The sequence below is a fragment of the Neovison vison genome, chromosome 7 (assembly GCF_020171115.1).
Source record: "Neovison vison isolate M4711 chromosome 7, ASM_NN_V1, whole genome shotgun sequence".
Lineage (NCBI taxonomy): Eukaryota > Metazoa > Chordata > Mammalia > Carnivora > Mustelidae > Neogale > Neogale vison.
Window position 1 is genome coordinate 187,895,767 of NC_058097.1, and position 283,355 is coordinate 188,179,121.

The 283,355-nt window shown below is 53.2% G+C and overlaps 2 protein-coding genes across 5 annotated transcripts; one reads left to right on the forward strand and one right to left on the reverse strand.

Annotated features, from left to right (window-relative positions):
• The first annotated feature begins 45,539 nt into the window (after positions 1-45,539).
• TSPAN18 (tetraspanin 18) lies at positions 45,540-223,246 on the forward strand. 4 transcript variants are annotated; one of them, XM_044259134.1, is made up of 11 exons: positions 45,540-45,670; positions 76,892-76,970; positions 167,104-167,241; positions 196,152-196,234; positions 203,723-203,796; positions 206,300-206,494; positions 212,749-212,823; positions 214,033-214,131; positions 214,547-214,729; positions 217,845-217,928; positions 219,988-223,246. In XM_044259134.1, exons 5-11 carry the CDS (start codon positions 203,734-203,736, stop codon positions 220,033-220,035), a joined length of 747 nt encoding a protein of 248 aa, XP_044115069.1. In that variant the 5' UTR covers positions 45,540-45,670; positions 76,892-76,970; positions 167,104-167,241; positions 196,152-196,234; positions 203,723-203,733; the 3' UTR covers positions 220,036-223,246. The 4 variants fall into 4 exon arrangements, with proteins under 4 accessions (XP_044115069.1, XP_044115071.1, XP_044115070.1 ...); XM_044259135.1 differs by lacking the exon at positions 45,540-45,670 and adding an exon at positions 75,256-75,275; XM_044259136.1 differs by lacking the exon at positions 167,104-167,241.
• On the reverse strand, positions 223,174-239,607 carry TP53I11 (tumor protein p53 inducible protein 11). The gene is made up of 8 exons (XM_044259138.1): positions 239,503-239,607; positions 229,452-229,525; positions 228,543-228,702; positions 227,872-227,930; positions 227,586-227,634; positions 227,098-227,194; positions 226,031-226,132; positions 223,174-225,511 (listed from the first exon to the last, which is right to left on the reverse strand). Exons 3-8 carry the CDS (start codon positions 228,669-228,671, stop codon positions 225,378-225,380), a joined length of 570 nt encoding a protein of 189 aa, XP_044115073.1. The 5' UTR covers positions 228,672-228,702; positions 229,452-229,525; positions 239,503-239,607; the 3' UTR covers positions 223,174-225,377.
• Between the last annotated feature and the right edge of the window lie 43,748 nt (positions 239,608-283,355).

The window sequence follows — 283,355 nt, forward strand, 5'->3', positions numbered from 1 at the left end:
ACTTAGTGACCCACTTCTGTCAAAATAGAGCATAGAAGGGGAAAACTAGTTTCTTTTCACACAGAAACCTGGCAGACCTCACTTGAACCAAGTGATCAAGGTTAATGTCACCAGTAATGAGTCCTGTTGCTCTCATATACTTACTGATATGATATGAAAAGGGCACTTGAACTTTTTAGTATTCTTCCCCCAAATCTACAGTATCAGTCTGATTGTAAGGAAACATTAGACAAACTCACATTGAAGGACAGTTTAAAAACACCTGAGCATGACTCTTCAAGTGTCAAGGTCATGAGAAATGAGAAAGGACTGAGATACAGTCCCATAGTGAAGGAGGTTAAAGAAGCTCAATGTGCTGTGCTTTGCTGAGTTGGATCCCGGAGCAGAATAAGATCAGTAGGAAATTCAGCGAAGTCCAAATAAAGTCTGTACTTTAATAGTATTGTATCAACATCAGTGTCTTAGCTTGGACAAATACGGCATGGTTATGTAAGATGTGAGCATTAAGGAAAGCTGGGGAAAGGTATATGGAAAACACTTTTGCAACTTTTCTCTACATCTGGAATTATTTCAAAATAAAAAGCTTAAAAGTCCATTATAAAATCGAAACAGAAGAAAGCGCTAAATTTCAGATAAATTTTTTTTCATTACTGGTGATACTAGTTTCTATCAGGCCATTTAAAGTTAAGAAACATGATTGTGTAAAATAATAATTATGAGATTAGGATAATTATAATATTTCTAAAATGCCATTTTCTCCTACTTTATTCCTAGTATCTCTTGATTCTTACTGCGAAAATGGAGGAAATCAAAATATTCACACTTTTTCCCACTTTCTGTCCTCCATATCCCAGTCTTTGTTAGTCACATGAATACTATTTATTTTATTGTTGATGTTTACGGCATTTACACTGTGCTCAATACTCCAGATTCACAAAGATTGTTATTTCTATATTTAAACGGATTTTGTGCTTATTGTCAATATGTTTACCCTGCCTTCTCCATTCTGAGATATTTATTTTAAGAAATCCTTTGCTGGGGCACCTGGGCAGCTCAGTCGGTGGATTGTTCAACTTGATTTTGGCTCAAGTCATGATCTCAAGGTCCTGGGATTGAGCCCGGCATTGACCTCTGGGCTCAGCAGGGAGTCTGCTTGAGGATTCTTTCCCTCTTCCTCTGTCCCTCCCCACTCTCTAAAATAAATAAAGAAAGAATCTTTAAAAAAGAAAAAGAAAAGAAAACCTTTGCTGGCTAGATTTTATTGCTCAATTGTCTGCTTCAAGGAGTAAGAGGTGCTCATTTTCAAAGCTCTTGGCTGCTTGGTAATTTCTGTCTATGGCCTTCCTATTGGAAGGAAACATATCTGGGTATAAATTCCCAATTTCTGTCCTTCTGGATCTTGTAGACATTGCCCACTGATCCTGGCACAGTGTATGTCTGAGAGGTCCACAGGCAGCCTGATTTCTCCAGTTGTGCGACTCAAGACTGAGTTTTACCTGGATGCCTGTATAATTCTCTCTGTGGCCTTGAAATCTGGGAACTTCATTAGAATATCATGCCTTATCCTGATGGTCCTGAATCTATTTTGTGTCTCCACATTCAGATCTTTATTTCAGGGAAGTTTTCGCCCATTATGTCTGAATATTTTTCATCTTTCTTCCATTCCATTTTTCAGAAACACTGTGCAAATATTGTATCTCTCTGGTCTGTTCTCCATGTCTTTTAGTCTTTCCTATAACTACTTGTTATGGACTGAATTGGTCTCCCCAAAAAGATATGTTGACGTCCTCATGCCCAGTACCTCAGAATGTGACCTTATTGGAAAATAGGGTCATTGCAGGTGTGAATAGTAAAGATGAGAACATACTGAACCAGAGTGGGCCCTTCATCCAATATAGCATCCTTTTAAGAAGTGGGGACTCAGAGAGGAATGCATGTGACAATAGCGGTAGATTGGAGGGTTGCCAAGCCATCACCAGAAGCTAGGAGAGAGCCATGGAACAGATTCTCCCTCCAACCCCTCAGGAGAAGCCAATACTGCTAACACCTGGATTTCAGGCTCTGGTTTCCAGAACTTCAGGACAATACTTTTTTTTTTCTTTTAAGATTTTTATTTATTTATTTGACAGGCAGAGATCACAAGTAGTCAGAAAGGCAGGCAGAGAGAGAGAAGGCAGCAGGCTCCCTACTGAGCAGAGAGACTGATGCAGGGCTTGATCCCAGGACCCTGGGGTCATGGCCTGAGCCAAAGGCAGGGGCTTAATCCACTAAGCCACCCAGGTGCCCCAGGACAATACATTTCTGTTGCTTTAAGACATCCAGCATAAGGTACTTCATTACAGCAGCCCTAGGAAAATAGTATACTATTTTTATATGTTTATTTTTTCCTTCTCCATTTATTTTTGTGTGGTTTTCTGCAGGTGTTAGCTATGTGCCCCTCTCTATTCTTTGTTTATTCTGTTTTTCTTTTCTGATAAGCTTTTAAATTTCTAAACAGCTTTATTTTTTGCTTCCAGGTCTTTCCTGATCCCCACCAATTCAGTGTATTTCTGTCTGTGGCCTCGCCATACCTCTTTAAGGACATCTTCAATGATGTCCTTAAAAGATGTCCTCTTGAAAGATGTCCACTTCCCTGGACATCTCTTAGCTCAGAGAGCTCAGAGTGCCTGCAATCTCTTGGACTGCATGGAGAGCTATGAGCTTGAACTCTCCCTCGGCTTTTGTTTTATTTTTTTATAGTAATTCCTCTTGTGATGTAAGCTCTTTTACCTTTTGCTTATGTTCCTCACCTCCATTTCCTTTTTTTTTTTTTTTTTTTTTTGAGTCCCATGATGATGGTTTCTTTGTGATCATCATTCACCTTGGAACAAGCCAGCTGTTTGTTGAAGGATGATGTTGAAAAGAGCAGGTTAGGTAATCTGGGGAATGATTGGGTGTGTGCTTTCCAACATACTCTTAGTAAATCCTTCATTTTTTTTCTGAGCACATAGTCCCCCTCCAGTTTCCATGCTCAGTGTTCTAAGACTCTCAGCAAAGACCTCTAGGCTGTAGAGCTCCAGAGCTGTAATCTGTAACTTCTACCTGTCCCCCTCCTTCTCTGCCTCACTCACAGAGTCCCTGGGCTGGGCAGCCTTAGATGGTGGGTGGAGAGAGCGGTGTCAGCGAGCAAAGTCCCTCCCCGCCCCCACACTGCCCAGTGGCATTGAACTGGGTTTGGATGGGGAAGTGACTGACATGTCCATGGCCTGAACTCAGCCTAAGCCCCTGTCATCCACAGGCCTCTCCACTGTGCCATCCGGAGGAACACCCACTTCCTCCTGTGGGCTCTTTTCTCTCTTGTTTGAGATCATATTTGATAACATGTAGCATGTAGCAGGTATTCTTTATAGTTTAATAAAAGATGGAGCTCTTCGTCTTTTGTTCCTTCTAAAAGATGGAGCTCTTCGTCTTTTGTTCCTTCTTCTTCTCCTTCTCCAAATTCGCTGTTGTTTCCAGTGAGCTTTGGGTTAAGGAGAGTAAATAGGCTTTCAGTTCGCTATGTAAAATTCCTGCATCTTGGAAAATTCTCTTCCTTGGCATCTAGGACCCCAAATACATGCCCAATTCTCCTCTTTTCTGGCAGGCCACCCCTCCTTGGTGTCCCTTGCCCCATCATCCGTGTATTGAGAAATCCAGTGTAGGCAGAAAGGTCACACTGCTAGTGAAAGGGGAGATGCCAGCCTTCCCTCCCCAGGCACACAGCTCCATTATGCAGGGATGAGCCAGTTGGTGTGAGTTAGTTACCACTAGACAGAGCTGCACACGTGCAGGTCCATGGAACGCTCTGCCATCCTCTGACCCTCCTGAGGTCAGAGTCCCAGAGATAATAACCAGGGGTTCCTGCAATAAGGACATTTGTCCCACCTCCTTCCTACAGTTGCAGGGCTGCTGGGGAGGTCTGCTGGCTTCCAGGAATCCTGTATATTGATCCACCTGTTACATTACAGGGATTGCAGTGGAAGGAACATCAGTTTCTAAATGTAAACAAGAGACTATGCCAGCTGTGGTCCCACTAAGAGGTCCTCGAGTTCCCAACTGATTCCATACACTCAACCAAGGACTGAATAAGATGGTCTAGTGGCACTGAGGATGGGGAGTGGAACCCAGTACCTGGGACTGCATTTAAGCTCAGCTGTGCTATTGATTGACCCATGGGACACACTCTGGGAACCACCACCCTCTCCCACCTCTGTATCTCCATTTGTGCAAATGCTGGAGTGGCTGGAGGGATCCGTGAGTCTGATTCTGGGTTCCCTTCAAGCCTCTCCTGGGGGCTTACCCTGTTCTCCATTCCTTCTGTAAACCATCTTGGGCAGCTGGGTGGGGATTATTCTGGGATTTTGCTTGGGTGAGTATGAGAAGGCTCCTCAGAACCTGAGGCTAGGGTCAGTTGGGCAACTCTGGAGACATTTGTTTCCAAGACCTTCAGGTTACCATGATCATTTACTCTTCCTTGTCAGTGGAAGAGGGGGTTGGGGCTTCCTTCCCCAAGGAGGAAACTTATGGTCAGTGAACTGAGGAACTTCTGCGGCTCTGGGGTAGCCTTTCTGGCCAAGGGGAGTTTCCTGATGAGCCATTTGGTTCTTCAGATGCACCAAAGGAAATCTTTACTTATTTCAGAGACATAACCCTAAGTTGGTCTGGAGGCAGCCTGTGGGAGGCTAAGTTACAGAACCCAGTCGGCATTTGGGCTGTACTCAAAGGCTTGGGGGACAGGTAGAATTTGAGTCTTATCTCCAGTCCCTAAGACCTTTGGATATTCCTGCCATTTTTCTTGCTTCCTTACTTCTATCCCTTACTTATCCACCTGTTCGTCCATCCATCCATCCTTCCATCCATCCAGCCATCCAACCATCCATCCAACCATCCATCCATCCATCCATTCTAATACCATCCATCCATTCTAATACCACCCATCCATCCATTCTAATACCATCCATCCAACCATCCATCCACCTTTCCAATCTAAGACCATCCTTCCATCCTCTATACATCATCCATTATCCTCCATCTTTTCATCCTTTCACTCATTATACTTCCATCCATTATCTATTCATTCAGTCATCCCTCCCTCACTCTGTACATCCCTTATTCAAAAAAACATAGGCTTAACAACAGTGCCGCTATGAACAATAATGGCCACTATTTACTGAAATCTGTATGACTACAAAATGTGCTGTGCTAAGTGCTTTACTTGTGTTATGTCATGTAATCTACCTCTATCCAGTGGGCTCCATGCTATAGCTGAGAAAACTGAGATAGATAATCACCTGTGTACTTTCCTGGGGATACAAATAGGAAGAAGATACCATTTCTCTAACGTCTGGTGCTCACCGTAAAGACTGATCAGCGAAATCACACAGGGTGTCCATAAAGTCTAGAAGCATAGACAATATTTATTTATTTATTTATTTATTTGTCAAACTGAAGATGTCCTTGACAACATTGTCTATATTCGCAGACACTCTGTACAGTAGAAAGACAAAAAAGTAGATGCTCCAACAGCATTAAAAAGAAAATTCCTTGCAGAAGCAGAGCAAGAAGGGAAGGAGGAAGAGACCAGAGAAGGTCAGGGAAGGCTTCACCATAGGGGTAATATTTGGGTTGAATGTGATTTTGCTAGGCAGAGAATGGCTTCCCAAGTCAAGGCATACCAAGTACAAGGGCATGGAGGCACCGAGACAATGTGATCAGAGAAAGGCAAATGGCTTTCAGTGTTTGGTGTGGAGGAGCCATGGAAAAACCTGGGCAAGATGAGGCTTTCAAGAAAGGCCACCCTGAACCTCTGCGGTCCTTCATGATGCAGTCTGAGAAATAAGTGCCCCAGGGCTGCCTAGTGGACTTGATATATTTAGGCAGAGAAAGACACCAGATTACTAAATAATCTATTCATATTACCCCCACTTTATGCTATAAAGGGTATATATCTTCATAGAAAAAAGACTGGCAGGATACCTAGAATTTTAACAATGGAGATTTCTGGAATTAGGATTTTTTTTCTTTCTTCCTTTTTACTTTCCTCTGAATTTCTCCACAATGAGCATGATGGAAGACACTAGGGCTAGGAATTAGGCCACCCCAGTTTCTGTCTCCTTTTGGGCCCTGACTTGCTGGAAGAGCTTGGGCAAGTCCCTTCCCCTCTCTGACTGTTTCCTCATCCAGAAGACAAGAATTGACCTAGTGTGCTTCAGGGTACCGTCTAGACTGGCTGCTCCAGGCCAGGGTTTCTCCAACGGGGGATGGACAATGTGTTCTTGGGAATCCTTGCATTGCATGAAAAATGTCCAAAAAATGTCTGTATGCTTTCATTTTGATGATAAAACCTAAGGGATGAGTTCATACACGTAAAATACTAAGGATTATGTCTGGTCCATAGTAAACCCCCCTTACCTGTGAGCTATTTATAGTAAGAATTTAAAAAATGCCGTTGCCATTTATCAAGACGGTCTCTCTTTTGCATGATAATTTACAATGGAAAGACCTTCTCCTAGAGTAATATTTAGATCTTGGGCCCAAATTTCTCAAATAGGGGCCTGAGAGCCTGTGGACCTCAGGGGTCCCCAAGACACGTTTTCTTCTCTAAAGGGGGCCTACACACTAGTCAAGTTCAAATAAGAAACACAGATCCAGAGCCCCCGAAGAGCAGGGAACGGGGGCCTTGGCTATCTCTTCTCTCTGCTTTCACAGCTTCCCTTCAGCCTCAGTGACAGGTTTTTTTCCCTGAGTTTGGCGGAGGCCTTGGAAACACACGTACCTTTCCCAGGAAAATGAGTCCCTGGGGACGCCTCCCGGCCTGCAAGCTCACTCTAGCACCTGTGTTCTGTAACGGAGCCCTAATTGAAATCACATTAACATTATGATTCCATTACGGGGAACAAGAGGCTGGCTGCAGGAATGCGCCCCGTGGGGCCTAATCAGCTGGACTGGATCATTTATAAAGGATGGTGCATCTGCTTGGAGCTCAGTGTTAAGTAAGGCAGACAGGGCCCTATTCATTATTAACAAGACTTTATGCGTTTGGCCAGGCAAGAGTACAAAGCTGGCTGCAGGGGGAGTCTGATGGAGGAGAGGCATGGGCATCGATTGCAAATACCCCGTCTGCCTGGCCCCTTGGTGGAGCCCAAGAGGCCTTTACCCAGGTGGCTGGGACTCCCATCCTTGAGTCTTGCTTGCCTGTGGCAACCCTTCTGCTCATGGGAGAGGCTCGTAGCTTACATGAGTCCCATAACTGGTACAGGAGAGTCAGAATGTGAACCAGTGCCAAGTGGGGTCCAGAGCCCAAATGCTCAGCCAACTGCCACACAGTCCACCCCTTGGCAACTGACATGGATCTGGGACATACTGTGGTGCCACTCAGAGTTCCTGCAACTTCAGATCTTGGAGTTTGCTATGGGAAGGAAAGAGCACTAGAAATCAGCAAAGGAACTAAGAAAATGTGGCTGGACATTCAGCTCCTCCTCTCTTCATTGATTTTATTCATTGCTCTAAGTACCCACGCTGTGCCAGGCGCTGGGCTGGGTGCCACAGCTAAGGCAGTTGAAACCCAGCCCTTGCTCAAAAGGATCTCAGAGCTCCTTGGAGAGTCCCTGCTCCCTATAGAAACCCTGTAGACACAGGATCTCTTGAATCCTTAACTGCTGCAAACGAATCCTTAATGTAATGTGTAAGAACCATAAATGAGAAATTAATGATGTATAAGTACTCCGCTATGAAATATAAGTATGTAACATTAAATATGAAATTAACTAAATATGACTGAAGCCAATACTGGAGGACAGAAGCGCAGGCTCTGGAATGTACCAGAACTCATTGTAATCCTGGAACTGTTGCCTAACTGTCGCGTAGACCCTGGTCATGTCATTTCACCTCTCAGCGACCCCTCTCCTGCCTTGCTTTGTCCTGGGTGTGGGCATGAGGCGAGAGGACAAGCGACATGGACATCTTGGAGGAAGGGAAGTTGTGTCATCCCCAAATCCGCTCTGGGGTCGGGAGAGAAAATGGTGGTCAGAGTGTGATGGGTGAGAAGGTGAGTTCTGGAGGCTCTGGAAGGCTCTCCAGAGTGGACCTGGTTCCAAGTCAGGGCTCTGCTCGGGTGCCTGCGTGGCCTGAGCAAGTAATTCTAGGTCAGGATTCTCAGTATCTCCATGCGTAAACTGAGGACAAACATAGCACGTCCCTTGTAAGGCTATGACACAGGTTATATCAGACAGTAGATGTAACACACACCATGTGGTCGGAGACATTGTAAGTGGTAAAAAAGAAAAAAGAAAGAAAGAAAGAAAAACACCAACAAACAAAAAACCACAACAAACCACGAGCTCAGCTAGCATTCCAAAATCCTAGCCAAGATTTAATGAGAGCATCCTTAGATCCCCACCAGCTGTGTGGCCTGAGACAAGTCTCCTGGGCTATTTGAGTTGGTAGATAGAGGATTGAGGCTTTGGGGTGAGGGTCGGTAACAGGAATAGATACGCTTTATAAGCCGTAACACAATGCACACATGTGTGATTGTCCTTATTGCACACAATGCGACTGTGTACTGGTCCAGAACTCAGATATGGGAGAGATGGGGAGAAAGAGACATGATCTTCTGCTCTCCGGGTACCCGGCTGGCTGGGGGAGGCACTGTGACAGCTCAGACTGCCCCACGTGTGTGGTATCGACTGGGAAATGCAGGCCGTGGTGCGGGGGAAAGAGAGCTTCTTCTGCCTTCCTATCTATGGCATTGTGGGGCTGCTGGTTCACTGGGCATGAGAACACGTCGTGTGTCTTTCCTTTGCCTCACATTTTTCTCTCCCCCACCCTGCCTTTTCTGGTGAGAACACTTGAGTTCTGCTCTCTTAGCAAGTTTCAATGATACAATACAGTGTTATCAACTGTAGTCACCATGGTGAACATTAGATCCTCAGACCGTACTCATCAAAGGGTACAGCTGAAAACTGTCCCCTTTCCCAACCTCTCCCCATCTCCCCATGACCCAGGCCCCTGGCTCCATTTTTCTTCTCCCTATTTCTATGAATTCAACTTTAAAAAAGAAAAATAAAGATTCTACATATAAAGGATAGCAGGTGTCTTTGTCTTTCTCCATCTGGCTTAGTTCAGCATCATGGCTCCCAGGTTCAACCACGTGGTAGTCAATGACAGGGTTTCTTCCATTTCAAAGGCTGAATAATATTCCATCGTATGGGCGCAGCAGTGTCCTCCCCCGCCACCCCCAGACACCACCCTCTAGTAGTGACTCTGGTTATTTTTTCTTTGATCCCAGTATTCTTATGAAATAACGACATCAACTGTGACAGCTGCCATCTGTCTAACGCTAGCTATCAGTCTGGAGCCACGTGGGCGTCATGTTCTCTAGCCCTCGCATCAACACCCAAGCTACCATCTTACAGGTGAGGACACAGAAACCTAGAGAGCTCCGTAGATCTAGGATGTGGCCCTGAAATCCCCCCACCCCCGAATTTCAGCTAAGCTTCCTCTTCCATTCCTCTGACTCCTCTTCTGCAGGTACTGTGTGCTGAGTCCCGCAGACACGGGTGCGTTCAATCTTCAGAACGTCCCTGGGAAGCTGGTACTACCCTTATCCCATTTTACAGATGAGGCAGTCGAGTTTCCACAAGGAAACAGCAACAGCTTGCCCCCAGATACATCATTTAAGTAGCAGAGTGTGAGCTCGAACACACTTCTTTCTGAGATCAAAACCCACGGTCTCCACCTCTCCTGTGTGCACGGGAGGGGGTCCTTGTGACCTTTCACATGCTGGGGCTAGAGAGGAAGGGCCCCGGGGGCACAGGGCAAAAGCAGCCTCCTAGGGAAAACAGAGGCAGCCTTCTTTCAAAGCAACCCAAAGGAACCAGTTGTCTACACCAAACTGATTAAAAATAGAGGCTGCCAGCTGGGCTGCCCAGCAGCCACACCGAGATCAGAAACCCCTTCCAGCAAGCCTGTGTCTTTTAAGTTATTTATCTGTCTGCATTTTTCATCATTTGCCATTGATTTGCAAGGGCCCTTCCTGAGAACCAGCCCCCATGTCTACCCGGCAAGGTAGCTGGCTCTTTGCCTTCTTCACCCCTGGGGTTCTCCCCACTTGACCGTGAGGCAGCCCGGCACCAGCTTCCTGCTCAGTGGCCTCCGAACCTGGGTCTTGCCTTACAGGCACTGGGGGGGCCTTGGTCTCCCTTGGCTCTCCACTGCACCTCTGACAATGTGGCAGCCATGGAAGGTCTGGAGAAAGTGGCTGGAATGCCCGTGGAACTCATGCCCCTCAACCCGCACTCTGCCCTCCCTGCCCCAGGGGGGTCAGCCTCTAGGGATCGCATCTCAAAATCCCCTACTCTCCATGGTGGTTGGGAGACACTGGTAGGAGACCAGAGTGGGAGGAGAGAGGGTTTGGGGTGTTTACAAATAGGTTCAGCTGTGTCTTGCTGGGGGAACCTCTCTCCCACCCCAATCCTAGGGGTGTTCTCTCCCCTGGTGACTTCAGGCCCCGGGAGCTAATGGCCTCCTGCTGTGGCTGGTTCTAGGGGGTCTCCGTGGACATTCCTTGTTCGTACCTCTGTGAAGTCTCTTCGTTCCGCCTTCCTCATCAGATAGGATTTCTGGCTCCTTCCAAGATCCTGAGTGATCCATAGGAACTCCAGGCTGCAGGAAGTGCAAGCCATGGACAGAAATAAAAGCTCTCGGGGCAAAGCTGCCAGGGATCCAGGAGAGACTCATGTTTGTTCCTGGTTAGAGGACACATGTCATGGTCTATCCACCACTCACCTTAGGTGGACTGTCTTATCTTGATGGATAAACACGGAAGCACTGTTAGAGCAACACTCGCTTGACAGCTGCTTTGTCTAGAAAGGTCAGAGCCTGGATTTGTACCTCCTGGATGGGAGACAAAACCTTCTGATGGGGAGGGAGCTTGGGTCCACACTGCTCCCCACCAGAGCAATAGCCTTCCACCATCCCTGGCCAGGGTGTGACTTTAGGCAACTCCACCACAGATTTCATGGAGCATCTCAACTGGTCTGCATGTGATTGAAAGACTAATGAAAAGAGCTTCACAAGCAGGAAAAGTCTCAACTCATCTAGAATGAACTGTTGGGGAATTGGCAAATTCAGTGGCTTCGTGGAGTAGGGCCCTCAGCTGTCTTCTCAACTATCCTCTTGGCTTTGCCCTCATGGTCACAAGGTGGCTGCCATAGCTCCAGCAATGTTTAGGATTACCTGTGCACTGGTTTTCAGCTGGGCTCTGAGGAACCCCTGGAGGCTAGAAGAGTGGTGCCAGGGCAGCAAGCCGTGTTCACCTGGCTGATCTATGTGTTGGTTTCTGCATCTATAATTTGGCAATAATAATGGTAACTAGCCAGGAGGTTATTTTTAAGGTTAAATTAGAAAAATCTATGTGAAGTGCTTAACACAGAGCCTGGCACAGAGGAAGGGCTCACACCTTATTGGCTAGTGTTGTTGTTATCTAGTATTTTATATAAGAGATTTGAAATAAGAGTTCAGGGGCTAAAGCAGTTTGAAATGACTGATCTTAGGGTCCAGGGGCCCAAAGACCTGTGACCTGGCTACCAGGCACCCCATGGCAAATCTCAGTCTCCTCTTGCAGAATGGACCTGCCCATACGGGGCTCTTATGCCAACTTGGAAAACACTCCCAACCTGGGGTTGTATCCCCACACCAGGGCACGGGACTGGAGGACCATCAGCCCGGCTCCTAGCTCCCATTTGCTCCTGGGTTGGGTGCCCTCATGAGTACATACCCGGCCCATCTTTTTGGGTTTGCTTAGGTGGAGGTCACACAGCACCCCACTTGTCTGGGGTGGTTGTACTTGATATGGCGGTAAGGGAGCGGAGTTTAGGGCCTGTTGTGTGCTCTTAAGGAGGTGTGTAACCACAGGTCCTGTGAGGCGACCAGCTGGAAGTCACAAGTAATGGGGGGGGAGGGGCTGGGGACGGGATGGGGGGCAGCAGTCAGGAAGAGCTCTTACCTGACCCCAGGGAGAGAGCGGGGGTGACCCTCTGACCCCCTTCACAGGGCCTCACCTCAGGGCTGACAGACCCACCTGCCGGGGCCTTTTAGATGAGGTCTTTGACCCTATGCTCCATCCAGGTGGCGGGACGAAGGGGGCTCGGGGAAGGGAAGCAGGGAGAGGAAGGCCCAGCCTCCCATCCAGCCTCTCCAAAATGTCAAGAGAGACCCCCACCCCCCTTCATGACCTGTATTTTTAGAAACCAGATGTTGCCTTCTGGGTACTTTCTAGCCCTCTCTGGATAGGTTCCTTCGACAGCCCTAGTGCAAGATTTTCCAGACATGCCTGATCGTAAGAATCACTTGGGGCGCTTGTCAAAAACTTGGTGTCCTGGGTGCCTGGGTGGCTCAGTGGGTTAAGCCACTGCCTTCGGCTCAGGTCATGATCTCAGGGTCCTGGGATCGAGTCCCGCATCGGGCTCTCTGCTCAGCAGGGAGCCTGCTTCCTCCTCTCTCTCTGCCTGCCTCTCTGTCTACTTGTGATCTCTCTCTGTCAAATAAGTAAATAAAATCTTAAAAAAAAAAAACAACTTGGTGTCCAAAGCCTGGTTCCCTTTGCATTCTGATTTAGGGTCTGAGGAGCCTACATTTTTGCCAGCACCTCAAATGTTTTGATGGACACTGAAGCTGGAGAGTCACATAGCCATGGAGATCAAGGGAGGGGAGTGGGCTATAGATCACTTCTGACCCCCGCTAGATGCTGTGTGACCTCTGGCTAATGACTTAACCTCTCTGATTCCTTCTGAGACAAAATGGCGACCAAGAGAGTACCTACCCCAGAGGGTCATTGTGAAGCCCAAGACCAAGCAGAGGAAACTTGTCACCCACCTGGCAAGCATCAGGAGATGGCAGGAACTATTATACTTTTGTTGTTGTTGTTGTTGTTATTCTTAATATCAGGGTGAACCCCTGCTCGCAAGAGGACATGACTGAACTGGTTGGGAGCCCCCAGGGTGCCTCCACCAGCCTCAAAGCCTACATTTTGCTCCCTCCCACGGCCCCAGAAAGAGTTTGGCCCTATTTGCCCTTAGCGTCTGTTGATGCCATTAGCTCTGGGGTCACACTCCTCCTGCCACACTCGACACCTCCCTTCCCCAGAGCCCCATTGGGCAGCGTCTGCTTCTCCCATTAGCGCTGCCCCGCATGCTGCCTCCTTTGGGGGCAGGGGGATGTGTCAGTCCCGCTTCAAGTGATGATTGGAGAGCTGCGGCAGGCCCCGGGATGGGGACTGGGGGCTGGGGGCTGGGCAGGGATTGTGGGGGAGGCTCTCAGCTTGGAAGGTTACCAGTCAGGGTTCCGCCCTTGGTGTTGGGCCGGCTGCCGAGTCCTGAACCCTCCCTTGGACTTTGCGGAGGTTGGAACGAGGTTGCTGGGTAAGGAGAGGGAATTGGGAGACATAAAAAGTCCCCCACAAGCCTCCTCCCCGCCTTCCCTTGGCCTGAGGGTGGGGGGGGTCCCCAAGATCCAGAAACCAGATGTCTTCGCAACTCCCCAGACAATGGTGGGTCTGCAGCGGAGTCTCCCCACTGCCTAAGCCCTGCTCGGATTTCTACAGGGAGAAGGATGGTCAAGAGCTGGCAGGTCTGGCTTTGTCCTGGGCCTCAACTTTCTCATCTGTGCAATGGGGTCCCAAAGCCCCCCAGGCAGATTCCTGGGAGGATGCATTCGCCGCTGAGGGATGGCAGCCAGCAGGTTGAGGGGGGGCCTCCTCTTCACACCTGCACCGCACAGACCACAGCCCAGGAGAACACGGTGTGGTCCCAGGCCTCTCCCCGCCTCATTGTCCTGGCTTCTTCCCTGGACCCTTCAGTCCTCGTCCCCACTCATACATCAAGTTTCCAAGTCACCATCTGATTTATATAGCCAACATTGCAACTGAATTTTCTCCCCTCCTACTTAACCTTCACCGAAGTATTTCGTTCATTTCATTCAGTCCGATACAAACTTACTGACCACCCCTCCTGTGTGAGGCCCTGAGGGTTGTCATCTTTCCAAACCTTTACTTGTTCCTACAGGGAGAGTACCTCTATTATTCCCATTTTAAGACATGAGTTTAAAGGGCCCGCCCACGGCTCCCACGGTGAATGACGGGAAACTTGAATCCAGAACCCAGGACTGGCTGATGCCGTAGCCTTGTTCTCAGCTGCCTACTCTGCCTTCGTGAGATCGGGTACAGTGCCCTCCCATAAAGAATGGCAAACTTGGAGTTTTTAAGGCACATGCCATGACTCTGAGGTCAGACCTGACCTCACCATTGCTCTAAGCTAGGGTCTTTGCGTCCTAGCCAGTTGACTTTTTTTTTCTCCCTTTGCCTACCATTATGATTTTCACAATTCTGAACTACTCCCATGGTCTGGACCTCTTCCTTATGTTGGAGACAGGTCCTCGGGTGGAGAATTTCCATGGTAATGTGAGAGATCAGAGGGATGTGTCCTTTTTGCTCCCACCCCTGCTCCAGCGCTATAGAATTTACAAGCCCTTTGTAGGGACAGCAGAAAAGAGGGGGGGTCAGACCCCTCATGAGTCCACAAACCACTGTTCCTTCCATGTTTTAGGATGCAAAGGGAAGGGTGCTTACCTGCCTTCGCCCTCAGACTTCCAAGCCTCCCGTTGGACACAGGACTGGCAGCACAGGCAGAGTCAGAGTGTCTGGGTTCGAATCCTAGCTTTGTCACTTATTATCTGTGTGACCTTGGGCGAGTCCCATCATCTTGCTGTGCCTTAGTGTCCCCATCTGTAAATGGAGATAATAGTGGCGCTCCTTTCATGAAATGATTGTGAGGGATAATTGAATTCGTGCCCAGCAACGGGTTATTTGTGATCCACTGCCTGGTTCGGGAGCAACAGACCATCGGGCCATCTGAACAGAGGTTCTGCATGTCCAATGGAGACAAGCTGATGTGATGTGTGTCTGTGAGCTTCGTGGAGCCCCCCGCCATCTGGAGACTGCTCTGGCTTCAGCGAGGTCTCTGCAGCAAATACTACATCATCGAGATCTCTACATCAAACCCTGTTTCTCACTCAGAACCAAGCCCAGGGATTGTGCTCTGCTTTTCCTCTCAGGGCTCAGATTGTGTTTCCTGTTTCCTGCCATCACCGTCACAGTGGTGAAAAGAGTCCTGGGTTTGGACTCAAGTCGTAGCCTCCAAGCAGACTTCCCGACACCTGGGCTGTTTCCCTTCCCTCTCCATCAGGCTGACTCCAAACCTATGTGGTGCAGACACCCCGTTCTTACCCCAGTGGGGTGGGCTTCTCAGCCAGAGGCCCTCCCACTGTACTCTCTAGAAACACCAAGCATCTACACCTTGCTCTCTCCCACCTCAATGCCTCTTCTCATTCTTGGAGCCCCCTTTCACCTTTTGTGCATTGATCATCTTTCCAGACTTGCTCAGTCAGATTATCACCTCCTCCTTCAAACCTTTCCTCAAGTGTATGGAGAAGACATAAACTCAACATACGCTCAGGATTCTGTTGGTTGCAAATGACAGGAATGCAAATCAAAGCAGAAAAAGCAGTAACAGGGATCTCTTTCCTCAGGTACTGAAAATGTCAACATGCAGGGCTTCAGGCACTGTTGGATCCAGGGGTTGTAATTCTCTCCTTGCATTCACTTCTGTCTGTCTCTCAGTTCTGCTTCCTTCTGGGCTGGGGCTTCTCACTCAGAGGCCAGAGAGCCCCTGGCATGACCAGGTTGACACGTTATATACTCTTAGCAATCTTGGTGGAAGTGCAACTTCCCTTTTCTGAGTTAAATTCCAGAAGGGTTTTTTTTGTTTTGTTTTGTTTTGTTTTTTCCTATATTAGACTTAGAGTCACAGGTCCAATAGGATTAGTCATAATCCTTCCTGTGTGACACCCTCTTGTCATAGGTTCATGAACAATTCTCTCTTGTTTGTTTATCTATATAAGTAAGCGCTCAGGATCTGATCATCCAAGAGAAGAATCCAAACATTGATTTTTTTTTAAAGATTTATTTATTTATTTATTTGACAGAGAGAGATCACAAGTAGGCAGAGAGGCAGGCAGAGAGAGAGGAAGGGAAGCAGGCTCCCTGCTGAGCAGAGAGCCCGATGCAGGACTCGATCCCAGGACCCCGAGATCACGACCCGAGCCGAAGGCAGCGGCTTAACACACTGAGCCACCCAGGTGCCCCCAAACATTGATTTTAAAACTTGCATGTCTATGGGCTTCTGTCCTATTCCAACAGTCAGCCTCCCTCTCTCCAAGGAAGCCACCAGAGAGAAATTCACTTTTTATTAGTTTTAAAGCATACACATGTATTTCTTCCACAAAAAGGAAGTTTAAGGAAGGAAAAAAAAAAAAAGTCAAGCTGAATAAATGAAGGTCCGTCCACAGAATGACTAGCAGCTGGTCTATATGGCCTGCCTTGGAAAGTTGTCCCCAGCATGTTATCTAGTGTAGAAACAAGTTATAGAATAGTATACATTTAATATGATCTAGGTTTTACAAAAGAAGAAAAAATAAGTGAGTGGGTAGGATGTTCAGCAAAAATGTGGAGAAGGACACATCGAGAGTTCTTAGCAGTGGCAGCGGGGGCTGGTTAGTGGGAGAGAACAAAGAATTCCACACTTCATACTGTTTGGAGTCCTCCTGACAGTGTGCATTATGTAGAAACAGAAAATGTGGAAATAAAGAAATAAACGTGAAGCAAATGTGGTGGGTTTTTTAATTTAATAAATTTTTTTGAGAGAGTGAGGTAGGGGCAGAGAGAGAGAGGGAGAAGCAGACTCCTTGCGGGGCTTGATCCCAGGACCCTGGGATCACGACCTGAGCCGAAGGCAGACGACTAACCATTTGAGCCCTTCAATAAGGCATCGATAGCATTCAGTTTTAACTCACATAGTTAATATTCTTACTATATAAAGAGCACTTTCAAATCAGTAAGAACAACGTTTATTTCTGTTTAAGAATAGATTAGCAATAGAAAAAAATGGATAAGGAATAAAGGGATAATTTTTGGTAAAGATTTTATTTATTTCATTGTCAGAGAGAGATGGAGAGCACAAACAGGGGAAGTGGCAGGCAGAGGGAGAAGCAGACTCCCCACTGAGCAAGGAGCCTGATGCGGGACTCAATCCCTGGATCCCGGGATCATGACCTGAGCCGGAGGCAGATGCTTCACTGACTGAACCACTCAGGCATCCCAAGAACAAGGGATAATTTAAGAAAAAATATGCATGTCCAGTGAACATGGGGGAAGATTATTATACTAGTGATCATAGGAATGTCACTTAAAAGGCCAGTCCAATTCCCACCAACTTGGAACTTGGAACCATGCTCCCCACACTTCCCTTCCCATCTGTCTGGACCTGGGCAGGAATTCCCAGCTGTCTCCCAGGAGATGGGACAGCGGGGCCTGATGCATATCTGGCTGGATCTTCACATCCAAGTGGCCTCTGTTCAGGGTCTTGAAGGCAAGACTAAAGTCATCCTGAGCAATTTCCTGACCCAGAAAGAAGCTGGCTCCTGGAGCCAAAATAGCCTGGTGCTTAAGAGGCTCCATGGAAAGTTCTGGAACTGAGAGAAGACAGGTCCAGGTAGGCCCAAGCAAGACATCTCTGTGAATGGTAATGTGAGGGGTATCAGACAGCTCCCCCCCCAAATATGTCTCAGTCATTCATACATTCACCCATCTAATGTGTGCTAAGCCCCTAACAATATTGTCTCAATTCTTACCACTTCATAAGTGTTCTGCAAACTGGCTCTCCATCCCCTCGTGCCCAGCACCATCTTTTTATATTAAAATTATGTAATATCCTCTTTAATACTCTGAAATAACTCCCATGGATACTGTAACCTATCCACACACAATTTTTAAAATAACCATTTATAATGCCCTGATATAAAGGAGATGTATAAAGAAACTTACATGAAATCAAATCTGTCAGAATAAGTACGTGCTCAGGCCCCGGTGCTCGGAAAGACATAAGGAAGGTGTCAGGAGCTCGAGCCCAGCGCGGAGCCCTCACAAGGGTGACGGCTACCATGCACAGGAACGTGGGGCACAGTGTAGAGACGCCACCACTCCCACAGGGTCACCATCCAAAATTGAGCAGTTTTCGGCATGTCCCATATAAAACAAAGTACAGACTTCTCTTGTTTTTGTCCTTACTTCATTGCACCTCTGGAAAATTCAGTGTCTGTTCAAACTGTGCAAAAATGCTTTATATTATATGTAAAGCAGGGCTAGAGTCTCAGACCATATAATTACAATTATCTTTTCTCCCCTGCATGCATGTCCAGCAGGATACGTGGCCATCATGTGGACTTTGGAGCGATTCCTTATTGGGCGGGGCTGTACCCCTCCTGGATCACCCCCTACCTTTCCCAATTCACTGCCCACTGACCCCCTCCACGTTGAGGCCACGGACAGAGGCACATGCGAGGCACCAGGGACCTCAGGGACCTGCGGTGCAGGGTGATCGCAGAGTAAGAGCTTCACAGGAAACGGAGGCAGATGTACAGTGTGTGGGGGGGTGGCATTTGGGGCAGGGGTTAGGCCCAAGGAAAGGTGCAGGGGACAAGGGGGAGTGATGTGCTTCTTGTGAAGGGCACGGGGTGGGTGGCAGGGACACAGGCTTGCCACAAGAGATTGCGAGGTCACTGTGACGTGCCCTAGAGGTCCAGAGAAGCACTGGGGTCTGGTGGGGTCAGCAGTGGGAAGCCATGGGAGTTTTTTGAGCAGGGTAACTCCACGAAGGTGTGAGTTCTGCAGCAATCCCTGGGATCAAGGAGGAGGATGGGGACATGCACTATGGGACCGGGGAAGGGTGTCTCCGCATCCAGGCTGGGGATGCCGGTGGGAGCGTGATGGCAGAGCCGTTTCAGAGACAGAGGTCTCCGCCTTCGAGAGAGGGACTGGGAGGTCTGGTGGGGAGCAGCCTCAAATGACCAGGGCACAGCAGGTAATGGCTGGAGGAGAAGTTGAGGCAGACAGGAGTCTGGATTGGGACACAGTGATGGGGAACTCTTTCTCCGCCCGGCGCCTCTCCACCTGGAACAGTCTACCCCCGTTTCAGGGTGGCCAGAGGTGAAATGTCTCCTCCTGGGAAAGGCTGTCCCGACCCCCAACTGCACTCCCCCTAAGTCTGAAGCCGACAGACCCTCTGCTACTTCCTGTCCCTCCCCGCCTGGGTGACTCCTCCTCCCTGAAAGCCACCACTGTGTCCTTTGATGTCAGCTCTGCCACCTCCTCACCACGTGGTCTTCCTTCAAGTCACAGGGGGTTGGGGGCCCTTCTCTCTGAGCCGCCTGGTGACTAAGGGATTTGTCGGGCTCTTAGTGAGAGCCCAGGGTAGGGGTGGCATTGGGGAGCTCTGTGGCCTTTCCCCCACCTGCTGCAAGAGGACAATGCAGGGCCCTCCTCCAACCCTGCTTCGTGTGCATGTGTGTGTGTGTGTGTGTGTGTGTGTGTGTATGTGCATGGAGAGGTGTGAGGGGTGGCAGTGGGGAGGCAGCCTGAGTCTTTCCTGGAAGCCAGAGGCAGGAGGCCAGAGGCAGACAATTCCCAGGCCCAGGGGAGGAAGTGCCAGACCTGAGCTCAGCAGGCTGGAGATGCGCCCGCTACTCCCTCCCCTGCCGGTGCCCTGCCCAAGGTCCTGCCGGCCCCGCCAGCACCCTTCTTTTCTCCCTTCCCCACACAGCTCCTCCAAGGAGGCTCTGCTTTAACCTAGAAGCTAACCGTCCTCAGCCATGGTCTGACTTCCACTGCCTCCCTTGACCCTGCACCAGCTCTGGGACCTATCTCCCAGGTGGGGAAACTGAGGCTGAGGGAGGCTGTGACCCACCCAGGGACGCAGACTAGGCAGAGGTAACATACACCGTCGTCATTGCCATCCCAGCCCCATGTGCGGGCACCCCCCCAACCTGGGCACCCCACGTGGGCAGATGGACCTGGCAGATTGGGGGCCCTTCAGCTGTGGGTGGTCAGCCTCGGCCCAGAGCCCCTGAGAGACTTGCTCCCACTATCACAAACCCTCTCTGGAGGGCCTGCCTTTTTCTCCCTATCTCCTCGGGCAGGAAATGCACCAGGGGCAGATAAGGAGAAAAGGAGGGGGCTCTATGGACTGGGGTTTTGGCCGCCCTCACACAGGGCAGAAGAATAGAAGGAAATGGTCAGAGAGAGGCAAGTGTCTGGGGAACTGGGGGCAGAGAGGTTATCGTCTATAAATAACCCTATCTCCAGGATCCCTCCAGGAGAGGCTCAGAAGGTGGTCAGGCCAGAGGGTCTGGTCTCAGTGGCCAGTGGTGGGGCCAAGGGTCATTAGTGTGGCCTGACATTCAGATCAAAGGGTCCAAGATCTGTCCCCTTGCCTCCTACTAGAGGCAGCTGCTCTGATCCTATAGTTGGCCAGGCAGGTGGTACATTCTTGAATCTTCTACACTCTTCTTGGATCTGTTCATGCACCCACCCCATTCACTCAGTCATGCCCCTATTCATCCATTTTTTCACCCCACCCCTTCCTCTATCCGTCTACCCACTCTGCCCTCCGAGCTTCCCCATTGACTGTTCCTTCTGTCCCCCACACTTTTCCTTTGCTCTTCACCTTGCTAACTGGGCCGTTAGGTCCCAGCCTAGACACAACATTCTCCAGGAAGCCTTGTCAGACCCCCAAGTCCAGGAGAAGGAGTGTGCCCCCACGGCCTCCCAAGGCCCTGGTCTTCTCTTTCTATGGCACTTTCTACTTCCGGCTTGCTTCCATTCCCCCAACTCTCTGAGGGAGCCGATGATCCCATCCTGAGTAGCAGGCAGGACAAAGCCTGGCACTTAGGAAGTACTTCATAAATTCCTTTGGCATCTTTATGTTCATATCTGTCTCCTCTCCCTCCTTCCTTCTTCCCCACCTCCCTTTCCGGGCTTCCTGAACACCGGCCTGAGCCAGGTCTGACGTTTGCCAGTGTCCTTGAGGACGGCTGAGCCTGGTATGCAAGTAGATGAGGAGGAGAGCGGGGCGTGGGCCTGTGCACATGCCCAAGTCGCAGGACAGCAGGTAGAAAGAGAGAGGTCAGCACTTGGGACTTGGAGGGAGTGAGCACTCAGTGGCTGGAGAGGGGATGAGAAGGCAATGAGGGGGTCTTCCCAGACGAGGTGGCCCTTGAGCCAGGACTTAATTGCGGGGAGATGGTGGTAGGCTGAGGGGCGGACTCAGCTGTCTCAGGAGACACATAGGAGGGAAATCTCAGGCCATGAAGTGGCGAGACAGGTAGGAAGGGAGCCTCCCTGACACCAAGGAGGGTACCGGGAGAGTAAGGAAGCAATCATGAGGGGGAGGGGGAGACAGAGAGGGAGACAGACAGACAGACAGAGAAGTGAGGAGATGGAGGAGAGAGACATCAGACAACATGACAGAGACACAGAGATAGAGAGTGAGCTGTCCCCAGACCCCATTCCACGTGCAGATGTGTGTTGGGGAGGTCAGAGGATGGTACAGGTGACCAAACGTGATGCGTCCCACTTGGAGAGCAGGGACAGATGCCTGGCTCCTAATGTCCTCAAGACAAATGGTCATGGTCATAGGCCTTGAGGGCTGATGACTCATGGCTGGAGACTGCTGCCTCTGCATGCATGGTGGGGGGTAGGGCCCATGCAGACAGCAATGGCCCCACAAACAAAATGCCTCCGGAGCCCTGGGGGCCCATGACTGCCTGGAGGCCTCTGACGCAAAGGCACCAGTCCCGAAAGGAGAGGCCTGGCTGGCTGGGCCCACTGTTGAGCCTCTGGCTAAGCTGTGCCCTCCCCCTACTGTCTGACTCCTTCCTCTCTGGGCTCAAGGAGGGAGGTCCCCTCTCTGAGAAGTGTGGGCTTCTGGAGGTGAGCAGAGGGGAGCTGGAGTGCAAACCTTGGGCTCACTCTGAAGTTGAAGCCGGGAAACAAAGCAAGTTATGGCTCAGCTGGGACCCACCATGTCGTGGACATCGGGATGCCTGGGGCCCTTGGCAGGGGCAAAGTGAATTGGCCAGGGGTAGCCCTGACATTGGAGCAGATGGTCCAAGGCTGGCCTTTCTAGATCCAGATCTTAGCAAATGCGAATCCCAAGCCCTGTTCAGACCCAAAGTTCTCGGGAGCAGAGGCTTCTCATTTACCTCTGGGAAGACAGGTATTAAAGAGAAAACAGCTACTTTAAAAACTCACTTTGTATTAGGCAGGAGGATACGTGTTTCATACAAAATACCGTGTTTGGTGCCCCAACTAGCTGTCAGTGGTAGACATAGATACTGGCTTTGTATCAGTTATCTCTTGCCATTAGCAAATTACTCCAGATCTTGGCAGTGTAAGGAAACACACACGTATTGTCTGTGGGTCGGGGGTCCGGGCATGGCCCAGCTGCTCCCTGCGCTCCAGAGTCTGGCCTGGACTGCAACCACCATGTCTGTTGGGGCTGCAGTCTCATCTGAAGGCTCGACCTTACGTGGTTCCATTTCCCAGCTTGCTCAGGGGCTATTGGCAGCAGTGGGCCATGGCTGGAGGCTGTCCTCAGTTCTTTGCCATGTGGGCCCGTCCCGCGTGGTCATTTGTTTCCCCAAAGTGGGCAAGCCCAGGAGACAGGAGAGTCTCCTTGCAGGATGGAAGCCGAAAGCTTTTGTAACCTGATCAGAGCAATGACATCTCTCAGTGTTATTGTTTCCTCTTGGTTAGGAGCCAGTTACATGGTGGAGAGGAAGGCACAAGGCCATGAGCACCAGGGGCAAGACTGCGGGTGCTGTCTTTGAGGCCATCTGCCACACCCCTGTCTTATCGGTGCAGAAAAGGAACCATGGGCAGTTAGTCACCCAAAGTCACAACTAATACGTGCCAAGACTTGGGTCTGAGTTTGCTGAATCTCCAATCCATAGTGCTACTGAGCCCAGAGTCTTATAAAAGACTGGCTCCCACCTCACGCTAGTGGTTGGCTTTGGGCAAGTTAGATACCACTCAACGCCTCAGTTTCTTCTTCTGTAAAATGGGTAAGAACAATAATAATGATATATAGCCTCATATGGCACTTTCCGTAAGCCTTTTCGGGAATTAACTCACTTCATTCTCGCAAGCTCTTCCAGTGTGAGCCTTTCTATTCTGCCCACAGCAAATCACATCCTTACTCAAACTTGACAATGGTTTCCCCTCCCATTGGAGGTGAAAGCCAGCACCTTCTCCCTGGCCTTGGGGGACCTGCAGGATCCATCTCCCCACTCACCTCCTTCCAGCCACACTGGCTTCTGGCTTTTTCTAAAACACACTCTAAAAGCACATTCTTCTCTTGGGTCCTGGTGCGCCTGGCACCCCACCCCTCCATGCCCCCGCCTGGAATCCCATTCCCATGTCATGGCTCTCTTTTTAGCCTCATGCAGGTCTCTGCTCAAGGGTCATCTCCCAGAGAGGCTCCCTTGGACCCCATTTTAGATACCTCTCTCTCTCATTTTCTATCCCCTTACCCTGCTTCTCTTGCTGTCATAACTCCTGATATGACATTCTATAAACACTGACTTATGTATTTATTGTCTATCTCTCTCCCTCACTAGATCGTAAACTCCATGAGATCAGGACTTGTTTTGTTCACCCCCAGATTACTGGGACCCAGAATAATGCCTGACCTAGGTAAAGGCACTCAACTAATGAAAGAAAGAATGAATGAGTGAAAGAGTAAGTGAATGAATGAATGAATGAATGAATGAAAGCATATGGTTAACCAGGGGCATGGCCATGAAAGGCATGTCTGACCCTCCTGTTCAACCTGGTTGCACTTTCCTTCCATGCTTTGCCTTCTTCCTCTGGGAGCCCGATCAAAGTAAGAAGGAATCCTCCAGGAACAGCTAAAAAGAGATTCCCCTGTTGATGCTCAGAGCAGAGAAGCAGTCAGCGTCCGAAGGGCAGAAACTGCTCTGGTACCTTCCACCCACCAGCCCTGGCTGCCATCAGCTGCCATGCCTGGTGTCTGCCCAGAGATTGACCCATCCCACCAGCTTCCCTCACCCCCAGGAGCTGCTAATTCCCAAGCTGCCAATGGCCCATTTAGCTCTCATCACTCCTGGCTGAGGTACCACCTGGTAGGCAAGACCATAAAGCCAGGGACAGCAGGGCACCACCACCAGCAAGGCCTCCAGGCTTTACTCAGCAGAGCAGGCAGGAGCAAGGGGCCCAAGGCACGTTCCCTGTCCTCCAGAGGAGAGCCTCTCCGAGTCCTAGTAGCCGTGACTCTTCTCTGGGTTAGGATCTTCATTTGTAAAGCCAGATCTCTCTCTCTCTCTTTTTTTTTTTTTTAAGATTTTATTTATTTATTTGACAGAGAGAGATCACAAGTAGGCAGAGAAGCAGGCAGAAAGAGGAGGAAGCAGGCTCCCTGCTGAGCAGAGAGTCCAAGGTGGGGCTCCATCCCAGGACCCTGAGATCATGAACTGAGCAGAGGCTTTAACCCACTGAGCCACCCAGGCGCCCCAAGTTGAATCTCTTATATGGTCTTTTGATGTTGTGTAAACAAATTCCACTAGAGTCAGAGAACACAATCATAAAATAGCACAGATATACATACAGATAACCAAGAACTCACCTTTATGGAGCTCTCACCGGGCGTTATAAGCCCTAGTGCATCCTCTTGAAATTCAAAGTCCTAGCCTCCAGGACCTCAGAATGGGACTGTATTTAAACTTAGAGGCTTTAAAGAGGTAATTTTAAAGGTAAAAGTAGTTTATCAGGGTCAGCCCTAATCCAGTATGATTGAGGTCCTTATAGAAACAGGAGATTAGGACACAGACAAGCATGGACCGCGTGAGGACACGGGAGAGGCGGCCATCAACCAACCAAGGGCAGAGGCTTCAGAAGAAACCTGGCCCACACTTTGATCTTGGACGTCTGGCCTCCAGAATTGTAAGAAAATACATTTCTGTTGTTCAAGTCAATCAGTCGGTGGCCCTTTATTATGGCAGCCCAAGCAGATTAAGAGGCCAGGCACAGAGCTAGGTTCTATGGGCAATTCCATCCAAGGGAATTGGATGGAACATTCTAGAAGGTTCTTCTGCCCCTTAAAAAGGAACAGCAGGAGGAAGGGGCCCACTTTCTTTCTGGACTTCTATTTATATGAGGAAATAAAATTCCCCAAGACTTTAGGCCACTTTTCGTTGGGCTCCTTGTTCTTTGTATCAGTGTGGACTGATTCAGCACCCAGGATTAGAGGGAGGCCCTGGTCACAGCTGGGGCTCAGACAGGTGGAGATGTATCCCAGATCACACAAGTGAGTGGGGTTGCTGAGACTTGGTCCCCCTCTTTCCACTCCAAAGTTCAAACCCTCTGAGCTGAGTCTGGCTGTCTTGGTCCTGACATTCTGGGGGGCACACGAAACCTATAATCTGAAACCATTTGACCTCCCAGCTGCCAGAAGAAGGCAAGGAGGACTCACCAGGGCCCAGAAGCAGACGCCCGATGGACACGGTCATGGGCTCAGGGAAATCCATGACTTGACCAGCGCCAGGGCAGCTAAGCATGGATGGGCAAGGCTGTCTCCAGAGGCCATTAGCTTCAGTTTCCCACAACGCACATTTGTGTGTATGATGCAGCATACTGAAACCCAAGACCCCCACAGGCAGAGTCAGAATTCAGGGAATGGGACCCTCTGTGTTCCCCACACAGCCCCCAGGTCCACTTTCTCTCTCCTCATCATGTTAGCCTCGCTGATCTACGTGGGACGCTTGGCCAGGGTTCCAAGAAGTGAGCTGGAGATGGTGACCATCCTCACAGCTACGATTTATCCAGCACCCACCATGGACCTCGCCTCCTTCACCTGTGCAACCCTCCTCATCGGAGATACCCTGCCCCAGAAGAGGGGACTGAGGGTCAGAGTGGCAAGGTCACTTTTCCACAGCAAACAGCTGCCCCCCGACCTCTCTAGATTCAGAGCCTGTGCTTTTCCCACTCTTCCATGCACATTGGAAGGTGCCCTCTTTAGTTCTCTGCTAAGAAACCCATTTATACCCCTTACACAGAAAATGCTTTGGGGGAAGGTCAGTCTAGAGAAAGAGAAAGTGGAAGAGAGTCTGTCTGGAGGCTTGAGAACAAAGCGAGGCCACTTCCTCAGCCGGGAGGCCCGGGAGAGAGCAGAGAACCCAAAAGGGATGGACTCTGGACTTTGAAAGTCTCATAAAGGAGGGAGGTGCTTGAGTCCTGGGATGGCAGATCTGTGGGGACAGGGGGGCAAGGGAGACAAAAAGATGATCTCCACCCATGCATCTAGCCCGAAGGAATTCTCCTGGCTGGAGGGGGGGACATGAGGATTGAACAGGGAGGGAGTTGACCTAGGACCTGGCTGTGAGGGTGCAGGACAGGAAGTGGGAAACTCTCGGAACCCCACGCCCCCACTCTTCTTGCCTCCACACCTCAGGCAGGTGCGCTGACCTGCGGAGCCTCAAGGCCTGGAATCCCCGCGCAGAGGAGTCTGGGAATCTTGTTTCTCGGCCCTCCCACTTGCCCGGAGGAGGGAGACTGAGAGAGCCCATCTGAGACTCTGTCCCATCAGCTAACAGGAGGTTAAGCCTGTAGGGGTTTATGCTTTCCACAAATCCAGACCTCTGGAGGGAGGGAGGGCTGGTGTTGGGTTCATGTCATGACAAGGGTATGGCGGTCCGAGCAGCCAGGCTCTCTGAGCCTTTGACGTCCGCCTTCTTGTGGCAAGGTGGGGGTTGGGCACGATTTGGGGGAGCCCAACACTTGTCTGCCATCAGAGCTGAAAAGCCAGACAAAGAGTAGAAAAATCTAGAATGTCTTCTCTCTTTACCTGCTCCCCCCGACCCTCACTTTTAAATCCTTTAAAGCCACCAAGTCCTGTCCACATAGTATCTTCTCATTTAGGCCCTGCTTGTCCGCCCTCCTGCGTGGCCTTGGTCTAGGTGCAAAGGCCTGGGTACCACGACAGCTTCCCGAATGTTCCCTGTGTCTGTCCCCTTTCACCCGGCGAAGTTCGACAGATACTGAGATGTGTCAGGCAAGACCTAGGCGCTGGGATAATGCTGTCCTCCAGTTTGCATTCATGTGGGGGAGGGGAAGCAACAAATCACAGCCATCACATGGCCACGGGGATGTGGGCGCTCAGCCCACTACATAAACGTACAGAGAGAGACTGGGATCAGAAAGGGCCGAGAAGGGGGTTCAGTTTTAAGTTTGGGGGCTGTTATGGGTGGAATTGTGTCTCCCCTACATATGTCCTTTGTACTGTAGCCTGGGACCTCGTTGTAATTCATTTGGTCCCAATGAGCTCATCCTGGGCTAAGGTGGGCCCCTCCTGCGTCCTTATGAAAAGGGGCAATCTGGACCTTGACACACACATGGGGAGAGCGCCCTGTGGAAAAAGAAGACAACAGATTTCTGTCATTTAAGCCCTATTGTCTGTGCCAGTTCATTACCGGTAGCCCTGGGAGATGAACCTAGTGCCAGGTGGGGCTCTTTGAGAAGGGGACTTTTGAGCAACGGTGTGCAGGAAGTGGAGGTGAAGGCCGTGAGGCCATCTGAGGGCAGAGCTGATGCAAAAGCCCTGAGGCAGGTAGCTGCCTGTGGCGTTTGAAGAAGAGTGAGGAGGCCAAGGTTTCCTAAGTGAGAGGGTGCAGACTTGTAGGAGAGGTGATCAGGGACATGAGGGGTGAGAGGGTAGATTCCGCAGGGTCCTTCGGCCATTACACAGACGTCAGCTTTTACCCAGCAACAGAGGGAACCATCTCGGAGTTCAGAGATGAAGAGTGACAAGTTGTGACTCCCATTTTAACAGAATCTCTGTGGCTGCCAGTTAAGAGGAGACTGAGGGGAGGGCCAGGCACGGGGAGGGGAAAGCAGAAGGTTAGGGGCTGTGGCAGTAGAAGGGGGAGCAACAGGAGAGGGTGTCTTGGACGAGGCTGGGGGAGGTGGGGGTGGGGAGAAGAGGTTGGAGTCCAGGCACGTTTTGAAAGTGCAGCTAACAGGATTTCCTGACACATCAGATGCAGGGGTGAGAGAAAGAGATGAGTCAAGGATGACGTCAGGGTGTTTGGCCTGAGCAACTGGCAGGATGGAGTTGCCATCAGCTGGATAGAGAAGGCCACGGCTCTTCCTGTTTCTTGTGGCTTCAGTGGGGGTAGGTGAGGAAGACCAGCTCTGGACCAGCGAACCTTACGGCTTCAAGCTCCCACGTGTCCTCCCAACGGCTGCCAGAGTTTCTTTTCTTCAGAAAGCAAGCCAACAAACAAAACCCTTAGTTGGCTGAGGCATGAACTCCCAGCTCTCTGGCAGGGGTGGAATGGTAATAAAACCTGCCTGGAGACTTCTTTGCAGTCCTTCTGTCCCAAACCCTCCATGTGCCTTGTGCCTCCAACCTCCACCGCGAGGCTCCTGGAACTCCTTCATTTACCCCTTCATTTACTCCCTCAGCATTCGCTTACCATGTCATCTGCCCCACCCCGAAAGAGGTATGGAGGCTACTGACTTTGACAGAGCTCCTCTTACCCACCCTGTGACATTCTCTCTGACCCCAGTGCCTTTGCATAAGCCAGAGCCATTTGCACGCAAATCCCAGTCACTCTTTCTCCTATCTCTATTCACCTTCTAGGGCCAGCCATTAGCCTGTCCTCTGGGAGAACTTTTGAATGCCCTGGACTCAGGCGGGTTGGTGTTTTCCAGAGTCCTCTGTCCCTCTCTACCTTTCTCCAAGGGAGACCTATCTTTATTCAGCCCTCTATCTCCAAATGTTTGAAAGAGGGAATGACTGAATGATTGTGTGTGTGAGTGTTAGCCGGGACTCTGAGGCTTTGGTCTACACTTAGCCCATGGTGTCCTGGTCATGAGCCCAGCGGAGGTGAGGTAGCTGTGGATCTAACTGCCTTTGAAGGAAGTCCTTCAAATGTTCTTTTGAAGGTTGCGTGGCCTCCTAGAGAAATATGGTGGGTTCTCCAGGCTGGAATCCCTTGGAGATGGTGAGAGAGGCTTGTTAAGGGGGAAATAGGAGCCAAGGAGATGCTTCTGGTCCCAGTTAGTCCAAGCCACCAGCGCCAGCATTGGTCCCTTGTGGCCTCAGGGATAAGCTGGGGTAACCATGGCAACGAGGCACTCCAGCCAGGAGGGGAAGAGAGCCAGCACCACCGAGAGGCTGGTGGACCAGGCTGGGCTCCAGGGCTACCCTGTGTGTGTGTGTGTGTGTGTGTGTGTGTGTGTGTGTGTGTGTATGTTGGGGTTGGGGACAGAGGGCGATGTGGGAATGTCCCAGAGACCAGAATGAACTGGCTGTGGGGAAGGCAGACCCTGTAAGACACAGATTCGGGGTTCTGAGCTGATTCACTATCCTGTGCTTCAAACCAGCGTTCTCTGGGCCCCAGCTCCCTTCTCCGAGATTCAGGAAGGGAAGATGGAGTAAGAGGCATGGACATAGAGACTGACACTGGTAACGGAGAGGAAGATGCACAGAGCCAAAATGCTAAGAGGAGAGGGAGAGAGCTGGGAGGGAGAGGGAGGACAGGAAGGAAGAAGGCATTGGGAGGGAGAGAGAGGGAGAGGGAAGAGAGAGAGGGAGGGAAGGAAGGAGGGAGGGTAGGTGAGAAGAGAATGTTGGAAGGGGGGGAGGGAGGGAGGAGAGAGGGGAAGAGGAGTAGAGGGGAAAGAGATTGGGAGGGAGGCTGAGGTGAGAGGAGGGACAGATGGGAGGAGGGAAGGGGAGGGGAGAGGGAAAGAGAAAGGAACGGGGAGGGAGGCATGGGGGGTGGGGGGGAGGTAGGAGGGGATGGGGGGAGGGAGGGGGAAGGAGGGTACAGGTGGAGGGCAGAGGGAAGGAAGAGCAGGAGGGAGGGGAAGGGGAGGGAAGGAAGGAGTGGGGGCAGTTGGATGGAGAAAGCCCAGAGAGCAGGACAGGAAGAGAGGAGAGTCAGGGACAGTCCTCACAGGACACAGAAAAACCGACCCAGAGACAAAGAGACACACAGGGAGTTGGAGAGACAGACTAAGGGAAAGGGCTCATGAGAGGTGGGGGGTGACAGGGTGACAGGAAGAAGAGAGTGAGACTCATACACGGAGATCAGACACCCGTAGGCCAAATGGGTAGGAGCAAATGGTAGGAGTCAAATGCGCCGGGGGCTACCCCACCAGAGAGAGCCCTCGGTGAAAGCGAGACCAGCAGAGCAAAGGAGAAAAGTATGAGAAAAGCCCCCAAAACACTAGGTAAAGAAAACGGAGAGAATTGGGCAGAGAGGGGGAGGGAGGAGGTGGGGAGGCAGGGCTGGGGTGGAAGTGGGGACTCCAGCTCTACCTCCTTCCCCAAGCAGAACCCGAGACAGCCCTTGTCTGCTCCTGGATGGGTCATCAGGACTCTCCCCCTGGTCTGTCCCCAGGACAGCAGCCAGGCAGGGTGTCTCCAGGGCCCAGAGGCTGTTGAGTGGGGACTGCAAGGACAGTGATGGCAGCAGCAGGGTGGCTGCCAGGGATGTTTCCTGGTGGCAGCTGCGCACCCGGGTCTTCCATGTGTCCCTGTGCATATGTTTAGCAACCTGCAGAACCCGAGCTGCATTTACATGGTGTGGAGAGGAGGGGGGACAGCCTCTCTGGGGAAATGAAGCTGGCAGTGTTTTGCATTTCAAGGTGGTGTTGCCCTCTTGCCAGGTTGGGATTCCCAGGCAACCTGCACTCCAGCTGAGTTTGAAAATTAAGCTACTACTGTTTTGCCGCCCAAAAGATAAATTCCTCTCCAGAGGATGGCGCCAGGAAAGCGACTTTTCTCTTTCAAATAACTCAATAGGTTTCCCCTGCCCCCCAAGACAAAGGAGAGCTAGAGAGCCCAGGATGCCCTTTTTGCTTTGGCTCATGGGAAGCTCAGATCTGAATTGCAATGTAATGCAATTTATAAATAGCTTCTAATTGCAATGTAATGCATTTATAAATAGCTTCTAATCCGCGAATTCTTCACCTGAAGGGCATGGATGCTGAACTTGCATGCAAAATTATTGTCTTAGCAGGCTCCAGCTGCTATAACAAAACGCCATGGGTAGGGGTGGCTACAACAACATACGTTTATTCTGCACAGTTCTGGAAGGTGGAAAGTCTGAGGTCAAGGTCCCAGCAGATTTGCAAATGGCTGCTTTTTCACTGGATCCTCACATGGTGGAGAGAAGAAGCTCTGGTGTCACTTTCTCTCCTCCTAAGAGAACTGACCCCATCCCAGGGGTCCCACCCTCAAGATGTCACCTTCTAATCACCTCCCAAAGGCCCCACCTCCAGAGACCAGCACAGCTGGGGGTTAAGACTTCCATATATAGGCATTTGGCAGTGGGGGACTGGGCGGCACAAACATTTGGTCCATCATGATTGATTATATGTATGTGTATTTTTCTGGGGAGGGGGTCTTCACCTTTCCCACGGTCCTCAAAGATGTTCCCTACCTTGAAAAGTTTAAGAAAAAAGGACAGTCTGGATTAAGCTTGCAGTAGCCCATCTGTTGGTCAAGCCCCATCCAATATCCATCCCCCTGTTGCGGAAGCTGCTGGTGGTTCCCCAAGGTGGGGGTAGACCTCCCAGGTAGACCTCCCAGGACCCTGTCCTCTTCCTCCACAGTCACATAACTGCAGGTGTGTACTTGGCTCCCGAGGCAGCTGAATGTCCTGCCCTTCTCTGCACCTGGACGTGGCCATGGTTGTGAGTGGAAGTCATAGTAGGACTCTCAGGTCGTGCCTTGAGACCCTGGGTGGACCTTTCCTGCATTCACTTGCTCCTTCCCCATGGCTAAAACCTGGCGGTGCCAGGGACTCATTTTCAAACAACAATGACTTTGGTGGAAGAGCCTTAGAAGAAACTTGTTAATCTTGGAACTATTATATGAGGAAGACAGGCATCCCTATGGTATTTCACGGTCATTTGGGGCCAGATGAGCCTGACCCCATCAAATGCGCCATCCTTGAGTTCCCACAGCAGAAGCATAAATTTCAAACTGGAACCACCTACTTCCCAGGGCTATCCAGCATGGTGAGAAGATGCTCCTGTCCCTGTGACGGCCACCCACATTGCCTTTGCCCCTAGCTGGACTTGCCAACCTCCTAGCCCTCCAGTACTCTTGAATCTTCTCTTCTGCAGCAATTGTTACCAACCCCCACTCAAGTTCCTCCACCCTGAGGTCCCTCTGAATACCAGGCTTCCCCCGTCAAAGGTCGGCATAATGGTCGAGGGCACAAGCTTTAGGCTGGTCAAATCCTGACTGTGCTCTGCATGAACTTTGTGACCTCAGGAAGCTCAACGGACCCCTCTGAGCCTCTGTTTCCTCATCCTTAAGTAGAGGATGATGAAGATAAAGAGGGTCATAAAGCCCTACTCCACAGGGCTCTTATGAAGATGACATTAGTAATGCATGAGAAGATCAGGGGGTGTAGGGCGACCCCCTCTGGGAATCATCATCATCCTTGTCCCCCTACATCCCATCCATCCACTCAGCTGACAGCTGCCCACCACGGATCCCCATTCTCTGTCCCCCTCCCCCTAAGATACCAGGAGCCTCTCTCCACTCTCTCCCAAGGCCAGTCCTCTTCCCATTAATTATCTGATGCTACAATACAAATCATCCCCACAGTTAAAGGCAGAGAATAACTCTCCCACAGTCTTGTAGGTCAGGAACTGATGACACGTGACCAGGTTACTTCGGTGTGGGGCCTCTCATGAAGTTGTATCAAGATGGCAGCTGGGGCTTCGAGCATCTGAAAGTGGGACTGGGGCCGGAAGGCCCGTTTCCAAGATGGCGGACTCACATGGCTGTTGGCTGGGCGACCAGCTTCTCACCACATGAACCTCTTCTCGTGGCAGCTGGCTTCCCCAGAGCAAGGCATGAAAGAGAGAGAGAGACAGACAGACAGAGACAGACAGAGCCAGAGAAAGGAAGGTGGAAGCCGACATGCCTTTCACAATCTAGTCTCAGAAGTCACCAGTGGTCACTTCTGCCACATTCTATTTGTCTCAAGGGCATCTCTAGGGGCACCTGGGTGGCTCAGTCAATTAAGCATCAACCTTCAGCTCAGGTTATGATCCCAGAATTCTGGGATCAAGCCCTACTTTGGGATCCCTGCCCAGTAGGGAGCCTGCTTCTTTCTCTCTCCCTGATGCTCCCACTGCTTGTGCTCTGTTTCTCTCTCTCTGTCAGATGAATAAATAAAATCTTAAAAAGGAGGGGCCATCACTAAGGCCCACACTTGAAGGGAAAGGAATTAGACTCCACCTTTCAAAGGGATTTGTGAACATAAAACAACCCCACACGCATTGTCCCTGAAGAGGCTCTGCTTGTACGGTGAGCAGGTGCACAGGCATACCCTGTCCTGCCCGCCCCCCAACCACCTACCCCACCCCCGCCCCAGGCACGGGCCTCCTGTCCTATCATGGAGCCACGGTCAAGGGCACTGTCCCTCGGACAGCTAAGCCTCCCTTCAGCGCTACAGCTTCCTCTTCTGTGAAGTGAGCTCTAACAGTAGGAGTAGTTGACAAGAGCTGTCTGTGGTTTGAATGAGCTGAAACACACAGCTGGGAGCAGAGCTTCTGGCTGAGAGCAGATTCTGATAATTGGCGGTGGTCACTGGTGCTCCCCGGGGCTGCCCTCTGGCGTGACTTCTAGCACGGTGCCCTGTATACAGTAGGCGTGCAATAAACATGTGCCTGCCTGACCAACTTACTCTCAGGAGACTGCCGGTGTCCCCAGGTGGCTCTAACAGACCTCTGTAAACACAAGATGAACTCGAGGAAATTTGAAGCAAAAGGGCAGATGGAAGAAGATTTAAAGGAAATAAATCCCGTTGCCAAGCCCCACTCCCAAATGAGCCCTCCCACGAATGACAAGCCCACCTGTCCCATCTTTCCTGTCTTGTGATTTACTGTATTGGGGATTTGGGCCCAGATGGGGAGAAGGGGCACCCAAAAGCCAGGGCCAGGCGGCCTCCCTCTGCCAGTGCTGATGATCAACCTGATTGTGGGGAAGAGGGCGGCGGGTGGGGGTGGTGCGGGGGGAGGCGTTTGCACTTGGTGATGGCCTCTAGAAGACCACCCAGGTCCTAATGGGTCTCTGTCATTCCTTTGCAGGGGTAGGGAAGAGGACTGAGTGCTTAGAGGAACAGGATGCAGAGCTTCCATGCAATATTTCGAAGTTTCATTCCTAGGGAGCTGGGTAGAGGAATAAAGTCCGTTCATTCATTCATTCATTCATTCATTCCATTAGCAGTTGACCATAGAACCTCTGCTGTGAGTCAGAATTTAAGCCAGGCCCTTTCTCCATCTCCCAGGAGTGATCTTTAAAGCTCATACATTCCAGAATATGGACCTGTGTCTGTTCCATAGCAAACATTTTCAAACTGTTTGTTGAATGAATAAATGAATTTGTTACTCTACTTAATCCCCCAGCCTCCAGAACACATAAAGCCAAAATTCTTTAGCTTAGTATCTCAGGGGGGACTACCTAGTTCTCTGGCTTGGCTTCCTACCCCCTTCCCTCTGGACATCCCGTGATTTCATCATATAAAGCCCTCACAATTCCCAGAGGGGTCTCACATTCTTTCCTACCCTTCTCCCTTTGACTTGAAACATCTTGCCCCTTTCTTCGGCTGGTGAACTCCTATATATACTTTAAAACCTCAATGAACATCACTTGTCATGAAAAGCTGGTTGCCTTTGCTGTCTCCCGCCAGAGTCTGCCACATGGAAACAAAGACGCTGAGTACAGCACCTTCACTCTCAGAGAGTCCCAGTCCAAGGCTTCCATACCCATTTTGTGTCTTCTTTGTGCTAGGCTTTGTTCTAGGTACAGGGACACAGCAGTGAACAACACAGGACCTCCATCCACAACGAACTTACCTTCTGCCACTATGAATAAGTACATGACACAGAATCTTAGAAGACCCGAAGTTCGATGAAAATGAGGACAGGATTCGTGGTATTAGGATTGCAATTTTAAACCACGTGGCCGGGGTAATCCTTGCTGCTTGGGAGCAATGAGATGAGACCATGTGAATCTTGTTGATATCTGGGGCAAGACTCCAGGGTGTTAGAACGGCAAGTGCAAAGGCCCTGGGGGTAGGAATATCTGCATGCTTGTGTTGGAGGAATGACAAGAGCCAATATGGTTGGAGAACAGTAAGCAAGGTGGGAGATGGGAGGAGGAGATACAAGACAAAGCGTGGGGGACCAGTGAGGCTGCATCTGATAAGTCATTGTCAGAACTTTAGCTTTTCCTCTGAAAACAACAAGGACAAATGCAGGCCTGACCTTTGATCAACAGTCCACCCCGGTTCTCATAGTTCTGTGTGGGGGTGGGGTGCTCTGGGGGGAAACAACTGGTAGAAATGGGTTCCCCTGTGGATGACAGAGAGCAAGAGCCAGGATTATCCTCTCTGGCAAGCTGCAGGAAGGCCAAGTGCGGAGAGGCTGGGTCTACCTGAGCCCTTTGCCCATGTGCTTCCGAACCCCTGGACCACCAGCACCAGCATCTTCACCTTGTCGCGTCTGAGCCCAGTAGCGTATGCTGGGGTCCCCTCCCAGGCCTGGGCTTGGCCGAGTCTTCTGTGTGTCCTGTGGCCAGGGGCACCCTGGGAAACTCGCTTTGGAGGGTGAGGGCACACTCCTGAGTATGACACAGTACATGCCCCCCGCCCCCGCCCGCCCCACCAAGAGCACCATCCCACGTGGAGGGACAGCAGGCAGAGAGGCAGGGAGGACAGGGAGGAGAGAGAGAGGTATTTATCAGAGCCGCAGAAAGCATGACCTGGAAGGGACTCGTGGCTCATGTCTACTAATCCAGACCACTCAGAGAGGGCAGGCCCTTGTCCAGGCCACCAGCGCCTCACCAGCAAAGCTGGGACTGGAATCTCCGCCTGCTGATGTTGGGTTGGCAGACCCCGCCCCCAGCCCCACCCCCCACCCCAGTCCCCACCCCTATCCCCCTCTCCCAGGCTGCCAGCCGGTACCAGGCCGGTACCGGGAGCTCTTGGGCGCGCTCTCTCTCTCTCTCTCTCTCTCTCTCTCTCTCTCTCGGCTTAAACTGTTCCCTTGAGTTTTTGTTAGTTCCTTTATTTTAGGGGCAGTGGATCCAGGCTTAAACAAGTAAGAGTATGGATTGTTCAGTGGGTTTTTATCTCCAATAAAGCACTGTTGCTTCCCCCCTCCCCCGGTGTGGGCCCCTTAAGTGGGGGGGTGAGTCACCCCCTATTTCCATAAGCTGCCAGCAGCAGTCTTTTTGTGCCTTGGGATACGAGGAAGGGACTGGGGCCACTTCCCCATTCGTAGGGCAGCTTCAAGCCCAGTATATCCCAAGGTTGACAGCCTTGCTGGGGATCTGGGAGCTCCGTCAAAGCAGGGGCCACATCTGTCGGGTTCCCCCATCTTCTGTCCAGTGTTTACCTAGCATGGTTGTCCGCACCTAGCAGAACTCTGAACCATCGACTGGTGACCGGCCGGCTGGGACCTCTGCTTGCAGGGGTCATGCCCATGAACACGGCCTGGCCTTTCCCATAAGGGCTTGCTGGTGGCTGCCCAGTTGATTAGAAGAACAAGCTCTTTTCAGCCGAGGAGGATAAGCAATCTGACTCTTTTCCCTTCAAAGGATTTCATCTAATTCTGTTTTGTGTAAGCTAATACTTATTGATTATTTAATTCATGCTTTCATTCACGAGGTATTTCTCGAACCCCTCCCTGGTGTCAGGTTCTGTGAATTCAACACTGGACGAGGCTGTCCCAAAGGGGCTGGTTTGTGTGTAGTGGGTGGCCAGCCCCCGTGACCTGCTGTGTTGCAATCATCTGAGCAGACCCAAGGTCTTGTAGCAAAGGTCAGCCTCTTAAAAAACGGAACCACTGAGCAAACATTCTGGGGGAGCTTTACGGAGTTAAGCTGTTTATGCTGGGGAAGCAGTTCTTAAAACCACACACGGGGCCTTTTATCCACCTTGTAATTGGCTCCGGCTTCTCTGTAACTGGGGAGAAATCAGGCATCAGCCTGTCTCTAGGTTTATTAGAAGCTTACATATTTGGAATAAAAAGCAAGGAATCAGGCAGGCAGTGGCAGAAAAGGCAGACACCTGGGAAGGAGAAAAACCAGAAGGAGAGACGTGGACAGCTGGACCAACGGGCCTTGGCCCCAGGTCTGCCGCAAACCAGGTCTGCCGCAAACCAGGTCTGCCGCAAATCAGCGGACGAACTTGGCTGCCACATCCCCGCCTCGATCTGTGGGCTCCGGCACCCGCAGAGACAGTCACTGGGGCAAAGTCACTTTTGATAAACTGAGAGACTCTCCTCTGGGGGTCCTTCTTCCCCGCCTTCCTTCCCAAACTCTCACACCTGTTTTTGTCAGAATGGTAGCCGGAGGCAAGCAGGCATTGCAGGAGAAAGCAAGTGATCCTTGGCCAGCACGTGTTAGCTCAAGAACAAGGTACAGTCCGTATTCTTTTGGCCAAAGGGTCTGGAGGGTCAGTTTTCACACAGGCACATGAACTAACTGCTCCCATTAAATGAGTCAATCACGATGCGAACATTCATTTGAGTAAGTGAATCAGCCTCACTCTGAAAAAAAAAAAAAAAAAGAGAGAGATGTGATTAAGCAGCGTGGATGTGTACCAGCGCTCATGTGCATGTGCACACACACGCACACACATACACACACAAGTAGGGACGTATCCCCCCGCTCTCTCTCACTCACACACACAGATATATTTCATGACATTTACACTTCTATACACACATGCACGCACAAGTATAGACACACACATACACAGATGCCAGCACTGACATGTTCCTTACATGTATACTCACAAGCACACACACTCACACACTCAAGCAGAAGACTAGCCAGTCAGCACCGTTCCTTCCATGGTCAAGGACCTGGGAGCTCCACGACAGGAACTAAGATCCTCCGGCAGGGAAGAGAGCATGATTTTCCTCCTACAAGCGTATGTTCCCATTTGACAGAGCGGCTAGCAGATAAAACAGGATCGTTAGAGGCAAAGAGAGAAAGCGGTGAAGAGCTTGGTTCCTAGAGCCATATTGCCCAGGTTCGAGCCCCAGCTCTGCCACTTAGCCGTGCAGAATGTGTCCAAGCCCTGAGCCATTCTGTCCTCAATGTTCCCCTCTGTGAAATGGGGATAAGGACAGTAGTTAACATTTGGAAAGCACTCCAAAATACACCTACCACCCAACAAGTGCTCTGTAATATTAGGTAAATGAGGAGCCCGTTTCCAAGCAGGAGGAGAAGGCTCTGGAGTCCTAGACTTGTGTGCACCCTTTCTGGGGACAGCAGGCACAGAGCACAGCTGTCAGGGAGAACTTGACATAGGCAGGATCCTTAGTGTTGAGCCTGGTCACGTTGACGTGTGTGTTTGGAACATGGAAGCAAGGGCCGAGTGAAGCAGGAGGCTGTGTGTTTCCTTGGGACGTCTGTCTCACTCTCTGGTGGCTTCAAGTCTGACATCAAGGTGTGAACAGCACCACTTTCCTTGGAGATGCTGGGTAGCATCTTCCCACACTCTTGCCAGCTTCTGCTGGTGGCCCGCGAGCCCTGGTTTATAGCCGCAGCCGATCAGCATTGGCCACTGTCAGGCCATCTTTGTGTGTCTTCCCTCTGTCTTCCCTCCCATCCGTCTCGGAGTGCAGACTCTCCTCAAGCCCCACTTTTTTCCTCTTTTTTATGAGGACATCAGTCATGTTGGACTTGGCCCACCCTAATGAACTCGCATTACTTTCATCATCTACAGAGACGCTCTCTCCAAGCAAGCCCCTGTCTACAGGTGGGGGTGGGGGTGGGGCACCCCTCTCTTTTGGGGGAACAAAATTTAACCCTTAATAGAGGGACGAGGAGGGAGAGGAGACTGGAGGCAGCGAGGGAGCCGCCTGTCACTGTGGCAGCCAGGCGCAGATCTGTCCTCGAACCGAGCCAGGACGCAGCCGGGACACAGCCGGGACACCAGCCGGGCCCAGAGCCAGCTTCTTCAGCTCTGCTCTCTGCTACTGACTGGTGCCCCAGAATGGCCATCGAAATCAATGACCAGGAGGGAGACTGGCCTTCCTGACGCCATGCCCAGCACACATGCCGGTGGCCTGAGATGACTGCCCGTGGGGTCACTTAGCTCCAGAACAGACAGCCCTTCCTGCCTGGAGGGAACCCGTCAGCCAGTCTCAACAGTCAGAGCCACTGAAGTGCATCTGGTACCTTCCTAGCTCTGCCCTTGCACTGTGCCCTCCACCTGTCTGAACCTCACTTCTCCTCTTTGCTCATCTGTAAAATGGGGATGATACTAACAATCTCTGGGTTATTTGGACAAACAGAGGGATAATGGGCATGAAGTAGTGTGAGTCAGGATACAGAATTGGGAGCTCTGGAATATGACTGCCTGGGTGCAAATTCCAGCTCTGCACTTACCCGCTAAGAGACCAGGTAACAATCTCTCTGAGCCTCAGTTTTCCCCTCTGTAAAAGGGGACAATAATGGGTGCTTTCTCATTGGACTGTTGGGAGGAATTAATACAGGTATAGTGGTGAGCAAAGTTCTGGGGACTTAGTAAGAACTCAGAAAAGTTCTTGGCCAGTGGCCTTTATCGCTTTGCTTCCCCCAAAGCACACTGTAGGCTCTCAAAGTCTCGTGTATCCATGACACTTCAAGGAAAATAGACACAACCATCTTCCAGATTTGCCTTGTAACTTCTGAGAGCACTTTCCATGTATTAGCTCAGTCAACCTTCTCACTCCCGTAGAGCCTGATACTATCTCCATTTTGCAGAGGCCAGACCTGAGCCTCAGGGAGGTTAAGTGACTTGCCCAGGGTCTCAGCGGGCTGAGATTTCAGCCCAGGGCTCCCCTGTCCCAGAGTCCAAGAGCTGTGACGTTCCAGCTCTGCACAGAAGCTGATCTTAGTCCCACCTTCACTTCCCTGGCTGGATATATAGCAACCTAGACAAGGTGTCCACTGCTCATGGGCACCTGAGCCCTTGGCCATGGACCCACCTCTAGGGTCTTCTGGGACAACTCCTGGTGTTGTTGGCATGGGAGTGCAGAAAGGGAGACACAACAGATTCTGGGTTGGGGAGCAGAGATGCAGGCACTCATTTCTCACCGAGGGGAGAAGGTATCCTTGAGGAACCAAAGCTTGGAGCACAGAAAATGAGGCAAGACATTTGGTCAGAAGAAAGCTGATTTGGGAAGCAGGACCCAAACTCCCCTAAACTCTGAAGTCAACTTGCCGGCATATCTTGGATAAGAGGCCCCAGCTCAATCTCCAGCTTAACCTCAGTGTTTTCATCTGTAAAATGGGAGAGCTGTTGCCCAAGATGAATCTTAAATTTAAAAGTTCACTGGTTGTATTGACTGTTACCCCATCCACCATCCAAACCAGGATAGGGACCACATACATCCCTTCTTCTGACTCCAGTTTAGGTGTCCAGGTGTGGGGCGAGTTCACAGATATGGTACTTTCACGAATATTTATTGCACAACTGAAATGTACCGGGGGGACCCTGAGTTCCAAACCTGTCATCTCAGCAGTTCTATGGGATGATAAAGGTGATTTTAAAAAGAGAAAGAAGTTACCTTTGTTAGATGCTTTTTATTTATCAAAGTCCCTTTGCAGATGTCCTTTCTGTTGATGTTTACAACTGTCTTGTCGGGCATCCCCCTTGACAAGAAGAAGAAGAGGGAGGCTCAGAGGAGTACCAGGCCACTTGGCCAATGCCATCAGCTAGCAAGTTCAGTGCCAGGCTGGCCCCAAATCTTCTGACCTCCTCCTGCCCACTGCTCTCTCCTGCTCTCACGGAAGTGAGAAGAGAAATGTTTGAACTTGCGTTCTGCATTTGCTGGGTGAACTCTGATTTCTGTCTATAGAACAGGATCCCTAGCTACCCGTACCTAATGGAGTTGTTGGAAGTCTTAACCGAACCTGTGTTCTAAAGGCCTCATCACAGTGTCTGGCATGGTACACGCTCCTTATGTTAAAGATTAAGAGTCTAAAGCACAGAGAGGCAAAGTGTCTTGCCTGAAGCCACACAGCTAACAAATAAAGGAACCAGGCTTTGGACCTGGGTTTATCTGTCCTCACAACCCTAGCTTCTACCCTAGAAAGCCCTCCCTGATGGCAGTGATTAGTATTGTATTGTTACTAGCAGTTTATTAAAATAATGAATTTACCTCTTTTCCTACAGAGCCTGGGGGAAGAGGGGAGCATCCCCCCTCTCTTCTAGCTCCCAGTCAGCAGCATTCCTGAAGGTGAAGGAGGACTCTGGCAGGCAAGCCCATGGCCCCAGGGCTGAGGACACTGAGAGAGGCTGACCGTGAACTGTGGGCAGCCGGGTGGAGGGATACCAAGAGGGAAAGCAGGAGAGTCCCTGCAGCTGGTCGAGGCCCTAGAGGATCCGGACCATACTCTTCAAACCCCCAAAGGATGTTCCTAGGATTTTCAAATTTATTCTATGAAAATCAACACAAAGATAAACAGATTCAATCACATACAGTTGTACATTTAATGAACTGCCATTTTGGGGGAAATGATTGCAAATTACACATAAAAAGAAACAATTCAGGAAAGAAAAAAACCAGGGAGGCAATGATTAAATATTTAATATGCAGGCTGCCTTGGAAAAGCTAGATTTTAAGGTCAAGACGCCTGCTGGGGAAAGGACTCGGCCCTTCTAGCATCCTCCATTTGTCCATTCACACAGAAGTTTGCCCTTTGTTGAGCACTTATTATGTGCCAGGGATGGAGCTGAGAGCTTCCTCTGAGAAACTCACCCACCCAATGCTAGAGGTGTGGTTCCAACTCCCATTTAAAGCTGCTTCAGCTGAGGCTCAGAGAGTTTAAGTAGCTGGCCCAAGGCAGCACAGTTAGGAAGTGGCCTCCAACGTCCCTCTGAGCGCCGACTGTAGAAAGTCCTAGAGACCCAGACATGAACAAAGACAGGGCCCCTGTCCTTGAGAAGCTCACAGTCTAATGAGTCCTAAATTAATAAAGGTTAGCACCAAGAAGAGGTCATGACTTCTAGTGACTCCACATTCATTGTAAGTGACAGCAACTTTCTCACGGAAGACACCATCATACAAAAAAGATGAAAGGGGAACCGCTTGGGGTGAAAGCTGGAAGGGATTCTCCCCCTCTGGCCCCCAGTCGTTGGGCACCTGGGGATGGGACTGCTGGTCCATCCTGAGATACACTGAGAACCCCCAAAAGTGTCACTTTGCAGAGGGGAACATGGCAGCCTAGGACAGGAAGGGAATTGTCGAGATGGCCAGGACCGGAACCTGGGCCCGTGGACTCCTTGTTTGGGGCTGTTTGGTCTGCATTAGGGTCCCCAAGATGCTGGCATGCAGATGCTCACTTCCAGTGTCCTTTGTCCAGTGACACAGGCTGCCCAACACTGGCCATGCTCCGGAGAGTTTGGGGCTTTCGGGCCATTTCATTGATTTTTCCCAATTGTGGGAGAAAAATGAAGTCTGTGAGCCCCTGTGGGTAGAGGTGAATATTTTCAAAAGAACGATTTCTACTAGTACCCCAAACACGGGGCGGGGGAGTCAAACGGGCCTCAGTTCGACGCCCAGCTCTCCAGCCATGACTAAGATCTAGTCCGTGGTGTTTTTCAGTTTCCCCATCTGTCAAATGAAGTGGTTGGATTACAATGGATTCTCTACAAGGCTCTTTCTAGGATGGACACATGGGGAATCTGGAACGTTCTGGGCTGGGCCACCTCTGGATTTGGGATGACCTAGACTCCAGTCCCTCAACAGTGGCCCTAACATGTCATTCACTCCGTCCCGAGGAGTGCTGACCCTCGTCCATGCCCCCTCAACATTCTCTCCCTTTCCAAGCCTCCTCCTTCCCTCCCCTCTCCTCAATTTCCTGATAAGCCATCACCCAGAGCCTTTCTTGCTTTTCTCGAAGAATAGCAAACGGGATCCCAGAGACCATGTGTCAAACCTCTGGCTGTAGGGTGTAGACACTGAGGCCAGAGAAGGGAAGGACTATCCCAGGGGTCACCCTGTGAGGGGGGAGGCCCGCTTTCTGCCACCAGGATCACCTCCTCCTACCCAGGACTATGCTCTTGGGGTCCTTCTGCCAACAAGTACTTTTTTTCCTATGCACTTAGATTGCATTTCCTGGGGCATCAGAAGTCTTCAAGGAGATTGAAGGAGTTCACCCATGGGCCTTCAGTCTCCCTGCTGGCCTGTGAGGACCTGGAAGTGGGGACTTCCCTTTCTGCTCCCTTTCAACCCTTTTGATCACAGCTTGGAGTCTCAGTTTGTTGCTAAAATGTCTTTAACACCTTTCTAGCCCTTGTTAATCTCCCTTTACAAGAGCGTGGGGCCTTGGGCTCAGTACCTTCCTTGGGCGGCCTTATTTTGCTGGAGAATTTTTTTTTTTTTATTGTGGTTAAATATACATTGTTAGAATTTAATAACACTGTTTTATTTTCATTGTATTTATTTTTATGGGACCTTCTATTTATAGTAATGTGATGCTGGTTTTCCATTTATGGGAATGATATAACATTTCTTTGTAAAAACAAGCACATTTAAGTTAAAAAAAAAAAAAAACCAAAACAAGAGTTGATTTAAAGAAAGCTATTAAGCAAACAGCCTTATCTGGTGCACAGATTCTCATGGAAGCAGGAGAATGGCTGAGGTCTGGGAAACTCTGACTTGGAGCTGGACCTATGCTCCCAGCTGGGCGGCTGAGTGGTCCAACTGGCCTATGCTGCCTTGACCTGCCGGTGCTCCCCTCCCCTCTGCTGGCTTCTGCCAATCCCCCAGACCCTCCGAAACTCCATCCACTGCTCCTGCTGTCTCTGATCTCCATCTCCCAGGCCCCAGTACCCTCACTAGGGGCTGAGCCTTTTCCCTCTTTAAATTTATGTGGTGCCTCGCGTCCAAGGAGGCCCACACAGACAGCCTCTTCCAACAGCATTCCATAAACGCAGAGCCTGTGGGGTTTCTCAGAGTAAAGGGTCAGCCTCCCCCAACTCTGTTTTGGCAGCGGAAGGGGTGAACATGGAGGCTGAATCCCTTTAGGGTTTTTCTTGTCCCTGTTTTACAGAAATTGCACTATCAGAGATTTTCTTCCCTGGGGTTAAGCACTGCTCAATTGGGGTCCATCTGAAAATTCAGGCAGACCAGATTTATCTCCCCCAGTCACACCTCTCTTCTCTGTCAGCCCTTTCTCAACATTCCCCAGGTGAATGGTTTGAAAGGACCAGATACCCTCAAAGTCCTCAGAGGGGTATATCGTTTTCTGAGAATGTGGGCAAGGACAGGCAGAGATTTCCAGCCCCTGGGGCCTGACATTACCAATCCTCATACCCAAGACTGGAATAGGGTCAAAGTCTATCAGTCACTCACCCTTTAGTGTGAATCAGTTGACCAAGGGGTGCCCTGCAGAGCTCCTGTGTGTGTGACTGTCCAGAGCCATCAGACACTCCACCACGGGAAAGCTTCAGAGGGAGGGACTCAAAAGAGAGCCCCCCAGGGAAGAGGGGTGGGCATCCAGAGCCCCACTCATCTGGGGGTAGCCAAGCACTTTCACTTGGGCTGCCCCTTCCATCTGCCTGCTGGCTCAGTTGGTCTGCGGCAGGAGGGGTAGGGAGCTTCTCCACGGAGGAGGTTCAGAGGTTAAGTGTCTCAGTGAAGTCATGTGTCAGGGGCTGGGGAGGGGATGTGTGACTGAGGCCGAGGAACAAAGATGAAAAGATAAGTCCTGAGATTGGAGACACAGCGCCGGCCTCCTGCAATCAAGTCATTTGCATCTGGTCTGGGGTCAGCCCCGCCCCCTCAGCATCCCCGCCAGCGGCCTCTGTTATCCGCAGCCTGCCGAAGCAGCCCTTGGCAGGGTGAATCCCTCCGGCTTTCAACAGGTACTCCCGGGGCAGCAAGAAGCCCAGGAGAAGCAGCGAGGTCCAGATGGACGGTCATCCCCTCCAACCCTGCAGTCGGTTATGGGGGGGCGCAGCGTGAAAGTTTCCCCGGAATGAATACTCCGGGTCTAGCACGCCACTCTCCCACATTCCCAGCGGATCTCCCGAATTCAGACGAAGCGAGGGCCCGGGAGCAGAGCGGGAAGGCGGGCAGGGGCTGAAGGACGGGAGCAGGACAGAGGATGGGCCCCGGTGCCCCGAAACATGGCCCGGAGGCCGCACCGCAGAAGGAGACCAAGGCAGGGAGGAGGCAAGGGGCAGCCCGCCGGAGGAAACGTGTCTTCTCGGCGGCCGCCACGGCAGTGGTGGCGGCGGCGACTGGAGACGGGAGACTGGCGGGGAGGAGGTTTGGGGAGGGGAGGGAGCGCGGCGGAGAGGGAGGGACGGAGCGGTGGCTGGGAGGTGGGGCCGGCGGGCGGGCGGGCGGCTGCAGCTGCCGCCGGCGTCTCGGGGGCTCCAGGCTGCGGGGCGGACGCAGCGCCGAGCGATCCACAGCGGAGCCGCGCGAGGCCGCCAGAGCCCCGGCCCCGAGTCCCGAGTCCCGAGCCCCGAGCCAGGGCCGCCGCCGCCTCGCGCCACCCGGTCCCCGGACACGCCGCCTCCGCCACCGCCAGGAAGGCAGCCGGCGCCGAGCAAGTTGCGAGCGCGCCTCTCCGCCTGGGGAAAGTTTCCCCCGCGGCCGTCGGCGGGAGTTGGCGCGGGGTCCGGCTGCTGCTGCTGGAAGGTAGGGGGCTCCGCACCTCCGCGCCCTGCGTGCGCCCCGCTGCTGCACCCCCGGGGATTTGGAGACCCCAGGGGCGCTCCCCCCCCCCCCGGCGACTGTTGGGCACGGTCGGGGATGGGGATAGAATGGGGGAGGGATCCCAGAACGGTCCCGGGGAAGCCCAGAAACCAAGTTCTACTTAAACTGGCCTGGGAGGGGGCAGGGGAGATGTGCTTGCCCCATCCCCGCCCCAGATCCCTGCCCCGAATCCGCGGGCTAGAGGCTTCCCCCCGGGACAGGTGCGGTCCCAGTCGGCGCTGGGCGCTCTGGGTGGGTGATTGGGGGGCATCGAGAGGATGGTAGGGGGTAGCAGGTGTGGTTAACAAGGTTGGGGGCTCAGCGGGGTCTGTGCCCCGAGGGCGGGGGTGCGGGCCACGCCACTCCGTAGGAGGTCCGATAGAGACTAGGGATTAGGATCGAGGATCCGGCCGGGAGGATTGTTGGGCCCAGCCAGGGCACCAAAGGCGGTCCGCCTTTGGGGTCCCAGCAGCGGGGCGGGGCGGGAGGGGCAGGGGCGCCACGCTTTCCTCCCGGGTCCCCCTTATCCCGTTCGGGGTGTGCGCGGTTTGGGGAAGCGAAGCGGGGACTCTGTGGGTGCTCGGTGAGGTCCGAGCCTCTCTGGCACGTCCGGATTTACGGGGTATATATAATAGGAGTCCTCTGGGAGGGTTGCTTTGGCTCGCGTGGGCTCGCGCCAGCTTTGGATCCCCGCTAGATTGAGGTGAGCTGGCCTCCGCCAGGGGGAGCCCTTCCCCGGCCCTTTCACCCATAGGAAGGCGAGTCCTGGTTCCTGCGAGACAAATGCACGGAAACCCAGGACTTAGAACCACAGACCCTCCAACAGGCGCGGGGGCCCGCGCGGGGGAACCGGCCGCCTCCGTGCGACGGCGCGGGAGAAGTCCGAGCGTGGAGCTGGGGTGCACGGTGTGTGGGAAAGCTTGGTCGTCAGGGGGTGGTTTTTCTAGGGGAGCAGGCGAGGTGTATGGTTGATTAAAATACTCACCCCCAGAAAAAGAACAAGAAAAACTTGACACTAACAGCGAACTGGTGTAGAGAAACGGGATGAGAGGATCAATTTGTTGAGGTTTCTTTGGGGTCTACAGCCCAAACTGCTGAATGCGCCCTTCTTGTAAAAGTTGTACCTTTGTTTCCTGCATGTGGCCAGATGGATGGGCTGGATGACGGTCTTGTGGGCGCTTCAGATCTGTCCTGGGTGGGCACAAGTAAGCTGGGAGGCACGGGACTGGGTCATGAAGGGCCCTGGGAGATTTCAGCGGTCCAGGCTGAAGTGCGTTTCTCAGCCTGCGACAGGGTCGCTCTGCTCCTGGGTCTGGGTCTACAGTCCACTTTAATCCAGTCATTTCACAGCTGTTGGTAAGACACCTGCGATGTGTCCCTTTTTCTGACCTCAGTCCCCCACCCGCGTGCTTGGAGTCTGTGTATCTGTGCGGAGCCCTTGGGGGAAGCAGGATTGCCATTGGCATCTCTAAAGAGTATCAGCTTTGCCCTGTGTGGGCCTGCTCGACATAGAACGCGGACTGAAGGGACTCTTGCCTCCTCTCTTTAATTCCCCCCCTCCTCCCTGCACCCCAAGAGAGGACACATGAGCAAAGAACGGGCGGTGGCCTCATAGTGGCTGTGGGGAGTTTTCTTGAGTCTCTTGGCCAGCAGTGTGTGCTTGCTGGACAGCCCTTCCCCCGCCTGCATCCCCAGAGTCCCCTGCAAAGGTCATGGAAATGGGGGCGGTCCCCGAAAGAGAGTTAGTTGAGGTTCTGGCTTTCTGTAGAGCCCACCGCATGTTTTTGCTGGATGTTACCAAAATGCTGTAGGGCAGAGGTGCCAAAAAGATCAGCATGATTTTTATTTTGAACAGAAGGGGTGGGAGGAGGAGACAGGGGAAAGGGTGGGGAGGCCCAATGGATGTCTCCGGGTATGTCTTCAAGACATCATGGAGCCTGAAAACAAAAGGAGTTTGGGGTTGTGTTTTATTTCTCATGGTTCTTGTTCCTCTGTGGAAGAAGGCCTCCTGACACAGCCTGGACCCTGGGACAGTGTGATCATGGGGCCCCTGAGGGCTGTGAGCTCCTTCTTTCTGTGGCCCACTCATGACCCACCGCACCTGCCCTGAGGAGAAGAGGGAATTGAGACTTCCCAGGTGTTTGCATTTGGGTAGCTTATCACGTGTGGACCCAGTATAAACTCCAAGATCTCTGATTCAGCAAAATTTCAAGTCTTGGAAATTCAGTCTCCTTATCTTCCCATCCCTAAATCCATTACAACACTGGCCCTTGGGACAGCTTTATTCCAACCCGAGGCTGAAATGGCAGTCTACCGGGGCACTTTCTAGAAGCAGAAGTTTGTCTGGAATTGGAGTTAGGATACTTTGGGTCATCTAGGGAGTAGCCCCTCCTTCTTTAAAAAATTCCACGTCAGCCTGGAAAGTGCTACTGAGTTCCTGGATGAGGTTTTAGTGGTGTGAGGGACGGCTGGAACACGGGGTGGGGGGGTGGTGAGACGGGTGGGAAAGGGGTGTGAAGGCAAGGAATTATGGCAGGGATTTGTGGGAGGGGCCAAGGAGGGGAGGAAACAGCAAGGTTTGGGGGGGCTTGGTGGGGGCTGCTTTGAAATGGACCTTTACTGGATCCCAGGGCGGCTCTGGAACAGTCACTTTCAGCCTTGAACCTGCTTCCCCAGTCTGTAACCTGAAGGCGTTGGCCTGGGAGATCTTGGTGGACTTGCTGCTGAAAGGCAGGAAGGTCTAACTTCTTGAGGCAGTAAGCAGCTTTTGCTCTGCCTTGAGTCCAGCGGAGGGCACCTCTCCTGCTGTTTTGCCCCATCCCGCCCCAGCCCTGCACAACATCAGACTGCCGTTTTGGACGGAGAAGTTCATGTCAATAACCGGTGCCTGCTGGGAACCCTAAGTCTGTCTGCAGGCTCACAAGGGTGCCTGTCTCTGGATGCTTGTCTAACCCTCACTCCCTTTTCCTAAGGAGAGCCCGTGTTGGTGGCTGGGCGCCCCTTTGAGGGACCCCTCTTTCCAGAGGGCTGGAAAAATCAGGAACATTTGTTCGTGCTCAGCTGGTACGCAGCAAAGGGAGGGGGCCTTGGAACCAAGCACTTTGGTCCCCCTGGAGCAGATGATCGGTCGATCGAATATTTCTGCAACCTGATGCAATGGAGCAAAGCTGCCAGCTTGGGCTCCTCCTGCTACGCGGGCTGGCACTTTGGACCAGAATCAGCACTTGGATCCCAGGGCAGGGGCGTGGGGTGGGGGTGGGGGTGGGTGGGGGATGGGTGTGTCTGCCGGTAAGGAAACTCTTTTTGAAAAGAGACAGTGAGAGATGATGAGCCCCAGTGTTTACAGCTGGCGAATTAGGTCTTTCATGTCCGCGCTGATTATCTTAAGGTTCCACCCTTGTCCGCTGTCTTCTCCCAAGACCGCTGCTTTAATTAATAGATCAGACAACTCGGAGATTAGCAGAAGGGTGTTCACTAGTTCTGCGCATGTGCGTCTGGACCGAGAGGCAACAGGGTTTGGTGGGGGGAAGGTCCCCAAACTCTGAGAGAAGACACTTGTGTTTGAGCCCTGATTCTCTTGCAGGTAGAGCTGTGTGACCTCAAGGGAGTCACTGGCCCTCTCTGAGCCTGTTTTGCTATTTCTTCAGCGACAGCGTTAGATGGTGGTTAGGCTGCCTGGGTTTGAATGTGTGTGAGGGCCAGGAAGAGTCTGCTTTGAGAATGGAAGACACAAGTGAATAAAATGAATCGCTACCCCCCCCCCAGCCTTTTCCCTCCCTCACTGAGGGACACCCGAGTTAAAACCTTGTGAATATTCCCCTGATAGCCCCATCCTCGTGGCAGGGAGCCCAGTGTGACGTCACCGAAAATATCCTGGTTTCTGGCACTTGAGGGATGATATTTCCTCCGCTAGTGTTTGCCCATTCTCTCCCTTCCATCCTTTGTTTCCCACCCTGAACCATAGTATGAAGACCATATGTGCAGATAATGAGTTTAAGCTGATAAACAACTCCCAGATTCACCCAAATAAAAGGCCTTCTTGCTAGAAGACGCTTGCAACTTTAAAATAAATAATCTGGCTTCTCTGCTCTGGTGTGTTATGTCTGGCCGGCCCTGCTAACCCCCTTTGTCCTCTGCCCCTTGGTCTGCTGCAGACACAGAGGCTAGACCAGGGGTATGTTTTGGGCTTTACGGGCTGCCCTGGCTGGGGCAGCCTCCTCCCGCTGCCCCCTTGCCTAACCCCCTGGCAAGGTTGGTGCTCGGAGCCATGGTGGGGGTGATCTTCGTGGTGGCTCACGTTGTGGGCGTGCTGACCATCAGCCAGTAGCTAGACCAGACTCCATCCCATCTGCAACCGCGAGGCTGGTTTAGATCTCATCCCCATTTGGCAGATGTTAAAGTAAGGCTCTGAAAAAAATCAAGTGAGAAGTGGTAGTACTAGGATTTGAACCTAGGCCGATCTGTTGGCCCATCCAGGGCTCTAAACCCCTGTGTGATATTTCCTCCTCGAGTACAGCCACAGACAGAACCTCCTGTGAGCCCCAAAGCCCCAGGAACGCGAGCTTTGAGATCCCATCAGGCCCTCCTCCACTGCTTCCGCTTGGCTTCTGGGCTCAGAGCCTTCTGTGGTTCCCTCTTTTCTCTGTCCATTTCTCAACCTTCTGGGAAGTCAGTGACCTAACTGAGCAACAATGGGGTGTTCCTGGAATAGGATGCGTGTTGGAGTCACAGTGGTGAATTTGAACCCTGTTTCTGCCCCTGACTGGCTTTATGGCCTTGGTTTCCTTACCTGGGAAAAGCAGCAGAGCAACAGTCATAACAATAAAACCATTCAGCTAAATCAGCTGCCGCCGCAGAGGACTCCTGCTCTCCGCGACTTAACATTGCAGGTGTAATTCCTGCCCGCGTGGCTTGTCTGGGGCGAGTCTCCGCTCCACACAGTTACTCAGGGACTCAGGAGGATGGTGATTCCACCATCTTGGTAGCGACACCTTCTGGAATATGTGGCATCGAAGTTACTGCCGAAGGGCAGAGAGAGGTGGGGGAGGCCCTTGGATGCCCAGCTGCCCCAGCCAGAAGGTGACCCTCATCATACCAGCTCCAGTGCATGGGTCAGATCCGTCACGTGGTCCCCAGCCAGCTGCAAGGGATGCTGGGAATGCCAGGACGTGCGTGGAGATTTGCTGAGCGCTAACTCTCCAGTTATACTTCCCAATAGAGTACTTTAAGGATGAATTGAGATGATGCATTTAAAGCTTCCCAAGTAAACCTGATATGTTGTCCACCCGTAAAACATGGACGCTTCTGTTTCCTAAGAATCTGTGGTATGCGTTGTTCTTTGTAGATTTCAGGCTGTGTACAGGGAGGGGATCATAGGGGAGATGGTAAAGTGCCCATAACACCCTGGAGGGAGGTGGCACACAGAGGCGCTAAGGGACTTGCAAGTGAGTACGCAGCAAGGACACTAAGCTGGGCCTTGACCTTCATTCAGCCTAGCGCTCCCGTGGCCTCCTTTGGCTTACTGAAATTTACTGTCTTGCGAACTTCTGGGGTCTTCCAAACCCTACCTCCGATAGCTGCTCCTCCCATATGCTAACAGCGTCGGGGTGGGGGGGGGAGACTGCAGGCACTATCTGGATGCTGAGGGAGAAGGGTGGGGGATGAGGTGAGGGAATCCTAGTTGTAGGTATTCACAATCAAAGCTGAGGGCATTCGGTGCCCCCACACACTGCTTTGGGAGTTACTTTGCAGTTCTTAAGCTTTGGAGCCCCGCCCCCAACACCCCCCCATTGGCCATCACCTACAGAGTTACCTGTGGTTCCTGTCCCACCTGTGCAGCCCCGCCTCGGTGGCCGTTTTGCTCCTTTGTGGGATTGTGCAGAGAATGAGAAGGACCCTCCAGCCCAGATTTTCTGCTGGCAGGAAGACGGTCAGACCCAGGTTGGGATCCTGACCCATCAGTTAGTGCTCGTTCATTCTCCTGGGACTCAGTTTTCTTGTCTGCAAAATGAGGAGTATACGGGAAGCCATGAGGCTAATCCGGTCCGGGTGCGTAGTTGGTACCAACATGTTTGTGTATCTCTTGTCTGCCACCTGAGTAGGAAGGAAGGCGTGCCTTGTAAAGGATCAGCACCCAGGAGAGGCTAGAAGCGGGCCCAGCACCTTGGCCTGTAACTTGTGGATGGGAGGTGATGCCCCCCCCCCAACTGCCCGTGGTTTCAGCCTCTGCTCTCCTGTTGAACTAACATGCCTTTCATTGGCAATGGGAGAAGAACTTGAAACTCTGGCCTTTGGATGTGGGCCCCATCTTTTGGAGTCTAAATACCCTGCGGGGGTGGGGCCTGGGGTACTGCTGGGCACCCCCCTCCCACTTTGCTGCCTTCCTGGCTGGGCCAGATGACAGCACTCTCCCTGGCAGGGTCGCTCTCTCTGGACCTGAGCTTTGGTCTCCTGGGGGAGGGGCACCCCCCCCCCCCGCCCCGCCGCCTCCACCACTTGGTGCCTCACATTTCCTCTGCCAGCATAGCAGGCCTGGGCACTCCTCTACTGTGGGTTTGAGCCCACAGGGGAAGGACGTGCTTTCCCAGCCCAACCATAAACACCTTCCAGAATAATGGGGATTAAGTGTCCCCCTCAAAGGAGTAGCCAGTGGGTTGGACACTGGCGTGGAAGCGTCTTTGGTTAGGAAGACAGTGGTTCCTCAAGATGGGATTTTGAGGGCATCCCCACTCCCTGGGCATGGTGGACACTTGCACTTGGGGGCTGAGGAGAGTGGCCTTCTGCCGGAGCTGCCGCCAAGATGCTAAGGAGGCGAGCTGCCTCCTGCTTCTCAGAGAAGCACTGGTGGGCATGCGGGCCACGGAAGCCCGGCGGTGGGCGTCACGGGATCCCTCAAACACACCTCATTCACTCCTGCCACCAGACCTCACTTCGGCCGCCTCTGCCACATGAAACACTTGGAGTGGGGCCTTGGAGTAGCTCGAGGGCCCTAAGAGGTGGCTGGTTTCCTAGGGCTGCCGTGACAAGCGACCATGGTGGGAGCTGGAAGCCACAGACAGTTCTCTGCTCCCAGTTCAGGAGGCTAAAAGCCCCGAGTTAAGGTATTCGCAGGGCTCTAGGAGATGGTCCCTCTTTGTTCCTGCTTAGTTCTGGTGACTGTCGGCAATCCTTGGTGTGTCCCTTGGCTAATGGACAGGACCTGGTGCCTGTTCTCGTCATCCATGCTGTCTTCCCCTGAGTCCGTCTTTGCTCTCCCTATGGGGACACCAGTTCTATTGGATTAGGGCCTTAGGGCCTCATCCTAACTGATTACATCTGGAAAGACCCTATTTCCGAATAGGGACACATTCGCAGGTCCCGGGGGTTAGGGCTTCCACATATCTTTTGGGGGTCCACCATCCAACCCGTAATAAGCGGGTACTAGGATTGCCCCATTTTACTCCCAGAAAATCAAAGAATGGGCCCAAGTTCCTGCAGCTAAACACCACTGGCAAGTGATCGGTAAATCGGTCTTGGTACATTTCAGTTTTCTGGGCAGTAAGGAGGGGATTTACAGCCACCTCCTGGTGCAGCGAGGCGCAGAGAGGAGGTAAATGTTTGCATTCAAGCACACTGGGTCCGCAGCTAAACACCTGCCAGATGCTGCTGTTGGGACAGGCAAGGTGTCCCGTCTGGACTCAAGGAGCAGGGACGTATGTGAATTGTGACCAGTTACAAGTAGCATGTTTTCTAGAAATAACAATTTGAAATGACTGAATGGAAGGTGCCAGTGATGTTCTTCCAGCCCAACTTTCTGGAGTCATCTTCTTTTCCATGTTCTCCTACGTTAAGAATAGCCCGTCGAGGGTGCCTGGGTGGCACTCTGCCTTTGGCTCAGGTCATGATCCCAGGGTCCTGGGATCGAGGCCCGCATCGGGTTCTCTGCTCAGCGGGGAGCCTGCTTCCCTTCCTCTCTCTCTGCCTGCCTCTCTGCCTACTTGTGATCTCTGTCTGTCAAATAAATAAATCTTTAAAAAAAAAAAAAAAAAGAATAGTCCATTGAGACAAATTGTCCCTGCTTTACTCTTTATCCCGGACTCTGTTTCGTGCCAGAAGTCGCTGTGACTTTTGCAGGTTGGGCTTTTCTCCCCAGGGCCAACGTCTGGGTCTCACTGCTTGAGGAGGGGGCTTAGGGGGCCTGAGCAGACAGCTCGGGGCTCCAGAGCCCACCCCAGGGGAGCCCCAGAGGGTTTAGGGGTTCAGCTGATGTTGTTGAGGGTTGAGATGAAGACATGAGGAGGCAACATGTGATCAAAGGTTGGGAGTTCAGCTTCTGAACATAAGGGCCTCAGTTCAAATTCTGATTCAGTCCCATACCACGGCCTTTGTTTGGCCTTTGACAATTACTGAACTTTTCTGTGCTACCATTTCACTTCCCAGAGTTTTACGAAGATAGGATTACAATGCACAAATACGTCTCTGAGGATTGAGTGGGACCTTTCAAGGATTCAGTGAATGCCAGAATTAGTCTAGGTATTTTATTGTCTGCTTCCATCAATGGAATAAAGGTGGGTGAAACCCCACGGGGTGTAGCTTGGCCCCTGGGGCTGAATCAATGCTCAATAGGTAGGTGCTGAATGAATGAGTGAATGGGTGAACTCCTCATTCTAGCATCTTCGCGATCACATCCCTCTTGCTGTGCACTGAGGCCTCTAGTCATAAGCCCCTTGTATGTGGGGCACCGAGATACCATGGAACAAATAAGTAGGGATTTTTGGGTGCTATGGAAAAGTCGGGAAAGGCACTTACATCCGGGAGTAAGAGCAGCATAGGTCTGCTCGTGGATTCAAGCGAAGGTTGAAGCTTGGAGAAGGGGAGATGGGAAGATGCTGGGGAAGTCAGCCTGGATGGTTGTGGTCACCCCGGAAGGCAGGCCATTTGGAGGCGTGGTGGGAAGAGCCACATTTACGGTATCCAGTGTTCCCATGGCAAGCAGAGACACACCCCCACCCCGGACCAGTTTTTGTTTTGTTTTTTTTGTTGTTTGTTTTTTTTAAGTAAACTCTTCCTCCAACACTGGGCTTGAACTTACAACCCCGACCCCAAGATCAGGAGTCAAAAACGTTCTACCGACTGAGCAGGCCAGGTGCCCCTCCTCCAGGATCTTTACCTAACAGGTGCACCTCACTCGAGGCAGCCCAGATCTGTGAAAATGCCAGCTGGGCTAGGGGACCCCCATTCAATTTCCAGACGGATTAGCTCTCGGATTCCCATTGCTCCCTCCTGCCTTAAAAATAAAACTCAATTTACGGAAGCTCGACTTCCACACTTTGTTAGGAAAAACATCTGTCGTGCAATGTGATCGCACTGGCTGTCTTGCCTGCGACCCTTCTGTGGATTCTCGATTGTGTTCAAAGGCTTTCCCACAGCCCCTGCCCCCTCCCAGCCCAAGCGGGCCTCTCTCCTCCAGCCCACCTGCCACCTTGCTTCCTTCTGTCCCCCCAACTAGCAGCATGGCCCCTCCGCATGGCACTGCCCCCTCCCTGCAATACCTTTTCCTCCATCTTTAGCTACGAGAGTCCTCCTCATCCTTTAGTACTCAGCCCCTGCATCACCTCCTCCAGAAAGCCTTCCTGGACTCCTGTGGGGGCCAAATTCTCTTCCTGGTGGCTCAGATTGCACCCTTGTTGACTTTGTCCCTGCCATTCTTTAATGTCTGCCTCCCTCACTGTAATGCAGGTCTCCAGGACAGGGATTCCCTCCCCCCCACCCCCGAGCCGTTGCTCAATGCTGCATCCCAGGCTTGGCGCATGGGCCCGGGTAGCTGGTGCCTCTCTTCATTTTCTCCCCTGCAGGCCGGTCTCTTCCGGGTTGTTTGGGGGAATGAGCATAGCTAACAGGCATTGATCTCTTGGAGTGTGCCAGGCGCTCATGGGTCTGAGTTCATCCAATAGAATCCAGGTTTTCACTCCCAGCTCTGCTCCTTCCTAACTCCACAGCCTCAGGCAAATTGCTCGGCCCCTCTGTGCCTTATCTTCACACCCATAAAATGGGACTAAAAATAACACCTCATTTATCGAGCTGTTGTGAGGATTAATTCCATTGATTCATGTTAAATTTATTTTCTCAGTCTGGGAGGCTAGAAGCTCATGACCAAGGTGTCAGTTGGTTTGGTTAGTCCTGAGGTCTCTCTCCTTGGCCCGCCGAGGGCTGCCTTCCTGTGTCCTCACGTGGCCTTTCTTCTGTGCGCGGGCCTCCCCGCTGCTTCCTGGGTGTCCACATCTCATCTAATAAGGGCTCTAGTCAAATTGGATTAAGACCCACCCCACTAGTCTCACTGTTCACTTCATTACCATTTGAAAGACCCTGTCTCCAAATACAATCATGTTCTGGGGTGCTGGGGATTAGGGCTTCAACATGAATTTTGGGGGAACGCAGTTTAGCCCATGACACCTTCTAATTCAGTATTATGATTGGCCCCATTTTATGGCTGAGGAAACGGGCACAGAGAGGTTAGGTCACTAGCCCAAGGTCACACAGCCGGTGAGCAGAGGTGTAGAAACGCACAGCCAAGAGGTCCCAGCCTCCAGCACACGGTCAAGCATTAGATGGTCTGTATTGTGGCTGTGCTCCTCTGGGGGGGATACCAGGGGTCTTGCCTCCTGGAACGAGCCTGTGTCTGAGCCAGAACAGGGAGGATATCAGGATCCACGGGTCTCAGAGATCTCTTGCTTGGCCCTTTGTGCCTTGAAGCCCTTAATCCCTTGTTCCATGGCTGCTACCAAAGCTATGCGGGAGTGGGGACCTGACCTCCTCTTCCCAGGCTAAGAGAGAGGCAAGGCCATGAAGGGTGGGAAGGAAGGGAGAGGGTCTCAGGAAGGGAGGGGATTACCGATTCCGGGGTTTGCTCCTTCTCCATAGTTCATTGATCCGATTTTCCAGGAGCTCTCGAAAGCTCTTTGAAGATAGTCATGTTTTACTGGTCAAAGATGGGGGAATCATCAGAGTCCATGTAATAAGAGATTAACAGCTGGAACAAGGGTATATTCCATGGAAACGAACTCTCAGTTCTAACCTAGGCTCCTCACCTGGAGACCACTAGGTCACTAGCCTCTTGCTTCTCTGAAATTGTTTGCAGGGTAAATGGGTGCGTGCGTGTGTGTGTGTGTGTGTGTGTGTGTGTGCACAGCACCCTCCGTGGCCTGTCCCCAGGGGCGCACCGTCCCTGCTGCTCTATCCCCTGGCTGCCTTAGCGCTTGTCCTTCTGCCTTGTCTTAGCTGGGTGGCTCTCCACGCAGACCCCGAGCAAAGATTTGGTTGCAAATTGTTTATGTATGAGTTGGCCCTGGAGAGGTGAGCGGCCAGGGAGGGGAGGAGAGTCAATAAGAGATGTGCTGGGTAGCCCACTGCTGGGGGCACCTGGGGACCCTCCCAGTGACAGTCCTCTCGCCCCGCCTTCCTGATGCCCCACCTGTGGACACTCTGTGGGGACCACCTGTGGTGTTGTGGCCAGCTGGGTCGATGGCCATCTTCCCTCCTGAAGAGTTGCTTGGCCCTCTCTGGCCTCTTCCTGTCCCTCCCCCACTCTGTCCGCACAGATGTCACCATGATGCTTTCATCTCAAGGGGTCCGGGAGCCCAGGCTGGGGTCTGTGGAAGAGCCCTGGGCCCTGCGGATGGGCCCTGTGGGCGGGAGGCCAGCAGGTCATGACATAGGGTGATTTCCACCTTCCCCGAGGGTTGGATGGCAGATCAAAGGGCTTTTTGTTGTTGTTTTATTTTCTTTTCCAGCGGCTTCTTGCTGGGCAAAGGGGCTGAGGAGCCAAGGCAAACAGAGCGATCTCTGAAGCCATCGCCTGCTTGCTTGCTCTTGGAGAGGCTGGATGAGCTGGAGGTCCCCCAGCAGAGGGGCTGGAGCTGGGGCGACAGGTGGGAGCTGCCCAGGGCGCTTCCCCCCTCGTGGCCCAGAGACCAGATGGGGACCTTGGGGGCTGATGCTGAGCCTAATGCATCTCAGGAGACCTTGGAATGTGGTATTGCCATGGAAGTGGGATGCAGGGTGGGGCACCCAGAACACTGGACTGAAGCCCAAACTGCACCCCACCCCCCGGTGAAACATCATTATCTCCTCTGTACCCCCGCTGAAGAGACAGCGAGAGCCCTGGACTGAAAGTCCAGAATCATAGCCTGGGGTCTAGTCCTAACTTTTGCTCAAACCAGCTCTCTGTCCCACCGTGGTGGACTTCTGACATCTCAGCCACATACTGGGGATGGGGGGGTGAGTGGTGCTTTTTCTGGGTCTTCTTCCTCCGACTCGACAGTCTCCTCTGAGTCTCCAGCGGGGAATATGACCAAAAAGCCTCGAATCCCCTGGAGAAAAGCACTCAGGAAGCCGAGGCGTGGTTGTTGATGGAAGTGGGGTGTTGTTTAAATAAATTAAGAGCGCAAGAGGAAAATCCATCAGCATTATTTTCAGTAGCTGGGATGATATGCATAACATTTCCTTCCTTTCATTTGATAATTTTTCCTTCTCAGAGTAGTTTGAAGAAAGAAAGTGTCTGATGCTTGGCTACACAATGAGCTCAAATAAAAATATTCTTTTTAAAAAGCGGTTGCTATGTAATTGAATTTAAATAATGGGCAATTTTTGTTTCTAAGTAGCCGCACGGCTCACAAAGTTCTGCTCAAACCTGTCTGAGAGGTGCATGGGTGTGCAGAGAGAGAAAGACAGCACCGATAGAATATTTTTGGCCAAACAATAACAATGCTAATAACATATTTAAAGTGTGTGCCTGAGTTCACGCACGTCTGCTGGATCGAAATGTACGGGATTAAAATTAACCACTCTTTCTCGGAAGGAAGAGTTCCCAGGGCAGCCGTGGCATCCGCGTGGCCTTTGAATGGGGCTGTCTGTGAGTGAGTGAGTAGGAATTCTGGCTCCTGGGTCCCCTGGAGCTGAGTTCAAATTCTGGCTCTCAGCCACTGTGTGATGGTTGGCTAGTTTTTTATCCTAACTGAGCCTCTTGTGTTCTCATCTAAAAAAAGGCCAGGACACAGGCCCCATCTGGAGCTGGGTGTGGGGCGACCTGCCACCTGGGCCCTCTTCCCTGCCCTTTTTGCTCTGGGAGCACAGCAGAATTTTTCCGGGTACACACCAGACCCATAGACGTGATCCCATTCGATAACCAGCCCATCCCACTGGGGGGAGATTTTTAATCCCCATTTTGTGGAAGGGAAGCCCAAGATGATGAGGTTATGGAATTCCAGAGATGGCCCAGTCGGTGGAGGGGGCTACGAGGAATGGGAGGGTTTGTCTGAACCATCCCACAAGGCTGGCCCTTCCCATCCCAACGGGAGTGTTGCTCTGAGGTCTGTGGAATGTGAAAGGGCTCCCAGTGCGGCTTGGGGTAGGCGTGCATTCCTTCCTTCTTTCCTTTCTTGTGTGTCCACTAGACTTTTCCTGAAGATTGGAGGCTGAGGGTAGCCAGCCACCCAGGCAGGACTGCGCAACTCGGTCTCGTCTAGGCCTTTGTAACACCCCGATCTGTAGCCACCACGAGGACTTCTCTGGCCTGGGCTGGGCCCTCCCAAGCTCCTCCCCAGGCTCAGGCCCCCTCTGTCCCTCCTTCTGGGGATACTCGGTTTCTCCTAACTCTTTCTTGGTCACACATGGAGGACCCCCTGCCCCTCGTGTGGTCGTCGCCCCACCATCAAAGAGCGGAGGAGGAGACAGCCTCTCCCGGGGCCAGCTCACCTCCTTTCCTGCCAACCCTCTCCAAGGCCCTGATCCTCCTGAGGCTGCCTAATTCCCAGGCACTGACTTAGACCTTGGACCATGGACCATCCTTAGAAGACATTGCTCTTCGAGCCCTCCTGTGTGGAGGGGCAGGCCATCTTCCTAGCTTACGTCTGTCTTCTTGTCCCTCTTGTCGGTTAACAGGAAGCTGTGAACAGAAGAAGGGCTCTTCCCCTCCCCTCGTCTGACCCAGAGAATTCAGAACCCCTTATGCGTGTGCATATGCATGCACACACATGTAACACGCGTGTGCATACGTGTGTGTGCTTTTGTGTGTTCTGTAGGACCTGTGCCTTATGGCCTCACCAAGGGCTGAACGACTGACTATACCTTTGGGATGAGAAGAAACAGGATTGGGCCAAGGCCTATCCCAGCCAGTTCGGTGGGTAGCGGGAAGAGAGCCGCGTGGAGCGGTGGTCAGAGCTGGGGGTCTGGGGGGGCAGCCCTCCTGGGTGGCTTCTGGCCCTGCCACTTTCTGGTTTCTTCCTTGCCCTTCCATGGAACCTGGCCCCCAGCGGTGAGGCAGGTGGGCGACTGAAGGAAGGGAGTGGACACGCGGGGCTGAGCGGAGTGCAGGAGAGGCTGCCCCGAGCCAGGCCCACCACCAGCAGCCAGACCTCAGGAGTTTGGGGAGCCGTGAACTAGACCTCTAAGAGAGGTGTGTGCCAGAGCTGGCAAGCGTCCCCGCCCTTCAGCCATTTCTGGAGGCTTGCCTGGGGTGGTAGACATGGATGGTGGCTGGGGGTTCAGGGGGCCTTCCTCTGCCCCCTCCCGCCCCCTGAAGGCCCAAAGTTCCATAAAAGAGAAAGACTAGAGGTGAAGACAAAGCAGTTCCCAAGGGAGGAAGTACTGCTGGACGCAGTTTCAGACACACGTTCCTGAAAATGGCCTCAGAAGGCGGATTTGCGGATGTTAAGGAACTTTTGGTATTTTTGAGCCTCCCCCCACCACCCAACCTCACCCCTTGGTTTTTTTTTTTTTGCGTTGTAGCCTGAGGGAAGGGCGAGGAGCAAGAAGGAGCCCTGTGGCCTGGTGGAGGGGGGAACATGAAGTTGCTCGGTTTTCATGTGCAGCGAGAGGCCCTGTGAGTTTCTGTGCAAATGTTAATAAAGACGGATCGCAGTCAGACAGCTGGGGGCCTCCTGGGCGTCTGGAAACACGGCCACGTGGCCACCCCGCCCTGGGCTTGTGTACATTATCGCTTCCGAAAAGGGCAGTTCTCTGCTCTCAGACCACCGCTCTGTGCTGCATTGGGCAAAGTCTCTTTCTTACAGCCCAGGGACCAGCAAGAGAACTCTCCAGGCCTGCTCTTGGCTGGGGCCCTTGTCTGTGCGCTGAGGTCCTTGCCCACAGCCCCCTTGGGCGCTGTCCCCACTGTTTACTGCTTAGCGGGGAAGAAGGGAAACAGATGTGATTGGTTGGAGCTGAAAGAAGTTACCATCCTGTGTCTGCTTTTTCTGGTGGTTCCTCATTGGTTATGAAAGGCCCACTGCAGTAGAACCTCCGATTAGAAATGGGGAGGTGGTGCAAATTCTAGCGTTGGTGCAACCTCGCTGTGTGACCTTGGGCAAGGTGCAGGCCCTCTCTGGGCTTGTTTGCCACCTATAAAACCCAGGGGGCAGAACCAAAACCAACCAAGCAAAAACACCTCAGTGCAGAGACAAATTATTTTCACAGGGAGCTACCTGAGCAGTGTGGGTGTGGGGGGGATCAGATTCAAATAAACCAAAGAATGAGGCCAGGTGTGGGTTTGGTCCTGTTTTTCTATAATCATCCTAAGTGTAAGAAGGCTGAGCCACTTAGAATAGCAGGAATAGCAGGAGTGGCGTGTTATGGTCCCTGGATGACAAATGATTTTCATCCCGAATGTCAGTTCTGGTTGATTGGTAGGAACTGCTCGAGTCCAGCAGAAGGGCTGGGCTGGATGCTTGTAGTGATGGGAGGAGAGTGGAGAGCTAGCATGCAGGGGAGATCTGGGGAGCCCTGGGGTGCTGGATAGAGCCTTTAGGAATTGGGGAACCTAGGTGCTTTGCTGTCACAGGGTTGATTGCTATATGACCTAAGGCAATGGTTCACCATTGAGCTAGATTTCATGTACATGAAGAGGCTGATCGTGACTTTAATATAATTTCATCCTGATGGAGGAGCACTCAGTGAAGGACAGGCTCATTTCACTCATCAGTATAGGGGAGAAGTAGAATTTTCCCCCCACTATTACATTACTTTGTGACAGGACAGCATGCTCTCAAGGAAGATGGTCTGGCCAGTGGCTAAGAGGAACAAAGCACACAGACCAAAGGTGCAAAACAATGGCCTGTAAGCCACATCTAAGCTGCATGAAATTCACCCAACATTGACATATTGGGTCCTTATGACCCAACCATTCCATCCTTACGTATATATGCAACAGGAAGGCCCATGTATTCATGCCTTTCCCCAAAGGGCATGTATAAGAATGTTCCTAACTTCACTGTCCAAGACAGGCGATACCTGGAAATGATGCAAATGTCTACAGAAAGTGGAATGGCTGTAGTCCCGGGCTGGGATACTACGCAGCAGAGAATAAGCTCTTGCGGCTGACCCTGACTTACTTGGAAGAGTCTCAGAATCCCAGTATGGAAAAAAAGACACCAGATGTGGAAGAGTCTACACAATGCAGTTCTATTTATATGAAGTTCAAGGTCAGCCAAAGGATGCAGTGGTGTTAGAAGTCACAATAATGATAACCTTTGGGCGGAAGTTGGGGAGTGCTTGGAAGCAGCATGAGGGGTTCCGGGGGCTGGTCTGTTTGTGCCCTTATTCTGGTTGGTACTTTCATAGGTACGTTCAGTTTGTGAATAGTCATTCACTTCAGATCTCTATACTTTGTCGTGTAAATGTTCTATTTCAATTTAAAAAATCCTATTAACTCAACGGAAGACATAAAGCGGATTCTAACCCGTTGAAATACTGAGGCATGTAGCTTACAACTCCAGATCCCTGCTTTCTTTGATAAATGGGACGCTGTGAGAGCCCGGGCCCCCACGTAGCAAGAGTGGCCTGAGGCGAGCAGGGTCTTTGTTGAGATTTCTAGTCGGAACCCATGAGAAAATGCTGCCCTCTGGGGCTCCCAGCCTCCATCAGAGAGAAGAGCTTTGTGAGGGATGGGTGAGTTAGAAAGAGCTGAAAGTGTCCTGGTCATGTCGTGGTGCATTCTGTGTCTAAATTTATCATCATGGTGACATTTGTTATTTAGTCTCTCTGAGCCTCAGTTTACCTACATTCGTAAAGTGGGAAGATTAATACCGACATCCAAGGACTGTTTTGGGGTTAGGACAAGAACATGGTTCGTCAGTGCACCACGGGTCTGGTGGCTCTGAAGGCCTGCAGAGCTGCATCTTCTCCCCAGCCCCCAGACCTCACCACCCGCCCCCAACCCCCGCCCCAGGCGTGGTGCTGCCCTCTTCCCGCTGCGGGGAGGGGAGATGCGGTAGATTCGATGTGGGGCCCGCAGCGTTCCTTTTGTAATTGTGGGGTGGGAGATGGGAAACCCGTTCTCTGGGGCTCTGGCAGTGCCCTCCTCCCCGGCCCACCCTGGGCGCCGGTGTCCCCCTCACTTGGAAGGGCAGGTGCTTTTCTCTGGCTGGGCAGAGCCAGGTGCGCAGGCGCACTGAGGACCACAGTAAACGCTGCAGGTCTGGCGCCGGGCACTCCGGGACAGGCTAGCACGTATTTCGCCTCGTGGGGCGGCTGGCGTCCGGGACGTGCTGTTGTCAGTCCCTGCTCCTTCCTTCTTTGTCCCCTGGCAGCAGCCAGGGCAGCCTGGCCTCCAGCGGTGGCGGGGCGTGGCCCTCTGGGATGCAGAGTTTCCCAGAGCATCTCCCGGTGGGGTCTCTGCCGCCTCCCAGAGATCCCCGGGGCAGGGAGGTGTGCGGACCTGGCTTCAGGAGCCCTACCTGGAAAGTGGGGGGTTGACCATACCTGGCTCATCTCCGCAGCTCCGCAGTCCTGGCTGTGGTTGTCCGTCTTATTGAGGCTGTCATTCCAGGCCACGAGAAAGCACCCAGTGGGCCATTGGGGGTTGACTCTGGGGTAAAGGATGTGGTTTGAAATGGCCTCTTTGTCTCCGAGCAATCTGTTTTGATTTATTCAACTGTGGGAATTTGAAAATGGCCCAAATGTTTTCCCTCTTGTTCTCTCTCTCCGGCCAGCTGATTTCCTCGTGCTCGCCCCGTCCCCCATCCTTCTTGCTCACTTATCCACCCTCACACTCGTTCACACTCATCTTTTCACACCCAGGTAAAGGCCAGGTGGGACTTCAGATGACCCAGCTGTTTTTCTTTCTGCCTCAGACGCTTCCTCAACTGCATCCACTCCTTCTCACCCAGACTCCCCGACCTCCTCTGTGCCCCTCCCTGGCACCAGCAGAGCCCTGAGGGCAGAAGACCTGGTTCTAGCTCTGCTTCTTTTACCAACCGCTTCCATGGCTGTGTGACAGGGGCCGAGTCACTCAATATCTCTGGGCCTTCTTTAATTTCCTGCTTCCCAGCAGAGGCAAGAAAGCTACCAGTTTATGCTTAGATCACTTTCTTCTGCATTATCTCAGATGCTCTGAGTTAAGGCCCCTTCTGCTTCTTAAATTCCCCCACTGAGCCATTGAGTGGATTCAGTCTTATTTGACAGCCTGTGTGCTGACCTGAAATTACTCCATAGCCTTTTCCTGGTACTGAAGAGACAATCATTTTATTTTGAGCTGGGAATTAACACAAGGTCAGGAGAAAATAGAAAGTTCAAGAGGATGATTCCCTCTTGACTTAAGGGAGACAGAGTGTCGTGGCATCTCACTTGGAGTCATTCCTTTTACTTCTTACAGATGTCCCTGGCAGAGGTGACTGGGGAAGTGTGGGGGGGAGAGGGAGGGGCAATGGTCAGTTTGGCCCTGCTGATGGGGGAGGGGTGGTGGACTCAGGGTAGAGACCCTACGTTTCCTGAGCTCAGCTCACCAGAAGGATCCATTTCATTCTGTGGCCCCCTGTCACTTTGCCCCAGCCTCCATGGATAAAGAGAGCTAGAATTCATTGAGGACACCTCATATGGCATACACTGTCCCCCGGAGTCCTTGCAGCAGGCCTACAGGTCAAGCGCGAATGTCATTCCCATTGTAGGGGTAGTGAAACTGGGGTACAATGAGGCAAGTGTCACAGGGTGTGTCAGTGGTAGAGCTGGGTCTTCAACCAGACAGCGGTCTGCACTTGAACTAAGCTTTGATCACCACACCATGCTGTCCTGAGTGGCCTCCTGGTGGCAAGGTGGGATGGGAAGATGAGATTTCAGGACAGAGTCTGAGTTTTAGTCCTGCTCTGCTACAAACTCACTCTTTGTGCCTTGGGCAAGTTCCTTACCCTCTCTGGGCCTCAGTGGCCCATTCGAAAATGGAAGCAAGGGACCAGTGGGACCCCAAGTCTGCGGTTAGTATGGTATTCCGTGGCTTTCTGGAGCAGGATACTTGCAACAGTGATTAAGAGTCAGTGAGCTGTGGTTAAATCCTGCCTCAGGAGCTTGTGGCCTCAGGAAGGTTATCCAACTTCTCTGATGTGCAGGCTCTCTGTCTGAACAAGGGAGAGAAGATCAACACTTATTGCTTGAGGTTGCTGTGAGGACGGAGGCGTGGAGCACCTGGGATCATGCCACGCCCCCATTTCTGCCAGCTCCCTTATTGTGGATTTAGGATCTCTCTTGGCAGACCCTTTGGCTTGGAATGGGGGCTTGTTATCTGACATGGAGAGGCCCCCGTTCCGGAATTGGAGGCATGCCATCCCCAAGCGATGTTGTCCATGGTTTGCCATGAGCCTTCTGGAATGCCTTGGGGTTTCCCGACCAAGATACCATCTTGTACCTTACAGATACTCAAGTGAGAAGGACCTGGGATGAGTTAGTTTGGCCACATTCAACTTCCTTGTAGCCACAGAACTCAAAGAAAGTTCGACAGGGAGCCTCTGAGAAATCATTTCAAAATGGAGCGCCCCTATCAGAGTGGCCGTGGGGGGCTGCTCAGCCCTCCCCATCTCCTCCCGCCACTTTGATAGCTTCTGATGCACTGGGAAACCCCATTTGACAATCACAGGCCATTAGGTGGTAGATAATGACACTGGGACCCCGAAAGGGGCAGTAACGCATGCGGGAATCAGAGGCCGGAGCATCTGCTACATTATTTTCATTAGCGGGATCATTTTCTGTCTTTATAAGAGAGCTCACCTGTGTTTCTTTTGTCCATCCGTCTTAATTAATCACCTAGAGACGCATCTTTCAATATTGACACTGACTAAGCAGCTGACATTTCTGAATTATTCTGTCCCCTCCCTTCTTCATAAGCCATACATAAAGGCTGGAAGGGTATTTATCTCTAAATCAAGGAAAATGGGGCTTTTGATTTGGAAGCCTTTGAAACAAAGTGTTTACTCAAATAATCCTGCCTGAGTTGGCAGGTGTTTGGAAACCTAGGGAAATGTGTTTGGCTCAAATAAAGAAAGAGTGACCCGCACAAATCCACAGATGCTGTGGTCTGTAGGGGCTCTCAAGGGTCCTGTTTAAATGAAGGCTCTCTCCCCACTCACTCCCTACATCCCCCCTTTTGCAGCACGCCCCCCTCCACACCCAGTTTGGTCTTCAGAGATCACATGGTCTTCCTCCCTCCAAACCTAATTTCCGCACAGACTTAGCCCATAGTGACCTGCCACGTGGAGAGCTTTAGTGAGAATCAATAGGCAGGGGTTCCTGGTGTGGGCGTCACGCCTCCCGAATGTAAAACACCATGGCAGCGAGAGTAAGATGGATGCTGGCCGAACATCCCTGGTATCGGGGCACGATGGGTCCCCCCACCACCGCCGGCTGTTTGGAAGGCAAGAAGACATGGCCCAGGGAGGAGGCTTGGTGATTTGCCCAGGGTCATGTGATGACTTTGAGGCAGAGTCTGTGGTCTCTCGGGCTCCTGGAGGTCCTGTTCGACACCCCTCTTTGCTGAAGCCTGACTGCCCTTTGCTCTCTGATCTAGGTAATGAAGCTGTTCTGTAGGACCTGCGTGGGCAAAGATTGGAGCGGAGGGACCTGTTCATTAGCAGCTGGCTCTTCAAGGGCAGAAACTGGTTTCGCTAGGAGCGATGCTGTCAGAGCAAGTCGAGAGAGGTTGGCTTTCATTTGTCCAGGGCCCGTGGCGCCCCCTCCCAGAATGATGGGGGGCCCAAGCCTGGAGAAGACCGGTTCCCAGCCGGGGAGACACATGTGAATTCAATTCAAGGCTGGCGAGGCCTGCGCCTGGCTTCCCAGCGCACTGTGAGCTCCGGGAGTGGGTGGGAACACGGTCTTCTCCAGGCCCAACCCTGGCCGCCCAGCAGATGTGTTTATTTCTTCCTTTTCCACTTGGGAGGCAGAAGTCTGGCAGGGTGGTTAAACAGGAGCAGCCCTGGGGCCAGGCTGCCAGGGTTGTAGATTCAGCTCTGACGGCCCACACCTGGGAGCTGAGGCTAATAACTTCCTGGGTTGCCATCTCCTTATCTGTAGAATGGGGTACTAATAATCCCTTTCTCCTAGGGTAGTGGGGAGGCCTTAGTGAGATAATCTTGCATGAAGTGCTTAGAGCCATGCCCCACAGATGGGCTAGGCAAGCAATTTACATGAGCTATTGATTGGATAATCTCTGATGAGTGTGTGTGTATCTCCATTTAAAAAAAATAGCGTTCATCACTTTTTTTTCTGATTACGAAACTCACTCACATACCTATGCCAGCTACCAAAAGAGATCCATGGGTAATGTTTTGCTCTATTTCTTTCTAGTTTTTACTCCGTGCAGTGTGTGTGTGTGTGTGTAATCGGGCATGTGCTGACAAAGTATAATTTCCTAAAAGCTAGAAATCCTCTAAGATCTCACCCAAATCTGCAATAAACATGGCCCAAAGATTGATTTAATTCATGAGCAGGGGAGCCGGTGAGACGGCGAAGCCGAGTCTCAGGAGAATTAGACACACGGCGGTGAGCAGTTATGTAAGCATCGGAGCAGTAGGGGCTGGGTCGGAGAGAAAACGGTGAATGCCCTTTGGGACAATAAAATCGTAAACTTCGGGGCTAGTTTCTCTACCAGACCCCCCCCCCCCAAATATCTACTCCAAGTTCACAAGTAACTTGACATGAGTCAAAGTTAGATTCTCTACTGTGGAATCCTCTACTGTGGATCTGTCGGTGGGCTCACTAAACAAGACTCCATGATGATGTTGGAAAGACGGGCCTCTCCTCGCCTGGCTTCCCACTTTTGCATCATCCGCGTTAACAATATCGGTATCTTTGCGCATCTTGCCTTTGGCATCTACTGCAACATCACATCTGCTTTCAAAGGAAAGTTCTGAGGAAGGACAGGAATGCCCCCAAAGGGTGTGACCTGCTCAGACACAGCTGGTGGAGGCCCCCCTCCACCTCAGGGTCCCAGGATAGCCTCTCTTGCTGCCCCCCACCCCGCCCCGCATCACATTTTCTTGGATTCATCTCCATCTCTCTTTCTATCTCTCTCTCTCTCCATTTAGACTGAATTTCTTGAGGTCAGGGATTTGCTGAGTTTACTGTCTTCTGGCTCCTTCCCCTCTAAGCACCTGCTGTGTGGGGCATGGTGATTCTTTGGGGAAGCTTTGCTGAATGAGTGAATGTGGATGGTAAGAGGCCTGGCCTGTGTCACTGATGGGGGACAAGTGTGCCTTTCGGAACAAGCAGGGCCCCTCTCCTGGGCTCGGCTGGGTCCTCCTGGAAGAACCCAGTGCCCAAGCAGTGTCACAGCATTTCCTCCACCCTTATCCCCGATTCTGTCTTAGAAGGTCTTCCACAGGCAGTCCAGAAACCCATCTTGGCTCTTCTCCATAGGACTCCCATGACTGAGTTCCTAGCTTGCTTTCCTAATCAAGGTCTTCAAGGGGTAAGAAGTTCTTGGCCACCTCAAGCTGGGGAGGGAGAGGCGTGCCTGGGATTAATCTCCACACTATGAATTTTAAACTGCTCTTCCACGTGTTGGGAAAAGCCATCAAAATGCTAATGGCTCTGCGGTCTTACCTCCCGCAGACCCTTCTTGGCATTAGAATATATTTACATGGACTTGAGTGGGGGAAGAATTGCAGAGACGTGGGGTGCCCTTTTTCCTCCAATCCCACCACAAGCAAGCCTGGAGGGCCATAAAGTCTGAATGACAAGCCCCCCCAGAGCCCCAGGTTTCGGAGGAAAGATGCTGTGGGTTATGGGGCGGGCCCCTTCCCTCGGCTCCGATTACAAGTTCTCAGCTGCTGGCTTCCTTCCTAGCAGCAAGGTGGCCAGTTTGGAAACATCTCTATGTCCTGGGGCTTTTGAAAACTGCTCCTCTCCGAGGCAGAACATCCCCGGACAGGTGTTCCTGGATGCATAAGACCGTACAGTGGGTCCACATTGAGTTCAAGGTCTGAAACATATGGAGACACAAAGGCCACTTCAGCCCTAAGACAGTCTTGCCTGTTCTTGAGCCCTGGGCTAGAAGCACTGGGCTGTTGTTGAAATCTTTGAAAGCCCAGCTATCTTTGCTCAAGTAGACAATGGCTTGAGGACCTCCCACATGTACCCTCTAGAGGACAGATGTGATGGGGACAGCCCAGGACAGGCTGGATTCAGCAAACGGGCTCGGGAGCCTTTGCGCACAGACCAGATCCTGGACTCTCAAACTCTCTTGGCTCAGTTCTGCTCTGTGACTGTGGAAAAGCAGTTGGGCCTCTCTGAGCATCAGCTCCTTCCTTTGCTAAGGAAGAGGAGGACACTGGCCATTTGGTGGACAAATTAGAGAGTTCACATCTTTCCTTTTTTCTTCATGCGGATGGTGCAGTGGAGCCGGGTGGTGTGGGGGGATGGCGGGCCGGGCTCCCCCCTCAGAGAGAGAGAGGTCCCTTAAACCATCAGGTTCTTCCAGATCCCCATGGTGCCAAACACCCAGGTCTGGAATGCTGGGCACTCGCCTGGCAGGGGTGCTGGGGACCCGTCCTGAGAATGAGTGGGCCTTTCTGGGCAGACATGGTTGCTAGAATGACTTAAGCTTTTCTGTTTTCCTTTTTCCAAGAGCAGTGCGCCCATGTTTACTTATGTAAAGCTGTGGGGCCTCAGGCTCCCTTTCCTCCTCTGAGAAATGGGAAGAGTGTAAGAGGAAGGACAAAGATTAAAAGGAAAGAGAGCTCCAGGGGATGGACAGCCTTTGTCCTTGCCTCCTTCAGGTGATGAGAAAACGCTTGCAGACAGGGCAAAGAGGGGCAAGTGCAGGGCTAGGCCCACTGGGGCAAGGGGTCTTAGGCTCCCAGAGGCCACATGTTCTTCATGCTCAGGTGGGCATCGTGGAGGAGTCCAGATCTCACAGGTGCTACCGGGGAGGGCACAAGAGACCCAGGCTCGCCCGCCTTCAGGAACCCCCAGACGTCCTGGGAACGTGGGCACAGGAGAGATGATGATTCCTAGTGATGGCTGCATGGAGAATAAGCTTCACGTGTTAACTTACAGGGTTGTATATACCCTCTTCCCTGGCCCTATCACCATCCCCATGCTACCCAGAGCTAATGGGCTCAGACTGACTCAGAGTCCTTTCCAGCTGGGTGGACCCTCCAGAGCCCTTGCTAGCAGTACCGGCACCTTCTGCGCTGTGCCCAGTTCCGAGCAGGGAGTGGCCCTCTACTCCCCATGCGGAAAACAACAACAACAAAATCCCAGTCTTTCTGAGGATGTCAGGGCTCCCACATCAGCCCCACTTGTGACCCTGGGACACACTTAGCAGGCCCATTCTGGGACTCATTATGGAAACTAAGCTGGATGGGACTGAATGACAAGGGCAGGTTGGGCAGGCAGCGCAGAGAAGCTCTCCCTCCTGTAGCAGAGTCAAGGGCAGGTGGAGAGGAGGTAGAGACCTAGAGACCAAGGCGAAGGGAAAGGGCTTTGGGCAGCGGTGCTGGATGGGGGTGGGGTGATGACTGTTGTTCAGTCACAGAACCCAGCAGGAACTCATCCCCCAGCCCGTCTTGGCTCCTCTTCCTCTGGCCCACCCCCACATCACCCCCCTGCATTGTCAATTTCCAATACAGCAAAACAAAGCCCTGGCTTTGCTTTGGAGCCAGAAAGTACAGCACTTTTATCTGTCAACAAGCGATGCATCTGGCTGGCAGTGGCCCAGGCTGGCATCGCTGTGGGGAGAAGGACCAAGGCTGCACTGGCCTCCAGGCTCCCGCTGACGATGCTGTCCCTTCTTGGGGCACGTGATCAAGAGTCTTTGTGGTCACGGGGCTCGGAAGGACGCCTGTTCCCCCAGGAGCGAGGTAAAGCGAGGGGAGCATACAGCACAGGAGAGAAGCACTGAGGGCAGGAGCTAACAAGAAGAAGACTCCTCATCTTCCTCCTGATCTGATCACCTTCCTCCCTCCCTCCCTCCCTTCTGTCATTGCTGCCTCTTCCAGGAAGACCTCCCTTTCACTTCCCCTAGAATCCTACTGACTTGGATTTCTAGGACATCAGCTCTGAATCAGTGGTCTTCAACATCACGTGGGAACGTGATGTATAAAACAGGAGCAAGTCAGGCTGCCGTGAGCCAAGCTTTGGGGAAGCTTTGCTGAATGAGTGAACGTGGATGGTAAGAGACCTGGCCTGTGTCACTGATGGGGATCAGGGTGTATGTATGAAGTGTGGTCTCCACCTCTTGGTGCGGGCCCCCAAGGGAGAGAAGGACAGGTCTGGAGCGTAGAACTTGGAACCACTGATCATGGCCACTGTCCCTTCTATGGAAAGTAGCAGCACTAGCTTCTGTTTATGTAATTCCCACATCCTCTATTGGTTGAGCACCTGGTAGGGTCAGTCCCCGTGGGAATCCCTTGTGGCTCATTAGCGCCTCTGACCCCCAGTTCAGGCCAGTGGGGTGGGGCTCTGATTGCCCACACACTACAGGTGAATCACCTGAGGTTTACAGGGGTAAGGAACTTCGCCAAGGTCACACAGGGGCGAGTGGCATAGCTGAGATGGAAACCCAGGCCTGTGGACCATGAGTCCTGGTCTGTGGCCCACTGTTGGGTGCTGAGGGCTCTCTACCCACTGCCTGGCCTGATCCACGCTGCAGACAGACAGCAGGCTCTAGAGGCATATCTGTTCTCCTAGAAGCTCTCTCTCAGGTAACCATGCAAAGGATGCCCTGCTGTCCATGTGGCCTGGCCCTTCTGCCATTTTGGGGTCTCCCAAATGGCATCTTTGCAAGGGAGCTTGAAACCCCCATCATCAGCCATCCATCTGCTCTGGACCAAGCAGTTGGCCTGTTGCAGACCTGTCGCATGGCTGGCCAACCCCCTGCCCCACAGCCTGGGGCTGGACTCAGACACAGGGAAACTTCGATCTTCACTACCTGGTCTTCACCACCTGGATCAAGACCAAGGCAAGATGTAACTCTGACCCTTCCTTCCTGAGGTCTCATCTTGTGGGTCCACAGCTAGGGCAGTGAGGAGAGATGGGGTAGAGCTGGGGGCTGCAGATGTTCATTGTGTGGTCTCTGCATAGACCCATAAACTCTAGAGGGAGAAAGCAAGGCATCATCCGTAACTGCAAGAAGCTCAGCCCCCGGTGTCCAGAGAAAATTATACAAGTGGTTGAGTCATTTATTCCCTCTCTCCTCCCATTAACCTAGTTCTGTCTTGCTGTTGTTAATTTCACCCATCCTTTTGTAGATCGGTTCCCCTTCAACCCGGCTGTTTATCCATCCCTGCCTTCATCTGCCCTGCTGTCATCTATCCCTCCATGCATGTGTCCACCCATCCATCCATCCCTCCATGCATGTGTCCATCCATCCATCCATCCATCCATCCATTCCTCCGTGCATGTGTCCATCCACCCATCCATCCCTCCGTGCATGTGTCCATCCATCCATCCATCCATCCATCCATGCATGTGTCCATCCATCCATCCATCCATCCATCCATCCCTCCATGCATGTGTCCATCCATCCATCCATTCATTCCTCCATGCATGTGTCAATCCACCCATCCATCCATCCATTTATCCTTCTAAACCTACTGTTTTTCATCCATCCCTGTAACCAATTATGACCCATTTCCTCCCTCCCACCATTTAGGCTCTTTTATAGACCCATTCTCTCCTCCTCCATCCATCCATCCATCTCTCCTAGCACCCTTCCCTCCATCCAGCTTTATTTGCTGAGTCAGGAGCTGAGACCACAGAGGAAGTAAGAGACCATCTCTATCCTCGTGGAGCTCAGAGTCTGGTAGAGGAGAAAAACCATACAAAATGAAACACATGCGACACTGTGATGACTTGACCACTTAGACAGACAAATTGTTAGTGGAGCCCAGAGCCCAATCATGCCTGTGCAGGTCTTGTGCAGACAAGAGGAAATGTCGAAGAAAGATTTTGAAGGATGAGTAGGAGTTTGCCAGGAGTTTTGGAGAGTGGGAGAAGAGGTAGAGTTCAAGGTTAGGAAAGGAAGGGACTGTTGGGCAGAGTGAGCAGCAGTGAGGTTGGGCCAAGCGTGTCGCAGGGGGTGCGGGGGTATGTCGGTCCCAGTGAGTTCAGTGTGACTGTGGGGTCTGCGCAAATTGTGAGGACCTGAAGGCCCCCTGGAGAAGACAAGTGGGGCTCAGATGATCAAAGGCCCATATGTAGGCAAAGGGAAGCCAGGGGACCCACTGACGCAAGAGAGAGACACATCTCTGGCTCCGTCTGACAGCAAACCAGGGGGCAGTTTGGAGGGAACAAGGCCACAGCCTAGCAGACCAGCTAGGAGCCCGTTTTCAGCAAGGTGATGGGCAACACTAAGGCTCAGTCCAGGCAGGGAGAGGCAGGGGCCATGGAGAAGGAAGGTCATGGGTGACTTTGGACATGTGAGATGGTGGAGAAACAAGGGCTGGGAAACCAGAGAGGAGTCTGTGATCTGAGTACTGTGTTTGGGAAGACTCAGGAGACTGTGTCCTCACGGCACGCACACCCCTGGGTACATGTGATCCGTTTTGGTTTAAAACTAGAGCGGGAAACATCAGCGTCTTGGCTGGGTCTCATCCAGGACACTGAAGTTCCTTCTCAGGACTTTTCTCACAAACTGAGGGCTGGTTTCCCACACACAGAGCAGCGTGGCTTCGTTCCGAAGGAAGAAAAAGATCAACACTTTGAGCTAGACCTCAGACAACAGGAGAACTTGGCTCCTAGTCGTCACGTTCCTTGCCCTTGATTGAGCGCTTCCTCTGCTTCATGGATTTTAAGGCACCCTTTCCTTGATTTTTTTCCTATTTTAAGGTCTCCGGAACCAGGATGTGTCCCTACACGTAGTGTTGTGTCATAATTCACTAAGCGAGGCCCTTGGATAATGGTGCTGTTATCAGCCTGGGAGTCTTAATTCAAGAAACTGGGGCAGTGTGTGCTGGGCTCTCTGGGGTCCTGTCTGTCTGTCCATCTTTCATGTGATTCTCACAACATCATATGAGCTATCTGCTGTTGTTTGAGGTTTCCCAGATGAGGACTGGAGGCCTGAAGCAGGGAGGTCACATGCTCACAGTGACAGAGCCGGTCAGAGGCTCTCAAGGCGTCTTTGTTCAAGACAAGAACGAGCCTCGGGCCGAGAAGGTGGTGGCTTTTCCTCCCCGCAGCCAGGGACAACTGGGTCAGTGGTGAGCACCGTCTCCCAGTGCACCATCTTCCAAAGCCCCCTCTTGTTACCCAGCCCTTTCCCCCTCTTGGTCCTAAACCCTGGGATTCTCTTCCTGCTTCCAGGAGGGCTCCCGCTCTGACATCTGTGGTGACACCCCCCCTCCCCACTCCCCAGAGAAGAAAGGGCTGGAATGAGATCTTGGGAGAAGTGGGGGGTTGGGCGGGGGGGGAAGAAATTCTGAGCCCAGCTGATTTCCCTCACATAATGCAGATTTGCTTAAATGGGAATTAGGATTAGTGCTGGATTTTGCCTTTCCTGGCACACCAGTAATAAACTAATCTCCTCTCAGGCTGCAGCAAGGCAGAATTCCATCGAAGACGGAAGACGGCTTCAGGCTCAGGAGTGCAAAGCCTGGAAAGTAATTTTATTATTAACAGGCTCTGCCCACACCGCCTGACACACCGCCCGCAGCTCCCACCCGACGTGGCTGCAGCCTCTAATTTCGTTAATGTGTGACATTCACCCAGGCTGCGTGGCTGATGGGCACGCTTGACATTAATACGTGTTCCTCATAGTCCCCAGAGCTCATAAAAGCTCATTATCAGCTCTGAGCCCATAAATGTAGTTCCCGGCTCAGGTGGGCCCGAGTTCTTCAGACATGTCCCCAGGCAGTGGAGCGGTGGCCGTCTTGCGGGAGCCAAGAGATAAACGTCTCCCTTTGTCCAGGGGACTTGGCTTTCCAGGCTACCAGAAGGTGACCAGAAAGACAACTCGGCAGGCAGAAGAGCCCAGGGTGTAAATTTACATCCTGCTCCCTGGGGGGGAATCGATCCGCTGTTTGGGGAAAGTGGTTTGTCGGAAGCTATTCAAATGTGGACACACTTCCAGGCGTCCAGGCTGTGGACTTGCTCGAACGTTCCCATGTGGTGATGTAAGTGGGAAGGGGATGGTAGCAACAAGGCTGTAGCAGCTGGGAATGGAAATATCCTGTGTATGTAAGGTGGGAGAGCTGAATAAATGATGGTCCACACCTAGAAGGAGGGCAGAAGACTCCAGAAGGTCTCCGTATTCTCGGATCCATGGGTAGACCTCATGGCAACTGCTAGCTGGCGATGCAGAATGTGTGTGGTAAGATCCCACCCGTGGAAAGTGTGTGTGAATCCCACCATCTCCATGGGGGCCCATGCAGGCACGCTCTCTTTCTCTCTCTATCACACACACACACACACACACACAAACACACACACACATAAATGGTTGCACAGAAGAAAGCCTAGAGGGTCATGTTACAGAGATTTTGCAGTGGTCCTATGAACTACAATGGATGGATAAGGAAGAATGCTCACTTTTGTAGTTAGAATCAAAGCTATGTACATGTACGTCTGTATCCCCAGCCATAGATCCGTGCCTTTGTCTAGGGGTGGATATGGGCATGTGTATGTGTATAGATCATGAATTCCTTTGATTATAGGATATAGATATATATCCTATATAGATATAGGCCTGCTCCGTGATATGTGACATTTCCTGGGTTGACTCTGCCTGGGTGGACTTTGGAGGCAAAGAAAGCCAACTGGGGTCACGTCCTCTGGCCAAGCCCTGTTCCCCATCAGTTTGCAGGGAGTCCCGAGAAGTTGCTGTCTGCGCCATGTGCACTGAGCTAGGATCCGTGGAGCAGACCCGGGGCTCGTTGCTCTTGTGCCTGTGTCTCTCCCCACAGCCCCATGGACATGGTACTGATGCCAGGTTTGACCTCCCACAGACCTGCCTTCTAGTCCCGGCTCTGCCGCATTTGGGCATGACGACCTTGGGCAAGTTATTTAACTCCTCAGGGCTCGTGGCACTCATCCCCAAAGCGGGGACACTGTCTCATGGGATCGTCGACATCAGCGTCTGAGACAACGTGAAACTTGACCGCAGCTTCTATGGCGCGGCCGGTCCTGAAGGGCGGGAGTCTGGGAGATTTGGGGTCAGGGGACGCGGCTATCCCATCTGTGCTGTCAGCTCTGCTCTTTTGTTCCTCGGCTGTGCATGGGAACAAGCCGGTCCCCCAGGGCTGGCCTTGGCCTGGGCCGGCAGGTATGCGGCCTGGACGTGGCGAATTTGATCCTTCTCCTGTGACCCGGGGGCTCTCCGTCAAACTGACAGAGAGGAAGTGGGGGAGAGGCTGGGCTTCTGGCCCCCGCACCCGGGGGCTGAGTTGTTTTTTCACTACCAAAGACCTCTCTTCTTTTCTATCTCTTCATGGTTACCAGATCTGGGAAATGTTGGTCTGCCCCCAAAGCCTGCATTCATTAAGCCATGATTAATTCTCCTTCGCATTTTCACCATTACTCAGAAAGCATTTTTTTTCTTTTTCTTTTTCTTTTTTTTCCCTGCCTGAGGAGAGTGGAGTTTCTACAACCGGTTGGTAATGTTCTAGCCAGAAGCAAAGACATGTGATTAGCATGCGTGATGTCACCACACCACACTGTACAGGCTCCTGGGCTGATTTTGGAAAACTGAAAATATGTGCCAGTCTGTAGGCTCTGAGGACACCTCCTGGAAGCCTCCGTGAGGCTGGGTGCTTGATTCTGTCTTTCTGGCCACAGCCGCCCCATCTGGCTTCTGCACCTGCAGAGAGAGAAGGAGAGAGCAGGAACCTAGGCGACAGGGACACGCCTGAACTGAGGTGGCCCCCAGCAGCCACAGGCCCCACTAGCTGCTGCCTTTTTAAAATTTATGTCTCTCTCTTCTCCTTCTAGAATTTATCCCGAAGCCATCGAAAGGACACCTCAAGAGAACCCTGAGTCTCTCGGAAGGAACAGACACCAGTTGAAGCAGGTATGACTTGGCCACATGGCAACATGGCGGCGGCTTCTTCGAATAAGAGTCTGATCTTCTCTCCTCTTCTCTTTCTACTCAACGAACCCTCCATGGCCAAGTGAGAGAGCTTTCAGTTGGTGCCCGAGGGCAGGGCAGGCAAAGGGTGCCTTCTCTCTTATCCCCAACCCAGACATTTCTTCAGTGATGGGGAGCACGGCTGAAGTGTGAGGAGAGAGAGGCTGGCGCCAAGGTGGGGTCTCACTGGGGCTGGCGTCTGCCGCATGAGTGGGCCGCCCGTCATGGTCATTCCTCAGGGTCGGTCCAGGAAGTAGGGGTGAAGCACGGAGGCAGTGAGCCCTCCCAGGGAAGGCAGAGCGCTTCCCCTCTCCCCACTTCCACACCCACCATAGTCTTGGGATTGTGAGAAGAAAAGACCTTCCTAGAATGACTCCCCCACTCTCCATCTCAGGACTGTCTTTTGGATACAGTTCACATTCCAGGAAGGAAATGACAATAGAAAAGTCTTGGTTTTCTTCTTGGGTTCCAGAAGCTTCTTGGGCTGCCCACAATCCCAGGACTAGTGATGGGCTGTGTGGCTTCATGGAAGGTTCCTGAATGAAGAGCCAGGACAGCCAGGACATCTGTCCTCTGGCCCAGTCTGGACCACCATTGTGCCTTAAGGGTCTTCAGAAGTCATTTCTCTCATAGGGCCTTGTTTTTCTCACCAGTAGAACGGGCAGCAATGACTAGAATCTCTGTCCCAGGCCTTAGGGCCTCAGTTTCTGAGGTTCCCAACCCCAGGCTGAACCAGAGGAAGTGACGGGTGTGGTGAGGCAGCAGGAAGACAGAGAGGGGGTGGGGGCTTGGGGAAGGTTGTGAAGAGGAAGGACATTGGAGGCTCTGAGGAGACTTGATTGCCAGTGTTGGCCAAAGGCTGCCTCAGACCCTCAGTGGAAAGACCACAGAGTCTGAGAGGCAGATGGACTGAGTTCGAGGCCTGGCTGATGGGAGACCTCGGATCAACCAGCACCAACAGATCTTTGGCATGCCAGGCTCTGTGCTAGGCACAGGCCCCGCACTGTCCATTCAGTCCTCATAACGACCCCGCGGTCTTGGCACCACAATCGCCTCCATCTTAGAGAGGAGAGAACTGGGCCTCAGAGATGTGAAGTGACTTGCTCAAGGTCACACTGCAGCGAGTGAGATATGGTGGAGTTTTGAAGCCATCTGAACGACCCTACAATGCTTGTGTATTTTCCTTTGAGTGCCTCCATGACTTGAATCTTAAGATTAACCAAATCCTTTAAGCCAGATCACCTCTTGAAATCACATCGCTTGATAGGACATAAAAATGATTGTTTCCTTATTCTAGATTTTTGGCTTTGACACTTGGGGCTCATCGTGACGTCTCTGCAGGTCTTGGTTTTCTGATCTCTAAAATGGGAGCATAATGCTACCCAGGAGGTTGTTCTGGGGAGAAGATGAGATGAGGGAGGTACAGACCCTTCCCTAGCCAACCCCCACCACCGCCTTCCCACCCCAAGACTGCTGGTGCGAGGGTCGATGGGATGTACACACTGTGGGGTGCCGTACCCCACCATGTGATGGCATTTGTGGTTCCAGCTGCTTCTGGCACCGTGGTTGAGATGCACTGGGCCACTTTCCCGGTCACTGATCTGATACCTGCCTCATTCTTTCGCTTCTGGAGTGTACCGCCAGCCGGCTGGGGTGTCTCAGGCCGGAACCCAAGGCATGGTGGCTGGCTCCTGGAGGCAGATAATGCAAGGCCAAACGGCCCTGGGTAGACAGTGGCTGGGGAGCATGAGGCCCCCATGTCGTGCGGCTCATCCCACCCTGCCGGCTCCCTGGGCCAAAATCTCCCCCGCAGCCTCCTGGCAGCCAGCCCTGCTCCCCACAGGAAGCCACTGGCTTATCACAGAGCCAGCATCCCGCACGCTTTTCTTAATCAGGAGAAGGCGCTGAAGCGAGTCAGGAAAAGCTTAACTTCCCCAGGACTTTTCTGCTGGGGATGTTTCTCCATGAGGGGAAAACCATGGGCCTCCGTGTACGAGAGGCAGGAACCTCTTTAGCACAGAGAAAAGCAGCCGGGGTGCTTTTGTTCTCGGTTTGCCTTCAGGAGGGTTGCAGGGGAGCAAAGCGATTCAGATTCACCCCCCAACCCCCTCGTTAGCTAGGAAGCAGATCGGTGTAGAGTCCCGGGGAAGGACAAAGAGGACCGTCACCGGGAGGCAGACAAGCATGTGCCACTGTGGGACATGTCCGCTGGCCTTTGGGGCCCGGACTGGTGGAGGCTGGGTCCCAGCTCCGCTTTTCGGGAGCTCTTTGACTCCCGTGAGTGATCTCGTGTCCAGAGTCTGTTTTTTTCACCTGTCAAATGGGCAGATAGCATGCTCCTCACTGGGGGGCTGTGATGGGGAGGACCCTCCTGCTTGCTCTGAACAACAGAAGCGCCCTGGGATCATGTGGCCTCCTAAGGTGACCTCCTTGAAGAGGCTTGGGCTCTTGGGATGGACGAGCCGGGTGTTTGTGACCAAACAGGGAGGTTACTGTGGAGACACATACCTCTTTCTGCACGCGTGGTCTAAAAAAGGGCCAAGAGGGGGGCCTGGGTTGTGTCAGCTCTCTGTTCTGACACCCCGGCGTGTGGGGCACACCCCAGGTGTGGGTGTGAACAGTTCTTCCTGAGCCTTTATCCCGTGGTTTACACTTCCCTCCCGATGACATTTACAGGACCCTTTCTGTAGATAATCGCTGGTCCTCCCCACACCCCAAGATGTAGGTGTTAATAAGCTCTTTATAGGTGAGGATAGCTGGGGTTCAGAGAAATTGTAAATTATTCCGGGTTTCATGTCCAAAAAGCGGTCAGACTGGGACCTAATCAGAGGCCTCCTGTCCCAAGGATGCTGTGTTGGCCACAGCACCCACAATGCCCTCAAATCGATCCCACGTGGCAGCCACCCTTCTACACCCACGAGGTCTACAGCCGCTCCCCACAGCACCCCGGTGGCTTCCCACGTTGCCAGTGACAGCACTTGTTGACCCTCTGTGACTCCCCAGAGCACCCCCAGAGGCACCCACAGTATCCACGAGGCCCCCCGCAGGACTCAGGGCATCACCCTGTCTCGCTCATTGTGGCCCTCCTCCTGCATTCTCCACCCAGCCTTGCATGGAATTCGGAGCTCTGGGAGAAAGAGGTCCCCTTGATGGTTTTAATCCCCCCAGCCAGCCCTCTCCAGCATGTTGAGTGAACTAATGAAGGCAGTTTGGAGGAAGCTGGGGCTCTTCCCCGTCCTGAGATCTGACAAGAAGAAGCAGGTGGCAAGGATGGGAAGACAGAAGCCTGGCTGCCCCAGGAGAACCTGTACCCGGCTTCCAGTTTATCTCCTTTTTCTTTTGTTGCTCACGCTTTTGGGTATCATACCTAAAAATCCATGGCCATATCCAAGGTCAAAAAGATTTACCCCTTTGTTTTCTTCTAGGAGTTTTATGGTTTTTAGCTCTTATACATAGGTCATGGGTCCATTTTGAGGTAAGTTGTGTATATGGTGTGAGGTAGGGGTCCAACTTCGTCCTTGGGCACGTGGTTATCCAGTTCTTCCAGCCCTGCTTGTTGAAAGGACTGTTCTTTTCCCAGTGATTAGTCTTGGTGATATTATGTAAAATCAACTTGCTTTAGTGTCTAGGTTTGTTTCTGGGCTCTCAGTTCCATTCCATTGGTCTATGTGTCCTTAAGCCTGCACCATGCTGTTTTTGATTCTTATAGCTTTATATGTAATTCCTAGAGGACCCCTAGTCTATTCTAAAGCTCCCTGGTGATTCTAATGTACCTCCTAATGTCCCTGGAATTTAAGAGGAAGATGAGGGTGGTTGGGAGACTTCCAGAATGATCTAGAGCAGTGCAACATGGAGAGGATGTCACCCGGAGGGAAGCTGTGGTTATCGGGGTAAAGAGGTCATGATGGAATTGAGAGAAGTCAGGAAGGGAGATGTTCTGATCATCCCCAATCCTGGGAAGACCTTGGAGATGCCAAAGGTGAGAGTGGAAGCCAGTGGTCCAGCTGAGCTTGATGAACCTCCTACCTACCCCCAGGATGATTTGGAGCAAGACCTGGATGCTAGTCACAGCCCCGCTCCCCTGTGTGAGCTTGGGCAGATTGCTTGACATCTCTAAGCCCCTCATTGCCTCTATCAGGTGCATTGGTTACCCTCTGCTCTGCCCTTGGTTCAGAGGGTTGAGTGAGAGTCAACAGGTCAGCTCTGCAAAGGCTGGGAGGGACTTGAAGGCAATGGAAAGCTTGGCAGAATCTCAACCCCACGGGACTGGGCAAATCGTTGTCAGTTTCCTGCCCACCTGTCTCTATGGACTTGGGGCGTGTGGCCTCCATTGTCACCTATGTTGTCTTGGGCTGCCCTGGGCAGGCTGTGACAGGTTCAAGTGTCTTATTCTGCTGAGCTCAAATGTATTTTCTGGTACCCTCCGTTTGCTTGGCCACAGAGAAGAGGCATCACCCCTTTCCCTCCAGGCTGCTCTCCGGCATCCCCACTTCACACACTTTACCCTTTGCTGGTGAAGGGTCATTGCTACCTCTGCCTCCCTCCAAGGATGCAGATCTTGGTGCACTCCTGACTTCCTGTTCTCTTGACCCTTCTCTGGGAGGACTATAGCCTGAACTGGGCATTTTCACAGTTCAACCCTCAGAGCTGAGGCCAGAGCTCTGGCCATGTTCTGACCCCTGCCAAGGTGGGTGGAACCAGCCCCTCCCTCGGTCCAGACCTCATACTTCTGTTCATTCAGCCGACGCGGCATGGGGTCTGGTGATTCCCGCATCCCGGTTGGATTCAAGCTCTCATCTTTTCATTGGCTTTTGCTACATACATCATTTTCTACCTAGTATTTATAAATGAGGGGGCAGTTTCATGCAGGAGGGAAAGCATAGCTTTGGCACTAGATGAACTTCGGGACTGTTGTTTAGCTACTTGTGAGCTCAGGCAGATGAACTCCTTTTGCTCTCCTGTTACGTAAAGATAGTCACTGCTGTTGTGGGCATCGTGGTCAAGATTCAATGAGATGATGAATATCAGGTGTGTGGCCCATCACCTGGGAAGGAAGCAACATTCCAGAAAGGGTGGGTATCATTATGGAGTGCAAGGTGGGGTGTGAGCCTTGAGTTTCAGCCCAGGATGGAGCCCCAGCTGCCGGTCCTCCTCTCTCTCCTGGCTTCCCTGTCATGCTCTGACCGGGACACGTGTGTGAGGGGACAGGATGACAGGTTCTCACCACCGCAGTTTCCTGCTCTCTCAGCCCAATGTCTGCCAGAACTTTCTGGCCTCAGGCCAGCCCTATGTCCATATGTAACTCCTGATAGCAACCTGGTCTTTTTCTGCCCTCTTGGATCCTTTCCATCCCAAACCTTTTCCTTCCTTTCTTTTTCAAGTGTTTGAAATTTACACAAGAAGGTTCATCTGAGGGCCGGATGCAACCTTGTCCCTGGGAGGAGACAAAGCCTGTGGAGATTTTCCCTGGGAGATGTTCCCTCTCCCTGACATGGTTGGCTGTGAGAGTGAGGCCAGACAGACCCCTTCGTTGTGTGGGCTTCTCAACGTCATGGAGAGATACTAATAAGTCTTCATTTTCCTCATCTAAAGACAGAGCAAATCATTGCTCTTCTGCTCCTGCCACAAAACTGAGCAAATGTGCCCTTAAGAAGCTTTATTATTAAAAAAGAAAAAAAAAAAAAAGAAAAGAAAAGAAGAAGCTTTATTATTATTGTTGTTGTTGTTTTAGTGGTGACCTATATTCACACTATGAATCACAGCTGAAGCACTATCAAATGGCCAGACATGACGAAGAGGGAGGAATAGGAACACCGTCATCAGATGCCTGTCAGCAACAGAGAGGGAAAGTGACTTGCTCAAGGTCACACAGCTATTAGGTATTAGGTATGTCAAGGTCACATAGATATTAGGTATGTCTTTCTCCTTCCCACTGGGTCTGGTGATCACTCTGCTGTGCCCGGCTGCCTCTTTTATTAATTCAGAATGTGAAATAATATATTATCATTAACAGCCTAAAAAAATAAAAAGGAAAAGCCCAGATCAGCCGGCAGTGCTGTTGTCTTAGCTGGGGTTTGGTTTAATGACCTGCCCAGAGCTGCTGATGTGAGAAGAAATGAGTGACATCCTCCCCCTGGGCCTTGGGGGTCGCCAAGGTGTCTCCCTCCCCGGGGTCTGGGCAGGGTTCTGTTAGGATAGAAGGGCACTGTGGGATGGAGGAAGGACAGTGAACTCTGGACCCTGAAGGATTTTTTTATTTAATATATATATTTTTTTAATTTTAAAAGATTTTATTTATTTATTTGACAGACAAAGATCTCAAGTAGGCAGAGAGGCAGGTAGAGAGAGGAGGAAGCAGGCTCCCTGCTGAGCAGAGAGCCGGAAGCAGGGCTTGATCCCAGGACCTCAGGACCATGACCTGAGCTGAAGGCAGAGGCTTAACCCACTGAGCCACCCAGGCGCCCCAGGATTTTTTTTTAATAGATTTTATCTTCTAGAGCAGTATGAGGTTCACAGCAAAACTGAGGGAAAGTGTAGAGAGTTCTCACATTCTCACTTACCTGCTGCTTCCCCACTGTGGACAACCCACACCACAGAAGCCTCACTGACATGTTCTTATCACCCGAAGCCCGGAGCTGGCGTTCCAGTTCACTGCTGGGGGCGTGCCTTCATTCTGTGGGTTTGGACAAATGTGTAATGACATGTACCCACCACGATCGTGTCCTACAGAATCGTTTCACTGCCCTACAAGTCCTCTGTACTCTGCCAGTTCATCCCTTCCTCCCTACTAAGCTGCTGATCTTTCTATTGTCTCCATAGTTTTGCCTTTTCCAGAATGTTCTATCATTAGAATCATACAAGATGCAGCTTTTTCAGAATGGCTTTTTTTCACTTAGAAATATGCATTTAAGGGGCACCGGGGTGGCTTAGTCAGTTAAGTGTCCGACTTTTGGTTTCGGCTCAGGTTGTGATCTCAGGGTCCTGAGATTGAGCCCCGCATCCAGCTCTCAGCTCAGCAGGAAGGCTGCTGGAGGATTCTCTCCCTCTGCCCCTCCCCACTTCCGGTGGTTACTTGCTTGCGTGAGTGCGTGCTCTCTCTCAAATAAATAAATAAATCTTAAAAAAAAAAAAAACCCACAAAAAGAAATATGCCTTTAAGAAATATGCCTCCATGTCTTCTCATGACTTGACTACTCATTTTTGCCCCAAGTTTTTTATTTTAGTAAAATATACATAACGTATCATTTACTGCTTTCACCATTTTCAAGTGTACAGTTTAGAGGTATTAAATACATTCACATTATTGTGCAGCCATTCCCTGCCATCCATTCCCTGGACTCCTTTCATCTTGTAAAACTGAAACTCTATACCCATTGAACACTAACGCCCTATTCCCCTTTCCTCCCAGCCCCTGGCAAACCCCCTTCTTCTTCCTGGCTCTGTGATTTGGAGTCCTCTGAGTGTACCTTATATAAATGGAATCATACAGTATTTGTGTGTTGGGATTATTTTTGTGTGTGTGCAGGTGCATGTGTGTGCACGTGCGTGTGACCCTGGATTATTTCGCTTCACATAATGTCCTCGACATCCATCGTACTGTAGCAGGTATCAGAATTTTCACACTGAATATTTCAATGTCTGGATGTACCCAACCTTATTTATCCATTCACCTGCCGAAGGACATCTTGGTTGCTTCCAAAGGAAGAATAAAGCTGCCCTAAACATCTGCATGTAGGTTTGGGTCTGTAGGTTTCTTTTCTTTGGATTTGGTATTAGGATACTGCTGGTTTCGTAGATTGAGTTAGAATGCATTCCTTCTGCTTGTCTCTTCCAGAAGAGATTTCTGAGAATTGGCACCCATTCTTCCTATTATGTTTGGTAGAACTCACCAGTGAATCTGGCCTGTTTTCTGTTTTGAAAAGTTATTCGTTATTAGTTCAATGTATTTAATAGATCCAGGCCTATTAAGTTGTCTGTTCTTGTATGAGTTTGGGCAGATTGTGTCTTTCCAGGACTTGGTCTATTTCATTCAAGTTATCAAATTTATGGACCTAGAATCAGTAATTGTATTCTTTTCTTATCCTTCTAACGTTCATGGGAACTCTGGCGATTTCCCCTCTTTTAGTTTTGATATTAGTAATTTGTATCTTCTCTCTTATATTCTTAGTCAGCCTGGCTAGAGGCTCATTGATTTTACCAATATTCTCAAAGAACCAGCTCTTGGTTTTGTTGATTTTTTTCTATTGATTTCCTGTCCTATGGAGCCCATGTTTTGATTGTAGATCTATTACCGTCTCAGGGATCTTGAGAGTAAATCCCTTCTGTTCTCTGATTCTTAGCTTCCATATCTGCACAATGGGCATGGTGACATCACCTAGCCCAGAGTTAGTTTGAAGGCAAATAGCAAATGTGAGCCCACATTCATTGATTCATAAATACATGTTCAGTCCCTGTTGTGTACCCGGTACTGTGCTACATGCTGAGATCGTAGTGAACAAAACAGCCAGGTCTCCATCCTCGTGGTGCTTATCTTCTGTTTGAGGAGAGGCAGACCAATAAATAAACTGAACGTCAGGCAACATGAGATGCAGGAAGGGACAGATTGGCCATGGGTTTACTGTTTCAAGGAAGGGGCTCTGAGAAGGTCTTCCTGATCAGATATCTTTTGAGCAGAGACCTGAACACAGTGAAGCTTTGACTTGCATCTAGGGGAGAAGCCTTCCTGGTGAAGGGAACAGCAAGAGTCAGGACCATTAGGCAGGTGGGTGTCTGACATGTTGGAGCACCAGCGAGGGGGTCACCATGCTGGAGTGAGGCTGGCGTGGAAGCAGAGGAACCGCCAGCTGGGGTGAGGGCTTTGCATTTTGATCCTAAGTGTGATGGGAAGCCAGTAAGCATACAAGAGACAGGATGCAACTGACGTGTTACCAAGATCACTCTGACTGGGTGGAGAACAGGCCATACGTAGGGGACGGGGAGGGGAGACTGATGTTAGAATCCGGGCATGAGAGGAAGTGATCTGGAAAGGCAAAATGGTGGTGGAGGTTCTGAGAAGCCCAAACATTTAGGATGCATTTTGAAAGTAGAGCTGACAGAACCACTGATGGGTTAGATGGGGTTGGAGAGGAGTTGGAGATAACCATAGAGTTTGTGCCTCTAGATGGGAGTCTTGGGTGGGCTAGGCTTTGGTTGGATGGGAAGGGAGAACATATGAACTTCTGTTTTGGGGCATTTTAAGTTGAAGCTCTTACGAGCCATCCAAATGGCAAGTGGCAAGGATGTGGATGGGGGTAAAAACCTAGAGTTCAGGGTTGAGGTCAGGGCTGGAGAGACCAATTTGGAAGCCATAGTTTATTATAGAGAGTATTTCAAACCCCAGGCCTTAATGAGATCATCTAGGGTGTGAGCGTAGATGGAGAAAATGGAAGGGGATGCAGAGTTTTTGGAGACCTGGGAAGTTGCCCATTCATGGCTCTCTGGAGCTGCCCAGTGAGTGGCCCATCCCGGACACTAGAACAGACGGATCTTATTTTCACAGTGTCCTGGGAGCTCTTGAGTGGCACGGAATGAGGAAGAGATTGCAGCTCCGAGAGCAAGACCTGGGCATAGTGCCTGCTCTGAAGGAAAGCCCTGTAAAGCTGTCAATGCCTGACATAAAATAGAACAGCAGCGGCTGGGTATTTGACACTCAAGGAAGAGGATTTTATTGGTACTTGCCTCCCGTAAGCCACAAAATTATTTTTGGTAATAACAATGAAATAAAATTAATTCTCATAATAGCTGGACAAGAAACACAGAGAGTGAAACTTTCCTTTTAGCAGACTTCATGGATACAACCAGGCCAATTGACAAACAAATATTAGAGCACAAAAAGGGGAAAAGTAATGGGTTCACACTTTTTAATTACATTAATGGATATCTTGAAAAAGAAAGACATACTCAAGGAAAGTTCCAAAAGAGTGAACTCCACACAGTTTGGAGGATGACCTGCGCAGACATGGCAGCAGTGGTGATGGAGCCAGTTTCTTTGTCTTCATCCTCACAATCACTATGCTATCATTGGTTAGTTCAAATCTACTGTTTGCATGGGAGAATAGCTAGTGGCATAGGAGTAGGAGATGAAAACCCCAGAGATTCTGAATCCTTATTCTTGAAATGAATATGCTTAGCAGAATCAGCTTGCACTGGGTCTGGCTCTATAAATGGTGTTCTTTGAACCAACTTTCATGTAAACACAGTGCCTATTAAGCTCTAAGTAATGAAAATGTGCTCATTTGAAGCATACATACATATTTTTTTTTACTACACACATATTGTTAAAACTCACCTAAGACATTGATGAAAGATAGTAAAGGCAACACAAACAAATGGAAAGATAAACCATGCTCATGGATTGGTAGAATTAATATTGTTAAGATGTCCATACTAAACAAGGCCATCTACAGATTTAATGTGTTCCCTATCAAAATACCAATAGTATATTTCACAGAACTAGAACAAATAATACTAAAATTTGCTCAGAACTACAAAAGACCCTGAATGGCCAAAGCAATCTTAAGGAAGAACAAAGCTGGGGTTATTACAATCACAGATTTCAAGATGTACTTTGAAGCTGTAATAAAAAAGATATGCTACTGGCACAAAAATAGACAAGTAGATAATGGAACAGAGTAGAGATTCCAAAGTATCCAAAATCTACAAAGAACTTTTCAAACTCAACACCTAAAGAATAAATAATCCAGTCAAGAAATGGACAGAAGACACAGACAGACATTTCTCCAAAGAAGTCATACAAATGGCCAACAGATGCATGAAAAAAGTGCTCAACAACACTCAGCAGCAGGGAAATACAAATCAAAACCACAGTGAGATACCACCTCACACCAGTCAGCATGGTCAGGAAATGACAGAAATTGGCAAGGATGCAGAAAAGGGGGAACCCTCCTGTACTGTTGGTGGGAATGCAAGCTGGTGCAGCTACTCTGGAGAACAGCATAGAGGTTCCTCAAGAAGGTGAAAATAGAGCTACCCTCTGACCCAGCAACTGCACTACTAGGGGTTTACCCCAAAGATATAAATGTAGTGATCCAAAGGGGCACCAGCACCCCAATGTTTATAGAAACAGTGTCCACAATAGTGAAACTATGGAAAGATCCCAGATGTCCCCGATAGATGAATGGATAAAGAAGATGTGGTATCTATCTATCTATCTAATCATCTGTCTTATCTATCCACACAATGGACTATTACTCAGCCATCAGAAAATGAAATATTGCCATTTGAAATGATGTGGATGGAACTGGAGGGTATTATACTAAGTGAAATAAGTCAATCAGAGAAAGACAATTATCATATGATCTCACTGATATGTGGAATTTAAGAAACAAAACAGAGGGACATAGGGAAAGGAGGGAAAAATAAAACAAGAGGAGATCAGAGAGGGAGACAAACCATAGAAGACCCTGAATCACAGGAAACAAACTGAGGGCTGCTGGACAGGATGGGGTGGGGGGATGGGGTCACTGGGTGATGGGCATTAGGGAGGGCATATGATGTAATGAGAACTGGGTGTTATATACTGAACTCTACCTCTGAAACTAATAATACACTATATGTTAATTAATTGAATTTAAATTAAAAAAAGAATAGAGAGCCCCAAAATAAACCCACACTTATATGGTCAATGAATCTATGACAAAGGAGGCAAAGATATACAATGGAGAAAAGTCAGTGTCTTCAACAATGGTGTTGCAGAAACTGGACAGCTACATGCAAATGAATGAAACTGGTCCACTTTCTTACGCCACACCCAAAAATAAGTTCAAAATGGATTAGAGACCCAAAGTTGAGGCCTGAAACCAAAAGGCTCAAAGAAATCATAGTCAGTAATCTCTCTGATATTGGCCTTAGCAACTTTTTTATGGATCTGTCTCCTCGGGCCAGGGGGGGCGGGTTGGAACAAAAACAAAAACAAACTATTGGGACAACACAAAAATAATAAAAGCTTTTTTCACACAGCCAAGAAAACTATCCATGAAGCAACAAGGCAACCTCCTGAATGAGAAAAGGTATTTACAAATAATATATTTGATAAGGGGTTCATATCAAAAAGACATAAAGAATTTATAAAAATGAATACCAGAGAAACAACTATTCTGATTTCAAAAGTGGGCAGAGAAACTGAATAGGCTTTTTCCAGAGAAGGCATGCTGACGGCCAGCGGACGCATGAAAAGATGCTCGACCTCACTCATCATCCGGGACACGCAGACTCCCAACCCCAGTGAGACATCAGCTCACAACCAGTCAAAATGGCTACTATCAGGAAGACAAGAAACAGCAAGGGTTGGCGAGGATGTGGAGAAAGAGGACCTGTCATGCCCTGTTGCGGGGGGGGAATGCAGACTGGGGGCAAGCACTCCGGAAAACACTATGGAGGTTCTTCAGAAAATTATTGATAGAAATGCCATGTGATCTAGTGATTGCCCTACTGGGTGTTGACCCAAAGAGTACACAAACACTGCTTTGGAAAGATGTCTGCCGCCCTGGGTCCACAGCAGCTTGGTTTGCCATAGCCAAGATATGGAGGCGACCTAAGTGTCTACTGACAGATGAGTGGATAAAGAAGATGTGGGGTGTGTGTGTGTGTGTGTGTGTGTGTGTGTGCGTGCACACGCATGCGCGCTGGGCTATCACGCAGCCACCAAAAAGAAGGAGCGCTCCCTTCTGCAGCAATGTGGCTGGATCTAGAGGGCGGTAGGCTGGGTGAGAGACGTCAGAGAAGAGCAAACAGCACACGTTCTCTCTCACACGTGGAATCTAAAAACAAACAAACGCAAGCAGAAGCAGCCACAGACTCGTGAATCTGGAGAACAAACCAGAGGAGGCCAGCGGGGACGGGGTCAGGGATGGGCAAAAGAGGTGAAGGGGGTTCAGAGGTACAGACCCCTTGGTTGGGAATAAATAAGTTACGGGGATGGAAAACAGTCCAGTTGCAGAGGAAAGAAGGGAACTCAGAGCGACCACAGCAGTTGTTAGAACATCAAAGTTTTTTGTTTTTGTTTTTGTTTTTTCCCAAGGCAGAACGATTTATCCCTGACACTGCTCAGAATCCTCAGCTTTTGGTTGGTTTTCTGATGGTTTTTAAATACCCTACAAACAATTCGTGCCCTAGTACCCACACCTTGCCCCAACCGCTCCCACTGGACACCAGTAGGGAAGTGTTTTCCAAGAGGGTGTTGCTGGGAGGGGCTGTGAGGAGACTGGAATGTTCTGGAGGAGACGTGGTAGCGGTGCCCCCTGTGTGACGGGGTAGTATGCAGGCGGGATTGGGGTAGACAGGCCTTCCAGGTGTCCAGGGTAGGCTGAGGCAGGAGGTGGGGCAGAACCCGAGCAGGTAGGTATTTGGCTCACTGGTCTCTGAGAACCGGCTGTGTACGGTGTCCGGCCTTCTAGAAAGCTCTATCCTTCTGATGGCGGTCTCCCTGGTGGCTATGAGGCTGCGTCCCTCCTGGGGACGCGTCCAGCCCTGCTTGGTAAGATCCCTGCCCTCCCTCCCTCCTTCTCACTCCTTCTGTTCCTTTTCCACAGAGCAGTCTGCGGAGGCAGCCGTTCTAATGAAAAACCTCATAAATACCGAGAGATAAAAATCCAGGGCTTTGGGGTTTTATTTCTGCCGAGACTCCCTGGAGAGCCTTTTAGGTAGGAAATGTCCCTTTGGAGCTGAGATTTTCTTCCAGACATCAAAGGCAGGACTTCTTAGGAACACAACATCTGTTTAAACTGGACTTGAACCAAGAGGCAAGTGTGTCCCGTGAGAGAGGGCCGGGACAGAGCAGAGGGTGCAGAATCTGCTTTCTGTCCCTGTGGGGAGCTCCCTGGGACCTGTCCCTGTGAGCTGCAGTGTGTCCCCATGCTGGGTGAATGCAAGGGAGCTGGGGAGCAGGGGGCCTCAGACCCGAGGCTGGGCTTTGTGCTGCTGGCTGTCCAAACAGCACCCAGGCCTGCAGGGACCCCCCCACCCAGGATGGGAAGCGAGGACCCCTGGGGCAGTAGAGTCTGGCTCCCCCAGTCTGGAAGGTCCTGTGACCCTCAGAAGTGCTCAGAAGTCCTCCCACTCTCCTTCCCTCACCCCTTGCCTTTCCCTTCTCCCTCCCTCCGTCATTAACTAAACACCCTCTTGTATACAGAGATGAAAAATTCTCCAAGTGCCCCCCATTTCAATGAACTTGAAATCTGATCGAACCACCCAATACTCCCAAAGATAAGAAAAGTGGAGCCCTTGGTGTGCGTGTGTGCGCTGTTATTGTTAAGACAATAAAACAATGTTACAGAGCTTGGGAAAGGAGGGAAGAGACATCATTCAGATCCCCCGTCTCCCCACCCCAGGACAAGAGGCCCATTTGTTTCCTGCTTTTGTTCCCATTCAGGCTCCTGGTCTGCAGAGGTACCTCCAGAGCAGGTCGGCTGGGCTTCCTGCTTGTTTTCCGCTCCCATCACCCCTGCTGCACAACAGCTCTGTGGACTCCTCCCAGAGCAGCTCTGGCCTGGGCGCCCCCCTCCCCGACCACCGCCAGCTGTGGGCTTCCACTGCCCACAGTCAGCTGTGTGCCCCCTGGAACGGGTTGCTACAGGGCTTGTAGCAAACAAAGCCACAGGCTGCCCAGTTAATGGGAACTTCGTGTGGACAGCGAAGGATTTTTTTGGTTTAAGTGTGTCCCATCCATATTAGGGGGATGCTCAAGGAATCCAGCCCCTGTGGTTCATGCTAAGAACATCCCTTCTCCAGTCTCTTTCTGGAAGCTTCCAGTGACTGCAGAGGTTTGCTCTCTACCAGGGGGAGAAGGGGAGAAGGGGGAGAAGGCAGGGGAGATGCTCCCCTGGGACCCCGTGGAGCTGCTTCTGAGGGAGCCCACCACCAGCATCTTTGGCAGTGATGAGTATAAGCAATCACTTCTTGCCTTGTCCGAGGAGGTAATAGGTTGGAGGGTGCTGGGACAGGGCTTAGACCCACAGAGGTTTCTGACATCTTTCTCTCCATCGATGAACTTATTTTTTTATTCCAAGGCAGCTTAAGGGTGATAAAAATATACATCTACACGGCAGACAGTAAGATGCAAAGTGATTGACTGCAGAGCAGAAAGACAGTGTTGCCTTGTGGTTAAATGGATTTTCTGTTTAACTGAGGGTTAAGTAGAAAACTCGTTTGGATTCAACCTCTGTTGTTGCAAATCTTTCTAAAATGTATTAGACTGCTCCCTGGTTTTCCTAAGTGCACCATAATGACCATAATTGAATCTCTTTGCTGGCCCAGCCTCCTGGGGGGCTTCGAGCGGCGCTGTTGTAAATGTCAGTCCTCTCTGTGCAGCTGGTGCTTGGGCTTGAGAGCCTGAGGCGGGGGTTGTGTGCTTTGTGGTGGCCGTTCACATCGGCTGCCACCTCTCTCTTCCTGGCCACCTGGACGAGGTGGGGCTCAGGAAGGTACCTCTGATGGACGTGGAAATTGAGGTCCGCCTGGTGAAGGAACCTGGTCCCAGTCAGTGCAACTAATAGAGAATCTGAGCTTGAAAGTGGCAGAAGTGGTTGTGATGAGTTGGCCTGGATTTGAAAGCCGGCCTGCCAGAAGACCATTAGGATTCATGAGCCTCAGTTTCTTAATCTGTGAATTGGGGGTTATAACCTCTGCTTCCAGAGCAGCTGTTGAGATGAAGTGAGGTAATTATGCAAGTGGGTTGCACACCAGCACCCGTGTGTGTGTGTGTGTGTGTGTGTGTGTGTATAAAATTATTATTTTTCAATGGCATGCACAGGGACGCATGGGTGGCTCAGTTGTTTGGGCATCTGACTCTTGATCTGAGGTTGAGGTGTGGTCTTGGGGTGGTGGGATCAAGCCCCACATTGGGCTCCGTGCTCAGTGGGGAGTCTGCTTGTCCCTCTCTGTTTTCCCATCTGTGAAATGGGGATGATAAATAGTCCCCTGCCACCTCTGGCTGCCATGAAGATTTAAGGCTGAGGGCCCTGTCTCAGCACCCTCGTTAAAAGCAAACGAGCTCCTCCACAGGCACATGCTCTTAAAAGGTTTGCAATTGTCATCCTGGGGGTCCGTTAAGTGAGTCCGGACTATTCTCGCTTTCCTGCATTTGGTTCATGTCCTGAGCCCATCGACAGGGTTGGGCCTCGGGTCCAAGCTCCCAGTTGGTGCTGCAGAAGCTTGCACTATTAACTGGGAAAGGAGAGTGCCCCACACACCCTGAGCCTGCTTCCTGCTGCCATCTGGATGTTTACCCTGCCCTGTGTGCTTTGAGAAGATGCTGAGAGGGAGCTGTGGGTTATTCAGGACGGACCTAGTTACCACTGCCCCAGGGACACTGGCCCCCATATGGCGTGTCTGTCTTGGACCTTCAGTGTCCCTCTCCATAGGTCATACATCTCTAGCATTTCTGGGAACCATTTGTTTTCTCCTTAACAAGGGATCCACTGGGAATACAAAGGCCTCTGTGTGTGTGACCTGTGGACCGTCCACGGGGCGCCCGGGTGTTCGGGGTACGGGGCTGGGGAGCATACTCGGTCAAGCCCATGCTTGGCAAATGAGGCCACCTGTTCTGGCCTCCACGCCATGGGGTCGGCAACTCCCTGGGTCTTGGAGGCAAACCCACTTCTGCTCTGGAGAGACCCCCACCACCTCCCCACTACTCCCATCTGTGGGTAGGCAGATGCATGAGAAAGTGAGAGGGAAGGCATGGTATGCAGGAAGCCAGGGTGGGCACTTTGAAGCCGTTGGAGGCAGTGCGGGTCTTAGCAAGGCCGCCATGGTGTGCTCCGTTCACTCCCTGGGGGGACTAGTTTTAACCACAGCCCTGTGGGGGCTGTTCTCCCGGTCACCCACTTCTGAACACCCTCTAGGACTGTGGCGGGCGGTGAGGGGTACAACTAAATAAATAGTCACCCTAGGACAGGAAGAACAGCCTGCGTGCCAAGCCCCTGGGTAGGCCAGTTTATTTATGCATTTATCTTTAATGGGAAGGCTAAGAGGACTTGCGTGCTTTGTGAATATTTACAGGCACATTACCTACAGGGAGGAAATGAATTCATTCTCTCTCCTCTCCCACTGTTAACAGATCATGCTGTGGTTCCCCGCCGCCTGCCTCCCCTTTCTTCCTTGCCCCCCTTCTAATCTTTATACCAGCTCCAGAAGAGAGGGCTGGGTGAAGGTGTCAGTGTAATTCCCCGTGCATTTATTGAACACCTACTGTATTCCAACCCCGGTTCAGGGGCTGGGGGAGAGCACCCTGTCTCCCCATGGAGGGGGTGTGTGGACAAAGAACAGTGGCGCTCTGCAGGAGGAGCCCCTCACTTGGTGACCCACAGGGGGCTGGGGAGTGGGCCTGATGGACTGTCGGTAGGACTCCGGGGAAGGCTGGGCAGAGGGGCTGCCACGAGTCCTGAGCCTTGAAGGATTTTTAACCTCCTGAAGAAAGGGTAGCTCTGGCAGAGGGAGGTGCACAAAGACAAAGAGGTGGGAACCAGGGGTCTTCCTGGGAGTGGGGTGTCTTCTGGTGGCTTAGAGCGTAGCGCTATGGAAGGAGGAGGAGGGGCTAGAAATGTGGGTTGGGCCATATCATTCTTCTTTTTGAGGGGCGTGGGCAAGGGGGTACCAAAGATGGAAGAAGGGCTGCCTCGTTTCCATAGCTAGCCAGGCTGACAACTCTCCCGTTGCCACGGACTAAGTTGGAAAATAATGGCCTCTTACCGAGGTGCGTATTAATGCTCGGTGAGTGAGTTCTCACTAACCAGCCCTCGGAAGGGGAGTGGGGACCTTGTAGGGGATGGCTGTCCCTCGTGGTTTGTGATGATGAAGTCCCATCGTCTCTCCAGGCCTCAGTTTTCTCACCTGGGAAGTGGGGAGAGGGCTGGCCCCCTTGATCTCTGAGGAAGTTTTCGGTGCTGGCCACCCCGCATTTGTCAATCCGCTCCTTTGTTCATTCTCCCCACAGAGCGTCATCCCTAGGGATATATTCCTGGGAATAGACTGGCCAGCCGGGCAGCCGAGATCTTCCCTCAGTCCTGGTCTGAGCTGATGGTCCTCTGGTTTGTGGTTCTCAGAATCTTGACTGTGGACATCTGTTTGACTAAGAGTAGGGCTGGCCTTGACTGTCCCAAACAGAGGGCAGTGGCAGTCTGTCCAGTGGGCGAGGGCGTGGGTGACCCTTGGGACATCCTTGCAGAGGCCCAGCCCAATGCTCTCAGGTCCAGTCTGGGCAGTGGGGCTCGGTCCAGGCTGCAGGCCCTGCTGAGCCAAGGGAGGACCTGGTCAGGCCACCGTGGGCCTCATGATGGCCACAGGCTCACTGTGTCTGTCCTGGAAGCCTGCCTGGGCTTTTCTCTGCAGAGAGAAGTCCCTTTGTGCTCACTTTGCTTCTAGCTTTGCATGTTCCTCCTCAACCTTCCTCCTCCCCACCTCAGTTTCCCTGTGGGCTCTGTCCTCGGTTTACTCATGCAATGTAAGACCGGCCCTTCACCCCCAGGATTCTGCAGTGGGGCCAGAGAGAGAGTAGAAATTCCAGAACCATTGAGAGCCTCCTTGGCTGTCCTCAGATGCTTAGAAAAGCACTGTGCCTTTTTTGTGTTCAGACAGGGCCCTTCTTTGACCTGCTATGGGCAGGAGGGAGTGGGCAGGGCAGCTGGGTCAGATCCTGAGAAGGTTAATAAGGGGACAGTGACCTTCCCAGGTTGGGAGCCTTCAGGATCAGGGCTGTGGTTAAAACTAGTCCCCCCAGGGAGTGAACGGAGCACACCATGGCGGCCTTGCTAAGACCCGCACTGCCTCCAACGGCTTCAAAGTGCCCACCCTGGCTTCCTGCATACCATGCCTTCCCTTTCACTTTCTCATGCATCTGCCTACCCACATACCTCCTCAACCCTCCTGCTCACACCTGCAGACTCCTGCACACACCCATCCATGCCACACTTTCACACCCCTGCACCCCATCCCCATTCCCACTTAGCATCCCCATGTCCTTGGCTACGCACACTCCTTCCTTCCTACAGATGCCCTCACTCCAAAGTGTCCTCTCTGCCCCCCCCCAACACACACACGTGCTGCACCAGACTTCTGGATGGTCTTGCTTATTCCCCAGCTCCAGGCCTACAGAACTCTGGATTAGTTGGGACCCCTTGACCCAAATGCCAAGCCCAGCAAGGGCTCCAGGGAAAGTGGGGAGATTGAGTCAGGGAATAATCTCGGGCTCTGTGCAAATGCCTTCTGAAGCTGGGTGTGTTTCCTACCTCCTCCTGTTTCATTCGTTCATTCATTCATTCACTTATTCATTCATTCCTTCCCTCCAGTCTATATTGATTGCAGCAAACCAGGCATTTCCTTCATGATTCTGAGGTCTGTTAAGGAGAAAATGGCATGATGCAGAAGCTCTGGAATCCAGTTCCTGCCGAGTGGCACACTGTATGGCCTTCGTCATGTCATGTCATCTCTGAGCTCCAATTTCCCCCCTTGTAGAATGGGGATCCCAATGCTTCAATCTCAGGAAGGACCCTTGGCCCTGCAGATGGCAGCCACAAGCCCCAACTTGGGAACTTCCGTGTCCCTCTTCAAGACTCTGCTTCCAGCAGGGGCAGAATGGGGCAAAGCAAATCCCTGCAACCTGCCAGCTTCCTAGGGCTGGAGTGACAAGTGGGGGACATTGGTGAAGAGTTTCGGCATTCTGGCAGGTCTTTGAGCCTGTCGGTGGAATGCCTGCTTTTTAGGTTAAGGTTGGTCGTGTCGTTCTTCTGTCTGTTGAAGAGAAAGCGAGTGAGATGGGACAGGGTTACGACCCACATTAAGGAGATTGGCTGCTCTTGGGGTTTGTGCAAAAGGTAACAAACGTGGCCAGAAAGCAGCAGCTCAGGCATCATGCGGATGTGCCAGAGGCCTGTAGGAAAGAGGCAGTGAGGCCTGGAGAGGAAACCTTGCCAGTATCTGCACCCTGGGCCTTGCTGGAGGCCAGCCCACAGTCACCGGAGTCCACTTGGAGACCATCCCCTGCCTCACCTGGCTCCCCACCAGGGACTCCTCGATGCAGATCCTAGTGTTGGGGCTACCAGGGGCCAGGACAGTGGGGAGCCAAGAGGTGGCTTAGTGACTGTTTCTTTTTTTAAATACTGTAACATTTTTTGTTGGTCATTGGAAAAGGTGAGGCTAACTTCTGGAGAAGTGTGACACATGAACACACACACACATACATAATGACTGTTGGCTCCCAGGAGGATGGGACACTATCTTCCCCGCCTTTGTTGTTCAGAGGCTGTAATAGCACATAGTAGGGGTCAACAGATCTTTGGGGGATGATGAATGAAAGGGAATCTTCCAGCAGCCTGTGCGTGCCTCTCTCTCTCTCTGCTCCCACGTCCCTGGCATGCTTGGTAACAATGCCAGACTGTAGGGCTTTTTGAAAACGGGAGAGTAGAAGAGATGTCCTTGAAGGGTACAAATAAATCCTAGAGATCTGATGCACAGAATTGTGAATATGGACAACAAGATTGCATCAGCGTCAAAAAACCAGCTAAGAGACTAGACTGTAACTACTTCCACCATGAGAAAGAAGGGAGGATTATGTTACCGTCTATAAATGTATCCCATCTGGGCGCCTAGGTGGCTCAGTCAGCTGGGTGTCTGCCTTTGGCTCAGGTTATGATCTCAGGATCCTGGGATCAAGCCTCGCCTTTGGGCTCTCTGCTCAGTGGGGAGCCTGCTTCTCCCTCTACCTGCTGCTCCCCCTGCTTGTGCACTCTTTCTATCAAATAAATAAATGAAATCTTTAAAAAAAATAATAAAAAATAAATAAATGTATCATATCAACGTGTTGTGGCCCTTACCTTTACACAATATTGCAAGTTAAATATATTTCAATATAAATAAATAAATAAATGAACAGAAGCATGTTTTAAAAAATTAATTAAAAAATAGTTAATATACTCTTTTTTTTTTTTTTGCAAGTTTTTCTTTTAATTCCAGTTAGTCAATATCCAGTGTGATTGTATTTGTTGCAGGGGTACGAGATAGTGATTCAACACTTAACATCCATCACCTGGGTTGATAGGGTCTCTCTGTACCTACACCCAGAAACTTCTTCTCTTTTCTCCCTGGAAGGAACTACAAACTTCACTGAGGCACAATTGACATCCAGACCAAAAGTGTCCATCCACTGCATTTCGATGATGTATATACCCATGTAATCCACATTCCCGGCGAGATAACACTCCCTCTGGCTCCTTCCCAGGCAACTGCAGATCTGCTTTGTCTCACTGTAGATTAGCTCTGCCTGTTCTAGAACTTCCTAGACATGGCCCACTTCTGCCATTCTTGTTCTGGTGTCTGACTTCCTTCACTCGGCTGAATGTTTCAGAGTTTCACCCGTGTTGTTGCCTACATGAGTAGCTCATTACTTTTTACCCCTGCGTGGTGTTCAATCCTAGAGGTGTCTGTGGATACACATAAAATTATTTGTTTATCCATTCATCCTTGGATGGCATTTGGATGTTCCCAATTTTGGGCTGCTTTATAATCAACTTACATGAACATTCAAGTACAAGCCTTTTGTGTGGACTCCTGCCTTTTTTTTTTTTTTTTTTCCTTCTTGGATGAATAATTTGGAGTAAAATGATTGCATCATACAGTAGGTATGTGTTTGATTTCTAAGGAACCACCATACTGTTTTCTAGAACAGTCGTCCTGGGGTCCACCTCCTCCGGCCAGGTGTGAGAGTCTGGGGGTCCTCTGCAGCCTGGTCTATATGTAGTGTCGTCACGGTCAGCTTTTTCACTTCGGCCGCTCTGTAGTTGTGCGGTGTTCTCTTACTGTGGTTTGAACTTATACTTGCATGTCCGTTGATGATGACATTGGGCACTTGACTGTTATTTGAATATCTACTTTTGTGAGATAGCAATTCAAGTCCTTGGGCCAGGTTTGATTGGGTTGTTTCTTTTTATTATAGAGTGGAGGGAATTCTGTAATTTTTAGAAAAGAACATCACGGAATATCTCCGTGGCCTTCTGGTAGGAAAAGGTGTCTTAGATGGGACATTAGTAATAGTAACTCTAACAGGGCAATTTGATAAATTGGCCTTCACTGAGGTGTAAAGTTCTGCTCATCCAAAGAAACTGCGAAGAAAACGAATAGGATGGGGGCGCCTGGGTGGTTCAGTCAGTTAAGCATCTGCCTTTGGCTCAGGTGAGGATCCCAGGGTCCTGGGATCGAGTCCCGCATCAGGCTCCTTGCTCAGTGGGGAGTCTGCTTCTCCCTCTCCCTCTGCCCGTACCTCCCCCCCACACCCTCGTGTTCTCTCTCTCTCAAGTAAAGAAATAAAATCTTAAAAAAAAAAAAAAAAGGTGAGAAAATGAACACGAAAGCTGCAGACGAAGAAGATAGACACAGCACATATGTATCTGGGATGGGGCATGGCCATTTCTGGGGACTGGCTTACCCCAGGCACTCCCCCCATCCTCCGAGGCCCCACAGACGCCGCCCCCGTCTGAGCCAGAGCACTCTCTGTGGCTCGCACATCGGGTCGTGGCTCGCCCGTGGGTCACTTCCTGCGCTCCCAGGATGGATCCTGGTATCTTCCATGTGTCCTCAAGGCTCTGCCGTCTCCCACTCGCTGTCTGGCCCAGGGCTGTGTGTCCAAACTCTTTCCCCTCAGAGCTGCCTTCACATAGGCTGTTGCTCGAGAACACACTTTTCCTGGCTGTTCATGCAGCTACGGTGCCTTCCTCTTCCTTGTGTCTTCATCAGGGAAACTTCCTCAGACCCCAGAGCCACAGGTTGATTCTGCTGCGGCAGCTTGGGTGGGGAACGGGGGGCTCAGGGTACAGCCTGTGCTGCTAGCTTGTGGGGAGAGATTGGGGTGCAGTTTCGAACCCCCGTCCTTTGACTCTGGGGCACAAAGAGAATGGTTTAAGGATGCGTGGGTGCAGCCCTGATCAGCTGGAGTGGCCCCTGGTCATCACACTGGTTCAGATGTCCCTCCCCTTCAGCTGCCGGAACCTAGACTGGAGCCCATTGCCACAGCTCATTGCCAACAGCTCATTGCCAACCAGTGCCAACATAAGGCAGGACTTGGGCTCGTATGTACTGGGGCTCCTGGTCCTGGCTTCTGGTTTTGCTTTTTCCCTATTTTCTCTAAAGCATTTTCGTTCCTGGCTTTACAACAATCCTGTTGACCCACTACCTTGCTGGCAACACCACAGATTATGAGAATGTGTTCAGGCATTAGTACCCTCAGTGCCGCCTCTCAACTGTGTTGAACCTCTTGTCGTAAGTTCTCTTGGGTGCCCTGTGCCGTCACTTCTCTTATCCGTCTTCATAGAAGGGGATACCGCTGTCATATGCCTTGTCCACTGTCTGTCCCCAGACAGCAGACTCTGTGAAGGCAGCTGCTGCTTCTGCCGTGTCCCCGCTGTGTCCTCAGCTCTCAGGTCTGCACCTGGCACAGCCATTGCCCAATGAATGTTTGGCTGATCAGTGAGGATGAACGAGCGCCCCCCCCCAACAAGATGGTCAGCCCAGGTATATTCTCCCATTCTCCCAGTGGGGAAACCAAGGCTCTGGGAAGTTCAATGGCTTCTTCGGGGTATCACAGCTGGAAAGAGGGAGGGTCATGAGTGAAGGGCAGATCTTCCGGTTTCTAGCATTTTCTGCTGTGGGATGGCTGCACTCCGTACTTCGAAGTCTAAACTCATCAATGCGACTAGTGAATGCTATCAATGCGGGGAGCGCTGTATAGATAAAAGGCGCTGTTAAAAATATCTGTGGTGATTTTAATCATCCCCAGCGATGGTAATGAGACAACACACGATTCTAAACACGGGCAAGGCGGGCGTACAAATCCAGGTGTTTCATAGGAGCTCGATATAGTTCATCCATGAAATGCTAATGAGATGCACAAAGATATGTGGACAGTAATTGCAGGGGATCCGCCCCATACATGAGCGCCCACCGCTGAGACCCAGGGCCCCCCAAGACCCAGTGCCTGCCTGAGCCCACCTCCTCCCACTCCAGACTTTGCGTTTATCATCCTCTCGTCCTTTTTTTTTCTTTGATGGTTTTCCCACATCCCTTCCTTTAATAGGTTCTCTTCGTGGATATATTCATTCAGCAAATGTTTGTAGAGCTTCCCACCCCGCAGCCCCACGGCTGTTCTACAGGGGAAGAGAGATAGGTGATGTTGTATTTGCCCTCTGACTTAAAAATTCTCCTGGTGGTGTGTATCCCCCCCACCTGCCGAAGCCAGCTTTTCCCCTCAAGTGCCTTTTTTGCATTTTGGCCCACCCTGCAGCCCACTGTGGTTTTTTCCCACAGAATATTTGTGGCTTTGGCAAGGTGGATCATACCATTAATAGTGTTCCCTTTGTCCGGAGTGGGGGGGCCCCCTACCCCTGCATGCCCACAGCCACCAGGCCACCCCGCCTGTTTCCACTGTCCTCATCGGGTCATTGACGAGACCTGGCAGAGCAGAGCTGGGGCCCTGGGGTCTCTCACTTTTGCCAGAGGCTGAGCAGTGGTCTCAGTGCAGCTGCAGCGTGGGGATGGTCATGGTCAGAGGGCAGGGGAAGGAGGCGCCTGTGGCCGGCAGAGGACTCGCGGCCGAAGGTCATGAGTGTCAGCATGACCTTGGGCAAGTCACTTAACTCCTCTTGTTCTAAAGATAAGGGGAGAGTGGGGCGACTGGCATGGGGGTTAAGAGCCACATTCAATGGCCTTCTAGCTTCCCAGGGCCTCAGCTTTCCCATCCATAAAATGGAAATTAATTTCTGATCTCATCGGATCGTTATGAGGGTTCAGACCTATAAAACATTTAGCCTCTGGCCAACTCCAGAGCAAACACTGCCTAGAGATTGGCAGGTGGGAACACTGTGTCCAGGATAAACCCGGGGATCGGGCTGAGTTGTCGGCCAGCTCATCTGGGAAGCTTCTGCGGTGACTGGTAACGGCATCCTTTTTGCTGAGGCCATTCTCCACTGCTCCAGGAAGCCCTTGGTGTCTCTGCTCACCTCACTTGCTGTTCCTAGGCTGTGTGTCTGCCTTAAAGTCCCTGATGACAGTCCAGGGAGGGGGTCACCCTATGGGCTGATGGGGAGCCTGGCTCACACCCAGGTCCATTTCACTGACTCTCACCAGCAGAACAGGTACAATTCCGCATTTTACAGATGGAGAAAAGACAGAGAATGTGTACTACGGAAATGGGAATTGGCTGGGTCTCCTTTTTTCATACCTCTTCTTCCATGAGAGCAGGCAGGGGCCCAGAGACTGTCTGCAAACAGTCTGTAGGTCAAGGCTCTCAGAGAGCAGGGTCTCCAGGGAGTGACTTGTGTCCCAGGGCCCTCACTCCCCAGACAGATGGGACCCCTGGCAGAGTGTTGACCACAGTGTCCACAGCTCTGGCCACTGTGCTGTTCCATGGAACATTCTATGAAGACAGAAATGTCCTGTATATATGCTCTCCAACATGAGAGTCACCGGACACCTTGAACACTTAGGTTGTGACTAATGTGGCAGAGGGCGACTGGCATTTTAATTAAACTAATTTTTATTGACTTAAATGTACATAGCCACCCATGGCTAGCGGCTGCCACTTGGGAGAGCTGGTGGCCCTTTGGTGGTGGCTTTGTCTCTCCTGCCCCCCGAAGAAGCTGGCCAGGGTTAAGGTCACGTGTCAGTGTTGATTTTACATGTGTGCCTTCCCCTCTGCTTGGAGGCAAGAGAGAGGCCACGTCAAAGGAAGAACCCATGCATCTGGCCTGATTCTGCTTTTCTGTGGACAAGGCCATGGTGGGGGGAGGGACTTGGCTAGTGGGACAAACCTGGGAACGCACCCATGGGTGGCCAAGAGCCGAAAGCCTTTCTCCTTGGCTTTTGGTGAGAGCTGCGCGGGGCATCCGAGGAGGAGGGGGGACAGCAGAGGAAGAAAGTCGTGCAGATTTTCCCCTCGCGGCGACCTTACCCTGACACCATTGCCTCAGTCGCTAGATTTCATTCATTTACCCGCAGACAGAGAAGAGCATGTTGCATGAATTCATCAATGAGTTCTTTTCACAGCTGATGAATGTTTACATGAGGCAGAGCTGAGATCATCAGGGAAGCTAAGGATCTTACTTCCCCATAGAAATAAGTCCCAGGCAGGGGAGTAAAACAGCCATCCAGCGTCGGGTCTTGTGGGCCGTTTCAAATCAATAGCCAACACTGGGTTACATTGTCTGAATTGTGCCCTTCTGGTAGGAAAACAGCTCTGTCAGCACTTAATGTCTGCTGAGGTAAAAGCTTTCTCCGTGATTTATGTATTCCTTTGTGACTTGCTGTGTGGCCCGCGACAAGTTACTTAACCTCTCTGAGCCTCGGTCTCCTTGTCTCACAAAGGCTGGCAATGATACTTGCGGGGGGCTTGTGGGAATGCTGTGAGAGGGAAGAGGGGCTCGTCTTGGGAAGCAGTGACTCTGTCGGTCCTTCAGAGGGCCGGCAGAGAGAGATGTGCTCGTGAGGAGGCTTCGAGATTAGTTATGCTGCTCCAGGAGCGAGGCAGGGGTGAGCTGTGTGCCATAAACCCAGAACTGTGGTATTTGTGAAATGAGAAGAAAAAAAAAAGACCCCAGATCAGTAGGAAATGAGTCTTTATTTTCATAGTCTGTCAGCAGGACACCGCGAGCATTGGAAAAGGAAAAACAATTATATAGTCTGTGTTCAGAATTTAGCCCTGCCCACCTCCTCCCAGCCCTGGCCTGTGTGGGACTGTGCAGGGCGCGTGGGGCTGGAAGTGCCAGAGCTCTTGCCTCTTGCCAGCACCCCCTCTCCAAGTGCATGTGGGCCAGAGGGATGCTGGCAGGCACACCAGGGAGCAGGGTGTCTTGAGGCTTCCCAGGCTGTCAGGATACCCATCTGAGGGTGTCCTCATTCTGTCCCTGAGTCCAAGACCTCAGACATCACGAACTCACATCACAGCTTTTAGTCAGTCACGGAGGGGCCAGAGAAGGCGTCTGCAGTGTGTGCCCGCCTGCCTGCTCTGAGCTCTCTTGGAGAGCAGGAAAGGCGATAGGACGTCCACAGCCCGATTGAGCAGAGTGAGGTATCCCAGAAGAGGACACCACGAGGTTTAGAATCCTGTGTTCTCTCTCTGCGCCTCGGCTTGTTTGTCTGTAAAGTGGGGCTGAGAAGAGCTATTCATAGCCGGAGAGACCCTTCTCCAGGCTCTCAGAAAATGAAGTCTACTCAAGTCCCCATTGCCATTGCAAGCCTGGTGGAGGCGTGGCCTTGGAGACACTCCCAACAGGGTCTCCACTGTGAGCAGTGGGACTAAGCACATTTGGCTCCTCCCACTTTTTTGAAGAAGAGGTTCGGGATGCCCGAAACATGTTATAATGGTTTCCATTCACACTTTGCACTAATTGGCTCATCTGTTTCATCAGTGACGGACATGTAAGGTCCCGGAAGAGGTTGGAGAGCTTCTACCTGGACCCCAGTGTGGGGAGGCTGGAGGCCAGGGCGGTAATCAAGGAGCTGGCGGGAGAGTCTGCGTCCCTTCTGAATCTTTACCCCACAGGCTGCCACGTGCCCCACCTCCTTCTCGTGGGTGCCAAGAGGCAGCCTGGTCATCCCTTCTATGGACCATCTCTTTCCTCTGGTCCCCAGTGCATCCCAGCTGTAGGGGAGACAGTCACTAAGGTCGGTGTAGCTGCTCCAGAATGAGGGGAGGGACTCTGGAGCCGGAGCAGCCTGTGGGGTATGGCATTGCTGGAGAGTTCAAGGTCAAGACCGGAGGTCAGGCCCGAGGGCTGGCACCCTTGATTCTTGGCTGTGCAGCCTTGGACAAGTCCTTTCTCCCAGTGAACTTCAGTTCATAATAGTAGTTACATCAAGGGACTGTTTCTCAGCAGTCCACGAGGGGCTAGCGTTTTGTATATTCATTCAAAAAATATTCATCAAATACTTACAATGTGCCATAGATGCTGTTCTGGGTACTGGGGCTACAGTAGTAGACAAAGGTCCCTCCCTGTGGCCCTCGCACTCTAGTGGGAGTGACAGACAACTAAGCACATAGTCAACGTGAATTCGTTTCTGTGTTACATAAATATTATGTATTGAGTCGGTGCATAATAGTGCGGACAGCTGACAGATCCGGGAGACCTCTGTGAAGGGAACATTCAAGCAGAGACCGGAGAAAGGCAGTGCGCATGCTCAGAGCCTCTTTGGGAAAGAGCTGTAGGCACAGGGGACTGTGGACGCAGAGGTTCTCAGCCCCGGGACTGGAGGGGCCTCAGTGCAGGTGAGTGGAAGGAGGTGGAGGTCAGGTAGGGCCCCGAGGGTAAGTCCCGCCTACCTCTTGGCACAAAGTAGGTGCTCCCGCAGCCTTCTTTCTTCTTCCTTCATTCAGTGTCTGTCAGCACCTCGTGACGGCCCCTGAGTGGGTCGTGGGGGCACCGAGACGGAAGCACAGGGCCTGCACGAGGACTCAAGGCCGGCCCTGGGATACCAGGCACATTGTCTCCAGAGCGGGCCTTTGGTGGAGCCGTGTGTGGGAGTGACGTCGATGCAGTGAAGTCCCTAGGCCCCATGGAGCCCCTTTGGGCAGCAGACGCCTCAGCTAGCTCTCGAGGGACAAGTGAACCTCCACTCGGGGGGCAGCCTGGGAAGGAGGCATCGAGCAGAGTGGGGATGGATAGCCTGTGCCAAGGCCTGGGGGTTACAATGGGCATGGCTATGGGGAAAGGGGGTCTTTCAGTGTGGCTGGCACTCCAGGATTTGAGGGGGGGGTGGAAGTGAGGGGAGCCCAGCATGGCCTACTGTGTGACCTGAGGTCAGCTGTCATGGGAGCAGACCCTGCAACAGGGGTTGTGGGCACATCAAGGATCTGCTCCCAGGGTTGCCGCTAAGCGAGGTGAAGGTGCCAAGCCAAGCGGTCCCAGGAAACGTCCCACAGATGGTGGCTAAAGCTTCACTCCACAGGGGGTGTGGGGTGTGGGGGTGGGGCTCAGAGCTTGTCCCCATTCAAGGCAGGGGAGCTGGGCTTTCCTGCTCCCACACCTGCCAGCCACTGGCTCAGGGCCACCTCTGGCTCAGAGCATATCCAGCTCTTTGCTGGGGGGCAGAGCTGCTCTAGGGGCCCAGGGCCCATCTGCTGAAGAGAAGTCACAGGTGCGGGCATTGAAGCCCTGACGGCATCGGGATGCAGGCCGTGTCTATGGAGAAAAGATGGGGAAGTGGGTGAAGGTTAGGCGAGCCATGGGCCTGAAGGTTTTCATGGGATGTGAGACCCGGAGGTCTAAAGCCAGGATGAGGACATTACCTGGAACACCAGCAGTGCTCACGGCAGTGACCTTACCTCCTCAAGCCTCCGTTTTTTCTTCTGTAAAATGGAGTTCATTGTCACTCCTACTTTGCGGGGATGTTGGTGAGATTCGTCATGAAAATCCCAAGCAGAGCCCAGTGCCCACCCCAGAACGCACTTGAAGAATGTTTTCTAAGCCCTCCTCATCACTTGCCAGACACCAGCTGATCTCAAGCCCTAGAAGGATATGAGCTGACATTTCCAAAGCCAGGGGTCCCCCTAGCTCTTTGCCTCCCACCCCTCTCCCCAAGCATCTGACAACCTGCCGGAGGACTGAGGCCCCAGAGAGGAGGGGAGTCTGTGTCTTTAAGTGTTCTGAACAGCGCTGAAATGTTATGACAGTGCATCTCACGAGGGATGCCGTTTCCACGGCAACCCCACACTAAGATAAGCAAGCCGCCTGTATTTTTTCCTGCAAGGTTCAGGAACGGGTGGGTGGGGGGGTTGGAATTAGGCGATCTGTCAGCGGGGGGGACTTGAAAGCAGGAGCCACGTCCATTAATCCTCGCGCTCTGATTGCGTTATCCGAGAATGAACGTTAGCTGTTAGAGGAGGGAGAAGAGGGCCCCTTCCCCTGGCGCCCCAGCTTGGGGGCTGGAGCAGGGGCTGTCTCTGGAGGCACAGTGAGAGGAAGAAAGAGAAGGAACCACAGTCAAGTTTTGTTTGAGAAATTGCAGCCCTCTCCAGCTTCACCCCTACTGAGTGTTTCCTAGAGTTAAAGCCCAAATAGCCGGGGGCTTTGCATGTGTGTGTGTGTGTGTGTGTGTGTGTGTGAATGTGTGAATGTGTGTGTGTGTATGAATGTGTGTGTGTAGAGCCCAGGGTGGGGGTTAGCATTAAGGATTCAGATGCTGTACTCAGACTCAGATAGACATAGGGTTCAAATTCTGCCTCTGCCAGTGGCTGAAATATGGAGCTCCCTAACCTGATAGAGCCTCAGTTTCTTTAACCGTAGAATGGGCTAACAATGGGCAAGGAGCAAACAGCTGGGAGTCTGCTCTCCATGCAGAGTTGTAGCTGAGACTACATGGTGGGCCAGGCGCTGTACTAGGCCCTTTAACACGCAGGAGGTAACTTTAAAACCCTTCACATCAACCCTGAGAGGTAGGTTTTGCCCCCTAATTATAGCTGAGGTCACACAGTCAGTCTGCAAAACAGCAGACGGCTAACAGGTCGTTCCCTATGAACCAGCCCACCTCGGGAGGCTGTGAGGAATGAGTGAATGTGTGAATGAGTGAATGGACCTTCCAGGCTGTCACAATGGGGAGGGAAACCATGGGGGTGTGGGGCCCCAGCAGGGCCTCTCTCTTTCTTCCTCCTCCTTCCCACTCCCCCAGGCCCCCAGCATCTAGGCTCCTGTTCACCAGCCCCAACCCCCAGCAGGGTCCGGTGGGGCTCCGATGTCCAGAGTCTGGTTTGTGAACTCGCCAGCCACATGCCTTCGGAGAAGTCAACTTTTTGGAGCCTGCACTTTCTCATCCGGAAGATGGACCAAGCGAGCCTTGCTTTGTCTGCCTTCCTGGGATGCTGTGGGGGATCGGATGGGTGACAGTGTCTTGTGCTGAGGAGACGTGAGCGTGGTGACTGAGGGCATGCTCCTCCCAGGGCATCCGCGTTGGAAGGAACCTTGAGGACGATGCTTAGCTCCAGGGGAAGCATCTTCGGGGCTAGAGCTGGAGGTCTGGGGATACCAGAAGCGAGATGAGAATGGTACTTGGGGACAGGAGGAGCTTCCTGGCACCCTCAGAGCTGGTAACAAAAGGAACCCAGCAGCCGCGGCTCAGATAAGTGCCCGCGTCCCATGAATGACCATGTGCTTGCAGGCTCAGGCTGAGGGCCGGGAACATGCGTGTTAACAAATACCGTGGTGTTGCGTTAATCCAGCAGCTGGCGAGGTTTGGGGAGCGGGGAGCAGAGGAGGGGTGGGCAGGCTTGCAACAAACAGCCCGGGAGCATCAGGTCCATGGTTTGCTGGTTGCTGTGTGACTGAGGACACCCTGTTCTTTTCTGGTCGTTGTCTCCCTTGTGTGCACCATAAGGGGACAAGACCAGTCATTGCCGTCCTCCCCTGCCCCCGACATTCAAAGTTCCACTGTGGGCCCTATGAGCAGGCCACGCCCCAGAGAGGATGGCAGCAAAATCCAGGGGGGCACAGCCCAGCCAGGAACAGGGATGGCGGCTTAGCCAGCCCGTGTGACCCTGAATGCTGGGTTCTTGTTTTCTACCTCTGTGGTGTGAAAATAGGGTAATTCCTCCGTGATGGAGGAAGAGTCCCTCTCCCTGGGGTGGGGGCGGGGACAGAGGACCCTGACATCCATTTCCCATGCATCATCAACAAAAACCCATAAAAGCTGAAAACGGGTCTCTTATTCCGTCCTTCCTCCACTGCACAAAACACACACCTCTGGTATCTGCCAGTGAACTCAGAAGCCTGAGCATAAATAATTAAAATGAAATTACAGTTGTCAAAGTCAATTAGCAAAGACTCGGAGCCTCCGTTCTCTGCTCCCCCTTGTCATCCTGTGAGTTCTCAGTTGGCTGTCCTGTAGGAGCTGATGAGGGACAAGGGTGTCCTGAACGCTGAGACAAATGTGGGACATGTGGCGTGATGTGGAGGGGCAAGGGAGGGGCGCTGGAGGGGGTTGGAGGGCACAGAAAGGACTTACAGGTCCATAGACAGCCACAGCCTACTCCTGTGGTCTGGGGTGGGCAGTGCTGGTGACAGGCTGCAGCCACAGGTCTAGGGATAGGGGTTCTGGTCCATCCTAGATGTCTCTAGAGCCACGGGAAGCCCATGGAGCAAGTCTGCTGGGGGCTTAGGGCATGGAGGTGGCTCTGTGTGTCCCCGCAAGAAAATTGGTGTGTCCCACAGCTACACGACCTATGGCCCCAAAGCACCTAGGAACTGATCAGTTCCAAGAAGTCAAACTGATTCTTCCAGGAGTCTTGGGGAGAGAGAGCCCACCTTTCTCCCTGTTCCTAGAGCATGAAATGGGGTCTCAGGCCCTGGGGACTGGCAGGGGGAAGGAGGCAACATTTACTCCATGTGGAACTTACTAGAAGTTCAGTAGATGTCTGATCTTTACCACCATCACTCGCACCACTGCCCTGCCGTTTGGCAGGATGAATGAATGAGTAGAGGCAGGGCTCTCACTGTGCCCATTTTACAGAAGAAGAAGCTGAGGTTTCGAAAAATCCTCTGTCTCATGTTTCATCATGGGCAATGGGACACTGGATTTGAACTCTGGCAGAACGGCCTCAGTGCGGGCATCGTCAGCATCGACTCGTGCCAACTACAGGCCTGGGGGACTGGAAGCAACATCTGCCAGATGCTGTTGAGCCTTTCTTGGAAGTTGGTGCTGTGAGGACAGAGACTGGCCCCGCATGCTAAGCCTAGGGAGGCTGGTCTGGCTGGATTAGGGGGAGCAGGGGAGGTGTATGGAGCAGGGGAGGTGTATGGTGGCTGGAACCTGCCTGTGGCGAGGAATTGGGATCTGACCTTAAGTGTGACAGGCCTGGGGTGATGGGGTGTGGGGGTACTTTTTCTGGCTGGGCTGGTACAAGGGACCTCCATGATGCCACAACTCAGTGACTGTCCTCACCACTGTCTACTGAACGTTCTCCTTCATTCGTCCTTTAAGCAAATATTTTGGGAAGCCTTCCTATGGATAGGCGTTATCATAGATACTGAAACTAGAACAATACATGAGACAATGCCCTTCCTCGTAGGCCTTCTTCCTATCCAGTGTGAGGAGGCAGAACATAAACGAGGAAACAGATGACATATAAAACTTCTAAGCGGAGGTAGAGCTGGGAAGGAGACAGGTAGGGAAATGTGATAGAGACTGGTTGGGATGGGAGGAGCTAGTTTGGGTGGGGTGGTCAGGGAAGGCCTTGCTGAGGAACTGGACAATGAAGCAGATTCCTGACATCTGGGCGAAGTTCTAGGGAAAGAGTATTGTCGGTAGAGCGACTGGCAAGTGCAAAGGCCCTGGGTGAGATCTGAAAGGGAACCTCCAGCATGGCTGGAGGATCATGAGTAGCAGAGTGAGTTCTGTGCAAGTTGGTGAGTGAGGGAGGTTTTAGGAGACAGAGCAAGGAACTTGGTTTTGGTTTAGTGAGAGGAAGCTGTTAGATAGTGTTAAGCTGGGGAGCAGCTTGTCTGATTATATTTAGTTCCGTGGAGAAGAGACTCTGATGGGGTAAGGTCACTGAGTAGGCCCCCACCTTATCAAGGCAAGAGATGATGGAGACTGGGACTAGTGCAGTAGTAGTTAGAAACGGTGAATAGTACTTGGATTTGGGACATGTCTTCGGGTAGACCTGAATGTGAAGGATGATGGACAAGTGGGATGGGAACTAGCAGATTTTGGATCTGAGCATCTGAGAGAAAGGAAAGTGTAGGAGGGGATACACACACCTGTAGTGCCTCCCTGATGGGACTAGGGATTCTTAAGGACTGTTTCTGTGCCAGGTTCATCACTTTACCACCCTGTGCCTCATTCGGGGCCTGACAGGATGAGGTTTGTGCCTTGCAATGTGAATGAAGGAGGGGAAAGGGCTCAGGAGGACAGGAGAGTGTGGATAAGTAAGGGAGTAATACCGCCATGCCCATGGTGGGATAACATTGGCCTTTCCCTAAGCGGCTGGCACAGAACGACAACCCTCAGCTCTAAGCAGTTGTGCAGCAGAATGGTTTAGGGATCAGTGAGGCCTCCCTTTCTGGAGGTTTCAGGTGCACATAAGGTCAAATAAAGGCTCTGAAAAGGCCTGCATGAAAGACCCTATTTAACTTGGGTTAAGCCAGCATTTCCCAGACTTCACCGGGAGAGCTTATTTTGCTGGCTTATTAACACCTGAACATAGTTCAGGAAAGGCCCTTCAGGCCAGCCCCCCTCATATGCGCTCAATATATGTAGCTCCCTGTCCCTGAAGAGGGTTGGAGGGGCATTGCTCCTGTACTGAGATCTTAGGCAATCACTCCATGGTTGAGGAGGGCTCAGAATATGGTTCCACCATTAGCATCAGAATAATGGCTATCCCTGACTCAGTCCTGAGCCGGGCCAGCCACTGTTCTCTGCAGTTTCCACGCTTCCCCTAGAGTTCAAAACAGCCCTTGGACATGGGTGCTAACATCACCATCCTCCATTCACAGATGGGGAAAGCAAGACTTAGAAGGATTAGGTGCCTTGCCTAGGATCACACAGGTGGAAAGTAGCAGAGCAGGGGTACAGTTGGTCTCCAGAAGGTTCCAGAACATCGCCTGCTCCCAGCCTGACCACTACTGTATCCCAGTAGGGGCTGTGTACCCTCCCCATCCATCCCAAATCTTGGCCAAGCCACACCGGGGGCCCTCCGTTTGGTGTTTGCCTTCCTAGCTCGAGTCTGGACGCCCTTGGGCAGAGCCCACCCTCTGCCCTACCCCCAGCCGCCCCGGAGCTGATGCAAAACATCTCAGAAGTCCGTGGAATTGGAGAATTTTAAACAGGAAACTGGTATAATTTTGGTCAGGAGCTCAGGCAAGAGGGAGAAGCTCTGCCAGGTCCAGCCACATCCAAAAGAAATAAAGAGGGAGGGTTTAGGGTTTCAAGTTTGTGCATTTAAGGGCTGCGAAGACAAATAAAGGACTTTTATTCAGCCCTGTCCAGGCTTGGCTGCCTTCTGCTTTTCCCGTCTCTCCTGTCCCTCCTTATTGAGGAAGGGGCCCATGCAGTGAAGCCCACCTCCCAGGCCTTTGTGACTTGGCATGTCTGGCCCTCCCTCCCCCACCGCCGCCTCCCTTCTCTCAGGCTCTGTCTCAACCAGTGCCTGCCCCTCCTCACCCTTCCCCTCCCTTGGATTTTGTTCTTGCAGGAGCTCCCCAGGGCCTGGGCCACTGGGTGGGGGGGCTGCCGGGGTGGGGAGGACACAATGGAAGTCTTGTGAGGCTGTAGGCCTCTCCTGACCCCTCCCCAGGGGCCCTGCAGAGCATTCCTCTGCCCTGCCCCAGACCTCTCTGAACCATTGTCCCTTTGGAAAACCAAACTGAACTTGGCTGGCCGGGGAGAAGGATTTTCTCAGCCCCAGGAGCCTGTCCCCGGGCCCCGCCCCCCTGCACATCGCACACCCACGATCCAAACAGCACAACGACAACACACCAGCCTCAGCTTCACCAGTTTTATTAGATCAGCCAGTTCATTCTTCCTTTAGGGGTGGTCAGTCTGCACTCTATTTCATTTCCATCCCACAAACATCTCATCCACGCGTGGGACAACGGCGATGAACAAGTCGCAGCTCCTGGGCTGGTGGCGGGTGGGGGAGGCCCTGTGGTGTGGAACCACGCAGATGGCTATTGCTGGGCATGTCACAAGGAGGAGCATTTAGTGAGTGTGTATTATGTGCCAGTGATGATCTGTGTGGCCACAGCACCCCTAGAGGAAGCTCCTACTAGTTCTTCCTTCCTGCAGAAGAGGAAAGAGGTAGGGAGAAGGACAAGTCTTGCCCAAGGTCATAGTCAGCAGGCGGCAGGGTCAGGATTCGAACCCAGGCAGGGTGCTTTCAGAGCTGATCTTCGCCACCACTTCCTGTGTCAGGACGCCTAGCAGGTGTTTGTGAGACGGGCACTCTTCCTACCGGGATGGTCTCCCCACCTCACCCCTACCCTCTGGGCACGTACTTTAAGATCCAGAACTCGCTTTTGGATCACAAGCTTCAGGATGACCACTCGGGTATTACAATATTGGCCTGTTGGGATGAAGGCGACACTCTGAACACTCAGGTTCAAAGAGGTAAAGGAAATTGTCAGGGGCCCTAGAGCTTGTGGATCTGGTGGATCTGGGGTTGGAGCCACCTCGGGCTCAGCTGAATTTTAACATCAACATTAACACTCAATACGTATGCCGAGAATGAAAGGCCATCCAATGCCAGGGACCGGGCCCCAGGGTAGCTGAGCACCTCTATCTGGGAGAGCCAGCCGCCTGTCCCGGGCTTTTCCTGACTGAGTTAAATCACCTTCTAATAGGCTCATATTTGTACCATTCTCGTCTGAGCTCCCCAAGGAGCCTCTTCCAAGGTTTCCAGCAGGATTCTTTTTTTTTTTTTTTTTTTAAGATTTTATTTATTTATCTGACAGAGAGAGATTACAAGTAGGCAGAGAGGCAGGCAGAGAGAGAGAGGGAAGCAGGCTCCCTGCTGAGCAGAGAGCCCAATGCGGGGGTTCGATTCCAGGACCCTGGGATCATGACCTGAGCCGAAGGCAGAGGCTTTAACCCACTGAGCCACCCAGGCGCCCCTCTGGCAGGATTCTTGGTGACACCTGTTTGCGGGTTTCCGGTCTGCCCACCTGGGCCAGATACCCCGCAGGCTTCTCATGGCCCCTCCCTGAGAGGGATGATTCCCAGGGTTGGGACTTCTCGGGCTTTTGGTCAGATCATAAATCAAGGGTAACTGCAGAGCTTCTCCCTGAGGAGACTTCCCAAAGGCCACCATGGCTCTCTGCCCTGTGGGCACCCCGCCTGGGCTGCGGGGGCCTCACCACTGCCCAAGGTCCCACCACCAGCTGAGGGTGGCACCAGGACCAAACCTCAGATCTTGTACCCACCCCACCCCCCAGTCTGATGCTTTCCCAACCACAAGTGCTTATTTTCTTTAAACGAGAACCTAAATGAGAATGGCAGATCGTTGAAGACAAGGGATGAGTACCCAGAGGTTCATGGTACCTGTGTGTTGGACAACTTCCAGAAGATCAGTTAAGACGATAAAACTGAATGTCACCTCTGCAGAAAGCCCTTCCCTGAATGAAAAGAGTAGATTGCATTCTTCTTCTCAAGGGCCCCTTATTTGCTTCCTCCATACACCTTAGCATAACTCACAGGCCATTTATTATTCATCTGTTTACATGTGTGTCTCAGGGGACCGTGAGCTCCTGCGTAGGCTCTGCGGACCGGTGTGTGTGCGTGCTAGCACAGAACGAGGCATACAGAAGGCATCCAATAAATACCCAGGAGTTAAGGAGTATCCATGTGGCATCTGCAGAATGGACAGTGGCTTCAGGCGCAGGTGTGGCAGAAAGGGAACAGTGTCTCCGTGAGTCTGGGGGCTAAGGGCAGCGATCGAGTGCAGGAGACCGAAGGAAACCGTCTGGTCTGAGGCCCAGCTCCAGCTTCCCCGTGACCTTGGGGGAGTCTCCGACTTGCTCAAAGCCCCCAGTTCCCCACCTGTAGAGTTGTCTTCTTGATGGTTCTTCAGATGGTTCCATTCATGGCCCCGGGTCCCCTGATTGTCCTCTGAGTGGCCGTGGGAGTGCCATCTAACCATCCTGGGCCTCCTTGGTTGCCTTCTGGGAGCAGGACTGTGGGTGACTTCTTTGAAGGGAGGGGCTGGACCGTGTCACCTCGTGGGGTCCCAGGCTTGGGAGAGCCCCTGCTTTCCTCCCTGCAGAAGGTTTTATTGCTGGCGCGGCTCTGGCCAGCAATAAAATTTCTCCTTTATCGCTGAGAGAGGCCGGCTGCCCCTCTCAGCGATAAAGGAGAAATTCCTGACCAGAGGGGTGGGGTGGGGGGAGGCTTGTGGCGTCTGAGCTGGGTTGGGTGCCGGTAGGACAGCTCTCAGACATGCGTTCCAGGGGCCTCCTGCACCTGGACTGGACGACGAAGCAGGAGGCCAGCAGGTCCAGACTGGAGGCTGGCTCGGTCTCTTCCTATCACAAGACTTGGGGCCAGAGCCCCCCCCAAACCCCCGTCCCCATTCCAGTTGTGAGAGCCTGTTTGTACCTCTGCAGGCCTGAGGGGCCCATCCCAGACTCCCGTGTGGCTTGAGGGAAGGAAATTTCACGGGGGAAAGGGCCAGCTCTGAGGTGGAGGGACGACGTCTGTGGAATGTTCTGGGTGCCCTGTAGACCCGCGCTCTGTCTAAGCATGTCTGATGGCGCAGCAAGCTGCAGAAAGCCCTGGCCCCCTAAAAGTTCTTGGTGGCCTCGGTACTTGCTGAGCACGTCCCAGGCCCTTCCTGGGTCCGGTCTCATTCGTGGGGTCATCTCAGTGCCCCTCCAGATGTGAGCGCCCCTCTTCATTTCTGCTGTGTACATGAGGAAACCGAGGCATGGGAAGATGCAGCAGCTTGCCCAGATCACACAGCTAGTAAGAAGTGAAACTGGGATTTGAACCCAGGCCCAGGAGCCAGCTTTAGACTCAAAACCCCTAATGATAATTCATTCTTGGCACCCGGTCAAGGGTCGAACAAAGACAGATGTCCCCGTCCCCTCCTTTTCTACTTAAACTCCCCTTTAGGTCCTGGAGCTGTCTCCTGCCCAAGGGGAGAGGTCCCCCCATGCATGGAAGAGGTGATAGAGGAAGCGTTTGGGAGCACCAGTGCTGGGAAGGCCCTCGGGGGACATCAAACCCTCCAGGAGAGGGAACAGCAAACCCAAAGCTCTGAGCTGTCCTCAAGGACCCAGACTGCCAGGCTGTATGTGGCTGGGGGTGGGAGGGCAGAGAACATGGGGGATAAAGAGCACTGGGGGGTGGGGATGGGGGGCTTCAAGCCTTTGAAGAGCCCTGATTTTATTCTAAGTGCAATGAGAAACATTCAGAGGGTTTTAAGCAGAGGAGCTCCAGGTTCTAATTTGCATTTTAAATAAGTCTGTCTGGCTGCTGCATGGAAAATGGATTACAGGGTGAAAGGGGGAGCCAGGACACAGAAGTCAGGACTGCTCCCCAGGAAGGAGCTATTAGGGGGTAGGCATTGCTCATGCACACACTCACACTCACACGTACACACAGACATACACGTCCTGTTTCTATCAGGATGGACTCAGGAATCTGGGGGAGAGGTGGCTGCGGGGGGCGGCGGCGGACCCTAGGGCATGCCCCTGGGAGGTAGAAAGCCTCAGTTTGTCCGGACTGGTCCCCATAATAGTGGGAAAGAAGAGGAAATGATGAAGGAGGGTTTTGCGAGTAGAATCCCTCCCGGGTCTGCTCAAACCCAGTGATGCTATTAGTGTTGCTGTTCATGTTCTTTGTAATGTTATTATTTTTCAGGAATAGAAAATATTATTATAAACAGTGCTGGTATCTTAACACGGAGCTGCTATGGTCAATGCGCACACCAGACCCTTGATGGTAAGGGACATTGTGGGGACAGGTTTGAGGAGAGAAACAATGGAGGTGGTTTTGCTTACTACCCAGTAATTGAGGGCGCGCTGTTTTCTGTCCCTGCTAGACATTAATGGTGATTCACTGGTCTCTAAGATTACACTCCTGCCCCCTAGGGATTCAGCTGCCTAAGAAAATAGAGGGAGTGAATACAAAGTAGGGTGTGAGAAGCAAAATCCACAAGGGTAGGTTTTTAGGGAATAAGTGGGATGGGGCGGAGTAAGCTTTGACTGAGGTGAGGTTAAGGACTGGAGGTGGAAGGGAGGCATTCCAGCTTCCGGGCGGCATCTGCCAGCGCCTGGCCATGGGAAAGCATGGGGTGTATATGTTCAACAAAGAAGGAAGGATCCCCATTGGTGGTAACCCTGGGAATGTGTAGAGAAGTAGTGAAATATTATTTGGGAAGATGGACTGGGGCCGGGTGATAGAAGTCCTTGAACGCTGAACTTGGGTTTAATTGTTCAGCCTTGGGGAGACTTTGAAGGCTTTGAATCAGGCCAGTGGTCCAGGGCTTTTGCTCTGATAGAGTGCAGGGGATGAACCGAAGAGGCGAGAGACTGGAACGCCTTGCCTACTGCAGAAGTCCAAGTAACAGAAGATACAGGCCTCAAGTGGGGCAGGAACACTGAAGTGGAGACAAGGGGCTGATACAGGAGGGAGTGGAAGGTTCTACAGGACTCTGGAAGGAACTGGATGGGGCAAGAACAGAAATAGTGATGTGTCTGAGTCTTTGCGCTGAGGTTCCTATGAGATTGACAGGGCTGCCAAGAAAAATGAGAATTCAGAAGTTGGGAAACAGCTAATTTGGAGGGTACAGAGAGATGATGAAAAAGAAATTAGGATTCTCACTCCATCACCCTTCTTACGTCAGAATCCCTTTCTAACAGTATCCTCTCTGTACTTAGATGGAAGTTTGACCTGCATTTATTAAGCCCTGAAAGTAAGAATACAATGTTGCCAACCAGAGCCTGTCTGTTTGGTCTTTATCAGATTATAGTGTTATTCATCTTCACTATCCTGCTTGCCTCTTTCTGCTTCTAGATGTCAAATTCACTTAGGGCCACAAGGCAGGGGCCAAGTCGATTCTTTTTTTTTTTTTTTTTTTTTACTTCTTTTGACCCAGAATACATCATAGTACCTGGCAATAGACAAGTTCAACAAATATCTGGCTAGAAGGGAGGAGAGCAGGAAGGAGCAGGAGAGGAAGGAAGGGAGGGAGGGAGGAAGGTAGGCTGCTTTACTCACTCCAGTTCAGCACAGAGCCTAGCCCTTGGCAGCCCTGAGCTAAGTCTCGTGCACCAGGGCGCCGCTGGGTGTGCGATCTCTTGCCGCCTGAGGCTTCCGAGCTCCCCTCTGGTAGCGGCTTTGCTGGCTGTGTGGTGTGTTTATCTTTATGGTGTGGATTGCAATTTTTCTTTCAAGTCCAAAGGCATTGACAAACCCCAGCCGAAAACAATAAAGTAGACTGCATTTCTGCGGAAGGGGGGTACGGGGAAGCGGTGGGGACAGGAGGGAAGAAAAAGAGGGGAAAGCAAGAGGAGCTCTTCACTCCCCTCCCCTGGTGATTTCTGGGAGGGAGGTTAGAGCTAGCGGGGTGTTTAAGTGGGGTGGGCAACAAGCCCAGCCTGCGGGCTACGGAAAAATAATAGAGCTGGCTTGTTAGCAGCGAACGTAAAGGGGGTGTCATCAGCAGAGTGTCTATCTAGAACCTTGGGAGAGAAAGCAGGTCCCCCAGCCCACAGGGTGAAGCAGCCCAGCGTTGTCCCCATGAAAGAGACCTAGCTGGCTCTTGCTTTTCCTGAGGGTTGGTTCTGATGGATGCCTGGGTGGGGCTCTTTGAAACGGGAGCCGCGAATGTCCGTATCCGTCTGTCTGGAAAGTCGGTGAGAATATGCCCAGAGACTTGGCCCATGACAGGTAGCCTCTCTGGCCACTTTTCCCAGCTCTTTGTGATGCAGAAGTTAAAAAAAGGAAAAAGAAGTTGCTTCCATTGGGGCAAGTATGTGTTGGGGATTTTCCCAGTGTTAAATTAGGGAAGGTTTCAGGGAGGGCTCTTGATGCCTACCTGGTGTTCTAGCCGCTGTTTCTGGGAAGCTGCTGTTCCCCACAAGAGAAGATTAAGCCTCCAGCTAGGAGCCTGGGGTTCTAGTCTGGAGATGAACTCAACCGTGGAAACTCAGCTCAGCCGCTAGGCCTCTCTGGACCTCCATGCCCGCCTTCTGTGTTAGTTTCCCAGGCTGCTGTAACCAATCACCCGCAAACCCAGAGCCTTAGAACACCAGAAATCTAATCTTCCACATTTCTGGAGGCCAGAAGGTTAAAATCAAGGTGTAGGCAGGGCCACGCCTCATCTAGGGCTCTAGGGAAGGACGCTTCCTGCCTCTTTCTGCTTGCTTCTGACAGTTGGTGGCTATCTTGGGTGTCCTCCCCAGCCCTACCTTTCCATCTTGAACTTGGACATCTTAGAGATGGCCTGTCTTCCTCCTGTTTATTTCCTTGTGTGTTCTCTCTGGTCACTGGATGTAGGGACCTCCCTCAGCGAGTTGTGACCTCATCCTAATGAACTACACCTGCAAAGACCCTTTTTCCAGATAAGGCCACACACAGTCAGAAGTTTCAATGAAGAGTGTGAATTTTGAGGAGAACAGTGCTCAACCCAACATACCTTCCTTCCCCCTTTAAGGAGTTATACTTCTTGAATTTCAACTTATGTTGTTCATAAAAAAATTATTAAGTGCCTGTTGGATAGAGAGGGCTTATCTTATTTTAAGACAAGTAAGACACTTTTGGATTTGTCTGCCTTGTTCATAACAAGCCCGCGTGAGTTGAACTTGCACTAGGCCTGTTGGGGGGTAGGGGGGTGGGTTTCTAAGAGTCCAGAGCTTTCCCCAAGATCTGTAGCAGCTTGACTACACCTTAGACAACCTCCAGCTTGCTTGGATGTCAACAGAAGCTTGTTTAAGCTTTCCTTTTTAGGCCACTTGTCCCATGATAAAAATCTGTCTAACTTGTCTTGGGGCTGGAAGAACACTTTCGGATTCCGCAAACTCTCAATCCAACAGTTTTTGGAACATTGGCTGCATAATCTAGGAAGTCTTTGGCAGACCTAAATCCAACATAGCTTTGGGAGGCCGGTTCCTTCCACACTTCCAGAGGGAGAGGAAGCGTATCAGCCTTTGGCAGCATGTGACAAGCCAGCTGATTTTAGGTGGAACTTGTATGAACTGGGATGCTTTTTATTTAATGGTTTTATAGTAATTAAATGAGTATTTGATGAAATAGATTTAACACATTGAACCCAGGGTTTCCTAGTTAGTATTACTTAAGACAAGGTTAGATTTTTACAAAATGAGTTGGTTTTAAGTCATTCAGAAGAACAAGATTCAGTAATGAATAGTACAGGTAGGATATGGATATGGTGAAACCAGCGATGGTCATATGCAGGGAGATACTGCAAATATCATTGAGGGAGATATGGGAATGACTCATGTTTGGTGAACACTCATGTTTGGTTGAGTGGGTTAGAGTGTTTGGCATTTATACCTGTGTTTGGATCTTGGCTACACTGCCAAGATGCAGTTGGCCTCATTTTACAAATGAGGCACACAGAAAGGTTGGGTGACTTGCCCAAGATCACACAGCACAGCTATGATATAAGCAGGATTGGAACTGGACCTACCTTCTGAATGCTGCGCCATGCTGTTTCCTGTGAACTCCTTTGACCCACACCCCACATACCCTGAGCAGACGTCTCTCCCTGAGCTTAAGGTTTTGAAAATTCTTGTTTATTTTTCTGATGTATCTTCATGGTGAGTTCTTTGAAACCGGGGCAAAAGCCTGTTCAGTTCTGTAGTGGCCTGGTGGCCACAGGCAAGTCACTACGTGCCTTGGAGAATCATTTCCCCATCTGTAAGTTGAGGGTGGTGGGACCCCTGAGGCATAGGAGGGAGCATTCCTGTGGAGTGTGGGGTGCCAGGCACCCAGGGAGAGCTCATGTGGATGGATGTGGCTCCAATCTGTGTACCTCCAGTGCGATCCAGATTGGAAGACCCAGAGTCCACTCATCTGAGACAGGGGTCAATGCAGGACTGGTTGTATTCCAGAACTGTGAGCTGGAGCGGTCGCCTAGATGCTTGACCCTGGGGTATGGTGCCAGGAGGCAGCCTCCAGCAGGTCTGAAGCTGGGATGGGCCCAAGAGGAGAACTGTTTGTATGTTTCGTTTTCACAATTCAGGAAGCTTTGTTTTTGTTTTTGTATTTTTTTTTTTTAAGCTCCCACTATGTGCCTGGTGCTTCCCTTGAAATTTTATTGCTCCTGTAAAAAATCCCATGAGAAAGGCGATATTATTTCCATTTTACAGATGAGGGCACTGAGGCTTAGAGAGGCGAAGTAACTTGACCAAGGTCGGACAGTTGGAAGAGATGGAGGGAGGACTGGACACCTCCACGGTCCTGCCAGGCATCCCCTGCTCCTCCTGCTCCAAGGGTGGGCGTTTTGAGCCTGGATCCAGAGAACAGCTGTGAGGGTGGGCAGGCCCGGTACAGAAGAGGAAACCGGAAATTGACTAGAAAATCCTTCACCTTTTTATACCTAAGGATCCCCTAGGTAACGGCATCCCACAGGCTTATGCTCTTCATTTCACCTGTCTTTGTAGAAAGGGGACCCTGGGGATCATTGCCTGATCTGTGGCTTTCACATTTCTCTGCTGCATCAAAGCAGGTGAAATTGTCCAAATGCATCCTCTGGAGACTGTGGGGGTTTGGGGGATGCAATCTCATGGGATTAAAAAGCAATTTGAACATGAAATTACTCCCTGGGGCCTGCCAGCGACGCAGGGAGGGGGATATAACATTTCTTGGAAACTGATATTCTCGCTTCCCGACGGATCTGGGTTTGCGGACAGTCTTCTGGGTTCTGTCTGCTGCGCCATGGTTGGTGATAACTGTAATTGCCGTTATGCATACAAAACTTGCATTTCCACGTGGACTTGCCCTTGAAAACAGGCCTGAGTTGGTTTGGCATCTGGAGGTATTATGGTGCACTGGATGTCTTTCTTGAACTTCATGCCTTCACGGCTTCCCAGGCAGACACCTTCCATGGGCAGAGACCATGGCAATGATAAGAGCTAGCACTAATTATGTAGCAAACTTCACATGTTAATTTATCCTCAGTTTATTAAGTCCTCGGCACAACTCTTTAAGCCAGATGCAGTTGGCCTCATTTTACAAATGAGGCACACAGAAAGGTTGGGTGACTTGCCCAAGATCACACAGCACAGCTATGATATAAGCAGGATTGGAACTGGACCTACCTTCTGAATGCTGCGCCATGCTGTTTCCTGTGAACTCCTTTGACCCACACCCCACATACCCTGAGCAGACGTCTCTCCCTGAGCTTAAGGTTTTGAAAATTCTTGTTTATTTTTCTGATGTATCTTCATGGTGAGTTCTTTGAAACCGGGGCAAAAGCCTGTTCAGTTCTGTAGTCCCAGAACCCAGGATGGCAATTGGCACATGAAGAGCGTCCGATAATGTTGTTTTTGTAATAAAAGGATATGAATTTGAAGTTCACTTTCAAGGAAATTCGCATCAGTGGATGCCAAGAACTAAGAAAGCAGCAATTCAAGACACAGAGAGCCATGGGTGAGATGTGGGGCGGAATGACCCAGCTGCTTGGCTCAGGACTGAACATTGGTGTGCCGCTGAGGGGGGTTCGTGAGTCTGGGACCGGCTGGTGCTCGGGTGTTTATCTCAATGTAAGCGTGGCAGGCATCAAGCCGCTCTCCAGAGCCCTGGTAACGGCTTTACTTAGTGGGGAGGTGGTGTGGTATTGTGGGGAGAGCAGCCAGGGCTTGAAATAAGGCTGTACTGTACTTCTTTAAACCTCAGCTTTCTGTTCTGTAAAATGGGTTCATAATGAGGATGAAATGAGATGAACAGTGAAAATCGTTGACCAGAACAGCATAGTAATTGGCCTGTGAATCCTCAGTAAATGTTAGCTTAATACTGTTGAATTTTCAAAATCACTGTCCCTCTTGGCCCCTGCTGGTCCTCCCACAGCCTGCTGAGGCCCTCTTCTATAGAGAGGGACACTGAGGCTGAGAACACAGGAAAGCAATAGCCTTAAGTCCCAGGATTAAAAGAGAGAGAAGATCCAGGCTCCTGACTCATAAACCCATGCTTTGTCCTGCCTGACGCTGCTGCCTTTTAACGCTGGGAAAGCTTGGGCTGGCTTTAAAAAATCTGTAAAGTACTACAAAAAGAATTGTTAAGTAATTTATTGAGGTGAAATTCACGTAACATAAAATGAAGCATTTAGAAGTGAAGGCTTTGCTGGCGTTCCGTTCATTCCCAGTGTGGTTCACCACCTACTGAGTTCGTGAAATGTCCATCATTCCGCAGTCAGACTCCTTACCCAGGAAAGCGTTTTCCCTCCCTTCCCCTCTCCCCGAGATCAATCTGCCTTCTCTGTCCAAGCATTGGCCTCTGAGGGATATTTCCTATAAATGGGATCGTGCAATATGAAGCTTTTGTATCCTGCTTCTTTCTTGGAACATGAAATCTTAGAGGTTCCTTCACATTGTGGGATGAGTCTGTGCTCTGTTCCTTTTTAGTGGCCGGAGAGTAGTCCACCATTTGGATCTGGTACAACTTGCTTATCCATCATCCGTTGTCAGACATCCGGGTTATTTCCACCTTTTCGGGCTCCGAGTATGCGTGTACTTACACTTGTTTGAGTACCTATTTTTGAATCGTTTGGGTACACACCACTTTCCCTACATTAAAAAAAATTTTTTTTTAAGATTTTATTTATTTGACAGAGAGAGATCACAAAGTAGGCAGAGAGGCAAGCAGAGAGAGAGAGAGAGAGAGAGAGAGGAGGAAGCAGGCTCCCTGCCGAGCAGAGAGCCTGATGCAGGACTCGATCCCAGGACCCTGAGATCATGACCTGAGCTGAAGGCAGAGGCTTAACCCACTGAGCCACCCAGGCGCCCCCCCCTACATTTTAAAGGATGACGGAGACACGGGCTGCACTGTTACTTAGGAATATTAATAAACCAGCAGACATGGATAATTTAAACTTTGATTAATATCTGGGGGCACCCAGCTGGCTCTGTCGGTAGCATTTGTGACCCTTTATTTCAGGGTCGTCAGTTCAAGCCCCACGTTTGGCACGGAGCCTACTTAAAAACAAAAAATAAAATAAAAGATGTGGGAAAATGTGGTTCATATCTATCTCATCCCTAAAAATGAAAAATCTTCCTGTTCTACAAACATGGCTTTTTTTTTTTTTTTTTTTTTGAAGCTTTTATTTATTAGAGAAAGGGGCAGAGTGAGAGCACGAGACAGGGAGGGTCAGGGGGAGAAGCAGACTCCCTGCTGAGCCAGGAGCCTGATGCAGGGCTCAATTCTGGGACTCTGGGATCATGACCTGAGACAAAGGCAGCCACCTAACCAACTGAGCCACTCAGGTGCCTGCAAATGAGGGTAAATACCTCCACTTTCCTGGTCAGTAGAATTTTATCCATATATATATGTGCACACGTGGGCCTGAGCCTTCTCACATGGTAGCTGCTGCTTTTCCGCTGGTAGCTGTCCCACTGGGAGACTGTGTCTCTGTTGATGTTTATTGACATAATCTGATGTTTTGGTTTTTTAACTGCCTCCATTAGGCACTCGACACCATTCCAAGGATGGGAGGAGAGAGAGAGAGAGAGAGAGACGTGCTCTACAGTTAGTCTTGGAAATAGAATTGGAAATACAAGCATTATTTGTCATCCAGTGATAAACTCCTTGACGCCTTGTACCGTATTTTATGCTTTTTAAAACACATGTCCTTTCGTGCTGAGAATAAAGTTGGAAATCCGCAAAGGTGTGCTCAGTGAGGGAGTCACAACATTACTCCGGTATGCTGACAAGCCCTTGAGCGAAGCTGGCTGTTGGAGGTGAAATGAGGGAGCCCCAGGAGGAGGCTAGGAGGGTCAGCTGGCTTCTCGGGACGACAGCTGTCACTGTGAACTCCGTGAACAGGCAGGGCCGTCCACACCATGTGTCGCCATTGGCTTGTTTCTCCAGGCTGCCCCTGGAGAAGAATCCCACCACTCTCCAGGATGACTCAGAATAACATCCAGGGTCTCCACCAGGAGGGCCTCCAGGCTGGGACATCTTCTCTCCTCCTGGCAGGCCTCACCGGCATGTCCTTTGCGGATCTGCAGACTTGCATTCAGATCTGGCCACCTCCTGGCTGGATGACCTTAGACCGGTGACTTAATCTCTCTGGGCCTCAGTTCCTTTAGAACGTTATAGTGACTGTAATGTGCTTTGCCATGTGCCTGGCTCCTATCTGGGGCTTGGTTCTGTGATTATTGTTACTCTACCTTTTCCTTCCTTGCTAGACATTTTGTTTCTTTTTTAATTTTTTTAAAAGATTTTATTTATTTATTTTGGGGAGAGAGAGAAAGAGTTTGTGTGCTCACGTGAAAGTGGGGCCAGGGGGAGGAGCAGAGGGAGGGGGACAAGCAGACTCAGCGCTGAGCTCGAAGCTTGGCCCAAGGCTCAATCTCACAATCCTGAGATCATGATTTGAGCTGAAATCAAGAGCCAGATGCTCAACGGACCCGAGCCACCCGGGCTCCCCTAGGCATTTTCTGTTTCTGATGTACCATAGAAGCTGTGGCTGAGCTAAAGGACACCTCTGCTCTCATGAAAGATGGTCCACGGGGATGAGAAACTTGCAAATAAACACAGAGGGCAGATCCCTCTAGAAGATGGTGCTGGAAGATGGAGTGGGGACTGAAGGGGGGTTATGGACTTGTCTTCACAGAGACTGACTCTCTAATCTGGCTCCTGGAGGCTAGAACTGATCTCCTGGTGGAGAAGATGGGCCCCCCTCCTCCGGCATTCCCGGGGGGGGGGCCCAGCATGGGAGGAGTTTTAGACAAGGTGAGATGCATGGTCTGAGGTTAGACAGCTGGAGGGCTCTAGGTGTCCTGAAGGTTGAGGTCTGTGTGTGTGTGTGTGTGTGTGTTTAAGGTAGAATCTCATAGCTACATACAGCCCAAGGTGAGTCGTAAATTAGGGTCAGAAGTTAACGTCAGCCTTGGGTTAAGATGTAGCCTTGACTTTGATTTTTGTACCCCTTCGGAACTAGCCAATCCCCGCCCAGAGAGGGAGCTCAGGGAAGGACGCCCCACGGGAAACAGGGAGCTCAGCAGATGCCAGAATGACTTCTCCAGACGTCTCCCCACCGAACTCATCCCTCTGAGGAAGTCAGGCGTCATTATCATTAAGGCACACGGCAGGTTCATGAAATGGCTTCATGGGCTGGAGGAGGGGCTGATGGGTTCTTAGCCAAAGGGGAATCTGGGGGAGGGGGAGGGGGAGGGGATGGCACAGGTAGCCCCTCGCCCAGTGATGCTCCTGCTTCTGGCACCGTGGGGCCTCTGGGGTCCCCGGATAGCTGGAATCTGTCCCACCACACACAGCGCACAAGTGACTTCTTTTGCTCTGACAGAGATGCGTACTCCCTGTGTGGGAGTTCATTAGTGAAAAGACAGAGCACGGCCGTATCTCCGTGGAGCCCTCCAGCACTAGGCCTGCCCCTCAGATGCCCCACATACCACTCACCTCACCGTAGCCCTGGTCTCCTGTGCTCAACCCCCTCACTCCTTCCAAGTGGTCCTGACATTTGCCCAGGGATTTCTCCATCCCCTCCAGCCTGCTCCTGACCTCTGCAGCCTGGGGCTTCCTTCTTCCGCAAGACAGGGGCTCTATCAACCTGCTTCAGAGATACGACCCTGAGCAGAGAAAAGCCAGCTGAATTCTGGATGCCCTGTGGGCAGAAACCCATGGCCACGACCTGGGGACAGACACATAGGAAAAAGGCTGCACTTGGAGCTGATAGTGGGAGCCTTTCCCATCTTGTCCGCTTAGGACTCCCTGTGTGATCATGGGCGCTCAAGCTCTGTGAACCTCAGTTTCCATGGGGGGAAAGTGGGGAGCATGACACATGCTTGTCTTTGTGGGGCTGCCCCAGTGCTCAGCACCCAGGGGATTGAGTAAGTTGGAGACAGGTTTATGCTTCTCACTTCTCAGACAGCCTGGCAAAGCGTTCTTGAAATTTCTACTCAGCAGGCACAACTGGGAGAAAGACCTCTAAGAACTGGCTTTGGGCCTCTCCTTGCTGTGTGACCTGAAACAAGACACCAGTCTCTCTGAACAAGGCTGAAAATGGGGATGGTATGATGGTTCCCGGGCCTGGCCTCATGGCATACGTGGCATATGCTGCCAGTGCTGTGATTTTGCCTTTATTTATTTATTTTGCAAAATCTGTTAAGATCCAGCACTAAGGGGCCCAGGAGAGAGTGTGTGGGTAAGCATGGTGGCCACCGGCGAACCATCAGCAGAGGACTCGCTGGACAGAGCCATCCTGGCTCCTCAGGGCCCATTTGCCCAGCCCTGCATACCCAGGATGCGGGCACACCCCGACCTGGAGAAAAGTCTGAGCAAAGCAGAGGCTGAGATGTGAACAGAAGAATCAAGGGGCAGAGGCCCTGGGAACGGGGCCTTGGAGACAGATCCTTCAGAGATCATCAAACTTTATAAAGCAGCAAAACCACTTTTTCAAAGGAAGCCCAAAATAGGAAACAGACAAAAGCAAAGAAAGGAGTCCTCGGGCGGTTTAATTCTTCATTGTGTGGTGGAAAATGCCTCATTGTTTGTGGCCCGTCAGCAGAGCACCAGGGTGGAGGGTCCCAGACTTCATTTCCTTTACCAATAAAATTTTTTTTTCTTTTTAAGTCAGAACTGACATCTGCATCTGGCTGATGGCCTTTTCCTGTTGGAGAGTAAGGATGTTAAAAAAAAAAAAGTCAACTACCATCTTCCATCCCATTATTTCATAGAAGAAAGAGTTGCCCCTTTCTAGTGCCAGGACAGGATGGGAGGGACAGGGCGTTACCAGGAGGACTTGTCTTAAGTTTGCTCATTGGCTGATTTGAAACTGGCAGGTAGCAAAATGGCAGGTGGGAGCCCTTTCCGGAGGTTTTGCTGTCATAGGGTTTGAGAAGTGTTGATTTGTTGTGATGCCTCCTTTTCCAGGTGTGGAATCTGAGGCCCTGAAATCTATACAGCTCATTCATTGGCTGACACTTTTGTCTGTTGCCTACAATTCACATGCCTTGGTTAGCCCAGTAGCTCCAGAGAGAAATTGCATCTAGGAGGGCGGGATCCCAGAGGGACTCGTGGGCGGGATCATTCATTCATTTGTTCGATTGTTCGTTCATTCATTCATTCCTTCATTCATTCAGTCATCTACCAATAGCTTGTTGAGCCACTGCAGAGCGCCAGCCAACTAAGAATATCCACTATGAACGGGGCAAGGTACCGCCTAATGGAGTTTAAGGTCTGATGGGCAGAGATATAAGAGGAAAATTCAAGGAAGCGAATAAACAAGATGATGTCAGGGAGTGAAAGTGAAGGGGTTGTGAAACAAGATGGCGGGTGGTCGGGGGTGTCTCTGAGGAGGTGAGAGTTGTGTGAAGGACTGAACCGTGAGAAGAATCTGGCCATGCAAAAAGCTGGCAGAAGAACATTCCAGAGAGAGGACGTCAGGTTTAGGGGGATGGGCATTGTTTTGGGGAGCAGTCACATGGCGGTTCCAGTGTGCTGGCCCGTGGGTGTGAAGGGGAAGGGGGAGATGAGAGCAGGCAGAGGCTTCATTGCGGACCCTTGGGGCCAGAAGTGCTCAGGAAACCTCACACTGGGGTCTGCCTGATGGTTGGCCAGCATGGAAATAAATGGAAACCTGCCTGGACTTCAGACTCTGATGTGGCAGCGGGGGGCTTCCTGGCCCCCAGCTAGGATGTGACTTCTACCCTGCCCCATGAACTGGACAGACTAGGGTGAATCAGGGCCTGGGGGCATCTCTCCTGTCCTCTCAATGTCCTTCTCGGGTCTGAAACCAAGGCACCAAAATAAACCTGTTTCCATTCCCAGAAGATGACTAGGAATGACAGGAGGCCAGAGGCTCACTCCCCCAGCAGCACTGCTGACCCGCCCCTCCCCAGGGGCTGCTGGGCTTCAGGGGGCACCCCCAGAACTAGGCTGTGAGGTCCAGAGGCCCGCCCAGCTGAGGCATCACCTCTGCTGTCATGGGGGGGGCGGTGTGTGTGTTTGTGTGTCTGTGTGTGTGTGTGTGTGTGAGTAAAGGGGGGTCTGGATTGTTGAGGACTGATGGGATTCACTCGATAAAATTTATTGAGCACCTCCTCGATGCTGGGGATTGTTCTGGGCCCCAAGGATGCTGGGGCGATGATACTAAACACATACCTTCGAAGAACACAGCCCATGGTAGGTGTGCAGAGGAAAATAAAGATGGTGACGGGGCATCGTGGTGGAGGGAGGGGTGTGCAGCTGTAGTCAGGAGGGACTCCTCTTTGAAGAGAAGCTGTTAGGCATGGAGCATGAGAGCCACCAGCCGTGGGATGTGAGGAGGGGGTGTGTGCCAGGCTGAGGGAGTGGGGAACAGGATTGCATATGGCAGGAACGTAATGGGGGTTGGGTGCTGCAGCAGAGAAAATTGGGCTGGACGAGGGCAAGGGTAGTAAATGGGATTTCCTGTTAGTGCTGACTCCGAGTAGCACCTGCCAACGCGCACCTAAGAGCCTTCTGAGGTCCCTTCTGGGCTGATCAGCCAAGAGTGCTGTAATCGATTAGTGATGTCTGCCACAGACAAGATCATAAGGGCTACGGGCAGGCCCTACGTTTGCCATTTCTGGATCACTGTGGACTGAACTTGGCAGGAGACCACGCTGAGTATGTTTGTGCTTGTACCTGTCTGCGGGATCTGTGGACTTTCTTGAGCGTGTGCACCTGGCACAGCCCGACACCAGAGCAGCAGCGGCTAATGAGAGGCCTTTCCTTGGAGTCTATACCAGACCCTGGTGCTTGAACCCCAGGAAGTCCTCGTAGCAGCCCTGGGGGCGGATCTTACGTCCTTTCTCTGGGATTTGAGGCCCAGAGAGCCAGCACTGGAGCCCATCTGACTACAAACTCCCAACTCTTTCTGCTGTAACAGCCGCCTCCTGAGAGAAGGTGAGGGCCCGGTGCGCATTAGAGACTCTACCCCCATAGCGAGTCACTTGGGGAATGAGTCGATGAGAGATTGATGCTGACTGTCTGCTTCTCCTGTCCCTTACTGCTCTCCCTGAGCCTGCGGTCTCCAGTGAATTCTGCCTCCAAACCAAAGCGCGTATAGATTTACTGGAAGGAGCTGGCTCCCGGGCTGCCTGCCGTCTGGGTGCAGAGAGCGGACCAGCCCAGCCAGAGCCTGGCAGCTTTCCCTTTCTGCCGCTGTCCGCAGCTCCCTCTCCCCCGCCTTGCTCCTCAGTTCTGACCCTGCCCAGGAAGCATAAGGAGGTGAGAGAGACATCCGAGTGTGCCCAGGCTCAGGTGTGGCTGACATTTAGGGCGGGGATGCTGGGCTCAGCCGGGCTATGGGATGGAGCAGCCCCAGGCACAGTCTGCTGGGGCCACTTGATTTATTTATTTTTAAAGATTTTATTTATTTATTCGAGAAAGAGTGCGTGTGAGCAGGGGGAGTGGCAGAGGAGAGAGAAAGGGAGAAGCAGACTCTATGCTGAGCAGGGAGCCCTATGCAGGGCTCGATCCTAGACGCCTGAGACCATGACCTGAGCAGAGGCCTAACTGACTGAGCCACCTAGGTGAGATGGGGCTACTTTAAGGAAGGTCTCTTCTCAGGGAAGTGTGAGGCCGGAGGGGCAGGTGCTGGGGCCTGCTTGGCAACCCTTTCGGGAGGCACCGCACGAACCTCACTGCCTTGGCATGCTGGAGGGGCAGCTACGGGCGTGCCCGAGGCTCTGGGCAGGGCCTGGCCCTGCTGTCTACCAGCACCCTGAGCTTAAAGAAGTCATTTACCCTCTCTCCCTCCTAGTAAAATGGGACTTGTAGCACTTATCACCAAAATAATGCCACAAAACAGAGGACTCCAAAGCTCAGTGGCTTAAAGCAATGTTTATTCTCATGTTCAAGGGCTGCATGCGGGTCGACTGCACCTTGGCTGGCCTGACCTGGCCTCTAGGCTCTGGGCTCTGGCTGCACGTGGCGTTTGAGTCTGCTCTGTGTGTCTCTCTCCTCCTTGGGGACTGTGGTCTCCCCTTCATGGGGTTCTCCTGCGGCCCAGGCTATAGGGGCAGGGACCACCGAGGCATGCTGTCATGATGGTTGACCAGAGCATAAGAGGGCCCTCCCTGCCGCTGACTCTGGGTTTGAACCCTTATCCGCTATAGTCCAAATACTGTCCCACGGTGGCTTCTCTTACATCCAGCCTGACGACAGTGCCCAGGGGTACGTGCCGTCACTCCTGCCTCGTAGTTAGAAAGTCTGAGCCCAGAGAGGAGCGTCCCATAGCTGAGATCCCTCAGCTGGGAAGCTGGAGACTCTGTCTGCAGACCTCTGATTCCTTCCATGCTGACTGCTAGTATCTGCTGCCTTCAGCCTTGAACCTTTATTAAGCCAGGGGAGCAGAGAGCACTGGCCTGCAAATCAGGATATCCAAATTTTGCCTCTGGCTAGGTGTGTGATGTGGGCAATCTCCGTTGTTTAACTTGGCGGCTGCAGAACCGATGGTGAATGGCAGGAAGGCCCACTTCCCTCCGAGAGCCCTGCCCGGGCCGCCCTGCCCGTGCAGAGGACGCTATTTCTATACATCCTCCAGGACGCAGCCCTCCTGGGCCTTGACCCTGACCTTCCTCCACCCCTGGCTCTGAGGCCAGGGAGAGCCTGGGGCCCAAGGGCCAAAGGATTTCCGGGCTCAGCCCCACCAGCTGGCTGGAGAACGTTCAGCAGGGCCCTTCTCCTGGCCTTCCACCACCCCCTGCGGCCTGGGGTCTCTATTTCCAGCTGATGGGGGCAGGCAAGGAGGTGGCCCTGATTTTGTTGAAGGTTTGCTGGCCCAGGGTCCCGCATTTGTCTCAGACTCGGCTCCCGGCTTCTCTCCTCTGAGAAGTAAGAGAGGAGGACCCTGCTCCTGAGGGCAAGAGAGAGAAATCATTGATCTGGGCCTCAGTTTCCCCGATGGTATGATATTAAGTCCTGCCAGACCATGTTGAGGGAACTGAGGGAGCTTCCCTGGGGGCAGAGTTGGAGAACCCACCCTCCCCCCTTGTCCCACCATCCTCCACCTAGTCCCCCAGGGCTGAAAAACAGGGCAGCCAATGTCTCTCATCCTTGCAGGGGAAGGGAGGAGGAAATTATTTTTATTTATTGCCCTCCTTTTATGTGCAATAGCTATTATAATAATATAATATAATATATAATATATATATAATATAGCATACATATATATACACAATTTTTATTGTGTATATATGTTGTATAAAATATATATATATATATAAAATGTGTCCTAGATTGGCCTATAATGTCACTAGAAGAGCCCTGGCTAGTGCTCAAGGCCTAGCCCTGAATCCTGGCCCTGCTGCTGAGAGCACACCGCCTGAGTTCCCTGAGCCTCAGTTTCCCTATTTGCCAAGTGGCCCAGTTGATCTGTTATACCACTTATGACCCTGACAATCTACAGTTGAGCCTGACAGTTGAGCCAGCAGTGCAGGCCTTTGCCTGTCTGAACAGGAAGGATCATCTTCACAGACCCAAGTTTTATGGATTGCCTAGAACATTCACTGGCGCCCAAGCCATCAATGCTTCTGGTTTCTAGATGGGAATCTGGTCCTAGAGATGGAATCAGCTCATCCTGAACACATCCCCGCTTCCATGTCACCCCAAGACAGACTCCTCTCTTGAGCGGTTTGCGCTGATCATTCCAGAAGCAGGAGCGGGACAGGATAACCCTTCAGGCTCCTGTTCTGAGCTTCTGTGTGGGAATTTGAACCCCGCCAAGTGCCTTCATGCTCCTGGGAGAGCTGGGAGGAGCTGGTAATTACGACGGGTGAGGTCAGGGTATCTGGACTTCAGGGAGTGGGGGTGGGGCTGTGGAGAGGGCCGAGGTTCACGTCCATCACAGGGGCCCAGGGAACCTGGCTCTGTGTGTGTGTGTGTGTGTGTGTTTAGGGTTCTTTAAAACCGCTAATTGTCAGGGTAAAAATATTTTCACACATTCGCTCTCCAGGAGAACGTTCTCGCTGAGCATACTGGCAGCCTCATTGAAGTCAAATGGCCACAGTCAACATGGAAATCCTAATTAATAGACGTTCGTGCTGCTCTTGGGCACGGCAGTGGAAGTAATTATCATGATTTAATTGACTTTTCTCCCCTCTGTTATGCACTCTGCTTTTTCCATTTTCTTGAGCTGGGAAGGTTTGTTGTTTTTTGTTTTTGTTTTTGTTTTTTTCTTTTTAACCTACTATCTCTCTTCCCACCTACCCCCCTGCCCCTTTTATACATACTGTCTCTCACACCAGTGCTCTATTTGTCACATCCTGTAACAGTAAATATTGTGACAGCACAAATCTCTATACTGCAGAAGAGTCCAGAGCTTGAGCCAATGGCTTACTTGTTATGAGCATATCAGTTTTGTAAAGGTGCATTCAGATGCAGCAGAGGTGTCTGGCGAGGAGAAGGGACATCAGTTTGCTCAGAGGTGGTTTAAGCAAGTTCTTTGGGACTATGGGGGACAGAGGGCCACCCGCACTTGCTGCCAAGATACACTCGGGGCTCCCGGAAATCCAAGGAGCAAAAATGGGGCACCTCTGAGCTCCTGGAGCCAGAAAACCATCTGGGGAATTCTATCTCTGGTCAGGATCCCACCCCCACCCCAGTGCTCATTGCTTTCTCTACTTTGACTAGCATGGTCTGGTAATTTATTCTGCCCATAATCATCTGGGGAGTGGACCCCAAGTCCTCGTGGTTTTCAGGTCAGCACCACAGACCCAACTGGCTGTGCTTCCTGAACCTCCCTGTGCAAGACTGAGTACCTTCCACACCAGACCTTGCCTTCCCCTCCAGAGGTCAAGGGATGGGCTGCCCCGGGTGCGGGTGTCCTTCCTAGTCCAATCAACTGTGGTGGTAAGTGGGCAAGGTCATGAGTCCAATGTCTGCCCCTCAGGAGCTAGGGACAGAACCCTTTGCAAATAACGAGACTGTGGGAGGGGCCAACATAACCCTGCAGAGCTGGATTGCTTGGTTTGAGTCCTGGTTTGGCCACTTACTTGCTGTGCATCTTTGGGCAAATTGCTTCAACTTTCTGTGTCTTGGTATCCTCATCTCTAAGATGATAGCACTTACTCCATAAGGTTGTTATGAAAGATCCATGACTTCGACCTTGTGACAGACCCAATAAAATGTGTGTGTGTGTGTGTGTGTGTTTTAAGATTTTATTTATTCATTAGTCAGAGAGAGAGTACAAGCAGGCAGAGAGGCAGGCAGAGGCAGAGAGAGAAGCAGGCTCTCCGCTGAGTAAGAAGCTGATGTGGGACTCTATCCCAGGACTTTGGGATCATGACCTGAGCTGGAGGCAGATGCTTTACCAACTGAGCCACCCAGGCTTCCCCAGACCCAGTAAAATGTTAGCATAGTAGGAGGTTCAAGTGAACGGGGGCGGCAGCTCCCGGTGTCCAATAAGTGAGTAAGAATGTCCTAGAGTTACAGACACTGGGGGCTGCAGGGAGCCCGAGCCATCATCTAGGTGAGTCATCTAAACTGTACACCTGGGGAAGTTGAAGCACAGGGAAGGGATGTAACTTTTACAGGTCAAGTAACTTTGACTAATATGTTATTGGGCTATTTGGCATGGAGCTAGAATTAAGACCAAGATATTTCCTTAGGTCTCATTGGGGATTATTAAGAGCACTTGAGTTTTAATTAGAATATTATAGGTAATACAGTAAGGGGGAAGAGGAGGTGAGCCTGGATTGTTTTATTTCTTTTCTTTGTCCCCCATGGGCATGCCAAGTTAGACTCATACAAGGGTTTGAACCTTTTGAAGTACATTACCGTCATCGATCATCTTTCTCAGTTGATTCCTGGGCAAGATGTTACCAATCAGTTGTGTTATTTTGGATAATTAGTCTCTGAGTCTTGGTTTCCTCATCTGAAAAATGGGATACATTACCCTACCCGGACCAAACACTTCTCAAGGGCAGGGATGGTTTCTCTGTTAGCCCCTCTTCCTCCTCTAGAACACTGTCTAGCCCACAGTAGTAGGCGTCTGCAGAAATGTCTAGAAAGGAACCGAATAATGATCCCTTGAGGTAGTCGCGAGGGTCCGAACAAATCGGGTGCGTAGCCAGGCTGTGTGGATGGCTCTGTTCCTGAAAGGTGAGGCATCTGATACCAGAACCAAGCTTCTGGGAAGTCCAGAGACTCCAGTCTGCAACTGCAATAGAGAAATGGGGTTGAAACACGAGTGGAAGATTTGAAAACGGTGACAAGAGGCACAGACAGTGCTTTCGAGAGAAGTCTGGTTGGGAAAGGCAGGGGAGGGAGAGAATCACAGCTGTGCATCGGGGTGAGGTCAAGGGCTGGGGATACCAGCGAACTTCTGCATGTCGATGAGACAGGGGCTGGTATGGAGGGTACTCAGGAAATGTCTTCTGGATGAAATGGACTTCTGGGGGCATTCAGGGTCTTCCTCAGCGTTCCCAATAACTGTGGGTGAGAAGGTTCGTAATAACCAAGAGCCCGGGACTGTGAATCGGTTAGGATATTGCTAGGCGCCACACAGGGTAAACCATGAGTCTCAGCAGATTCACACAACACAAATTTATTTCTGCTTGACAACTCTTCAGTGAAAGTGGAGGGCAGCTTTCCACACAGTACTTAGGGCCCCTGCTTCCTTCCATCTACAACATGTGGCTTCCAAGATCACCATGGAAGAAGGAAGAAAAGCTTGAGAAGGCTCATCGCTTCCTCATCACATCATTCCCACTCCTGTTGGTGAGAATGAGTCACATGGCCACCTAGGTGTAAAGGACTCTGGGAAACGTAGTTCTTGGATGGCCAGCCCCTTCCTCATCACATTGACTTGGAAGGGTTCACATTATGCTCGCTCCCATTGGTGAGAATGAGTCACAGGGACACACAGGTGTCAAGAAGGCTGGGAAATGTAGTTCCTGGCTAGCCATCCCCTTCCCAGCCACAACTTTTCATTTTGGAAGGGGAGCAGGAATGTTTGAAGGACAGCCACCCTCTCTGCCCTGGAACTGCAACCCCTTTCAGCTGTCTGAGGAGTACTTGCCAACCACCCGAGGAGACACAGTCTGACTGGAAAATGTCACACCCTAAATGAAGACCAGGATCCTCCTCCTGAGAGCAAGAGATAGAGAAATCACTGCTCAGGGCCTCAGTTTCCCCCGCTATATCATATTAAGTCCTGCCAGACCACGGTGAGGGACTGAGGGAGCTAAGGGTTGCTTAGCTGGTGGAACTGAGTTTGAGGACTTACTCTTTCCTTCCCTGGCTGTGTGACACGGGCAGGTTTCAAACCTTTCTGAATCCTCCCTGACTTGCTGGGAGGATCGACAAGACACCCGTGACATAGTGTCAGGTCCCAGTAAACGTGATCTGCCGCTGTTAGTATCACTGTATCATCAGCAGGGGAAGGTCACCACTTAGGTTCAAGGGCAGGCTGGACAGAGCTGACATTGCCATGAGATATTTTTGCCTTCAGCACCTTGTATCACTTTCTGTGACCATTAGAGGAGCTCATTTGGTCCCGTAGCTGGAGAGGAGCAAGAGGAAGGAGTCAGCCGCACTGGATCTTTCTGCCCCACTCACGCGGCAAGACCAGGATGTGAGGGGCTTGTCCCTTCCTGGCTCTAAGAACAAGTTCTGCAGTTCTGCTCTGTGGCCGGCTGTTGCAAATCAGCTGGAACACAAGGCTTGGTACCAGCCTGAGCACTGCTGCCCCCATCACCACTACCAAAGCCTGCTTTCCAGCATCTTCCCTCCTTGTCAAACCTGCCTCACTGTCACAGTTGGGAGTTTGGAGTTAAGGCTTCTGGGATTCTTCAAGTTTAGCTGAGTTCCAAGAAATCTCCTGGCTCCGGGTTCTTCCCTCTCTGCTAGGGAAGGTTGGGTCAGCGCCCCTCAATCCACACCCCCTCTAGCTGTCCTTAATTAGCACTCAGAATTGTTGGTTCTGGTGACTTCTTTGGTGTGGGAAAGTGTTGTCTATTCCCCATTTTGACTCATCTTCAGGCTTCTCTGGCGGGACCTCTGACCACTGGCTGGCTGGGAAACGAGACAGGGACAGGAGCTGTCTGTGGTGGCTTCAGTGTCTCTGAGGAAACCAAGCTATGAGGGGAGGGTCCCTGAGAAAGTTCTGAAAAGAATATTCCGCCAGGAGGGGAATGGGTCATTCTGCTCTACCTTGGGTCTTGGGGCAATCAGCGTGGCTCTGTGACCTCCAAACAAAGCCGGCCCCTGGCCTGGGGCTGTGGGAAGCCTGGCAGGACAATGGGAGGAAGGAGAAAGCACAGAGATAAAGCCCAGGGCCCAGGGGTCTGTGCCTGGGACTTGGAGGCCGGCTGCTGCCCCCACTGAGAGGAGGTTTCAGGGTAAACACGGGCTGGGCTTCCTGTAGGGCCAGTTTCTACCGTGCTGTGATTGTTGAAATAATTGTTTCCTCTCTGGAGAAGCCTGAGCAAAGACAGACTGGGCATCTGATGCTTCTGCAGGGACACTGCTGTCACCCATCCGTCTGTCCATCCATCTGTCTGTCCATCCATCCATCCGTCCATCCATGCATGTCATAGGTGTTTATTGGCACTAGCTGATGACAAATTTGCTCAGTGCTGGGAATATACAAATCAACTTCCGCCTAGCCCTGTCTTCAAGGAAGTCTTTTCTGGTCCCAGAGACAAGCGCCAAACAGATCCGCACCGTTCAGTGAGGCCAGGAAAAGAAGACCATGTGTGCCCGCGCTTTAGATTTGGTGCTGAGGACGGAGAGGCTGACTGACTGTGTGTCGGGACATGGGTGCCATCCAGGCCCTCATGCTGGGAGACCAGAGATGTTCTGACCCGAAGGCCCTTGGTGCCTCCTGAGTATCAAAGGTGGGCAAAGAGTTCCTTTGCTTATAAGGGTCCGACTCCAAACCGAAAGACTGTTAGAAGGCAGTGAGGTAGGTGCTACTGTTTTTCCAGCACCTTCCATGTGCCAGGAGACATTTTGTGTGGAGGTCTACCTCACCCTAGCACCCCCTCGCCTCTCACAGACAGGGTCCTGCCATCTTTTGTCACTCTTTCTGCTCTCGGGGTCTCTACTGCAGAGTTCTCGGGCTCCAACAGGGGCTGAACCCCTCCTAGGGCAGGGCTGGTCTTGCACAACTGGATATGGCCAAGCATGGGTGTGGGGATGGGAGGCTCCTGATGCATGGGAACAGGAAACAGGAGTCAGGGTTCCAGAAGGTCTCTGGAGCAGCACTTGAGCCTGATAGAAACATGTCAGGCTGGCTTGTTTGGGTGTCCCTACCACCTGGGGTCTGGATTCTTTTACAAGGCCATTTGATGGACCCTCAGACTTCCCTGCTTTATAAAACAGAGACCCTGCTGGCTGGTGTTCCATTAGGGAGCTTAGCCTGGGGTGCTTGCTTAGTTCGGATTATAGCACATACAAGGTGAGGTGGCCTTGGAAACCGGGGTGCTTTCCACCAGGGCTTCCCTGGAGCAGGGAAGACTAGGTAGATAGATGGATGGAAAGATAGATTTAAAAAAAAAAAAGACTCTGCCTTCACTGGCACATAAACAGGAGGCATTTTTGGATTGTCCATGTGTCTGTTGGCTGTATCTCCAGCCATAGTCCTTCAGCTTGCTGGGTGCCAGTCACTGAGCTCAAAGGTTTACATGCCCCATCTTCTCTCACTCAGTTTAGAGATGAGGAAACGGACGCACAGAGTGGTTAAGTAACTTACCCAGAGTCACACAGCTTGCAGGCGGTAGCGCCAGGATTTCAAACTAGAAGCGTCAGACTCCAGAAGCCAGGGCTTGTTCTTCATGCTGTGGGTCTGCCTCTTCATGTCTGTGTGGCCTGCGTGTCCAGCGAGACACATGCAGGCGCTGGTAATCTGAGCAGAGCAGGAGGTGGCTGTAGCAGGAGGAAGGGCATGGTTTTACTCTCTGCATAAGATCATTTCTTCTAGATGCCTTTCCCCACCCCAATGCCTTGGGCTCCTGTGCCCAGCTGAGCCCAGCCTTTCCTGGTTGGGAGGCTTGCTTTTCCCCACCTGAAGATGCTTGGACACTAGAGTGCTCCCTAACATGGCCTGCCCTGGAGCCTTTAGTTAGTGAGGGCCCTGCCTGGGGGACAGGTCCCTGTGGACCGGGCGGGAGCTGTGGGCACTGCTCCCACTGCCTGATGGTTGCCCAGGCTGGCTGTCATCCTCTGACCTCAGATCCCATCTGGTGACCTCTAAGCCATGGGGCTGCTCTTCCAGATCCCTGGAATGTAATACAGGACAGGGCTCCCAGTGCGGCAAGCCCATAGACTGACCAAGACCAGCGGGCTCGGTGTCATTGTCAAGTGCTCTGAGGGCTCAGGAGGGGACTCACCCTTGGAGGGCTGCTGTCTTGAAAGATTTCTGATGCTGAGCTCATGCTGGGGGGCCGGGTGGTGTGTGCTGCGGAGAGATGGGAGCAGCACCTTGACATCTGAGACCTGGCTCTCGGCCTGACCCTGAAGCCATGTGACTCTGAAGTCCCTGCACTCCACACCTCCCACCCCTTCCCCCCAGAGCCTCCGTCACCTCATCTGTGAAACAGAGATGTGGTGGGAGAGTTGAATTAGATGATGAATGTCTCTCACGCCATTCATGTGCCCTGATCTGAAACTTCAGGAGTTGGGGGAGGGTCTCCTCAAGGAGAAGTACGGAGAGAGGGAACTGAGGCAGAAATAGGCCCAGTGTTCTGGGGATAGGGGCTAAAATAGTCAGTGGGAAACAAGAAAGGAACGAGGATACAGGATGTGCTTGTCCATAGCTTGGCTGAGCGTCCATCCCCATCCTGGGACCCCACTCAGCTTGTCACCCACTGCATTCCCCCCGTCCCCAGTTTCTGTCCTCCCTCCTCCGCTGTAGTTCCTTGTCCCTTGGTCCCTCCGAGTCCTGGACTCCGCATGACTGCCCTGGAATAGAGGAAGGGCTTCAGCTTTGTCACCTCTGTTCATCTTTGTCACAGCCTTGCCCGGGTGTGCCCGGGGCTCTGGAGACAGGTGCATGGGGAAAAGGGCAGTGTGGAATCCTGCAAGAGAAAGTGGCAAAGAGCGGGGAGGCCCGTGATCACCCTGCCCTGGGCTGGCTGGAAGGCCTCTGGCAATTCTCCTGGTTTCTCTGGGACCCTGCTTCCTCTCTGTTGGGGGGATGGGAGATCCAGGAGGACTTTGCAAGGCTGAGGTCACCATGGGGACATCTACAGTGTCACCTCACTGAGGAGGGGCCCCAGAATGGCTGGCCGAATTGAACTGACAGACATGAGCTCACTTCCATACGAGCGAGAAGATTCCCGACTTTACAGCTAGACCTCTTGCCAAAACTCTGGACCCTCATCCCCCATATCTGGATTTTCCACACCCTGTGTACTGGCTTTGAAGCTTCTCTGCAGCCAGACTGCAGTGAAGGGAACCTCAGTCCACCCGCCGTCAAGGCCACAGCCAGGGAATCCTCTGGGACTTGCTCCCTCCTCAGTCCCGTCAGGCAGCACATCATCATCATTAGGTCCTGTGCATTTTTCCTCCTAAATAAGTCTTGGGTCCACCCTTCTCCTCTCCATCATCACCCTCTTGGAAGCCACCGTGATCTCCCATGTGGACACCTGCTCTCCTGCTTTCACTTAGCCCCTCCCACTAATCCAGTCTCTCCACTGCAGCCCAGACATTTTTTTAAAAAAATGTATGTTTATGTCTTAGTTTACAGATTTTATTTTTTTTTAGAGCAATTTTAGGTTTAGAAAAAATTTAATCAGAAAGTACGGAGTTGGGGCGCCTGGATGGCTCAGTGTGTTAAACCCTCTGCTTTCGGCTCGGGTCATGATCCCAGGGTCCTGGGATGAGCCCCGCATTAGGCTCCCTGCTCAGCAGGGAGCCTGCTTCCCTTCCTCTCTCTCTGCCTGCCTCTCTGCCTACTTGTGATCTCTCTCTGTCAAATAAATTAAAAAAAAAAAATCCTTAAAAAAAAGAAAAAAGAAAGTATGGAGTTCCCAAAACACACACACACACACACACACACACACACACACTCCTTTGTCCTGTTATTTACATCTGCATTATTGTGGAACAATAATGTGATGATGGATGAACTGATACTGACACGTTATTAACATCCGTGGTTTACATTATGGTTCGCTCTTGGGGTTGTATATTGTGTGGGTTTTGACAAAGGTATACTGACATGTGTCTGTCATTACCCTACGTATCACACAGGGTCTTTTCGCTGCCCTAAAATTCCCCTGTGCTCTGCCTAATCATCCCTCCCACCCTCCCTGTCCTTACTGCCTTACCCAACCCCTGGCAATCAACAATCTTTTCACTGGCTCTATTGTTTTTTCTTTTCCAGAATGTTGCATGGTTGGAATCACACAGTATGTGGCCTTTTTAGACTGGCTTCTTTGACTAAGTGATAGGCATTTGAGGTTCCTGCATGTCTCTTTCTGGCGTGATAGCTCATTTCTTTCACTGCCAATTAATAATATCCCATTGTATGGAAGTTCTGCAGTTTCTTTATCCCGTTTAAAGACATCTTGGTTGCTTCCAGATTTTTTGGTAATGATGATCATGGATAGATCATGAGTAGAGCTCCTGTAAACATTTGTGTGCCAGTGTTTGTGTGGGCACAAATTTTAACTCATTCGGCTAAACACCGAGGAAGGTGATTTCTGGTTTGTATGGTAAGAATATGTTTAGTTTTGTAAGAAACAACCAAGTCCTCTCCCAAAGTGTGCTGTTTGCCTTCCCATCAGCAATGACTGGCAGTCTCTCTTGCTTTACATCCTCGCCGGCATTTGGTTTAATCAGTTTGGGGCGATTTTAGCCATTTTAATAAGTTTGTAGCAGTATCTTTTTATAGTTTTATAGCCCAGACATTTTTGGGAAAAGGCAGTTTGAATCACCCCTGCCTCTCTGAGCATCTTGACCTCCCACTGGCCTGAGAATAAAACCGCTGCTCCTTCGATGGTCTGCCTCTTTTCTCCTCTCCAGGTTACATCATCTTATCCACCCCCTACCAGCCTCGTTTCAGTTCCTAGAACAGTGAGGGCCCTTTCTTGCATCAGGGCCTTGCACAGGCTGTCCCTTCTGTTTAGAGCACTTTCCCAGCCTTCTGCACCTGCACCCTCATCCTCCAATGTTCGGCTCAGACCCACCTCCTTGGGGACACCTTCTTCTTCTCTCTCATTCCACTCAATTTAATGCCTTCATGGCACATATTTCGAACTGGAATTACAGATTGATTTGCTGGATTACTTCTTTAATAAGAGTCTGTGAGTGCCATGGGGGGAGGAACCACATCTGTTCATTGACCACCTATCCCTATGTCTTGTAGGGCACTTGGCATCAAGGTGTTACTCCGTATTATTTTAGCGATTGGAGAGCAAATGTTCGAGTCAACATAGCCAGGCAGGAGAGGGAAGGGGAACTATTCACTGAGCCTCATGTCAATATCAGCCTTAGTCTGTAGGCACACTCAGGTTCATTATCTTCTTGGTTTTTAGGAGAGAAGATCATGTGGTTGACAGGTAAGGAAACTGAGGCAGAACGAGCTTAGCCTTGGGGACCACTCAGGTTCCTACAGGGGCCAGACAGCTAGCACAAATAAGTGAGCAGTCTGAGTGACAGACAGACAAACCAACCAGGAGGCCAGGCTGAATGATGACGGGCGTTCAAACCGTGGCTTTCTGGTTTAGGAGACGCCAGGGAGCGGCAAGGACTGTGGCACACTTCAACACGTCCTCTATCTAAAGACATAAGATACTTTGTGGCCCCAGTGTTTTCAGATTTCCCAGACTTCAAAAAAAAAAAAAAAAAAGTGAAAACTCATATTTTTAAAGCAATGCTTCCCGTTTGTTAAATGCTACCAACAGTGTCATAATTAAGAAAAAAAGTTTTTTTTTAAGATTTTATTTATTTGACAGAGAGAGAGACAGCCAGAGAGGGAACACAAGCACTGGGAGTGGGAGAGGGAGAAGCAGGCTTCCTGCGGAGCAGGGAGCCTGACACAGGGCTCGATCCCAGGACCTTGGGATCATGACCTGAGCTGAAGGCAGATGCTTAATGACTGAGCCACCCAGGCATCTAGGAAAATGTTTTTGTTAGATGTCACCATACTGCTGCTGTGTGAGGCCCACAGAGCTATGGTCCACTAGACACCGGTTCAAGCTCTGGCTTTGGACTGAAGCAGAAAAGCAGGGGAGGTCATCTGGGAATCCTTCTCTGTCCTGCCCCATCAGACCTGTTGAAAGGCTGTCTTCTACCTCAGGAACTGATGAAAAGATAATGTATGCTCAGAGCTCTGGACTCAGACAAAAGACATGGCCCAAAGGAGAGATGTTAGGGCTTCATGGTACACTAGAACTGTCAAGTGTTGTTATAGTCCTTTGTCCTTTTCTTTCAACATCCCTCATCCAAGCCCTTAGGGGCCTGGGGCCCCTAGAACTTGGCTTTGGAGCAGGCAGGCCCATAGAGCCAAACCTGGATGTCACTTTGCTTACTGACACAGTGTGTTGGCTGCTCCCCTGTCCTGTTGGAGAAGTCTGGGTCATCGAGTGCCTGGGTCATTCATTTACTCATTCATTCATTCCTTCACAAAGGTATATGGGTGTCCACTAGGCACTGGGCTGTTTTCTGTGCTAGGGAAACATTGAGCAAAGTCTCTCTTCTTACAGAGCTTGCTTTCAAGGAGTGACTGGTGTGCCAGAGACAGTCTGGTCTGGGAAAGCCTCTTGGAGGAGGTGACATCTGAGCAGAGACCTGTAGGGAATGAGGGAGGGAGCTGAGTGAAGATCCGGGATAAGAGATTCCAAGCGGAGGGAGAAAGTTGCCCAGACCACCCATGGTGGAGCATCTTGGGGTGTCCCAAGAATAGGGAAGAGGGTGGGACGCCTGGGTGGCGCAGTTGGTTGGACGACTGCCTCCGGCTCAGGGCGTGATCCTGGAGTCCCGGGATCGAGTCCCACATCAGGCTCCCAGCTCCATGAGGAGTCTGCTTCGCTCTCTGACCTTCTCCTCGCTCATGCTCTCTCTCACTGTCTCTCTCTCTCAAATAAATAAAATAGAAAAAAAAAAAAAAAGAATAGGGAAGAGGGCATTGATCAAAGGGGAGGAGGGAGAAGGAAAACAGAAGAAGATCGCTCCTCTAAGTTTGGTGGATGCTGTCCACCTGTCTGAGCCCTCGACTTGTGTCATAGGACATCTCACTGGAGTCTCCACTTTGTGACATACATGTCATTATACTCACTTGTCCAGAGGAGGGAAATAAGGCACAGAGAGGTCAAGTCATATGCCCCAAGTTAGCACCCATCCTCAGTGGCCAGCGGGTAGGATTTCAACCCCTAGAACCCACCTGCTCGTTTTCATCCACACGTTCAAGGCATCTTGCCAACCAGCGTCCGTGTACCCAGCACAACTAGCCCGTCCAACAGTGTTGTGAACGAATGAATGCATGGATGATTCCTTCATTCCCTTTCTCTCCTTCTTTTTCCCTCCTTCTCTTCTACTCCTTCTGTCCCTCCCCAGCCCAGCTTTTATTTCCAGTTCTCTACCCAAGAACTTCCAATTCCACATCTCGAGTGTGACCCTCCTCCAGCGCCAAAAGAATCTTCCCACCTCTGAGCTGCTCTGTCCACGTTGACGGCCAGATGTGCCTGGAACCTGCCTGTCCTTTCCCCTGAGACCACACTAGCCGAAAAAGATCTAGTTCTCTCTGTGGCATCCTCATTCTCTCAGGGACTCCTTCCCCTGAACCCACAGCCCGAGCCTGTTGGCCTGCTGTGGCCAGGCCCCCCAGAGCTGTGCCTGCTCACCCGCCCTGTGCTCTCAGGTCCCGGAGACACCTGCTCTTCCCTGGCCCAGCAGCAGCCTGCGGCCTGGCTCCTCTCTCAGTGGATAGCCTCCACACCACCTCCCCCCACCCCACCGCTTCAGAGATGCTCATTTATCCAAAGAACCTCAGTGTGGCCCACTGCTGGTCTTCACTAACGTTTCAAGGCTTTGATAGAGCAGGGGCCTGAATATGCTGGATATCCTCAGGCCTTTACTTTCCAAGAATGCCCCTTTGCTATCATTCCAATAAGGCTATACACCACTCTGCACTCGCACTTTGGGCCTTTGCTTACACAGGCCACTCCACCAGGAATGACCCTCCTCCCCTCTCTGGCTGCCTAAAGCTTCCACATTTGGAAGACACCTCCTCCAGGAAGCCAGCCTCTACTGCTCCAACAGAAACACACGCTCCCGACTTTGAACTCTATAGCATATTGTGTGTTCCTTAGTGTCCACTCCCGTTCCTGGCTGTCCATGACTTGGGGCTGGACACGAGGACCTGGGTTCAAATCTTAACTTTCCTCCCTATTGGCTGTGTAACCTTGGGCAAGTAGCTTAACCTCTTTGAGCCCCATCCTTTCACCTGTAGAGGGAAATAATAGGACTGCCTTGCTGGGTTCATTTCATGATTGGAGACAAAAGAAAGGCCCCCTAGCTCCATGCTGGCAGAGAGCCAACGAAGGCTGATGGGTAGTAAGTAGCCTTCCTCTGCCTCTAGCAGCCTTGATGCCAAGAGGATCAGCTTCCCTCCCTGATCTCCTGGCCTTTGTTGTCCACCACCGCCCCCCGCCCCCGCCTTTCCGTCACCACCAGCAGCCCTTCCTTAATGACCACTTTTGAGCCCTTGGAGCAGCTGTGGAGTGCTATTCTCTTCTATGCTAGACTAGGTTTACGAGGATAAATAACGTCCTCATACCTCAAGGAGCTCGCCTGCTGGGGCGAGATTCACCGCAGATCGTTGTGTGCCCAGCAGGGAAGTGGAGCTGGGAGGAGGCAGGCCATGCTGTGGAGCCAAGAAGATGCCGCCACTTCCGGCCCACGTGCAGACCCTGACTCTGATACCTGCCTCACCTGGGCTCTTGGTTTCTCCTTCCTAAAGTCACCCTGTGGGTGTCTGGGATCTGGGGACCTGCAGGGGGATAAAGACATACCTCCCCCATTCCCGGTCAATCTGCAATGAAGTGCTCACACCTGTGAAAGAGGGGAGGCCGCTTTGCCCACCACCCACCCTGGTGGAACCTGCTGGGCAGGCAAATAACGTGCAGAGAAGGAATTTGTGGTGGGGGCTGGGCAGTTGTTAATTTCTCCTGTCCCCTCTGCCTGACCACAAGTGGCCCAGGGACCAGCCTTTGTTTCCAAGGCTTAAACCTGGACAGGAACCACAAGCTCCAGGAGCAAAGAAGGGGCTTTATGTGATTCTTCTTCCTCCTTTTCAAAGGACCCTGGGGAGGTGGTGTCAGGGGATGGGGCCACGGAACGGCCAGCCATTGGCTCTTTTTCAGCCTGTGCCTCGCTGCTCTGACACAGGGAACCCCACTGCAGCGGGCCCTGGAGCCTTCCTCCTCCCCTGAGAAAACAGATCCCTGCCTGAGCTCTGAGCTCCAAGGGGGAGAGGCACCCAGGTTCCTTCTCGGGAGGGAAGGGAGGAAGCAGCCCCAGGGTGAGGCATTCGGGTTGGGTTTCAAATCACAGTATGCCTGCCTGAGTTGGCAAATGATGAATCTTTTTACTTTTCTTTTTTCTTTCTTTCTTTCTTTCTTTTTTTTTTTTTTAACTTTAATGGGCTCTGCGGCCCCACAGGGTGTTTTCATCCATTGTCCTTCCCCAAATGCATCTCCCAGGCACCCCCTCCTTCATGTCTCAGGCCTCCAAGGAGCCGGGGGAGTCGTAGAGAAGAGGCCGAGCATGCAGGCTTGGTGTGGTTTCAAATCATGCTCAGCTACTTAGGTGCCCTGTAACTTGGGCCTATCACTGAGCCTCTCTGGCCTCAGTTTCCTTATCTGAGAAATGGGAATTATCACATTGTTCCCCTCCTAGCACTGCTGTTAAAGGGGTTAACTTATAGATCATAGTCCAGATGCCCCGGGGGAGACCCGAGGCTAGCATTCTTGGATAGAGGATTTATTGGGGTGAGTTCCAGAAGAAACCAATATGAGGGTTGGCAGGGAGCAGAACCGGGAAAGAGAGGAAGCCGAGGAAGGCAGCAGCGGCAGGCACAGTGGATGGGCCTGACCCCTAAGGTGCCCCCTGGAAGAGTTTGCCTCAACTTGAGACCGGGAGGGCAGCTTTCATCTTCCCACGCCCGCAGACTCTGGCTGAGGGCCGAGTGTGGTGGAAAGAGACGTAAGCTTCCAGGCACTTCTGGCTCCCAGGGGCCAAGATACATGGCTCCAGGAGCCCAAAGGCAGTCCTCCTGTTAAGAGTGGTAGGTGCAGGCCCTCTGAGGAAGAAGGGGTCCCTGGCAGGAACCGCTGCAGTAGGCAAAGCTCATGGCTAGTGTGTATTGAGTGTGCGGTACGGGGGGCCCAGTCTCGGGGGCCATTTGTGAAAACGAAGCAGGAAGCTAAGAGTCACAGAGAGGCTAGGACTTGTCCTGAAAATGCACAGGGCATACAGTGTAAGCGCTGGAGTAGGTCGATTCTTTATCTGATCTCCTAGTTCTTTGGAGTTCTAAGCCAACATCTTACTATTCTTTCCTGAGAGTCTTTGTCATGCTTTCCCTGGGGGTCTGGACTACTCCCAGGGATGGGATTCCGCTGGGAAAGTAATCTCTTGCCCAGGTGTGACCTGACCAGCAACTCTCATCTTAGGGCAGCATTGGAATTCACTGTTGGGGGGTGGGGGGGATGCCACCAAAATGTGTCCACTCCCTTCCCAGTGAGCAGCATTTGGGTAGAGTGGCGGGCAGCAGGGTAATGTCCCTCCCAAGACAGCCAGGTCCTCCTCCTGGGGCCTGGTAGATACAGTTTCTGATGTGGCTCAAGGGACTTTGTAGATGGGATCGAATTAAAGACCCTGTGGGGAAGATTCCCCTGGATCATCTGGGTGGGGCCAGTCTAATCACAGGGGTCCTTACAAGAGGTGGGAGTGGGGGAGGTTGGGTGACAGAAGGGAGTGTCAGAATGATCCAGCGGGAGAAAGAGCAGAGGTGCCATTGTTGCCCTTTGAGAAGGAAGGAGCCAGGAGGCACACAGGGGAGCCTCTGGACTCTGGGAGAGGCGGAGAAAAGGAATCTTCCTAGAGTCTTTCAAAACCGTAAGGTAATAAGCGTGCGTTGTTTTGCGACAATCCTTGACAGCAGCCATAGGTGACACATGGCGTGGTATGAGTGACAGCTTAGCTTGGCTCCAGCCTCCAGTTTCTGGCCCAAACGCCAATCCGGGCATTGCTGTGAGGGTGTTTGCAGACGTGGCCGACGACTTCAGTCTGTGGACTTTGGGCCCTGGAGGAGGGCCTTAGAGCAAAAAACTGAGGTTTCCGAGAAAAGAAAGAATTCTCCCCCCAGACCACAGCCTTGACTCCCGCGGGGGTTTTCGGCCCACTGGCCTCCCCCACGGATCCCAGAGTCGTCTGCCGTGACTGACGGTAATGCCAGCCACTTCCCTCAGAGAACTCTCTGGACATCTGTGCACGTGGATCTCCTAGTGGTCTGTTTCTCTGGAAAACCCAGGACGACAGGTGACTTCAAGCGCTTCAGGCTGTTAGAACAGGGCCACCATGGACACACTAGTGTGTGTGCTCATTTTACCTCCCAGGGGAGCTGCCCTGCCGTGCAGAGCCAGGATGCCTCGGACCCCGGGATCCTGGCTCTCTGTCCTGTCCCCTCTCTGTGCAGGCTGCCTCCCTTGCCTCCTGTGAGGGGACACCACTTCCCAGCTGGGATCAGGCCAAACACAAGACCCGGTGTCAGCCTGTTTCCCTCTCGTGAGTTCCTCTCTCAGTCTCCTCTTTCCCTTTTCCTGGCTTTGGGGCCCCTCTCTTGCCCTCCCTTGTGGCCTCCTGGGTGGCCTCGAGTCTCTGTCTCCCCCTGCACGACCTCTCTTGGATCCAGATCCCTCTACCCATTTTTCTTTCTCATCTAGCCCTCTCCTGCCTTTCCCTGCCTCCCTCTCTCCCCACCCCCTGGGGTCTCTGTGCTCTGAGTGTCCCTTTCTGCCACCCCCCACCTGCCTTCTCTCAGTCCCACTAATATTGTCTGCTTGCCAAGACCAGCACCGCCCCCAGTTGAGCCTGCAGGGAAGGGGCTGCAGGGTGACGGGGGCCTGATACTCAGGAGCCATTGAGGGATATGGGGGGGCCTTTCCCAGCAGGGAGGCAGCCAGAGGCCAGGGCCAATGTCTGTCGCAGAGAGGCTAGTGACTGTCGAGAAGGGCCAAGGTGGGTATGGTGGTTTTATTCCTTGGGCTCCCCACTCTGGATGGTTCTCCTGGGCCCGGAGCTGAGTCCTGTCCTCCCACACCCCCTCCCTGTCCTGTGTGCCGGCCCCTGAATGCCACACTCATGGCGGGTGGCCGTCCTGGTCTCATCGCAAAGCTGCAACCGGAGTGCATGGCCAGGACCTTCCCCAGACTACATGGTTACCTCAAAAGTGAGTGTAATTCCCTGTCAAGGGGGGTTCTCGCTACAGGAAACAAAGATGCTGCACTGGCTACATCCTCCATGGGAAGGAAATCCCACCTGCACAGCCAGGGAAACTTGAGTAAGGTTACTCAGATGACCTGTGGCTCAGTCCACCCAGCTGTAAAGTGGGGCTGATGGTGATGCCCGACTCGGGGCTGAGCCACGAAGGAGACTGCCTGGAGAAGGCATCCTGCCGAGCCTGGCCTGCGGTGAGGGCTGCACAAGTGGGGTGGGGAGGGGCTTGAGCGTCCTTGCCTCGCTCACCCAGGGAGGTGCCTCTACTGGGGGTGGGGGGACTGATAGAATGATAGCTAGATGTCCTCAAACATCAAAAGAGGAGCAAAACTGGCACTGTGCTTTGGAAGGAATAAAGAAAGCTCTTTTTCTAGGTGATCTCCCTTAATGCTCCTAACAGCCCCAGGGTGAGGGAATTAGTCTCATTTTGCAGAGGAGACAACTAGAGTTCAAAGGAATAATGTGTATGCCCAAAGGCACCCAGCTCTGAGAGGGGATGGCGCGGGATTCCAGTCCAGGGCAGCTGGCTCCCCAAAGCACCGGGTGCATGCGGCTGCTGCCTCCCCGAGGGGCAGGGGCAGACTCGGGCGGACAAAGCAAACCTCAGACAGGCTCTGGCTCCAAGTCCACGTCCAGGCAGCTGCACGCCGCAGACACCACGCAGAGCCTCACGTGCTAATTATCCTGCTTGATCATGACACAGCTCGTAGATCGGGCAGGAGATCTTAGCCCCGCTTTGCAGACAAGGAGAGCCCAGTTTGGAGGGATGGAGTTACAGGCCAGCACGTGGCACAGAGCCAGCCGTCTCCATGCCCAGGCCTCCTGGGTACTGGCATGTGACCGTGGCCACCTCTCTTTGCTGCTCTGAGCCTCAGTTCCTTCCTACTTCTGTGTCCAAGGGTTGTGAGAATTAGTTTGTACAAGATTGCAGGGAGCCTAGAATCCCCCATCATCTGTGATGGGCCCTCGGTACCCAGGTGCTCTCTTTCCTTCTGACAGGAGCCCTTGAGGGCGGCAGGAGCTCCAGAGCACTGCCTAGGAGGATTAAAAAAGCACAAAAATTTATTGAACACCTACTGTGTAGATGCCAGAGGCTCTAAGGGTCACAGACGCCGTGGCTGCCTACATGTAACTTACAAGGGAGCCACCACGAATTCATCAAATGGCTACATGTTGTCTAAGTGGGAAGGTGGGGAAAGAAACAGCAAGGAGAGGGGTCTGCTTTATCTGGTCAGGGAAGATTTATCTGAGGAAGAGCCCCTGGGGAGGGGCTGCAAAGCCAGCAAAGACTGGCCATGCAGAACTGGGGAGAGGAGAGCTCGGGGTTGAGAGGGCAATGTGTGCAGACGTCCTGGGGCAGGAATGGGTTCAAGGGTTCAAGGATGGAGAGGGGAGGACTTGCTCAGGAGTTTGGATTTTGTTCGAACCCTGATATGAAACTATTGGTAAGGTTTTAAGCCGAGAGAGACATGATGTGAGTTGGTGGTAAGAAGTAAGCAGTTTGTAGGTTCATGAACAGTTAGAGTTGGAACGATTTCTCAATATGATCTGGCCTTCCCTTGTATTGTGAAGAGGGGAGTGTGAGCCCCAGAGGTGGGAAGCAGGTTTACTTGTCCCAGCAGGTCAGGGCAAAGACAGCCTGGAACCCAGGATCTTAGACTTTAACCTCCAGGCTCCTTTCTTTGAGGGGCTGGCAGAAGGCCCAGGCTTGGGCACCGCCTCTGTCTCCTTCAAGGCTGAGCCCTGTATGGCTCTGGCCTGACAGCCTCAGGGACCACGCCAGCATCCATGCCCTCCCAGGTCAGTCCCAGGGCTGTCCCTTTCCTGTGATGACTTCTGCTCCGTGACCACTATCTTAGATCCCTTCATGCCACCGAAACACAGGAGGACCAGGCTTGATTTCCAAACCACACCCTCACCATAGTGACTGCAGTTCTGCCTGATTTGCAAAGATACATCTGCTAGCAATTCTGGGAATGCATTTAGCATTTTTGCTCTGTGATGCACAGAGCATTTTCTGTGCATGACCATGATTCTCTACTTGGAGGGGAGTCCAGGCGGCATGACCCTTTTTTTTTTAAACAGATGGGATGATGAGGCCAAGAATGGCTGACTGAGTCATACAAAGTCAGAGAGGGAGAGGGAGCAAGAGCAGGGGCTCCTTTGGGCAAGCCAGATGACAGTGAAGGGAAGAGAGATATGAGAAGGAGCACAGAATTCCTGAGTTCCAGCACTAGAACCTGAGAATCCTTCTCTAGACTCAGAGGATCATAAATGGGATGGTAGATCTTAGAGATGGCCTGATCCAATTTGTCATCTACTCTAGCAATTTCTTAAAAATCCTATTTTGATGTTAAATATATATATGTATATACCTATATGTGTGTGTGTATAGATATCTATAGATAGATATATCTATATCTATACACACACATACATATATATACACACACACATATATATATCTAGATATATATAGATATAGATATATATCTTATAATATATAGATAACAAAGTACACACATCCTTGTTGTATAGCTCAATGGTTTCCTTCTAGATGACCCCCATCTAGATTATTTGTCCAGTCTTCTATGGGTGGACATTGAGTTGTTTCCCCCTTGGAGGCTTACGAATAAGGCTGCAATACACATTCAAGCCCACGTTTTTTTGTGGGCACACACGGGCCTTTCTCTGCGTAGGTGACAGCCTGGGCATGCTGAATTGTCACAGGGAGGGTAACATGTAGCTTTTATAGATGCTGCCAAATAGAATGGTTGTGCCATTTGATAGTCCTGCCAGCAGGCAAGGAAAGTTCTAGTTGTTCCACCTCCTCCCCACACTTGGTATCATCCATCTGTTTGGTTTGAGTCAACTGGTGGCCGATAGTGACATTTCAGTGTGGTTTTTATTTGTGTTTCCCTGGTGGGTAATTATGGGGGTAACTTTTCATATGCTTATTGGCTATTTGGGTATCTTCTGCCTAGAAGCTTGTCTTGCCCAATTTTAAACTGGGATGTTTGATTGTTTTCTTATTGATTTGTAGGAGTTCTTTATATATTCTGGATACTAGTCCTTTGTTACACATTTGGATTGCAAATACTTCTCCCAGTCTATGGTTTGCTTTTTCAGTCTCTCTCTCTTTTCTTTAAAAATTTTAAAAAGATTTTTATTTATGTATTTGACAGAGAGAGACACAGTGAGAGAAGGAACACCAGCAGGGCGAGTGGGAGAGGGAGAAACAGGCTTCCTGCTGAGCAGGGAGCCCAATATGGGTCTCAAAACCAGGACCCTGGGATCATGACATGAGCTGAAGGTAGACACTTAACAACTGAGCCACCCAGGCACCCCCCCCTTTTTTTTTTTCTTTTAAAGATTTATTTTATTTATTTGAGAATAGAGAGTGAGGAGAGGGAGAGGCAGAGGGGGAGGGGAAGCAGACACCCCCTGAGATCATGACCTGAGTGGAAACCAAGAGTCAGATTCTTAACCAACTGAGCCACCCAGGTGCCCCTATTTCACTCTCTGAATGGTGCCCAAGGATAGTTTAAGAAGGAAGAGAATGAATGTTTCTTGAGGCCTTCCTTGTCCCCAGCCTGGTGCTCCACACGTCTGACTATCTCACCTTCCCTAATGCTCATCACCCCTCAGGGAGCTGGGCATCATCACCTTCACCTTTCTTTGACCTCACCAGAAGAAGGAACTGGCCAAAGATATCTGGGCTGGCAAAGGGCTGGACTGGATTTCTCAGGTTCCAAAGTCCCCTCTTTCCTTTCTGGATGTCAGTGAGAGTGGAGGTTCCCACCCTTCCCAACCCCGTCCGAGTCACCACCTACAGCCAAGTAGAGAGGTGAGATCTGGGAAGCCCATGTCTCCTTGCTGTCCCCTGTGTGGGGACTTCCTAATTTGGCCACCATGTTTTCCTAATTTGGCCACCACGTTTTGTTTTGAGTGAATTTCTTGGCATCTCCAACTAATTCGCATTCTATTGCAGACTCAAAAGAACTTCCAAAGCATACTGAAAAACTTGGCATTATCTGGTTATTTGGAATTAGTCTTCATGCTAATACCGTCAATGTATGTAACTCCCTTAGTTGATAAAGGGCTTTCATGATGGTTGTCTTACTGCATATTCATTAGTTGAAGCCAGCGAGGTAAGCAGGGCACCAGTTATGAGAGAGATCATGTTCGGTTGAATTTTGCAGAAGACTGAATCTGTACCAGGCAGGCAGACACAGTTGAATGAGTCTCATGCTTGGGCCATCCAAAGTCTGTTGAGTAAGGTGTGCGTCTCCGGTCAGTGTCTAGGCAGGGGGTCCAGAATAGAGACTCATTCATGATTAGGTGAGTTTTTACGACATGCTGAGTACCATGCTCTGTGGACATTGCAGAGAACAAAGCAGACACAGTCCCTTCCCTTGGAGAGCTTGCAGAGATGAAGAAAATGCAGTGGGGGCAAAGCGTAAGAGTGGCCAACTTGCCCTGGGAGACCTGGAAGCTTCACATGGGAGGCAACATGTGAATTGGGTCTTGAAGGACAACTAGGAGTTCATTAGTAGGATATGGCATTTCAAACCAACAGAACTGCATGGACAGAAGCCTGGATCTGTGACTTACCCAAGGTCACCTGGCCAGGAAATGGGTGAGCCCCAGTCTAAACCCAGGTCTTTGGCTTCTCAACCCTGTTTTCTTTCTGCCCACCATGCTGTCTCCCCCTTGACCCTCACCCCAGCACATGGTCCACACAGAAGTGAGTGAGGAAACAGAGCCTGTGTGGCATTTCTACCCTGAAGGTGAACCGTCCCCAGTGCCAACCCCAGGGGAAGTTTGCCAAGGCACCAGTGACTGTTCCGAGTGCCTCTCATCTGAAACACTGGCTTGGGACACCTGGGTGGTTTAGTCGGTTAAGCATCTGACTTCAGCTCAGGTCATGATCTCGGGGTCCTGGGTTCGAACCCCACATTGGGCTCCCCACTCAACGGGGAGTCTGCTTCTTCATCTCCCTCTCCCTCTGCCCCTCCCCCTGCTTATGCCTCCTCTGTCTCTCTCAAATAAATAAATAAAATCCTTAAAAAGAAAATGAAACACAGGCTTGCTAAGAGGAGTAAAGCATCAGCTTGGGGATACTGTGACTGTCATAGAACTCTTCCTGACCTTCCTGGGCCTCAGTTGTTACATCTGTAAAATGGAAATAATAACACCCACCATCATTATGACATTGGTGGAACCTCTTCTCTGTTTCAGTGCCATGCTGAGTGCTTTGAACCCAATAATACCTCCTTTAAACTACACAGTGGCCCTGTGAGGTGTAGTCCTCTTACTGTCTCCATTTTACAGATGAGGAAACTGAGGGTCAAAGGGATAACATGACCTGTCCAGCATTTCCTGTCCAGTAAAGCCAGGAAGTGGCAGAATCCCAGTCCCTCTCAGCTCCGTGCGACTCCAGCATTCCAGCTCAAAGCCAACGGGGTCCTGTATCCACACCTCTGTCCCTGCGCCACCCAGCATACAGCTCAGCTGTCTGACTAGAGCCTGTCTAACGAATGCCAGTGTCCTGGCCAGCTGGGATTTTGGAGAGGTCTGATGGGGGGACCGTCTCCTAAGAGGCTGGAATTTCTGATTTTTCTGGACCCTTGGAGCCTCCTGGTAGAAGCACCTTGTGGAGCAAAACCACAGGCACAGTCAGGGCTTGGCTCGTCCAAGAAGCCTCAGACACTGAGCAAAAACAGCGGCTCTGGTTGTGTGTGTTCACACGGGGGCACAGCTGGCCAAGAGGAACTGATGTCACATTTATCCTAAACTGTGAGCCCAGACAGGCTCCCTGCCTAGCAGGAAAACAGACAGGAAAGTGCCTGCTCATCAGGGGCGTTTGTCTGTCTCTCCCCTTCCATCCACTCTCATTCAAGGAGCTCCCCCAGGAGCAGGGTCTGTGCGGCAAAGCAGAGGTGCATCAGCAGGTCCCAGCCCCTCAGGAATGAACCCAGTCCATTAACAACCTCCATTTATTGAGTGCTTATTATATGCCAAGTGCAGGGCTCTGAACTGAGCAGGCATGAATTTTGTTGAATCCTGTGTGATTATTCTCTGAGACCAGTGGGTGGCAAAGAGAAAGCCTGCACAATGCCAAGTCTAGCAGGAGGCCAAAGGGGGAGCTGGCCTGGGGAGGGGCATGGGGCTCTGGGGCTCCAAGGTGGGGAGGACCCCTGAGGAGACTGGGAAGGGCTGCGGCTGTAGGAGTCGCTTTTAATCAAGGTCACTGAAAAATGAGTTGGATACTGACAGCAAAAATAGGAGGGAGGGCCTTCCCAGCCAAGGCCACAGCAGAAGAAAAGGCCCAGAAGCGGGAGGGTTCATGGCAGGCAACTGGAAGATGGCGGCCAAGGGCACAGATTCTGCAGCCCCAGAGACCCAAGCCTGAAGCTGGAATCGCGCTTCCCAGTTCATGACCTTTAGCAAGTTACCTCACCTCTTCCTCCACTCTTCCTTTCTCTGCTTTTAGTTGAAACAAAACTCAAGTCATGTAAAGTTAATGGAAGTGAACACCTCCGTGGTACTTAGTACATTCACAGAAGTACCTAGTACATTCATGGTGGTACTTAGTACATTCATCATGGTACTTAGTACATTCATCGTGGTACTTAGTACATTCACGGCAGTACCTAGTACAGTCACGGCGGTACTTAGTAATTCAGTGTTGTGCAACCACCCTTTCTCTTGAGTTCCAGAACATTGTCATCACCCCAAAAATAAACACTGTACCCATCAAGACCCCTCCTCCCAGCCCATGGCCCCCACTGGTTTGCTTTCTGTCTGTAATGTTTTACCTATTCTAGATACTTTATACAGATGGAATCACGCCATAGTTGCCCTTTTGTGTCTGACTTCTTTCACCTAGCATCTTGTTTTGGAAGTTCATCCACATTATAATAATATGTATCAATACTAGCCTTCATTCCATTTTTTTGGCCGAATAATATTCCCCTGCATGGCTAGATCCCATTTACCTGTTTATCCATTCATCTCTTGTTGGACATTTGGGCTTTTGCCACCTTCTGGCTGCTGGGAACATGCGTGACAGGTCCTGTCAGTCCGTGTCTTCATTCTTTTGGGTCTATATCTAGGAGTGGGACGGCAGGGTCCTACAGTAAGGCCTTGCCGAATTTGTTGAGGATACATCGCCTCTTTGAAACTCAGTTTCTGCATCTGTGGAATGGGCATGTTAATGATACTACCTGATGCAGGGTGGATGGGAAAAGATTTGAGAGTTAAAGGACGCACGATGCCTGGGGTAGTGAGGGCTCCAGATACACGAGGGAGAGTCCGTGTTAAGGAGGGCTGATGGCTGTGGGAAGGAAGGCTTGAGGGGGCAGGGGAAACCTGCACCAGAAGGGCGCAACTCCTTTCCTGTGCTTTGGGCTCTCTGAAGTGTTTTTCCCCCCAGAATGGAGCGGACTGAGCAGGTGGCGGGTGCCCTGGGAACCAGATGTTCTTCCTGGCTCCCCTGCCCCCCCGGACCCCTGTCCCCACAGCAGAGCCCCGAGTGACTGCCTATGCGGTGTTCCCCACTTGCTGCTTATTCCTCTCTCTCTTCCTCCTCTCTGAGCCTGCTGTGGGGCTGCTCAGGCTTGGCAAGCCTCAGGGGCTCAGGAACAAATTAAAAGGTAAAAATTCCCATTCCCTGCCTGTTACCCGCCTGGCTGAGCTGCAGAGTCTGAGACATAATGGGACTTGGGGGTGGCAGGCGCGGGATGAGCCCACATCCGTGAGACTCATTTGAGAGGGAGAGAGCCCCAGGCTGGGAATGTGGGAAGGGGCTCGGGGGCTCGGGGGCTCGGGTGGCACCAGGGAGGCAGTCACCAGTGATTCCCACTTCTACCTTCTCCCAGTTGCTCCCTCCCCCAGCCACATGGCCCAGGAGACACACGAGGTAGCAGAGGGGGACCGCAAGCTTGGCCCAGGGGAGGATCCTACCATTGGGCTTTCCCACCCCTCCTCTCTGCCGTGGTATTCAGGTGCTCTTTGTCAGTGGGAGGCAAGAGCTGGGGCCCAGCAGTTACGCAGAACTGAGTTCCAATCCTAGTGCAGCTGCGTGTGAATTGCGAGTGACCTCGGGCAAAGTGTCGTCCGTCAGGTCCTCGGCTTCCTCATCTGTAAAAGGAGAGATCACAGACCCTCCCGGCTGGGTTGTGGCTGGCGTTGGATGAGATGAGGATCAAAAGTGAGTTGCACAGCGTGTCGGAAACCCTTGATGTTGATGGCAGTGGGGCGGGGGAGCAACGGTCGTGGTCAAAGGGATGGTCTCATGGTCGCTCAGTGTTTCAAATTTGACTTCTGCCTTGCAGTGACTCTCATGACGGCAGGAGCCATATCTGTCTCCTTGAGGTGCTGTCCCGTGTCCTTGGGTGGAACCCGGGTGGCTGAGGTTGTGCCACTGAATACCAAGGGGGCCTCAGAGGAGAGACCTTCATTCAGGTGCCACGCGGAGAGCAGCTCCATCGGGCCTGGCGCACAGTAGGCCGTTGGCATTGTTCGGCAGGTGGGGTCACTGTGCTCACTGCCTGGCTTGCTTGGAGACCTGACCAGGGCGGGGTGTCTCCTGCCTGGCCTGGCCAAAAGGAGCTCCTTCCCTCGTATAGGCCCGTAGACTACCTGATCCCTAATAACCCCTGTCCCTAGGGCTGAGAGAGGAAAAGGCCAATGTTCTCAACTCACTTCCTCTAGCAATGAGAAACACAGCCAAAGCCTCCGACGTTGGGGTCAGTCAAGGCCCGGGATTTTCCCCAGAGGCGGCTGTCTCCGAGTGAATGATTTATTCCCACTGTTATTTCACAAGGGATATAGAAACACATTTTGCTGGTGAGAAATGACACATTTCAGGCGGGGTGAGGGCAGTTAGGAGCCCTGATGATGCCAGACTGCTTTCCCCATGGCTCCAAGGAATGACCACTATGCACCCAGAAAACTCAAGTCAACTCCTGAGCTGCGTCTGTGTGTGGCTGTGGGGGGAGGGGTACGGAACAATCCCCCTTCGGGGCTGGGGCTGCCAGGGGCCTAGGAGGACCTCACACCATCCCACCGAGGACCAGGATGAAGGTCAGCCACTTCCCAGGGTCCCTGCCAATGGGAGGATGGCACAGATGGCCCAGGAAGCTGCGTGGTTGAGGTCTTCCCAGGACGTGATTGGAGCTATAATTATAATGCTAATAATAGCTTCCCCTTAGCGAGGCTTGCTCAGCCCCAGACGCCAGGCGGGGCTATCTCCTTGTGTCTTCTCATTTCACTCTGGGAACGAGAAGTGCCATTGTCCCCACTTTACAGATGAAGAAACTGAGGCTCTGACATCACATAGGGCGTCCAGGTCACGTAGTGAGTGATGTTTGAAATCAGCCTCGCTACCGTTGAGGGAGGCAGGGTGCTAGAGGGTGTGAGTGTGTGCCTGGGTGTGAGTGAACAGCCAGATCGTGGCGGGGGGTGGCAGGGAGAGGGCATGGGACGCCCACAGGGAATGGAAGGAAGGTCCCCTTCCCTGTTGCCTTCTTCACGTGCAGCCCGAGTGCCTGCCAGCCAGGGAGTGGCCGCCCCTGGGTCACCCTAGAGGGAAAACAATGGCATCCTGACCGTGTGTGCCCCTCCCTGCATCTATCTGGAGTGGGCATGCTTCCTGTTTTCTGTCCTGCATCCGTTGCCACCCAGAGCTCACCTGTGGTCTTGCCTTGTGGCTGAGCAGGGAGATTTATGCAAATCCCAGGCCAGAGAACTGGGAGACCCTAAGCTTCCCAGGAAACCTTTCCATTAGCTTCCAGGTAGGGGATTTCAGACTCCCAAGGGCAAAGCTTGAACTTCAGACAAAGGAGGAAAACTGAGGACACGGATGGTCCCCCTGGCCCTGTCCACGTCCACAGGCTTCTGTGGCTTCAATGCTCCCCATTGGGCCAGGCTTCTCTCCCCGCCCCCGGGCCTCTCCTCCACCCCATCTCCTCTGTCCTTTCCCTGCCAGTGCCAAGCAGAGCCTGTTTGCTGTGCCCCACACCTGTCCCTCTAGTTAAGGCTCTTGTGCCGATGCCTCGGCTGTGCCCGGGGTTTGGCGTGCCTTTCCTCCTCTTCTCCCTGACTTGTGGAACGGAACTTACCCACCCAGGTGCATGCCCCCCCCACCCGCCCCTGCCGTCTTCAGCAGCACAGCTGCCCATTCATCTACCATCCAGGTGTGACAGGCAATTGAGGCTTCAGGGAGAGAGCAGGGAGTGGTTTCGAAATTTCCCAGCCCCCGACCTCCCCCAGCTCTTGGTCAGAGGTGCTCAGCCTAACTGCGGAGACAGCGCCACACCCCCTCTGCCTGGCCCTGTGCCTGGTGCCTGACGCAGTGATTTGTACTTGAGGCTGAGGGAATGTGCGAATGAATGAATGCTCAAGGGCTATCACTTGATTGCCTTGCACTGGAACGTTTCTGCAGCGTCTTCTCCACCTGCTGATTGAGTATGGCTTGCCATGTTCTGCTCTAGGCATGGAATCTCTGAATTCCCAGGATCTGTTATCCTTCTTAATAACAAAATAGCTGACATCGGCCTGGCTCTTTCCATATGCCAGGCACTGACCGAAGTGTGCATGACACCCTCACGGTGATGGTTCCAGTAGGAGCTATGATAGCCCCATGTGACGAGGAAGAACTGAGGCCTCAGAGACGTTAAGGCATGAGCCCAAAGTCACACAGCTTAGCCAGAGGTGGAGATGGGACTGTATCACTGGGGGTCTGACTCCAGAGCCCGACGTCCTACACTGACTAAGTGATGGCTGGAGTGGCCCACACTGTTTAATATTCTGGTAACTGAAAGAGTCGATGCACGCCCAGAAGTAGCCACCCCAGCCCCCCTGTGCCTCCATGTGCCCCCCATGCGCATGGTGCACACCTCTGTCTCTGCTCTTTCTCAGACAGGCGCCGTCCCTGTCTGATGTGCGTGAGGCTCATCTCTCCAGCAGACTGCCCGCTAGCCCTGTATCTGAGCATCCTTAGATAGTCTGTTTGCTTAGCAGAATATTTACTGTGCCCTGAAAGATGGACTCTTTTTTTTTTTTTTTAGGATTTTATTTATTTATTTGAGAGAGAGAGAGTGAGAGAGAGCATGAGCAGGGGAGGTGGATAGAGAGAGAGGGAAAAGAAGCAGACTTTTCCTGCTGAGCAGGGAGCCAGATGTGACTCGATCCCAGGACCCTGGGAGCATGACCTGAGCCAAAGGCAGATGCTCAACCAACTGAGCCACCCAGGCGCCCAAGATCAACCGTTCTTAAATGTAGCTGGGTTTAGGGAGGATGTTTGTCAGGGGAAGTAGGAAGAAACCAGGATGGTGTGAACGTGAACAGTGAAGGATAAACCCCAAATCTGTGGAGACAGGTAGGCTTATGAAATGCTCTGGGACATTCCAGCTTGGTGGACATGGATGCCTTTAAAATCTAGCTAGACATTTCTTCACCTGTCACCAAAAACTTAGTTGCTTGTGCTATGCTAATGCCCTAAGAAATGAAGGAGGAACTTGGGGGCATATGTGCTCTTCTGGGGCCTAGAACACCAGAGAGGGAAGTGGACGTTGCTGCACAGGCAATGGGGAGCTACAGAAGGCTGTTGAGTGGGAGAGTGACCTGGTTTTAGCTCCACTCCTGAAGATAGGTCTTCCTTCCTAGTGGGAGATGGAATGGGGTGGGGGGAAAAGGGGGGGGGACCGGGTAAAGGCTCTGGCTGTGGGCCAGAGGAGAGGACAAAAGCTTGGATTAGGGAAATGAGACCCCTGGAGGTGGCACAGTGTGGGAAGGGGACAATGTGAGATGTTTCTAGGTAAATAGGACTGAGCTGTTGGGGTAGAGGAGGGAAAGAGAGTGGAATCCACAAACCTGACCTTTTAGAAGGCCCAATGATTGGGAGGATTAGGGGAGGGGCCATTTCTGGGTAAGTGAAAACAATCATAGCTATTTCTGAAGCCTTCTTCTGCACTGGGTCCTGTGCTAAGTGCTTTATGCCTGGTATCACATTCAGTGCTCAAGAGAAACACCGACGTAATTACTGTTATCCTCTCCATGTCACACGTGGGGAAACTGAGGCAAAGTTAACGTGACTGGTATCTCACAGCCGCTAACTGGTGAAGCTAGGATTTAGCCCCAGGCAGCTGCCAGCAGAGCCACTCAGGTCACCCCTGGCCCAGTGGCAGGGCTGCAGGAGACTGTCTTTAGTTCTGGAAAGGATGTGCATTTGCAAGCCCCCCAGGGTCGGGGGGTGGGGGGTTGCTGAGAGGAGAGGGCCAGAACGATTTAGGGTTCCCATTAAAACAGGGGTGAGCACCGTAGCAGCGCCTTGGGAAGGAGCCGGCAGCCTGTGTCATCTCCCAGTTCTGTGTGGTGGGGACATCAGCCCTGGAGATTCATGGCAGGGCAGGGGGAGGCAGAGGAGGGAGGGAAGGAAAGGAGAAAAATTGCTGCCCATTATACCTGTCCTTTGGCAAGGCCGGGTAATTAGCAAACCCTCAGCAATAAAATATTTCGTTTCGGTGTAATTGCAAAGTAATTATGTGGTATGGGTTGTGTATTAATCGTGTTGATTAATAACACTCAGGTAGTAATTAAACATCTGCTTCATAATTGCATGCGGGCCGAAACTTAACACACACACACACACACACACACACGCACGCACACACGCACACACAAGCGCACACGTGCAAACACGCACATGTGCCTGTGCCACAGGCAAAGCTCCCTGGTTCCTGTTGTGCTCATTCACGTGTGTGTGTGTGTGTGTGTGTGTGAGAAAGAGAGAGAGACAGACAGACAGAGAGAGAGAGAGAGAGACAGAGAGTGAAGCCGGGTTAAGAGCCCCCTCCCTTCTGCCACTAGACAATGAGGTCTTTGTGCCACAGCCTCCCTGGGCCTGGGGCTGTGCCACTCAGAGGCCCCCTCGGGACAGAAGCCAAGGCCCAGTGTGGGTCTTCTTTGTGGCTGAAACCAGATTCTGTGTCTGACAGTAGCCACAGGGTCTTGGTACTCCTAGCAGCAGGGAGAAAGTTCTTAGGGTACGAGCCATCAGAGCCGAGGCCAACATAACACCCAACATACCCAAAAGACCTGATTAAATGGGCTGATCCCAGGGGCTGCACTGACCAGAGCAAGATGTCAACCTGGCTACCAGGAGCCCTGGTCCTAGCTTGGCTCCTACCTCTTTTGCTGTGTGTTCTTAGGCGAGTCCCTTGCTCTCTCTGTCCCTTGGGCTCCAGGTCCGTAAAACAAAGAAAACTGAGCTCAGAGGCCTCCAAGGGCCTTTCCAGTTCTTCTGTACTCAGATTCTAATTTGGTTTGCACTAATTAGGAATCGGAGACGATTTAAATTCAATACATCGGATCCTTAGTGAGTAAACAATTGGAAATAATTCCTTCCTTTATGACTTCTCAAAGACTCACTCATGAGCAAAGAGAACCCAAGCTAAAATCAATAGCTTTTATTTTTCAGAGAGAGAAATTGCAGATTCCGCGAGCTGCTGGGCATTGCAATTCATTCTTGTATTTTAAAATTTTATGTTTATGTTTATGGACTGCCATTAGGTAATATGGATTCATCCTGAAGGTTGATTTTTTTCATTAACTTAACTCATTTTACTTATTAGTTCACATTTATAGCTCGGGTTTAATAAGCACACAGTGCAAAAGTCATAAAGCAGCCCTCCTCCTTAGCAATATTTTAAAATCAAGACTCTTCTCTGAGTCAGCCCAGGTTTATTTGCTCATAACTTGCTTCTGCTGATTTGAGGCCCAGCACCCGTGGCTGTGGCCTGTCATTTGACTCTGAGCTCTGGGGTCCTCACAGGAGAAAGGTACTACTCATTAATAAAAGCCATCGATGCTTAAATTTTAGAAAGCAAGCAGCCAACCATCACTTACCATACTCCAAGTGCTTCTCGTGTTATCTGTTTGAGTCCTACATCGTTCTAAACTGGCTTTCTGTTTTTCACTTTATAGAGAAGGAACCAGGCTCAGAGAGGTTAAAAGACCTGCCTGGGCCCCTTGAACTTCCATCCTTTCGCATCTGTTTCCACCTGCCTAGGCTCCTTCCTGCTTTTCATCTAGCTGAAGCACACCTCTGCTCTATGACCTTCGGTGGCTCCCCATTACCCTTGAGCAAAGTTCATCTTCCTGGGCCTGGCATTCAAAGACCTTACCCAGGCAACCTCTGCCTTCCCTTCCTGCCTCATCTCCCACTCCGCCCCAACAGGCAGCCTTGGCTCATGGTCCTGAATACCCAGCCCATATTTGGGTACCCCCATGCCTTTGCTCGCCCTGACCCCCTTGCCCACAGCACCCTCCTCTCATCTCCATGTATTTAAATCGACCCCCTCTTCCAGGAAGCTTTCCCCACGGCCCACACTGGGAAGGACCTCTCCTTCCTCTGAACTGTATGATGTGAGCTGTGTGATGAACCCTGCTCATCTCTGTCATCCTGGAGTCCCAGGTACACAGCAGGTACTCAATGAGCGCTTGTGTTGCTAGTGGTCCTCAGGAAACAGACCTCCTTGTGTCTTCTGCGTGGCCTCCAGGACCAGCCAGTGCAAACTCAAGGGAAAGACCCTGCCCGGGTTCTATTACCTGTCAATAGCTCTGCCTCCCTCCTTTCCTGCAAGCTTTCTTTCATCTTCCCAGATTTGTCACTTTCCTTCTAGGTCAACCATTTTCCTCTTATCTCCCATCAAAATGTCCCTGTCCTGAGCCCCCTGTACTCAGCCAATTGCTGCATGAATGGTCTTCTGGTTTCTGGCAAATGAAACCCAGATACTTTGTTAATGGCGAATCCTGGCAAAGGAAGATAGACCCCGGGGGCTGTGAACCACTCTGTATCTGGGCTCAAGATCCTCAGTTTTGCACATGGGGAAACTGAGACCCAGGAGAGGGGAACAGGGGACATACATAAAGGTGTTGGCTGGATTCTCAGTCAATGCTCCCTGGGGACTCTCTCTGACTCCCTGGGCTGTCTTGGCCACGGGAATTAAAATCACAACCGCATCGGTGGGCTCCGCACTTTACAGCTTGCATGTGCTTTCCCTGAGGTAGTTGGTCATCTCCACAGCTCAGCAGGCTTTCACTGGGGCTCAGAGAGGCAGGTTGCATGTCCTGATGACAAGGCCTATGGCTGGGGGCGGGGCGGGGCTGCAAGACAGGGCTGGCTTGCCAGCCCTCAGCTGGTGCCATCACCTGCCTGCTTCTCTACCTGCAGGAGGCGGCCCCATGTGCCTGTCTGGCTCTGTCTGCATGTCTTGTTCCCCTGGCTGGGACTGAGAGACTAAGCCAAAGGAGATGTGGGCCAAGGGCAGGAGGTGCCCCTCTCCCTGGCAACTTCCCTGGTTGCATAGAAGCCAGGGAAGGTGGCACAGGCCAGGCCAACTCACATCCTGAAGAACAGGGCTTCCTGGGCTACTGTGGGATGGCCTAGGCCTTCTGGCTGCCTGGGCCAGATGGCCCCTGGCCATGTACTGACCAGCTGGCATTGCTAGGCCTGGACCCTTCTGGAGCTGCACTTGACAGTGACTCACACACATTGACAATGTACATGCGTTCACACACTGAGCTTCCTCCCCGGGCCACAGTGGGGCCCAACCTCCAGTGCCACTGTGAGCTTATCTGTGGGTGTTTACGACACACAGGATCCTAGATTTCTCTAGTTAACATTCTATTTTAAACCAGCTAAATAGGTATCCCACAGTGATCAAGAGCTTCTGCTCTTAAATCAGCTGTGGATCAAATCTAATCTGTGCTATTTAACAGTCATGTGTCCACCAACTTACTTAACCACTCTGAGCCTCCATGTCTCATCAATAAAATTGGAATGATAGTACAGTGAGGACTAAATGAGGAACTGCACATAAAGCACTGACCCCAGGATCTTTGCATCTCGTCTCCCACTCTGCCCTGACAGGCAGCCCTGGCTCAAGGCTCCCCACTTGGGTATCCCCATGCCCTTGCTTACCCTGCCCCACTGCCCACAGCACCCTACTGTCATCTCCACACACACACACCATCTGCCCCCTCCTCCAGGAAGCCTCAGCATGTCTGCTGGGGTCTTCAGGGACATTGTCATCAGGAAGTTGCGGGGGGGCTTAGATTGGTATCTCCACCTGTGAGTTCCTAGAACTGGGCTTTAGACCTGACCCCAAGAGATTGTAAGGACTGCCTGTGGGCCCAACATCCCCTTTCACAGATGGAAAAACCAAGGCCCCACACACAAGAGTATGTACCTTAGTGCTCCCAGCAAGTTTGAGTGGCATCGGGACTGGAACCCATGACTCTTGTCTGCAAATCCTGGGTGGGAGCTGGGAGGTCCTATGTGGCTGCCTCCTCCTGGGAGCGACCCCCTGCCAGGGGTCTGTTAATTGAGTGGGTGGTCTGCTTCTTTCAGCATGTTTGATGGAGTATGGGTTGGGGTGGGAATGAAAGCTGGAAGCTGGGGGTCCCCCAGATGAGCCTCTTCATCAAATGTGTGCAGGGAAGAGGCCCAGAGAGACTGAGACACAGCCATGATCCCAATGGGGGGCTGAAGCCAGGACCACAGGCACTGTGGGGGGAGCCCCAAGGAAGGTACCACTGCATAGCATGCTGCTCAAGCAGTCTCTGTCATCCCCTCTTCCCTGAAGCCTTTTATTTATTTTTCTATCTCACCCTTCTGCAAAAAGCTGAGAATGCCACCCCTCCTGGGAAATTCACTCCCACACCCCTCAACCCTCCCCAGTGGGTAGCATTAGCACTCACTGGCTCGCAGAGTGTGCTAATGACATTTGCATTTTGCTGGCTGTTGAAATGTGGGCTAGGGTGTGGGGATCCCATGGGCAGGTGGGGCCTTTGCAGCCTCCAGGGAGGGGCTGGTAGGCTGGTCTGGGGACCCATGCTGGTCCAGGAGAGGCAGAGAAGGGGAAGCAAGGTCAGGGGTGGGGGAGAGGGAACGAATGGCTGGTTGAATGGAGAGATTTTTGCCTAAAGACTTGCCAAAGACACAGAGCAGCTCCCGGTCCAGTGCTCCACCTCCCCCTGCAGGCGCTCACAGTATCCTCCTCTGCATCACATCCCCAACATCTATTGAGTGAAGGCTCTGCTGTGGGCTTCACAGACTTAAGAAAGTCATTTTTGACTGCCTGCAATCCTTGAAGAGAGATGCTATTATTATCCCCGCTTTATAGACGAGGAGACTGATGCTCTGAGAGGACCCCTGACTTACCCAGGTCCACTTCTGGAAAAAAATGGCCCCAGCATGTGGCGATGATCTACCTGCCTCCAAAGACCATGCTTCTGGCCACTGAGGGCACCACCTCTTCCTCCTTGTCTGGGTTTGGATACACCCGGGAAACAATTCTTGGCTCTCATTCGTGACCACCACCCACCTGATAGCTTGCAGCAGACCGCTGTCTTGTGCCCAGGGTATTCCAGGGGGACCCCTGTTTCTGGATGTCAGTTTCCTCATTGGAAAAATGAAGCCATTGGTCTGGCTGGCTGGAACATCTCAAGAATGCATTTTCCCATGAGGAAGGATCTTTCCTCCAATGCACTCATACTCTCGTGGAGTTTCCACCCACTCACTTCAACATATACATTCATGTTTTCCATCAAAGCAAACCGTGAACATTTGTCGAGCTTCCCCACTCTGCAAAGGGCACTGTGCTAGACACGGTGGGTGTGATGCTTATGTATTTTTATTCAGGGCGTACACACACAGGCATATGCATATCTATGAGTTTCCAAGCAAGTTCAGCTGGGACCTCTATCCTGATGCATGGCCCCAGGTTCCTGCCATCTTTGCCCCACCACGTGGCCCCCTTGGGGCCCAGAGAGCATCTCAAACAGAAAGCACACACCCACCCCGGGGCAACATGAGCCAGTGAGGTCTGCCCCCAACCCAGCAGTTAATGGCTGATCTGCTTCTCTGCAACAGGTGGGCATCTCCTGGACGGCCCAAGCTGGCAGTGGCCAGGCCATCTGACACCATCATCAGAGTGACTTGAAACCTTTGACTAGGGCACCTAGAAACAGGCTTGATCCTTTTCCAGACCTCTCAACACCGGACACTCAGGTAAGGGAGTTCGGGCTTGTTCAGCATGGGGTTCTGTGACTGTGTCTGTTGTCAGTGTTGCTAAGAGAAATATCAGCAGGGCACCTGTTGTCCTTTATCACAGTGGTCTCTTTCATACCCTTCATTAGCAGGAGAGTCCAGGGGTTTAGGCTCTAAAGTCTAGCAGACCTGGGTTCAAGTCCTGGAACCATCAATTACTAGCTATGTGACCTTGGGCAGGTTCCTCAGCCTTTCTGTGTCTCAGGTTCCTTGTCTGTCAAACAAGGAAGCAACAGCACCCACCTTCTGGGTTTGTGGTGAAGATAAAATAAGGTTATAGGCGGAAAAGGCTTAGAATAAGACGGACATGTACTAAGCTCGGAATGCAAGAAATGCTAACTGTTACTAATCGTAATTCATTCCTTCTAATGTTGATGGTCTGTCTCCTGCCCTAGAAGGTGAAGTCCATGAGGGCAAGGGCTCATCTACCTAATTCTTAGTTGAATCTCCAGATCCCAGCATGGTTAACTGGCTTTGATCTGTTGAATGAATGACAGTGCGAAGATGCCTTGCCTGTTTAATACAGAACCTTCAGGACAGTCCTTGAAGGTCCTTGCATGAGTCTGGACATGGGTTTGATTGTGTGTGACAAAACCCCCAAATAATAGTCCTTTCAATAAGAGAGATGTTGATTTTTCTCTAAGTAAAAATATGAGCTAGGAGGATTTTTCCTCAGAGAAACGTTAGGTTCCCAGCTTTCTGTACCTTGGGGCTTCACTATCGCTGGTCTACATGATCCATGATGGCTCAGGACAGCCTCTCCATTCTACTCAGCAAGGAGGAAACCAGAAGAGGAGAGGATGCCACTTCCTTTAAGAGGGTGCATACGTCACTTGCATCCATGCTCCATTGGCCAGAACAGTCACATGGCCCACTTAGCTGCAAGGGATGCTGGGAATTATAGTCTTCATTCTGGGTGGCTGTCTGCTCAATTGTGACTCTATTTCGAAGGAAGAAGGGGAAAATGGACACTGAGGGACCCTCTGCCTTGATCCACCCCTTTATTTACCCTTCCTCCCTGCTTCCTCCCTCTGGCAACCAGTGATTATTTTACCATCCCCATACTTTTGCCTTTTCCAGAACGTCATATAATTGGAATCACAAAGTAGGTAGTCTTTTCAGACTGGCTTCTTTCACTTAGCAACGTGCCTTTAAATTTCCTCCATGTCTGGGGTGCCTGGGTGGCTCAGTTGGTTAAGTGTCTGCCTTGGGCTCAGGTCATGATCCCAGAGTCCTGGGATCAAGCCCTGATTGTGTGTGTGGGGGGGGGCTGCTCAGCAGGGAGTCTGCTTCCCTCTCCCTCTGCTTCTCCCCTCTGCTCCTGCTTTCTCCCTTAAATAAACAAAGTCATTAATTAAAAAATTATTTAGAAAATTAAAATTTAAAAAATATATCTTCCATGTCTTTTGATGGCTTGATGGCTCATTTCTTTTTATTTTAACATTCCATTGGCTTCTTACCGACCCATTCACTCCTTGAAGGATATCTTGGTGGCTCCCGATTTTAGGTGATTGGGACTGAAGGTGCTCTGAAGTCTCCTGCGGGTTTTTGTGTGGATATGAGTGTGAGCCCATTGGGGCAGCACCTTGGAGCAAGTTAAGAATATATTTGGCTTTTTAAGACACTACCAAACTGCCATCCAAAATGGCTGCACCGTTTTGCATTCCTACCAGCAATGAATGAGAGTTCCTGGCACTCCACATTCCCATCAGCAGTCGCTGCTGTCAGTTTTGTGCATCTGGGTCCTTTTGTCAAATGTGTTGTGGCATGACCCCGTTTTAGAGTGGGGATTATAAAATTTGGAGGGGCAGCTTGCCCAAAGTGGTAAGGCAGATAAGAGATTCCGGAACTTTCCCCAGCCTATTTGACATGTGAGTCCAATACTCTCCTGCCACCCACTGCCCTTCCCCCCACCCCCCGCCCGGGCTTCTTCTGCCTATGGCCGTCTCCCTGAGACTATGGACCAAAACCCTGGGGTGATTCTTCCTGCCCCATGGTCAGGAGTGGCTGCTTTCCAGAGCTCTTATTCATTGTTTAGTGTCAGTGATCCCTACCCAAGCCCAAGGTCAATGAGGGAGAGCAATGAGGGCTGGGGACAAAGTGAGTGGACTTAAGCCAAAGTTAGATGAGCCAAAATACAACCCTAAGAGGGGGCCAGGCGGCCAGGAAGGCTGGGATGCAGGCAAGTCCTGCCAGACTACTGGCCTCTGGCCAGTCCTTGAGTCTGAGGGCCCCCAGGCTCAACTGCGGAAGGCTGGAGCTGCCGCCCAGATCATCAAGAACCAGGGAAGGACCAAAAATGCAGGGGAGAAATGCCAGACTGAGGTCAGATGTCACCTCAGTTGGGAACCAATCCTCAACTTCAACCTGATGAAGCAAGACAAGCAAATTGTTTGCTTTTTCTTGGTTTCCAATATATTGATAATTTGGTGTTCAAGGCGGACTTGAATCCAAGGCTGAAATGGTGCCCCTGTCTGTGTCCTCTGCTTCCGTCCTTGGGGTTTTCTATCCTGGGGAATGCACACCCCACAGGGTGGTGGGGCAGTGACCAACAGCTCCAGACGCACAGCCCACTCATTTACAAACCTGTGAAAGGAGAGCGTCTTTTTCCCAGGAGCTCCAACAAAAGTTCCAGAGTTGAAGTTTATTGGCTGGTCTCCAGTCACGTGACCATTTCTGACCAATTAGTGAAACAAGGAGGAGAGAATGCGCTAATTGGCCAGACTGGGTCAGGAGTGGGTCATGGTAGGGCAGCGTGTGCTGTTGGGTGGTGGGGGGCAAAGAATTGGCCTGACTTTGGGAGAGGACAGGAACCCCAAAGGGAAAACCCGGGTGCTATTTCCTGATGGAAGAAGAAATGTTAGGCAGAGAAAACAACAGATGATCCTGTTGGTGTCATGGCAGGGAGGGGGAGACGTGGAGCAAACGGGTCCTTCCTGTAGCTCGCAGCACCAGGGTGGCCTTTCTGTGACAGGCGTACTTCGGGCTCTGCGGATCTGGTATCTGAAAGCCCGATCTGTGCGCACAGTTCACACTCACACGCTCACACGTACTCACGCACTCACACACACCGTGTATCTGCAGGTGACGCTTCACCTTCAGGAAGGACTGTCGCCAAAAGTCCTTCCCACACGGAGTCCGGGTGCTCCCTAGCAGTCCCCTGCATTTCAGCCACCCCACATTTGGCTTCCTTGGGTTCCCCTCCGCTTGCTGGGAGGCCATTTTCCTTTCTCCCCCCACTTCCTCGTGGCTGGGGAAAGTTTTTTTAAGCTGCTCTTAGCGGGTGTTTGCCTAAAATGGGTTCCCAGAAGACCGCAGCCTCGCAGGGCTTCCTTCCCAAACAAGCAACCGCAGCCCTCCCCTCAGCTGCGGCCACTCCAAGGTGACTCGGGGCGTGGGGGTTCGGGGGGGGGGGCGGGAGAAGGAGGCAGCCTCTGACCCAGCAGGAGCCGCATCTCTGGGAAGCCCAGAGGCCTCTGTGGGGCTCCAGGGTACCCGAGACCGGGCCGCCCTCTCCGCAGCAGCTGACATCCGCCGTTGCTGCTCTGTTATGCATTTAGGGTGCGGTGTATGATTTCATTAGAAAAAAGAGCGTTCTGCAGGAAAAAGATCTAAAACCACAGCATACGATGCTGCCTCCCAGGCAGCCGCGGCCAAGTGCTTTTTATGTTCCCTCCTTTGCTTGACTTCGGTCAACCACAAACCTCCTTGCCCTTCCCAGTCTCTCTCTCTCTCTCTCTCTCTCTCAGTGTCTCTCGCCTGTGGATTCTGCAGCTCTGACTCACCACACAGACCAGCTCAGCGTTCAGCACCCCCTGGCCTTATATGGTGCGCTCCGTGCTGCTGGGTCAACGAATGTTCATTCATTTCTTTGGAGGGGGCTGGTGCGTTCCTACCACATCCCCAACGCGGTTTTAGGGGCCGGGGATCCAGAGTGAGCCAAGTGGGAAGGTCCCTGCTCTCTCCTCTGGTAGATCCCCTGAGGGCAGGACCCTTCCTCTGGGTGTCTTGTCCCCACCATCCCTTGTCCAGCACCTCATTCAGTGCTGAACCGCAGCTGAACTTGGTGAATGTCTGTGGGTTGCTTATTTTCCACACTATTATTCAAAGCTCCCACTTATGACGGATGCCACAGAAATTTTGGAACGGCTTGGTTCTCACTCTCCAGGACTCCAGAGTGTAAGAGGCAGCTGGTGATAGGTCCTGGAGGAGGAGGGGAGGCCATGGTTAGAGACCCAGTCTGGGAGTAAATGGAAAGAATTGGCCAGCCTTCACTCCCGCCATACCTCGCGCATCGAAAACACCTCAGAGGTCAGCCTCCTAAGGGGCTCCCGGGCTGTCAGAGGGAAACAGACATGAAAGCAAATCCCTGACATATAAGGTAGAGAGTAAGAGGGTTCGGAGTGGAATGATAAAGGAAGGCTTGCTGGTTCCAGGGCCAGATCAAGAGGTCACTTCTGGGCGGTGATGATGATGGGAAGCCAGAGAATGTGGTGCATTCCAGCTGGGCTTGAAGACGGGGATGGGATACGGGACCTGCAAGGATGTTGGAAAGGGCATCCCAGGAGAAGGAAACAGTGAGAGTAAAAGCCTGGAGGTGAGACCCTGAGGCTTGGAAGATGGTGGTGCCAGGCAGGAAATGAGATGAGGGCAGACCGCCTCCTCCCTGCTGGCCTCCAGGATTGGCTGTGCAGTCCTGTGGTCATCCTCAAGTCTGCCTTAAACCACAGCCTGGTTTTAGAGTCAAGTGTCTCTTCCATTTTCCTTCTTTTCTCCCAAGCCTCAGGAAGGGAATTGTGGAGGGCCCTTCGAAAGAGGGGTTGCTGCACAGGGACTGAGAGGAAAGAATTCCTCCATCTCCAAGGTCCTTCGCAGAATGGAGAAAAGATGTTCACCTGCAGCTTCATAAGTTGCGACAGAGACTTGGTCTCCTGTCCCAGCCCTGCTACTGATGTCCCCAGTCTCCCTGTCCTATACTTTGTCGGTTGTAAAATAAGGGGGAGGCCTCTCCCAGCTTTAGGGTTTTCTTCCAAGTCACACCTGGGTGCAGATCCTAGCTCTGCTAGTAGTATGGCCTTGACCCTCTGAGCCTCAGTGTTCTCATCTATAAATTGGGAGGAATGATGCTGTCCATCTCACCGGCCTGATGTGGAGATTTCATGAGATGACTAAGTGACAGAAGGTGCTTATCAGTGTGCCTGCCAGAGGGTCAGTACTTCGTGATAGTACCCATGTTCTTTGTGTTCTTATTATTTATATTTTCAATTTTATGCCTCTGTGGGAGGAATCCTCGGTAGAGTCTTAAGTGTTCAGGTGCCTAGAGGGCAGCTTAAGTCCATGTCCCCCAGAATATGGTGATCGGGCCAGGTCCTACCCCTCCCATCTCCAGATGAGGGTAGAGCGGCCTTCCTCAAAGTCACATTCATTTACTCAATCATCAAATGTTAACCGAACACCGGCTGTGAGCCTGGGCCTCTGAGAGTTGAACAGTTCAGCCACACTCCCTGCTCTCAGGGGCCCAGTCTACACTTGAGGCAGCCTCTGCTCTCCCGCTGGCCCCACAGACACCATCAGCTGCAGGACCTCATGCCCAGCACGGGTGTGCCCGGGTCTGCAGGCTGGAGCCCTGGGGGAAACCCCACCCCCACCTCCCAGGCTCCTGGAGCTTTCACAACCCCTCCCTTTCCATCTCCGGGCTAAGGCCTGGGTGAAAAGCGGAAGAACGTAACACAGCTGATCCAGCACCGCACCCGGGCCAGACCATCTGCTTGGATTGCCAGGCTCTGCTTCAGCATTCTGCAAACTAAGTACTTTGGAGAAGAAGAAGGACTTGCTGCTGGGCGTGGGTCGCATGGCTGTGTTTCATTCGCAGCCCCGTTAATGCCTGTTTGGATCCCGAATTGCAAGAGGTTTTGGAAATTTCTGGGAAACATGATGCCTGCAAGTTGGAAGGTGCCAGGGGGCCCAATCAGCCCTGCACTCACCTGGTCCTCTCCTGGTGGCTGTGGGCTGTGGGCTGTGGGCCCGATGCTCACTTGGTCCTCTCCTGGTGGCTGGTAGGCTGTCTGGCCGCCCGCATCCAGGACAGAGTGAGGCACGCAGGGCCTTCAGCCAGTGGCCAGTGAACAGAGGGACAGATGGACAGATGACAGGGGACTGCCTGTAATACATGCTTGCCTAGTCTCAGTCCAAGATTCCAAGGTGGCTGGAGACATCAGGCCCTGGCTTCGTTTGCCTGTGACAGTTTGATTTTGGCTCCTGGGCAACATTATGGTTTTCAGGCCATGAAGCAGACTCAGAACGAGTGGTTTGTGAACTTAGCAGTTTCTTAGCGGCGGCGATGGCGGGAGGCGGCATAGTGCGTGGTCCTGATCTAAGGTGGGAGCTCGCCTGCTGCCACTCACAGCCAAGTTCAGAGCCCAACTCCAAGGCTGGGTGAACTTGGCCGTGGTACTTAGTCTCTCTCAAATTCTGTTTTCTCATCTGGAAAATGATAGCGCTAATAGCATCCAACACATAGGGCTGTGATGAGCTTAGATTAAATAATGGGTGTACAAACACAGAGCAGAGCTCTGGGCACGTGGGATCACACCAGAAGGAAGATGATGGTGTATTTAAAGACCCCTGCCGCTATTTGTTGCCTAAACTTCTCTCTTCCAAACAGATCCTTGCAGACGGCTTTGCGTTTTTTTTAAAAAAAAGTTATTTTTTAAAAAGTCAGTGTTACAGAAGTAATACACAGTCCTTAACAATTCAAATGATCCAGAAGGGTTTAAATTAAAAAGCAGATCTCAAATCCCCCCCTTCCCCCCGCCAACAGGCTCCTTCCCTTTCCTAGCTGCATTTTTCTTTTTAATGTACAGCTTCCAAGTATGGAACTTTCCTTCCTTTTTTTCTCCCCAAGAGCAGGGGATGGGTTTGCCTTCAGGTAGGGATGGTGGCCAGGTGGCTGTTGTGTTGAATTTCTGTCAGGGCTTCAGTGGTCCCATTGGAGCAGGGGGTAGGGAGGGGTGGGGGAAGGGCAGAAGCTGGGAGGGTTGGGGGCGTACAGCCCACGTCCTCGGGGCAGCCGGGCCTCCCTGCTACAGTTTGCTGTGAGTCTGGATGCTCCCCAGTGTCCAGAAGTCCTGGCAGGGGGCCTGGGGTATGCCACATCGAGGCCAGGCTTGGAGGGACACATTCACAGACCACCATGTCCGGCCGTGTGCTGGGCTGCCTCTTCTGTCAGGGAGCCCCGGGCTCAGTCCCGCCCCGCCTTCCATGCTCCTGGCAGGACACCTGCTCATTCCTGTCCACCTGCTGAGAGACTGCCTGTCCAGGTCTGCGCCCTGGGGTGCCTCACAGCTTCCCTTGTTAGGCAGAGCCCCAGGCCTTGCCCGGGTCCCCATAGCATTGGGGCTAAGCGCACACCAACACCCAAGTGCGATCTACACTGCCTGCCTTTACTTCCTCAGATCCCACCATCCGCCGTGGTGCCCGCTCTGCCCCTTTGAAGGACATCCCCTCCCAGGCATGTTGGGGAGGAGGGATTCTTGCCCGCGATAATCCTGTAGGAGTCTCGGTGTTCTCCGTGTGGCCCAGAACACTAATGGGAGGCTCCTTTGCCAAGCGTTGGGGTGCAGTGAGGGCAAGTGGTCAGTGGCCATTTCTGTGCCACCGTGGGCCCAGCTTGGTGTTCTTGCTTAACAGCTCTTGGCTGTGAGTTTGGGTGCATAGATGCCCAGTCTCTCCCAGGCATCTCAGGGTGGCCCTATGGAGGTTCCGTCACCACTTTGGAAAGGCTATTCACAGGATCAAGGCATTTGAGCATGTAGCTCTTGGAACCCCCCCGCCACCCCCCCCCCAGTCTACTTCTTGCTGATATCCAGAGATGTTCAACGACAACTACTATCTCCCTGGGCATGCTGCCTCTGCGTGCCCACCGCCAGGCTTATGCACCCCCCCCCACCTCTGTGGGCCCTAGCCTATGCCCTCCGAGAAGTTTCTAGGGCCCAGAAGGTGGGCTGTCTTCCTAGACATCTTCCAGCAACCTCTGTGCCTGATCTTGGAAGTCAGCAGCCCCCAAGACATGGAAGCCAAAGACTTGGCCACCGTCTTGGGAAAAGGGAAAAGGAGATCCCGCAGCAGAGCCAACAGATCAGGAAAACTTGTCTCAGTAAATTCTCCCACCACCCGCACTGACTGTAACTGATAAATCAGTCCCTCTCACTTGTTTGTTTACTGAGCACCCACTAAAAAGCAGATTCATTCCAAGACTGGAGGAGAAAGAAAAATCAGACAAGATTGATCGATCGATTTCAAAGAGCTCAGGGTTTAAACAGCAGTCCGCAGATGTGGTCCTCAGACCGCCCACATCAGCATTGCCTGGGAACTTGTCGGAAATGCAGCTCTGCAGACTCCGACCCCAGACCTAATGAATCAGAGATTTGGGGGTGAGATCCAGCAAGCTGGACTTTGACAAGTTCCCAGGGGATGCCGATGCAAGCTCAAGTCTGAGTCTCACAGACCGCAATGGGCAGGTGGCAGGCGGTCTAAGGCACTGATGCAGGGGTACATGGAGAGGGTGATGGGGCTCGTGCTGGGGAAGGGGGGTGCCGGGGAAGGCTTGGATTATGAATGACTTATTTTGAGGTAGACAAAGAAATCTGTGTTTGACTTGGTGGAGGGGAGTAGATTCCTGGCAGAGGGATCAGCACATGCAAAGTCCCTGGGGCATGCTAGAGCAGAAGCATTCAGGACCTACAAGTGGTCATGCTGGGCTAGAGGGGAGGAGGAGTGGGGGAGGGGAGGGCTAGTCAATGGGCTTCTTGTGCTCTGAGCTGGGTTTCCTCAACAGTGCTGGAGAGCCCGGAAAGGGTTTATGCATGGGGGAGGGAAGATCTGCACCCTGGGAAGATGGGTGGTTGAGATCAAGGATTTCTGAACCACAACAGGTGTTGGGCTGTCTTCTGGAAGGCAGGGCTGAGCCTGTGGTGGATGGGGAGCCAGGGGCAGGATGGTGCTGGGATATCCTGGGTCTGCCCTGTTGCCAGAACATTCCCACCAGGGAGCCACACCTACTGAGTGTTGAAACCCAGGTGGCCCTCTTCTGTCCAGCTCTTGGTCTCTCCAGAACACTCTGTAACTGTCTGGCACTATAACTAGTCTGGGCGTTCATACCTTCCATCCCCAGAGTCTCCATTCCCCGTCTCCGAGGGAGAGGAGACCACAACTAGGTCTGCACGTCAAGGTTCCAGAGCTGGAGGGGCGGCACTAAGAAATGCAAGATGCAGCCCAGACCCCCTCTAAGGGTGGAGCTGGGTGGAGGCTGGGAGCTGCGGAGAGGGGCCCAGGTGGATGGTGGACTGGCTCAGGAGGTCCCTGGCCTCCACCCCGCAGTGCTGGCCTGCCGGCTCCATGGAAGCCCCCAGCCCCACCTCCTCCTCAGAAGCCCAGGCTCCTCCAGAGGGCCCAGCCTCCCTTCCGGTCTTCCCAGCGCCAGAAAGACACATGAAAGAGAACCGGGGCCTCTCCCAGGCCTGGAGCTCTTGTTCGGGAAGGGGCCTCTGATGAGTTCATCCAGTGGTGAGTTGGGCGCGGAGAGGAGGGAACATGCAAACTACAGCCAGGATCCTGAGCCCTAGGGGAGGCCGGAGCTAGGGAGAGCGGAGGCCGCTGTGAGCTGGAGGGTGGGGCAGGTGTGCAGCAGGCCGCTGGCTGGAGGGCCAGACAGGAGCCCGTGTGCTTTGGGCTGGCAGCCCCTGCTTCCCAGGCACCCACCTCTGGAGCAGTTCAGGCTCAAGGGCGTTCGTTAGGAGCCGGGCAGTGCCGGCCCCGGCCTGGCCTGTGTGTATTCAAGTATCACGTTAGCCCAAAGCAGCAATCAGTGCGGATTTGTGGTGAGTGCTCGGAGGAGTTGTGGTTCGAGAGAGGTGCCAGCCAGGGCCCCTCCTTCAGGATGGCTCAGGCCTTTCTGCTTTATCCTGAATACAGATTTAACCCTCGAGGGAAATGAAGGGCAAGCCTTTGTGGCCTCACCGACTGTCTGGACTGGGAGGGGTTTCAAGGCCATCTGTTTTGACTCCTTGAAAGGTGTGTTCATTGATCTTTGCTTACATACTACCGGCCATGGAGAGCTCACTACTAGTCAAGATAGCAATGTTCAGATCACTTGTAAAGTTCTTTTCCTGCTTTGCACTGGAGCAACCACGAGCAAGTTAGCTCTCTCCTCAGTAGACTCTGGGCACAGGTCTCCTCCGATTGTCTGTAGACCCTAGGGTGTCGTATCCCCCAGATACGTGTCAGCCCTTCCCTGGCAGGGAGCAGTGCTCAGGACAGGACTGGTGCCATCCTCACTTCTCTCAGGGAGACCCATCAGTGCCTTAGAGATGAGGCCAGGCTGAGCCTTGGGCTTTCATCCTAACTCAGAGACCCCAAGCTATACAGCGTCCTGAGCCACCCTCCAGCACTGACCTCCAGAAGCTTCTGGAAGGCTTGTCTCCAGTAGGCCTCCTTCTTCCCAGGCTCCCCATCCTTCCACAGAACCTGCCTTCTCACATCCCTGGGGCTTCACTTCGGATGTTCATGAGGTCAACCGGCGGGTCTGTTGAAATTTCTCTTACAGGATAAGAAATAACAAAACTAACCTGTGAACCCACAGGTGGTAAAGGAGTCTCGAAACTGGCGTTGACCTCCGGCCTCAGCCTGCCACTGCTACGCTTCCCCCCAGGGTGTGGGCATCACCCCCAACCAGGCATCGGCCTCTCTCGACTTTGTCGTTGACGTTGCTGTTTGAGTGTTTTAATAGCTTTATAGATGTATAATTTACAGACTATGAAATGTACTCATTTTCAAGGTAGGATCCAATGGTTTGTCGTAAATCTGAGAAGTTGGGTGACCACTTTCCAAGCCCCACCAGCACTTTTCAGGGGACAGACGGGTGGAGAGCATGCGAGAGAGAGGTTGGGCAGAGGTTGGGCAGGGGTTGGGCTGACCCAGCCTGGCTCCCAGGACCTTTGAGGATCCCCAACCCTCAACAGCATAGAGTCTGCTGGCACTGCTCCCCATCTAGGGACCCCAGAGAAACTGGGCGCCCGGGGAGGGTCAGGGCCTCTGGTCTGAACAAGTTCTGCCCACGCTTCGGAGGAAAAGGCAGGAGGGAAACAGATGTGGCATAAACTGGAAGAGAAGGATGGTCTGGCAGTCCACTGACCCATTTTACTTTGCAAGCCAAGTGGGACTCAGCATGAAACAGGAGGCCGGGCTCCATGTCCCTGATGCTCCCTGTAGCTAGATCTGCCTGGGGGCTGCGATAGCAGGCCTGTGCAGAAGGGGAATGTGCCCCAGCCTGCCTTCTCCCCCACGGGTGCCCCCCAACCCAGCGTGGGCTTGGAAAGCTGGACAGCCCAGCCCAGAGCCAGCTTCTCTGATGCCACTGGCAAATGCCAGACCAATTCTCAGGCTTTCCAAGAGATCTGGTGTCGCCCAGCAGAGTTGCAAGCCTGCAATTAGGAAAGAAGCAAAGGGCTTAACCTTCTCCAGGCTGGGGGCTTTTCGGTGGGGAAGATAAGCTTGGTCTGGATTAAGCTGGAGGGTAAGATAATATTTACTCTCAAATAATACTCTCTGGCTAGGAGCAATCTGGGCCCTGGGGTTTCCACAGGTAGGAACCTTCAGGGGTTCTGCCACCCCTTACGGGGTCCCCAGGAAGCCTTGCCTGCCCATCAATGCTCAGCCCGGCTGGTTCACCACAGTGTTTGCTCTCATTAGGAATGAAGATGAGGAAAGCTGTAATGTTCAACGCGTTATTATCAGTGGAGTGCTTAGCCTGTGCAATTATCTCATCCAATCCATGTAACTTCCTGGGGAGTCGGGCTTGTAACCCCCGCAGTGGTCCAGGCTTAAGTCCCAGCTCTGCCACTCCAAGCTCTGGACCTTGGGGAAGTGGCGACATTTTACCTGTGAAATGGGAGCACTAACGGGTGCCTGATAGTGGGGTTGTGAAGATGGGCCATGGCGTATATGAAACACGTATCCGGTTGCCAGCTCCTCGTGCTGCTGAATCCGTGGTAGGCTGTCATATGAACTATTCGAATTGCTGGGAATAAGGTCCGGTATGTGGCACCACAGCCATTCAGGGACAAAGTGAGACTCAGACCCAGGGCCACGCGGCTGTGTAAGCCGGGCCTCCAATAGACCAGTGAGGAAGGGGCCGGGCTGGTGGCTGGGTGGGCAGGGGGGTCAGGCCAGGACCTTGAAGGGGCGGCAGACACAGCCTTGAGCTCCAGAGAGGGAGAAAGGGCCCCAAGTGCTTCCTGTCGCCGCTCCCCTTTGTGGAACAACAACCAGGCCATTCTCTGTCTTCATCCTATGCCTCACTGGTTTGTGCCCCTGGAGGCAGAGAGAAGAGCATCCTGGCTCATTCCTGAGGAGAACAAAGATGGAGGTCAAGGCTGTCCCCGACAGGGCAGGCACTGGCTCCAGAGAAGGAAGGGGGTGTTGAGAATCAAGGCAGTGGGGGAGGTTGCCAATCTCCCACCAAACCCTAGATGCTGTAAACAAAAGCCCTTCTGGATTCTAGCGGAGCCTTCACCAGTCATGACCCAGCTGTAAGGACTGGCAAGGCCCCTGCCCCTTTCTGGGCCTCATTTTCTCATCTCCAAAATGTGGAACCAAACAGAAGGAAATGCTGCCTAGGCTGGAGAAATCAGGGAGGGCTTCTTGGCAGAGGAGATGTCAAGCTGGGCATTGAGGGGCGAGAAGAAGTTCTCTAGGCAGACAACAGGAGAAAAGGTGAGAGAGCCAGCAGCTTCAGAGTGAAGGTTTGAATGGTCTATTCACAATGATTTGTGAAGGAATAATCATGAATCATATATGTTCCTTATGAGAAAAAAAATTGAAGTCACCTGACTATCAAGAATAAATGAAACATCACCAAAAGTCAGTTAGTATTTGATACCATCTCAACCCTTTTTAATATGATTAAGAAAATAGCCTTTCAGCTCCTTCCTAGATGGAGAATCTCAGATTCTGGGCAGGCAGGAAAGAACAAAGAGCTGTCTTCTAGAAACAGAGCCAGGCCCAGAGTACTAGACAGACAGACAGCGCTTGCCGGGGGTGGGGGCTGGAAGATCAGGCCGGTGGGGGCAGAGGCACAGAAGGCAGACACAGGGGACAGTGGGACAGTGCTGGCGCCTGCTCCTCCACAGACCCTGACAAGGCCTGCAGCAGGACCGTGGGGAGCTGAGGAGCGGTGGCCGGTGGGGGGGTGGGTCTTTGTGTGTATGAATGAGGCCTTGTGGGCAAGGCCCCTGCCCTGCTGCTTCTGGGAAGGCCCCACGTCTGTCAGCTGCCAGAAGTGGCTACCCCACCACCGCCAAGCAGCTGAGGGGTCCTCATAATGGCTTTGCTGTGGTTTCCTAAGACGTCTGGCTGCAGGGAGCCGCAGGCCGCAGGGGGGACCTGATGGCACTTGGAGGTCATGGCTGCCATCTTGCCAGCTCTTTGGAGCCACCATTAAACTATGGTTCGTCCTCATGTTCAGGCACTGAGAAGGCAGGTGGCTGGGACGGTTGGCCTGGGCAGGGAGTGCTCTGTCTGCTTCTCCACTTCCAGACCCAAAGCTCAACTCGGGGTCTCGTCCTGAGATATCGTCCATGTCCTCCTTGCGCTCCTGCCCCCATTCCTCCAGCCGCCCCACACCAGTGGGTTTTCCCGCGAGGGTGCCCCCACCCCCCTTTGACTGCCTCCTGGGCAGTCTGGACATCGGGGACCCCCTGGGGGAACCCCGGTGCCTTGTGGGGGCGGTGGGGGGGCATGATGTCGCCCACACCATCAACACCGTGGCTGTGAAAACAGGACGGGGGTGTTCCATTTCCTTCACAGCCCCTGTGAAGTCTGTTAACACTAATTACGAAGTTATGGGGAATTCCCAGGCCTCCTAATTAGTGTTAATAGGGGCTGGGTGAGCCATTCCTGGGAAAATAGATGTCTTTGTTTGCGTTCTCAAAATTAGACCACTGTGTTCTGCCCGTAGGTGTGATGGAACCGTGTTCTCTTCTCTCCCCCCTCCTCATGGTCCTAGAGCTCTGCACACAGTGGCACACACGCGCCGGTCATCACATTCCCTGTGGGCACACGTGTGTACCCAGACACACTCAGACACGTGCATATGCACATATCAACACACACGGGCGTGCACCGCAATAGAACCGACTTCAAGCCCTTGGCTGGTGATTAAGACATCGTTGTGCAAGGCAAGCACTGAAAACCAAACAGCATTTCAGCCCCCCTCACAGCCCTCCTCGGCGATACCATGAGAGGCTCCCTGCCCCCACGCCGCACCCCGACCCCGGAGACCCCGGTGCGCCAGCCTCCCGAAATCAGACTGTATTAACAAACCATTACGTGTTCCAATTAGCGAGGCGAGTGAACCTGGCTGGCTGAGCAGGGTAATAACACTCTCCTCTTCCCGCTAACAGGCTGAGGCACATTTCCCCAGGAGGAATGAGCCAAGCCGGGCTCCCTTCTGTCTCTGTTGGAATAATGAGATCCGGCCTCCGACCCAGGCCTGTGGAAGGCTCCTGGCCGTCGGGTCTGTGGCCACCCTGGAAGAGGTTTCCCTTTGGACCAAGCAGACGGGAGGGAATGAATGAGGGATGGAAGCCAGCCTTTTTTGTGTAGTGCGAGCTGCTGAGCCTATCCTGGGGTCTTCTGCCCAGGATAACACTTTCTCAGTTGAATGGTGGGGACCCACGGAGCCTGGGGCATCCTTTGCCGAGCAGGGGGCACCCAGACTCTCAGGATTAGCCCTATATGTCCTAATAGAACATCAGTACTCCTCAAAGATTTGGAAAACAGTACTTTGTTTTGATATTAAAATAACCGTGGATATATTTTGAAATGAAATCCCACATATCTGTATATATATGTGTGTGTGTGTGTGTGTGTGTGTATTTATAGTGATATTTGATACACGTATACATCATGAATCTGTGAGGTAAATAGGAGATTTGCAGGCAGTTTTGCTCTCTTGCTTTCTTCTCTGGGCTGGGTCCCCGGGTTTCTAGGTGGGTGGGGATAATGAGATTTCTTCGGTAGCCACTGCAGGAACTGGGGACTAAGAGTTTGTAAGGGCTAAGCCATAGCATAATGCTGTGTGACATTGGCCCAGCGCCTACACCATTCTGATCCTCTTCTCTCTGAATTGCACAACGGCAGTGGTAATAAGTCCCCAGGGCCGGAGTCAGAGTATGCAATCAGGGCAGTTGCAGAGCTGGGGGGGTTGGGGGAGTCCAATGCTTAGAGAGGCCCCACACTTGGCTTAATGCTCTCCTGTTGCCATCTTGAAATTCTTAGCCTTTGCCTAAGAGGTCCCTCATTTTTACTGGGTCCCACAGATTAGAGCTGGTCCTGCATCTTTTGGTGGTTTTTTAAACAAGAGTTAAATCAGAAATTTGTGAAAGAGGCCCACACAGAGATTCATTCCTTCCTCCCTTCCTTCGTTCCTGCCTTACCCAAACATCCGCTGGGCACCCACTTGCAGCAGGCACCATACCAGAAGCTGGGATTCGGCAATGAACCTGGAGGACAGAGTTCCTCCCCTCCCGCGTTAGAAGGAAGGGGAAAGAAGATAAATAACAGGAACCACAAAGGGACAGACAGTGGCTCGGGAGAGGGACCATTTCAGGCTGGTGGGAGAGGGGCTGCGGATGGTCAGGGATGGTCTCACTGAAGATATGATCAGAGACCTGAAAAAAAACAAGGGATTATGCCATGTGGAATAGCTGAGGAAAAGAGGGTCCCAGGCAGAAGGACCAGCAGGTGCAAAGGCCCTGAGGTAGGAATGTGCTTGCCATGTGCAAGAGACCAGTATGGCTGTTGTGGGGTGAGGGAGAAGGAGGATCCGGGCCGGGCTCTCCACTGTTGCTCAGGGATGGCTCGCCTCCTCTGACTGGACAGCCTCCTGCTCCATCCCAGCCCCATCAGCCGAGCCTTGCCCAGGGGGAGAAGCTGGGAAGGAGACAGAGTGGTAGAGGGAGAAGCTGGCTACCTTTCTGGGGCCGCACATCACTGGCTGATCATGCAGTCCTGGGCCTGCTGCTGCCTGGGAAGGTCAGTCCCCTCTGGGCACAGCTGGGCAGCTGGGCATCATCACTAAGGTTGCCCCAAGGATCCCTAAATCCATATTGCAGAGAGAACCCCAACCTTAAAATGGGATGAATGAGGTCACTGCAAAGTAGCAGAGAGCGGGCTGGAAAGGCCTGGCTTTCCAGTTCACGCATTCAAGGTATCCATACCTCAGAATGTTGCCGAAAGTTCTGCTGAGGTGCAGGTGAAGGCACGTGGAGCCCAGCATGCGAGGGGGCCCTCCCGGGGCAGGGGTCCCTGCTGCATGCCGGGCCTGCTTCTAAGTGCACCCGCATTGTGTCACCCCAACTGACCTGGGAGGCACGGCCTGCCCCGGGGGGCACACAGTGAGGAGAAGGTTTATTCCCACCCCTGTCACCCCTTGTCCCTTGGGTAATGGGATCCGAGTTCTCTTTGGGGTTAGCTCTGACTGGAACACCTGCCTTAGAAAGCCCCATATGATGCCTCTGCAGGAGACCGGTTTCCCACGGACTTTCTTCTCCAACATTTGCTGTTCAGAATTACACCAAGGATGGAGCATCCCATGGGATAACGGCCTCGAGGGAAGCTCAGAATCATCTTCCTGGTGCTCTAGATAGCTACTGTATATCCTGCTGTTTGGGTCCTCCTAGACGTGACCTAGCTCTGCCCGTGTGGCTCTGAAGTCTCCTTAGAGGGGCGCAGACAGGAAATGACTTGCTCAAGGTCACACTGGAGCCTCCTTGTCACACAGCCTCCTTGTAAAGCCTCCTCCTTGTGCCTCCACCCCCACCCCGGCCCCCACCCCATCCCTCTGTGGCTCCTGCCCCATGAATTTGCTGAGGCTTCCTTTCTTAATTATGGGGCTGCCAGGGGGGAAATGAAACACCTGCTGGGTTCTTCCTCTTCCCAGCAAGGAGGCACCCCAAGACCCCCTCCTCCCAGCAGGGCCCCAGTGGCCCTGAGGTTGCCTCCAGCAAGCCAGCTTTGTAGAAGGGCTCAGACATGTGGAGCCTCTAAATTAACTGTGGCCGCCACCTGCTGGGAGTCACAGTTCCAGGGCAAGGGTTAGGGGATTTGTGTCCAGGCCTGGTGAGGTATGCTTTCAGGGGAGTGTGGCAGCTGACATAAACAGGTAGCCTTCCACCTCCCCAGGAAACCGTCAGAGTACGTGTGTGTGTGTGTGTGTGTGTGTACATGCGAGTGCATACACGCTTGCCATCACTTTTAGAAGGGGGACAGAGAGCAGACAGAGGCAGAGAGAGGACTCTAAGATGGACAGGCAGAGGCTGGCCATAAAGTTGGAACTTGAACCCAGATAACAGAACCAAGGACATACCTTATATCCTGACCTCAGGAACTGCAAAACAGGTGATTTGAGCTCAGCCTGAAGCCCCTTCTGAGGACTTTCACCCCCACAGTGCAGAGGACACACGGGGGGTGGGGGGTGCTGGCACGCCTGCTGTGTGTGCCACAGAGCAGCCCCAGTGTGCACAGAGAGCATGGGGCCTTCACTGCCAAGCTCATGCACTTGTGATCCTGTGTCCTTAAGGGGTGAGTCCCACCTTCCTCTGCTCCCCAAGTGCTGCTTTCAGCCAGCCTTCCTAAACCCTGTCCCCTGGATTCCTCTGTAGGCTGCGGACTGGGCTGTGTTTGCATGTTTATAAATGATGGGATCTGGGTGTCACCTATTCAGACCACCATTTCCGTTCCTAAAAGGGCGATCCTCAAATCCTCTCTACCCGGAAGTGGAGCCCATGATCCCTAGATGTGTGCTCAGCCTTGGCGCTGAGAGCCATGAACTTGGCTCGGGGCCTCAGATGGCCGAACAGGAGGTGTGGCTTCCAGATGAATGACGGTAGGGTTCCAGCTTCTCGAGAGCATTCTCATGTCTCAGGCAGAGTGATCTCATCGGCGCTCCCGTGACCGTGAGACTACAAGGTCCACAGAGGCTCATGGAGGGCATAGCCACACGGGTAGTGAGTGGGAGAGAGGAGTCCCCCTGTCCCTCTAATGCCTTTGGCCACTGCCTCCCCAGGGCATCCCACAGAGGATGAGTAACTTGCTCAAGATGATGCTGCTGACTGGTGGCAAAGCAAAGCCTAGGTCCTGAGCCCCCCACTTTTCCCTCTTTTCTAGTGGGTTTCCTAATTCTGGAGAATTCCATGGCTTGCCCCACCAGCTTTGAGACATCTTAGACACCCTCTAAACCCAGATGCTGGAACTAACTGCCTGGGTTCTAATGCCAGCCTAATAGCTGTGCCACTCTGGCCAAGTTACTCCAATTCTCTGTGCCTCCATTTCCCTGTCTGTAAAATGGGCATAATAATTGTGCCTGCTTCAGAGACTGTTACAAAAATGACATGAGTTAATCGATATGAAGTGTTGAGACATACACTTGGCACGTGTAAGCACTTTGTCAATGCTAGCTTATCATCGCCATCATCAACACCTTCCTCCCTTCCCTGGAGATGCAAAGGCCATGACTGGCTCAGAGCTGGCCACACCATCCACCAGCCTCTCTGCCCCTTCTCATTGCTGTTAGGCCTTCCCAGGCACAAGAGGAGAATCAGAGGGCGCATCCTTGGCTTATAATAGGCTCTGCCTGGGTCATCTGTCATTCGTTAGAACCACAGAAGACCTGCAGCAGGCAGGCCCACCAGGGCTGGCCAGACATGGTATCTCCATGTGATGGACTCAACAGTAGCAGGGCCAAGGCCATGGAGTCAGCCTTCCTGGTCCTCTGGCAGTCCTGGTGCAGGGGAGCCCCACTTCAAAGAGTGCTTGACAAAGGATGCATTCCAGGATTCAGACAAGACAGTAGGGCCAGGCACATCAGAGGGTGACCAGTTCCAACTCTTCCAGCCCCTTCAGCTGGAAAGCTCCCCCAAGGGCTGTTCAGACCCTCAGACACTCAGACCTTCGCATGCCACCCCTGACTAGCTGCCAGAGGCACAGCCAGAGCCCTGCTTGCTGTGGTTAACCTAGCCTCTCGGCCAGGGTTTGCTGATTGCTGAGGGCACTGCTCCGCACCCACAAGGGCCCCCTTAGGCACTCCCCATAACCTTAGGGGGAGCTTAGGCCCTCCCCATATCCTGGGCCCTCCCCATAACCTGAAGCTGCTTCCATCTTTATTCTTGTGTGCACAGTGAAGCCACTGAGGCTCAGAGAGGTGTTATGAATTGACAGCGGCTGCCTACCCTGGACATAGGGCTGGAACCCAGTTCTTGGAACACCCGGCCCTGTTCTCTCCCATTCTCTGCCCCCTGCCGAGCGGTGTTGGGGGGGGTACCACATTCACTTCTAATCTGCTGTTTTAACCCAAGGTCCGTCCCCAAATATTCCTTAGGGCCAGGGCTCTGCAATCAGTGAGCCAAATCCTGCCTTGTTTTTTTTTTTTATAAATAAACTTGGGTTGGCCCCCAGCCATGACCATTCCTTTACATGCGATCTGTGGCCACTTTCTCCAACAAAGCAGAGCTGAATCATTGTGACAGAAGCAATATGTCTGCAAAGCCTCAAATATTTACTGTCTGGCTCTTTAAGGAAAAAGTTCCCACCTCTGCCTCAGATGAGTCCCTGGCAGATCCTCTTCTGTCCCCTTCCCGAGGTCTTCCATCCTGCCCAGCACCAGCTCATGGGAAGAACTCGAGGTGGGGATTTCTGTGCTATTGGACAGATGGAGAAACCAGGACCTGATGAAGTTTTATTTTTCATTATTAGGATTTTGTCAGAAGGAAGTATAAATCCTCTTCTGGCACCCCGTAAGACCGAATGCTTGCTCACCCCCAAAGCTTCTGGGCAAGGTTGCCAGCATCTTTCCTGGCTTGAAAATAATGATGTTTGGTGGGGTTGGTGACGGGCTTCTGTGGAGGATGGAAGATGTCTTCATTCCCCTTTGTCTGAGCCCCCACACCCCCACACCCCCAGTCCCTGTCTCCACCCAAGCCCAGCCCTTTCCCTCCCCGACCCCTGACCTGCATCCTTCTTCAGGACCCTCCTCCGAGGAGCAGCTGGGTTAATTTTTTATGGGGAGGAAAGAAAACAGGGCTCTCTGACTCCAGCCTGTCCGTCTGCTCAGGCCCCACCCCAGGTTTTTCTTTGATTCATTTCCTCACAGGCTCTTCTCAGCCAGACAGGAGCTTTGACACGGTCTCTCTCGGTTTTTCGGGTGTTTGCCCTCCAAAACTTGAGCTGCACATACCTATAGTCATTCCCCTTATGGGAAGGGGTTGTGGCCTCCCTAATTCGGGCCAGGTGACTAGACCTAATGCAGTTGCCCTGGGAGGACCCAGTGCCTCTAATATTTATTGCCTAGCAAATGTAACGGGGGCAAGGACTGCCCTGGACAGGAGGCTAGGAGGGGGAGGGAGCAGGCTTGATTTCTGCTCCAGGGACAGTTCCTGGGCCGTGGGGGGGGAGGGAGAACAGGGGAGTTCAGGGATTCCCACCCTGTTGGGGGAGAAGGAGCGGGGAGCCTCACCCAGTCTGCCCCAGTACAGGAAACCCGCTAACTCAGGGTAGGGAAGCTTCAGGATCACCTGGGATAACCCAGCTTTGAAGGGCCTCCCCTCCATGCTGCACCAGGCATCACATAGGCAAGATGGACATGAGCCAGGACCAGAGAAGTCCCCTCACTGAACACACAGGCTGAGATACTAAGAAGCTCAGGGCAGAGAGGAGCAAAGTGAAATTGACAGGACATTGACAGCAACCTGGGTCATTGAAATAATGGCCGCCAGAGGGAAGGCACCACACCTGGGATCCACACCCACCTTGAACAGGAGCTGTGTCACCTCAGGCAAGCTCCTTAACTCTTCTGAGCCCTGCTCAGGGAGTTACAGGGAGCCCTGTTCTCTGTAAATTAAAATCATCTCCTTAACTCCTCTGAGCCCTGCTCCCTATAAATTAAAATCATCTCCACCCTGCCTGCCTTGCTGGATGGTTGTGAGGAAGAAGGAAGGGCGTAAGTTTGGGAGGGCTTTGGGAGGGGTAAAGCGGGGGTATTGAGGGAAAGCGTTGTGCTTGTGATTGATGTCAAGCAGGACAGAATTTCCTTAGATGCCAGGAGGGACTTCCCTCCTTGAGGAGACATCAGAATAAAGTCACGGGTTTATGCCCTTTATGGAAGATCTTTAAGACTAAGTTCAGCTCGGTTTGCCTGTTTAGCTATCCTTGATGTTGGCAGAGGTGTGGGCCAGATGACTTTGGTTGTCTTTTTTGTGATACTGTAGTTCATTCAATCAGGCAGAAAGCACCCAGTCGACCTGTCTGTGAGTGTGTGTGTGTGTGTGTGTGTGTATGCACATGTGCCTCCATGTGTGTACGTAGCTATATCTGTCTGGGTATCTATGTGTGTGTGTCTGTGTATATATTTGTACATGTGTCCGTGCACGTGTGTCTGTCTGTCTGTGAGCGCAGGTCTGCGTGGCTGGGTCGCGTTGTGGTCCGTGTGGGTTTCTGCACATGTGCCTTGTGTGGAGAGCAAGTCAGTGAAGACAAACCTCAAGCTGGCTCATATTGCTAAGTCATTGGAAGAATTTCCTCTTGCCATCCTATCCAACTTTGGAGGATGCGGTCAAAGCTCCAGGGCAAAAAAAAACAAAAAACAAAAAAGGACTTTAAGTTTGATTTTAATTCATTTATTGTTTTTTTTTACACACATTTCTGAATGTGGGGTAAGAGAACTGGATGAAAAGAACCAGCTCCAGAGTGGACCGGGGGCGGGGGGCCTGAATCCTGCCTCTCCTGCTTACCTGTGATGCTGCTGTCTTACTTCCCCTGGGGGCCTCAGCTTCCACATCTGTGAAATGGGTCTAACAGTGCCTACCTCCCAGTGTCATCATAAGGGTTAAGTGAATTAGGGCATGCAAATCCCTTAATGTGGTGCCTGGCCCATAAAATGAACTTCGTATATGCTAGCCGTTGCTGTTACCCGTGGAAGCAGTGTTTCTGGCCCTGAATCCCTATAGATGGAGCAGAAAAAGCACCAGCTTTGGAGCCCACTGCCTTGAGTTCATGTATGCCACTTGGCAGCTGTGTGGCTTTGGGCCAGTCACTGCATGTCTCTGATCCCACTTTTCTCAGCTGTGACTTGGGACCAATACTAGGCCTGCCCCATAGGATGATAGTGAAGTTTAAAGGAGAGCAGGCAAGGACTTCACACAGTGGCCACTGGACAGTAGGCCCTATTTAAAAAAAAAAAAAAAAAAGTCAGTTTCTCTTGTCTACCTACAAAAGAGAACCCCTCCTCACCTCCCCCCATTAACTCTACTTCCCCTACTTGTGGAATTCTGGGTCTCACCCACTGCCTGGTTCCCAGTCCTAGTCTGCTTTATCCTGTGGGACATTAGCAGCAGCCACAGAGCCTGGAGCCCTCAGCACCCTCCCCCTCCTGGGAGGTGGGGGTCCTATCTGGCAGGAGATGCCAGGGCTCCCCTCATCCTTCCCCCTCTCCCCCCTCCCCCCACGCCCCTCCTCCCCTCTTCAGACCTGTGCCCTTTTCCGCCCTGTTCCCAGGCCCCCTTCATACCCCAGAAGCCATTAAATATTTAAATCCTGTCTGTGTAGCCTAGCCAGGTTGCCCCAGCAACAGCCCTGCATATTTTGGGATGGATTACCAAAGTCTTTCAAGGGGTCTCTTGGAGCTCCAGGCCCTGAAGGGGGATGAAATGTGGGAATGGAGGGAAGGTTAGGGGCTCCTGCTCCCCACTGAGGCTTAGAGATGCAGTTGGCTGTGGCAAATGGGAAAGACTCAGGGTTAGAGAGGGGAGGCAACACAGGGTTTCCGGACTCGAACCCAGGATTCCCTCACGCCCGCCGGCTCCTTCTCTTCACCACTGGCTCTGCCCCGAGCAGTCTAAGAGCCCATCAGCCAGTCAGTGCTTCAGCCCCGAGCAGTGCACCTTCCGGGGTCTGAAGCCAGCTGGGCCACTGTGGGATGCTCACTCAGCTTCTCTGAGCTCACTCACCTTCTCCGCACTCCCCAATGAATTGGGAGTAGTTGGCCCATGGCACGTAGGAAGCAGTTATTAGATCAGTAATACCCCAGCCAATACCCTGTGTGTCCCCTGCAGGGACTCAGAGGAGGCGGGAGACACAGCTCTGGCCACCTAGGGGCTTCTGTCTTGTGGGAGAGGCTCGGCAACAGTGGTATGTTCAGACAGCACGTCTGGTGTCCTCCTTCCCTGCCCCTTCCTGTCGTGGAGCCACAGCCACATTCAACCTTTCCTGTGGGCTTTCCCCGGGCAGAGTTTCGAGGCCACTCCCAGCGTGTGGCAAGGCTGTCCCAAACGTGTGGCAGGGACCATCCAAGCTGGGGGTCCAGACGATGTCTTCCGCCCCTGACTGTGCCGTATGCCCTTAGACAGGTCCCCTCCCCAACCCCGCATCCCTGCCCCGCATGCCTGTGTCCTTGGCCACTGGATGGGGTTGACCTCCTTTCTGGAGCAGCGTCCCTCCAGACAGCACGGGATACACTAGAAAACTGAGAAGAGGGGCTGTTCCCCCAACACTTCTTCCTGTGGGTGCCCCTCAGGAAGCAAGCCTGGCTAGGATGCTGGGCCTGTAGCCTCCTCCTGGTCTCTGTGTAGACTCTGCTCCTTGAAAGCAACTGGAGGGCTGGTGGGGCAGGGGTGGGGGGCGGGGCGCCTGGGAGGCCCAGAGTGCCCGCGCCTGACCAGGGGACACTGACCACTCTCCTAGAACTCCATCGCAGATCTCTGGGAGAAGCAGAAAAGATGTGGCCTCCCCACTCCCCCCACCAAGCCGCAGGCTCTCTGCAAAGGCAGAATTTAATTCCAGATCATTAAAATCTCTTGGCTGCTCCCTCCTTGGAAGGCTGGCGTTCTTCCTCATCCCCTTGGAACCTACACCATCTCTCAGAACCCAAGTGTCCCTGTCACAGTCCTGCAACGATGTCCCCTGGGGCCTGGGAGCCTTGCTGTTTGCTTGGAATGCCTTCTCATTTCCTCCTCCTGCCTCCCTTTCCCCAGATCCCAGGGCAGGCTGTCAGGGAACCTTTCCCCGGGGCTCAGGGAGACCCAAGGACAGCTCAGGACTTTGGGAGGAGGGCTGGCTTTGGTACTTGTCCTGCCCTTGTTCCTCCCAGCCCTTGGGCTGTGGTGTCCTAAGGCCAAATCCTGTGCCTGGCACACTGAATAACCACTCTTCTCTGCTCACACCCAAGTTCAAAATGGTTGCCTTGTTTTTAGCCCCTTGACTGTGGCAAGTGAAAGTCTCTGCAGGAGGGTGCACACCTTTGTCCCCAGAGGCCTTTGCAAACAGGCCGTTGGAGCACCAAGGTAGGAAGATGGACCCATTGTCCTGTGTCTGGCATGACCCCTTCTGTGGCTTCGGTCCATCCCAGATCCACGGAGGGAATGGAAAGTGTGCATTGTGGCAAAGGTTACTATGGGCCTCAGCAGGCCCAAAGTCCCTAGGGCCACACCTCCGGAAGATAGCCAGGGCAGAAGGACAAGGAATCCTGCTTTGTCTATCCTAATCCTTCCTCCAACCTACTGTGTGACTTTGGACCATTGAGATTACTTCTCTGAGCCTCTGTTTCTTTGCTGGTGGAGCTGAAATGCCCATCTCCTGGGTGATGGGGGGATTCACTGACATGGCATGCGCTGTGTCCTTTCAGGAGTCAAATGAATTCAGGTGTCAGTCTTGGGAGGCTGCCTGGGGTCGGGGAAGAGCGGTGGACTTAAAATCAGGAGCTCCTGCTTCTAGCTGTGCTGTGTGACTTTGGGCAAGACCCTGGACCTCTCTGAGCCTCAGCATCCACTGAGAAAAGAGGCAGTTGGAGGTCACCCTCACTGAGGCACTTCCTTCTTTGAAGAGTCTCTGATGGAAACAGCCCCATGGGGGTTCTGGGATAGGGGAAAGGGTTGTGGCAGGGATCAAGCGCCCAGGCCTAACTCAATTCACACCCTAGACATGGGGCCTTCCCAGACCCTGCAGATCAGAGGCTCTGTCCCCCCGACATCCAGGATTCTGTGAGTCTGGGGAACAGGGGAGGCTGGCTGTCTTTGGGACCCCATTGCATCCCTGGCAGGCTGTGCCTGGTTAACCTTCATGGCGCCGCCCCCAGGAGCCTAATTAGATTTGAGCCCCCGCTCAGCTGTGTCCATGTCCCCGTGTCTGTGCCATCACTAGGCACGCCAGGATTTCGGGCCAATTGCTTGTTTATGAGACTGTCTGTCTTGGGAGGAGGCCCAGTGGGCCTAGCTAGCGAGCAAATAACTCCCCCCCACCCCCTTATCCTTGAACCTGATGGCAAGAATCATTTTTCTCCTGACAAGCCTCTGCCCCGTGCATGTCCTGATGAAGGAAACAAACACGGGTCTCAGAGTCTGGCGAATCTCGGGTCGGTTCTGGCTCCGGGAACTTTCTAGCCCCGAGGTGCCTTGGTCTCTCAGGCTGTGAAGGGGCATAAAGGTGGCATCATCTATTTTGCAGAGCCTTTTGTGGGATCGAGTAGGATTGCTCTAGGTAAACATCCGTGACCCAGTGCCTTATCAGGTCCCGGTGCTCCCTGGACCCTGGCCTCCCCAGCTCCGAGCGCCCCCTCCAGCCCCACCATTGCTTCTCAGGGGGGCCCAGAATGCTTGGTTGGGATGGCTGTTAACATTCCTTTCCGAGCATGGGGTTATGACCGGGCACTAGATTTGAGTCAGCTCTTGCGGAAGGAAAGCCACTGGTGTCTGCGCCTGGGACCACACCCAGGGCTGGCACTAGCGGGGTCCTGCCATGCAGGAAGGAAGGAACTGGGTGTGCAGCCACCAAAGTGCTTTCAGCTCCATCATCCCCCCACCGCCCCCGCCAACGACCCATCCCCGGGGCTGCAGCGACTCTGAAAACCCCCATCTTGCAGGTGAGGAGACGATTGCTGAGGAGGCAGAGTGGCCCAGGTCTCACAGCTTGGCGGGGCAGAGCCCTGCTGGGGGGAAGCCAGGTTGCTGCAGGTGTGATGGCTCCAGGGGGACCCTGAGGCTCTGCCCTGGCCCACAGCGCCTCACCTGGCAGGGGCTCTTGCAAGAGTCTTCTGGGCTCTCTAACCCACCCCAAACCGGCATTTTCCTTCCTCCCATGAGGCTTCTCCATCGCTCATGTCCACCTGCCTCCTTCTCTCTCTCTCCAGAAATTATGCCCGGGGGGGCCGAGGGCAGTGAGAGTAAAAGGAGTGATTTATGAACTGAGCTGTTCTCCTTAATCAGAGGACCCCTCCCGGGCCTGCACTGTGCAGATGGGATGGAGCCGCCATCCCAGGCGGTAGGAGGGGCAAGGTTAATAAAGCTGTCTGGCCCAGGCAGGGGCCTGCACAGGAGAACCCCGCGGCGCTGCGTGACCTCACCCGTCTCTGCCCCTCTCTGGGCCTCAGGGCTCCCATCTGTCAAGAGGTGGCGGGATTGGGTCATCCCCCTGGGGCCTCCAGCTGGCACAGGGAACAATGCTGGCTGGCTCCCTGGGAGTCTGCCTGGTTGCCTGATTCAGGACACAGCAGCCCCAGATTGGAAATTCTGAAGCCCAAGGCGTAGCTCTTCCTCTTTCGGGTGCCCTCTCCAGGGGCTGGTGTCTTGTCGGGAGCTCTGGTCTGGAGTCCAGCGGCTTATGCTTGAATCGTGGCCGTGTCTGGCTGGCCACGGGAACAAACTCAGGCCAGTTCATTCCATTCTCTCAATCTGCCTCGTACGGAACACGGGATAGTAGTGGCGCCGACCTCGTAGGCATGGAGCATGCAGGGGAGCAGAGGAGAAGTACTTAGCAGACGCTGCTACGTGGTTAGCACACCGCACTGTGAGTTACCGTTAGAGCCAGTTACCGCAAATTGTAGCGGAGTTTGGAGCCACTTGGGGGAAAGATGCTTATAGCCATCCCAACCAGACCGTTTGCCCACAGATCTCACCTATGCCCACCTCCACTGATGACTCGACTTACTCCTGATTTACGATGGTGCTAGTAATACCAGCTCCCCCTGGGAAGAGAGCTCGGAGGTTTCCAAGGGTTTTTGTATCATATCAGTCAATTTCACAAGCTTCATATCACAAATTTTTTTTTTAAGATGTATTTATTTGTTTGAGAGAGAAAGCGTGAGCAGGGGGGAGGGGCAAAGGGAGAGGGAGAGAGAGAGAGAGAGAGAGAGAGAGACTCCACTTTGAGCGCAGAGCCAGACTCAGGGCTCGATCCCAGGACTCTGAGATCATGACCTGAGCTGAAACCAAGAGTCAGATGCTTAACGGACGGTGCACCCTGGGTGCCCCATATCATGAATGCTTACAACCCCCTTTGACTTTGAAATCAAGAATCACAGTTTTCAGAGAAGAACCTGGCATCTCAGGGAGGGTCAGTGACTTTCTGAAGGTCTCAAGGGAGCCAGCTGAGGCAGCTGGGCTTTGGGCTGGGGGAGCAAGAGGGGCAAAGAGAGATGGGAGGCTCTTCAGGGCAGTTGGAACCGCAAAGAGGGTTAAGTCCATTTCAGCCCAGGAGCCACCATACAATGGGGCAGGGATAACCGGTGACAAGGAGGCAGGGCTTCCTCTTGGGAAACAGCCATGCCTGTGGGATCCTTGTTTTCAGGTGTTGTAAGCGCCCAGCGAACTCACATGTGACCTGTAGCCCAAAGTTCTGGGGCAGATCCAGAGGCAGGCAGGTGACAAGTCTGCCAAATCAAGGTACCGGCTCCCAGGGCAGCCACAAGCTGTCAGGAGGGAGGTCCCTGCTCCTGCCTTTCTGCCTGGCCTCACCTCCACGCTTCCTGGAGATTTGCTCCCCTGGGCCGCCCCTTCCCTGAGAACCACTCTCCCGCCCTGCTGCCCCTAGTGGAATGGAGTTACACCCGTGGACAGTTAGTCCCCCTAGTTAGTTCCCAGCCCTATTGTCTTCCCTTTGTTGGTCTCCTTTAATTTCCTCCACCGCCCAACACAGAGGGCGAGCTTACTGGCGTCTCCAGTCCCAAACGCCACCAACTGTGGGGGTTCACACATGTCCCCGTTCCTAACATGGCACCCAGCACACAGTAGGTGCTCAAATGTGTCTCCTGAGCGGGTACAGGCATGGATGGAAAGGAGTCTTTCGTCCACCAGCCCTCCGCTGATGTGAACGGGAAGGGATCTCAACGGGCCCCCGAGACCCCCAAGTCTGCCCCCACCCCCGCCATGAGAATGCCCCTTGCCGCCCAAGTTCCACAGCCTCACTTTTCCAGGCCGTAGGATTCCCCGAGGTGTGGCTGGACAGGAGCCTCCATCTGGCCCATTTGGACGACTGAGAGCAACCCTCATTTCCACTGCTGCGGTCTGGCTCCAGCCAGAAGGCTAAGTCCTTCTGTGAGCCCGAAGCAACGCTTTCCAACATCTGCTTTTCTCCCCCAGGAGCCAGGATTTCTGGGGCAGGGGGTTTTGCGGAACACACCCCTGCTGGCCCTCTCTGCTGGGGCCTCCCCACAGGTACCCAGGTGACATCCAGGTGTGTGGGTCACCACGCCCGCTGTGTCCTCCTAGTGCCTTGGCCGCATGTGGTATATCAGTGCAGACTGAGCCTGTGCCAGACGCTGAAAGTGTCTTAAAGCTGTGGTTCCCCCTCTGGGCCGAGGGCAGGCACCCCACGCAGCCCTCCCCAGCTGGAGTGGGCCCAGATGCCGAGAGCTTTTCATTAGCGCTAATGGACCCAGATTAGCAAGACACTTGCCCTGTGTGCCTCCTTAGGGCAGGTTTTCATAAACAGCTTCTAGAACGTGGCTGCTTCTCACTGACTTCCTATAGTAATTGAATATCTTCCCCTTCTAGAACAAGCTGGGCCAATAAAAGAACACACGAGAGCCCCTCTGACCGGGAGATTCTGTCCTGCTGACGCCCAAAGCGCTGCCCAGGTGAGAAGTCAGCCTTGGCGCCCCGCTCTCCCTGTGTACCGCTGCCCTGTCCCCTGACAATGCCCTGCCTCGTCCTCAGCTCTTTCTCAGTCTGTCTTGGCCCACGTCACCTCCTGCTGTCTGCCTTTCTCTGTTTTTCCCTCTCTTTCTGACCGCTCTTTGTTTCTCTGATTTGTAAGATCTGCACTGTTTTCTGTCTCAGTTTTTCTCTTCCCACTATTCACCCATTCAGACGTCTGAATGGCGGACCCACTGTGTGCCAGGCACTGCTCAGGATGTTACGAATCAGGCGGTGGATGAACCAAGTCCCCACCTTCAAGGAGCATGAGTTCTAACAAGGGGAGACTCATGCTACCAAGATCAGCGAGCACAGGACTGAGCCAGGAGCGCTTTCCCAGGGCCCTGACCTGGCCTTTGTAGACCGGGGTGCTCGGCTCACATCCATCGCTAACTGGTCTGCTCACTTGGCCGCACCCTCTTTCCATTTCTCAGCCTCTTTTCTTGCTTCCAAAGTGAGGGGATCTGACTGGTCAGAGCTGCCCTACCAGCTCATGACCAAGAACTTCTGTTAGGGAAATGAAAAGTTTCACTTAAATCCCCTTAAAGCTCTGAGCCACCTGGTTTCATTGTACAAGAAATGGTCACTTGTGTCTGGGGTCACGTTGTACAATGAAACACTCGTCTGTGAGCCCAGAGCCGTCACTAGGCCGGGAGAGGGTACACCATAACAGGAGCCTTGAGACCGTGAGATCCAGGACAGCAAGCCCCCCACGCCCACCCCCATGCTCACCCTGGGGCGGGACCCCTGCGTGGAAGGGCAGCTGGGACCGCAGCTCCTCGCCCACTCCCCTGCACGTGGGGAGTTGAACGCACACAAAGCCGAGTCTGCCTAAAACATCGACTCCCACAATTCATCCCTCTGGGCCCCAAGACATAAAAGGATTTTCTCTAGCAAACAGTGCCGCTTTTACCAGTCATTTCCTGGGTATACACTGCAGTTTCTCTTGCATTTTTGTACGGCAAAGTCATACATAGCAGGGGGCCAGAACTTCTGAACAACCCGAGAAGTAGGGTCCCCACCCTGGGCTGGTTTAATTGCCCCCCAAAACCCAAGCTCCTTGCCCCTTGAGGCAGACGGTGCCGAGCAGATGGTTTCTGAGTGTTTATTCGCAATCCTGAAAATAGCTTTAGGAAATTGTTCGTCTCAGGGAATCCCGTTTGAGAACTGCTCTCCGCACTCAGAAATCCTCCTCTGTATCTGAGTCCTCCCCTGTCCTTCTGTGGGGAACTTGGCCTGTGTATTGGTGTCTGGGAGAGTAGGAGGGAGAGGAGCCGCCTCGGTGGGGGGTTGGGGGGCAGGGAAAGAAGAAGGGACAGAGCCATGGATTGCCAGGCATGGTGCCAGGAGCTCTGCGTCCGTGCCCGTTCAATCTTCGGTGCAGACGATTTCCTGAGGAGGCCAGCATTCCTGGCCCCATTTCACAGATGTGAAAGGAAAGACCCAGAGAAGCTCTGTGCTTGTCCAAGGCTGCGAGGCTGGAAAGTGGAAGGGCCAGGCTCCCCACCAGGTCCCTGTCACCTCCAGGGATTTGAGGAAACCCCAGTGGGCCTTTCACCCCCGGCCCTAGGGAGGGTGTATCTTCTCCCTTCAGCAGAGAGACCTCCCTTGCTCCTTCATAAGTGCCTTTGAACATCATTTCTGAGAAACAGCTAAGCTCTTGGACCTCATAGTTTCATGATTCTTCCCAGCTCACCTTCCGGAGATGGTCTCTGTCCCCACCCTCCTTTGAGGTAAATTAGGGAACTGGGCTGTGATTCGCTTACCTTCCAAAGGGTGAGTGGAGCTCTTACTGGACCCAGGCAGGGATCAGGGGTTCCCTGGTCTGTCCCTCTTGTCCGGCTAGTTGGCTCAGGAGATGTGTCCCTCACTCAGAAACGCCTGGTGGCAGGTGGAACTGACAGGCATCGGTCTTGTGACTTCACCCTGGCGGTGGCTAATGACCCAGAAGGCTGATTGCCCTGGACAGGGAGAAATGAGGCGGCCTTGGAGGTATGAAGACAGGCTTGAATTGTGGAGGAGGGTAGGTGAGGGGGCAAGGGAATTAACACTTATTGAAAATGATAATGAAGACAGACATGGGTTCAAATCCTGGCTCAGGCACTTCTGTGCTGTGTGACCTTGGATGAGTGATGGCACCTCTCTGAGCCTCAATCCCCTCACCTGATAAGTGGAGATGACATTACCTCTATCCTGGAACTTTAGAAGGATTGAGATTGTGCATATCCGTTGGCCCGCTGATAACTGACTGTTCTATGTTTCAGCTGTCATTCTACCGAGCCCCACGCTCTGTATTTTCCATGCATTGCGTGGAAACCATTATTTTTATACTAATTCTAAAGACAAAGAAATGCAGATGTATACGGTTTAGGAACTTGCCCCCCGCCACCGGCGAGGCTTGGTGGGGTGGGATTCAATCCCTGGTCAGACCCCAACACCCTCTCTCCACTCACACCCCTCACCCTGGAGTGGAAACTTGGCTGCTGGATCTCTCTCCGCCCTCTGGCTCCAATCATCTCTTTTTTTCTACCTGCTCACCTCTGAGGTTGTCAGAGGCTCTTCTTCCCAGGAGACACACTCCTTTTACTACATTTGTCTAGGAGCCCAGCATGCCGCAAGCTACCCATTAGATGTAATCCGTAACGAGCACGGTACGTAATAAATATAGGTAGCCCGTTTATGAGCTGCCATATTTATTATGCCCCTTAATTGCTACAAAGCCAGAGCCAGCCGAAGCCAGACCCTACCATGGAGAGCAGCTTTGCCTCGGTGGGCCAAGGAGGGGCCTGCTAGAGCCTGGACCCCTGCAGACATCCAGCGTCTTAGTCGGGCCGTCCCTTCTGCCCTCCAGAGGCCCATCCAGTTCAAGTTCAAGCCTGATGGAAGGAACTGACAAGTCGTGAAACTGCTCCATCATTTTGCAGAGGGAGATGCTGAGACCAGAGAGAGGAAGTGACTTGCAGGGCAGGAGGCTCGGGCTCTGGACTCCCAGTCCAGTGTTCCTTCTGCCCTTCTCTCTATCTGAAAGCTGCCCCCAGAGCCAGGTGGAGCACAGGATCCGGAGTGAGCTGAGCGGCGTGCTTACAAGCCTTGGGATATTGGGCAGGTTGCTTGGCTTCCCAGAGCCTTGGTGTTCTCATCTGTACAATGGACAGTGCTTCGCACTTCGTGGAGTCATTGAAAGAGTCCGGGCACGCGCTCCGTGGAGCTGGCACATGAGAGTGCCGAGTCTCAGCAGACATGTGGAGTTGGGTCAGCCTGATACCAAAGGGAGAGGGGGTCGGAATGCAGTGCCTAGGGTTTAGGGCACTGTCCTGGGGTTCTGAGCTCAGGGAGGCCCGTACACCTGCTGAGTTGGTGTGACCGTGGGAAGAGCTGTCCACCCCACTCCAGGCCAGCAAGGCACTGACTTCTCACCACATGCTGTGATGTGGGCCCTTGATGTCCATTCTTGCAGGCGGGGAAACTGAGACTCCCAGAGTTTGGGTCATTTAGCAAAGACATGGTGGTAGAAAGATGAAGAACCAAGATCGGAGCCCAGGTGTGTTCATCTCCAGAGCCTATGCTCAGAACCACAATGTTTAAATTCAGGTGATATGCTGTTTCTAGAAGGCTGGAGATGGGGCACCGCTGTAGGTGGGCCTGGAGACAGCCTCCTGGGGAGCTGCTCTGGAGGCAGAGAGCCTGGGCTGAGGGCTGATGGAGGAGACAGAGATCACCACAGTTAAGGATGAGGGTCAAGATGGTCAAGTACAGGTGGGCCCCGGCGCAGACCCATCATAAGACAGGCTGGCTCTATAGCTGGCCAGCCAGACCTGGGGGTCCCCATGGAATCTCAGCCCTCCCACTACCCACTGGGAGGGTGGGTCCCAGGACAAAGGAAGGGCCAGGTCTTCCTGATCCTGCCTATCGGGAGATCTGGAGAGAAAGACAGGCCAATGGGGCATCAGAAGGAGCCACGTGGGGACTGTACTCACTCTGGAGGGCATAGCAGAGAGAGGAAAGGAGGAAGCTGGGAGCCCCCCTGCTTGTGTGGCTCTTCATGCCCCCCTCCTTCTAACTGCTGGAGGGGTCGGAGGACACAAAGACGCGCTACCCACAAAGCCCTTAGCCTCGCACCAGGCTTCCTGCCCAGGCTGTTAATTAACGTTCGCTATGTGGCCAGGTTTTGTGCAATCCAGACCACGTACCAATCCCTGCTGCGCCCCAGGAGGAGGACACAGCTGCCATCCCACGCCTCCAGGCTGGTGACGTAATGCCACACAGTGTGTGTGTGTGGAGGGGGCAGCGGTGGAGATCAGCAGAGGCCGTGGGAGCTCCTGGGAAGGCAGGGACAGGATTGGGAGGGGGGGGACGCTGTCAGGGCAGGAGGTGATGCCTTGAGGGATGAACAGGGATTAGGTGGGAAGGGAGGAGGTGGAAAGGCTATCCCAACAGAAGGGATTAGCTTGAGTGGAGGCACTAAGTGAGCTCGGGGGACTGTCCTTTGATGTTGGCGATGGGGCAAAGGAGGACAAAAAGGTGGGAGTCTTGGAGGCCCTCGCTGTCCACAGGTAGGGGGCGGCTGGTCTCCTGGAGAGCCTAGGCAGTTAGTGGGGGACATGATGTGGCCGGACATGCCTTGCTGAAAGGCCCCTCTGGGATCACTGGCTGGAAGGGGAGTGGCTGGAAGTAGGGAGACCAGGCCTGGGCCGAGGCCACATGTGGGTGAGAGAGAGGAGGGGGGAGCAGAGAGGCTGGGGGCGCTTGAAAGGTCCCTGGGATGCAGTGGGTGGTGTCACCTGATTCTAGCTTTGGAGGCAGATGACCCTTCATGAAGTCAGGCCACAGCTCAGTGAAGGAAAGAAGCGTCACACACACACACACACACACACACACACACACACATGCATGCCCTCCATCCTTTGTTCTTCCAAATTAGACGGCCTGGGTTAAAATCTCAACCTCCCCACTCACCAGCTGCAGCCTTGGGCAAGTCGCCTAGCCCCTCCCTGCCTCAGTTTCCTTCTCTAGAAAATGGGGATGATGATTGTACTAATCTTGTAGGTTGTTGTGAGTTCATACGTGTCTAGTATGGAGGATGGGGCTCTACACCTACTAAATGCTCATGTCCTTATTCCCAGGGGTGGCGACCAGCCGGGTGACCCAAGGAACCCTGTGATCCCCTTCTCCTCTCACCTGATCTAAGAAAAACCCTTGGGCCAGGCACCTTGGAAGCACAAAGGCTTCAAGCCTGGAGCCCTTGGCTCAGGGTCACTGCCTGATTTTCTCTTGGAGCGGCCTTGGGTTCGTCATGGTGTCTCCTGATGCATTGGGTTCTGCCACCTGATAAAATAAGAAAGTGCATCTGGCTCGGATGTTCTAGGCCCTGCCTCAGTGTCCCCTGCTTGGCTCTGGCCTCAATCGGACACAATCAGCTGAGCAGAGCAGCTGGCAGGAGCTGGGCAACATAAGGAGGGAAGCCGTTGGGGCCCAGAGCCCTTGCCTACCTGACCCAGCACCTTCCTCAAGGACTCCCAGGTGCCTTAAGTGGTGCCATGGCCACTGCCCAGCCAAGGTCAATGCTTGGCTCACCAGCAAAAACCACAAGGAGAGGAGATGAGAGGTACCAGCCTTTTCTGCACACCCTTCCCCAGCGGCAGGGTCTGCCTCTGCTTTCCTCTGCATGGATTCAAATGCACTTTTTAAAAACCTGCTTGCCTCGACCAAAGTGCCACGCGGGGCTGGTCCTGTCATCACCAAGTGCAGTGAGCTAGGAATGCAGGAGACGAGCGTAGCTCCGTCTATGAGGCTTTCCTTGCTGGGAGGGCATCGGGTTATGGTCTGGGGTTGGCAGGGGGAAGATTTGCTGAGCCTGCTGTGTCCCAGGCACTGTGCATGGGCTTCAGTGTCAGATCTTAGCATTGCTTCCTACACGCTCTGTGGCCATAATCTCTCCGATAATCACGTACACCTTGCCAGGCTGACCTGAAAATTTGCCATAACCAGTGTCCACACCTCATTGGCCGTTAGAGTTAAATGAGATCATAGGTGGAAAGCACTCGGCACAGTATTAGCACGCAGCAGGTGCTCCCCAAATGGAGATTACGATGATGTAGATTAATCCTAATAAGCCTGGCGACGACCAGGGGAAACAGGACTTATCAAGCTTACTTGTGGGGAAGGCACACTGAGCCCAGCTCTCTCTGGAGGGAGGATAGGAAACCGTGGAAAGAAACAAAGCGCCGTCTTCCCCCACATTTGACACTACCCAACACGTACTCCCAGAACCCTTTGCACCACGTCCTGTCCTAGAAGGGCAGACCACCTTCCAGGGTCTTCTGGAGCGGGACTCAGGCCAAGCTGAGCTGCAGCTGTGCCCCTTACCAGCTGGGGGAGGTTGGCCTGGGTATTTTCAACTCCTGTGGACCTCAGACCCCTGTCCCAATTCACTCCCCTATCCTTGAGATTCGGCTGGGAGGAAGCTTACTTTTTAATCCCCCGGGGGCCATCATGAAGAAAGTATGGCAATACGGACTACTGAATATGGACGTGACTAAGGGCTTGAAGTCTGACTCGTGAGAGCAGATGCTGCCTGCTTCCCCCGGGGATGCGGAAGGGCTGCATCTTGTTGGTTTCAGGCCCCGGTGCCTGGCACACAGTCGATGCACAGTAAATGCTGGCTGAACGGAATCATATGCAGTGACTCACTACTGGGGGCAGACTTTTAGGCAGAGACGGGGAAGGCTCCTTAGGGAGGTGAGATGCCGTAGGTCTCAGGACAGAGGTAGTCAGGGCATGAGGAGGGCTTGGCCTCAGGAAGAGGGCTTGGACCCCTTGGTAGGCGCCCACCCCCTCCTTTTCCCCTGTGACACCCCTCCATTGGCCCCATGGAACAGCCCCAGACCGTCCTGCAGGCTGGAGGCTGTGTGGGACGGCAGGAAGTTTATGAGGCCCGGATTCTGATCTGGCATCCTTAGCCTCAGCAAGTTCCTAAAAGCTCTCAGCCTGAGGGAAGGCTCTCCTCTGCCATCAGGCTGGGTCTCAAGGCAGACCTCCTGGATGCTTGGCACCTGCTAGATGTCCTTCTAAGTGTGCCACAGCTTTATCTCCGTGAACCTTCGCGATTCGGCTGGGAGGAAGCTTCTCTTTTTAATCTCCTTCCTCAGGTTGGAAAGAGCAAGCTCCAGAGGGGTGGAGTGATTTGCCCAAAACCACACAGCAAATGACTGGAGGAATTAGGCTTGAACCCAGGTGGGGTGGCTTCCACTCCTTAGGAGTGAGCTTCTCACTCCTAACTCTGGTCCCACGAGGTAAAGAGCTACCTCCCAGAGAGGAAACACCGGCCACAGGGGCAGGGCTGACCACTCAGAACCCCTGGGGGGAGGGGCCAGGGCTCTTCCCAGGTGGGGTCTCCCAGCAGGGAAACTGAGGCACTTGCTCTTTTGCAGGTAGAACAACCATGGAAGGCGACTGTTTGAGCTGCATGAAGTATTTGATGTTCGTCTTCAATTTCTTCATATTTGTAAGTATTGCTGGAACGTGCCCGGGGTCCCCTGAGGCCTCTGCTGGGCGGGCAGAACAGATCATGGCTTAGAAATAATCACACTGGGCAGAGTCCTGGGGGCAGGACAGGGGCCAGTGCCAGAAGCAAATGGACCCGGCCAGCCAGAATTTCCTGGATGAGAAGCCCCCAGTGGCGCCTGCCCCACTCTGAAGAGCCCATGGTCACGGAGAGATGTTTGGTACAGCCCCTGGGACGGTTCAGGCCCTCTGACAAAAGGGTAGGAGCCTTGGTCCTGGCGGCTGCCTCAGGATCAGACCCCTGGGTGGAGTTGGGAAGAAGCAGGAGATGGAGAAGAGGGCAGCAGAGACAGCCCCCCTCAACCTTGAGCCCCAGGGCAGTTGCGGGCCTCAGAGCTGACTGACTGAGCTGCTGTGACCGCCCCCCCCATGTAATCTGAAACCTCTCGGGCTGGGAGCAGCCAGGGTTCAAAGCCAGCTCTGCATCTTACCAGCTGTGTGATCAGAAACACATTTCACCTCTCTGAACCTCAGTATCTTCATCCCTTCATTACCTACCTCAACAGGTTTTTTTGAAAATTAGGCAAGATCCGTTTAGGAAGTGCCTGGAATGGGCCAGCACTCTCTAGCATAGCTCCATCGGCATCCAGCGTATGGATTCGGTACTGGAAAGCCCAGAGACTCTGAGCACTCAGATGGCCAGCCCAGCGCCCTGCAGCCCAGCCCACCTGCTAGCAGCAGCCCCCTCCCCACCCCCCGCAGGCTCTGCTTGGGCCCCTGGCCTCTCCCAGGAGCAAAGCCACACTCCTGGAGTCTTAAACCAACCCCCCACCCCAGCTCTCCTGACCCCACCTCAACCTTTGACTTTAGTGTAGCCAGGTTGTGGGTGAGTAAAAGTCCTCTGATGCCCTCCAGGCCAGGGTCACTGGGAAAGAGAGGTCCTTTCTGGTCATGAATGACTCTCTCTGCCTCTTTTCTCTCTCTTCCTTCTATTTTTTTCATGCATCCCAGCAACTCTCGTGGAGTCCTTCCCTTGCCCATAAGGGAAGCCCTCCAGATGTGAATTCCAGACCCAGCTTCCAAGCTGGCTGGCCCTGGGCAAGGCTGAGGGTCCCCACCAGAAATGGGGCTGTATCTCCTCAGGCAGTTCAGTCTGTGTCCTTGAAGCAGCACACAATTGTTGAACCCCAAAACCTTAAGGGCAACGAGCAGGAAGGCAGCTTTTATCTGAGCATTTGTAGGGGACGGAGGAGAAAGGTGGGGCCCGGCAAAGGGCGACCGTGGGGACTTGTGTAATCAGCAGTCCCTGTGGGCCTTCCCTTTCTCCCCACCCAGTGATGGGTCTTTCCAGCCTCTCCTTCACTCCCCTGCTCTGACCCCTGTACTAAAAATATTGTCTCCTGCTCCAAGACCCCAGCTGTGCAGTTCTGCTCGCCAGCCTGCGGACCCCTCTCAACCACCCAGAGCTCACCAGTTTGCTCTTAGCCACAGCCTGGCATTGCTGGCGCGTGCCTCTGGGGGACCTCTGGGGGCCTCTGGTCCTCCCACCACACAGGGATTTCAGATACTTCACCCCGTTCAAAACCCGATGAGGCCAAACTGTTCTCTTGTAACAGATCTGCTTCCAGTTTTTGTCTGCCCCAAGGAAAATGGAACGGATGTTTACTGAAACTTGCTAAGAACATTCCTATCCACACTGGCCTTTCCTCCTTGGTGTCACCTTAGGCAGGATGGAGTTTGTATCTTCTTCTACCTCTGAGGAAGCTAAGGCTCAGAGAGGCTAAACCACTTACCCAAGGTCACACAGCCGGCAAGAGACACCACCCTTTCTCTGGACTAAGCTGCCTCTCTCCAAAGATGAGTAAGGCATGGAGGGATGGGCCGTGGACCCGAAGACGTAAACAAGAAGGCTTTCAAGGAGCTGTTTTGAGTGTGGTGAGCCCATGCTGATGAGAGCTCTTGTTGAGGACAAAGGGGCCAGCTCGTGTCCACGTTTGCCCAGCCCCTAGCATGGTAGAGGCCTCAGAGGGTGTGCTGTGGACTTTGTGTCAGAGAAGCCTGGGATTCAGTGCTGGCTCTGCCGTGAACTTGCTGTGTGACCTTGAGCAAGTCACGGTCCCCCTCTGGCGCTTAGTGTGGAATCAGAGGCTTGCACTAGTGACCTCATTATCCTGCAGCGCTGACATTTAAGGAGACTCTAAAAGTGGCAAATAAACTCCCCGGGACATGATCCCCAGCAGCCCACAAATGTGGCGTGGATCAGATGTTGGGTTTAGAGGATGCCCTTAAGATCTGGGTAACCCTGAAAATGCAAAACAGTGAAAAGCATTGCTTGGACAATGGTCTCTGGCAAATCAGGTTTCTGCCCAGTTCTCTGGGGCTCCTAGGGGTTCCCTGGCTTACCATAGGGCCTCACGCAGGGGGAACGGTGTGCATGTGGAGTGCCTAACCACCCCCCCACCCTGTCTGCCTCTTCTCCCCCCTCCTGACCCACCCTGGAACAGCTGGGCGGGGCCTGCCTGCTGGGCATCGGCATCTGGGTCATGGTGGACCCCACCGGCTTCCGGGAGATCGTGGCTGCCAACCCCCTGCTTATTACGGGCGCCTACATCCTCCTGGCCATGGGTGGCCTGCTTTTCCTGCTGGGCTTCCTGGGCTGCTGCGGGGCAGTCCGCGAGAACAAGTGTCTGCTGCTGTTCGTGAGTAGCCCACCCTCACCCAACCCATGGGTGCCCCGGGGCAGAGTGGGGGGGCTGTATCTACACTGCAGAGACTCAGCCGTCACACTTTAGGTAGGCAGTCCTCTGGGAGTGTCCCTGGTGGACAGGCATGGGGGGTGGGGGCAGAGGGATGAGAGGGCGGCAGTCAGGCCTGGGTTTCAGTGTGCGTCCTGCTCTATCCCCTACCTGATGATGGGGCTTGGGTCTGGTTTCTTAGCTTCCCTGAGCTTTGGTGAATTCGCTTGCTAAACAAGGGACAGCTTAGCTGGCACCAAATGAGGCCAGTGGTGGGTGGTCTGTTTCTCTGGCCTTCCATATTCCCATGGGCTGTGTCCTTTGGGGCTCTGCCTACTTTCCTGGCCTTGGTGGATGGGTCTCTCGTCCCAGTAGAGGGCCTGTGGACACACAGGGCTTGGAGAGCTTCTAGTTGGAGCCCAGTCCTGCTACAGGGCCAGGGGAAGACAGTGCGCTTCCGGAAGTGTGTGGGGGCGGGACAGGGTGCGGGTGCTCCTTGTGGGTGAGTGGGGGGAGGGGTCGGGAGTTAGGTGATCAGGAAGGCGGGCTGGTCAGCTGGTCAGCGGGAGGACAATGTGTCTGTTCCTGTGGCTTTGGGAACTGGAGATCTGGAACCATGCACCCTCCCCACTCTCCTACAGATTAGAGCAGTCTGTACGGCCTCCATTCATGTCACAGTGAGTTTCCCCACATCCCAGGCAGGAAGTGAAATCAGCTGTGAGATGTGTGACTCTGGAACCCCGGTCCCCTTCAGCGGCCTGAATACTGCAAACTTTGCATTTGGAGAGAAACAAAGAAACCTGTGGGCGCCCCCTGGCGGAAGGCCCTCTCTAGCGCCCCCCGGGGCCCACGGAGGCTTGGGAGCCCGTGGGGACTTTCATAGGAGCTGGCATGTGGGTCCCACATCATGCCAGTCCCTCTTCTTCCCGCTTCGCCTCAGCTCTGCCACCCCCCGGGTCTCATCCCTAAAGCCAAGACAGGAAGGCGAGCCCGGGCCCTGCGCTGGGAGCAGGCTGGGGGGTCTCAAAATTCATCCCCATAAACAGGCAGCTTCTGAGCCGGCCACTAGATGGGCACATCGGTCCCTGTGGAGAAGACCGAGACCCAGGGACCAGCTGAGGTTCCCTCCAGCCCCCCGAGGGACAGCGGAGTCCCGGCTGTGGCCAGGGCCCAGCCCTTAAGGCAGCCCCTTCTTCTGCCACCTTCTCCGTCTTCCCTTTTCTCTCTGTTAGTCTCAAGATCTAGGAGACCCACCTACGTTCATCCTTCTCTTTTCGCGCTCTTTCTCTGCCTCTGTCTCTCTGCCTCTTACCTCCTGCTTTCTATTCCTGCTGCCTCTCCTTACCCCTCTCCTGAGCTCTCCTAGTCTCTGCCCCTCTCTCCCTACTTCCCCCGTGTCCTCTCCCCCCACTTGTCCCTCTCCTCCCATCCCTCTCCTCACCTCTCTGAAGCCCAGCGCCTATTAGACTGAGATCTCAGGGCGAGTCACAGACGGGGGACTCTTGGACCCACGTCCCCTGTGTCTCAGGCCTAAAACAGACTCACATGTCTGAAATTCAGCTAGAATTATGTGCAAAATATTACGTTAGAGCCTTGTGTGTGTGTGTGTGTGTGTCTATATGTGTGTGTATGTTGTGTGAACATGTATGTTTCTGGGGAGAGATGCCACGACTTCTGGAAGGTTTTCAAAAAGACTCATGACTTCAAAAAATAAGAAGAACCACTTCTCTATTCTGACCTGGACTGGCCGTGTGGTGGTCCCCCCTGAAGAGGGGCACCAAGTCCCACCCCTCGTGGCTGCCGGGGGCCGTCGAGAAACCTGTGCTCCTCAGCCTTCGGGGAGGAAGGGAGGACTTGTCATGAACAGGACCTAGAGGGAGTGACTTTGGCCAGCTGGGCCGATAGGGAGAGCTGGGGTGAGGGTCACAGAGCATCCCCTCCCCTGCCCCCGCTCTGAGGCTGAAACCCCAGGGCCCCACCACCCTCAGCCTAATGACCACATCACCTAATGATCAATTTTTCTAAAGGTACAGTTTCCGAACGCTCCCGTCGATCAATTTTACATCCTTTTCACATACAATAGGACAATCTCAGCCTGTAATGGGCATTTTGTGGCATCCCTTTCTCATGGTTGCTTGCCTAGGAGTTGTTCACAGCATGTTTTTAATCTATTTATTTGAAGATTCAAAACAATTTTTTAAAATATTTTGATGACCAAGACGCTAGGTCGGAAGGGAGAACAGCAAAATGAGATGTGTGTCCTTAGAAGAGGTAAATGAGCTGAATGACACAAAAAGGATGTAAATTTGGTAAACATTTATTAGAAATGAGAACTGAAACTAGATGTGCCCATGAGCAGATAGGCTAGAAAAGTCTGGAAATGTTTGCGGGAGGAGACAAAATCGCAGTTTCCGTCCCTTCGTTAATTTTTCCATCCGAAGCAAAATGGTGAACGTTTGAGGTTCGGAAATTACTGGCAAATGTGTCCTTAGGCAAATGGGTGAGGCAAATTAACTCAAAACTCCTGGGAAAGGCCCTGCCTCATGAGGGGAAGTCCGGGAAGGCCGGAGGCATCAGGACAAGCCCTGTGGCTGGATCCAGGGGGAGCCCCTCCAGATAACCAGCAGTAACCCTGGTAAGCAAGAGGAAGTCATTTCCTGGGGAGAAGGCCAGAGGGCAGAAGTGGCGTCTAGGGCTTGGGGAAACCCTACTCCAGGAGGGGACAATGGCAATAGCAATGGAGATTTGCAGGCCCCCGCCCTCTGGAGAGCCCTCCTTTCTCCTTCAGTGAGTTACTAGGCTCATTCTTGAATTTCATCTCAGGAATCATGAACCTCGGCTCAACGTAAGCTGCGTGCTGATGGGAACCACATCTGCCTTGTGTATATGAGTTTGCCAGGACCTAGCATAGCGCCTGGTACACAGTAGGTGCTCAATGAGTAGCCCCGGAATAAAGGGACAGAGAGGAGGTGGTCTTAGAGGCGTGGTAAGGGCATGGGCTTTGGAGTCAGAAAAGTCTAGATTCTAATCTCTGCTCTGCTACTTCCTGGCTGCGTGACCCGAGGGCAGTTACTTAACCTCTCTGAACCTAGGTTCCTCTTGAGTAAAATGGAGATGATGCTACTGCTTTCCCAGCCACAGTGTTGTGATCACGGCTCAAGGAGAAAATGTGCATCTTGCTTAACTCTGTTCCCAGCACAGGCAAGCACCTGACAAATGTGAAGCTGAAAGTATTGGGTTGGTCTGCGGGAAACCCTACGGGCCATGGGAAAGTCTTCAGACCTGGAGGCTCTTATGGGTCTATGTGCTACGCACTCTGGGTCCCAGGTTCCCCCCAGGTAACCAGAGGGGTTGGTGGTACAACCACGGCGGCTTCACCAGGCTGCCCAGAGCACCCCGGGAAAGGAGTCTTGGACTGTCCTCGGCACCCCAGTGGTGGTGAGCTCTCACTAGGGCTGTTACTGTCTCAGGACTTGGTTGTACCAGCGCTCGCCCTCGGGAAAGCTGCGCCTGCCTATTGGTTCTGACCCTTCTCTGAGCAGCTCTCTGCTGCACCGGCCTCAGCCTTGTGCAAAGCCCCCAGCCGCACCGTCCGGGAGGGCCCCACACTCCCGGGGCGCTGAGCATGCGGCCTGCACACGGCCTAGGCTCTGGCTCATCTGCACTTTCTAACCATCTCAGCTGTGATCCGTAGTCAGAGACAGCTCCACCACCTCGCTGAGGATGGAAACCATTTCCAGGGCTGCTCTTTGTGAGCCTGGGAACTGCCAGTGACTCCACCAAGAGGGCAAGGGCAGGGAGGAGGTCCCGTGGAGGCCGTGTAAGACAGGGTCGGCGCCCATCCATCACTGACCACACGGAAGGGCCAGGAGGCCTGCCTGGGGCCTTTCACTGTCACGGGGATGGGAGTCGGCAGACTCTCATGGAAGTGGGGTTGGTGGGGTTGGCAGAATGGAGAGTGGGAGTCCAATGGGGCCGGGGGTGGAGGGCAGCCTGCCCTGGGGCACAGGAGGCTCTCTGGGCCTCTCCCCTCCGGGCAGGGACTTGGCCCCCAGCAGACCCCCCAGGGCTCAGAAGAGTCAATCCCTCAGGCCAGTCCTGAACGTGTTTTCCAGCAGAGAGAGAAGAGGCAGAACAGATGGCCAGATTAAGAGGAATGGTTTTGCTCTGGCATCTTCGGGCTGCCCACCTTTGGAATAGTCATTCCCTTCTCTGGCTTGTTTCCTCCAGTGTGGGAGCTAAAGAGAAAGGCCATGGGATGGGCATCGGCTTCTAGAGCCGATCAAGCGTCTGTGAGCCAGAGCCCACATGGGAGGGAACTTGACCAGTGAGCCCCCTGCTGAAGGAGACCATTAGGGACAAGGAGTGAAGCTGTCCTTCTTGGGGTGGGACATTTAAAAACAAATGAAGCCATTGACAGGTCTCAGGACTGTTTTCTGTCCCCACCCTGGATAGACCATCTAGAAATCCATCCCAAGGCTCTCTGTCCGCAGCCCAAGCAGTTCGGAGAAACCCCAGGGCCTGCGCAGGGCGGCCGCTGTTAGAGCTGCAAAGTCAGGGAGGGAACACAACTGGGGTCTTCCTTGGATGAGGATGAAGCGACAGAAACCTTCTTCCGCCTGGAAGAGATGCGATCCAGGGAAGGGGTACCAGGAGCTTGCCAGCAGCAACGGGTGTCTGTGGGGAAGCCAGCGCTGAGCGAACGCCTGACAGCCGCCGGGCCCTCCAGGGCTCCCATGGGAGTTGGCTTCCGCGGTCCTTCTACGCTTGGAGGAGCCTCAGCGGCAAGCTTTGCTCAACTTCTGACGACAGACAGAAACTTGCATACCCTTTATTTCAGGATTCCCCATGATGATCCCAGGAGCAGATGTGAGCATCCCCATTTTACTGACAAGGAAACTGAGGCTCAAAGGAGTTTTCATGATTATCCCAAGCCACATGAAGGGAGGCAAGGAGGCTGAGTTGTCCTGACACTGAGGGCAGGACTCCCGCCTCCTTCCAGCCCCTGCACATCTCAGGGCAGCTGGGCCGTGGGGGCTGGGAGGGTGTGCAGGACCTTTGGGCGGTGGGGATCCGGTCCTCTGCTGGTGGTCTCCAGGTGGGCTGGCAGCTCCGGGTTGGCCACAGACCGGAAATGCCGAGGGCTCCTCAACGCGGAGTAATGAAGGCAAAGTCATCTCGTTCCTTCTGCCCATGGCTCTCAGCCAAAGCAGTGCCCACACTGACCGTGGTCTGCGAAGTGGCAGAGAACAAGGTCATTAGGGTGAGCGGGTCAGTCCGGGATCACTTGTCCATCTGGCAGCCGTGTACCAATACCTTCGCTGGCAGGCATGGGGAATGCTTCTGTTCGTGATATTAGGGGGGTCGGGGTGCAGCTGCTGCTGGGCAGGCATCTCTGGGGGGCACTGCGATGTGGGGGACCCCAGGAATGGCTTCCCACCTGGCGAGGGGCTAGGCTGAGCCTGGTCTGGAAAATGAGGAGCTGGTGGACGAGGAAGGGAGGAGCTTTCCTGGCAGAGGAGGGGTGGCCGCCAGACAGGAGGCATCGTGGACAATTTGGAGAACGTCAAGAAGTGCAGAGAGGGGTCTGCTGGGTTTCAGACTCCAGCACCTGGGTTTCCCGATGTTAATGGGCCTGTCACTTCCCCTCCCGTCTTGCTCCTTTATTGTGCCTGAAGGTCAACATCAATTCCCCACTGCTCATGGAAAGGAGAGGTGGCCAGGCAGGGAGAGGTGGCGCTGGGGGAACGGGGGCTGGGGAGTCAGTCTGGGGTCTCCAAGGAACTCCAGATTTCCATGAGGAGAGGGCCCAAACAGGTCAACTTCCTTCACCTTCCAGGGCTACGAGGTGATGTTGTTCGTGCTGAACACTGCACAAGGGGCATCGTGGAAGGGGTGCCATTTGCCTGGAAGCCATGTTTGTTTGTGTACTCTTTCCTATTTGTATTATAAGCTTGCTGACTCTGAAGATGACTTGTTGGTAGGCTGCTTATGAAAAGATGTCTGAGGAAGGGCAGTGAGGGTCCCTCATCTCATGAAATTGGTACATTGGGTCAACTGCTTGATGGATGGGCGGGGGCATCAGGCAGTGAGGGTCCCTCGTCTCATGAAATTGGTACATTGGGTCAACTGCATGACGGATGGGCGGGGGCATCAGCAAGCAGTCGCCTGTCCCCTTCCCACTATCCTCGAGGCTCACAAACCTCTTCTCTTCACAGTTCTTCCTGTTTATCCTCATCATCTTTTTGGCGGAGCTCTCAGCGGCCATCCTGGCCTTCATCTTCAGGGAAAATGTAAGTGTGGGCCTCCCGTTGCCCCGGCCTCCCTTGGGGTCCGGCCCCTCCCCTCCTCAGACAGGGTTTCACAGAGTCGGCAGCCTCTCAGCCAGCAATTCCGGCTCAAATCATGACCCACCACCCCAGAGACCCTCTTCCTGCAAGGGTGTTTCCAGAAGATAGAATCAGAAGGTCCTGTTTCCAGAAGATAGAATCAGAAGGTCCTTTAGAGTCTCTGCTCTTCCAAAGCACCTGATACAACCCATACCTGATTCTGGAATCTTCCATCCCACACCATGCCTGGCAATAGTCGTTTGGCAGAGGCTAGTTGGTGAGGCTGTCCCCAGGCCCTGGGGGTATGTGACGTGCAGGAGGACAGAGCAGGGCCCTCTCGGTTGAGGTCCCAGCCAGTATGCAGTTTGGCCAACTTGCCCTCACCAGCCACCTTTTTCCAGGAGCTCCAACCACCCAGGGCACCAGCCCTGTCCCAAATCTGTAGGAGCCAGGCACGGCCAGCCACGGGGGACGGGGGGGTGCTTGGAAACAGGAGTGGGAGGGAAAGAGAGGGGTGAGGGGTCCAGACACACAAGCTGGTCCGAAGGAGCAGGAAGGCAAGCCGGGGACAGAGGGGAAGAGGCAGCCACTCTGTGTGCCGGGAATGGAGTCTTCCAGCTGGGCACCACATGGGGCCCGGTCCTCTCACCGCAGCAGGGAGGATGGAAGGGAGGACAGTGGTGAGGCCTGAAGAGAATATGTGGAGGGCAGGAGCGCCTTCCCAAGACCTTTGGAAACCAGATCTGCAGACTCCCTTCTTCAGGGCCAGGGACCTGGGGCATACCTGTGGCTCTGAGGAACAGCTCAGAGGGGAGAGGGAGGGGTGAGGGGCAAGCCCCCCACCCTGGATAAACCCTGCTTCAGAGAAGAGCTGCAGGGTGGAAAGAGCTTCTGGGCTCGCTGCCCAGAGGTGTGTGTGTCGACTTCCTATTCCAGCTGGTGATCTGAGGAATCCCAGTGATGGGGGGGGAGGCATACGCCCTGGAGTGGGGACTCAGGAGCCACCCCAATGTAGTGGCTTGGGAGAATCCCTAACCCTGGGGCCCTGAGGCCTTGCCTCCCCTCCAGAAGCAGCTAGCTGAAGAGACCAGGCCAGGGTCTCTTGGGGTGCCCCAAGCTGCTGGTAGGGAGGGAGTGGGAGGATCTTAGCCCACCCTCTGCCTCTCCCTCCAGCTCACCCGTGAGTTCTTCACCAAGGAGCTCACCAAGCACTACCAGGGCAACAACGACACAGATGTCTTCTCTGCCACCTGGAACTCGGTCATGATCACGGTGAGTGACGCCCCCAGGGATGCCATGAGCATTCAAAGCCATGATGCCAGGGGCAGCGAACGTCCCGCCTCCAGAGCCCACTTGGCTCACGGACCTGTACCAGATACCACTAACTGATCAGGGCTGGCCCACTGAGCCCAGCCTGGGCCTTGGAATCGCCATCCACGCAGCATTCTGGGCCGTCATTGTCACCATCACCCCCCATTTTACACAGAAGGGCACTGGAGGCTCAGAGAGGTTGAGTAACTTTCCCGGGGTCACAGAGGAGCAGCAGACAGAGTCAGCCCCTAGCTGAGTCTTGACTCTGCTCCTTGCCTTATGAGAGTCTTGGGGGAGGCTGTCTGGCCACCTCTACCCCCTGGGCCCAGCTCCCACCACCTCCCCTCCCAGACTCTGCCCTTCGCTGTCCTCCTAGTTTGGCTGCTGTGGCGTCAACGGGCCCGAAGACTTCCGGTTTGCATCAGTTTTCCGACTGCTGACTCTGGACAGTGACGAGGTGCCCGAGGCCTGCTGTCGGAGAGAACCGCAGACTCGGGATGGGGTCCTGCTGAGCAGGGAGGAGTGTCTGCTGGGAAGGGACCTGTTCCTGAACAAGCAGGTACCAAGCCCTGCTCCCCCAGGCAGGGGGCCTTGGATGGCCAGAGCTGGGTAGAGGGTGGGGGGCGATGCTGGCACGGGGCCCTGGAGCACCCCAGCCGTCGCCTGGAGAGGTGGGTCACCGAAGGGGACTCCTCAGGGGGGCCAGGAAGCCCCTGGGATCCAGCCGAAGTAGAAGGATGAGTGCGGCAGATGAGGCTGTGCTGGCCCAGCCGGAGGAGCGGGCCTTTGGTCTGGGGCTGAAGGGGAGCTGAGACTCCGCTGTGTTCCAGGCGGGGGTCTCCCTGAGCTTCTCACAGTGCTGGTTGGGAGCCCAAACTGAATTCATAGAGGGCGCCCCTTAGATCTTATTTTGGGGGAAGCTCACCTTCTGTGCCATATAGAAGCCCCTTCTGACCCCCAGGGGGCAAGGTTCCCCTCCAAGGTCAGGGAAACTATCAGACTCTTTGCATCTCTTGCCACCCGAGGACTTTATCTGGGTCCTGGGAGAAATGCCTTTTCCTTCTTGCACGTGCCATCTCTGGGGGACACACGGTGCCTGCTTTGCCCCCCATCCCACCCCCGCTGTGAGACAAATTGTGCCCTTGTACTTGGTGCCTCCTTCTCACAGAGGGGAACACGTGTGGGTGTGAGAGACCAGGCAGGGGGAGTCAGGGGGAGAACAAGGATAAGCCCAGGACACGCCCCACACCCCTCCCTTGATTAGGCTTCTTGTGAGGCTCTCCTGGGAGACTTCCAGATGCAGGGGACACAGCAGGAGGCAGGAGACAAGGGGCTCGCGTTCTGTTGAAGGAAGCTGATGCTAACCAAGGAGCAAACTAGAAGTAATAATTTCACAAGGTCATGATCACGAAAAAAAAGAAAACCAGATGCCAAGCTGGAAGGGACTGGGATGGGGGCCACAGGGCAGGCCTCGGAGAGCCCCGTGGAGGGGGGCCACATGCTCAGGCCTGCCCCTGGCCCTCTGATGAAGTCTTTCCAGCTTCAGCTTGGAACTTAGCACCCCTCCCCCTGCACACATGGTGTCTGACGACAACATTCAGGGGCCCTGAGATCAGGCCAGGTGAGCTCGGGGCAGGGAAGGCCACCAAGGGGCTTGGGTCTCAGCCTCCCAGAGAGGCTCCAGGACAAGGAGGGGAGACAGGGGAGGGTTCAGGCTTTGAGGTCCAGCAGGCCTGGACTGCGACACCCTTTCTGGACCTCCGCTTCCTCATACCATCACAGAGCCAGCTGGCTGTCCTCTTTGGAGAGGTGGCGTGATGCCATCGCCACCAGGGAAAAGCAGCACTTCCTACTTCCCCAGCAGCGAGGCCAGGGGACCAGGCAGTGGCCAAGGAGAGGCGAGCAGAAGTGTTACAAGGGTACCACTTGTGTCCTGTCCTTAAGCCCTGGGCTGGTCCCTCCTCCTTTGCCCCAGGACCTGGCCACGGAGGGTGTCCCCCTAGGATGTCAGGGCATTATGAGAGCAGTCTGGGCCACGGACAGCTCCACAAAACACATGGACCACCTCAGCTTCCTACAAAAGGCAAAGGAACATCTAGCTTGTCTAAGGCCCTGCTGTTTGGGATGCCCGGCGCCCAGAGCCAAACCGATGTCCTGAGGCCACCTGTGGATTGTTCTGGAAGGCTCCGCATGGGCCCTGTTCCTGTAGAGTCTCACCCTCGTAAGCTTCCTATTTCTGGGCTCATCCTCGATGATGACACACACCCCCCCCTCCATCTCCCGGGCATGACTTTGGAATCCGAGCTCCTTGGGAAGGTCCCTGTGCAGCTGCCTGAGTTCTTCGTGGTGCTTCTGTTCCTCATGTGATCCTTTTCTGGAATCCTTTTCTCCTTGGCATCCCCATCACAGTCTTGAATCAGAAAGCAAAAGTCTGAATGCAAGGACCCCAAAGCCCACCTCAAGGGGCTCGTGCAGATGCCCTCTGTGTTTCACACATAGCAAGAATTCTGGAAGGCAATGGCTTTCCCCATTACATCAGTAGCTTTGTCCTGTCTGTCAAAGTCTGGCCTCCATGATCTTTGTGGACTTTCCTTGGTGGCAAAACGGCTGCCATGGCTCCAGACATCCCACCCATGTTTAAGACAGAGAGAAGGGAAAGTGTGGCACCACTGTCTTTCCCAGAAAGCCCCAGTGGACATCTGTATAGACCTGGATAGCCAGGACTCGGTTCCATGGCCACCAAGGGCTGAAGCAGAAGGCACTCCTCTGTGGATGTTGAGTTAGTCCACCACTGTTTACCATTGACCTCTAATGAGCACAAATAAGGAAATCCCTCAAGAAGGTGAACCATGATGAATACTCAGAGTCAAACCCACCAGAGCAGTTTCTCCGGCTCTTCTCAGCCTTCCCTGGGTCAAGACGGTCACCTGGGCAGGTCAGGGATGTGTTTGTTCTCCTGCTGGAAACGAATCAGGGGGTCTCCTAGTAGACGATGACCTTGCTAGAGCTTGAGTCCAGGCCAGAGGGGTGACCACAAATAGGAAACCATCCATATTCCCCATCTCTCTGGGTGATCTTAAGCCCTCTCTCCCTACAGCATCACATTTCTCTTCTTTATCCCCAGTGCTCCCCCACGTGCTCCCTGGCAGGTTGTAAGTGTGGGGGCTGCTGTAACTGTCCACATAAAGTGCTACATCCTCATTTTCCTGGCATGGGAAAAGCATTCCAGCTAGAGAGCAAGAGCAGCATGTGCAAAGGCCCTGGGGTGGGAAAGAACATGGGGTGCTCCAGGAACCAACAGAAGAAGGCCAGTAGGGCAGGAGCACAGTGAGCAGGGCAAGACTGGCTCAAGGTGAGGGCAATTAAAGGGCCACTCCCGCTCTCTCCATGTGTCTATATCCACCTCTGTCTCAGTGTGTGTATCCCCAGCACTGCTTGAGAGATCAGTAATAGCACAGGAATCCATCCGCTTAGAGGGGCCTGGAGTGAGGGGCTCTGGACCTTGGGGGAGGCCCACCCAATGGTGCCAACAGGGGTTTGACAGGGTAAGCCTGCTGCTGCCCGAGTTTTGGGGCCCCAGGCTAGTTCCCAGGCTTCATACTTCGGTCCTGATGCTGGCCCCTGACCCCAGACTGTCTCCAGTTATGGCCTCACTTCTGGTCCTTCCTTCCCAGGGCTGTTACACAGTGATCCTCAACACTTTTGAAACCTACGTCTACCTGGCTGGAGCCCTCGCCATAGGGGTGCTGGCCATCGAGGTAAGTAAAAGCTCCCCATTTCTCTGGCTCCCCAAAAGCAAGGCACACACAGGATCTCAGGGAGATCCCCCATAACCTGCATTTCCCAGCCCACCTCAGTCTCCATATCCTAAATCCAGGACCCAATGGGTCCCCCACTGCAAGGACTCTGGTGTGGGAAGCCCAGCTGAGTCTGTCTGTTGCCTGAGTCACTGTTGGACTCTGGGCTCATGTGAGCAAGCCTCCAGCAGTGAGTTGGCAGGCTCTGAGAGTCATCCCACAGTCTTCCTCCCACTGCCCCCTGCACCCCCCATCCCGTCCCTGTTCCTCTCTGGCTAAGCCTCCCCCAAGGTCCAGAGTGAACCCTTTACTGAGAATCAACACCGCTGCCTTGTGGGAGGGGCTGCGGCTTGTGCGTCCAGATCAGACCCTTTCTCTGTGGGAGGCTCGGGGCCTCTGGGACCTTGAGACCTCACAAGGGCAGTCTTAATGAACCCCTTTCGCCCCAGTCCTGGCGGGGGGCGTGGTGACTCCCAGCTCTGAATGAAAGGGAGGCGGCTGCAGAGTCCGGCCACCGCCACGAGGTGGCGCTTCCGCCAACAGACCCAGCTGCCCCTCCCTTCTCCGGCCAGCTCCTGGACTTGGCACTGACCATCTCCAGGAAAGACCACTCCTGGGCCTCAGCCAGGCCTGGGCGGGAGGGGAAACAAAGTCAGGAAGCCCGAGCCACAGCCTCCCTGTGCCTCCTTAGGCAGGTGGGGGGAGGGGGGGAGAGTAGGTGTCCAGAATGCCCCGCACCAGAAATGTCACTTTGCTCAGCTTCTCAGGGCATCCTCCAGCCCCGGGTGGAGCAGTTTTGTGGAGACTACCAGGGATGTGGTGGGGGAGGGGTCATTTATTCGTTCATTCAGCAAGCACAGATTGAGCCCCTACTGTATGCCAGCATAGTTCCAGGTAAAGCGGGTCTCTCATAGGGCAGGGGGACACAATGAACAAGGGACAGATAAATCTGCTGGGACTGCGGGAATTGCAGGCATGTGTCCCGCTGGGGAAGGACATGGGCTTTTTGGGGATGGCTCCCAGCTCTGCCTCTCCCCAGAGGGTGCCTCTGAGCTATAGAGGACTCCTCTGCAAAATGGTACTACTACTCTGTTCCCAGGCCGCGGTTGCGGCTGGGCGTTATAAGGATGGCAGAGGGTGGGGACTCCATGCCTGGTCAGGCTGCCCTAGAGTCTTGTTAGACAATGTCTGTATTCTTGATCTGCTGTCCTCACCCCCGGCCCACAAGCCTAGCTGCACCCTGAAGGGAGGCAGGCATCTGCTCCCAAAAAGGGACTTTTTCTGTATCACTGTCCCAGCCTTACCTTGCCCTCACCCCTTCCCCAACCAGAGATCTGGCCCCGAGTCTGTGGTCTGGGGACTGTCCCTTCTGCTACTCGCAAGAAGACCCCTGCCTGTGGGGGCCTCAGCCATTCTAGTCAGAGGGGCATCCTGAATCTGGGTCTCTGCCTGCCCTACCCCCCAACCCCCTCCCACCCAGGGCCCTAGTGCGGTGTTGGGTCATAGTGCTCTCAACTCTGGCAAGGGCTACATCTTCCCCCGCTCCTGAGAGCTAGAAAGGGGAGTGCACGGGACTTCTGAGTACAGGCTGCAGGGTCAGAACATAGACCCAACCCCCAGCTCCCCCACTTGCAGCTGTGTGACCTCCCGTGGGTCACATGACCTCTCTGTGCCTTGCCTCTGCTCTGTTGAAGATTTCTGAGAAAGTACTTAGGACTGGGCTGGGCGCACAGGAAGCTCTCAGGCTTCAGGGAAGGGATGTGTTTGGCCCAAGTTGCTGCTGGCAAATAGAGGAATTAGATTTGAACCCATGTCCAAAGCCCCCTTCTTTCCATGACTCTGCTGCACAACAAGGGCCAGTGGCTGGCAAAAGGTGCTTGCCCCCAGGAATTCTCCCGCAGGAGTGTGCCCAGTGATGGGTGAGCCCCCTTGCTGGGCCGATGATTACTTCCCCTTGGGAGGGGACAGCCCCGTGCCAGGCTGGAAGCCCAGCCTGACAAGCCAACTTCTACTTCTGCAGCTTTTCGCCATGATCTTTGCCATGTGTCTCTTCCGGGGCATCCAGTAGAGGGCGTGGCCTGGAGCCTGAAGCCTCACCCACCACCGCTGCCCAGCCCCCGATGCCCTCCCCTACCCCGTGCCCCTGCCCCCTTGGCCCCAGGGGAGGAGGTGAGATCATGATAAGTGGGCAGGAGAAGGGGCAGAAGAAAATAGCTATTTTTTTAACAAGAAAATGAAGATGAAACTACGATTGTTAGACCCTGCCTGGTCTCCGGGTGGGTGCCATGGGCTCTCTTCAGGGGCCCGGCACCTGAACCCCAGGAAGCTGTCTGCACTAGAGACCAAAGGAACCCCAGGGCCAGGTTCCGTCCTCGGTTCCACCAGCCTCTGGCAGTCGCAGGCCTGGGCCTTCTCCTCAGCTCCAGGTGCCAAGAAAGTGCAGATCTAGCCAACAAAAGACAAAAGCAGCTCTCAGAGGTGGACAAAGCCCCCCAGAGCCCCAAGGAGACTTGGTCGCCTTGTTCTTAAGAACTCGGAACCTACGTTCAACCTCTGGTCCTCTGATGGTGTTGTCCCTGCCTCGGGCTGGGGTCAGGAATGGGCTGCAGACACTGGATCCACGTGTGGCCTAGCTGGCAGCGTCCTTGCTTCCCTCATCTGTTGGATCACATAATCCAGAAAGCCCAGAGAGGGGCCATTTTTCATTCAGTCACACAGCATATGCATGACAATTCTGAACGAGAACCCAGTGGTCCCTTGGCTGCCTGTTGCACCTTCCAGGGCTCTGTAGGTCCCAGCAGGTCTACTGCTCACACCCCTCCCTGGCCTCAGCATCCTGGCTTCCCCAGGAGAGAGAAAGCAAGCTGGTCAAGAACTTAGCAGCTCCACAGCTAAGAAAATTCTGGACTGTCCTCCCTGCTCCCTTCCCACCTCCCCATACTTCTTTCTAAGCCCCCAGGGACACGGACACTCACACACATACTACAGTCACTTTTCTACACTGCCCACCTCTTCCCACAAGCCCAGCCCTTTCCCTGTTCCCCAACAACTCTGTGACTCCCAGGGCTGGAAGGAATCCCCAAGACCATCTGGTTCTCCTCTCCCCTCCCAGAACTGAGGCTTGGATGTCTTCCACAAGATTTCTGCCAAGACTTCACCACCCTCTTCTTGCATACCTCCAAGGACGGGGAACTTTCTACCTCCTGAGACAGACTTGTCTTTGGACTGCTTTGACTTCTTAGCATCAGCTCAGTGCACATGAGAGTTCTCTGTTTTTCTCTGCTTCCATCTGTGGCATTCCACTTGCCCTCACTCCCCAAAGTGTTAAGGCCACACAGTGCCTCCCCCAATCCCCATTTTCTCCAGGCTAAAGAGCTCCAAGACACCTCATTTCTGCTGCCAAATGGCTTCTTTTCCCTTCATGGGCTCTAGCACACTTCTGAGTGTTTCTTCCAGGCTGAGGTAGGCAGGTGTTTTCCTCTAGACCCACACCCACACAGCACCCACAGACCAGCCCCTCAAACACAGGCCATGCATTCTAGACCAGTATCGGCAACTGTATCGCAAGATCCCTCCACCCCAGTGAATCAGGATTGCCTGCCAGGCCTGTTCAGAGGATGGGAGGTTTGGGGACGGTTGGGGGAGGGGGGAAGGACAGCGTCATCCTGATCAGTGGTGTTGGGATCGATGGTGTTGGCCAATCAAGGCTGGATTAGTGATGGCATGGCAGTGGGAGGGGCAACACAGAGCCTGCTGTCCTCCTCCACAGTCCCTCTTCAGTATCTGGGGAGAACCCATTCTGGATCCCAGACCCTGTGTCCGCTGCCAGCCTCCCAGCCTGCCAGCCCCTAGGAGAGACAGGGCTGTGCCTGGAGCCCCATGCCTCCTGGCTCTGCCACCAGCCCCCTTTACAGATGCAGCCCTGAGCTCTGTGCCTGCTGTAAAGATCGGTTTTAATCTCCTCCCCTTCTCTCCCCTTCCTCATCCCATCCTTATGCTGCCCCTGTCCCCCAGTCCCAGGCCCTGCTCCTGGTCTCCAAGCAGGGACTTTCCATATTGTCCCTGGAACTCCAGACGTGTGGCCATGAACCCCCCAGCAACCGGGCATCCCTGGGACCCAGAGCCCCCTGCAGCTAGCAGGTAGCCCAGCCCAGCGCGAGCAGGACCTTGGACTTGGCTCCTCTCTAGACCCACACCCCCGTCCACATGCTCAGCTCCAGCTTGGCAGAGGCAAAGGGCTGGTCTGAGCTTAGCAAAAGTAACAACAGCTGGCTTGGCAGGACTCAGGGTCTCGTGGGGCAGCTGTGTGGCTCTAGTCTGGGGGCATCTCAGGCTTCCTGGTCCCCTCTAGTCCCCTACCAGCCAGGAGAATCTGGGACCTTCAAGGTAAGAAGGGCCTGGCCTCTGGCATGCACTCCCTTCCCATCTCCAGTCGTGTCCATTCTTCCCACCTCTTGTCGGCCCTGGGAAGGTCTGTGGGAGGCAGAACAGATCCCAGAGGAACATCAGGCTGAGGCAGGTTCAAGGGCGGATGGTGAGCCTCATCCCCCAGAGCTTTCCAGAAAGGTACCACGGAGCACCGAGTCCGCCGCTGCCCACACAGGGGCTGGAAAGGGAGAGCGGGCAGTCTCCAGCCGTGACCGTCTGCAAGGCTGCCTGGCAGACGGTCCGAGGTGCGAAGGACAGAGCCCAGTCCCAGTCTGGCTTGCCGCCTTCCCAGGCATTGCGATCTAACTGGGCCGGTTCACATACAGACTCCGCACCTGTCATCGAGGACAGGTACTGCTGGCGGTGGTCTGGCTGCAGGGCCATGGGCTGTGGGGGTGGGGATCCCTCTCTAAGGAGACCTCCTCCAGCCGACCTGCAGAGGCCCGATGTTGGTCACACCCACACAGCCTGGCCTGGAGGCCGGGTTTCTGCTCCAGAGGAAACAGAAGCCGCCTGAGGGATTCGGAGCCTCTCTTGTCCCTCTCACTCTTCCAGGCCTAAGGGGCCTAGACCGGAGACTCCAAACCAGCCGAGGCCCCAGCACCTCATCTCCCGGAAGCCCCCTCTTCCCTTTCCCCCATGGGTCCTATGTTGAAAGTCTATTTTGAAAACTGTAAATGTTCCTCGCTAATTTATCATGTTTATTTCCTGTGATCCCCCCCTTTTTATATTCTATATCAAGAGGAGTTTTTTGTAATATAAAACAGGACACCCACACTGATGGTTTTGCACTGGTTTTTGTGACTGTTTCTTACAAAAAGAAGGAACGAAGAATAAATAGTGACTGTGAAGAAAGGTGGTCTTGCTTGGGTTGGGTGGGGGAGGCGGAGGCGGGAGCTTGGCCGGAGGGCGCTGGGCTCCAGGGACAAGGATAGAGAGTGGTGGGCTGGGAGGGGGGGGGTGTCTCCACAAATCTTCAGGATGGAGCACGGGCCTACCCTGGGTCTCCTCAGATGTGTGGGTCCCCCTCCCCATTGTCACTGCCTCCATCCCAGTAATGGCTCCTTGCTTAGTATCCCCCACACCCCCCATGTCCCCAGACCACTGGCTGTTTGCCAGGCTCCCTCCCCCTGGGCCCAGCTCTGATGTCTAAGCCAGCAGCACAAGCCATCCCAGCAGGCCCTCCTGACCAAACCCCAAGGGGCAAGGCCGAGCTCGGCCCTCCAGCCTGCCCCAGTGCACCCCAGCGGGGAGAGGGGGGTTGCAGGGGTGAGGCCAGCACAGCCCCCAGAACCCCACAGTTAAGCTGGAACTTTCTACCTCCCTGCCATCAACCCCGGGGACACCGATCCATCATGCCCACTGGGGACGAGGACAAACCACCCATCCCCCATCAGAGGATGAGACAGGCCTTAAAAGGCTGGGGTCAGACTGAGGACAGGAGTGTGGCCAGGGGGCAGTGGGTGCCCTGCCTGGCCAGGGCTCGTGAGCAAGCAGCTGGGTTCTGAGTAGCGGACCACAGGACAGCGGCAGGAGGCAGAGGTCAGGGAAGAGCCCAGCCTCTCCCTTCTGCTCAGCGGGTCACCAGCGGCCTGGCCTCGACCCTCAGCTGTGGACCCGCAGCAGCCCCGCAGCTGTGCCAGGGACCAGCTGCGTGGCTGCGGGCACATCTGGGCCCAGCTCGGGCAGGGCCATCCCCTGCCCACCAGCCGCCTTGCCCCACCCAACACGCTGGATTTCAAGAGTAGAAGCAAGTGTGGGGCCCTGGGCTGCCTTTGTCCACGCTGTCACCAGAACACGAGGGCCACCATGCCCAGGGAACGCACTTGTGTCCCAGAGGGAAGGAGCGCAGGGGAAGTGACAGACAACAGGGGCACGCACATGGGGGCGGGGGGGGGCAGGGGCAGGATAGGGGGTGGTCTTCGGCTCTGAGGGAGCCGCCGGTCAGCCTCCTCCAGGGCACTTGGGGTGGGGGACATGAGCGCGGCCTGCGGAAATATTTGTTTCATTTCCCTGCTGAGTTGGAAGGACACCCAGTCCCAGCTCGCCGGGTCTTGGGGGCAGCACCCCGGGGAGAGGCTGAGGGTAGGTGAGGGGCTGAGCCAAGCGCACCTCAGACCCTGAAGGACACAACAAGGGACCAGGAGATGCCGCTGCTGCTTCTCTCTCTTCCTCCTCTCCAAACCCTGTCACTCACGGGAGCCTCCACGGGGTCCTTAATGCCCACTGCCGGGGCCGGCCTGCGGGGAGGCTGCTGGGGGCCTCTGGACCCAGGCCAGTTGGAGGGAGGGGACTCCTGAGCGCCTCCAACAGCCTAGAGCAAGGCTCTAGCACAGAGCCCGTGGTGGCCGGGCTGGGGCTGGGCAAGGGCTCTAGCTGCAGGTGGCCTCTCAGGGGTCCCTGCCTGTCAGCCCCGCAATGGGGCGGTGGGAAGGGCAGGGATGTGTGCGGAGGGATGGCCGGCGGCTCCCATGGGTGGGGAGGGCCCACGTCCAGGAGGGTGGGCGCAGGGTTGAGTGGTCAGCTCTTCCAGGCATACACAGAAGCCACGTTCAGCTGTGTGGGCACTAGAGTGGGGGGGGTGCAGGGAGGACAGAGAAGCAGGGCACCCCCCCCCAAACAAAAGAAGGGTGTCCTGGCAGAAGGGGCAGAAACCGCTCCTTAGCCCAACACCCCATGACTCAAGCTCTTCGGTCAGTGTCTATTCACGGGATCTGGAGGCCAAGAGAGCCAAAAAAAGGAGGTGCTGCTGTGTGGGGCAAAGGGCAGAGGTGCCGAGGCCTTGTCCCTCCCTCAGCCTGAAAGTCCAGGAGATCACAGCATGTGGGGGTGCCCAGGAGGAAAGGAAGGCGAGCGGCCCCACCTGCCTAGGGAAGGCCTGGTGCAGGGCAGGGTCCTTCCTGCCTTCCAGGAGCCAGAGGGAAACCGAGGCCCCAGGCAGGGTCTCCCGGCCCCACGGGGGCCCCCTAGCCCAGCAAGGGGCTAGACTTTCTTGGGTTTTCGGCCAACTTGGTAATAGTAGTAAACGCTGATGGCGACAAAAAGGAGACGACTGGCCAGGAGCAGCAGGATCCCCAGGGACACGAGGCCTGTCTCAGCTAGCGTGGCGGTGACCACTGCGAGAGAGAAAGACCAGGAAGGGACAGAGGTCAGAGGAGGGGTGTGTGTCACAACTCCCAACACAGAATGACCTGCTGCGCTGGGGTTTCCTGCCAGCTGCCGGGCCTCAAGAACACATCTGGTCCCAAGTCCCCTGCGGGACAGATGCTGGGGGGAGAGGGAGCACATGGACCACACTGGGTGTGCGCGGTCACACCTGCGCTGGGTGCACAAGTCAGTGATGGGTTATGGGAAGCTGCAGGTGCACGTGCGTGTGGGAAGCTGTGGACATATGTACGTGTGTGTGTGTGTGTATGTGGGTGTGTGTGTTCAAGAAGGTACAGGTATGTCTCAGGTGTGTGAGCACAGGGGTGCACACATACAGGTAAACACGGCCATGTGCGCCCCTCCCCCTCAGGTTTCCATCCCTTCCTGGAAGCCAAGTCGGGGGAGCTGGAGAGCCAGGGGCCAAGCGGCCCTGCCCGTATCCCTCACCCCATCCGTCTCCCCATTTCACTGCCCACCTTGGGACTCACCCAAGAACTGGACCCCGAAGTAACAGGCTTCGGTGAGCAGAGTCCACCGGATGATAACCTTCTCGGCCGTGTAGAGAGCGTTCCACATGATCAGGGAGATGCCTGCCGTCAAGGGCAAAGAGCAGGCTGGGGGCAGGCAGCTTGACCCACCCACCCCCTCGAAGCCAGGACAGGATCCCAGACTTCCACATCCTCCACCCCTACTCACACTCCCCAAATTAAAACTCATCCATCATCCGGCTTAACCTTATACCCCTAGGTCTCCCACTGCCTGAGTGAAGGGCTTAAAGGTATCCTAGTTGCTGCCAGGCCCTGCCCCCCACCCCTGGTACCTGGGAAGACACTTGGGGGATGGATATTAATGCCATCAGCACAAGGTCGGGGACACTGCATCTACAGAGGCATGGCCTACCGACATGGGGGGGGGCTAGGCATCATGAGATGGGGCTGGAGTTGGGGCCCACTGTGGGATCTGAGGGAGGCAGGGCTGGAAAGGGAGGCTGGATCCACGCCACAGACCACCCCAAAAGCCAAGTGACAAGACTGGACCTTTATTCTGCAGGCAAAAGGGAGCCATATAATGTTTCAGAGAGGAGGGGGAATGCTACCTGGGTGAGGCCTTAAAAGCTGTAATTCAGCTTCTACCAGGCACCTCGTGTGACTCAAATCAGAAAGGAAACAGGATGGTTCACGGGAGAGGCCCAAGAGTGGGAGGGGTTTTGCACTGTGTTGATTTTGTCTCCTCCTCTAGGCGGCAAGGTCCTGGAGGGCAGGGCCAGGACCTCATTCATCTCTGCACCCTGATGACAGGTGCACTAGGGAGTAAGCCCTCAGGAAGCCTTTGCCCAGATGATGTCAAAGATGCCACCCGGTCCACTGGGTACATTGCAGCAGTGGCCACAAGATGGCAGCACACACCCAGCAGAGCCAGACTCCTGGGCTGAAGGGGGTTGGTGTGTGCTGGGAAGGGGAGGGGAGCACCCCCCCCACCAAGACAGGCTTCCCCCGCTCCTCTCAGTCTTTGTGGGGCCCCAGCTGCCCTTCACGTCTGCCCCAGCAACACTCACTGAGGAGAGCCCCGCCGTAGAGACGGATGGGGGTCTTGCTGGTCACCTGGGCTCCGTCGAAGACGGCATCGTAGAGTTGGTCAGGGAAGGCCAGAGCCTGTGGACAGGGTAGGCAGTTCAGGGGAAAGTTGGAATGTCTCCTGGACATCTTTCCCCCCAGAAGCCAGGCTGAAGCGCCTTGACTCTCCCCCACACCCCCGTGCCAGGACCTAAGGCTCTAGGTTCCCAGAGGCACGGAGTCAGGAACATGGGTCCTGGGATCTAGGATGCTCTAGAACAGGCAGGGTTCAGGTGGGAAGGACTGGGACTCGGGAGGGGGCTAGAGAGCCCTGACAGGTAGGGCCTTAGCATGCTGGCCTTGGGGGAGAGGCAGCAGGGGCCCCAGGACGGGGAATGAACCTCCAGAAGAGGCCCAGAGACGGGACACAGGGAGCCAGACCCACGGCCAGGTCCCAGGGCCAGGGGTGAGGGCGGGGGTGGGGGCTCACCATGATGGCAATGCCGGAGAACAGCACAGCAGAAGCAAACTGCCAAACCCTGGGGACGTGTGGAGAGAAAAGTCACAGCCAGGCCCCCCTCACTGCCACCCGCAGGGCCCAGGGGACCCTCCCCTCCCCAGCCAGATGTCCAGGGATGGCTGGCTTCTGAGAGAGGGAATGAGATGGGATGGAGTCACGGGCGTGGGGACACAGGGACGAAGCTGACAAGGCAGGGCCTCACGCAGCACCCCTCCCCCTAGCCAGGCACCCACCCAAACGCACCCTGGACGCTCACCTCAGCCCCAGAGGCTCCCGAACAGCAAACTTGATTTCATTACCCAAGACCTGGCTGATCTGTGGACAAAGAGGGGGTCAGGGGCGCCCCCAGCCCATTCACTCCCTTCCCTGAGCCCCCCTGGTATGCCCAGGGACCCACCTGGGTACTTCCGCTTAGCCAAAGGGTCACCCAGGCTGGGAGGGTCACACTGAGGCCACCTCCCTCTGCCTGTTCTTGACACCAGAGCTTACAGGAAGCTGAAAATACGGTGGTAGGAATAAAAGCTCAGGGTTCAGCTGGACACGGGCTTAAAGCCTGGCTGTGCCCCTGCCTGGGGTGGCCTCGCACACGTCCTTGACCTCTCTGAGCCTCAGTTTCCTTATTGATAAAATGGGTTCATAACTATCTCCCAGGACTAGCCAGATTAAATCAGACTTATAAACCAACTGGCGCAGCAATGGGCACACAGTAAGCATGAAATTCATTCTAACGATCTTTCTTTTTGTCATTATTCCCCTGATATCTCCATGAAGTTCCTAGAAAAAAAATAATGAGCCAAGTCCCGGGGCTCCCACAGCTTCACAGATTGCGTCTACTCTTCTCCCGAATGGCAGGCTGGACCCGCCTCCCCAGATGGGGGTTCAGAGGCAGACCCCGGGGTGAGGCCGGCTTCAGACCCCTCAGCCCACCTTGGAGCGGTGCACCTCCCCGTCATCATCCTCCCCGCCCACGCCGAGGATCTTGCGGGTCTTCAGGCGGCTCACGAGGTCCGTCTGGCTGTGCTTCTTCATGAGAGGAGGGGGCTGCTTGGTCGCCATCTTGCCCTGGAGGCTGGTGTCTGCAGAGGGGCTGAGGGGAGACACCTGCCTCAGCCACAGGTCCTGTCCAGCTTCCCGACCTCAGAGGCAGCCAGACCTGACCCCTGGGCCTGCTGAGATGCCCCTGTCAGCCTGGGGCAGCAGTTGGAACTCTGGGGGGCCCAGGCTTAGTATTTAGCTCTCTAACCAGCTGGCTGTGAGGGGAAGTCTCTCCCCTCCCTGGCCTCAGCTTCCTCATCTATAAAATGGGTGGGCGAGCATGTCCCGAAAGCCATTCCAGCTGTGTGAGCCCATCTGGCCTCCATGGACACGGCGCACCCTGGGTAATCAGGCAGGGTGGAGCCTTACAGAAGGCCCTGGAGGAGCGTGTGGGCCCAGGAAAGGCATTCAGGCCCCAGGGGAGACCACATCCAAAGGTTCCTGGGAGATGGGGGCAAAGAGGAGTCCGGGCTGGTCTTGCCAGAAGAGGGCCGATCTGCCCAAGTCCTGGGGTCCAGGCACCACACCGAATTTTTTCCCAGATCATCTCTCTGTCCAACAAGCCCTCCCTCCCTGTCTCGTAGACAACCTCCTTCAAACCTGCCAGGTCTGAAAGACTCCAGAGCCCAACGGAGCCAGAGGAAGGATGGCCTGGAGCGCTGGCAAAAGTTCTGGGCCCCTTCCTGTCAGGGACACCCACCACGGGCCTCTTCCCTACCCCGGGTCTGCTCATGATCCCCCACAATCCCCACCCCCCAGCCACCCCCCAGCTCCACCTCGGGCTGGGACTTGAGCACTTACTGTGTGCCTGGCACTGGGCTGGGAGACACAGAGATGAGTTGACTGCTGGTCCTCACCTTCAATCAGCACAAAACCTATGTGAAAGAGACAAAAATGTTGACCCCAGTGAGCCAAAGGCTTCCAAAACCTGGCCCAGGGGTGGCCCTGGGCTCCTCTATTCATAGCACCCTCCTTCCATCCTTGACAGGCAATGGGAACTATTTACACCCATTCCAGAGAGGAGGAAACTAAGCTCACCGAAGTCCAACAGAGACGGGGCTGAGTCACTCCAGTACCCCCCACGGCACCCCATGCCCAGCACCTCATTCTATAGAAGCCCACAGCCACCCTCCCAGAAGGCCGGAACGCTACCCTCACTTACAGACAAGGCTCAGAAATCACGCGTCCCTCTGCTGGGCCTACCGGACCTTGGTCGCAGTCACCCTGACACCTTAGTGGTGTTTGGCCCCAACCAAGTCTCAGCCTCCAAGTCCTGGATCAGGGCTGCCAGAGGCAGAGATGGCCTCAGGTCCCCTCTGGTTTTCTAGCCTCCCAGTGTCTTAACACAAAACAAAGCACCCAAACAAACCCCAGGGCATAGAACCAAGCTGCAGGGGGCCTGGGAAATGTGGCTTTAGACTTGGGTAAGGCTTGGGAGTAGCTAAGCAGCTCCAGTTTGAAACTGACCACACAGGTCAGTCTCGGGGGTCTCCGCTGAGTGATGTTCAGCCCCCAGGCCTCAGTTTCTCATCTGTGAAGTGGGGGTCGCTATGCGGTCCCCTCCCCACACACCACCGGGGCCACGGAGGTGGCCGGTGGTGGTGATGAAGACAGTTCCAATGCCCAAGGCCATTTGATTGGGGGAGTGGTGACCAGCCCCACAGGAGAATGCAGGGTTTAACCACACTGTTCCCCAGGGGAACAGGCGTTGTCCCCATGCCTCAGCACTTCCCACAACTTCTTGTGGCTCCAGAGAGGCAACAAGCCTGGCGTCCCTCCCGCTGCCCAGTGGACCAGTTCCAGATGGCCCATGAGAGCTGGCCAGCCACAGCTGGGAGCCGCAGGGCCTTGCTGCCCTCAGCCAAGAAAGCACCGGGGAGCCCGGCCCTCACCCTCCTTCCTTTTCCGGCCTCCCCTCTGGCCTTTCATCTTTTTCATTTACATACTGCAGAACCAACATTTTTTTGCTGTTTTGCAGTTACAAGACTTTTAGCCAGTGTAGAGATGCAGAGAACGACCAACGGCGCTTTGGGACACCTGCCTTGGCCCTCTCCTCCCCTCCCCCCTCGCCCCTCGCCGCCACTGATCTGTGGGCCGTCCCTCTAGCTTTGGCTCTGTTTTTTCAAACACGTTCTATAAATAGACTCATACAGACTAGACCATTTGAGACCGCTTCTTGCATTCCACCTAATGCTAGGGGCTCATCAGGGCTGCTGGGCGCCTTCCCCTGCCCGACCCTCTTTAAGGCAGAGTAATATTCCACAAAGTAGATGGACCCGTTGGTTATCCAGTCACTCACTGGAGGACATCTGGGTTGTTTCTGGAGTTTGACAGTTACGCATAGATCTCCATCCCGCGGCATAAGGTGGCACTTGTGTCAAGCCCACCAGATCCCAGGCAGTCTCAGGGACCCCCGCTCAAAGCATCAGCTGCCTTCCTCTGCCCAACGAGCCCTCCCCACCAACACACACAGGATATTCCCTTCTTCACCACATGCCTCAATCTGCAAAGCAAGGGCTCTGGGGGTTGGCAGTGCCAGCCTCCAGGGACAGGGTACGGCAAGGGGACTGTAGCATCCTGGGCTCCATCGGACACCAGCATGACTCTTAGGGGGGACAGTCTTTATCCACAGGCACCTCCATCAGCAACTTGGGCTGGTGGGACCCACTGTGGTCTCCTACAGAGCCCAGCCCCCAACAAGGAGCTTATCACCCCCAAAGGGCAGGCCTCCCGAGGAGAGTGGAATCCCCGGGGAGTACGACCCCCAGCACCTGTCTCAGCAGAGCTAACCACTCTGAGCACTGAGTTCGTCTCTTCTTCACCCACAGCACCGGGCTCTGCCTGGGAAGCCTAAGGCGGCCGCTGCAGTACCCCTACACACCTGCCAGGCCCCTCAAGGCAACCCACATACACGGCCCCCTCCAATCTGCCCTTGAACTTTCTTCCCCTTCCCGCTCCACAGGTGTTTTCAGGCCGGCCTCATTCTAACCTAAGTGGAGACAGAGGGCACCTCCCCCGCTCCACTCCCTGCACCGCAGCTGGACCAGAGGCGCGTTGAGGTCCTGGGTCTGCCCTCTTACCAGCCGCAGGGCTTCGGGCTGCTCCTCGCAGCTCTCCCAGACTCAGTGTCTGCCCCTGGGAAATGGGGTTAATGAGAACACTCTCTCTGCACAAGTGCTGGAGGCTAAGGAGAGGGAACACCTGGGGTGCCCCGCCTGCTTCCCCCCACTCCTACTTCCCTTTCTTCATTCAGCCATTCAGCAGTGCACAATGGAAAAAGCCTGCCTGATAGGGCTGTGGCTTCCTTTCCAGGGCCAGCTGCCCTCTGTAGGGCCCTCGGGGCTTCACCCCCCCCCCCAGGCCAGGCTGCCAGAGGCTAAGGGCAGGGGAGGGTGGAGGAGAACCTGCCAAGCAAGGAACCAGGATAATGTAGCTGCAGCTCCCAGAGCCCAAGTTCATGACCTTCTAAATTCTGCTCCTGGCCGGCTTCTCCCACCTTGATTCCCAATAAAGCCAGCAAGTCCCTGTCCTTCTTCAGAGCTGTTGCAGTTCTAAAACCACTGCCCAGCCAGGAAGGTCCTCCTTGAGCTCTGCTCCCCGTCTAGACTATCCTTGTTCTTCAGGGGCCTTCCCGGGACACAGCCACTCCCTCCCTCCCCGGGACTCTCTGGGTCTTCCTGGGGACGGCCACGGCCCACTGCCAGCCCATATCCCTAGTCCTGTCACAGGCACCTGACTCCTAGAGACCCCGTGATCGGAAGGCAGGGCTGCTGTGTGGCCCAAGAATCTTCCTTTCGCATCTCTGCACACAGGGTGGGGTGAGGGGTGCTCGGTCAGCACGGGCCAGTGAGTGACATCTGGGCCACGGGGAGCAGTGGGACCCACCCAGAACACTGGGGATCACACTCATACGGGGCAGGGCCCAAGTGGAGGCTCGGCTCCAAACCACACTGGATGAGGCAGAAAGCTGAGGCCCAGAGAGGGCCACATAGGAGCCAGGGGCAGACACAGGCAGGAAAGAGGCTTTGCATTCAGGGGGGCTGGCTTCAAATCTGACCTCTCCTCCTGGCCCGTGGCCTCGGATCCGTGAGTCTAGCATGCTGAAGGCATAGGAGAGGAGGTACAGATAGTCTTGGCAAAGGGTCTGGCCCATAGGGTGCCCAGGAAATGTGGGGGTCAGGACTGGGGGGCGGGGACAGTGTGATGAGACATCGCCATGCCCCCTCTGCAAAACGCTGTGGCCATCACTAGAAGGCCAGCATCCCAGGGCAAGGCTTTCTGTAGGTCTTGCTCTCAGAGCCTGGGACACTTCCCGGCGTGTGAGGAGCTCACCAAATACCTGTCACCAAATCGTGAGTTGGGGAAGGGGTGGGGAGTGCCCCCTCCCCAGTGCTGGCCAAGGTCTGACTCCCTGCAGCACTGCCCCCCCCACACCCCTACCTGCCCTCCCATCAAGTACAGGGACATCTGAGCCCAGGAAGAACATTCCCAAAGAGCTCCCCATGGCAGCAAGACAGAGGGGTCATGACTAGACAGAGGCCAGGAACAGAGAGGCTTACCAGGGGTGCGGGTGTCAGGGGAGAACAGGGGGGCATATACTCAATGAGTAGGCAAACTTGGGCTCAAACCTCAAGTTTTTCTCTTGTCTGTAACTTCAGAAAGTTTCCTAACCACTCTGAGCTTCCATTTCTGCCTTGGTGGAAACCACGGTACTCGTTTTTAGCTCACAGGGCTGTGACGAGGCGCTGAGCAAAGGCAGTCAAGGGGCCCGGCCCCTCCTGCAGACTCCTTGCTGTCGTTGCTTATGGGACGGCTGCCTAGGCCCTGCCCGGGCAGGAGGTCGGTTGGGGCAGGAGCAAGGTTCCCATGCTGGTCCTAAAGGACCTCTCCCCACCCCCCTACAGCCTTCCCAGGAAGCCTGGTTTCCATAGAAACCATCAGGCATGGAGACTGTGCCCATGAGGGCTGACTTAAAAACCTGACCAGCAGTGGGGGGGTGGGGGGAGGGTGGAGGCGGAGGAAGGGGGCCCGAGGCCCTGCACACCCACCAGCTGCCAAGCCTCCCGGTGATGCAGGGGGGAGTTGCTGCTGCATTGAGCGTCACAGCCAAGAACAACTTCCTTTTCCAATAAGACCCTTTGCTGGAGGGACAATGCCCCCCACTCCGTCCCTCCCCATCTGGTAGACACTGCCCCCGAGAGCATCTGTCCGAGGGCTGGAGGCAGACCAGGGATTCATGGCAGCCCCCACAACAACCCTGTGAGAATGGCTGTGTGGTCACCCCCACTCTACAGAGGAAGAAACTGAGGCCCGAGGGACTTACTCAAGCTTCTCAGGGTGAGCTGACGCTGTAAATAACATCCTGAGAGAAGCCCGCGCGTGTGTGTGTGTGTGTGTGTGTGTGTGTGTGTGTGTAGGCCCTGGGGTGCTCTTTGGTAAACCTGACCTCTAGGAAGAACTAAGCCCTAAGCCATCTTCCTCATCACATCGGCCTCTTAAAAGCCCCTGGCAGGTTGCCAGCATCTGAACTCCTTCCTTCCTGGGGTCTAGGATCCCTTGGGTTAAGGCCCTGTGACCCCAGCAGGACCAGGGAAGGGCTGCAGGGAGACCCATTGTTCTCTTATCACGTTGGTGTAAAATAGCTGGAAACCGGGTGTGGGACAGGGCAACGAGGAAAGGGGGCAGCGAGAGGAGGGGAGGCAAGGAGCGAGGGCCAGCAAGGAGGCCAGGGAGGCTAGAGGGTCCAGAGACCCTGTCATCCACCCCCATGGCCCCTTCCTGGGGCGGCCCATCAGCTCCTTGGCCCAGAGGCCCCTCCGAAGGCCTCCAACCCAGAACCCGCCAGCCTGAGCCCTCAGGCAGAGTGACTCTCACCTCTCAAAGGCTGTGCTGAAGGGGTGTGGGCGTGGATAGACCCACGTTCATTACCAGCCTGAGGCCGTGGGGCGAGTCAGCCTGCAGACCCTCCATTCCTGTGCTATAAATGTGGGTCACGATGCCTGACTTACCAGGCTAGGGCAGAATTACAGGCAAGCTAGGAAGTCACAGGACACAAAGGGGGCTTGCTTCACTAATGCGTGACTGGCGTCATGACTGACGTCATCGCAGTGGCCCCCAGGTGCGGGTCTGGTCACATGGGTCTCGGGGCGACAGCACCAAGCCAAGGCGAGGCTACACGCCACAGAGCTTCCTGGCGGTGTGTCCCTCGAGAGCAGACTTATTCTAAAGGCTGAGCCCGCCTGAGTCAGCCTTGCCTCTCCAGCAGACCAGAGCCCTGCCAGCATCATCCATCACCTGCCTCACCCCCACCTCCCACCCCCCCACCCCCGACCCCTGGGGCTCAGGGTGGATGTGAAGGGCGGGGAGGGGCAGCAGGCAAGCCCTGGCAGTGGAGAGGAGGGGGCAGGATCTGAATCCCGCTGTGGGGACAGACCTGGTCCCTGAGACAAAACCCCGACTCAAGAGAAAGAAGGCACTCCATGTCCCATTCCCAAGAATGTCCAGGTACACGGAAGCTGGCATGGTGCCCAGTGGGGAGACAGGACAGCTGAGGTCCCCAGAGAGTCTGTCTGCCACCACGGCAAAACCAGGGCCCTACTCCGGGACTCAGTCGCCTCATCTAAGAAAAACTGAGAGTGTGGTCTGCGTCACGTTCAACCATGTGGCTTCGAAATCCACACACCAACAGGACACGAGGCCCTAGCTCCAGCTGCCTGGCTGCCCCCGGGGACACACAGGATTTATCTACTGTTCTCTTTCTTTTGAAGGTGCCTAATTGCCAGAATGGCAGAGGGAAGCCCAAACTTTTCATCACAAATAAATATCTCCAGAGCTTCAGGGACTGAAAGTAAACACTGCCTGCACGCCAGAAAGGCTGAGACAGACAGAACAGAAGAGGGGACCTCCCTGGGCCTCACCCCCCCCCAGGGTCTGAGGGGTGGTGGGGGCTTTTCCCTGTCCCTGCTGACGCAGAGGGTGAGCACAAGGGGAATTTCTATCCTTTTCAACTGGGAATGGGCCCGTCCCCCCGACCCCACCAGCCCAGGGACCATGTCAGGGCTCTCAAAGGCAGCTGGTGCTTCCAAATCCCATGGGGGCCATGACCATGGGGACAGCCTGACTTCTGGCTGCCCTGGGGCCAGGGCTGGGGTGAGGAGGTAGCAGACACACGCCTTCCGCCCCCCCCACCCCCGCCAACCATCACGCCTCCTACCTCTCTCTAAAATTCTGAAAGGGGAGGACGAGAGTGGGGAAGGGGTACTTCCTTGTAGGGGTTCTCCAGTATTTTAAGCCAACTTTTCCAGAAGCAAGAGGTGATTCGCCTTCTGGTGGGTTGGGAGAGGCAGGCAGAAAGTTCCCTGTACTTTTCCGAGGATGCTATGGGCTAGAACTACAGTCCAGGACCGACCATCTCCCCTAGGGTTTGGGGCTCTGGCTCAGTGTCAAAGGAGTAGATCAGGACTCAAAGGCCTGTGCTTAAATCCTGCTTCTACCATTTATTAGCTGCATGGCCTTGGGCCAGTGACACCATTTCTCTGGGCCTCGGTTTCTTCATCTGTGAAATGGGTGTAATAAGGACACCTACCACCTACTGATGAGATGATGCACAAAAACACCAAGAATGGCAACCATTTTATAGCGAATGCTCAGTAATAACATTGTTGGTATTATTCTCAGGCTAAGAGACTCAGCTTCTTTGCCTCAGTTTCCCCCTTGACCATACCAGCTTCAGTCCCCTTCTAAGGGTTGCATGTGGATGCAGAATGGGATGTTTACAAGGGGTGGACTTAAGAAGGAAATGGGAAGGGAACAAGGGTCACTCATGTCAGGAGAAAGACATTGTCGCAAGGCGCTCACAGCAGATGGGCAGGGAGAACCTGGGGAGACGGCTGATGGATGGGTGGCAAGGCTGCGGATCCCCTTGAGGTACTAAGCCTGCGTGGCTCCCCTCCACGTTTCTGGTACTTGGCCAGGTCTGACCCTGGCAGGGATGTAAATCCGTGTTCCAGTGAGTAGCTGAGATGCAGAGAAAGTGCAAACAGTATGGGCCAGGAGGCAGAACCTCAGGTACCCCATCCTGCCGCTGCATGTCCTGGGGTGACTTACATGTCATTGCTGAGCACCACTTCCCTCAACTGCAAAAGCGGCATGCATCACCCCTTTTCAGTCAGACTTGCCTCCTAGCTCTGCCCCACCCCCTCACTCCACGAGAATCACAGTAGCTCCTTACTGTTTCTCAAATATGGCGGACACATTTCAGCCTCAGGGCCTTTGCACAGACCATTCTCTGCAGGATCTTTATTTCCCCAAGCTATCTCCACAGTTCATGCTTTCCAAGCCTTGGATCAAGAGTCACCTCCTCAGGAAGACCTCCTCAACCACCTTGTTTTAAATGGAAACCCCGGGGCACCTGGGTGGCTCAGTGGGTTAAGCCTCTGCCTTCCACTTGGGTCATGATCTTGGGGTCATTGGATCGAGCCCCGCAGAGATCAGGCTCTCTGCTCAGCGGGAAGCCTGCTTTCCTCCCTCTCTCTGCCTGCCTCTCTGCCTACTTGTGATCTCTCTGTGTGTGTCAAATAAATAAAATCTTTTAAAAAAAAACTAAATAAATAAAATGGAAACCCCACCCCTGGCCTCAGTACTCCAGACAGTCAACTCCCCCACCTCACCTCCCAATACACTATATAATTTACTTTATTATTTGTCCTTCTACCTTTTAAGTGTCAGCTCCATGAGGGAAAGAGTCTTTGTTTTGTTCTCAACTGTCTCCCAGTGCCCAGAACTGTCCAGCACTCGGTTCACTAAACTACCTTTGGTATAGGGCCCACAATTTGCTCAATCAGCAAAAGTAAAGAAGAGTCTTGAACTATGTGCATCAGAGGTCACTGCTAATTTCATCACTCTCTTACCCTCACACAGTGAGGGGCAGGCCCTTTCTCTAGAGCTGGTGGGGGCCTATCATCAGATTTGGGGAGAGGGAAGGCAGCAAAGTACAGAGTTGGAGAAGCTTCAGCTGGAGCCTGGGGGCAGGCATCCAACAGGTGTTGACAGCCAGACATGGGCAAAGGCCTTTGGTTGGGCCTCAGCCCTCCACCCCAGATTTTTAAGGACTGATTAAACCTACAGCGTGTGGGCAGAAAAAGAGAGGTCAGGGCAGCTTGCTTCCAGCTAATGGAGCCAGAGGGGACCTCAGGGACCAGGCAGCCCATTCTGTAGACAGGAAAACAAAGACCTGGTGAATATACAGTTCCTTATGTCCCAACAACCAACAAGAAAAACTTTCCCTCTTCCTGGGCTGAGTGTGGGGCTAGTGTGAGGCTTCCGCTAAGGAATGGACAGTGTCCCTTCCTGGCACTCCACCAGCACCTCCCACCCCATTCCACTCTGTGTCCCTGGGATCTCTAGCTCGCAGGAAGAGAGGGTCTGCAGAGGGTCCTGACCCCCTCTGCACGGGCCACCAGAGGTTTAGGTCCAAGAGGCCGCCCAGTTGGGGTGGGCATCCCTGTGGCCGTGATGCCTTCTCCTAGCAGGATGGCCCCCACCAGGGAAAGTTTGAAGGAAATCAACCAGAAAGCGCAGGGCGATGGTGGGAAACCGAGGGGGGTACTGGTCGTCAGTGCTGGGCTCCAGAGAAGCCCCGAGTTCCCGGCCTCGGGCCACTCCTGCCCCCGCCCACCTTGCTCCAGAGAAGAAACGCGCTCCCCTGAGGCCGCGTGGGGGCGGCGGGAGCCGGGCACTGGGTGGGGGCGGGGAGGGCGGGGCAACGGGACGCAACGCAAGCGCCGGACCCTGTGGGGCGCGCCCGGGATGCGCGCAGGGTTCCGGCGTTTCCTCGATAGACACCCCCCCCACCCCGCCCCGAGGTGGATGCGACTATTTTGCTCCTGGCAGGGACCCCCCCCCCACAGCCCACCGAGAGCCAAGCCGATGGCCACACACTGCCCCCTTCCCGCCGAGCGCGCGACTTAGGGGAGACTGGGGAGCGTCCGTCTCCACCTGTGCTTCCCGGACCCTCCCACCCAACAACTGGGTCTTAGGCGCGGCCACGGTTTCTGCCTCCCCCCACCCCAATCCCTCCTTCCCTCGCAGGCCCGGAGACCAGGGTCTCTCCCAGTCTGGCTTCTTCTTCCGCCACCGTGTCCTTTATCTCCTAGCTCCAGGCACTCACCCACTTTCTGAGACCCGGGTCTGAGAGCTGGGGGACCCCAGGCAGGGAGCTCCGGGCTGCCGGACGCCCCCACGACCCGCCGAACCAGTAGGTCCGGCCAGCGGGAACTCCGCCACCGCGGTCCGCGGCTCTGCGGGGGCGAATGCAGAAGGAGGGGCACTCGCAAGTTTGTGCCGCGCACTCCTCGGACCGGGGAACAATGGCGATGTGGGGGGAGGGGACAGAGAACCGAGCGCGGGGACAACAGTCGGACCCCAGGGAGACAGAAACTGCTCTTGGTTCTTTCTCTCTTGCTCCGAAGCTGAGGGGGAGGCAGGGGGGGAAATCAACAGTCCTTTAGGGAGGAGACACCGAAGGGAGAAAGACGGCGTAGAAAGGGAAACCGAGGCAGAGGGAGGGGCGGTGCGAGTGGAGAGCGCCAAGGGAGGTAACCGAACGGGCTCCGGGGCTGCGCCTTTGGGTGGGGGTGGGCGGGAGGCGACCCCTGGAGTCCCGGCATTATCCGCCGGGGCCAAGAGGTCCTGGGGCGTCCAGCTGGCGCGCACGGGGTCCCCAGGTCTGCCGCGGTCCCTGCGGGCGGCAGAAGCCCCGCCGGGCCGGGCCGGACTGCGCTGCGCAGGCACCGGCCGGCGGCGGGAGGGGAGCGTGCGAGGCTCGGAGGCGGCGGCGGGGAACAGAACTTACGTTCCTAGCGCATGCTGGCGCCGGCGCTGCGCGGAGCTGGCGAGCCAGGGGACGCTCGGGCCCTCGGGAGCCTCACATCGCGCCGCCCGCGCGGGGCAGGGCAGGGCCGGGCCGGGCGGGACTGCGCGCGGCGTCCTGCGCGGCCGGGGTTTACCCGAGTCTGGCGGCCCGCGCTGGTCCCTCCTCTCGGTCCCGCGCGCAAGCCAATGGCGCGCCGTCCCCTCCCACGCGCCGGCTGCCTCGCCCCCGAGGGTGGCCGCCCGGGGGGAGGAGGAGAGGGGTTGGGGCCACTGGGCTCCGGGGCTCCCCGGCCGAGGCTTTCCTAGGGACTGCCTGTGGGGGGCGCGCTCAGGCCCCGGGAGAAGGCGCTGGAGAATCGCCGCCCAGGGAAGACTTTCTTGGCAAGTTCTGAAGACTGCGCCCCTTTCGTGAGACTCTCAACACCCCCATAGGTTGGCAAACCACACTGTCTTAAATATCCTCGGGGTATCCCCTGGGGCCTAGGCCAGTGTCTAAAATGGAAGGGACTGCTTTGGCTGGTAGATGCCCAAGTGTGGAGGGAACACAGTGACAACAATGGTCACCATCTGCTGAGCGCCCGCTCCGTGCCAGGCACCGTGTGCTCAAGGAGTTTCGAGCATTAACTCATTTGATTCTCACAACAACCTACGAAAGCGGCTTGATTAATCGCATTTTATAGATGACGGTCAGGGACTTTTGATTTGGGCTTCCAGCCTTGACCCACCTTTCTCTCCCCTTCCATAGGACAGCCACCACCCCTTTCACATACACACCCACTTTCTTCATCCTCCACCCTAAAATCTGGTCTCCACGATGTTGCCCTAAACTGCACTGTCATGGGACTAAGATCTTATCTGGGACTCCTGGACACGTGGTGGGGGACATGGTTGTCAGACCTTTTATCTCTACACATCCTGTGGGGGGAAGAGTGGGAGGGTGTGGCTTGGGGGTCCTGGAGGCTCTCTGGGAGCCCCTCAGCCTAAAAGAACCAGGTTCCTACAAACAATGCCCCCACTCACTCTGGGCTCATTTAAGCCCCCTGTGACCAGTAATGTGTCTCTCACCCCAAATCCCACCACCACGCACCCTCCTTCTGAGAAAAATGCCCGGTTCTCTTCATCTTATCTGATGGTTGTGGGGGTGGGGACAGAAGGGCAAGGTTGATGACAGGCTCCATTTCATGAGATAAGTAAATAGGGCAGGTGGGGGTGAGCTGAGGGGTTGCCCTGGGTCTCTAGCTAGGTGGGCATTTTGACTCTGGGTCTGAGCCCTTTCCACATTAGTTCCTGAAGGGTTAATCAAGCAGTCTCTGGGACTAGACCAAGGGCCCAGATCAAATCCTACCTCAGCCATTTGGTGACTGTGGGACAAGTTACTTAACCTCTCCATGGCTTGTTCCCTCCGCCTACAAAATGAGGTGTCCCAGAGTAGAAAGCGCCCCTGGTTGTGGAGCAGCAGCTGCACACACTTATTGAGCACTGACTGCCAAGAAGACTCTCGCTGCCCTCCCGGGAGCTGGGACTGGGTGGGAGAGGCTGTGCCCTTTACACGGAAGTAAAGGGAACATTACCTGGCTGGCAAGAGCTCTCAGCGGCAGAGCTGTCCTGATTACCAAGGGAACAACTCTGATCCCGAGGCCCCTCTGTGGCCCCCAGTGCCACCAGCCCTGCTTCCAGACTAACCCGTCAGGCAGTGGTGGCCAGTAATGAATGAGTAAGTGAATGAACGAATGAATGAATGACTAGAACTACAGATCAGGATTGCTCCTAAGTGTGTTGGGTGAATCACAGACCCAAGATCTCCCTGACTCGAGGCTTCAGTTTTTGCAACAACTCAGAGGCTCAGCCCGCTCCCTCAACAGAGCCAGCTCAAGCTGGGATGATGAATTCCTTTTTGCCTCTTCTGTCTTCCCAGCATGTGGGGCTCTGGGTTGCTGCCGGGCAGGTACCGACCTCAATACTGTGAAGTGTCACCTCTGATTGTCTCCCTTGACATGGAGACACTGCCAGTGCTGTCTTTAGTGTGACCATTGTATATACTCAAGACCCTGACCTTCCATCCAAAGGAGGAGCTCTGTAACAATCACCCCAAGGTCCCCAACATGTGAGGCGTTGCTGTAGTAGTAGTGAGCACCCTGCCACTAACAGCATGCAAACATAAGCCAGGGAAGAACCAATGATAGTGCTAGAGGTGGATTCACACCTTAGGTGGCAAAGAACGTAGATAAGCTTTGAGCCCTGTGGGTCTTGATTTTGTGTTCTCTGTTTCTCAAACCCATCCGCAGGGAGCCTGGGAGCACATCCCCCATCCTCATGAAGGAGGCAGTCTTGTCTGAGGCCTTCTTGTGTGTCAGGCCAGGTGCTGGGTTCTGGGGCCCTGGCAGTGAACAGGACCCAGTCCCTGTCCTTGGGGAGCTCCCAGCTCCTGGGAGACAGAGGCACGCACAAACAGCCGTGGAGACAGCTCACGGTAACAGGCGAAGGGTTGGGTGGGCAGGAGGACAGGGACGAAGCTATCCATTACCCCCACAACTGCACTCCCTAAAGCACCCTTTAGACACTCATGCTCTCTTCCTTCCTATAGAGTTTTCTGAAGTGATGTGCGTCTAGTCCAGAAACATCCCTTGGATTGCCATTCTGCTCTTAACTTCTCCGTTACCTCATCTTTATCTTTATACTGGGCACCAAAAAAGTTCACCTTGCAGGGCTGTCATGAACCAGAAACTGACATCCATCAAGTGCTAGACGAGAACAAGACAGCGCTAGGCAAGGACAGGTGCCCGGAGCTGCTGACCATGATGTGTCATTATTTGCAGCTCAAGAGGAGCCTTGGTGGAGAGGACGAGATGAGGGGACTAGGGCCCTGGTTCCACTCCCAACTAGCTGTGTGACCCTCTGCTGCACCTGGGAAATGGATATACAAAAACACCTGCCTCTGGGAGCATCATCAAGTGGGGGATTAGATGAGAAAGATCTGCCAACTGGAAATGCTGATTCCTATTACGATCATGCTTACTGGGATTCTCTTTGTGAAATTGGGGCGTAGACGTGGAGACTAGGGCCAGCCAGCTGGGGGAGGGTCAGTCCCCTCCAGCCTCCCACTGGAGTCTAGGAACAGCCAGCCCCGGGCGCCCTCGGCAGGGGCAGCAGCACCCCCATTGCGCCTGTGTGTGTGCACACGTGCGTCTGTGCAGATGGGTGGCATGTGGGTGGGCGTGTGGCTGGAGGGTGGCGTGGGCACAGGAAATGCCAGTGTCTATGGCCTGAAATCACTTGTGGATTGTGAATCCCTGGGGAGGAATGAAATTGCAACTGGATTTGGAAGATGCAGCAGTGGGACTAGTGTTTGGTACCTGTGGAGGGAAAGGGAGCAGAGAGGCTAGGGGAATGCCCAGTTGGGCTATTCTTTGGGGCTGGGACCTGGGCTCAGCAGTGACCCCCTCCCTTGGGATGGGGGTGGGGCACAGAGATGATGAGGATATCGTCCGAGACCCCGGTGGCTGAACCCAGGGGTTTTAAAGCAGACAGACTGGGTTCAAATCTTAGTTATGAATCATGGGTCAGTGCTTTCATTTCTCTGAGCCTCAGTGTCCTGGTCTGTAAAATGGGGGGGGGGGTAGAGCCTACTGTTACTGAGAGTTTAACAAACAGGACAGATATTAAGCCCCTAGCAAGGAAGAAGCATTATTGTTGATATTGGTAGTAGCAGCCAGAAGGAGAGAGGGAGAGGGACTCCACAGGAGCAGGTGCTTTTGCAAACTGTAAAGGTTGCTCTGAAGCTGCCAGGAGGAGCACTGTGTTGGACCAGGATGAAAGGGCCACTGTCCCAGGGAGTGGGGGGGAGGAGTCGAGCTTTCATAACCCCTACGGGTTCCTCTTCCTGGTTCCCCTCACTTCCTCTAGAGCTTCCTTCTGGGTTAGAGAACCTGCCTGGTAAGACCTTCTGGGGGTTTCCTCGCCACTGCTGGGTGTCACAGGCTGAGCCCAGCTCTAGGACTGAGAGGAGCAGGTGCAGGAGCAGGCACTCTGAGGCAGGACCCCCCCCAACACTGCCTGGACCCCGCCTCCAGTCTGGGGAGACTGCCCAGGCCTCCTTGCCTCCACCCCACTCCCTGGAGGCTGCCCTCCCTCCTGTGAATCATCATCATTGCCACCTGCTTCTCACCTGTGGGAGAGACAACCATCAGGAGGGGGAGGGGTGGGGTGCCCCCAGATGGTTCTGGCTGTGCTGCTGACCCCGGGCCAGGATGTCCCCCCTTCTTGCAAGGCAGTGCCCCACCCCCTACCCAGCATAGTCGGTCAAGTTTGGGACAAGGGCGTCACCCATGCCAAATAGATTCCAATTCATTAAAAAAAATCTGCCTTGGAGAAGTGGTTCTCAAAGCAGGGTTATAGGGAGCATGTTAGGAAAGCAAATTCTCTGTCCCACCTCATATCACAAACTCTGGAGGGCAGGAGTCGCTGGGGCAGCACTCTGCATTCCCACAGGCCCTCCAGCTGATTCTCCTAGGAGCTAAAAAGTCTGAGAATCATGGTTTCAGAGTTTGCAAAGCAGATTCTTAAGATTATGTCATCCAAACTGACGCCTTGGTAGTCTTCGGCCCATTTTACAGGTAAAGCTAACTGAGTCTCCCTTTGCCAGATTTCCCATCAGGGAAGTGGAAGAGCTGGGCATGGAACCCACCGAGTGTGGTTCTGGAGTAATTGTGTTTGCATTCTCTAGACCAGAGTGCTGGCCAAGGTGGGGGGCGGGGCTCTGAGCGGAGGGACTGGGGGGCAGGGGGGACAGAAGGGCGGGCTGTGTTGATTGTTCCCTGCGAGGTGCCCCAGCCCAAATCTACATAAATAAAGCCCAGCCTGCCATTTTGAGTGATCGGTTTATTAATACTCACGGGGCCGCTGCCGAGGCGGATAGCAGCAACAAAGGCGGCCGGCCTCCGCGCTCCGGGGGCATCATTACGTAAAGGCTCGGAGGAGCAGCGCGGAGCCCAACGCTAAGGGCAGGCTGGGGGACTCCGGGGCACCTTTAACGGAGTCCTCACCCCGCGCGCTCCTCCTCCCACACCAGAAGCGGGTTAACCCCTGCGTGGCTGGCTGTAGCCTTCCACTGGGGCAGAGGGTCTCTCAGAGGCAGATCCTCTGCCCTTGGCCGGGGAAGGGGGTGGGGGACCGGAGGCTGAACCAGGGCTTCCCCTCCCCCACTCACCACTGCACCTCCGAGCTGAGGGAGAGAGAAAAGAGCAACACAGAGAGCAAGTTGTGGGTGCAAGAGGCATGGCTTGCAAATCCAGCTCACCTCTGTGGAGTGACCCATTTTACAGATGGAGATTTGAGGTCCAGAAAGGGTTGGCTTGGTGCACCAAGAATTCCTACCCCCGAATGGGTCCAGAGCCCACGTTTTTTCCCTTGCACCCCACAAGGGGTCTTGCTAACCACCACGGATCCACTGGTGTCTCAGTGCTCCGTTTGGGGTCCCAGTGGCAGAAGGCAGTGAGCAGGGTGGAAAGTACTGTGTGCATCTCTGTCTCGGGGGCCTGGAGAAGGCTTGGCACAGGCAGCCCTGGAACCTGTGTCCACTGAACCAATGGGGCCCAGGACACGCCATGGCCGTTTGGGTTAGTGGGGACCGACCCACTAGGCCTGGCCCTCACCTCGCCACCATGCCCAGACCCTGAAAACCAGCCCCTGCCATTCCCTCAAGCGCTCCCATGCTGCAGTCCTACTGGACTTTGGCCAGGTGGGGCCCTCTTCCAGGAATGCCCTCCTCCCATCCACCATGTAGTGGAGCCTCTCTGGGAGATTTCCCAGCACCCCGACCGCCCCCGAGATCAGGAACATTTCCTCCTAGCTGTGTGGCTTTGGGTAACGTCGGTAGCCTCCCTGGGCCTCTTTTTGCCCAACCGTAAACCGGGGTAACAGCAGCCCCAGGCTCACAAGCTTAGTGTTTATTGAGCACTTACACAGGCAGGAGATTCTGCGGACTCAACACTGCAGCCATGAGGAGGTAGGAGCTGTTTCTAACTCCACGTTAGAGATCAGCATCTCTCCCAAATGACTAGCCCATAAGGGGCAGAGTCCAGATTCAAACCCTGGTCCCTGTCTCCTTGGTTTCTAATCTCCCGCTCACAGGCCTCTGATTCTGACGGTCTGATGAGAAATAATTAAGGACCTGCATACAGTAGGTGCTCAATGATACTTCTGCTCCTTCACTGGAAAGGTCCCAGGGCAGCCCTTTGGTTCCCACCCTGTCATCCCCACGGACACCAGGGCATTCTGGGAGCCCCTCAATGGGGATGGGGCTGGAGGAGGGGGTTGCGGGAAGCTTTGGCAGAAGACCACGTTCCGGCTTCTGAGTATAAATAAATTATTGTTTTATGTCCTTATATAAGGAAAGGGCACATTGCATTTGCCTATCTAAGCATGTTGAACTGTAGCTTCCCTGTGTTTTGCCAATTGCCCACATGTGTTTTCAGCCCAAGGCAGTAAACAGGAGCCCATGGGGCCTGGCTCTCTCACCAACCTGCTGTGGGGGACCCCCGCCAGGCCCGTAGAGTGTGGGTGTCAGTGGGGAGACTGAGGCATTGAGAAAGTACTTGTGAGCCTCCACCAGGCATGGGAACTTAGCAGTACTCTTCACTTCCTAGAGCCTCCGTTTACACAGCTGGGATGGGGCCTGTTACTGGGGTCCTGTCTGCTTCCCCAGGTGAGAAAATGTGCTCTGAAAGGTGTTTTGTGCTCAGGAATGCTAACATGTTCCTGTTAAGTGTTATTGTTGTGGATACCGGGCCTCTCCACTTGGCTGCTACCATCTTCCCTGGCAGGCCATCCAGCCCACCAACCCTAAGCCACGGTCAGCTCCCACTGGGACGGCCATCTTTTCTCCCTGCTGGTCCCCCAGCTCCCAGCTGTGCCTCCTCCGAGTCACTCTTTCAAAGAAAGCTTCCAAAAAGTTGATGGAGGATTAGGAAACATGGCTTTCCCTCCTGCTTCAGGTAAATTCCAGACCTATCATAATAGCTAGACAGTGTGACCCTGCCTCTGCTGGCTTTTCCTTGTCCCCCTCCCCTGCACTTAGGCCACACGGAGTCCACCTTCCTAGGCCTTGCATCCACTAAGCATTACCAATTCCTTGCACATGCTGTTTCTTCTGCTTACCATGCTGTTCCCCTCAGGCCGTCACCAGGCTGCCTGTCCCTCTCTCACCCCTGGTGCCTGCTGAAAGGGCAGAGAGGCCCTCCCACATCACCAAGTCATACTAGATCATGTCACCCAACTGTTTAACTCTGTTTTGTGCCCATAGAGCATGTGTCATATCTGAGATTGCCTTTACATTTTAAAATTTACCTGTTTCTTTTACCTGGCTCCTCTAGAATATACTGCTGAGGGTAGGGACTTTATCTGTCTCACTCACCACTGTATTCCCCTACCTTACTCTATACATATTACATAAGCTGAGGCAGGGGAAGAAGAATTACTACTAATTAACAATGGTGGAGAACAGGGCCACAGGGCATTACTCCTATCTCAGAGGGAGCATTGCAGTGCACAGCCTGTGCAACAGTACATGGCATCTCCAAGGGTAAAGGCCATCCTAGATCTTTATGCCACTTCACTCTGCATGATTTGTAATAAACTTTGTATTGTTCTGGCTAAAAAAAAAATGAAGCCATGCAAATAGATAGATAGATAGATAGTGAGTGAGTGATAAGGAAAACTCCACCTTTGCATCAGAGAAACTTGCAATCTGCTGAAGACAGACTGAGCTACTCCAAGTTGCCCTCTTGTGCACCACTCTGTTCCCTATCTGGACTTATCCTATGTGCTGTTTCCTCTGCTGGGACTTTGTTCCCCTGTCGTGCCCCGGTCTTCATGAGCTGGTTCTTGCTCATGCTTCTCCTTCCTCTAGAGACCCTTCCCGACCCCCCTAGCTGCGTGCTCCCATCCTCTAACTCAAGGTTGGGCCACACAGACACCACTCCCCACCTCCTACCAGCTGACCCCAGCAGCGCCCTCAAAACATTGTAGTGGATTTGGCAGCTAGGTTCCAAGTGTCTTGGGCTGGCCCAGAGCTCCGTCCAGACAAGGCTGTGTTTCATTGCTGCTGCTCTATCTTGGTGCCCTGCAGAGTGCTGGCCTGATGGGGGTGTCTGAGAAGTGGGGGGACTGGGGGAATCTGAGAGCAAAGGTGGGTGTGGATGTCCTGGTCCTGCACTCTGCCTCCTGCCTCCTGCCCTCTGCCTGCTCTCCCCAGCCCACCAGGGGTCCAGGGCAGCCTGGAAGATGGTGAGAAATACCACGGCTACCCTGGCCTCTCCTTTGTCCAGCCCTCCTGCCCACTCTTCTTTTCTGTCTTGTCCTTCTGCTTTGCTTTACGCTCAGTCCAGCTGATGAATGCAAACCAAAAAGGAAAAAGAAAGGCCCCCATGGCAGTATCAAATCAGCACTTACAGGAGCACTCACTGCTGTGATGATTGTGGGAGCCCTCCTTCACTGCGGGGGACCATGCAGAAGGCTCCCTGATTTGTGTGGCATGGCCTGTATGTTAGCCAGGACCTCAGTGTCTCCTGTCTGTGAAATGGAGGGAGGAATATCGGCCTCAGGGTACTAAGTGTCGCCTTAATCTCCTGATTCTCCCTGGAGCTACAGATCACAGGTTGAGGTAGCACACACAACCAGTGTGGGGACCCTCCAGGGACCCGCTCTTCCTGCTTGGGGCGGATGGGAGGAATCCAGTGCCTGAGGTTGGCCTGGAGGGGTGACCAGTATGTTCACGGTCTACAGGGTCTCAAGACAGCCTTCCTAGAGATGCTGGCACTTACCTGAGTCAGGAAGGACACATGGGAGCTCTGGAAAGGGATGGAGTGATGGAAAATCAGAGCCATCATAATCAGAGGGAACTGAGGCCCCAAGAAGGGCTATGGGATCTGTTTAAAGCCCCCCCCCCACCGACATTAATGGCAGACTCCAAATTAGAATGAGAGTAGCTTGGGGGCACCTGGTTGGCTCAGTCTGTTAAGCCTCTGCCTTTGGCTCGGGTCATGATCTTGGGGTCCTGGGATCGAGTCCTGTGTCAGGCTCCCTGCTCAGCCAGGCACTGCTTCTCCCTCTGCCTCTGCCGCTCCTCCTGCTTTTGCGTTCTCTCTCTCTCTCTCAAAAAAAAAAAAAAAAAAAAAAGGAATGTGAGTAGCTTGATTCCTGTTCCAGTGCTCTTTCTTAGGATGTCCAAGTAGTTCATAATGACAATAAGGACAGTGTGTTGCACGCTCCCCGTGAGCCAGGCTCTTGGCTAAATGCCTTATGCGACTGTATGCTGTTTCTTTTCATCTTTGAATAATCCTATGAAGGGGTATTGGGGTATAGACCCTGTTTTACCTTAGTGAGGCCCAGGAAACTTCAATGCCTTACGAGGCACCCAACACAGTTGGCTCTTTTCGCCATCGCTGCCCTTCCCAGCTGCTGCATTTTCAGCAGCATCTAACACTGGCGTAACTCCCAGAGGAGTGAGTGACTTCCGGGCTGCATCCCTGGGATGCATGCCCTTCTCTCTCATCTCTAAAGATGGCTAGGTGGGGGGGGCCCTTCCCCAGAGGGGTGAGGAGGGAGCCTGGGCTTTCCCTCAAAGCCCCCCCAGGCAGGGAAGCCAGATGGTCAAGGAGAAAAGAGGCACACATTTCAAGGACCTGTCCAAAAGTCTGCAGCTCCAGGGTCCCTCCGGAGATGCAGGTTCCCCCCCTTGGTGCATTCCAGCTTTGAGGGAGGAAATCTGGAGGGACTGGCTGGGGAGGGAGAGACAGGAAGGGACCAGGTCCAGGAAAGAGGGGGCTCTTGGCAGCTAGCGGGCTCCTCACCCAGACCCTACATTGGATGGGGCTCAGGGACACTGAGCTCTCTCGGGAATCAGAGATATTGCTCTGGGCACCGCAGAAGCAGAACCACCAATAAAATGAATTTAAAGAATTCAATATATTTTTTAAACGCACCAAAGTGCTATTGCCGTCATGGGACACCTTACAGTTACTTTGAAGTTAAGTGCTTGTCTTACTTAGAATTGCCCCGGGGATCAGGGGAGACACCACTGTCTTTCCAGGACTGGGGGCCTTTAAGTGGTGTAACTGGGAGGAGTTGGAGGAGGGGCAGAGATGATCTAAGGGTCATTCCTGTGCTTCCCTGGGGAGATGGCAGGGGCCTGTCCTCTGGAAGCCCTCAACTGAGCCAGAGGTCTTCAGGACTCTGCTGGGCTCCATGTGAAACTGCACGCCTTTGGGGCCTCAGTGTGTTCATCCGTGGAATGGGGACAATCACTCCTGTCCTGCCTGCCTCTCAGACCCTGAACTGCCATTCAGGCTTGAAACACAGGGGACAGATTGGCAGGGCCTGTGAGACCTGGGAATTTTCTGGAAAGTTGATCAGAAATGCAGATTCATAGGCCCTTCTCCAGGCCTTCTGGGGTCAGAATCTAACCAACCCCCTCCCGGCCCCTCAAGAGATCCCTGTGCCCTTGCGATTTAAAGACCGCAGCAGGCCCTCACCAGGGGCCAGACTTGGGTTCCAGTTGGCCTTGTCCTCTGAGGAACTGTGCAGCCTCACACGTGCAGTCATGCCCTGTGTGTGGACCCAGGGGACCGGCTGGACCCCAGGGACCGGCTTGGTGGCATCTGAGGGCGTGGCCCTCCCCGATGCCTCTCTGAATGGGGGAAGGGGGTTGGCTGGGTAGCGCCAGGTGGGGAAAGTGCCTGATGTGGCAACAAAAACCCAGTGAGGAGGGGGTGCAGGGCCTGAAGCTGGGTGCTGACCAATCCTGTGAGAGAAGGGCAGACCCCACCAACCCCCGCCTCCAGCTGGGCCTCGGGGCTCCCTGGTTTGTGTGGAGGGATGGCAACGGGGCCATCTGCTCAGACCTGCGTGGGGGTCGGGGGAGGCACAGGCAGGGAGCTCCCTGAATGGCCTCTCTGTTGCCACCCAGCCTGGAACAGATGGCCTGGGGGCCACTGGCAGGTGAGGGGACGGACAGAGACAAGACCTGCCCCCTTCACCCTGCCAAGTCCCAGAGTCCTCTCTTCCTGGGAGGGGGGAACCCCACAAGTCCCTCTTGATGGCAATAGCCGGGAGGAAATGGGTTTAAGGGGGATTAGCGGCCCAACAACAAGGAGTGGGAGGGCCCCTGGAGGGGAGTGAGGCCTTCAGCCTCTGCTGGAGCTGGGATGACACTGTGCAGGGCAGAGGGAAGGGTCTGGAAGAGCCACAGCAGGGCTGAGTCCCCCCAGGGAAAACCTCTCCCTGCAGTTTTGCCAGTGGGGAAGTTGAGGCCTAGGAAGGGGCAGAGATCTCAATGCACATCAGCCAGCAAGTCAGTGGCAGAGGGGGCAGGTCCTGGTTCCTGGTTTAAGGCTCTCCCCGCCACAGCCCCTGCCTCCCTCCGACAGCCTCCCTCCTCTCCCTCCCCTGCAGTCAGGCATTGGGCCGCCTGCTCAGACCTGGCACCCGGCCAACCACCTGTGACCAACCACCCGTGCACACCCTCGCCCTTCCTCCTGCAAGTCCTTCAAGACCCAAACCAAGTTCCCGCCTTCTGGAAACCTTGCCGCCTGTCCTCAGAGCCTAAACATCCTGAGTGGGAGGCCCACGAGCTGTTGGCTTTGGGTTGTCAAGGCCTTTCCCTTCACTGTAAAGAAGTCACTGAGACCTAAAGAGGGAAGAACCTTTAGAAAGGGTCCTTAGCACCTCCTCCTGCCGGCCCCCCAGTCATTTTCCTCAGCTTCAGTTTTCCTTAAAAATATATTTTAGGGGCACCTGGGTGGCTCAGTGGGTTGAGCCTCTCTGCCTTTAGCTCAGGTCATGATCTCAGGGTCCTGGGATTGAGCCCCGAGTCGGGCTCTCAGCTCAGCGGGGAACCTGCTTCCCCCCACTCTCTCTTTGCCTGCTGCTCTGCCTACTTATGATCTGTCTCTGTCAAATAAATAAATAAATAATCTTAAAAAATATATATGTAAATATATATGTTATATTTATATGTATATATATATATAATATATATATATATTTTTTAAAAAGCCTCACTTCACAGAGGTGCTCAAGGAATCTAGTAAAACAAGGCTCCCTTTGGGCCCCTTCCTTGAAATGAGTTATTTTCTCCTGCTTTCTCTCCAGTCTTTCTCACACGGTCAGATTTCATTTGCTTTCAGAGGCAGACACGGAGCAGGAGAAGCTGGGCTGGAGCCCAGGAGCCTCCACACCTGCCAACCACTCCTCCACCCCCCCACCCCGGCCACCCCGGCCCAAGGTGAGACCAATGGTTGTCTGCTCCCCGAATCCCAGTAATCACAGGGTGAACAAGTTCTGCAAATTGCCTCACAACTGTGCTGGACCTGAACCAGGGGAGGCGTCGGGGAGTGGGAAGAGGAGAGGGAGGAGGCTGGGAAGGAGGGACGGAGGGGGAGGGGGATGAGAGCCCCGTTGTGCAGGAGAGACCCAGATGTGATCCCACCTCCACTGTTCACTACCTGTGTGAGCTCCGACCAGTCTCTCAGCGGGATCTGTGCCTCCTGGATCCCGCTGTGGGAACACCCCAAGAGGGCCCTGAGAGGCTCATGGGAGCCCAGACTCCAGTACCCGGAGAGGGTAAAGTCAGGACTCAGCCCTGCCCCCTCAGAGACCCAGCCCTGTGACAGCCCTCCTGCCCCCCATGACCACACACCCCCCTAGGCAGCTCAGCCCAAGAAAACCCCAATTTGTCTCTTTACCTGCATTCCTGGCCGAGCTCTCTGTCCTGACCTTCCTGTGTATCTTTAGGTACAATGCTACCCCTCTCTGACGCTCTAGGTTCACAGCCCTCAAGGAGGGGTGTGGACATCTCCCTCTCCACAGCCTCTTCCACACCTGGTAAACCTCTCCGGGCTTTCTCTGAGCACTTTGGACGGGTACCTGTGGCCTCCCTGGTGTGAGGGAGGCTGGAGAGGTCAGAGCCCTGGGAGGTGGGAGGCTGCTTCCCCATATTCAGGAGCCTCTAGCTGTGGCCAAGAGGTGAGTCCAGTCCAAGAAAACATCTGTAGATCCTTTCCGATCTGACCCATTCTTTTCATTATCCATGCATTTATTGAGCACCTTCTGAGTACCTGGCTCGAGGCACACAGCAATGAAAGAAGCAGACATGGGTCCTACCTAGGGGTCCCCAAGCTTGTCATTGAGGGTAGGAGACAGCAGAGACTACGAATGGATTTATATCGTGACAAAATGTGACATGCTTGCTGGGGTACTGAGACAGGGGATAGTTGGGGGAGGGGATGTTCTTTAGATGAAGGGCCAACCCTGGCCTCTCTGAGGGGTAACGTGAGAATTGAGACCTGAAGGATAATAGGAAGGCAGTCATGGGTCATACAGGGCGGAGCTGCAGGAGGGGACCGAGGAGCTCACGAGGTCCCCCTGAGGGACTCAGCAAAGGAGGGAAGGACGGGAGGGTGGCAGACAGGTGAGCTGCGAGCAGCCAGACCTGGTAAGAAGCTTCACTTTTTCCCCCAAGTCCCACGGAAAGCAAGGAGGGACAGTGGCTTAATCACATCTACATTTTCCACATTTTCATATACTCTTGCTGGCAACTGTTTGCAGTAGAGACTGGTTAAGAAGAGAGAGAGAGATGGGGGTACCTGGGTGGCTCGGTTGGTTAAGCATCTGCCTTTGGTTCAAGTCACGGTCCTAGGGTCCTGGGATGGAGCCCCGTGTCAGCCTCCCTCAGTGGGGAGTCCGCTTCTCCCTCTTGCTCTGCTTCTCTCTCTTCCTCCTCCCCTCTTCCCCGCCCCAACTCATGCTTTCTCTCAAATAAATAAAATCCTTTAAAAACAAAAAGAAGAAGAAGAGAGGGAGACAGTAAGAAGCTTGACACAGAAATCTCCAAAGTGATGTCAAGAAGTGTGCAAGGCAGCTCCTCGAGGGGAAAGGGATGTTAGACATTGTTATCTCCAATATTAGAAATAGAATTAAGAATCAGACCTCAGGGACACCTGGGTGGCTCAGTGGGTTAAAGCCTCTGCCTTCGGCCCAGGTCATGATCTTGGGGTCCTGGGCTGGCCCCGAGTGGGGCTCTCTGCTCAGCGGGGAGCCTGCTTCCCCCCTCTCTCTGCCTGCCTCTCTGCCTACTTGCAATCTCTGTCAAAAATATTTTTTTTAAATAATCTATAAAAAAGAAAAAAAAAAAAAGAATCAAACCTCACCCGTATTTATAGATAGATGCTGACGCCCATATTTGGTCTTTATGTCAGATGTTACTCCAGGGACCAGGGGAGTGGGACCACACAGAGAGGCTTGCCGCTAGGCCTTTGCCCTGGTTTTTAGCATTTTAAAGAATTTTTCCTCTTCAAGTGAGTCAAGTTCAGCAGCTTTATAGAAGATAATATCCTTCACCTGATTTTTCGCCAAATGGACAAGGGACTTAAAAAAGAGCAGGAAATGAAGAGGAAAAAAGGAAAGTAAGAAAACCCTGAACAGAGCGTAGGCACAGAACAAGGCGTGGCCTGGCCACTCTGATCCCCGCGGCAGGGTCAGACCACTGCAGGCGAAGCAAAGACAGTGACTGTTCAGTTGGGTCTGACAAGAACGTGGTCCGCAAGTCTCACATCGGTGTGAGGAGACAATTGGAAGAATTTATATCTACCATTGAAACTAATGAGCCTAACCTTAACTATGGCTTTCTGCTTGGAGATCATAGCTAATGAAGGCAGGAAACCAGCCTTATTAAAACGACTCTGAATGTTACTTTACTCTAATTTAATTTACCTTTAATTTATACTGTTGTGTTTGATAACATAGTATGTTACTCGATAACGCATGAACGTGTGAGGAATGATCGTGAAGGAATGATCGTATTGAGTGATCTGTACACACTGAGTCAGGTGTATACTGAGTAAGTGTATTTCCACGTTTTGCTGTTTTAAGGGCCTGGGTGCGCTCAGTCCCGCATGCGCAGTGCTGGCTTTCTGCGGAAGGTCATGTCCAGGTGGTGCCTGCTGCGCGGGGCGGGGTAGCCACGGGGGTGAGGGGAGCCTGTCCCGGGAATCCTCAGGTCATCTGTCTGGATCACTCGGGGTCAGAAACTGGGAGAAACACTCTCCCCAACCCAGATTCTTGTCTGGGGAGGAATTTTTTTTTTTTTTTTTTTAACTCTCCAAATGAAACAGAAGTTCTTTCCCTTAAAGGGTAAACGGCAGATCCTGGCAATGCTTTCCGATTATTTATTCACTGGCCAGTAATAGAAGGGAACACACACCCCGGCTGGAGGAGAAGACTCTTCTGGTGCCCACACACGGGCTGTCTGGAGGCCTGGAGCTTGCCCTCCGCGACATTGCCTGCCAGCTACTTCTACACCAAGACCTACTTTTCTGGCCTGTCATTATTGGGCACATCGTTTCTGAGTATTTCTCTTGACCACATCCTGGAAAGGTGCTGATAATGCTAGCCGTGTGTACGGAGGGTCTGCTGTGTGCCTGGCCCCTGGGCCCCCCACTTCCTAGGTACAATTCAGACTTCTTCCTACGGAGCCCGACATCAGTGTGGCCGCCCCTCAGGGGCCCGTATCTCCCTGCCCTTCCCGTAGCTTTGCGGTTTCAGATCCTCTGTGGGATCTGACTGCCACCTACCCCTGTCCCTCCCACACACTCCCAGGGTCTAGCTGGCCCTAGGGGAAAAGGTGGGTCTGGCTGCCTCCGGCTGGGTCAGGCAAGTCTCCCAGCCCCAAGGGGATCCGAAGTCCTCTGGCTGGAGGGTCAGGACACCAGGCTCCTTCCCAACCAGTTCCTCTCAACTCTCCTTCTCCCAAAAAGGTCTTCACAAACCTCAGAGGTCCTTGAATGCCCTGAGATGCCCTAAATTGGGCCAGCTTGCTGCCTGGCTCCCTTCTCCCCATAGATCCCTGGCTGTTTCTCATGTCGCCATCATCCAGCCAGAAAACTCCCCAGAGTGTGTTTCCACTCCTGTTCCCAGGCAGCAGTTTCCATGTTGCTGGCATCGGTACACATTTATTAATAAAATGATCAAAGGAACTAAATGCTTTGGCAGCTCCCGAGGTTTGCCAGAGGCTCTCTGAATGCCCAGTGGCACCCAAGGGTGGAGACAAACCCTGGAGAGGAAGTCGGGGGAGAGCCAACGGGGCCTGCGTCCCTGGCTGTTGCTGAGACCTTCCAGAATCCGCCAAATGCGGTCTTGGATCGCTCGGCAGTTTTTGGGAAAGGAAGCCATGATGGGTGGGTATGGCCTGAAATGGTCTCTTGGAAGATCTGGCTCAAGAGAGTCCTCCCAGCCCTCCTCCTCAGAGAGAAGGTCATATGAGGTCATGACCCTACCTCAGCCTTGGGGGCAGAAGAGAGTGGGGAGCATTCTTTTGTATAAATAATACTAGTTTAGGGTCCTCCTTCTACATTCAAACCCTGCCTCTGCCCCTCACCTGCTGGGTGGCTTTGCCTAGTCACCCAAACCAATTCCTCTTTTCTGAATCACCTGGGTCCATTCTGGACTCATGGAGCCATTCTCTGCACACTCAGACTCCAGAACTTGACTTACCACATTTTCCACGGGCATTTGCACGTGCTCAGGTTAGCCCTCAGGAGCCGCTAATTTAACCTCTCGGCTTTCATTTTCCAACCACTGCCCCCCTGCCCTCCCACAAACAGACATGAGATGAGGAAGAGGAAAAGGACAATCGTTCCTACTTTCAGAGTCTTTGGGAAGATTACACTGAGGAGCATATATAACCAACAGCAGAACTCGTCTCTGGCCTTTGCCAAGACGGCTACCGTATGAGCTCACTTAATCCTCGTCACAATCCTGAGGTGGGTGCATTGTTAAAGCCATTTCACAGATGAGGAGAATGAAGCTCAGGGATGTTAAGTAATTTGTCCAAGGCTGCACAGAATGCCGTGGCTGGGGTGGATATAAACTGTTTAGCACAGTGCCTGGAACATAATTAGTACTTGTTTAATTGGTGGTTTGTTTAAAAAGGAAAAAAAAATGGGGGTTCAAGTCTGTTGCTCAGTCTTTGGGAGGGGAATGTGGTTCCTGTCCTGTAATTCAGAACATTCTGCTCTACTTCTGGTTAACCCAGCCTAAAGGCGCTCCTTGCAGACATGCCCCAACTGCCCAGATGTAAGGCCGGCCCTGGCTGCTTCTGCCCCATTGAACGGCATCTCCAGGCCCTGAGGGGAATCTTAGAAGCAGAATCCAGTACGATCCCTCTAACACCAAGTACACCCACTCAGCACACGACTGTTTTACCTTGAAGCCCATGGAGGCTCTCGCACCGGGGGAGAGCGAAAGTGCTTTCTGCTTCCTCAGCTCACGCCTGTGCGTTCAAGTTCACAAGTGGTGCTTTTCTTAGACCGGCACATCGTTTATGCTACGAGCATAGACTTGACACAAGGGAGGAAGGAAGAAAAGCGTGTTAAGCCAGGCATTGCGATGGGACCTGGGTGTGTTGTCTCATTTTGTCTTCCCAACCGCCCTGTTCAGATCCCTCCTGAAGGTCACCCCCACCTCCCAGTTGAAAAAACTGAGACCTAGAGGTTAAGCAACTTCGGCAACATTCATGGTAATAAGCAACAGTTCATAGTTACTGAGTCCTTAGTCGCCGTGAGGGTCACATACATCCACGGAGTCCTCCAGTCCTCCAAAGTCTTCTTGGAGGCACAGCTATTGTCCTCATGGAGAAGATGACTGACTTGCCCAAGGTCACCCAGGAACTGAGAGAGCCAGGATCCAAACACAGGATCCCACTGAACTCCCACTGAACAAGGAGCACGATGTGGGACTCAATCCCAGGTCCCTGAGATCATGACTGTGTGGATCCCAAACTCTTCCCTCTGCCTCTAAAGGCCAGTGTTTTAGTGTTTCATGATTTCTTTTAGACATGGGGAACCTGTCCCCAGGTTTGCTCCAAACCCCTTCCTCCTGGGAATCTGGGATCTGCAGTAAGGACTGAGTATGAGCCTCCACGTGCTGTGTGACATGGCATGACTTGCTCCACCTCTCTGTGCTTTGGTTTCTTCATCTGGAAGTGATAAAGAATGATTCTTGTCAACATGACTGACTTTGTGGGGACCCACCCAGACAGCAACTACATGCACAGACGTAGAAGGACTTGGTCTCGTTCAGGTGCAGCTTAAATCCCCTTCCTGTTGACTCTGGGTCAACTTTACCTGCTGTTTCAGATCAATTCAATTCAACTGGTAATAGGAGCAGCCACGTGTGCTCAGCAGCGCTAGTTCCAGGGGTGCAGCAGGAAGAAAGGCCCACTGGCATCTGGCCCCAGCCCACCCACCCAAACCTCAGCCCATGATGTTGCTCCACAGCCAGCCTGGGCCACCATCCAGACATCTCCTCATCCTTCCTGACCTTGTCTCCTGATTGCATCTCTACTGCCCAGATCTGACTTGTCCTCTGAGACCCAAGTCCAACCTTGCAGGAAACTTGTGCTCCCTCTCCTGTGATCCCTTCCAGCCATGCTACAGCCTCTCATCATCTGTCCTGGCCCTGAGATTTTTGTGTGCGGGTAGGGGGAAGGAGGGGAGGCCTCCGGAACTAACCAGAAGCCACACAGCAACATGTCCCCACAGCCTCCAGCCTGGAGTTGAGCTCATCAGTGCAGACCGCTTCCATTCCAGCTCTGCCACTTCAGGGTGACAATGACAGGTTGCCTTACCTTTCTGGGCCTAGGTATCTTATTCTGTATGGTGAGGATAATAATGGTATCTGCTTCATAGAGTCTTTGTAGAGATTAAATGAAGTAGTAAGAGTAAAGGGCAATGCCCAATGCCTGGAATAGGAAAGCCTCAATAAGTAATAGATGATAATGACAATTATATGGATGGAAATATTATTAACTCTATTGTTGGGATAGAGCTTTAGCTGATGACCTACAGATTGCTTGACAGTAAGGGTCAATGGAACATTAAGAAAGTTCTTTGCGAGATGCCTGAGTGGCTCAGTCACTTGAGTGTCTGCCTTTGGTTCAGGTCATGATCTCAGGGGCCTGGGATTGAGTCCCACATCGTGCTCCTTGTTCAGTGGGAGCTTAGCTTGCTTCTCCCACTGCCTGTCACTCCCCTTGCTTGTGCTCTCTCTCTCTCTGACAAATAAATAAATAAAATCTAAGAAGGGAGGGAGGGAGGGAGGGGAAGGATGGGAAGGAAGAGAGATAGATAAAGTTCCTTGCAGGCATCAGGCCTGGGTGGGGAGGAGAGAAGGTGGGAGGTAGATGCAAAGGTAGGTCCCTGGCCATGGCTACTTTGGGGGAAGTCGGTGCAGCTTACAAACCAAAGGCCTTTATCTATGGTGACTCCTCCCTCCAAGAAGTTCACTACACTCCAGCTATGAGGGATTAGACTACAGTTGGACACGTGACCCAATCTGGACCAGTCGATTCTCTCTCTCAAACATTTGGCTCTGGGAAGGGGAGGAAAGGCAGGACACAGCCGTTTGGTCTCTTACATGGCTGGGCCCAAGCCAGGAGAGTGGATCCGCTTGCTCTGGGCAGCCACGGCCTCTGAAGAATGCAAGGCCCTGCTTGGCAAAGAGACAGCAGAATGAAGCCAGCTGGCAGAGAGGAGTCCAGATGAGGAAAGAGAGCCAGCGCCAGTGGCTCCCAACCTCAGCTCTAGTCTCCCCAGATCCTCCCCTTCCTGCCAGCCTGGGGTGAGTAATCTGGAAGACACTGCTCGGGTCTCATAAATGAGTCCCTGTTTGTCGCTGAACCCAACCTGAATGGTTTTGTCCGAAGCAAATCTCTGGAACCAACCATATGGTACCACCTCCCTCCAGGCCAAAAAATACCTCGATAGGGACTCCCATCCTCCAGGCCTCCTTCGTCAGAAAGGCTTTGAGAGAGGAAAAACTGAGCCAGAAGTGTTGGGACTCCCAGGATCCTGGGAGCAGAGCTGGGGCTCTGGAACCTGGGGAGCTGCCGGGACTCCCTCCCTGTTTGAGGGTAGGGCAGTGGCTCGAGCTCATGCTGGCTTTGATCGGGGTTGTCTTGAGTCATTTCCAAAAATGTGAGCCCTCACAGTCGATGCTTACTAATGACCTAACCGCGGTTGACATTGATTCTGCTTTTTGGCTGTGCTGATGGCCTTGGCACCAGTCTGGGAAGCTTTCCTGGATTACCCCATCAGGCCGTGCAGGTCTTTTGCTCAGGCTGTCCCACTCCACACAGACCAAGTAGGAGGGCAGAGCACCTGCTTCAGAGTAAGGTAAGCCAGGTACAAATCTCAACCCTGCCCCCATTTCCCTTGGTACCATGGGAGTGCCACAGCTCCTCATTGGGATGTTTGATGGATCTTATCACACTTGGTATCAGAAGAACTCAGCACAAAGCCTAGCATTTAGGGAAGTCTCCAAAAGCACTCAGGACTGGTAGTTGGCTGGTTCGTACATGTCTGTCTTACGCTGGTCTGTGCTTTGAAGACAGAGTGTGACAAGAGCAGCAGTGCCCAGTGGAATGCCCTCTCAGTTACTGATGGTGTGTTCTGGATCTACGAACTCCCCCAAAGGGTCCCAACTACAGAAGGCATGGTCGGGGCGGCATTCTGCTTGGGCCCCGAGCGCGATTAGAACCCAGAGCCAGCCGAGCTGAGGCTGAGGGCAGTCCCCACTTGTCCAGCTTGTCTTTCTGTTCAAGATTCAATGAGTCCCCTCCTCCTTGGATATGAGGCAAGCTGTGGACCTGGGGTCTCCTTGACTGGGGGACTTCAGGCAGGCCCTGACCAGGCGACAGGCCAGGGGAGGAACACAATGACCCTTCCTGGAGGCAGCCCAGACTCGGCGCCTTGCCCCAACAGGCCAACAAGTGCTTTGCTGAGTTTGGGAGTCCCGCGCTCCAAGTTTCAGAGGGCCCCGGGCCTCCAGGGTCTTCAGAACCATCCACCCAATTGTCCCCAGCTCAGGAGTCAGGGTCCCACACTTGGCACAGAGGAGCACTGACCTTGCTTACGTCTGTCTGGGCTGTGCCTTCCTCCCCTTTGCAGCCCTGTCATCCCCCCAGCTCCATCCCAAGCCTGACTTTCAGCACAGGGTTCCCTTTGGCTGCAGGAGGAGGGAGTATCTTGAAACAGTGCAACGTTGGATTTGGGTCTTCGTGGCCTGCCGTGAGCTGCCATTGGACTGACTGAGCATGCTAGTTTCTTTTTTAAAAGATTTTATTTATTTATTCAAGAGCGAGAAAATGAGAGAGAGCACAAGAAGCGTAAAGAGCAGAGGGAGAAGCAGGCTCCCCACTGAGCAGGAAGCCCGATTCGAGACTTGATCCTGGGACCCCGGGATCATGACCTGAGCCGAAGGCAGACACTTAATGAACTGAGCCAGCCAGGCACCCGAGCATGATATATTCTTTCTTTAAGGATGCCAAAGCAGTTCACAGCAGCCGGCCAACCCCACCGTCATTACCTCTGCCCCCACATCGTTCAGATGCTGGAGCTTTCCCAGAACCCCATCCTTCACTGTCCACCTGCACCTTGTGCCATCTCACTATGGGAGAGACAGTCTCGATAAATGTGATGCTTGTCTGCCCGAGCTTGTCCCCACCTCCCATCCCCCTGCAACAGGGGTCTCACGGGATCTCAGCGAGGAGTCCAGGTCGGGAATGCCGCCCTGAGGTGTTGCTCACGGTACTGTGACAGCGCCGACTGTCTTGTCCTGGGGGCCCCTCACCATCAGAACCTGATACAAGGACATGTGTGTAGTGAGTTTATTTTGGAGGTGATCCCAGGGAGCAGAAACAGGGGACCGACACAAGCAAGAAAAGACAAGGAGAAAAGCCAACGTCACGGGGTATCTCCAGGTCACAGCTGTGGGTGACTGGGGCTCAGTGCTGCCAGGACCTTCCCAACGGTAAATAGAAGGACCCTCCGGCTTATCAGCCAGATGACAGACTGACAGAAGCACCCATCTATCAGCTTCCATGTCCCACCACTGGAGGTTGGCCCAGTGGAAGCTAACCAGCCCCCTCAGCATGTTCTTAGGCTGAGCACGCTCCTGCCAGCAGTCCATGTTGGGCACTGCACAAATCCCAGGGCAAAAAAAAAAAAAAGAAAAAATCTTTGTGCTCACACGAGGCGAGATGCTGGCAGTGCAAAGTGAGTTAAAGCTCGCGTGGAACCGTTTGGCAGAGTGTGGCTGGAAATAGAGGTGCCGCTGAGCGCCGGGGAGGCTGTGAATACGCTCTCGAGCCAGACTGTCTGAGTTCAAATCCTTTTGCGGTGCTTCATTCTCCTCCACTTATAAAAGGAAGGGTTCTAAAAGGAAAACTACTTTATTGGGTTGTCACGAGGCGAATGAGAAAGTCCACAGTGCCTGGCACGTAATAATCGCTCAATGAAGAGTGACTTCTATTATCCCCACTTTACGGTTGAGGAACGTAATTTTGCAGGGATGAGACAGAGAGGGGAGGAAGTGGGGGAGGAGACTTCATTTAGACTCCACACAAGCCTCCAGAGAACCTCAGTTTGCCTCTCACAGAAAAACCTCGTATTTCTGAGGACAAACCTTCTCCCACTTGGTGTTCTCTGCTCCCGCTTCCCCGATCACAGGAGGGGCTTCCGGTGGGGAAGCTGGAGCTTTTCGCCCAAAGGATGCATTCGCATTTCCTCTGCCCCAACTACAGGGTCTGTAGGTTCCTCGTGATGTCACAGCCAGTTGCTATGGAGACCAGGTTGCTGTGAATGGCAGGCTGGGCCCATGAGGAGCTCAGTGAGCTGCATCCCAGCCCAGGGCAGGGAGAGAAGAAAACGAGGCACCCTGGGAGGGCTCATAAATCCCTCTCCCCATGCCCCAAACACACAGACACACACACAATGAAGCCAGCAGGCCCCACATGTGTTCCCTGCACCCTCCACTGTGACCATTTATGTCCGGGGAGGGGAGGTAGCGGGAAGCAAGCAGACCAGGAGCAGGGTGACACGTAGTCAACATCAGTTGCTGCCCCTCCCACTCCTTCTGGAAGAAAGGTGCAGCTCAGCAGGTGGCGGTGGCATCGGTAGTGTCCCCATGGCAACACTGAGGTCAGACCTCACGGGGGTGACCTCACTGTGGGGCCACTGGACTCGTCTTGACAGGAAATGGAGGCGCTGTGAAGGAGCTCTCCAGAAAAAAAGGAATCTGCCCCCTTGGGGTCATGGCTCTGGGTGAGTCCGTTGTAGCCCTCCTCCAGTTTCAAGTGAGGACAGAGGCTGCTGGGCCTGGCCTGGCTCTTCAAGGGATGGCTGGGCCCACGGGAAGTGGCTTTCCTGCCTCTGAGGACAAAGGACAGCCTCCCTGGAAAGGGCTCCTGTCACCCTCTAGCCATGGGTCCCAGGACAGGTGGCTCTGAGACCTGTGCCTGGGGAAAGCTTCTCGGGAGGACGGGAAGAGGCAGGGGTGTACTCTCAGCCCTTCTTTGGATTCCAGCAGGGATCCTCCCCCCCAAACCCCAGCTGGATCCTTGCCGGCTTGCAGGACTGAGCCATCCCTGCTCCTGATTCACTGTCCTGCCTGTCCTGTCCTAAGCCAGGCCCCTCCACCTTCCTCAGCCCCATGTCCCAAGGGAGCCCCTGCTTACTTAGGACCATCGTTCAGGAAGGACACTCACCTTCCTTCTGCTGGAGCTTTGTAGGAAACATTAACTCCTTACCTGGACCCATCATCCCTCGGAAGGCCAGTCTGGCAGAGATAGGAACCACCTACCTGTCCTGGATGCAAATCCCATTGTCACCTCTTTCTTGAGCTCTGGCCTTTTTGTGTCTCCTCCCTGAGGCTTTTGTTTGCTCAGGGTTCAGTGCGAGAATTAGCTGGCCCCATTAGTTCACAAGCCTTCTTTGTGGTCCCCACCCCCTGCCCTCCCCCTCTCTGGCCTGTACCCCCAGGTGTTCTATACTCTTGCACATCTGCTGCATCATCTCTTACTTCACTTGCCCTCCCACCCAACAAGGTTTTTCCACACCTGCGCTCGCTGGTTCAGTGAATGTGTCTAACTAAAGTCCCTCCTGAGCTCTCTCCACCTGTCCCCTCTGGAAAGGAGGAAGCTTGTGGCTTGATCTGTGTTAGGATCTGTGGCGGGGACTTCACACCCATCATCCTATGGAAATCTGTCAGGGACGTTGTCACAGGTCCCACGGTAGGGACGAAAAACACGGAGACTCACAGAAGTACGATGACCGGCTTTGAACTCACACGGTAACTCCAGTGGCTGCTTGTGAAGTATTTCCTTTCAGTTGCGTTTTATGCTCAAATGCTATACATGTTATCTTGGTGGAGAGGAGGAAGTTAAAAACGTGAATTCCGGGGCCCGCCTGCCTGGGTCTGATTCCTGCCTCTGCCTCTTAAAAGCTGTGCATCAGATAATGCTATATGATAATGCTATATGCTATATATAATATATATATATCCATATATGTATATATATATGTTGTTTTTCTTTTAAAGCTGTGTGACCTTGGGCAAGTTCTGCTACCTTTCTGTGCCTCGGAGTCCTCAAATACGAGAATAACGGTGCCTCCCTCACAAGACTGTTACGAGGATTCAATTAAGAATCAAAGTGCTTACAACCGTGCCTGGCACAGAGTACGTGCTGTATAAATAGTGATCATTGAACGGGAAAACTGAGAACAAGAAAAGGAGGTGAAGGGTAAAGAAAGCTTTCAGTCATCTCTTTGAATGGAGGACTCCCGTCACTTGCATCTTAGGAGGGAAACAGGCTCAAAGAGGTGAGTTATGGCACCTGAAGTCACACAGGATTAAAACCCGAGGGTCCTAACCCCTGATGGTTGCCAGCCCACCGTGCTGGAGAGGACAACGGAGGTTCTGCTGGGTCCTAGAAAAAGGGGACTCAGCACCAGGAGGGAGGGCTGCCCCGAGTCCCAGGAAGTGACCCAGGAGCTCTGCTGGAGTTAGTCCTCTGCTAGGGAAAGGGGCTACTCAGAGATTGGTGGGGGGGGGGGGAGGGAGCTTGGCACAGGCTTAGCAAACCCCAGCATGCAAAATTCCTTCTCCAGCTGAGTCCAAGAAAGGGAGTCAGGGCCCCACGGCCCCACGGGGACACAGGCAGAGTTGGGCCCCAAAGCCCCTGCTTCTTGCCCCAATGGAGTGTGACTGCTTGAAAATCCTTAAATTTACTGGAGTGACCGGGGCAAAGCCCTCAGAAAGTTAGGAGGGTCCCAGTGGAGTAATCACTTCCCTTCTCTAGCATCTATTTCTTCATCTGTAAAAGGGGGACAATATGGTTAGCTATTAGCACCTGAGCTTGGGCTAGTCCTTTGGGAGGGTCCAGTGATGGCCCGTATGCAATGCAGACTGGCTTTTCACCTAGCACAGAGGATGTTCCATAACTGAAGCTGTTTTTTCTAGCTCTGTGACCTTAGACAAAGCACTTAAGCTTTCTGGGCCCTGTGTTTCCAAAGTCATTACTCAGAATGGGTAAGTTAACATTGCAAAGCCCCTAGCACCGTCCTGAACAGAGTAGGAGGGAGGAGGTACGAAGTCCCCTTCGCCTGGCTTGGTGAGACCACAATTGGCCCGAAGGCAGCAGAGAGAGTCCAGAACAATCCCTGTGTGACCAGATGGGCACTTGTTGTGTCGTGTGGCTAACCTAAGTGGCAAATCAGAGTTTCAAAAAAGTCTTTGCCGGTCCCTTGGAGTTTCTTGGAACCTTAAGAAATCACTATAGGCTCTATGTGGTTCTTCCTGCAAAATCATTTTGGAAATGGTAATCAGTCTCTGCTCAGTTGGAGGGAACTCAGGGTAAGGGGCTCAGGCCAAGCCAGAAGGGATTGTGTTGACCACGGTGAGGCCAACATGGCGGAGGCAGCAAGACAGAGCTGCTGAGTGAGACCCCACGGGAGAGAGGAGATCCAGTGGCACATGGCGGGACCTCACAACATGCCTTTCCGAGCTTGCCCCTCAGTCATGTGCCCTCATACTCTCATATGCACCCCCTTGTACACACCGGTGCCTGAGATTGCTGCTCACCCCATTCCTGGTGCCCCTTCCATGCCGGAGCAGCACACAGGCGGCAAAGCTCTGGAACTTTCCCTCTCAAGTGCCTAACATCAAAGAAGAGCCGAGATTCGAGATTCCCCATGGTGGTCTGAGCGCTGTTCCTGAAAGTCCACCCGGCTCCACACGCATTATCTCATTTAATCTCATTAGCAGGAAATGCCTTTGAAGCCTTGCGTTTGAGCTTAAAACCTGCAGTATCAGTTTAGCCCTTGATAAAGCTGAGCTGCTTTTAATTTGAAACTGAGCCTGGGTAATCTGTCTGCAAGGGAGTGATGACCCACCCCTTCAGGAACAGCACCTAGCTGGATCCCTAGGTTGGGGGTGGGGGCGTGGGGGGGGTAGCGGGACCTTTATGTAACAGAAGGTCATGCAAGGAGGTTGTGGGGTGCAGAAGTGTTGGGGAGCAGGATCTAGGGGCGAGAACTCAGCCAGTTAGTCTGGGGGCTGCTTCCAGGACTGGGAGAGGAAAGATAGGACCCTAAATGTTCCGGGAGAAACTGGCAAAAGTGACGGGTCAGAGGGGGTTCCGAAGGGGAAGGGGGATCAGCCAAACGTCACCGTGTGTCTGTACCCTGGGTGCCGGGTCCTCCCTGGCACAGCGCCTTGAGCTACCCCTACCCCCGCCCAGAACTGGAGTCACTTCAGTCTCTCTTCCCCACTGGGCTGTGACAGTCACAGGGGTGGGGGGGTATGGCTTCGCCCCAGAGGCCAGGCCCAGCCCAGGACTTGCCGAGGCCGTCAGCATTGCTCGGACTCTACTTGGGCTTGGCCGAGCTCCGTGCAGGGGCTTGGAGGTGTGCACTCTGTTTGTGTTCTAGGTTTGTTTTATTTAACAAAGGAGCGTGCTAGGGTGCAGACCCACGTCCTCGCCTTCCCAGTTGTAGTTTTGAAAATGGACCATGGGTTGGCCTCTAGCCCCCGCACTGGTTAGCCCAGAGCCCGGCTGAGTTCCTGGACGCTCACGAAGCCATGAGGCCCCACGAGGGGCTTCTGGCCTGGCCTCTGGATTATCTGATGGGAGGGAGGATAAGCCCCGGCCGGCTGTTCAGAGGCCAGAGGGTGGAAGGAACCCCCTGCTCATGGCAGTCGGTCCCACTCCAGGCTGCTCTGTCTGTCCTGGGCATTTGAGCGTCAGGGAGGGAGGCAAAGGAAGCCTGCAGTCCAGAAAAAGCAAGGTAAAGCCCCCACAGCTGCTGTTCTCATTATAGAAGGCATCAGACAGAATACTGGAAGCTGCTTTTTTCCCATTTAGGCAGGAATGTACTGACGCCAACACGCGGACTTATGGGAGCAGGGGAGGACTTTTGGGACATCTTGGGGGAATGCCTGGCCTCCTGGAATGGGTTGCCATGTCAGAAAGTTCTCTAGAGAGAAGAGGGGTCCCAGGGATTGGCAAGTGTTCCGAGACAGCAGGCGCCATGCTCTCGGGGGCTGTGGGAAGGTAAATGGCTCGGGGAAGGGTAGATCACCCACGCAGCCTCGGCCCCAGCAACACCGTGAGTGATCACCAATTAGCTGATGCGGGTGGGGAGCCAGGTGGGTGAAGGACGGGCCCTTAGGAGGGGAGGGAAGAGGATGGAAGGGGTGTGTCTGGAGGGAGAGCTGGAGGCCTGAACAGGCCCCCAAAGGTGGGGCGGGGGTCATACCGGGCCCACGTTCCTTACAAGGTCAACTCCATCCAACTCACCTGAGCTCGGCAACCAGACCGGTGGGGCTGTGTCTTGGAGGCTGAAGCCAGAGCGCTGGGGAGACGTGTGGAGGTGACCCTCCTCACTAGAACAAAACAGCCATTGTTTACGGAGTGCTTACAAGGCACTAGGTACTGGCCAAGGCCTTCTCATGGGAGCTACCATGGTACTTACGGTGTGTGGGGCTCTGTTCACAGGTCTTCCTCTCTACTGCCTCACACAGTTCTTACTAACCAGAGGAGGTACAGGGGGGCACAGAGCAGTTCAGTGACTAGTCCCAGGTCGCTTAGGATTGGGACCCCAGAGTCTATACACCAGAACTGTGCCCCCTCCCCAGAAGCTCTAGGGACAGTGCTCATTTCGGCTGCACCGGGGTGTGATTCTTCCCATTTCACAGATGAAGAAACTGAGGCTATGAGATTAACGAAGCAGGAAGGAGCTCCCTCCCTCTGGGCTAAGCTCTGTCCTAGCCAAGTTCCCATCTGTTATTTCTTCCATCCGGGTCACAGGTTTATTATCCTGGTCTCATAGAGGAGGAAAATGAGGGGAGAGGAGATAAGTCATTTGCCAGAATTTGACTCAAGAATCAATACAAAACCTGTGTGATTTTCAATGACGGATGACCTCAGGGAGCCATGGTTTTGACGTCCACATTTCAGAGTCCAGTAGGTTTCCCAGGCCTCCGCCCACCCACTATGCCATTGTGGGGACTTCGGCTGGGACCTGAGGTGTGAGATGGCTGGGGATCCAGGAGGATGATCACTGACAGAGCCCAGCTCTGCTCCAACCACTTCCTGCCCCCAGGAAATGCAGATGATTATCCCTGAGGGATGGAGAAGGGGCCCAGTGGAGGGGGTGGGGGGTGGGGGGGCCGTCATGAGAGTCTGGGAATTAAAAGTACCATCCCGTGTCTGGATCCAGATTTCAGCTTAACCTTTTACCACGAGCCACTCAAATTCTGTGTCTCTTTGCAAAAAGAATCCGCATACTCCCTGCCTTGGGGCTTCATTGTGGGGACCAGATAGAGAAGATTCCTCAGGCTGGGCCCCCAGAAGAAGAGCCTTGTGACTAGGGATCCTGTACCATTAAGGACACTCTCCCAGGGGAACCAGAGGGATTGGGGGCAGGGCAGGGGAGGGCAGGAGAGGGCCGGGGAGGAGGCCAGCCAGAACCCAGTGCCTGGGGGCTCTCCTGTGTGGATTGCTGCTTCGAGTTGGTCAGACTCAAGGCAAGGCCATCAGTCACTAGCTGAAGGTCACTCTAGCTTCTGGCTCTCTGGACTCGAGGTCAAAGCAGCTCCAGGCTTGAGGGCTGCTGGAGGCCCCAGCACAGAGAAGCTGGGGGTGGGGGGCAGGGCACCCAGAATCAGGGAGAGGATCCAAGGGATTGGGGTCACCTTCATGACACACAGAAGGTGCTCACTGAACAGGAGCAGTGACTGCTTGTGCCCCTGAGCCCAGGCCAGTTGTGTGACCACCCTGTCTCAGCAGGTGTATTGGTTTCTTTTTTTAAAAAAATATTTTACGTATTTACTCGGCCTGGTTCGAGGGGAGAGCAAGTGTGCGAGCACGAGCAGGAGAGCATCAGGAAGAAAGAGAGGGAGAAGCAGACTCCTCGCTGAACAGGGAGCCCCGGCAGGACTTGAACCCAGGCCTCTGGGATCATAACCTGAACCAAAGGCAGACACTTAAGCGACTGAGCTATCCCAGAGCCCCGAGTATTGGGTTCCTACTGCTGCTCTTAACAATGTACTGCTCACTCAGTGGCTCTAAACCATACAAGTGCATTTTCTTATGGTTTTGGAGGTCAGATGTTGGAAATCAAGGGGTTGTTGTGTTGAGTTCTTTCTGGTGACCTTTGGAGAATCCATTTCCTGCTTCTTCCAGGTTCTAGAGGCACCTGCCTTCCCTGGCTGCTGGCCTCTCCCTCACATCACTCCACCCTCTTGCTCCCCTTGTCACCCCCCACCCCAGCTACTGACTCTGACCTTCTTGTCTCCCCTTGTAAGAGCCCTGTGATAACAGGGGGCCCACTTAGATAACCCAGAATGATCTCCCTTCTCATCAGCTTTACCTGTAAAGTCCTCCTTTACCTGGAAGGTAACATATTTGAAGGTTCTGGGGATGAGGATGTGGACATCTTTCAGGGAGGTCATTATTCAGTCTACTGGAGCAGGGAAAGAACGGGACACGTGCCTCCCCCATTTTGTTGGCTTGTTCTCAAGGGGAACAACCCTGAGGCTCTTTCTGTGGGCTCCAACCGCACCCACAGCCTTGCCTGGCTTCTGCCCCACCTATTCTGTGTTCTTTCCTCCTCTCCACGTTCCCTGGAATAAATCACATGCACGCCAGAATCCTTGTCTCAGGCTCTGCTTCTAGAGAACCTGATCTTAGGGCGCTGGGTCCCATTATTCCCATTTTATAGATGAGGACGCTATGGTGCAGAGGGGTGACTATCATGCTCAAGGTCACATAACGAGTCAGTGACAGATCAGATCCTAGTCTTTACATTGCCAGTCCTGGGCTCCCTGATCCTCACTGCTTAGGCTCCGGCTCGCTGGAGGGGTCTGTTTAAGGACCAGCAGTGGTCAGAGTGAGGGAGGCGGTTTCTCTGGAAGATCAGACCCTCCTTGCGGCTCCAGTTGCTTTCCTCCTGCAGCTCACCTTTCTGGGGGCTGTTTCAGCCGTCCTCCTGCTGGCCAGCGCCTTTGTCTTCCCACCTCCTCTCCCGCCCTTTGTTGCAGAGAGGGCTTTGAAGAGCCAGCTGGCTCTTTGGCTTTGAAATTCCCCTGGCAGCTTTTTTGCCCCAGATCCTGACAGGGTGGTTTGGGGGGAATAGACTCTGATCCCAGTGCACTGGGATGGCGTGGGAGGGCTCTGCTTTTCCAGGGACAGAGGCAGGCAGCCCTGGGTCCTGGACCCTCTCCGGAAGGCCAGGCCTCAAATGCAGTGGCCGTCCCAGCTAACACGATGATCTCAGTTCTGTGCTGCTGATTTTCTGTCTCTCCCTGTCCCTACCATGCTCTGCTCCACACCTCTGGCCTCTGGTCAGGCTCCAGCAGGCGGGAGGCATGGGCGGGAGGAGAAAGGTCAATTTTTGTTTTTCCCCCATGCTGCAGGCCTGGGGCGGTGATTAGCTCCCCCTGATGCTAATTTCTGGCCACCCTCTGTCCCCTTCCGCGAGTGGTAGCCTGGATAACAGCCCCCAAGATGTCCATACCCCAATCCCTGGGCCCCATGAATATGTTACCTGACATGGCACAAGGGACTTGGCTGAGGTGACTAAGTTAGGGATCTTGGATTGGGGAGATTGTTCTGGACTCTCTGGTTGGGCCCAATAACGCAATCATTAGAGTCCCTGTAAGGGGAAATCGGGAGGGCCGAGGTGCTATGCAATGATGGAAACAGGTTGGAAATGTTTGCCCCGCAGCCAAGGAAAGCCCTCGGCCTCTAGATGCGGAACGAGTCAAGGGACAGATCCCTGCACCGTGGGGCCTCCGGAGGGAAGAAGCATTCTGGACTTCCCTCCTCCAGGGCCAGAGAGTAAGTCTGTGTTGTTTGAAGCCACGAACATTTGTGAGACAGCCATAGGGAACAGACAGAGCACACCCCTGTAAATACACTTTCCCTTAAATTCTCCTCCGTCAAACCCTTGCACGTGCCCTGTGTCTCCTGTGGGATCCTGACTCATATGACCCATATATGTCAGAAACAGTGATGGGTTATTTTACCTACCTCTCCCTCTACGACCCATTTTTCCACTCAAGCAGAAGGTGCGGAGACCCAGGAGGCTGCTGCCTCCAGCCTCAAAGGGAGGGGACCGCTGCCAGGATAAAGGGGGTCCCCTGGTGGAGGCGAGTCACCCCAGCAGGACTGAAGGTGGCTAGTCACAGGCTTTTGAGCCCAGGTTGGGTGGGGTGAGGGAAGCGGGCCCGTTCAAGGGCATGAACACTTCTGCCCCAGCTTTTGAGCGGCATGAAAATGCTCCCAGGGAACTGGAATCAAAGCTTGGTGGCTTACTGAATCGCTCTCAACCCTCAGTTTTCTCTTCTGTAAAATGGGAATAAAAATGTCCAGCTGGGGGCCCCTGGAGGGCTCAGTTGGTTAAGCGTCTGCCTTCGGGTCAGGTTATGATCTCAGGGTCCTGGGATCGAGCCCCGCATCAGACTCCCTGCTCAGTGGGGAGCCTGCTTCCCCTCTCCCTCTGCTGCTCTCCACACCTCACTTGTTCTCTTTCTGTCTCAAATAAATACAATCTTTAAAAACAAATAAAAAATAATAATGCCCACCTGGCAGTCTAGGATTGTGAAAATTAATAAAACAAAGTATGCAAGGGAAGTGTTTCGCATGTGGTAATTGCCCCCCATCAATGGTGAGTGTCGTTATTTGAGCACCTGCTGTGTGCAAGAAGGCCCAGGTCCAGGTACCGGGCAGCAACCAGAGAACAAGACGAACCCCCTACCTTCACAGAGGTTCATTTTGGAGGAGTGAGATAGATAATAAACAATAAGTAGATTCTCGGAAGCTCGGATGATGATAGACGCAATGATAGGCCGTAGATCCGGATGCTTAACCTTTCTGAGACTCAGTTTCCCCATCAGAAACTGTCATCCAGGCAGCTCAGGGCCATCGAGAGCTTCCTGCGCTCCAGGCACCGTGACAGTCCCCACACCACACTGGCCCGGCTCTTCTTACAACCCGAGCCAGGTGCTGACAACCTCCCTGCTTTTACAGAAGGGGAAACTGAGGCACAGAGGGGCTAAGTAACATGCTCAAGACTAACACTTGAACCCAGACAGTCTGCCTGCAGGACGGTGCCTAACCTATCTCATTTTGAAGAGTCAACTCATGATGGTCCCAAACTCAGAAAGAGTCAAAAAGTTAAGTAAAGAAAATCCCATCTCCCTCCCCACCCAGATTCCTGCCAGGAAGTCTCAGCACACATATTTGCTTCTCAAATACTCGTCCAGAGATAGTCTGTACATGAGCATACATGTATTTAAAATGTCTGCTTTACCCGAGTGGGAAGTTAGCGCCCTCGCGTGCAGCCTGGTTTTGTCTAGAAGGTGGCTCTATCCATGCTTCCTCTTCACCTCTGCTCTCCGCTGTCCCGGGGAGGAAGTACAGGGCGGAGGGGACATCCCGGGGCTGGAGGGCTGAGCTCGTGCTTCAAAGTGTGCACACGGCACTGAGTGGTCAACGTTTGTCTTGTAGCCTCGGCCTCCCCAAATCCATAGCAGAAAGGACTTGGAATGTCATCGTGACCCCAACAGAGCCCAAAAGCAGCACTGCCTTCCCCGTTCTCCCGTTCCACCATCGGCCCTGCAAACACAGCCAGGCAGAGTGGAGCTGGCTGTCCTAGGACGTGTTTGTTGGAATAGGAGATGAGAGCATATGTCTACAAGCCTCTCCTCCAAGACACAGACGCCTGGGAGAGCAGCCCAGGCCCCAAATAGCTCCAAGGCAAGAGCTGGTGGAGAAGAAGGCACTTGGGGATCACTGGGTAGTCTGCCTGGGACAGGGGGTGAATCCAGTGTGCCGTCAACTTTCCTTAGGCTGTGGGCTCCAGAAGCTCTCCTCCTCTCTCACTACTCTCCCTCTAGGTCCTAATTTCTGGTCTCTGGCCTCTGAATCACAGACCCAGCTCTATGCAGTCCTTGTTCATGCCTTCAGGAAGGAGTCATGTTTACAGCTGCCCACCCCCAAGCCCCTATCAGCTGTGTCGTATCTCAGACTCACCATGCTAAGAACCCCGAAGAGGTACTTTCAACCAGCCCTGGAGATGTGAGTCTCTCTGCTGTCCAGTTCACTGGTCTTCTAGCTTTTCTTTCCTTGAATGCCTCCAGTGGCAAGATTCTCACTACCTCTCAAAGGTCTTTGGGGGAATTCTTCTCCACTAAGTATTGCAACTTGAAGGGATCTTAAGAATCTCTAAGCCCACCCGCCCATTTTCTTGACCTTTTTCCTGCCTTGTACTTTATCTGGTACAGACTGAGCTCCCTTTTTCTGGCTGGCTTCTTAATCATCGAGGTATAGGGACGGTCCTCTTTCTTGAAGCAATCTCAGGGTAACCATCACAGAAGGAAAGGAAAGACCAATCCCTACTTTGTACCCTCACTGCCCATCTGCAGCAGCCTCCGCCTGGTCCCAGCCAAGGCAGGAAGTGTCTGGCACGGGTGCTGCCATGTCAGCCCCCACACCTTTGGCCTTGGCTGCCATCGTCGGTCACTTGCCACTCTCAGATTGGGGCTCTGAATCCTTCTCAACAAAAAATCTCTAAGCAGCTATTCTAATCAAGATGACACCCCTTTGCCATCCAGCCCCGCAGATGAGAGTTTTCCAAACCCATCCACCTGCAAACCATGTCCCCGTCCCACCAGACCAAAGGCCCCTCTTAACCCTCAAGGCTTTTCAGCAGCTGACCGCCACTCTGTGCCATCATCCTGTTCCATCAGCCGCTCCCAGTCTCCGGCCTTCTTCATTGCCCCTCATTTCCCCGACTCCAGGCTCCACTTCAATCTCCAAGATTTCATTCCGCCTGTTCCCCAGCCTGGAATTCCCTTCCTGATCTTTTCTGTGCATCTAAATCTTCATTCTCGAGGGGCGTCCCAACCACCAAGTGCCCCAGGAACCCTTCCCCGCTGCACCCTGCTAGCAAAACCACCCCCGGAGACCGTGGCTCCCCCTCTGTCCGCGCTGCAGCCAGCTCTCCTCCTAAATGCACTCCTGGGTTGGTTTATTCATTGTCCACCCTTCCTAGGAGCTGAAGCACGGAGGCAGAGTCTGGGCCGGGAGGCCGGGCGCCGTGCTGAGAGCTTTACTCACTTCATCTCAATAAATCTTCCCGGCACTCCTGAGAAGTGGGGATTCTTACTATAATCCTGATTTTTCAAGAAATTGAGGCTCCGAGAATGAAGGGCTTATCATGTTTGCACAGCTGGTCAGTGATTCCCCCAGGATCACAAGCCCAGGCTGACCTTAGCCCCTTCTCTACCCAGCCTCTCCCAGCGGGTCCAGCTGCCCCTCTTCTCTTCCCCTGTGGCCTCCTGCTCATGCTTCAGATCTCAGCTCTGGAAGGCCCTCCCTGACCTTTGCTAAAGCCCAGCAGACATCCCCCCTCCCCGCCACACATCTCTGCCTCAGAGCCTGGGCGTTGTTCACATTTCCACTCTTTTGTGTCATTATTTGAGGAAACTCCTCCTTCTGCTCCCCTTCCCACACCGTAAGTTCCGGGGGCCAGGTGGTACCAGCTCTTGTGACATTTCTTGGGCTTACTTAGCACAGGGTCTAGTACCTATTCGTCAGACAGAAGGACAGAAGGATAGAAGGATGAATGGAAGAATGAACAAAGCCAGATATAAAATACAAACTCCAGCTTCCCAGCCAGCCAGCTACAAACATACTGGAGACAAGCATTCTATTTCTCAGAGCAACAGGGATTCCAAACAAAGGACAGCAGCCACAGAGGAAAGTCCCCCTTCCTGGCTGTGTGACCTTGGGCAAATGTTCCGCTTCTCTGAGCTTGACCTGCAAAGCGGAGACGGCAGTTCTCCCGGACAGAAGGATGGTGAAGATGTAATGGAATCCTGAGCAGGAAATCCCCATAAACAACAAGGATGGGCTTAGTCAGCAGTACAGTGATCGGCTCTCTCTGCCTCACCCACTGGTCCTTCTAGGTGCCAGTGGCCTTGGCAGTGGGGGCCAGGCAGTCTGTGCAAATCCAGGAGAGAAAAACCCTGGGAATGCACCCAGGAGTAGACTCTCCCTGGGAGCCCTTTCTCCCCAGATGGACATTTCAAAGGCCTCTAAGACTACAGTGGGATGATAGTCGATTGAGCAGTAGGAAATACGGGATTTGAGGATCAGTGCTCAGCCTGGGACGGGCACAACGGGGACAGTCCAGGGCAGAGGGCATTGCCAAAGCTCTGTCTCCCTCCACTTAAAGCGCAGCTCCACCCGGCCATCACCCCTGGGCTCTACTGCGGGCTCCAGCCTCCCTCTTAACAGAGCACATGACTGAGGTTCCTGGATTTGAATGGGGGGAAAGAATTGCATCTTTATTCTTTGAAATTGAGCATTTCCTTCCAGCGTGTGTAGGCAACAAACACAGTGATTAGAGGCACCTGTGACTCTGTTGCCGAGAGAAATCACAGGTATTTTCAGATTACATTCTGGCATGGTAGGCATCTTGAAGGAGCATTCTGGCTCATCGCTACTTTGAAATCACATTGGTATTACATCTGCCACTAGATCTTGCTATTCAATGAGTCAATAACATAGCTGGTATATTCTTATAGCATCATTTGGGGGCTCTTTATAACTCTTGTAATTTATGAATTAGAAACAAATGTCTGAGAAAGGGTCTGCAGGCTTCACCAGACAGATGGGTTGGGAGAAGGGTTCCATGTCATCGACCACTTGTGACAGCCTGGGTCACCTCCTTCTCAAGCCAATAAGTCTCAGTCTGACTGTTCATGGTCCTCAGCTGGTTTCCAGGCCCAGGCCTGTGGTCCTTTGTAAGCTACAAGGTGGTAAGGCAGCCCTGGGTTTGATCCCTGAGCCTGCAAGGGTTAATGGGCAAAGCGTGGTGATCCCTAGGGTAGGGGATGTGGACCTTCTTTTCTTCTGGGTCAAGACCTCCTAACCTCCCCATTATTCAGGGGCAGGTAGCTCTGTTCACAGAGTCTCCCAGGAGCCCTCTAGAGTCTTGGTTTTCTTGTCTGTAAAATGGGAATAATGAGGCCCAGCACATAGGCTAAAACATGTCCTAGGGAGGCTGGCGGGAGAAGAGCATGGAAGTGAAGTGTGGGGCATCGCGCTGGTGACAGAGCTGTCTCTCATGCTGCCCCACGACCCGAGCAATCCCCAGCCAGCATCCCTGCAGGAAGCCTCCAAGAGGGGTCATCACAGGCCACCCAGGGCCTTTTGGTTCCTACATGGCAGGCCCTTCCCAAATGCTAGGAAGCAGGTGCAGCTCGGTGCTCGGGTCAGCCATGCACCAGTCTTGCTGGAGCTCTGGAGTCAGTGAAGACAGGGATCTTCGTGAGCCCAGAAGACAACTGGCTGGGAAGGACACACCTGGCCTGGCGCCGTCTCCGGGTTCCCCTCCCGTCGTCTCCTGCTGACAGCTTCTGACTGATGCCCAAGCACTTACCAGGCCACTGGCCTGGGCAGGGACAGACAGCTACCTCTGTGAAGTCAGTCTTCAAACAGACTTAGGAGGAAAGGACTGCCATCTGTCCCATTCCACAGCTGGAAAAACAGAGGTGCAAGGGAGTGTAGCAACAGTTGATGGAGGCAGCGCTGGCTCCAGGGCTGGGGATCCTAACCGTGCTCTCGAAGAGAGGTGTGCATACGTGAGCCCACGCCCCAGTCACCCCCAGCGACTTCCAGCTCCATGGAGCTGAGAACCCCAGCACCGGCGCTCAGCCGCTCAGAGCGCAGGGATCAACCACGTCAGCAAGATTCCCAGGTGACTTGTGAGCACAGCGTAAAAAGCTCTGCTCTAAACCACCCCAGGGACAAGGAGCCGTGACTCATGGAGCTCAGATGCCAGTGGGAGGGAGACAGAAACAAGCAAATAAATCACCAGAATGAGAGACTCTCCAATGACTGTGTTCTACGGAGGAACTAAAACAGAGCAATGGGAATCGGGCCATTTTAGGAAGAGTGCCCAGTAGGTGACATTGGGGTTGAGACAGAAGGAAGAGGAGGAGGCAGTCCTTGGGTGATGGGAGACAGGCGCTTGCAGCAGGGGCCCTCCCGTGCTGGGGAGGGGGTGCTGCATGCCGATCAAGGACCCCTCCTGCGGGCTAGCAAGGTGTGCCTGCTTAGGAAAGTCAGAGGGAGTTGCTAGGGGCCGCAGGTGCCGGGTCCCATGGGTCAGGCTCCGGACACTCGGACTCGGCTGAGGGTCAGGCCCCAGCCTCCAGGAGCTCACAGTTGGTAGGCAGTGAGCCGTGGAATTATAAAACCAAGCAGAAGGGCCAAGTCCATGGGGGCAGAGATAAAGGGCTACAGAAGGGAAATGCTCCCTGAGCGATTCCCCACCTGTGTCAGACACTGTGCTGTGAGCTTTCTCACGCACACACAGGCACGAGGGCACCGGCATCCTCCGGTACACGCACACCCCCAGGGATGCATGTTATCCCCAGTAGTCGAACACGAGGAGCTGACCATGCACGTCCCCTGCTTGGCTGCCAGTTAGGCTTGGAGCCTGTCCCCTCACTTCCCTATGTCTTTGTTCTCTCTCCAGGGACTGGGGACGCCAGGAACACCAACCTTCGTAAAGCACTTCCCACAGTATTCGGCACAAGTATAGGCAGTGTGAGTGTCCACGACTGTCTGTTTTATCTTCGAGGCCTCTGATTTCCCGAGGTCATTGGACCAGGTTCCCCATTTTGCAGTTAGGGAAGCTGAGGCCCAGAGAGTTTTGGCAACTTGCCCCATGGGGACGACTGGAAACTATCTGTCTGACTCGGAGTTCTGAGAATGCAGAGTCACCTCCAGCAGGGCTGGGCTGAGACGGCTGGCCGGAGAGGGGGGCACCCAAGCCGGGGCGCAATGGCAGGGGGAGGATTTTGCCATGGAAACATTAGGATGGGGGCAGGGGTTCATGGGAGAGGGGAGCAGAGTTCCTGGAGGAGGGGACAGAGTGGGAAAACACACAGAGGGAGTGGGTTGGGGAAGAAAAGCACCACATGGCCTTCAACGTTACGACGGCAAAGGGCGAGATGAACCTGGACCAGCTGGAGAAGCCCCAAAGGGCGGGACATTTAGAACGGGTTCTGTAAGTGGAGTCATAGAAGCTGGGCAGAGACTTCCAGGAAGGGAAGCAGAGCTCAGCCTCAGGGCAGACCCTGAGGGTGGGGAGTGCCAGGCAAGTGGCAACAGCTGTGGGGTTCAAGGCTTTTCAGGCTGGCCGCTGGGCTCAAAGGAATCCCTGCCAAACGCAACGTTCTGCTCCCTGGCCAGCTGTCAAAGGAAGCAGAGAGCTCTGTCCCCGGCCCTCAGCCAGCTGGAATGGGCTCTGCCAGGGAACTGACCCTTCCTGGAGGACAGCCGGCCCTCTGGGTCCAAGACCCATATTTTTTTTTTTTTTAAGATTTTTATTTATTTATTTGATAGAGAGAGATCACAAGTAGGCAGAGAGGCAGGCAGAGAGAGAGAGGAGGAAGCAGGCTCCCTGCTGAGGAGAGAGCCCGATGCGGGACTCGATCCCAGGACCCCGAGATCATGACCTGAGCCGAAGGCAGCGGCTTAACCCACTGAGCCACCCAGGCGCCCCCCAAGACCCATATTCACAGGCTGGAGAAAGGTTGGAGGTGGTTTCCAGCCTCTAGGTGCAAAAAAAAAAAAAAAAAAGGGATTTGCCTTTTGCCTCTCAGCCCAGCTGCCTGTTTGCTGTGAGATCTTGTGCAAGTCACTTTCCCATCCTGGTCTTTGATTCCTGGTCTGTGAGATGGAAGGGGTGGTGCTTTATAGTTTTCTCTGGCCCATGTTTCATTTACTTATGAGTCTGTGTATTTATTGGCTTCCTGGGTTCCCACCACACTGTGCAGGGCATGGAGATGAGAAACATGTGTCTTGCGTCCCCTGGTCTGCGGGGGTCATTAAGCACACAGTTACTGATCGTCTGAGAGACCGCTGTGAAGATCCAGCCAGCAACACACACGGCGGTCTTGGCCCTGACCTCACTGTGGCCCGGCCCCTGTCTCAGCATAGGAGAGAATGTTCCAGGTGGTCCCACGGACAAGAAAACACAGATCAGAATGATAAACATTAGAAAGGAAGGCAAAAACGGTAACAATTTGCTGATGATGTGATTTTCTACCTCGAAAAATCCAAACAGCTCTGCTGGGGTTGGGACCGAGCAGCGCCGGCAAGGTCTGGTAACAGAATCCGGTACAAGAACTGGGTGAAAGTGAGTAACTCGCGCATCGGGTCTCCAGGCTTCATTTCGAAGTGTGGTTCTAAGACAGGTCTCATGCAGAAATGCAACAAAAAGCTGAAACACCTCTTCTCCGGAATTTGCTCTATATAAAGGGCCGCCAGGGCTATTGAGAGGAAACTATGAATGCTCTCCTGCAGGGGCGAAGCAAAAGAGTATCGGAAGAAATAGAGACACATTCCTGTTTCTAGAAAGGAGGTCAAAATGTAAAGATGTCAACTCTCGCTGACACAATCAATAAGCATAGTGCCATTCCCGGGACCACGGCTGTGGGGATGTGAAGTTCGTTTAGAAGGCTAATGGCTTGAGAATAGCTGAGAAAATTTTGGACCAGCATAATGATGGAACAGTGATGAGATTTACCTCATTTGATACCAAAACGTGCCAAGAAGCAACAGTAATGAAAACAGAGCGGGTTTCTCGTGGGGAAACGTGGTTCAGTCTCACCGCCCCCCACCCCCAGCCGTGGGACCTTGGCTTATCTACTTATCTTCACTAAATTCACAACAGTCAACCAGGGCTAATAATGGCCCCAGAGTGGATGAGGGAATTCAGTGAGCTGAAGTGTAAGTGGCACTTAGTATGGCGCCTGGAGTAGAGTAAGCTCTCCACAGGTGACATTATTTTATTCACTAAAAACAATCATAAGCAAATAAATTGTTAATTGGCTCATGCACCCAGAGAGTCTGTTGCATTTTCCGGTTACTGACTGCGGGGACCTTGGTGCAATTTCCCAGTTGGAGCCTGGGCTGGGCAAGGTCGGAGCAGGTGAGAGACGGGGAACCATCTGGGTATTGAACTTGGACTCATTTCCCTCTGCGTTCAGGGCACCTTCCAGGTGGTTCTCTGGTTTTGTTGCAGTTGCTTTTCATGACTGCGGTTCACAAGACCTTCCTCCCTGCCAGCTGGGTGGGTTGGGCTTGCTAAAGTGGGGACCAGGTGGCCAAGGGCCACCTGTTCTTCCTTCTGTGGGGGTAGGGCCTCTGTCCTTGGTGGTTCAGCGTCCAGGAAGTTCCCTCTGCCCCCTAGGGCTGAGTTCAGAACAGAGCCAGAAGCCCCTCCGCTCCCCTCCCCACTCACCGTAGCCTTCAGCGCACACCAGGCTCCCCACTGGGAGAGAGCAATGTTTTCCTAAACACACCCTGTATGGGACTGGGGCTGACCTTGGGACAGTTTGCCTGGGATGAGACAGAGAGCACAGTGAAATCAGTCAGCATCACCCAGGTCCCCAGAGGGATGTTGTCACAACTGCCCCCTCTGGTAGGAGAGAGGGCACGGCCTGGGAATTGGGTTGTCTTGGGCAGAAAGGGGACGAGGCCAAATGGGAGGCGGATGGAATGGGAAGAGCACTGGATGGGGAGTCAGGACACCTGTGTTTGGGTCACTCAGCCTCCTTTGAGACAAGGTGACTGCAGCATGGGTGGGCATCTCCTGCAGGCTGTCCCCTCCTGAAGGGCAAGACCAGTGTTCTGTTTGTCCGTGGTCCCTGGGGCCCACTAGAGGGCCTGGAGCACTGGAAGCCCTGGCGGTGTCCTTGCCTTGGAAAGATGGAGTGTGGGGGGTAGGGAGGTGCTCAGGGCTATGACGAGTGTAGCCCCTGAGACAGCTGACCTCTCAGAAGGGCATGAATGGTGCCCCTGGGGTCTTGCCCCCTCCAGCTGGTTCATCCATGGGCCCTCAGACAGCAAAGCAAGTTCATGGATATCAGTGGAGACAGGACTCAGAGAGTGACCGGGTTAGGGGCCAATTAATTAGGGCCAATGCCCCTCTGTGGCCTATCCAGGAGGGGGTGAGCTGTTACTATCACTCAGTTTGTGGCTAAGTTGGTGTGTTCTCTTCCAGGGAACTGGTTCCAACTACCATTTTTCCCATCGCCCTAAATGACGCCACCTCCCCTACTTCCCTGATTCCCCAGGCTGCAAACCTAGGAGGTTCCTTCCCTTTCCTCACCACCCACATCCAATCCATCAGCAAACTTGTCAGCTTCTCCTCCAGTCACCCCAGCATTGCCCCTTGCCTGCATGTCAGCCCTGACACCGTAGCCCAAGCCGTCCAAAGGGGGCCTAGAACACAGAGCTCCCGGGTGGGGGCGCACCGTTGACTCTGGGGCTCAGCGTTAGCAAGCTCCTTTTCCCAGGGACAGAAGCTCCATTTCCCATTGTCAGTCTTATCTGTAATAAGGATAACATTTTTGTCTTATTTCTCAATCGGTTCAGAACTCAGAGAATAGAGGAGACATTTCTCAGCCCCCTCAAAAACAACCCCAACACCTGACAGGTCAAATAATATTCCTGTTTATAACTTCCTGGATTCCTCATTTCAGCTATACAACATAAAGGTCATCATTATTATTATCCCTAGTTTACTCGCCAAAAAATAAGGCCCCAAATCGTGAAGTGACTTGCCAAGGTCATGCAGAGTCAAGCCTAGAATCCAGATTTCACAGAATTTCACTATTAGAGCTTCTTCCTTTTAGCTCAATCTTTGAATTCTAATTAAAATATGCTTCTTTTATTTCATAGCTACAGTCTTCAAGACGGACTAAGACTGGGGGAGGGAGAGACACGGAGACATAGGGAAGAACCGTGTAGAGGGGGGAGAGACGGGTGTGGCTGGGGAGAGGAAGCACAGGGGAGTTTCTTTGTCCACGTGGCAACATGTCATAGAACTATACACTTCCCGTCCAAATAGGCGTGTAAAGCTGGTAAAATCCAAGTAAGATCTGTTGTTTAGGTAACAGGATTATACCAGTGTCAATTTCCTAATTTTGAAAATTGACTATGGCTCCGTGAGATATTAGCATTGGGGGCTGGATGAAGGGTATATGGGGGCCCTGTGTGAATTTTGCAACCTCTTGTGAGTCTCCCTTTAGTTTGAACTAAAAAGTGAAAAAAAAAAAAAATGCAGCTCCTGCCAGGAGATAGGGATTGACTTTCATCTTGGGCCCGCTTGTGAACTTCAGCTCCTGTGCCAACTGCAGTCCTTTGGTGGGGGGGGGTCTCCAGATCACAATCCACAGCGTGAAGGATTCGGAAGCCTTAGGTGGGCCCAGGGAGAATGAGGGTGTTAATGGATTAGTGATGTCTGCTGTGGAGCAGGTTCTCACTGGCTGTGTGCTCAGTTCCTGACAGCTAGGTGTGAAATAAAGCCCTGAGAACAGGAAGACATTGACCTGAGGGAGGGAGGGGGCAAAGGAGGGATGAAGGGAGAAGAGCCAAAGAGGGTGCCCTGTCTGATCCCATTAAGATCAACTTTCAGAACAGGCAACATGAGACTGTGGTCCCTTCTAGTAATGTTGGCTCGACTGGAGGGCATCATGGGGGTGGTGAGGAATGCTCCATATCTTTTTTTTTTTTTTTTTTTTTTTAGATTTTATTTATCCATTTGACAGAGCCAGAGATCACAAGTAGGCAGAGAGGCAGACAGAGAGAGAGGGGGAAGCAGGCTTCATGCTGAGCAGAGAGCCCGATGCGGGCCTCGATCCCAGAACCCTGAGATCATGACCTGAGCCTAACGAAGGCAGAGGCTCAACCCACTGAGCCACCCAGGTGCCCCAGGAATGCTCCATATCTTGACTGCAGTGTTTTTAAAGCAGGTTTGTTAAAACGTTACTGACCTGCACTTCAAGATCTATGCCATTTATTACATCTAAATTATACTTCAACAATTAAAAAAAAAAAAAAAAGGAGGGGGGAAGTGCTGAGGCTTTGAAAGGAAAACTATTTGCATTAACACAACAAAACCCGGAACTTCCAACACTCCTGGAAGGATTCCCCCTGGGGCTGAGGGGGGAAGGGCCAGACACTGAGACAGGCCTGAATTTCACCCACCTCTGGGTAATGGGGTTATCCGGGGTAACATCGTAGCCCTGTCACTAACTAGCTGGTGTCCTTGGACAAGTTGTCAAATCTTTCTGCCTCGGTTTTCTCATCTGTCAACGGGGATGTCACCCGTGCCTGCCTCATGGGGTTCTTGTGAGAACTACAAGAGTTAGTCCAGTGAAGAGCTTAGAATAGTATTGCCTAGTACACAGTAGGTACTCAATCTTTTTCAAAGAGATTTTATTTATTCATTTAGAGAGAGAGAGAGAGAAGGTGTGAGCAGGGGAGGGGCAGAGTGAGAAGGAGAGAGAGAATCTCAAGCAGGCTCTCCGCTGAGTGTGGAGCTGAACGTGGGGCTCAATCCCAAGACCCTG

Bases quoted from the DNA above. Each gene is read 5' to 3' on its own strand.
- TP53I11 (XM_044259138.1), bottom strand. From the start codon at position 228,671: ATGGCGACCAAGCAGCCCCCTCCTCTCATGAAGAAGCACAGCCAGACG. The intron at 227,931-228,542 runs GTGGGCTGAGGG...CTTTGTCCACAG, and splicing joins GGGAGGTGCACCGCTCCAAG to ATCAGCCAGGTCTTGGGTAA. The intron at 226,133-227,097 runs GTGAGTGTTGCT...CCTTGACGGCAG, and splicing joins CTACGGCGGGGCTCTCCTCA to GCATCTCCCTGATCATGTGG.
- TSPAN18 (XM_044259134.1), top strand. From the start codon at position 203,734: ATGGAAGGCGACTGTTTGAGCTGCATGAAGTATTTGATGTTCGTCTTC. The intron at 206,495-212,748 runs GTGAGTAGCCCA...TTCTCTTCACAG, and splicing joins ACAAGTGTCTGCTGCTGTTC to TTCTTCCTGTTTATCCTCAT. The intron at 214,132-214,546 runs GTGAGTGACGCC...CTGTCCTCCTAG, and splicing joins GGAACTCGGTCATGATCACG to TTTGGCTGCTGTGGCGTCAA.